Genomic DNA, 288,358 nt, shown 5'->3' with positions numbered 1-288,358 from the left:
AAAGACGTAGGGCTCGTATCATTTACACAAAGTGTCATAGCCCCCATCTGGTCGATGAGTTGTTGAGCCAGTTCCCTGAACTATTCATCAGCCTAGGGTGTCTGAAGGCCCCGCTAGTCACGTTTCACATCGACAAATCTGTTAAACCCATGGCCTTCTGCCACCGAAGTGTCCCGTTCCACCAGAGCCCACCAGTTGAACAGGAACTGAACAAACTTGAAAGCCAAGGTGTTCTCAAAAAGGCCTCCGGGCCGACAGTCTGGGTGTCCCCCATTATCATAGCCAAAAATCCAAAATAACCAGGGAAAGGATGCTTGTGCATCAACATGCGCCTCCCGAATATGGCGATAAATGAGAGACCTATCACGCCCACAATGAACAACATTATTGCCGATTTAAACAGGGCACAGTGGTTCTCAAAACTAGATCTTAACACCGGATACCACCCTCTGCTTCTCTCTACACTCACTACATAACAACCTTTTCCACTCACCTGGGGTTACGCTGATACAAAAGATTGAGCTTTAGCATTTCCTTGGCAGCAGAAGTATTCCAGGATGCCATATGAGAAACACTGTCAGGGCTCCACTGTGTCATGAACATAAGTGATGACATCCTCATCTATTCTATAGCTGCAGAGGAACACCACAAACACGTGAGCTACCTTAAAACACCTCTGGGAGCACAGTGTCACTCTACATAAGGAAAAGTGCTCGGTCTTTCAAACGTCCATAGAATTATTCGAATAAGTCAATCCTCGGAAATCGCAAGCCATCAAGCAGGGCCCAGCACCAACCACTGCATGAGAGGTGCGCAGCATTCTGGGCATGGCCACCTAGTGTGGCAGATTTATTCCCAACCTAGCAACGGTCACTGAGCCCTTGAGAACCCCAAACAAGATAGGATGCCTGCTGTGCATAGGGCCACAAGGAAAAAGAAGCAGTTCAGAAGATAAAGGCAGCCCTCCTGAGCAAGGCGGTCAATGGCACACTTCAACCCGAAGAAGAGGACTGGGCTGCTCATTGATACAAATCCAGTGGGCCTGGGAACTGTGCTTACCCAAGAGGTTGAAACAGGAAGATGGGCACCGTTAGCATTCGCTAGCAAGGCACTCACACCAACTGAAACCCGGCACACCAAAATCGAAAGGGAAGCCCTCTCCATCAAATAGGGGTATGCGCACTTCCACCTCCACCTCTGCAGGAGGCCCTTCTTAGTGGTCACTGACAACCAACCGCTTGTCCCTCTGACATCAGACTGCTCAAGTCACCAGCAACACAACCTTAGGTTGAATCCACAACCCAGCTAGTAACTTAAGAACTTTGTGAGCTAAGTGCAGAGTAAAAGCTTAATACCAAGTTGGGAAGGGATGTAGTGAGCCATCTGTGTCATCCCGAAGTGCCTCACTGCCCCGGATATGCACCCTTGTACATTCTCTGGCCAGGCATGGCCAGAGGCTATATAATAAAGAAGCATCAACTGCATGTGATCTTTCGCCTACACCACTATCCTGTGTGCATGTTCTTTGTGAGGCTGTCCAATAGTGTGGACCACACACATGAGGTAGTCGCGGGCTGTAGAATGAGCCTGCCACACCATTGACAACCACTAGCCAGCACACTGTTATAAGTGTGATGATTCAGAATATTCCAGGCCCTTAAAGCTATAAAAATGGTGTGGGTCAGTGGCGTCACTAGGGTTGGTGTCACCCGGTGCGGGTAACTCATGGTGTCACCCCCTCACGACTTACCGCATGGACCTCCTCCGCTCCGAGTCCGCCAGTGGACACAGTTGGCAAATAACAGGACCATACAAAATCCTTAGTAACGTTTGTAAATGTAGGTCCTATATTTACAAAGGCCATAGAAGAAAAATTGAATTCAACAAGGTCGGAGGTAAAATACTGTAATAAGTTAAGAACTACATAGAAAATGTTACTTTTTCAACATTAAACTTTAAATTTTACTGTTACAGGAGATAAGGTTGTAACCGTTCTGTATTGGGTTTGCACAATCAGCAACTGCCAGAATAGTATGCAACAGTACAAATTACAATGTCACATTAAATCTCGACTAATCAGAACTTTACTTTCCTGGCCTTTAAAGCTGCAAACTTGTTAATTACTTCATCAAAATCTTTCACCAAATCACTTTCAATTGATAATATTGCAAGATCAGAAAGCCTTGACTGTCCCATGGTAGATCGCAAATAGTTCTTTATAAACTTTAGCTTTGAAAAACTCCTCTCACATGAAGCTACAGACACACAGATTAAAGAACGGTGATGGATCAAACCCAGATCTGTTGACTGGGTGTGAGTGTTTGATTGGTTCTGATGCTCCGTCCATCACCACCCCCTTTTGTACCGCTCTGACCATGATGGGGCAGGGAGCCATGTTCAAAATGAAGGCTCTCCCTGGGTTATTATATGCTCTACAAAATACACCCTATGAGGTCCTCCCTTTGTTTTTCCAACGCGTGAACTCAGAGCTCCGGGCATTGTTATGGAGCGGGCTGCCCCGCGCATAGCCCTAAATAAACTTCAAAAAGGTATATATGACAGGGGCCTTGTGGTACCCGACATCTGCAGATATTACTGGGCCGCCCAGTTGGTGACTGTGAACAGGTGGATGTTCAACGATAGATCAGACCCGGCCTACAGAGTAAACAGGCTAGCCATGGGCAAGAAAGGCCCAAGAGCGATTCTATACACAAAACAGGGGAATGCGGACCTTCCGAGCCACACGAGAACAGTGGTAAAAGCATGGAAGGCAGCGACAAAGCACCTGGGATGGGAGGGCAGGCTTTCGGAGATAACCCTCTGGGCGCGACCACTTAAAAAGGTATAAATACACTTGAGGGCTTCGCCAAGTGGGAGCTGCTGGATCTGGAATTGCTGGGAGATATATGAAGAGGGCGGGCCTATATCCCGTTCACTGAGCTACAACTGGAATATGAACTAGGGGAAGGAGAATGGCTTAGATACACCCATTTGGGACATGCCCTCCAGCAGCACTTGAGAGAGGGGAGACACTGGAGGCTGCCACTCCACTGGAGGATAGGATCCTGACAGACCACCTGCATACCAAAGCCATCTCCCTACTGTATAAAAAAAATAACAAACAAAGCCCCAGACCCAATGGGCAATCTGTGAATGACATGGGAACACGATGTTGGTTCAATGGAAGATGAAGAATGGGTAGAGGCACTGCAAGGCCCGAGTGAAGTAGCTATTAGGGCAAAGTTCCGCTTGATCCAGATGAAAGTATTACATAGGGTATACTACCCCAGGTCAGTGCTACAACGGATTGGGAGATGCAAGAGGGGGTACCACAGGGGTTGTGGGATGGAAGGGACCTTCTACCATTTGATATGGGAATGCCCAGCCCTGCAGAGATACTGGTAGAGTGGCTGTGACAATATCTGCTGTGGTGGATCTAGAGGTCCCGCTTGCACCTAAATGGTTCATGCTGATAACTGCACGAAACGAAGACTGTCCGAGACATACACAGCGCTGGTTAACACTGGCAGCAGTGGTGGCAAAGCAGAATGTGGCAAAGAGTTGGGGGGCAGCTGCAGTCCCGACACTTGAAGAATGGGAAAACGACTTGGACTGATACTGGCAGGTGGAGTTCACGATTTATAAAAGTATAGGGTTCCTCAAGAAGGGAGGGAAAATTTGGGAGGCCTGGCAGACCTATCGGGGGCTTTATGTGTTTCAAATGGCGTTAGAGTGGACCTGTGACGTAACAATAATTACAGACACTGTAAAATACAAGATAGGCACACGGAAATGTACTGTAACCTTAATCTGTATGTATAAAGTATTATGCACAAAATCAATAAAAAGAGGTATTTTTAAAAATGAGAAGAGGGATAGAAAGACAGGTAAGGAAGGTAAGACAAAAAGTAGTGAGACAGAGAGGAGGTAGATAGAGGTGTGAATGAAAGAAAGAGATGTGGTGTTGTGTGTACAGAAAATAAATGTAGGTGAGGTGAGGCTGATTCAGAGCTAGAGAGAGTTGTGAGATAGGAGAGAGGTTGAGACAGATGATGTTAGATAAATAGAGGCAAAAAGAGAAATAAGTAGAGAGAGTAAGGTGAGGTAGAGAGTGTGAAATTAAATAGAGAAGAATGTGCATAGTGAGTTCAGAGCGATATAAGGATAGAGAAAAGGAGGCAGAGAAAGCTGGGTAGAAATAAAGGAGGAGTGTAGGGAGAGAAGTGAGGTAGAGGGAACAGAGGTAGAGTGAAGAGTAGTGGTGAATGAGTGGTGAGGTAAATTGAGAGGTTAGGTAGCAGTAGAGAAGTTGGGTAGAAAGATGGGGTAGGGAATGGGATGTGAGGTAGTGAATCGGAGGAGAGAGCCCGAGGCAAAGGTAGAGAGTGGTGAGGTATAGAGAGATGAGATTGAGAGGTGAAGTAGATGAAGGACAGTTGCAGATAGGTGGTATGTAAACAAAGCCACGGAGTGCACAGGGAGGTGCGGGATAGAGAGTTGAGGTAGCCAGAGAGGGTATAGGTAGCGATGAGACAAGTACAGACAGTGGTAGAGAGGTCTGTGAGGTTGAGAGAGAAGTTGGATAGAGGAACATACTGACAGAGAGGAGAGGTAGGCAAGGTGAGGGGGAGATATGGGGTAGGTACATAGGTCCGCGTTAGTAGTTAGTCGAAGCACTATTCCCACTCAGTGATTCTAAGCGCTGCAGTGTCACCGGACTTAGAATTAACAGATCTGGTAAAACCTGGCCTGCTTTTACCATGTGCGGTACACTTTCTATCTGAGCAGAGCTCTGTGGAAAAAGCCCCGGAATCAGGAAACACGAGCGGTAAAGGATTCAGTCTTTCTGGACCCCGCATGGTATTTCCATTCCGAGGCTTCCAAATCATGAGCGCTGGAATGGTCAGACTTAGAGGGAAAGAGAGACATCGCCTGGAATCGTCCATTCTGACACCAGTATCACCCATTGAAGGAGGGGGTAATGGCCACTATGCCCACGCCTTAAAACGGTTCCGACTGATGTAATAAGTTTAATCGCATTTGAAACATGAAACGGAATTTCGATTCAAGGAAAAGTGCGATGTCGAGAAAGAACTAGAAATAAGTTATCAAGCACTTCGGAAGATGCTGCAGCCGCCCCTGAAGGATCCCGTTGGCTGCACGAGTAGAGGCTTCTAACAGCCGCCTCTCTCCACAGGGACTAGTGAAATATCAGAGTTATGGCGACGGTCTATGGTTACAGAAACGCTTTCCTCTCCTGCTGGTTTCCAGGAGTTTGCCAAGCAGCAGCCCTGGCCCCAAACAAACCTGAAGTCCCCTCTCCGGCACTAACATTTATTCCTAATATCACGACTTAAAGGCGGCTAAAAGTCTGAATACCAGCATTTGTAAAGCGCAGATACCGGTGTGCACAAATATGCGCGTACAATAGATACAAGTGACCTGAGACCTCCGAGTCCTCACCTTCTAGTCGTCCCTCGTGAGTCACGCGCACTTGGGGCCCAATGCGCTGCATGCGGGGCACGGGGGGATTCACAACATCGCCGACTGCACCCGGGCCCCTCTAGTGACGACGTGACGTCAGGCGCGCAGACGCGGCGGAGGAGAAGACAGTGCGCTCTGCGCACAGGCGGCACCTCCTCCTGCTGAATAGAAGGTAACCGTTTAGGTTAGGTTGCGCGCGTTGCGTCCACGGTCCTTGCGTTTCGGTTTCGGAATCTGGATGTTGTCTGTTTACTTTCAATAAAATTTTGCATGCACGGTGCGGTGCACCACAGACACACCGACCGGACCGGCCCTTTGGTGTCACCCCCCGTGAGGGTGTCACCCGGTGCGGTCCGCACCCCCCGCACCCCCCTAGTGACGCCACTGGTGTGGGTGACAGGTATAAATCATTTTTAATGTATATAGAATCAATGAACAGATGTTTTTGTGCTCATCTCTACATTAGACAGACAGCGCCACCATGTCCGTCATGACTATCAAAGTGACCACCTGGAACCCCCTCCCTCTTCACCCAGGACACCAACTCCATGATGAAATCCATCCACTCTGGAGCTCCCACAGACCCATGCCTGCACCACATCATCGATCTCAGAAACCAAAAGGATCAGCCAGGAACTCACCATTCGGCTCAATGCCTCAATCACCACCGCAACAGTTCCAGATGCCTGGAAACATGCCGAAGTCAGATCACTACTCAACAAACCGTCCGCTGACCCCAGCATACTCAAAAACTACTGGCCAATCTTTCTTCTTTCTTTCCCAGCAAAGATATTGGAAAAGATCATCAACAAGCAACTCATGAAACATCTAGAGCAGAACAAGATATTCCATGCCTCCTAAGCTGGTTCCTGCAGCAATCACAGCACCGAGGCTGCCCTGATAGCAGCCACTGACGACATCCGAACCCTCCTTAATTGAGGAGAAACAGCAGCTCTGATCCTCCTCGACTTCTCAGCGGACTTCAACATCATATCCCACCACACGCCGATCACTAGACACCACCATATTGGCATCCAAGGAGACGCACTCAGATGGATCACCTCTTTCCTTACCAGAAGAACACAGAGGATCCACCTTCAACCTTTCACTTCTGAACCCAAGAAAATAGCCTGCGGTGTCCCCCAGGGCTCATCTCTCAGCCCCACGCTCTTCAACGCATATATGACTCCACTGGCCAAAATCATCAGATTGCACAGTCTCAACATAATCTCCTATGCAGATGACACCCAAGTTATTCTTTCACTCACTGACGACCCCACCACCAACATCAATTTCCACAGATACATAATAAGCATCGCTGACTGGATGAAGAACAACTGCCGGCAGCTGAACACAGACAAGACAGAAGTACTGATCTTCAGTAACAACAGCAACCCAAGGAATGACTCCTGGTGGCCATCAGACCTAGGACCCACACACAAACACTCCAACCACATCAGGAACCTTGGAATCATCAGTTACAACAAGTTCACGATTAAATCACAGAGCAACACCTTCACCGGCTTCCTCACTCTGCGCATGCTACATAAGATCTTGAGCTTGTTGTAACTGACATAATTCTGCCAGGAACAAAACAATCGATCGTAGTCACTCTGGATGCTGAAAAAGCATTTGACAGGGTGGACTGTTGTGACTATGTCTGACGTGCTGCAGGTGATGAGGTTGGGGGACAGCTACCTGAACTGGTTGCTAGCGGGCTACCATAATCCAAGAGCCTGGATTAAGATCAATGTGTTGCTCTCCTATTTGGTTAATATATCCAGGGGCTCTAGACACGGGTACCTTATGTTATTCCTCCTCTTTGCCCAATGGATTTAAGCAAACCCTCAATTTAAGGGTGTCAAACGTGGCACACAAGACATAAAAGTTCACTATGTCCATCAATGACATATCATTATTGGTAGCAGATCCAATCCAATTGCTCCTTAGCGTTATGGCGGAGTTAGAACCATACCAGAAAGTATCTGTATTTAAAAGCAATTTCATTTCCACCCTCAGAACCACAGTGGAACAGTTATAGCAAGTAATCCCCTTAGGGAGGGCATTATCCCATATTGAGTATTTGGGGTTAGCCCTGCCCCCACCCTGGCTAGAAACAAACCTCCAGAGACTTGGAGGTGTGAAAAACGAGACCAATAGCTGGAAACACTGCCCCTATAGTGACATACAAGAAGTCCATGTTGGCTAAAATACTATATACTTTCTGTAGGAAAGTAGGAACTGCTTTCATGGTTATCCCCACTTTTGCCTGGTGTTATGCTGGTATATGGTACTGAGGTACCCAGGGCATAGGCACACCAGGGTACCCATGGGCTGAAGCATGTATTATGCCACCCATGAGAGACTACTCAAACTGTAACTACAGGCCTGCAATTGCAGCCTGTGTAAGCTGGTGCTAGCACCACTTACAACAAAAACAGGTTTCCTTATATCTGAGGTCACTACACTTAAAACCTATAAGTCACCCCTACGGCAGGCCTTTCAGTCCTGAAGGCAGGGTGCTCAGTTCTAAGCGTGAGGGTGCCCCTGCAGGAGCCAGGCACCCCTATAGCCTACAGAGTCCATTCTCCCTGCCTATAAGTGAGTCAGCCATTTAACATTTAGAGGGGCCATGCGTCATTACGTGATGACCATCTCTAAACTGGCTGTAGCGAACCCTGCCATGTTTGCAATCAAACATTTTGGAATCATTCCATGCACTGTAAAGCTCCTTCAGGAGACCCACAGTGCTCCCATTACCAGTCTTCCAGAACCGGACAGCAAGCTAGGGCTGCTGCCGACCGGAGACATGTTTCTGCCCTCCTGCTGCTGAGCCAAGCTTGAGCAGGGGAAGGCAGAACTAAAGATATCCTGTCACATGGAGGTGCGACCACCTTCCAGACAGGGTTTAGTGTATTGGGGCAGGATGGGAGCGCTTGCCAGTACCACTAAGTCTGCTTGAGGGACCCATTTGGTGCTCTCCTTGTCCAGTTCAAACCAGCTCAGGGAGCAGTTGGCTCCCGCTCTGGCACGAAACTGGACAAAGGACATGGGAGTATCCTCCCCACAGTCCAGCCCCTCCTCTGGGAGGGAACCCTGAATCGTCCCAACCCTTTCCTTAGGGTACTTAAGGGCCTACCTGTGGGTGGGTTCCTAGATTCGTTGTGGGATTCAATTCAGATCCAACTCAATTTCTTCTTTGATCATCTGGACATCCTGGCCGAGTTGTGCTGACCCTGTGAGGCTGATCCCATCGTCCTTTGCTTTGGGACCGAGACTGCAACTGAGAAGACTGTCTGCTCCTGACCTCGTCGTCCTGCAAACCCTCTGTACCATCAGTGTCCTTGCTCCATACAGGTTATGTTCTGGGCCTGTGGACATCTAAAGACATCCAAAGGAAGCTCCCTTGGAGAGAAGGAGTCACTCCCGTGCATCCACAGGCACTGCAACATGATAGACCAGTCTGCCGAACCTGGGCTCCAAAAGACTCCAAAAGGCTCAGCAACACAGGTGGTGGTTCTGCATTCCTTCGAGTTGTCCTCTCATTGAGTTGAGCCCAGCATCCCTCGTAGAATGCCCTGTAACCGAACCCCTGTGCACCGTGTCGCTGCATCACTTCATCACACGGTAACTTCATCGGTTACCACGACCAACTCGTATCAATGGAATTGGACGCATTGAAAGGTTCTGTCAACGAGTCTGTCCCTGCTATAACTGACCCGTACCGACGCGGTTGGTTGGACAGACAGATTCAGTTGTCTTCAGCATCACCGTGGCTCAGGCAGAGCTACTGATTGAGTTTACTGGTACTTAAAGTCTCTTCATCAACTGACCTGTTTTTTAAATTAAACTCGAGTGGCCTTCGTCTTCCGTGCCTTCTGGACGTCCTAGAGTGGCATAGACTGTCCCCCCTCTGCTTTCAGGTGCTGTTCGACACACCCTCGCATCCGGGTTCCAACATTCTCTTTCATCCTTCTGCAACAGCGGTCTCTTCCTGAAGTCCTCAATTGTGCTCGACAGTGGTTGTAGGTATCCTGATGAAGAGGGTATCCACGGGTGGGGTGGCTCCTCACCCTTCTGTCTTCCACTGGGTATCTTCAGGGTCCACTGGGAAGGGCCTTTCCTCTTCAAGACTGCAAACGCAACGTACCCTGAGTAGTATTGAGTACGCTGTTGTGTATCCTCTTGGCATACGACTACTGTGGAGTACCTAGACTTTCACCTGGGGTGGTATCTTAGGTCCCCGACTCTCTACACCTTCTGTGTCCAGTCTCATCCACTGCTGTAGTTCGCATTCCACTATTTTGATACATGGTTTAGCCGTCCCCTGGGGACCACTGTGTGTTGGTTCTGATAACTGTTTACTTTGAAGTACTGTGTGCATTGTCAGTATATCTCCGGGTAGGAGATATTGTATAGCGTTATTGAGTGACAGTAATAAATATCTGTTTTTATAAGTACACTGTGTGGTTTTTTTCCATTTAGCATATACTAAGGATTGGATACTGGTGAACTGTGTTGCTCTACACCCCTCCTGGACTAAGCATGAAGGCTGCTCTCCACAGATACCACTTAGAGAGCCTTTCTAATGTTGTCTAAACTACTAAAATCATCATAAGGTTCGTCTCGATTAGTGCAGGGTGCTATATTTACATAAGTGAGCATCATATACTAAGCCAGCCTCTCATACTTTCCCAACACAGGTTCTGCTCATTTAAAAAGATTATATTCATGACCTCCAATCGAGGATACTCATATAACTGCCATGGTAAAGCAAGAAAGTAGCCAGACGGTAATGCTTGCTCAGGCCTCACCACAGAGTACTATGAATCCATGACTTATCCTGTTACTACGTGGCAGCGCATTTCCAGTTTTTGATCCATTGGACCAGGCCGGAAACTGAGAAGGGTTGATGCATGATTAACCACACTAAGGTGGAGGTACCCCTCTGTGAGGTGCCCTGGTGGCCCAAGGCACAGCAAACCACCACACTTTACAAATCGCTTGTGACAATAGCCACCCTTGAGATATAGGACCAGTTAGCAATCAAGAAAGGGCTACCTATTTTCCCATTTTGCACCAAAATATTTATTTCACTTCTGGACTGGACAAGGGTGCCTACAAACACTGAATAGAAGGGGATGCAAGTCACTCAGTGACATGTTGGAGGATGGCACTGTCAAATCATTTGAGCAATTGAAAACGGAATACACTCTCCAGGAAAGGTAACATTTCCAATACATGCAGGTGCACCATTGGCTACTTGATCTGGACATTAAACAAAGAGTGTCCAGGGTCCTAACGTCCTTTGAGAAATACCTTCCGACACACGCTGGGGCCAGACATGCAACTTCCAAAATTTACAATATGTTCAACATTAGGTGGGAGGGTGAACAAGCCCTTCCCCAGTGAGCTTGGGAGAAAGAGTTACAAATTACCCTGGATGCAGATCATTGGAAGTACATCTTACACTGAACAACCAACTTCCCCTTCCACACAGGAGTCAGGGAAATAATGCTTAACATTTTATACAGGTGGCATTACACTCCTAGCAAGGCTGGCCCAGACAAGACAATAAGACAATTCACGTGGATAGGATGGGACAATGGCACATATGCTTTGGTCTTGCTTGAAAGAAAAACCATTCTGAAACGCAGTTTCAGCGAGGATAGAACAAATTACGGGCGTGGAGCTGGCCTATTGTCCGGAGGTCATGATACTGGGCTGCACAGCAGTGGCGATCTACCCCTAAAGGGGAAGAAAGGCCGTCTCATCTCCCACCTCATGCTCGTAACTAAGCAAGCAATTGTCTCCCTCTGTAGGCAGTGGCGGGCCCCCACAGAACACAAATGGACTGAAAATCTATGGTGGCTCTTGGGGTGGAAAATTGCCCAAAAAATCCAGAAGGGAGTAAAACGACTTCACAAAACAATGGAGCCCCTCCTAGACTTCTTTAGCAAGAGCTGTAAAGACTTATTCTGCCTCTAAGAGACTTAGGCCCGGATTACGATGTTGATTACGATGTCGGCTGTTCCGACTGCATCATTTGGATGCGACTGCACACAGTGCGGTCGGAAACATACATTTTTCTATGAGCGCTCGTGTGAAGGTGGAAAACGCCTGCAGCATAAGCTCCCATAGAAAAATTGAGGTTTCCAAACATCCCTGCACCGTGTGGCAGGCACCTCATGGTGCCTGCCACATGATGCAGGGATGTGAGGGGCAGAGGGCGTGAAGGGATGGGGGCCCTGCTAGGGGCCCACAAAGACACTTTCTGACAGCAGTTCCATGTTGGAAAGGCCAACATGGAACTGCTAAGTGCTTTCATAATCCCCACGGCAGAAATGCCATCCTTAAGGGATTATGTGGCCTTTCTAACTGGCCGAATGGCTCCTTGAGCCCGTCAGAACCAAGTCGGATTCCTCTTCAGGTTTAAACTCCGACCACTGCCATTATAATACGGCAGTCGGACTTTAAACCTACAATGTCGGTCGGAAAGCCTCCGACCAGCAGTCAGAGGCTTTCTGACCAACGTTGTAATTAGGCCCTTAGAGTGTGGAAGATCCTGGATAACTGTGAACTCAGTGATTACTATGCTATAATCCAACAGCAGAAAAATGAACTGTCGACACTTTTGTAGGATGGATCCTAGTGGATGAAGGGAACGGACTGCGATGGCAGAGCGGGGGGACAGAGGGTGGTTGGCAGTCAATAGAGGGGGAAGGTTAGGGGAGGGAACTGGAGTTGGGGGGTGATTTTTGAGTTTAAAAGTTGATTGGAGTTGCTATAATAAGGAACTAAATGTCAATAAAATGCCTTTATGTACAAAAAACATGAGTAAAGGAGCGCCTCACAAACAAGAAAATACAGCATTTGTGGTGGTGAAGCCCAACACAAAGCAAATTGAGTGTTGAGAGGTGCGCTTTGTTTAAAATGCTGCAAATAACCATTTTCCTAGAGTAGGCAGATCTATCAGTCACCCCAGAGGTTTAGAGCAAAAAATAGACAAGGTAAAACAGTCTATCAAGTGCAGAATGAAACAAGCATTTGCAATGCAATATGTCTCGCATTTACGCGAGTATGAGCTATTAGGCATTGTAAATGACAATGACTTTTATTTAAATTTTGGTTTTTAAAACATACATAAAAGGCATTGTCATTTACAAAGCTAATAGCTTAAACTCGCGTAAATGCGAGACCTATTGCATTGCAAATGCTTGTTTTGTATGTGGGTTGTATTACAACCAGGATCCTTTTCAACCACACAACCAAAGAGAACCAATGAATTCAGTGAAAATCAGAGGGCTTTGGTGACCTCATCAGGGTATGAACTACTGTATAAATGATACACACAAAATTGCCTCCTACTTAACAATTCGGAAAGTGCTTTATGCTTCCTACGTGGGCTGGAAAGTGCTGCATATAAGTACCATCATATTGCAATACATATTTATAGTACAAACCTATGATTTCTACATTTAAAAATGATTCAGACTTCCCCCCAGGTAGTTTGTTTCATCGCTGGATGCTCTAGTTAAAAATGTTCTTTAAGAGAAATGTTTGCTGTTTGATTCAGGAGAATGGGCTTTTTTTTTTTTTTTTTTTTTTTAAATCTTTTTGTCCTCATTTATGCGATCTTAATAAATGAAGTGCAATCAGGTCCTCTTGAGTATAGGCGCCCTTGTAGTAGAATTTGAGGCCTTGCTTCAATACCACCGATCTCATAGATCAAGGGTTCTGGGTACTGCAGCTATGAGCCAACGGTTTTGATCGCGGTGTTAAATCATTGGACAACCCTTCCTACCCTACCATCTGAGATTATCCCATAGCTCCCAATGCACGGTGCGTTTGGATACTCCTCTAGCTTTATCCAAAGACCTAAATTTGTGTACCGACCCCACCCATTCGTGAATCATTGGAGGGATGGGTAGTATCCATTTTAAACAAATTTCACGTCTTCCTATCAATATGAGTACAAATATAAGATGTTTCAGATTTTTTGTTAAATTAATTTTATCACAGTCTAGAATACCCAAAATACCAAATATAACAGAAAAAGGTCTTACCTTAAAGGCCAGATTAAAGCATTTACCAATAAGCTTACCTACTTCGTTCCAGAACTGGCCAAGTTGAGGGCAAGAAAAAAACATATGTATATCGTTTGCTTCTTCCTCACCGCATTTTGGGCATTTTTTCTTTAGCTGGGTACTCATTTTGGAAAGCTTCCCCGGGGTCCAATACGACCTATGTAAGGTGAACAAATGATTTTTCCTCAATGGTGCAGAAATAGTAGTGTACCACAAGTGAGTATAAGATACTTGCCAAGCGTGTTGTAGGTCTTCAGCCGGAAAGATCTTCTTCCATTTGTAGTCTGGAAAATCGTAATCCGATTCTTGCTTCTCTACCAGGGACCAGTACCACTTCGCGACTTCTTTCTTTCCCGGGGATTTATGAAGATTATCACCTGTAATTGTAGAGTGTTCTGGTCCGATGACTTGCGATTTAACCCAGTTGGTCAATTGATAGAATTTGAACCTCGAGATTCCATTCATAGTTAGCATCGCCAGATCTTCCCATGATTTTAGCATACTGTTTTCTAAGAGATCACCCCATACTGTTATTCCGGATCTTTTCAGTGGAAGAGCTAAAGAGTCTTGCAAACATTCCGGAGTACCGGGAGAATTCCATATTGGGGCTTGTGAACTGTAGTATGGGGAGTTCCAGATTTTCCTTATATCGGACCAGGTTTTGCATGCTGCTCGCAGTACCTTTAGTTTTATTTTTTTGAAGAATCTGGGATGACCGAATTTGTATAAACAGTTAGTATAGTTGGTTATTGCTTTCCAGTAGAGAAGATACGAGGCATGGTCTAAAAAGAGATGTCTTATGTTTTTAAAGTGAAAGGCCCTATAATACATCAAGAGATCTGGACTAGCTATCCCACCTCGATGTTTTTTTTTACTCAGATTTTTCCAGGCTATCCTAGACGTTTTAGATGCCCAGATAAAGGAGTTAAGCTCGCTTTGGATCTTCTTTATTTGCAGTGTGTTAAACTCCAAGGGAATCGCGTTAAAAACAAAGGTAAACTTAGGCAAAATAGTCATTTTTACTACGTTGACTCTCCCTATAAAGGACAGAGATAAGCATGACCATGATTTAAAAAGTCTCCTCATTTCTCTAGTTTTTAACATCAAGTTCCCTTGGGCAATTTCGTCGATATTTTCTCGAATTTGTATCCCTAGATATGGAATTTCCTTCTTAGAGTCATATTGGGAGGAGGGTACATTCCACTGCATGATCTCTGTCTTTTGTTGGTTTATTTTGTACCCAGAGATCTCCCCAAATCTTGTCAGCATATCGTCCATAATGATAGATGTCTCTGTTAACTTATTTGAATAGACCATCAGGTCATCGGCAAATAGTGCCACTCTCTTCTCCCAGTTGTTGAAACTAAATGAGGTAAGATTGTTAGAGGCTCAAATCATGTTGGCCAGGGGCTCTATATATAAATTAAAGAGTAAGGGGGAAAGCGGATACCCCCGTCTAGTGCCCCTCTTGATTTGAACACTGTTAGTTGTGGCACCATTTACCAATATTTTCCCAGTCGAGCCGTATAGATATTTGCTATCGCCTTAGCAAAATGCTGACCTAGGTTATAGTATATGATGACTTGATGTAAATATAGCCAATTAACTCGGTCAAAGGCCTTGGCCGCATCATAGGTAAATATTGCTAAAGGTACCTTCTCCTGAGTTGCTATATCAATAGCTCCTATCAGCTGGTGCGTTAGGTCGTGTAAGTGTCTCCCTCTAACAAACCCCTTTTGATCTTCATGTATTATTTTGTTAGATAGGGATCCAAGTCTGATGGCCAATATCTGACTATACACTTTATAATCGGAGTTAAGAAGCGAGATTGGTCTGTACGACTCACAATAGGTAGGATCTTTCCCTGGTTTTAGGATCAAGCTAATTGTGGCTTCATTCCAAGATTTGGGGATTGGATACTCCTCGAGAAAAATAGTATTAAATAGATTAGTCAGTACAGGGGCTAATAGTTCTTTTAAAACGATATATATTTCGTTTGGAAGAGCATCTGGGCCTGCCGCTTTATTTCTCTTAAGGCTATTCAAGACATCTAGTACCTCTTTTTGAGTGATTGGATCGTTCAGAATACAACAGGAGACACTATCGAGTTTGGGAGTTGAGGATTTGTTCAAGTAAGCTTCAATAGATTCCAGTCGAGGTATCAAGTCCTCCCCATATAGAGTCTGGAAAAAAGACTCAAAGGCCTCTTCTATACCTGCTTTGTCCTCCAACAGCAAAGTGCTGTTTTCTTTATGGATAGCATTTATTTTGTTTCTATTGGAGTCGGACTTGAGCTTCCAAGCTAAGAACCTCTTACAGTTCTCTCCCCATTCATAATTGGCTAGAGAGCTAGCTTGCCATCTTTCTCTTATCCTTGTTTCTAAGAACACTGACAGTTCTTGTTTCTTTGCCAAACTCTCATTTGTTAGTTTTTTTTTGTCTTCTTCTGATGTCGCGCCGTCTATTTGTATCTGTAGTTCTAATAAATTCGATTCCAACCTCCTAATTTCAGAGTTCTTTATTTTATTTTTGCCCGCGGTTATGCTGATTATTGTCCCTCTAATAACCGTTTTATAGGCCTCCCACACTGTAATGTATGAAACTTCTCCCCCACTATTGTCCTTAAAATAGTTCTCGGTTGTTATTCTCAAGCTTTCAATGACCTTTGGATCTAGTAGAAGAGATCGATCGAGGGACCACCTCCTTTCACTCTTGAGTAGCCCACTATCTATGTTTAATTGTACTGAAGAGTGGTCTGATAAGTGTGCAGGATTATGTCGCACTAACTTAACTCTATTGCTTAAAGTTTTATCGATCAGAAAAAAGTCTATTCTAGAGGTATGTCCGTATTTGTAGTTCTTATAGGTATATTTATTTATTTGGTTACCCCTAGTTCTCCATATGTCAATTAAGCTCAGATCTTCCATTAGTGTGGACAAACATTGCCGCATTTTAGGTAGGTTGTAAATTTTACTGGGGGGGTGACTATCCATTTTTGGATCTAAGAGGATATTGAAGTCTCCTCCCAAAACAATAGGTGTGCAAAGCATTATCAATTGAGCATACAAGGAGGACAGGGGCTCGGGGTCGTCCGTGTTGGGACCATAGTAACCCACAATAGACATTGCACAATCTTGGAATTTAATATTGGCTATGGCCCATCTACCTCTTGTGTCTGCCTTCTGCGTGACCAAAGTGCAGTGTGGAGATTTACACAAAATGATTGAAACCCCCTTGATATTGCACGACTGAGTTGTGCAGACTGTTTCTCCAATCCAATTTTCATTCTTTATGCACTCGAGCCATTCTTCCCTAAGAAGGTGTGTTTCCTGTATAATGGTTATATCTAAGGATGCACGCTTGAGATACTCAAAAATCTTCTGCCTCCGACCCTTCGTTCTTAGACCATTCACATTCCATGTTAATATCTTCAGCTCACACATTAGGTTACTTTCCAACTAAACTCATTTTAATCCTGATTGCCATGCAATTTACATATCGGACAAGTATTTTTTTTTTCTTTTCTCCCCTATGCTTCCCACCAAAAAGTGATTTAAGTAAAAAAAAAAAGCAAAATCTGTGCCCACCCTGGAGAACCCTCCCCACTGTCATGGGCAATCTTAGTTGCCCTGTTTGAGAACCGCAACCGAGGCCTTGTGTTACAAATTGGCTCAAGAGTTATGTATTTCTATTGGATCTCATGCGTTCCAGGAATGATTCCACCTCCTGTGGATCTCGTATGTTATATGTTTTATTACGCCACATTATTCGAAGGAGTGCTGGAAATTTCATTTGCACCGTGGCACCCTCTGCCCTAATATCCTACATGAATTTCCCCAACGCCCACTGCCTATCAGACGTGGCCTTGGAGATGTCAGAGCGAATTTTATAATTATAGCCATCCTTAGACAGGACTCCTGATATTAGAGCTTTATTCAGAATACGTTCTTTAATTATATAGGATTTGAAGTTAACTAAAATCCTTCTTGGATTTTTCCTATCCTTATTCAATCTAAATGGCTCTCTATGGACCCTCTGAATGTCACTGTCTAGATCCTTTTCATCCATTTCGGGAGCGAATTGTTTCAAGAGGGCTATCACAAACGACTTTATATCTTGCCCTTCTTGAGTTTCTGGAACATTCAATATTCGTAGATTATTTCTCCTCGAATTGTTTTCCAAGATTTCAATTTTATCGCGTAGTTCTTTCTCGGAGGCTGATGCTCTTTCGTTGCTACTCTGGCAAAGTCTCACTTCCTCCTTAATTTGTTCCAGTGTCGTCTCTACAGTCACAACCCTTTCCAATAATGCATTGAATTTGCCCTCTAATATTTCACAAGTAGCCTGAATTTTCTGCTGGTTTTTTTCTGATTTAGCAAAACCTATTTTCATCTTGTTTAATAGTGTTGCCACTAAACCTCCAATATCGCCCCCCATACCCTGGGTCGCAGAATGTTCTTTATCTAGTACTGATGACGGTGTACTAGGATCTGGGATTGGCGAGGGTGTATGGCTCTCTATCTGGGGGGACTGAGTTACCTGAGTTGTTATATGGCAATCACCGTCTGTCTCAACCTCATCTAACGATAGTGCTTGGTACTTGTTAGGAGACTCCATTGAGGACAGAAGGGGAAATGGAACAACTGGGGAAGTTTCCTTAGATGGCAAAGTTTCTGGTATTGATTTTGGGTTGCCTTGTAATTTGAAGAAAGAGCACAATGAAGGTGTAGTTTTAACAAGAGGGGCCTTCTTCAATTGTTCCTTTATTGCTGTTTTCGCGGCCCTTGTAGAGACTACAGCTGCTTTGAATCCTAAGTTTTGAGCCCCTTGAGCCCTTTGGCTTTTATTAGTTTGTTTAATAGGGCGCTTTGGAATTAGAGGTATGAAGTCCCAGCCGTCTTCCGTTTTTATTTTAGTAGAAGGGGAGGGGTTCTCCTCCAAAACTGGTGAAATCCCCCCCTTTGATGCTGGGAATAGAGCAGAATCCCTATGGCTAATATCGCCCTCGGGTAGGTTCGTAGAATCAAGAGTTGCAGACTCTTTAACGTCTAAGGGGTCTACGTTTGGATTGGTGTCTAAAGTATTGTTCTTATCCTGTGATGACACTAGTACTGGTTTAGGTTGAAAAGGACCCCTCTTATTGCTACGACCCTTCTTCCTTGATGAATTCATGCAGACAGACCCTTCTAACTCGTTTTCAGAGAGATGTAAACACTGAGTATAGTCTGTATAATCTGTATAATGAGGGATTAAATCTGTATGGTTTGAAAGCCTAAAGGATTCTGAACTCTGGGTATGCCTCGGAATTCTTATATAGTGATGTCCAGGAGCTTCATGTAATTTGCAGGTGGGGCCTCTGAATATTTGCTTAAACACCAGAACTTGTGATTGATGGTAAAATCTTGCCGCTTTAAACCAGCAGTTCCTATTAATTGATTGGTTATTCATACGGGAACCCCCTCCTATTGCACCCCTTAAGGGCTCGATCAACAAAGGGCTACCCTCTCTTCGGTGCCGCTACGTGTAATACTGCATATATCTGGACCCCCTAAGAAATCCGGGGTTTTTGCAATGAATTGAGTCTCTAAAGGGAGATGGGCCCTTTAAGGAAAAAAAAAACCCTCTGCATACTCCCCAGAGCCCCCACTTGCATGCACCCAAGGAGAAACCAGCAGATACGGAACTTGAGCTCACAGTTGTCCAAAAGACGGGGAAACTAGGAAACCACGGAGACAAGCCCTCTGATCGAGGACTACTGCTCCATTCGATCCCCCGTGCGAGCTCAGCGCTCTACCCAGCTACCGCGCTCTACCTCCGACTCCGGCTCTCTCTCCCCCGTCGGCGCCGTTCAGAGACGCCGGCTCCACCACTCCGGACAAGCCGATCCCTGGCCGCTACACGCCGACTCAAAGCCCCAAACCACACAGGAAGCATGGGAATCACATGAAAGCACAAGAAAGCCAGCACACGTGAGCCATCAACGAGAAACTAAGGTAATTGCCATCGGTCTAGCGGAGCTCACGACCAGAGCTTCAGCCGGCCGCCATGTTCTCCTTCATTGAGAATGGGCTTTGAGTCAGGAGCCTCTGGTATTAAGAGAAAATAACACCAATGATTTTTGGAAATGGCGACGTTCCTCATATTGTTTCAGGTTATGTCCGAGCCAAGTGAACTTTGTTTGCATACATTGAGACTCAACAGATGGACATCACCACATGGTATCTGATCCCTACTTTTAAATAGCGTAAATGTTCACTATGTAAGGAGGGAATAATGCATATGCAATGTCGTACGAGATCCAAGAGTGCAGAAATCCACAATGAAAAAGATGTGCTTAAAACACATGCCAGATTGACATTGCCACAGAAATAAAAGTTGTGCATTCCAAACAATCATGTCCCTTGTTCAAAAAGAAATTCAAAAAGCTGCGTACATTTTTTCAACGTTTAAAAGCCTAGCAGCCTACCTTGAAAGTGCGCCTTGAGACTGACTGGTTAACCAGTTGGTCACCAGCAACTGACTTACATGTGCTTTGGACAGAGCATGCACCAAATCTGCACACCAACAGAAACAAATTATTTGCCCTATAAAGTGTATTACAATTTTGTTAAATAAGAGTGCATTTTACCACTAACTCTTTATTTGATGTAGTTTCTGACTCCCATATTTAATCCCACAGGCAGGTGAACTCTAGATGCATAAATTCTCAGATCACCCCCAGCAATTGCAGAGCCCTAACTGCGTCACCAGGGATCAGGAGACAGATTTGTGGCTGCTAGGGAGCCCCATCCACCCCAATCTGGTCTCTGGCCCACCAGAAACATCTACACCGAACAGCTTCTCTCCTGCCCATGCTGGTGAGTACTGTGGTGCAGAACTCTTTCATTCCTCTACACCTGCCCTCTGACCACAAGCAACCTCCTAGTCCATCACACTGCACCCCTCTATGCTGAACACCCCAGCCTCCAGTATGCACTATACTAAGCTCTGACCCATTGGACTAAGCCTTCAAAGGTGGCTATAGAGAAGCAGAGGGTATGACAAGCGAGTCTCAACCACATCCTCTTCCCAATCAACCTGTTTGTAACATCAGCCTATTTCAGCAGCATTCTTACTGTTCGCCCCTCCTATGCATCTGCACTCATAACCTTTCCTAGAGCTCCGAAATTGCGATCCCTTCCTACACCTCCAAACTCCTAAGTCAGCTTCACCAGCACTGTTGTTCTGCTGACCTTACCACCCCTCCCCTACATTTGCATTATAACTAATGGCTTTATTTGTCCTTGCATTCATTTGTAATCGCAGTTGAAAATCAATGTGCACTGTGGTCACAAGACTTTTGTTCGTCTCTTCTGTGTGAGATACCAGATCAAGCTGTGAGAATCAGTAAGAGGAAACTCTAACTTCTTAGTTATGCCGAAAGCTGCCTCAACAGAGGTTATAACACAAAAAAACATTGGCGAGTATCTTAGACATATGTGCACTTTATTTCTGTTGGGCGGAGGTGCATAGAACATTCCAAGGGTGCCATTTTTGGATTCACGTGGCTGGTTTATGGAGGATTTCACAGAGCAGCAAGAGCTGAAGAAGGTGAGACATAAACTCCAATTTGGCAGGCAAGTGGGTCCATCTTAAGTCTAGCGATTATCTGAGTCTCATTCTAAGAAATACCTCCAAGAACTAATTCCACTATCTAATAATAATCAATAACAACCGGTCTTACCAATCTCCTTTGGTTTCAGAGTAGCACGTTATTGCCTCACCGGGGTACTAACTGCTGTTATAAATGCCATTGCAATGTTATAGCATAATCACCACCAGGTGAAAAGACGGGTCCCTGGAGATTGGTGGTTGGTGATGGTTTGTGTTGCTTGTATTGCTGCATCTACTAGATTGGCATCTTATAAAAGTGGGCACAAGCTCTATCAGAGTGTAGTGTAAACATGTATATATGAAAGTGGCGCATCTTCATGAGGAGCGTATCACTGAAGGCTCTTCAATTTTTTCAGAATATGCATCAACTTTGAATGTGAGGCAGCGTTCATATAAATAACACTTTTCAAATGCGGTAGTGTTTAAATCAAGCAAGTTGTGTTTAAGCTATCACGATCATTTATGAATGAGAACACGAGAAGCCGAGTAGTAGGCATACCTTTTCAGACCAGTGCCTTATGAATCCTTAACATGCAGGGTGAGATTAAGTGCTGCACAAAGCGCTGAGAATGCTGTACAGTAAAAAGCCCGAGCAAGGCTCGCAAAATCTCCAGTCCGGGTGGGCAGGGCCTAATGCCGACAGGGTGGACACCAACCCCGCTTCCACAGAAGCCGGACACAAAAGCAACAGCAATAGATCTGGCCAAGGCGAAGCAGCGCATGCGCTGCATCACAGGCGAGATCTAATGACTGTATGCACGAAGGTGAGTCAACTGAGGACAATTGAAAATTCTTTCTAGGGACAGGAATGGATGCTTGGGGATAATCTCATTGCTAAACAGATAAGACCTTGGAGCCCGAAGTCTTTGACATGCATCACTCATCAACTAAGTCCTCAACAGGTTAAAATGAAGGGTGTATTCAATCATGATGAATTTATATGTGGCTTTAGCCAATCAGGTAATGCAAGCAGGAGGCAAAGATGACTTTTCAGATTGTAAATCAGTTGAAAAACTTGGTGTCTTTAGGTTTGTAGGCAAGCACATTCTGCATACAATACTGAACAAACAAAATAATGTTTTCAAAGCGATGGGTGTCTTAAAGAAAGCATGGCCAAGATGCACAATTAAGTATCAAAGTAAGAAAATCTGGATGAAGAAGAGAAGTCTTTGGTGAAATCGCTACTGCTCTTCATGCTAGAGCTTGGAGCAGATCACCGGGCCTCCAGTAACTTTCGGGACCGCTCCTGCAAAGACTTTGGATTCATGGCCCGGCAGTTGGAGCACAACTTCGGGTCGGGGTCATGCTCCAGACACCAAAGACACACCAGGTGCGGATCCGTCACAGACATCAGCTTGTGACAGGAGTTGGAAGACTTGCACCCGGTCCGGCGTTGGGACATCCCTTGTGCACCAGGAGTCGAATACTCGAAAAAGAAGTCGACAAAACGTTGAAAAAAAGGTTAGTTAAAAAATGACTAAGCGGTAGCTCTCTACGGATCTGCACTAGGCTTGTGCGGAAAAAGAAAGAACTGACGTCAGCGCGCACGGCCGGTGTCTAAGTAGTCACCGTGACGTCATCCCAGCTGTCCGATGCCGATAACTGACACGAGTCAACCGACGCCACTGTTAGATTTGGGGGTCTCTAGTTGGCACAGGTAGGTACTTGTGACAAATAAGGACCCTTGCCTCTAGTCAGGGTAAGGGGGTACACTCCTAAAATAACCCCTGCTCACCCCCTTGGTAGTTTGGCACAAGCAGACAGGCTTATCTCAGAGGCAGTGTGTAAAGCATTTGTGACCACATACAGTAATCCAGTGACAACACTACAAATGGACACCACACAGGTTTTATATAAAAAATACGTATGCTTTATATAGCTTTACCACAAGACCATAAACGACAAAAATACACAATACTATTACTTTAAGATGGTAGTTTTTAGCTTAGTTCATTTCTTAAGATGCAACACTTTGCGTCAACGTACCTTACGATGCGTTGCGCTTCCACGACAAGCAATGTCGCAGCGATGGAAATGCGGCAAAGTTTTGGTGCAAAGAAATAAAGACGTGAAGATCTTCCAGATGCGGCACGCTTCTCTGGGGATGCGAGAAGTTCTCGGTTCGATGCGTGGACTGCAGCGGCGACACCCTTGTTCAGAAGTGCGACGGCAACAGCTCCAACTGCGACACTCTTCTCCCACGATGCGTGACGCTGTCAGGCATCGGCGCTAACTGCGTAGCTCCGGAGGTTATGGGTATGACACTACGATAATAACACAAATTAATGTAGGTGGAGGCCTAAGGGAAAATTTTTTTGAGTACAAAATTGTAGACCAGCAGGTTGTGATTCCCCTAAAGAACAATAATCACAACACTGAAACAACCTGGGTCTAGGGCTGAGTAAAGAAAGTACACAAATTAGCCAAGGTGAACCCCATTACAAAAGTGACAACTCTATAAGAGCCTCTCCTTAAACAGGACCCATCAATCACTTAAGGTGGTTAATTGTTATTATCATCTGGGTCTGTATGCTCCAACCTGCTGGACCAGTTCATGAAACAGTGATCCGGTCACTAGCATGGAAAAAGCAACACAGGAGGATCGTCACCTGATCCCTCACGGGTATTGTCTGGGATGAAATCTTACCCAAAGAGCAAAACGGGAGATCCTAATTTCAGCAGTAAAAATAATGATAGAGTGAATTTAAAAATGGCTAAGGATGCTCAAAGATTCTTTATTGGTAGAGGATCCTTGTCAAGGTTAAGAAGCAAAATGGCAATATGGCATAAATAATTTTGTCATTATGCTATTGTCCATAGCATGATCGGTCAACATGTTTCTGCCCACAAAAGATCAAATAGTATCAGGGCTTTCGTCAGGACCTAAATTACTGCTGTGGTTAAATGTGAAAACGTGTCAACAAAATATTCAAAAAGGGTTGTGTGAATAAACTAATCCTACCGCACCGGTCAGGTCAGGAACAATCAAAACCGGATACCTGTGGAAAAATAAAAATAAAAAGATACAATGGCCCATTGTGTACAAACATAGTCAGGGGTCATTAATCCTAAATGACCTTAAATCACGCATATATTAATGCTGAAAGGCATTCAATATGGTAAATTGAATTGCACTTACCCATATCAAGTGGGCGCTGCCCTCACCTCAACCTGGTCTCAACTCAGGGAAAGGGGCCCCGCTCTAAACATAAAAACAGTAGGAGAGAAAACAGGTAACAGCTAGTAATACCTGAAAAAACTCTCCTCTTGAAGGCATGGTGTAAAACATGAGATGCACCCAAGCAGCGCAATGGTTGGCAAAGCTGGTCAATCAAAAAGTAAGCAGGAAAAATAGGAAGTAGAGGGACCCAGACTGAGGTGCCTAATGGAGACGGTTAGGTGTTCAATACCGTGCTAACTGTTAAGTTGTTACTAGGTAAGTGGAAGAGCCACATGAAAAAGAATCTCAAAGAGACAAGCCTCTTAACAGATTTAGCAGGTCCCTAAAAGTTAAAGGTCAGAGCAGACTTAGACAGTATAAGTAGGAAAAGTAATCTCTCTACGCTATCAAGAGTTTAAGACCAACGAGAGATTTAAGCAAATCAAATCAACTAGAGTGCCAAAAACCACCCAGTCCATACACAGCAAAGTATGCAGAGTAACACAGTCCAAACTCACCTGTCCGTCGGTACCCCGGGGCGGTCTATGAATCAAGACCGGAGGTATCGGCGGACGAGCCAAAACTGTCTATTTATCCCTCTATCTCCGTAGTCGATACAGGTGCGATGGACCGGATTAGGTGTCCACACAACTGCCTGTTCACAGAAAAACGGAAAAACGCGCATGCGCAGAGAAAGGAACGCTAGCCTGCAGTCCCTCCACCGCGATGCGCATGTGCGGTATCTGTCATCCACTCTATAGTGTGCCCTGCCTGATAGCATTTGTAGTGTGGATGGAACGAATCAGTGGATTTCATCAGAATGTATTTGAATCCACGAAACTACCTGTTCTCGGTAAAAACGCATACGCAGAGAAAGGAACGCTGGCCTGTAGTCGCTCACTCGCGGTGTGCATGTGCGGTATCTGTAACCCACTCTATAATGTGCCCTACCCGCTAACACTCGTAGTGTGAATGAAATGTCGCTATAAGTGATCAAATAGCAAACGAGTCAGTGGAACACATCAGAGTGTATTTGAAACACCCACGATAAGCATGTGCGGTATCTGTAACACACTACATACACCACTCAATCCTGTGCCCTGCCCACTCGTACTCGTAGTGTGGATGGAATGTTGCTATACGCAATCAGATAGCAAACAAGTCAGTGTATCACATCGGAGTATAAATAGAGTGGTGCTTGGGACGCCGTATCTTGCAGTATGTGAATACCCAGAGTCCTTCACTTGGGGCAGTGTCTTAGAACCAACCAAGAGTGCTCACGGTCAAATACAGATACCAATGGGCATTACAAGCAGTCTCAATAAGGTGAGTGTGACTAAATCAAAAGCTCCCAATAGTATCATCTATCTGACATGCAGGTCAGTCCAACTCCTTAAAGCTCTTTGTAAGGAAATACTATAGCAACACTATAGCAACAGCCAAGGAATCTCATCATTCAGACCCTCGGTATCTGAATGCAGTCTGTGCACCCACCTCTGCTCTCTGAGTAAAAGGAACTTCTGAATGTCAGTAATGTGAGGTGGAATGCATGGTTGTTCAAGAATGACCCACTGTAGCTCATTCTCCTTGTGGCCCACTGATAAAAAATGGTTAGTGAGCTTGGTCGCACTTTTCCTGCACCGAATCGTGCTCTTGTGCTCCGAGATTCTCACTTTGACCTTACGTGATGTCATGCCCACATAGTTCTTATTACAGGGGCATTTAATTAGGTAGATCACCCTTTCACTATTACAGTTCGTGTGTGCTTTGAGGGACCAAGGTCTACTTGTCCCAATCTCTACCTCAGTAGTATGCCGAGTTTGAGGACATACTGAACAGGTCCCACATGGGAAATGACCCACAACTGGCGGTAATCCCCACAATGTAGTTGATTCTGGGTTCTTCATTAATTTAGGGCGGGTATGTACCAATTGATCTTTCAAATTCGAACCCCTTTTAAAGGCAAAGAGGGGAGGAGGTAGAGAGCTACCCTCAAGTTTGAGTACCCTCCAGTTCTTTAAGATGCTCTTCTTGAGTGCATTAGAGTAGTTACAAAACGTGTTGACACAAGTAATCCTTTTGTTGTCTTCGGTGGGGCCCTGTGTCCTCTTCTCAAGCAGAGCCTCTCTATGGTTGTTCCTAGCTCTTTTCATAGATGTCTTGACGATCTTCTTAGGGTACTGCCTCTCCTGAAGTTGTGTGGACAGAAAGGAAGCATGTTCATTGTATTTGGACAATTCAGAGCAATTCCGCCGAATGCGAAGAAATTGCCCAAATGGAAGGTTCTCCCTAAGAGCTCTGGGATGGTGGCTCTGGAAATGAAGGAGGGAGTTCCGTGCCATAGGTTTCCTGTAGAGTTCAGTGCTGAGAGTGTCATTATTTGGGCTGATGCGTAGATCCAAAAAGGATATACTTTCTCTTGAAAAATCACAGGTGAATTTCAGGAACCTGTTCATGTTATTCAGCCAGGTGTGAAAATCTCTGATTGTCTCGATCGAGCCCCTCCAGATGACAAAAATATCATCAATGTAACGTTTCCAGGTCAGAATATGACCTAGAAACGGATTTGTGTCAGAGAGGATCTCGGTCTGCTCGATCTGGTGGACATACAGATTCGCTAAGGATGGTGCGAAAATGCTCCCCATGGAAGTCCCAGAGACTTGTAAAAAGAGATCCTCCTCGAACTTAAAGAAGTTCTCTTTCATGGCTATAGTTGCACATGTCATGATGAAGTCCACTGGAGTTGGGCTCTGCAGGGAGACACCTTCAAGGAGCAATCTTATCGTAGTTAGTGTCTCATCCTGTGGAATACATGTATACAATGACTCCACGTCAAAACTCACCAGAAAGTCTTGGGTGACATCAAATGGCATCCCATCCAGGATGCGTAGCAAGTCTTTCGTGTCTTCAACAAAAGAGGGCATGGTTCTTACAAGGGGTTTCAAGAAGAAATCTACAAAGGTAGATAGGGGTTCAAGAACAGACCCTATCCCCGAAATTATGGGTCTACCAGGTGGAGGAAAAACCCCTTTATGTATTTTGGGTAATACATAAAAGTAGGGGATAATAGGGTATGCTGTATAGAGGAACTGAGCCTCATGCGCAGTAATCCAGCCTTGTTCAAGGGCCTCATCTGTCAGATTTTTTATGGTCACGAGAAGTCTCTTGGTGGGATCCAGCTTAATGCGACGATAGAAACTCGTGTTGTTCAGTTGTCTCCTGCATTCTGATTGGTATGCATCCGCATCCATAATGACTGTTGCACCCCCTTTGTCGGCAGACTTTATGACGATGGATCTGTCATCTGCTAACGACCGGAGGGCAAAACGTTCGCTTTTGGATAAGTTGGAAAAGGAGCGGTTTTCATTTTGAAAAATGATTTCAGCATCTCTGAGGACAGCCCTCTCAAAAGTTAATACTTCCGGAGGGACCATATGAACAGGTGGAGTAAAAGTCGATTTAGGGCGTAGACCAGTATTGGACTCATCTTCTTGGTTGTCTTCTAATGGTTTATCTTTGAAGAAAGCCCGTAATCTGACTTTTCTAAAGAAACCCGCGAGTTCTTGTCTTGTCTGAAATGGGTCTCCCTTGTGAGTTGGAACATACCCAAGTCCTTTTTCAAGGACAGAGGTCTCGTCTTTGTTGAGTATCCGTTTCCTCAGATTCACAATCAGGCTGTCGTGTTGCTGGGACCGGCTACTGGAGGATCCTTCAAATTGCTCCGTGTCCGAGATGCCTGTGGACTCCAATGTACACTGGGCTGTGCTGATCTTCGCCTTCCTCTGGACCGACGTTGGCCCTGCCCTAAAAAAGGCTGTTGTTGAAAGTTATCCTGATGGAAAGGGCCTTGGAAGCCAGGATGAGGAAAAAAGGGCTGTGGATAATTAAAAGGACCTGGAGGCCACCATTGTGGTTGTTGTGGACCCCCATAGAAATTACCTCTTCTCGGACCCCGTTTGTTCCAATTACGCCCTCTAGAAGAAGGATTGCCACCATGATCCGAGTCTGAGGAATCATTTTCACTTCCTGACGTTGAATAGTTTGAACCGGGTCGTCTCCCTTGTTGGTTAAACACCGGGGGAGTGTAAGAATCACTGGTGTAGGGGTAGACCTTGGTCATGGAGAATTTAGCTAAATCCTTCTTAAATTTAACTATTTTACTTGCCAGTATAGTGTCCCTAAACTCCTTAGTAGTTTTGTCCGTCTCTTTGGACTGTTTATTGAAGCTTGACGTCAGTTTGGACTGTGTTACTCTGCATACTTTGCTGTGTATGGACTGGGTGGTTTTTGGCACTCTAGTTGATTTGATTTGCTTAAATCTCTCGTTGGTCTTAAACTCTTGATAGCGTAGAGAGATTACTTTTCTTACTTATACTGTCTAAGTCTGCTCTGACCTTTAACTTTTAGGGACCTGCTAAATCTGTTAAGAGGCTTGTCTCTTTGAGATTCTTTTTCATGTGGCTCTTCCACTTACCTAGTAACAACTTAACAGTTAGCACGGCATTGAACACCTAACCGTCTCCATTAGGCACCTCAGTCTGGGTCCCTCTACTTCCTATTTTTCCTGCTTACTTTTTGATTGACCAGCTTTGCCAACCATTGCGCTGCTTGGGTGCATCTCATGTTTTACACCATGCCTTCAAGAGGAGAGTTTTTTCAGGTATTACTAGCTGTTACCTGTTTTCTCTCCTACTGTTTTTATGTTTAGAGCGGGGCCCCTTTCCCTGAGTTGAGACCAGGTTGAGGTGAGGGCAGCGCCCACTTGATATGGGTAAGTGCAATTCAATTTACCATATTGAATGCCTTTCAGCATTAATATATGCGTGATTTAAGGTCATTTAGGATTAATGACCCCTGACTATGTTTGTACACAATGGGCCATTGTATCTTTTTATTTTTATTTTTCCACAGGTATCCGGTTTTGATTGTTCCTGACCTGACCGGTGCGGTAGGATTAGTTTATTCACACAACCCTTTTTGAATATTTTGTTGACACGTTTTCACATTTAACCACAGCAGTAATTTAGGTCCTGACGAAAGCCCTGATACTATTTGATCTTTTGTGGGCAGAAACATGTTGACCGATCATGCTATGGACAATAGCATAATGACAAAATTATTTATGCCATATTGCCATTTTGCTTCTTAACCTTGACAAGGATCCTCTACCAATAAAGAATCTTTGAGCATCCTTAGCCATTTTTAAATTCACTCTATCATTATTTTTACTGCTGAAATTAGGATCTCCCGTTTTGCTCTTTGGGTAAGATTTCATCCCAGACAATACCCGTGAGGGATCAGGTGACGATCCTCCTGTGTTGCTTTTTCCATGCTAGTGACCGGATCACTGTTTCATGAACTGGTCCAGCAGGTTGGAGCATACAGACCCAGATGATAATAACAATTAACCACCTTAAGTGATTGATGGGTCCTGTTTAAGGAGAGGCTCTTATAGAGTTGTCACTTTTGTAATGGGGTTCACCTTGGCTAATTTGTGTACTTTCTTTACTCAGCCCTAGACCCAGGTTGTTTCAGTGTTGTGATTATGACACTACGATACCCATAACCCCTAGCGAACGCGCGGAGGCACTTCCTGAGGCGGTTACAAAAGCCTCGTTCACGGAAGGCCAGGGGCTTGTCAATCAAGTCCTGCCTGGCGTTCGGCGATGTAACGGACCTCGCGCGGCCGCATCCCGGCATTTTCCAGTCCTGAGAGCAGGTTCGAGGCTCGGAGGCAATCGAGCCCGCAACGACGTGACCCGCTCTCGTAGGCGCGTCTTCGAGGACCGAAGAGACCTTGCACGCATCACCTGGACGGAGGAAGCGCCTGGAGACTCAACCAGCGCCCCCGTCCAGCCACCAGGAGCCAAGCACCGAATCACCGCGTGGGTGATTACTACAACGCGGAAACCACTCCTAGCGCTACCTCGAGCGCCCTCCTTGCAACTCCCCTGGAGGGTCTGGTGGTCCCTGCTGCCGAACACCCTTCCTCACGCTTGGAGCTGCTTGAAAGGCTCGGAGAGCACCCCCGTGAAAGAGAGACAGCAACGTCCACTCTGTCGTCCAGTCCCTGCGCTTGGAGCCGCTTGAAAGGCTCGGAGAGCGACACCCGCGACAGCGGCTTGACTACCTCTGCAGTCGAAGGGCTCAGGCACCATCTACCACTCCAGAGAAGTGCCTGCGAAGGAGGTATCGTGAGTACTTGCCTGCCGGTACTAACTAATTGTTTGAGGCTGCACTAAGAGAGACAGATACTGCATTATAGTGAGTGTTCTGGGGCTTTCACCCTATGTGCCTGTCATTTCTTCTATGTCACGTGTCTCTCTCTAAAGGGAACCTATAGCTCAGCTAGTTCTTTCTCGCCCTACAGGAGTAGGCTTCCTGAGTGAAGGTGCCACCCTTGTGGGGAGGGGGGAGGGGGGGGGGGGGGAGTCGTGCAGTCGCCTCTTCCCTTCCCTTCTCCCTGTTTTCTTTTTTCCCTTGTTTTCCCCAGTGGTGGTGTTGCTTGTGGAGTGGTACTAAAATACTCTTAAGTAATACCGTCGCGGGGGAGAGGGCAACTAGCTCCAAGGATCGCTCCGGCTGTATCCGGCTTCTCAGGTTAGTGAGCAACCTGTCTGCACCCTTACAGACGCTTCTGCACGATGCAACAACTACAGCGGCGACATCCTTGTTCAGAAATGCGACGGCAGCAGCTCCGACGGCGGCGCGCTTCTCGGGGATGCGAGGCGCTTTCTCCAATGCGGTGCAATGCGACAACTCCAGCGGCGACACCCTTGTTCAGAAGTGCAACGGCAGCAGCAGCGACGGCGACACGCTTCGGATTTGTTGAGTCACGCTTCCAGCACCTTGCGACACGCAGTCCCTCAGAAGGCCCAAAACAGCTGCAGGCACTTCCAAAGAACTCGGGGGAGCTGGGGGTTGAAGTCTGTTGTCCCCGAGACTTCAGCAGGAGGCAAGCTCTGTTCCAAGCCCTTGGAGATCCATACAAGTTGAAATAAGCACACAAAGTCTCTTCTCCTTCCTTTGGCAGTCAGGCAAACCACTGCGGGCCAATCCCCCAAGCAGCACTTCAGCTTAGGGATAGTCTCTTCTCAGTTTCTTCAGGTTCCGCTCCTCAGTAAAGGTTTCTTCTTGTTCCAAAAGTGATCTAAATTCTTGGGATCAGGGTCCCACTACTTTTACCCCAAAATCCTTTGTTCTCTGAGGGGAGAGGGGCCTTTGCCCAGTCCAAACCAGTTCCTGAGCACTCTGTTTACCAGACTTTTTCTTTCCTTTCACAGTGCAGGGCAGAGACATCAGACGCACCACAGGGGGTGGAGCCAGCACTGTGGGGGGCAGGCACAGTCCTATTCAGGTCCCAGGTGCAACTCCGCCCTCCCATCTAGATGCAGATCTCTCTATTCACCACTGGGCGGACTCACCCTGTCTCCTGTGATTCACCAGCCCTGTCACTCAAACGCCAGACAAGGAATACACAACCTAGCAGAGGCAGGCTTGAAAGGTTAGCCAAGAAAATACCTACTTACTAAAAGTTGTATTTTCAAACACAGAATGTTAAAACCAACTTCACTAAAAGATGTATTTTATCATTCTGAGTTCAGGCATACTAAACTCGAATTTCTACCATGTTCCTTGAGTCAGTTAGGATTATAAGCTGTAATAATCTAACAGCCCATTCTGGCCTATGGAGAACAGGTAGCCTTGCAATAGTGAAAAACGAAAAAGGCTGTAATTCACTATCAGGACATGCCACAAACATCAGGGCATGTCCTACCTTATACTTACAATGCAATGAAGAAAAGGGAAGGTTTAAGGACTGGCAAGTGGGTGCACTTGCCCAGTCAGCATGACAGTACCAGACTGCACGCAGGCTCTGCAATGGCAGGCCTTAGACACATATTACAAGTCTGCTTCTGTGGGTGGCACAATCAGTGCTGCAAGCCCACCAGCAGCATTTGGATTTACACGCCCTGGGCACGCTCAGTGCACTGTACTAGGGTCTGACAGGCAAACCAAACCAACCAATCATGAAATCACTATTTCGTACAATAATTTACAATAGGGAGAGCATATGCACTTTAGCACTCATCAGCAGTGCCCAGAGTCATAAAACAGCCAACAACAGGTCAGAAAAAATACAGGAGGAAGGCAAAAAGTTTAGGGATGACCTTTCAAAAAGGGCCAAGTCCAACACAACCCCCTTCCAGCTAAACCGCAGGGTAGACCAATCACTACCTTGATGGGCTTCCCTGCTTTGGGCAATAGAACAAGGACCTGGCCCGCAACTGCAGGGGCAGACTCCAGTTCTACGCCAATCTGAACCTATTGGAATCCCTCTGTCCATACTCTCAGGGCCCAACAAGCCAATCCATGGGGTACCCTTCTCCTCACCTGTAGACATCACCTGTGCAGCATCTAACCTTAACTTGCTCACAGGTATTTCCCAACAGACAGACAGCAAGCCACAGTGGCCACGGACAGTGGTCAGGGATGAGACCCAGGCCTTATGCCTCTCCGGGCTCTCAAACCTCTGTGGCACCAGGGAGCGGGGAGCAGTAGCCCCAGGTGCTTGGCACCCTTTGTCCATTCTCCCTCCTGTCAGGTCAGGTATGACATCCTGGCACTGACCCACCAGCCCCAGGCCTGTACCCGGCGGCTGGACCAAAGACTGGGGTGGCCTCTCCCACACCCCGTCCTCCTCCTTGGGGCTCTGTACCCTCCCACTTGGAGTGGTACCCCCTTCCAGAATTGCCAGGGCACCTGTGGCAGGTGTCCTGCGCAATTCGCCCACCAGTTCAGGGGTTCTATCCTGCAACTGGGCGTCTAGGCCAGGGGGGACACCCTGAACCTGGCCCTCCAACCTAGGGTCTAACCCTTCAGTTGAGCCGGGGTCAGAGGCGAGGACTCCCTCCCTCTGCACCCCCTTCCAGATGGCTGTACCCTCCCACCTGGAGTGGTACACCAAGAAGACAGACTGGTAGGGACACTGATTACAGATGTCCTTCCCTCCAGGTCAGACAACTCCTGAACCTGGCTCTCCAACCTAGGGTCTAAACCCTCAGGCTGCACCGGGGTCAGAGGCGAAAACTCCCTCTCTCTGCACCCCCTTCCAGAGTACTGCACACTCCCAACTGGCTTGGTACCCCTAGAAGCAACATGGGTCAGGATACTGATTACAGTTGTCCCACCCTCCAGGCCAGACAACACCTGGACCTGGCTTCCCAACCCTGGGACCAACTCATGCGGTTGAACGCTCACCTGGCGCACCAGGAATTCCCGGGGAGCACGCATGCCCCCCCTGAGGCTAACACATAACTCCTGTGTTGCGTGACAGTCTGCTTGGCGCAGATCTCCCGACCCCTGTCCATCTGACAGTGTGCGAAGATCCCCCAGGACAGAATTGGTGTCACCATGGTCATTCACTGGTGACGCAGCCCTTCTGGCTGGCCCCTGGCCCACTGGTTCTTCCACTGGGAACTCTCACCCCTCAATCTGGACTTCTGCACCCTCCCAACTGGAGCGAAACTCCCAGACACCAGAACTGATGGAGGCCTGCTTGCAGACACTCCCCGTTCACCAGACACTAGGGGGATCCCGCACAACAGGCGGCCCCTCAGGACAGACTAGGCTCCCCACCTGGTGTTCCCTTAAAGAACCATCCAGGCTCTGAGACTGAGGTTGGGCACTACCGGGACATAACCCATTCTCACTCCTTCCCCTTAAAGACAGGACGTGAGGCCCTACACCCCTCTCACTACTACAGGACCTAGCTGGGCAACTCTGAGCCACTTCCACCACACTGGGTTTACCTGAACTACTCATCTTGGGATCACTCCCCACTGCCTCTTCAGACCCTCTGGAATCCACCAAAAGGTCTGCCTCCAATGTGGGCTCCCTGGGGTCAGAGACCTCACTCTTCAACATGTGTTGGCATAGCTCTGGAAAACAGGGACTTACAATATGCTCTCCCACAATTGGATCACACAGCCCCCTAGCAGGGTTAACCAAACTATCCTTCACCTCTCCATCCAGTGTCTTGCACACGTACTCCACACCACTCTCCTGAGACTGGCAAGACAGTATCTGACTGTCTCTGTCACACAACCCACACTCTTCTGGGCGGTCTTCACACTCACATACCAGGACATCAAATTTGGGGGAACCCCTCTCCCTGCACCTCTCATCTAGAGTCAGTAGAGTGTCCCTCCACCATTTGGACCATGAACCCCTGCACCAGTTACCCTATTCCTTCAGGGACACTGCGCACTACTGGAGCTACCTCATGTCCTTGAACCTCCTGGTGTATGTTAACCCCCTCCTTCAAGTCAGGTGCCATGTCTCTGGGTGTGTGTACTACTCTCCCAGCACTAGATAACTGAATATTGCTGCCACCATTTGAGCTGGATTCCACCTCCAACTCAGCAAAGCTCTCTCTCTGAGCTACACACATTTCTTGTTGCTAGGCTGAGCCACTCATGGCCTCAAGCCTCTCGAGCTCCATATCAAGCTTCCTCATTATCAAGTCATGTTCCATTTGCATTTTCTTTTCTTCTAGGGCCAATTTCCTATTTTCTATCTCCAGTTGCCTATTCACCTTGAATTTGGTCATCTTCATTTCGTGCATCCTACATCTCTCTCTGTCTTCCCAATAAAATTCAACAGATGCTATGGATGCTGCTTTACTCATGGTGGTTAAACTTGGCATTTCTAAAAAATCGAAAATCCCAAAAAGAAATCTACCAAAAAGTATGTGGTTGCGTTATGGTCTGCACTCACTAAGTAGTGTTCACCAATTACTGTACATAAATCACAAATGCAAGTCCAGGATCCTCACCGCTGACCACCAATGTTAGATTTGGGGGTCTCTAGTTGGCACAGGTAGGTACTTGTGACAAATAGGGACCCTTGCTTCTAGTCAGGGTAAGGGGGTACACTCCTAAAATAACCCCTGCTCACCCCCTTGGTAGCTTAGCACGAGCAGACAGGCTTATCTCAGAGGCAGTGTGTAAAGCACTTGTGACCACATACAGTAATCCAGTGACAACACTACAAATGGACACCACACAGGTCTTATATAAAAAATGCGTATGCTTTATATAGATTTACCATAAGACCATAAACGACAAAAATACACAATACTATTACTATTACTTTAAGATGGTAGTTCTTAGCTTAGTTCAGTTTAGTTCTTAAGATGCGACACTTTGCGTCAATGTACCTTACGATGCGTTGCGCTTCCACGACAAGCAATGTCGCAGAGATGGAAATGCGGCAAAGTTCTGGTGCAAAGAAATAAAGACGTGAAGATCTTCCAGATGCGGCACGCTTCTCCTGGGATGCGAGAAGTTCTCGGTTCGATGCGTGGACTGCAGCGGCGACACCCTTGTTCAGAAATGCGACGGCAGCAGCTCCGACGGCCAAAGCCTCTGAAGAGAAGTGGGGACACTTCGAAACGCGTCAGGCATCCAGGGAAGTTTTGAACAGTGAAAGGAATTGTTGTGTTGGAGGCATGCTTACCTATCAAGGCTCTTTGTGTGCAGCTGAGGCCCGAGTGCTCCTTGTACGTTTGGGTACTTTGAGCTTTGATATTTACGCGGTGACCCTGCCGCGGGAGGAGCACCACCCTGGGAGAACCGGGGGCCATGCGGTCTTTAATAACGGGCCGATATCGTGGGGCAGCAGCGTATGGATTTTGCACGAATCACGCACAGCGAGGCCCATCTGTGGGCTCGAAAGGTTGCCAGCTGAACATTTGCGCAACGTGAGGCACTACAAGTCCCACAAGCGCATCCAGGGCGTGCATCTATGCAATTAAGGGGGTGGTGCCCTAAGCGCTTTTTCCAAACTGCCAAAGCCTCTGAAGAGAAGTGGGGACACTTCGAAACGCGTCAGGCATCCAGGGCAGTTTTGAACAGTGAAAGGAATTGTTGTGTTGGAGGCGTGCTTACCTATCAAGGCTCCTTGTGTGCAGCTGAGTCCCGAGTGCTCCTTGTACGTTTGGGTACTTTGAGCTTTGATATAGATATATATATATATATATATATATATTTTAGTCTTTTACAAATAATGCTTGTTGTGTATTTTTAAATACTATTTATGAGGGCTGAATAAATGGAAAATATTTTTTAACTAATTTCAATTATCGGTTTACATGGTATTTCATTTTATAATATACATTACAATTATTTTATATCTTTGCTTAATAATAATTTTTCTGTGTATAATACATTTACGATATTTTTAAATTTGATGATAAATGTCTTTTTAATGTTTTTAGAAAGTTATATCTTTTTTATGTTTATATGTTTTTTTTATATAGAATGTGTATTGTTCACTAAACAGAAGCACACACTCAGCAGGAACCAAATTCCATATATTGTGTTAATTCGGTGGGTAAAGTGGCAGGCCGCATAGTCATCAATCGGCTCCAACAATGGGCCGAAGACAATAATGTAATATCAGACCTTCAATTTGGTTTTAGGGAGGGTCTAGGTACAATAGAACAAGGTCTCAATTTAACCATCCTAATGGGGAAATATACAAAAGCAAGAAAGGGAAAAATGTACCTGGCCTTTGTCAAGCTCACTGCCGCATTTGATTGCTTATACCATGAAAAACTATGGAGCATCCTAGATGCAATGGGGGTTGAGGCACCTTTAACTCACTTCTTAAGAGAACTTTATACAAATGGAAGAGCTCGGGTACGGTATGGACTCAACGGAGAATGTACAGCGTCGTTCCAATTAGAGAGGGGGGTTAGGCAGGGCTGCGTCCTGGCACCTTTCCTGTTTACTCTATATACCAACGGCTTGGAGAAAGCCATGCTGGAAAGGTGTCAAGACCTACCTCAGTTGCAAAAATGCCCTATACCTGTCCTACTCTACGCGGACGATGCTGTAATTATGGCCCGAACTCCTATAGGGCTACAGCGGGCCCTCAATAGCTATAATGAGTTTATGAAAAACTTAGACCTACAAATCAATATCACTAAAACTTTTATAATAAACTATGGGAGGGGCGGAAGGGAGCAGAGGGACATTTTCGTAGAGAGCAAAAAAGTGGAAACCACAACAACGTACCCCTATTTAGGAATTTTAATTAATCACAAGGTATCGTGGTGTCAGGCTATTAAATTCACAACTAAAAGAGAGAGGGACCCCCAAACCAAAGGGGAGGGGTGCCAAAAATGACATTAGTAAAAAAGAAACCCCCTTGGAAAACTCCACACTCAACAGACCATTGATACACAAACAACCTCACAGCAGTAGGGTGAGAATGGACACTAGGGATATAATAAAAAAACAGTATATAAAAAAAGATTGACAAATTTATTCACAGATCTCAGTAATCACATATATCACAAAGCATAAAACGATTTTTTAATAAAAAACCTGACAACCTCAGGAGCTTGTGCAAGAAAAAGTTAAAAAGCATTTAAAAAACAAATGGAAAGTTAAAATCAAACACACTACAGTCCAGAATGTAAGCAAATTGGGAACAAGAAAAGGAAAAATAAATCGTATTGCAATAGAGGAAACCACCAAATCCAGAATTAATCAATTGTGATCACAATGAATATTAATCCAAATACATATATCAGACAATTGTCATCACATATTTTATGCAGTTTCCTCTTCAGTGAGCATGAAGAGGAAACTGCATAAAATCTGTGATGACATTTCCTCTTCAGTGAGCACGAAGAGGAAACTGCATAAAATCTGTGATGACAATTGTTGTTTGATATATGTATTTGGATTAATTGATTAATTCTTGATTTGGTGGTTTCCTCTTTTGCAATATGATTTATTTTTCCTTTTCTTGTTCCCAATTTGCTTACATTCTGAACTTTAGTGTGGTTTAATGTGTTTGATTTTAACTTTCCATATGTTTTTTAAATGCTTTTTAACTTTTTCTTGCACAAGCTCCTGAGATTGTCAGGTTTTTTATTAAAAAATCGTTTTATGCTTCGTGATATATGTGATTACTGAGATCTGTGAATAAATTAGTCAATAATCTTTTTTTATATACTGTTTTTTGATTATATCCCTAGTGTCCATTCTCACCCTACTGCTGTGAGGTTGTTTGTGTATCAATGGTCTGTTAAGTGTGGAGTTTTCCAAGGGGGTTTCTTTTTGACTAAGGTCAGGCCATTAAAGCCAGGAAACTTCTCTTTATGAGAACGACGACAGCCCTAGTAAATTTTTCACAAAAGCTAGGAAAGAGGCCCCCAGTAGAGCGGATTAAAATTTACCAAGCTAAGTGCATCAGTACAGCTATCTACCGGGCCGGGATATGGGGATACTGTGAAGTAAATGAAATACAGAGGGTTGAGAACGCATTTTTAAGGTATTTATTGGCTGTTCCACGCTGTACATCAACCTATATTTGCCACACTGAGTTGGGCCTACCATATATTACAGGAAATAATAAAGGTGCAACCAGTCTTACTGTGGCACCGGATCTGGACCTCGTTAAAAACCACATTCAACCGGCACGTATTAAGTGACAGTCTTAAGTTAGAACACGCCTTAGAGATCAGATGGTTGAAATACATAAAAGAATTCATGATTGATTTAGGCCAGCCTAAATACTATAACAATCCTTCCTCGATGGGCTCAATCTCTAGAAAGGTTTTTAAAAAACAATGCATGACCCACATGGAGGCAAACAGATTTGCCAGCGAGGCATCAAGGCCTACGGTTCAAAGGAACCAATTGATGCGCTCTACCCTCGCTATTCAACCATTTTTAACATACACAAGACGGTATGACAGATTTGTCCTCACACGCCTCAGACTCAATGTATTTCATCGTTTGGTAAGCTTCCCGACCATAAACGACTGGTCTAAAACCCTACCAAATTGTCCTTGCGACGGAGTCTCGCCCCAATCAACAATCCACGTAGTACTATTTTGCTAATTTTACTTAGAGCTGAGGAAGAGGTGGATTAAACCCATCTTGAAAATTTGGGGTATGAGGCAATGTCGTCCGGCCTACCTTGCACTGCAGTTTTTTTAGATAACTAATGTTTTGTAAGAAACATTGTTCTATTCTTGAAACGCACGATGAGATGTAGGAAATATCTCTGAACCTTGTCCCTCTTTTAAAACATGCTCCCAAGCCTTAATTCTTAACTATTCTTAAATTAGTAAATCTTGTTCTAACTTTTTATATTAATTCCTTTTATAATCATTGTATAATATAAGCAATATGAAATGGTAAAGCTGTCTCGACTTTTTAAATCAATTTTTTAATGACTCTTGTGTAATAATTGTGACATGGTTATGTAAAATCTGTTCTTTTTTGGGTTTTTTGTGCGCAAAATTCAAAACCGAATAAAGCTAAATTTGATTTGTGTTAATGTGAAGAAACACCCGTATTTTTATCTGGTGTTATGTCCTATATACATGTTCTATATACATTTTTAAAATGTACTAATGTTATCAAAATAATGTCACTTTTTATTTTAAACTGTAAAAATGTTAATGCCAATTAAATATATAAACTTACCATTTGAAGTATGTAAAATTAGATGTTTTGGTCAATGTTGTTATTAGAAGAACAAAATTCTTGTGGCTGATATTTTGTCATACATTCCACTGCTCAAACAGCAAGTCAAACAGCAGTACCACATCGGACAAGAAATAATGGTGCCTATCTCCACTAGCAGAAGAAGAATTCCTATGAAGTAACCCAAAACTCAAGAGGTCAACTCCAAGAACCACAACCACAGGCTGTCAATCTGCCAGGACATAACTATTCAACTAAACAACAAATAGTTCAGAGATTGCTGAAGATAGCAGAAGATCCTGCATTGTTAAGTCTAAGGCAGAGGGTATGTCACTTGTGGAGACCAGAATAGACACTACTGACCTCCCAATACCATGTTCTTTCGACCCAGAGTTTTAGGAAGTAAAAGACTGATGCAATACTTCTGCAGGAAATACATTACTCACAGTTAGATGTAGGACTGTCCTCTCAATTAATATCTTTTTGTCTCTATCTCAGTGATATTCTAACTGTTCATGTGTTTCTAACAATCTGTTTTTGCTTCCCAGACATTACTGACACTGGCATCCGTACACCACAGGCATTTTACCACTCACATCCCCTCTGTTCTTTCTTTTACAACTTTGCATCATCCTCATGGATCCTCCTCCTCACCAATTCAACCTCTTTGCCCTTCTATTCTTAATATTCGGTCTCCTTCTCCTCCTCCTCTTCCTGACTTCTTATCCTCCAACACAAAAGGTTTTACTCCCCCCCTTGTGCTCACCTACTTCATTGAGGTGCAATCCCCCATCTATCCCCATTCGTCTGATCCATGGCTCTTGTCTCCAGGATCAGGTCATTGGCAAATCCTCACTGTCACCATCAACTCATCTTTGTGCTCCCCTTCTTTGATGCCCACCTACAACCTCCATCCCATCTATTATGTTTAGAAAACTCAGCAAGTCTCAACATCTCACGCTTCTCCCACTTCCATCCCTAGCTCTCCTGTTCTCATCGCACTGTACTCCAAAAACTCTTCCCCGATATCCCATTTTGTGGTTGTTACTTTATTCTAAAACCTGCCTTCTTCATCCCACATTGCACTTTTCACATCCATTATTTTGGACCCCCTTGCATTTACTGTCAATATACAGAATTCTCCTCCACCCTGCCATGCCCCATTACCACTCAGTTCACATGTTGATTCCTTTCTAATTTCAAATTAACTTGAGATTTCTCCACATGCCGCCCATAACACTCCCAGTGCTCCATGGTACTCTGACTGGCTGTCATAAGCAGATGTAAGTCTCTTATCGAAATGGTACCTCAATTATGATGTTGACTCCAAACTCATCTATAAAATGAATGGAGAAAACTATCAAAACCTGGTAAGTAAAGCACGGGTTGAGTTCTTGGCTAATCAAATAGTCTCTTCTAATAATTCTCCTAAGGAAATCTCAATCGTCAATTCTTTCTTACACCGTTGTGCTCACAATCAATTGATGCCACCTTCAAAGAGTTGTGAAAGTATGATGACCTTTTTTCGGATAAAATAAAAGAGGTTCATGAAAACTTTACCAATCACCTATATCCCACAAGGCTTGAGTTTTTAAACTGTTAGTCCAAAGCCTAGGTAGGGCTATTCTACTGAGCTTAATTTAGATCCCATTAGAGGAGACCTTGGCAGTTAATGCTGTAAATAAAGCAGGTTGCCCTTCCGATTCCTGCCCCCTCATATCTTTCTCAAAGGTAAGAAAATATTTAGCCCATCCTTGTGTCAGTTACTCAACAGCTCATTACACTCAGCTATAGTTCTTCCCCAGTGCTAACAGGCCCATGTGATCCCATGTCTAAAAAAAAACTTTCTGTGGGCCTCTTAACTATGTCAAATACAGACCCATCTCTCTTCTTCCATTGCCCACCAGAAGTCTTGAAACAGCTGCTCATTGTCAACTCTTTCAATACCTTGAATCTAATTATTTGCTTGACAAATTCCAATTTCGTTTCAGACAGGAGCACTGAAACAGTCCTCCTATGGGCCACAGAAAACATTCAGGCTTTATTAGATAAAGGTAGTTCAGTAACAATCATTCCTACCTCTCTGCAGCCATAATGGTTTGGGCAGACAAGGTAAAACAGTATTAACGGGCCATCATCATAGATTGGGAGATATTAGATCTTCAAAAAATGGCGTCCACCAGCACAGGATGACATTGAAGCATGCAACAGCAGGCATGACTCATACTGCACCCAACCACCAGCCTCCCAACCACACCCAGCAGCCCAGAATGCCTCAGAGTATGACCACCGCCCTCAACCTAGATGACACCACGTTGCGCTTTGCATCACACATGCTGCAAGGAGAACCTAAAAAAGAGGTGGTCGCGAGGGGAAGAGCCCTCAACAGAAGGCTGCGAGGAGCAGGGAGAGCCTTGCAGATGGTCCTCGCTGTAACATGGAAAGCAGGCCAGGTGTCACGGGCTGTCGTCGAAGTACCATGAAGAGCCAATCAGGCATCGCAGATGGTTGCTGCTGGAGCTTCACATTGGCAGTCACCATGGGCTGTTGTTGCTGGACAGCTCAATAACATCTCCCACTATAGACCAATTGATGCCAACCCCACCCCCCGTTTGAGAGCCCAGATATTGCATCGTACTACAGAAGCCCTAGAAGAACGGTGGATTTGTAAAAAAGAGTTTGAATTTTTTAACATAATGAGCTTCAAAACACCAAACATATATGTCTAGCCTAAAATTCATAAAAATACAGACAACCCGCCTGGGACACCGATAATTTCAGCTTGTGGCTCCCTACTAGAACCAGTGTCCAAATACATAGACACTTTTCTTATACCTTTTGTTAAAAATACAAAATCTTTTTGTAAGGAACAGTATGGAATGGATTTTGAAAATAAAAAATCTTCCTTTCAAGACAAATAACACTTACTGGCTACATTTGACATTGAATCATTATAAACCAATATCCCGCAGGATGAAGCGCTTGAGGTTTTAAAACTTAACCTTGAGCAGAGAGAAAGACCACACCATGTGCCAACAGATTTTATAGTTGCTTTAGCTACTATATGGCTGAAAAACAATTTCTTTAACTTCAAAGACTCCTTATACCTACAAGTTAAAGGAGTAGCTATGGGGTGTTGCTTTGCCCCCGAGATATCAACCCTTGTCATGGACTGCTTTGAAAACTAATGGATCTATAGCGGTACCAATGCTTTTAAGTCTCATATCACCCATTGGTATAGTTATATTGACAATATTTTTATGGGCTGGGAAGGAGACCAAGATACACCAGAACTCTTCCACAATTGGTTAAATACGAGGATGTCGGACCTCAAATTTACAGTTACGAGCAGTGATGCAAAGATCAATTTTCTAGATGTGTGGATCCAGCATAAAAATGGTTTATTAGAAGTAAGTCTCTACACCAAACCCTCGGACTGTAACACTTTGTTACATTTTACTGGCGGCCATCCTAGGAGCTTGAAGGAGAATTTGCCCTATGGGCAATTTCTCAGAATCCAAAGAAATTGCACGAACAAAGAAGACTACTTTGAAAATGCAGAAACCTTAATAAAAAATAAGCTTGTAGATCGAGGGTACCCGCAGAAACTGGTAAAAACCGCCCTGAAAAGAGCATGGTATACCCCATGGGAGGATCTATTAGTCCCTACAGAATGGCCAAAATCAAATCCCCTGACTTGTGTCCTTACATATAATGCCAAGGCCTATAAAATCAAAAACATCATTTTGCAAAATTGGAAACTGGTTAGTAACCTAGGAATTCCGAACCCACTATTTTCCTTCCGTAAAGGAAGGAATTTACGACAGCAACTGGTCAAAGCAGTACGACCTGCTCAAACAGCCAAAAAAGATCTGAGAGGAATGCTCGGACTTCCCCCAGTGGTCGGACACTTTAAATGTAATGATTGTGCAGCTTGCCAGATGACCATCGACTCAAAATACATTATGATCAATGGCTATAAACATGTCCAGAATATTTTTTCGAACTTTAACATCAACAATGTGATTTATTGCCTGACGTGCCCCTGTGATCTGTTTTATATAGGTCCAAATAGGACAACCAGTAAAGTCTTGCATCCTGCAAAATAAATCCAGATTGAAATGTGTCACACAGGGAGCTCCGCTGGTGCAACACTATCAGTATTTACAACATAAAGAAAATGAGATGCAGTGGTCTGTATTAATAGTAGTGCAGAATACTAATAAAAACAACATGCAGACCCTCCGTAACAGGTTAGAAGCCAGAATGATTGAAAAATATCATACAGATGCCCGTGGTTTGAATGACCATGATGAAATGTGGGCTTTGATTTAATGGGGTTGTCTGTAGATGTGATCCATCTGTCTTTCATGCTGAATGCCTTGGAATGTTTCACAAGATCTGCATCTTTCTCTCAAATCTACTCTGACCACTGGGAGATTGCTGTGTATGTATTCCATCCATACCAACGTTCTGAAATCTGTGTTGGGTTATAACTACGCCAATTGGCGATGAATATTATGTATATAATAATTTTTTCCATTGTTAAAACGATTTTCTCTTTGCTAAATATTGCTGCCATGTTTACAGAGTATGTAAAATATTTGTCGTTTTCATCCTATGTCTTTAAATTGTGTGTTCTCCTATATGCACTCAGCCCACCTACCTCGGGCGGCACAACAGGTGATGGGATCACTGGAGTATATTATGGCTTTTCTCTTACTTGGTTCTAGCATTTTATTGCACTATTTATATTTTTGACTTTCTTTATTTGTTACTCTCTCGTTTTTTAGGGTGAGGGCTTTTGTCCTTTTCAAAGTTGGGCACGAGATCTGTTCCTCAGCAGTTACCAGGGCGAGAGGCTCAACCATAATGGAGTCCCCTCTTGGTGTTGTCAGGCCCGTAATTAGAAACATTGAAGCCGCCCACACCCTAGTGAGGCGCTCCACTTGTCCATCCTCTATGTTCATCACCAGAGGTAGAGGACCTGTTATTTTCTTAGTCCTCTCCCTATGTTTAGACCTGTCATTATTAGAGTGTAGGCGGGCGTCCCCCGGCTTCATGTGATCGGAATTTCGACACGGAGGACACCGCCGAGAGCACCCACGAATTTGAGCAGCCACCCACCATTCATTTTAATTAGCGGTAACGCGGTGGAGGATGAGCAGCTCTGAGGAACTTTCGTGAGCTCCCAAGTAAGTGTGTCACATCAGAATTCCTGTGTACCTTTGTTCTAAACCCTTTCAAGCATCGGTTCATTTGTGCCTCTGCTTGCTTCTGTGCGGATTCATACGGGACATTTGCCCAACAGAAGCAAACCTTTTTCATTTATTGTGCAGGGACCTCCACGCTCATATTTTCAGATTATTTTCAGGTTAGTCCCCGTCTTTATCTAATTGAAGTGTACTTAGAAAAGAAAATTCTTCTTCTGAGATTACTGTTTGGTCTGTCTCAGGACACCCTTATACTATTTTCCTGTTAATAAGTCTGACCAAGACCAAGACACTCATAGCCCAGATCTTCACCTTTCAAATTTTAATGAGGACCTGATTAAAAAGATGATTCATCAAAAGATGCACATCTGCTTGTGTGAAACTTTACCTATACAATAAGAGGCCCCTTGTTTCGTAAAATGAAATAGAGCTAGACTACGCATCAGGTGAAGCCTCAGATGGCAGTAAGAAAAGGAGGAAAAGGTCTAGAAAGATTAAACACATTGAGGGTTATTCTTCCATGTGCACTACAGGGGGTCCAAGCACCTACAAATAAATTGGAGGTCTAAGCACCTCAAACCAAAAGGGAGGTCTAAGCACCTCAAAGCGTATTAGGTGCCCTACGCCACACAAATTTGAAGAGTGCCCAAGATGGCACATTTGTCCTTGGTGCCATGGAAGAAGTTGGGTCACAGAATGAGGAAACCCTTGCCGAATATATATTTGATCTAGATCAGGGTGACCTCGATGTTGAAGGCCTCTTTATTGAAGAGGAAGCCCCTTCCATATCTAGGGGACTCATTTTAGACTCTTTGGGTCAGGCTATGTTCTCTCCTAATATTATTAGGCACCCCAGGAGTGCAGAGCGGTGGCCCTAAGACCATTATTATTATTATTATTCGGATTTATACAGCGCATAGCTGCCCCAGTGACGGGGCGTCCCAGCGCTACCTAAGCGCAAGCAAGTGAACCACTCAGGACATACATAAACAAAAAAAATAATATATATATGTCCTATGCTGGGAAAAGCCAGGTCTTTAATGCCTTTCGGAACGCCAAATGGGTCTGAAGTCCTCTAATTGAGGTTGGGATGGTGTTCCAGAGGTGCGCTGCCTTAACCCTGAAAGAACGACCACCAGCTCTAGTTCTCTGAAAACGGGGAATACAAACCAGACCAGAGCTAGCCGAGCGCAAAGGGCGATTTGGCACGTAGTAAGTCAACAGATCTGCTAGAATTGGAGGTCCTTCTCGTGACAGGATTTTATGGGCCACACACAGAGACTGAATGAATTCATTTCTCTATCGGCAGCCAGTGGAGCTTGGGCAGGAGGTTCGCAACCCAACATGATTTAGGAAGTGCTAACAAGGCACAAGCTGCTGGATTCTTTGGAGGCGAACAATACAGGATTTGTTAGCGCCCAAGTATAACAAGTTACCGTAGTCCAGCCTCGATAAGATTGTGGCCTGGAGAATAGTTTGTCGAATTTTAGGTGCAAAATAGCCAAGTAAAGGCTTCAGCCCTCTGAGGAGACCAAAACAGGATCCTGCCAAGGCCTTGGATTGAACATCGAATGGCAGTTCACTGTCAATCCAAAACCCTAAATTCTTTACTGCCTTTTTAGGCAGTGGTGCAGGTTTTAATCTGTCAGGCCACCACTGTTCAGAAGAGAGTGCCCTATCTTTCCCTAACACAAGAATTTCTGCCTTCGCAGCATTTAGCTGTAAACAATTTGCTGTCATCCAGTCAGAAATGGCTAACAGGTCCTCTTTAAATTTCAAGAGATTAACACAGCATTTTTTTGAAAAGGCAATAATTAGCTGGGTGTCATCAGCATAATACACCAAAGACAACCCTCTACTTTTTGCTAGCAGAGCTAAGGGTTGGACATAAATGTTAAAAGATCATGTAGGAAAGATCATTAAGAAATCCCCATGAGTAAGAGGCACGAAATGTCCTGCAAGCGGAATGCTGTGATTCAGGAGAAAGTCTGTCTAACTCTCAATCTAGACCCAAATTAATTACATTTTTATTCAGACTAGGCAGAGATCCTAGGAAAGGGATGGAGATATCCCTTAAGGCCTGCCAAGATAGTCTTCTGGACGTCCTTGGACCCCATGCCAAAATAGTCAACGTGGCAGATGAGTGCAGATTGGGTAGGGTTATTTTAACGAAGATAAACCCTAAATTGGGCGACCTGGATGTTAAGGAGCCTTCTAAGAACCCCAAGGGTCTTCTCTTTGGGAAAGGCATGATTAATCTTTAGGGGAATATGTTGCTATTATTGTGCCCCTAGGTAAAGCCCAAACTAACATGAAGGAAGTCTTCAACCAAGGTGTTTTTAGACAGGCTGGAAGAAGGGGCCTTTCTGCCGGCAGAGCTTCTTACAGGTCCTATTTCAGACAAAAAGGCTCCGGTAGGGGCTTTCAACCAGGAACGTCACCATCCAGTACAAGCAACTTTCACAGTAAGTACAAAGATTAATCCTTTTTCCTTTTCTCAGAGAAAAGTGTGTGTGTGTGTGTGTGTGTGTGTGTGTGTGTGTGTGGGGGGGGGGGGGGTCGCCTCAGGTTCGTTTCCCAGACTTAGAAATCAATTACTCAGGATCCTTGGGTTTTGGAAACTATCCAGGAATTTAGAATAGACTTCTTGAAGCTGCCATATCAAGTTCAATCACCCAAGAGAATTAAAACCATCCTTAGACTAACGGAAGGTGGTGGAGAAAGAGGTGTCCTCCATGATAAAAAAAGGGGCTATAATAGAGGTTCCATTGGATCTGAAGGTTTTTGTAAGTACTCTATCCCTGGTGATAAAAGAAAGACAAAGGGTGGAGACCAGTAATACATCTCAGAGATCGGAACAGGTTTCTTGTATACAGACACTTCAAGATGGAAGGTATCCATCTTTTAAGGGATTTACTATTGGAAAGAGACTAGCTGGCGAACTTGGCCCTCAAAGATGCCTACTTCACCATACCCATAGCCAAACAGTGCCAGTGTTACCTCTAGTTTTTCTGGGAACACAGTCTCTTTCAAGTCCAGGCACTTCTCTTTGTTGTGTTTCGATTTCGATACCTGTATATAGGTTTCCCTGAATCATGTCCTTATATAGGCACAACTCGCTTTGCCCTTATTTAGGCAAAGAATCCCATTCCTTATTTAGGCATTAGCCATGCTAACCAAATACAGGCATGGTCACCTACATCTGTCCATCCCACATCACAACGAGTTCTTCGAAACCAGACCCTTAAGCCGAACGGGACTTTCCCTAGCTAGGATTATTGATTTCTCCAAGAACTCATATTATGCATGAACTACTATTCCTTAGGGGTTCATCCATGACGTCTTCCTCTGCCCGACTATACGTCAATGCTAGCATTCCTAAGCACGTCCCAGGTATAAATATGCCTTCCCTTACCATGGCACGACTTGACTGCACGGTTTGCCACGGCAAGTTCGGAAGAGACCATATCCCGGCCTGACGCACTGACCAGACGCTGTCATCCCTGCTCGCAGAGAACCCAGCTTCTAGTGTTCTGACTCCCTTCGCGGGGTGTTAGAGTTTGAGACCCACCTCGCTCATTCTAAAGGTATGGAGCCGACTATAACCTAGAGGGACTCTTGGCATACTAAACTTAGTATATACCATACTATAGAAAACAGCACCTACTTCTTACCTTGTACTACACTTAGGTTAAGTACACTGGGGTAGAACTATTTAGAAGCATCAGACGAGTATTCACTTTTTAGCCTGTGTTATTTATGTATGTATATACGAATATATGTCATAGCTAAAAGACAATGCTGTTGCAGTATTATTTCTTCTTACTGCTTACGCTGTGCATATTATATCTTGCTTACTGTCTAACGATTGTAACAGCTCATATCTCTTACACGAGAAACAAGACTGTTCAATAAACCCCTTTTATTGAAACGCCCGTCTATCTATTTCTGTGTAACTCTGAAGAAACTAAGCATGCACGATTGACTGAGTGAAACTGTTATCTACTGTTTCCACGATTCTGAGACGCGTTCCGATTCTAAGGGAAACAACGTTGTCATGTTTATGCGGTTGTCAGAAACTACTCCCTTCTTGTTTATCCGAGAAGTTTCTAGTGACCTCTGAGTTAGCTGGCACACACAAGTAATTACGTTTAATGTACTCGATAGGAGCATACTGACCTTAGTCCTATGCAAAAACTATAGTGTATATTATTCTAATGCGCAGAGCCTATATGGGAAATAGGAACTACACTACACCTTCTGACTCTCTTTGGCGCCCTGGTGTTTTACCAAGGTGATGAGAGCGGTCATGTCCTTTCTCAGGTAGAGGGGAGTACATCTCATTATCAATCTGGACAAGATCCTCATAATGTCCCAGTGTCAATCACAGATTCTCAAGGACTTGGATATGTTTGTATCTCTCCTGGAGAGCTTGGGTTTCATTATAAACAGGGGAAAATCTATTCTGATTCCCTCGAGATCCCTAGAGTTTTTGGGCTTCACTATAGACACAGTAAAGGCTGTGCTGCTCTTACCGTTGAAGAAGGATTCCAAAATCCGCAAAAAAATTAGATTTGTCCTAAGACAAGACTTCCTAGCCTTGCAAGAACTTGCCAAACTTCTGGGTCTTCTCTTCTCTTCCATTCAGGCTATATTTCTGGGCCCTCTACACTGTTGTGCTCTACAGAGAATAAAAGCAAGAGCGCTGCGAGCAGGTTTGTGGTATGGGGACGGGGTTTCCATGGATAAGGAGGCAAGATTGAAGTTGGGTTGGTGGCTTGGACAACCTGGATTCCTGGAACGGACATGCAATCTTTGGGTCCTCTCCAGATTACATTCTCGATTCGGATGAGAGTCTTCTTGGCTGGGGCGCTTGTCTGGGAACCCAGGATACTGGGGAACTGTGGTCCCACATACAGAGGTCCCATCATATAAAAACTTTCTGGAGTTAAGCGCAGGGCTTTGTGCTCTGATGAGTTTCAAACATTCTTTACAGGGCAGAACTGTACTAATGAACATCGACAATGTTTCGGCAGTGGCTTACATAAATCGTTTGGTTGGCCTCAGACCTATCGGAATTGGCCAAGAGACTTTGGATTTTCTGCCTGGAACACAAGATCAACCTCAAGTCAGAATACCTACCCGGGGAGGCCAATATATTGGGCAATTGGAATTCCAGATTTTTAAGGGATTTCTTCTTCAAAAACATGTGCTACCTATGGATTCCACTGAGGTTCGATTTGTTTGCAAGCAGATTCACCTATCAGCTGAAGAGGTGTTTCAGCTGGATGTCAGACCCAAGTGCTCTGGGGGTGAACGCATTCTAGCGACCCTGGAAAGGAACTCAGGCTTATGCCTTCCCTTCTTTTGCCATCATTCAGAGGGTTCTTCAGCAAGTGAGGCAGGAGGTATATTCTCTGGTCTTGCTAACTCTTTTGGCCATCTCAGGCATGGTTTCAAACGATTTTGGAACTTGCCTGCGACATACCCTTTCTTCGGCTCGGAGAGGAAGGTCTCTTAAGAGACATGGAACTAAGAGAGAACCCTCTGGGTTTGACAAGGACTCTGAATCTTCTTGCCTAGAAGGTATAAGGATATCTAAGGAGATGTCAGGATTTTCAGGAAGAGCTGAAGAGCTTCTAGAAGAGTCCTGGGCTCCAGGTGCCAGCAATAGATACAACGAAATACAGAAAAAATGGGTATGTTGGTGCTTGGAGAGGGATTTGGATCCCGTAGAGGCACCTATAGTTGAAGTGACTAATTTTCTGGTAGGACAATTGGATAAGGGACTTAGTTTCAGAACGCTTAATTGCTATAGGTCTGCAGTCTCAGCTGGTCACACTTTGGTAAATGAAAGAAGAGTTGGAAAAGCATAATGGTGTGTAGATTCCTTAAATGTATCAGATTAAGAAGACCCCCTAGACCTAAATACTAGACTCTTTGGGATATGAATCTTATTCACTTCTCGGCCAAGTAATACATTTCCAAGTAAGAAAAGGCTTTCTATGAAGCTAGCTTCTTTTCACTGCCTGATTTCATGTCAACGTGTAACGGATGTAAAAGCTTTAGAGGAAAGCAGCAGAGTTTATGTCGTCTTTGGAGTAAACTTTGAGATCATTAGCATAACTAAAACAATGTCTGATACAATGTTTTATCTCAATTTTTAGTCATGCAAGTCATTGTGTGTGGTTGATTGTATGAAGAAGTATGATTCCAGATAAGTGACCATAACCCAGATGGTGTTAATCAACTTCTCATTTCTTTTGTAAAACCCTTTAGATCGGTTACCTGTGCGACAATAGCGAGACAGCTTAAATGGAGTATGCAATTAGTAGGTGTTGACCGTACAAGTTTCAAGCCCACTCCATGAGAGGCACTATGGCTATTCAATATTTCTGGAGGGGTGGCAGGCTAGAGGACATCCTTGGGGTCAATTATTGGTCAAACTCTAATACCTTTGCAAAACATTATTGTAAACCGATAAACCACATGTCAGATGTGGTTTTGCAGAACTACCAACTTGCATAATGGTAACTTCCCGGATTCTAATTAAATAGCGAGTAGCTTAACTATGCCAAGAGAATCTGAATTTCATTAAAGGCACGGAGGCAAACATTATCCCACCCTCTGATCCCTGAAGTTGGATGAAGTGTTTGGATAAGGACAAACAAAAAAAAAAAAGGTTACTGTAATTTTAAGTTTTCATAAGATATAATTTATATTATGTGCATTGAATCTTTTTATGTGCTATTAACCTTTGTGGCATTTTACATATTTGACTGTAGAGAATGTACTAACATTCCTCTATAATTTCAGAGAATACCTAGTAGTTCAACTCTACATGGATTTCCATCACCTGGAAAACTCTGTGAATGAAGTGCCTTCTTTCTATGGTTCTGCAACACAGCTTCTTTGTTATTTGAGATGTTCTTTTGTTTTCCTTTTGTACCCATACCTTTCTGGATTCTTTGTAATACATGCTGGATGAATTTGGACCGCATTTCTAAGAGGCAGATTGTACAGTGTGCATGCCTATAATGGTCTAGCAGTAGTCTGTTCTAGAACAGTTTCATTTGTAATGTAATATTCCAATGTAGCTGTGTGGGGTCTGCATTAAAGGAATAATGCATTATGCTAACCTCCATGTCTTAAATGAAATTCAGATTCTCTTGGCATAATAATTAGGAGAATCGCAACTCTTGGTACCCGTGTCCTGCTGCTGCTTCTTGTAGGACTTGAAGGATGATTTGTTTTTAAGCTTGAAGCGCTGATCCTGGCCCCATTTTCTCCTTCATGATTGGCAAAAAGAAGATTTTGACTTTAAAGTACTTGAACTTCCAGAGGACTTAAGTTAAATGGTAGAACAATGCTTCCTCTCCTTAAAAATTTGATAGAGCTTATCCTATTTTTTGGCGCCAAATAATCTGGAACATTCAAATGATATTTTGAGTGCTTTTGCACTATGAAATGCATCCATGTTGCAGTCTAAAGATATAGATTCTTCTTGGCTGCTATGGAAGATCTTCCTGCAAGAGCTGCTGATCTGATGTTGTCAAATAAAATATCGGCTATAAACTCTTTCAGTAAACAAAGGCAATCCGACTCATTTTCAATTGCTGTAAATAGATTCTTGAAATCTGAAATTAGACATTGGGCTGTATAACCACTATAAAGTCTAGCTCTCAAGGCCAAATGAGTTCCTGAAAAGACATTTTTCAAAGCAAAGTCCACCTTTTTATCTGACGTGTCTTTCTCAAGAGGATAGAGTTTGGCCAAGAGCCTTGGTAACATGATTCTGTCAGGATCTTCCCATTCCTGTTTTACCACATCCATAACAAACTGATGAATTGGTATCCAACATTAGAAGGTTTTTTTAATTGCCTTAGGAGCGATTCATCTAACGTTCCCAGCTTTTCGACTGGAGAAAAGTTCATATTCTCCCTGATATGAGCCAATAACTCTACCATCATGCCATTGGCAATGCAGTTGCCCTTTAATCTGTAGCAATGGTGCTTCATCAGCACTGTCTGAATCTCCTGTATCAGAGGCCGCCTCTGAGATCTTCTTACAGAAGCTTGAAGCAGCTTCATCCTTTCCTGCAAACAAAGTCTGGAGGACAATCTTCTGATACTCTACTCCTCACTCTTCCATGTCTCTTTTGCTTAAGGGAAAGAGAGAGGGCAGGGGATTAAAATGATGAAGACGGTTATGGGGAAACATGCCTTCTTTTTGCAGAATGCTTGCCCACTATAAAGTAGTCTGCTCAGTAACAAAAACGCTACTGAAAACAAATACATTTTCGTAAATCTACATGCCACATTGAAAAAATGCATACCTACACTTTAAATAGCAGAAGAAAATGGCTCGCTGGCTCCTTGCATCCAAAATAAAAGGGCGTGCATGCACAGACAGGCTTCCACCCACTGCACATGCACAAATCAGACTCCAACACACATGTGCAAGGCAAAGCAGGAACTCTCTCATCTGGATATCACGAACCACAGAAGGGATTTGCAATAGGTCAATATCTCCTGTCCTCAATACGGTAGGGGTCAAGACAGTTGTGTAGCTTATTGATATTATAAGCACTGGGACCCTCGTGGTTCTGGGGCGGACTCTGAACAAGAACTACATCGTATGTGGGGAGGTGTTATGGTGTGGTTAATGTTGAGTATGAGATAAAGCGTAGTGTGGGAGTGTATGCTGAGGAATAAAGAAATGTTTAAGTACAGCTCCTATGGGGTGTAATTTATGTACATCCTCCGGGGCCGGTGAAGACACTAAATCTGGCAACAATGATGAGAAACGTGCCCCAAAGAAAATAAGGCTGCTCTCGCTGAGGGTTTGCAACGGTACGGCAACCTGCTCATGCATAGCAAGTGTGCCTCAAATCAACGCATAGCATAGCAGTGTTTGACTAGTACATGGCGAGTCAATTCCAAAATATCCTTATTTCTGCACTTTCAGCATAGGCCATAAAAGCACATAGTACAAACATTAAATAACACATTGTAGGAGATTGGCATCGACTGCATAGTTGCCCCCAACTTTTTGCTGATGTTTTGACTGTTTTCTGACTCTAGCCAGGCTGTGGCCCTGCTATCCAGGACCCCAGCCTATCTGCTACCTCTCTAAACTGATGTGAGTAGCCTAGGTACATACCATTTGGATACGGAGGACACCTTATGAGCCCCTTGTAGATGGTACCCTAGGTACCCAGGGCATGGGTCCCTCAGAGGCCTACCAGGGGCTGAAGCACTCATTGTGCCACCCCAGGGACAGCCATACAAACTGACACCACGAGACCACTACTGTAGTCTGGGTAAGGTGGTGCCTGCACCCCTTACAGGGATATAGGTATCCTTTATCCCACTTAAATACAACACATGTATCCTCATAAGTCACCCCTAAGGCAGGCCTTGCTAATCCTACAAGGCAGGGTGCTGAGATATGTGTGAGGGGGAGCCCCTACCTGAGTAGGGCCCCTCTGCAACTTTCGTAAAAACTAATGCGAGGTTGGTTGTAGTGCAGCCATACTATATACTCTTAAGCGCATTATAATCAATCGCGATCGCATGCTAACTTGAGAATGGCTGCACAGAACCAGGTCGTGTTTGGTGTCAAACATCTTGGAATCATACCCCCAATCCAGTCATTGGAGAGAGGGCATGATTCCAACCTGCTAGTAGGGTGATATGGTAAAAGCGGTTGATTTTAGACACCAATTTAAAAGAGCACACGTAGTACAAAATGGATGCTACCCGCCACCCACACGATTCTGGCTGCCTGTTGCTGGGCAGAACTCCAGCCACGGCAGCTGGACAATAGGGATCTTGTTGCAGGGAGGTGTCCTCACATCCCCAGACAGACTATGTGGATTGGAACTGGGTGGGTGCACCTTAGGATGTCTTTCAAACTTGCACGTAGGCTTCTCCAGTGCCTACTTCTGCATACACCGGCTCAGACCGGTTCAGGGGCATCCTGTCCCCTGCCCCGGCGGGAAAAACACAAAGGGGAGAGGGTGTAGCCACCCTTTCCCGCCTGAACTCCTATTGGTGGGCTCTGATTTAGACACTCCCCTAATCCCTGGATAAAGGTGGGTGCAGGGTCCCCAGAGCCTCAGATTAATCTTGGACGAGAACTCTGCTTCAAAGACTTGAAACTTCGATGAGCTGCCGCTCAGCTGACGGAAGAAATCTCCCTTGGGGTAAAGGAGTTACCCCCCTGCTTGGCAGGCACCTGAAACACTGCAAGTGACCCGGTTGGGACTCCGCTGCTCCTACGGACATCGAAGACTCCTGCCTACCCTGAGGTTGGTTCCCAAGCATCCCAGAGGCCAGTGAGTGTGCACAGCAAAGCTGAGCACCGTGGACCCCATGGGTGCCGAGATACCCAATACCCCAGGACACCGGCCACCTCTTGCCCAGCACACGAACCCGACGAGTGGGGAAGTTGTGCTTTGGCCCATCATTGAGCCAACCTCTCAGCATCACCTGTGCCAAAGGACGACACCCCAGTCCGCTCCGGCGACCCGTGCGCACCTCTTTATGCACTCCAATTTGCTGCCTCCCGCGGACGCTAGTCTCACGACTGGTGGGCCCTAGCGGAGGTCAAACTTTACTTTAAAGGGCTCCCCTGGTTGCTCCAGGCCTGCTCTACAGTCTCCTCACTGGAGACCTCGTGGGTCTGCACCGTAGCTGTTTCTTGATCCTTGCGTGGGTTGCGGTTGCCAAGGCTTAGTGGATCCAATCCGGACACTAACACCGCAGCGGCCTTCATCCTTCGTGGGACAGTCGCGCTCCAGCAGCTGGCCTTCCTTGAAGGCTCCTGGACCACGTGGCTGCTGATCCAAGCTACCCGTCTTCAACCTGGAAGCACCCGACATTGAAGGGCTCTTTCTCCTGAGGCCCCTGGTCACTGGCTTGTGACCCAGACTCTGTCCCCTCTGCTTTCAGGTCCTTTCCTTCAAGATGTACATCTTCAATCTGCACGACATTGACGACGCTTCCTGCCAGCAGCAGTTCTTCACGTTTTTCCATAGAAAACGAGACATCGACCCGACACTGAAAACTACCTATGCACCCGGCTTCCCTGGGGCAGGTAACAGTGGTACCTCGGTACTAACGTGGGTGTGGGCCCTCCAAGAGCTTAACTTAAAACTCCTGAACTTGAACTCCTGCTAGAAGTGTCTAGATTCTTGCATTTTCCAACCGCGACATTTCCCATAGGGTTTAACAGGGATCCCGACTGTAGTTTCAACACTGCACACGCTCCCCTTCCTCACTACCTTGGGTGGTTTCGTAAGGGGCCAGCGATCCTAAGTGCCCTAGGCACTGTCTGCAGAACTGTCGTGGTTCTTATACCACTTTTTTAATATATGGTTTAGTCCCCCCCTGGGGCCCTGTGATTCCAGTGTGATTTATTGTGATTATAAATGCTTTACTGAATTGTATCTTTACCTCCAGCCTCACAAGAGACTAGTGGGATTTGTTCTTAGAATAAATACATATATTTTGAATATATACCTGTGTGGACTACTCTTTCATTTGGTCATTCAAGAGGTTATCCATGGTAAAACAATAAGCTTAACACTCCTTCAAGACTTAGACTGAAGGCTGCTCTCCACAGCTACCACTAGGATAGCTTTCTTTAAAGGTTGTCTTTTAACCATCACCTTAAGAATCGAATTGGACTGGTGCAAGGTGTCCCCTATAACTAGTGGACAGCATATGCCAGGCCAACTTCTCACACACATCATGAGACAATTGGATATAAAAGGAACACTCCCAGCATGATTAAGAATTAGCAATACAGATCCATACATATTACGGTATTCTTTTCATAGTGCAAATAGCTTTACAAATAAACGATGCAATATTAAAACTAATAGCTGGGGATTCCATAGCCTACAAAAGGGGCTTAACCCAGGATCCCTTGCCAGGAAAAAGAACTCCCAAGTAGCAAAAGAACTTAACCACAGCTATCTGGACACTACTGAGGTAATATGATCTCTGTTTTTTGGGGGGTTTCCCCACAGGGCATTACAAATGTCTTAGCCTTATTTATTTTAAGTTTGCTAGAATCCATAAAATTTGCTAATGAATCCATAAGTCTCTGCAACCCAACCACGGTCCTTGACATACATGTGGAATCAAAGCCCTGCTCCAGCCCATGCATGGTCAAAGAAGAAATGAAGGCCCTGCAGAGGAGCACATTCAAAACGCCTTCCAAAACCGCCGGTAAAGCGTTCGACTGAGACGCTGCGCTATGCCACGAACACACAACAAGTACTCAAACAAAGCAGGAAGATAACGTCAGCGACAACCAGGTACAAGAAATAGAGAATTTACTCACCTGCAAGGAAAAGTAAAGTGTTCTACAACCTCGGATCGGGCGTGGTTATCCAAGTTCAAGCACAAGGGTTGTGCTCGCAGAAGCTATAAGCAGCGGGGTACAGCAAAAGCTGTCTGAACAGCATCTGCTCTCAATGGCAGAAAAAGAGTGTGTGAAATACAATGCAGCTGTGTTCCTGAAGCCACCACTGCCTTTCTACATGTCTAAAAAGCAGAACAATGGTGCAAGGTGGGCTGCCTGGATGGAAACATTTGATGACTTAGATGCACTAGAAGAAGATTATCAAATACTTGAAAAGCCTTCCTGGCAATGGAGTGAAATGAGTGCTAAAGACAGTTTCACAGACTTATGCAAAATCATACCAAAAGGTAAAAGAAATGTTGGAAGCGAAGTTCAACCCAATGCCGAATGTCGACTATAAAAGGTATATCTTCAACCAAGCACGACAACAGGTTGGTGAAACAGTGGATGAATATGTTGAAAGACTTGATACACTCGTTAAACATTACAAATTCTGTGATTTCACTGATGAAGAAGGCATGCGCCTCAGAGTCATTGATGGCTGCCTTTCAGATTTGTTTAGAAGGCGCATGTTGAAAAAAACACACAACTTGGAGAAAATGCTGATGGCTGCCGGAGCAGAAGAAGAGCAGTACGACAAGCTGCTGACATGGAAACCGGAACAGCACACAATGAATCGGCGCTGATAGTGAAAAGCAAGTACAAGCATAAACAAGATGCACTTAAGTTGACGTTTAAAAAAAAAACTAAATTATATTTCGGGTGTGGATTTTCATTTCCCCATGAGGGTAAATGTCCAGCCATTGGGCAGGTCTGCAAAGGTTGTGGAAAAAAAAAAAAGAATCATTTGTGTGCCAAACTAAGGAACAATCAAGCGTGTCACAATGGAAAGAAAAGATGAATGCAAGAACGTTTCAGAAGCATTCTCACCATGTCCACAAAACCAAAAGGCAACATCAGCTACAAGAAAGCAGGCAAAATCAATCGTTGTCAATCTCATTGTACAATGGTTCCTCAACGTCATTACCAAGTGCCAGGGAAGAAGGTGGGTGTGTGCTGATGATGTCTGTGAAAGAACGGCATGCACATGTGGGGTTAGCTGCCTGTAAGGAAAAGTCACAATTCAAAGACAGCTTACCAAAAATAAAGTGAACAAATTCATTTGGACACTGTCCTAAAATCACATAAGATCACCCAATAACTTTCATCATTAACAGTGACGCGTCGATTAACATCATAGCAGCGGAAAAGTTAACAGCCTATCCCCTGTGCCTCACTACGTCAGGCACAAAGGTTTATACCTGCCACGTTTCTGAGGCATTGAAAAGCCAAAGGTCATTCACAGCGACAACGTAACACAAAAAGAATTTGGTGTGATTCATGTTCATTCATGTTCTACAAGGGACTTCGCCAAGTGTCTGCTTGCCACCGCTGCGGACATGGGGTTGATATCCATTAACTATAACCTCTGTGCTCAGTCTGAGATCACAAGACGATTCCCATCGTTTTTCCATGGCCTTGGAAAACTCAAGAATTTTAAAGTAGAGCTTCATATCAATGTAGACATTCGCCCCGTTTTTCAGCGACCCTGTAGAGTTGCTTTTCATCTACAAGTATCTGTAGAGAAAGAGTTAAAAGCACTGTTAAAAACAGAACATCATTGAACGCTCCACAGGCTCCACGCCATGGGCTTCGCCCATAGTAGCAGTATCAAAAACAGGCAATAACGGAGCGGTGCATTGTTGAGTTAATATGCGCCAGGCAAACAAAGCCATTAAGAGGAAGAGACACCCTGGTCCGCTCATAGCAGACACGATTATGCAGGTGAACGGAGCCAACGTGTTTTCCCATCTAGACCTGAAAAAAGGATATGATCAACTACAGCTGGAAAAGAACTGCAGGCACATTACTACCTTTTCGACTCATGTTGGTTTGTTTTGCAGTATCTTCAGCTGCAGAGATATTTCAGGACATCATTTGACGAGTAATCCAGCCGGTTACCCATGCTTTCAATGACTGTGATGTCATACTGGTCTTTGGGAGTATACTAGAGGATCATGATAAAGCCCTTAGCCAAGTGTAACAGTTATTTGTTGATGGCGGTCTCACTCAGAATGCTGTAAAGTGCAAGTTCCAGAAAACCAATCTAAAATATTTTGGGCACATATTTTCTGATGGGGGAATGACTCCAGACCCAGAAATGGTGCAAGCAATATCAAATGGCCTACTTCGAACCCAGGTTACACAATGAAATGGCGGTTGATGCGAGCCCGGTAGGGCTAGGGGCAATCTTTGCTCAACACAACAGCCATCCAAATGCTCAGAGACACATTGGCCACTCAGAGCCTGTCTCAGACAGAACGTGCGTACTCTCAGCCGAAGAAGGAAAGTCTGGCTGTGGTGTGGGCCTACGAACATTTTCCTATATTCCTCTACAGAAAATGATCCGCTGTCATCACAGATCACCAGACGTTACTCACAATGTTGGGGAACACAACAGATAAGATACCCCCTCACAACGATAGGTAGGGGTTAAGACTGCAAGAGTAGGACTATGAAATTGGTCAGGAACCGGGGCAGAATCAAAACCCAGTAGATTACTTTTCATGAGTGCCACTACATCGTCAGAGTTCGACATTCAAGACAGCTGAAGTATATCTCAACTTCATTGCGAGATCCAGCACACCACTGGCTCTATTGGTGGAAAAAATAATTGCTGCTACAAATGCTGATAAAGACATGATCATTGTTAAAGAACTTATTGCTATGCAATCATGGAAGAGAAGTACCCGGCCTCTTGCCAATAATGCTAAATTCCAAACGCTCAAAAATGTGCAGGACATGTTAGCGGTTACTCAAGAATGCTGGATACTGAGAGGCTTGAGAATCGTCATACCCAAAAGCTTAAGACAGAGAGTCACTAAGCCTACCCATGAAGGACACTGTGGTATCATAGCCACCAAAAGAGCCCCACGAGAACAAGTGTGGTTCCCTTGACTAGATGAGTGAGTTGAGAAAGAGCTGAAAAAAGCCACATTTACAATTGCTTGTCTCCTAAGGTTACAAAACACCCATTCACAAGGTCTGTCCTTCCTGCTCATGCTTGGGAGAGAGTTGCACTTGACTTTTTTGGACCTTTAGGAAATGGATACTATCTCATGGTAGTCATTGATTAATATTCACGTTTTCAAGTCAAATGGTCTTTATTCGGATAAAAATATCCATAAAAGTACAAGTCATCACCACCAATAAGATATAAATATGCAATAGCATAAAACAAAAATAAAAACAGGATCGATTTCATGACAATATTACTAATAACGTGGGCAAAGTGTGCAAAAATGGCAATAGAGTGCAAATAAATTCAATGTACATAACATGTAAACATCAAACCAACTATTACATTTTGTGCAAATAGGTAATCCAAAAGCATGGAATGTGAAGTGTCTTTTAAGTGCAAATCATCACCACTGAATTAAAACGAATGGAATTTATCCAATCAATCTCATCAATATCATAAGGCAGTTGTGCAAACTAGCAACAAAGTGCTGACAATTTCAGTATGTACACTATACAGACAACAAGCCTAACTGTATCAATGTGCAAATGAGCAATCCGTAAACATTGAATTAAGTAAAGGGGAGCGTCAGATAAAATGCAATCTATAGGGTGTCCATGGTTTTTCGTGAACGTACCGCAGATTGCAGAAATGAACTTACTCTAAGGATCATGACATCACTTCCTAACCGCAATGTTTCGTTGAATGCCAATTTATAATCAATAATAGCATGTGACTTAAAATAAGGAATCAAATACTGTTTGGTGTATCTAGTATACAAAATTGCAAAAGAACAGGAAATGTAAAATTGTTTGTTTTTGACCATTTCCACATGGGCAGAGCAAATGCTCTAAGTTTTTATTAAAACCAAGTGGGAAGCAGAGTGAGTATTTTATGCTCCCATCCCTAAGGCGAAAGAGCAGGCTCCTATTCCATCTTCCGATATTTCTCTTAAGGTATTCCTGTAACATGTCTTTTTTATTGCCAGGGCAAGACAAAATAGAGATACATCTGATTGTTGATGGTTTATGGAGCTCTAAATATTCTCTTTCCCTTCGGAATGAATCATACAATGCCTCTCTCATGGTTTTGATATTCATGCCCTCTATATTTAGAGGATGGGAGAAAATATATTCCAATTCCACACTAGCTAAACTTTTCTTAACAGCATTAGGCCAAGGTATGGAGCTGCCCCTATCACATTTGAGGCAGTCATTAATTATTTCCTGAGTTAAATTTCCTTTAGTGGGAAACCTGTCTTCAACAGCCCATGACATGGTCATAGAAAGGCTTGATGTGACATCCATGGAAGGAAATGGTCTTAACCAAGCCATGTGTCAGGCTCTCTGGGCCTATTGATAACTTCTCACTCCACAACTGGTGATGGAGCAAGGTTTTGTATAAAAAGAAACTTGCTAGTATGCAATCCTCTCGAGTAACCTGTAACATTGTAATCAACATGTTTGTGAGTACTAATTTTGCATCACATTTTACATATTGTACCTAGGGGAAGCTTTTCTATGTGCTTCACTAATGAATTACCAGAGTGTCTTTAAAATGGCCGCCAAAGACGCGGGAACTCTTCTGCACATGCGTCTACTACATCTACGTAGTATGACGTCTTCTCTAGCTTGGTGGGAAATCTTTGCAGCTGCGCAATAGCTTTTAACATGGCTGCTCGAAACACTCGCATTAATGCACGTCGTGCTGAAACTAACCTATGTAAGTTTTACTAAGCCACTAATGTAAAAGAAATATTAAGTAAATGGGGTTAGAGTAGAAGTAAGTGGTATACAGTGAATTCATTTAAATTTGTATTCTAACATGTTCTTCTCTGACTTTATTAATAGGTCATATTTGGGCCTTGGAGGGTGACCACGTCTCGGTTTCCTTGTGGCAATTATGCATGCGCGACGTCTGCCTGTTCTGAGACCAATGAGATCATTGACTGGCTGCCAAACCCAAAGCCTAGCAAGGACATGGGAACAACAACTTCTGACCCTATGAGAGGAAGAACCTGAAACATTGTATTACAGATTTATCGATCCACATATGAAATGCTTGTGAGAATAAAGCTTGTGGGTATTAAAATTAAGGGATTAAAATTATGGGGTGGGGAATTAGGCAATAGAACTAAAGAAAATTATTGCACTTAGTATGGTGTGATGTCCTCACCCCACTGCCTGGCCCAATCAAATTGAGGGGTGTACATAGAATTGAAACATTTGGGGGTGGATCATACATTTGATTTGGTATAACAGAGGTAAGTTCTAGTTAGTTAGACACACTTGACCAACTTGATGCAAATGCTATGCTGAGATGCTGTCCGATTTTGCTGCAATCTGATTGAAGAATCCAACACTAGGGAAAGATTGCGGAACAACCGAGGAGGCACATCTAGGAAGGGGTCCGGACAAACCCGAGCCGGAGAGAGTAGCACCAGAGAGGGGTGCAATGCTGGCGTTGCAACTAGAAGAGGTCATCTTCCCGGTTCTGAACCGGTCCTGAATCCTTGATACTCTGATGTCTAGGTTCTCACACCATTCTAGGTAAATATAGTTCAGTGGGGTTGTGTTTCGTATTTGCTCTCTGTTCTTTCTCTCCTCAGGTACTGTCATCAAATGAGATTAATTAACGTGAATTGATTTACAGACTAATTGAACTACTTTTCCTGATGGAGAATCTTATGTTTAGTTGTATCTTGATTTGACTCACAAAATTATTAATTCAGATAAACCTTTAAAAATCCTACTGAGTCTGTGGTTCTTTGAATAAAAGTTGAATGTATTGTTATTACTATTATCGTTTCCTCCCTATTCTAATCTACTACTAGATCTTTCGACAGGTACATTACTTAAGAGACAGGGGTGATAAAAATACTGGTGTAAAGGTTCTCTAAGGTAAACAAAATTGATGACCAGCGGATATTTGCTAGCTCATTGAATGTATGAATGTTTATGGGCCCAAATGAATGTTGTGTGTATGTATGTATAGAGCTGGTAAACTCAGCTGCATCACTGGTGAGAGTCCAGCCATCTTGCTATTTGGTAGAGCCATCAGAACAAAACTACCTCAGTGGACCTTGGCTTGATCAGTGAATACTGACCAAGTTCAAGACACTGACGCAACTTAAAAAAAGGAAAGCGAAAAAATGTGATGATCAGCGTCGTCATGCCCTGGAGACAGTCTTTGACAAAGGAGGTTGGGTATTGGTTAAATCGAAATGATGATGGAAAACAGACACTCCTTTTGCCGCTGATCCTCTGCAGGTTGTGGCGTGCAAGGGTCATATAACAGCACATCGTCCTGGACAATCTATCACTCGGGACACGTCACAGTTCAAACACCTATCACAATGCTTGTTGAGTCCTAAAGTCATGGGCAAGGCTGCCCTGTCAGCAAGTCCGGCTTTAGCACCTAAGCCTATGCCACCGTTGTCCGATCAGGGTGGACCTTGATCGTCTTGGATCACTCGGTACGGCCAACAAGTGTGATCACCTCGCCAATTGATTGAATAAATGTGATTTTCATAATGTCCACCACTTTTTTTTTCCAAAAGAGGAAGATGTATCATCGGGACCCTTGTGATTTTAGGGCGGACTCTGAACAGGAACTATATCACATGCGGAAAGGTGGAGAGTGGGGTTAATGTGGAGTATGAGATAATGCACAGTGTTGAGTGTATGCTGAGGAATAAAGAAGTGTTTAACTACAGCTTCTGTGTGGTGTAATTTATCTGCATGCTCCAGACCTGGGGAAGACACTACAAATGCCATCCCAGGGAAAAGAAGCACCAAAAGAACCTTTCAGCAAATGTTTCTCCCACAACGGCTGCAAGCTCACCGGAGACCCAGCCAGGGAGGCAAGCAATGTCCCACTAAAGTCCAGATTCCTGCAGGGACCTCCTTTGTTCTTCCTCCAGTCAACACAGGAAGATAAGATAGGAGGAACCAGGGATGCCAGCTCCCTTTATGACACCCAGGGTTGCTAGCATTCAATGGGGGAGGGATGTGGTCCGTAGGCTTAAACTGCCAACTTTGGTGCTGGAAACCAGAGTTCGAGCCTCGAGGTCGCATCCACATCCTGTGATTCTGGGCAAATCACTTAATCTCCCTGTGCCTGAATGTGTAATGTAAATACTGTGCTCATGTAAAGCGCTCCAATACCTTCGGGTCGAGTTCGCGCTATGTAAATATGCACCTGCTTTGTTCCTGCCATGAGGTTACACCACCTCATTTGTAGTGAGATGAGGACTAGGGAAGTAGAGGTAATCATGTTAGTAAGAAATACTATTGGGTAAGATTATATGGCGTATGCACCTTTATTGAATAAATAAGGCTAGATTCTCAAATGGACACTCTTTTGTCAAAGTATTGAGTGTATTGCCCAGGTTACTGTCGTTACACCCCGCTTGAAAAGATGGACCCAACGTAATTTTTTTTTTTTTTTTAGAAATGGACGACGGACTACCAAATGTCACTATTGTAGGGCCGTGTCAGCCGAAAATGAGCTTTTCGAACAGCTTCGGCTACTGAAATTTTGCAGATCTTTGGGATATTTATCCTCGTGAATAGTCCTGCGTGTTTGTGTTTCCTTCAATGATTAATGTATCACCTTGGTGATAATTACATACGTCATTAGGTTAGTTTGTTAAGTTGCCATGCAAAAGAACACATTGTTTTTATATTTATATTCCTGTCGCACAGTATCATTGAAAAAACAAAACATGATCCGAGATACTCGTATTTTTCCTTTAAAATACTGAGTTGTTATTAAAATGTACACGCGCAATGTCCATTACAAGATGGTTGACATTTTATATCGTCCTGTCATCTCAATCCTTCCGCCGTCTTCACGTTTAACTGCCGTACACGCGTAATGACCTCTTCCGTCCTCCGCGTACGTATCCACGACGGGTCTTATAACAGAGCCAATAGTAAAGAACATAACCAAAAAAAATGCACAAACAATTTTTATGTTTAGAGCTACTTTAAAATAGTTTCACGAACGAAATAGAAACTCCTAGTTAGTTTATGCCATTTGTTGACTGATTGAAAAGACATGTATAAAAAAGTATGTTTATCAGACATTTAGTGAACATTTTAACATTCCCGTTTTCATTTGCGAAAATAATCTTTTTAAGGTATGCACACTTCTCACAGTTTTTTGCTTAGATGTAATACTCCACGTATAACACAAACTAAACGAGTAATAAATGTGGACGTAGAATTAGCCTTGGTGTGGAAAATATGTCTGCCATCTTTGCAATATCACAGTTCCAGTGGATGACAGATCATATCACTTCAAGTCCACAGAAGTCTACGTTGTCGGCAGAAAATAAGAGTGTTTTAAAAGCCAGATTGCGAATTATAGTTTGTCACGATGAAAACACAATGTTCAACGACTAAACGACCTAAAATCTGTTATACTTCAAAATAATATAAAACTGGGACACACAAAAAAAACTTCAAACTACTACTTTGTTTCTTAATTACCAAGTGTCCTTATTCAATTAACATTTAATTAATGTTTCTGTCGCTGAATATGTTACAACGTTAAAAGGGTATCTATCAAATTTGCTTTGCAAGTAGCAGTGTCCCTCCCGCACAGCTGATTAAATAAGCTTAACATTGGCTGTGTCTTCTGGTGTTTTTTTACCTCTCCCTCCTCCTCCTCTTTCCTCATTCTCCCTGTGGCTCCCAAGAGTCGCTCGCGTTGCATGGTGGGTAAGGAATCCCCAGGGCTGCCCCTTTTTTGCTCGGTAGACAGTACGCATGCGCAAGAGGAAACTCCATGATTTTGTGGGCTGTGGATCCCAGGAAAAGGGAAAAAAAGAAAACAGCAGCCGGGGGTATTCTGATGATCTGCATTCTTCCTGGGATTCGTGCTGGACTCGTGTACCTCCTACAGAGGAATCAAGCCCCCGCCTCCCTCCCCAGGGGCAGCAGCAGGTTTGGCACAGCCTTTACTGCCCTTTGTTTTTAAAGGCCAGAAGAGGAGGGGGGAGGAGAAGGAAGAAGAAGACCCCTGCAAGGCCCTTAACATCTCTCCCAGGGCGGCAGAGGTGAGTGCAAGTGTGCCACGAGCACCCACTAACAGAGTTGTAAGGGATGCCACAAGTACGGGCAGCCATGGGGTACTGAGATCTAGGGTCCTGTAGCTCACCGTTCTTCACCCTGTTTATGTCAACACCCATGTATTTGATTGACTGCACCACATGTATATATATTTGTCGTCACTTTCGACTAAGTGCGCATATTTCAGTGTGTGCATCCGATGTGTTTGTAATATAGCATGTGCATTTTGTGTGTCCCTCTCTCTATCCTGTGCGTGAACCTAGCGTGTCTTTGTATTGGACTCCCATGTGTATGTACTCTGGGTGTTAATGTCTTCCATTGAATGTGTTAGTTTTCAACCTACGTTTATATGTGTGTAGTTTTCATCCTCCGTTTAAATGATGTGAACACTGTGCACGTGCGTGTGTCACTGTCACCACTATCTGTGTGGCAATGACAGCGCCTTGCCTGTGTCATAACGGCTATGTGTGCTAGTAGTTCTCCAGTAACGGATTTTCATATAGACAGTAATTTCTTTCAGCTATGTTACCTTAGTTGGTTTATTGGAGTCAAACCAGTCATCTAGCCACAATGCACCAATCTGTTTAAATCGCCATACTGAAAACCGTTGTCCAGGTGACACTGAGTCCAAATCTTGATACTTTAGCCATATCTTTTGCAGTATGTGCATGCATACTGAGGCGCTCTGCACCTATTGTTTATCCATGTATGTGTAATTGCTGTGCAGACTACGGATTTGCTATTCTTCAACCTGTGAGATGTTTTGTATTTCATTGTATACACTCTGTATGTTACTGGCTAAAAGTATTGATTTAGTGAATGTCCCCATTTGTGTGGCATTGTCTATATTCTCTGTGTGTACTATTTTTACCCCCGGTGTGTCACAATCACTACTTAGCGTGTCACTGTCTGTTTCTTTTAAGCTTCTCTGTTTCCAGTCTGAACTGAGCGTGTGCATCTTTTGTATTCTTGGTGTGTGTCAATCTTTTCATCCTTTGCATGTCATTGTGTGCAGTCTGAGTGTTGTCCCTGCCCGCTTTCTGTTTAACTATCTTATTAGTGAGTGCTTTTTTCCAGTATTTTCTTATTGTGTGTTAGTTGTGCATTTTCTGTGTGTCTGGGTTATGTTGGTATGCTGTACTTTCTATGTGTCTACAGTACTCTGTGGGTTCCTATCTCTTTATACAGTCTACGTGCCAGTTTGTTCATGCTCTGTGTTTCTGCTGTGCACCTTGAGTGTTTTTGTTTATTTGTAGTATATGTTTTTATTAATGAAGAACCTCTACTGGAAACACTGCTCCTTAACATGATGGTACATTATATCTGTCACCTGAAATTGTTGGTAAATAGGCAGTGAAAGTGCCTTGCTGTGAATGTGATAATGCAATGAAAGTATAGTACGTTTAATAGTACTCTGCACTCGTTTCATTTATTAATTTCGCAGTGTTACTGCTTTCTCGAATTTTGTAGAAGTCAGAATGCTCTCAGTTTCACTGTCTGGACATTTTGTGAGTAAGAATACACACCCTCTTTGGGTGTAATTCGTGTGTGGACACGGTCTACTTACTACCTGTCTAATAACAGTTGTTATGTTGCTTGCATTATTATAGCGTGTGTGCTGCCATTGGTATGGCCTCACAGCACTAACAGTCTGCTTCTTTACAAACCTGGTTTTGAGGGTTTCGTTACAGATCAAAGTCTAATTTGGTTTCTGATGTGTTATATAGCATATTTGTATTTTTGTTATTGTTTACATTTGGGGCATGCTGCTCATTGCTAATTATAAGGTTTGATGGATGTGGACAGAGTGCTGTCCAAAAAGCTTGCTGGTATCTAAATTATTTGGCTTGCATACTGTCCGGCATGGTGTTACATGAGTGTGCGCTAACTGGAGTCAGTGGGTCATATTAGCAAGCAGTGATATCCATGACCTACCCGGATTGTGTACGGTGCATGATTGGTTTTCTGTTTAACATACTCTTTAGTTGGTTAGTGTTTCTTGTATTTGTTGTGGTTGCATGATTTTGTGAGCCTGAAAATAACTAACAATATTGTATATTTATGTTGTGCTGGATGTGTGTGTTTTGTCTAATAATGTCTTACATTGGATGGTTATTGTTATTTGTCCATGTCTTGTGGACGTTTAGGACCATTAATATGTCATACAAACCATTTTCGTGTTGTTGATTTTAACATCATACATTAAAGTACCAGTTTTGGTGATATACGACTCAGATCAAATAGTTTACTCCTCACAGTTGCAAAACGTAACTTGCCCCTTTTACAGATGAACACAGCCACGCCTTGCTCTTGAATCTAAGCTATTCAGATAGGATTTTGATTTGACAGGACATGCATATACTTATGAATTCCAAAGGTTTATGTATATACTTCATTTTGTAATCTACTCATAATTAATTGTTCGTATGGTTTCTACCATTCATTTATCCTACCTCTCTGAGTTTTCTCTATTATGAGCTTCCTGGAGCCCAGAGTGTAAGGCGAGGATTCCATGTCAGCCTTTTTGTACATCCCAGTCTACCAGCTGATCTCACTTTTTTTTTAAAATGTGGTTTGAGGGAACTCTAACAGTTCATTCATCACTTTCGGGTTGCAAAACAATGTAATGCTGTATTTTGGTAAGAAGAGCATTGGCGTTCCATTGGTCATTCATTGAACCAAGAAAATTTGCAGATAGAGTATCATCGCTCCAACAGGTTTTCCACTTTGTGTCCCCAATTGACCCAGAAAATATTTTGCACTTTCGCCAGTATTCAAAACACAATCACATGTGCCATCTCTACTTCATATGCTGTTTATAACCACGTTTTGCTTTTATATACGATTATAAATGTATGTTTACAACCGAAAATAAAACAACAGACCTCCTAGGACCTAGTCCTTTTAGAGTTAATTGCTAAATGTGCTTTGCCCGCCTACCTATCTCAACTTCTGCCACAGTCGTATGTCTTTTATCCCTTTACAAAGTTGACTACTTTGGTTTTATCAGGCATAAGGACCAACCCTGTTTTTCTCTGTGTGCTACCACCATATGCACGTATAGAAAACTACTCGCTTCGCCTTAAGCACTGCTTCAGGTATTGCGAGGTGTCTCCTCTTCCTTAATCAATATTATCATAGTTCCATTTCATCCGTCTTAATAACCAAAAAGCTCTGATTTTCATAAATCATTCATTTTATTAGTTTTTCGTTACCACAGTATGACAAACCTCCAGGTGTGTAACCACTTCATTTCTTAAATTCCATCATTAGCATATCGTTTTACAACCCAGCACTCCCCCACACCAATCCCCAATGCATTTCAGGCCTAAAGGTTTTTTCGTCAGAGGGATTGTGTACTCATCAAGTAGACTTCAAGTTATGTCCTCAAACTATCATGTTCAAATACCAAATTTGTCTATGTGCACCATGTATGTGTATCTACTTTGTGCCATATGCGTTAGTGTCTGTAGCTTGTCATTATGGTGCTCCCTCACTTTGTGAAGACTACCTGCTCATTACACTTTTCCCAATAGTCTGAAATTTCAATCTGTATTTTTTATGATTGCACCCAGAATACATTACACTGTAGCTCTTATTATGGGTTTCTAACGTCCACCCAGATGACCTCACCACTGGATTTCCAATGCCAATTTGATCCTTTTAGAATTGAGTGGTCTACATGTTTTTCTGTAGTGTGCTAGGTAAAAACTGTATGGCTTCCCTGGGTAGGGAAGGATAAATTGAGGGACATTTGGCTTAATTGACTGAGACTCTGAAATACCCTTTTGAAGTAAGTTGAACTCTTGATTTCAGAAAGGATCAAAGCAGGGACCAGTGAATAAGGCTGTTTTAATGTTTTTTGGGAGGTCTAAGCTGAAAGGGCCGCAAGATGTAAAGTTGTTACATAGTAGGGTGGAATGGATATCATTTGGTACACAAGCTGGAAGATTGGATCAATGGAAATCAAATTATACCAAACTGTCAGATGAGCTTCCAGCCAAACTCCCCTACTATGGGCAACATGATCACTCTCTCTTATCTGAGTGCAAAGGCTATGGAAACTACCACCTCCCATTATATGCCTGCTTCTTATTAGATTATAGTGCAGTGTTCAACGGAATTAATTGCGATATCCTCTGGAAAAAAACGGGTGAAGTGGGGCATACCCAGGCAACCTTTGCGGGCTATCACATCGCTGTACTCTGACACCTGGGTTCGAGTCAAAATAATGCAGACCCATGCAACGTAAAATATCTATACCAACAGAAGGCTCAAGTAGGGCTGTGTTATCACACCCACTTTGTTTAATTTATATACCGCTGACCTCGGTGCGGGAACTGCTGAAAGGAAACTTATTCCCACCGAAACTAGGTCAGATGAAACTTCGTATTATATGGTATGCAGACGATCTTGTGATGCTGGACCAAACCCGTGTGGGGACGAAGCAAGCTTTGAACACACTCTACGTATATAATACACACAGTGCACTGCACCCAAACATTACCAACACAAAAGTTCAGATTTTTGGCTAAAGATATAAGAAGCATCAATTGTATTGGCATCTAGGCTTTTTAAAAATATACACAACTTGCAAATATAACTATCTTGGTGTCTGGCTGTCAGATAAAGGCAAAACCTCATAGCAGGCTGCAACAGCGACAGAAAAAGCATCTAAAATAACCTATGGTTTAGCCAAACTAAATCATAACTTACAAAGCCGCTCGGATGAGGCCATCTGAACAGCCACCTGCCATAATCTATGGGCACCTTGCCTTCCGCGGCAGGATCACCAAGCCATTAGAGCGTTGTCACACAGCATCATATCAGAAAATATTTAACATCCCTTAAAACACCTGGTGCACTTTGATTCATCTAGAATTCGACCTGGTGAATATGGACATTGAATTGAAAAAGGATATCATTAAGTTCCATCATCGGGTGACCAGGGCAGATTCGGATTCCTTGCAAGGTGCCCTGAACACCATATTTCTAGACAAAAGAAGTAGTTGGTCGAAGTTCCTTGGCAACGCAAGAGCCTCCTTAAACCTGGCCCCGATTGACTTAATAGATTCAAGTACAACATGTGATCACTTAGAGAACCTTAAAAGAGCAAGGCAAGCGGGTTTCAAGAGACCGCAATATAAAACAAATCGAAACCTTTCCGGGAGTAGGGGGTCTTAGTACATCTCATGAAGCTAACTCCTGCCAACCATATTTGAAGGCTGTGTTGGGCTGACAAGTGCTAAAAATATACTGCTGACCAGGCTCTTAACAACGCCTATATGGGAATATCGGTCCTACTGGAAGAATCTTGCTCCAGTGCATGGGCAGTTAGCTTGTGCCACTATCATTCTCAATCTGCAGAACACATTATATACTGTTGATTGGGTGTGCTCCTCAGAGGCTAATTTATCTGAAGCAAATTTGGTGGGATAAGAACAAGCAAAAAGGCGTTGACGTTCATCAACACTGCAGCAGTACCAAAGGACCTAGTCCGAATTGGCATATTCTTCTCGAAAGCTAGAAGGCTGCTACAGAATGCAAGATGACCAAACACGACTGTCTCATAAAAACATGGAGCCTGAACCGGGGACATCATTAACCAGAATATTTAACTAATAATAGACAACAAGCCACTTCACTAGCTGATTGCCCAGCATGTTTCATCTTTATTGTATTAGCACGTAGTACTTTATTGCACTGTTTTGACACAGTGGGCCTGGATTCAGCTAACAGGGCACTTTGCACACCAATCGGTACTAGTTTGGCACTTTATAGAACAGCCTTCGAATCTGATCTTTCGTACCTAGAACAAGCCAGAAATGCCTATTGGCTTTAACTACCTGCTTAAAATGTGAATTCCTTTATCTTTAGGTCCAGCAAGGAGTAAGTGCTGGCTACAATACCTAGAGCATATTTGTCTTTTTTACTACCTGTTTGATCGTTAGTTCTAGCAAAGTTGTAAGTGCTTGCCACTACTCCTGGAGTATTGGCTTTTTTTACTGCTTGCAAAAGATGTGAACTTCTTTACTTTTAGGTCCGGCAAGGCTGTAAGTGCGTGTCATAAAGCCTAGTGCCCCTTGGCCAAGATCAGATAATAGGGTACCTAGCTAGTTGACTGTAAAGCAGGCTTACTCATAATTGCACTAGCGCGGAACACTTTAAATACACTAGCACCTTGCACTTTATATCGCTGTTAAAGCACTGCTAGATAGGTTTTTGTCAATAGGGAAACTTGCCACGATGCATTTGATAGAATAACCTTAGAACCTTCCTTCCTGCACCCAGTATACGTTAGAAATGTCATTTGGCTCATTGCTATTAGTCTAAATTGCTACATCTTTTAATAGTATGTATGCTCATTAACATCGCACATGCTTATCTTTTAAAATCGCTTAAGGGAACGTTAGTGGTTATATAATTTTAACTTCCGATGTGTTTTATACAAAAAATGCTTGGAAAGATTTTATGTAATCGCACAATAAAGCTTTTATTTTTATTCATATACTCTTATTCATATACTCTTGGCTTTCTATCTCTTCCTAATGATAGATTCCATGGTGCAGATGAAGCTGTTGGCATACCCTGCGAGTAACATCTGTTCCTTTGTTAGTTCAAACATTTCAGGTGCTTTTAAGTTTTTCTGCTGTCAAGGTTTAAAAAAAAACAAAACTTTATTTAAGTTTTAAGGAAACGTTTCAGTAGTGCAAGTAGTATGTATAAAATACAATGTCATCTGCACACACAATAAATATAAAAGAAAGAAGTGTAAGTGTTGTTTCAACCGACACCCACTCTGTCTTGCTCTACTTGTGTAGTGTCCTCTGCAGCTTTCTTCAACCAGTACGCTTGATATGGCCACCAAAGATCTTTAGACAGACACTTATCGGGCATTAATGCATTGTAATTATCTGACTGTGTATAACAATAAGCCAGGTCTGTGTGCCAGTCTGCCAGCTTGGGTAAGGGACCACGCATCCATCTCGGCGCAATCCTTCGCTTCGCTAGTAATAGGCAGATGGCAGCCAGTCTGAGACCAGATTTCTGTATATGCTTATCATATCCTAGGAAGGCAACTAATGGTGTTTCTGGCAATGCCTGCTCCAGGATTTCTTTTAATGCAATGAACACTTCGCTCCAAAAGTCTCGGACCCTGGGGCAGTCCCACGCCAAGTGTGTGAAATTAGCGCCTGCAGCTTTGCATCTTATGCACTTATCGTCTGCCCTCAGCCCATATTTATATAGATGTGCCGGAGTATAATATACTGTGCGGAGATATTTAAAGTGGATTATTCTATGTCGCCTATTATGGGAAATGGACTTTGTGTTATTAAAGCAGTGGGTCAACTGTGCCTCAGTAATTTCTATGCCTAATCCGACTTCCTATTCCTGTTGGAATTAGCTTTTTGTCAGAGTTGTTAGCTCTTTAATGAGGGCATGAGTATTATGATTCTATGTTATGGGGATTGGGATTGTAACAGAAATGTCAACGAATTAATTTCTTGTGGTTCAGTCGTGTCAGCCCCCAAAGTCGCGCCCAGCGCTTGACACACTCTGTAGTACTGGTAAGCATCTAGCGTTGTCACCCTAGGGGCCTGGGAGGTCGCTTGTCCCTCGTTTTCACTACGCCATCCAGAAATAGGTCCCCCATCTGCACTATCTGTAGTTTATGTAGTGTTTGCAATGTTGCCCTGTCGTTACAGAGCAGGAACCAATCACACCACTGTATAGGAGAGTATACTGACTTAAATTGTTGGGTCACTGCAATTCTCTGTAGTTTAGACCCTGTGCACCCTCCCGGGTCTATTATGCAGGGCTTACCCAGCGATCCACCAATCAGTAATTTCAGGAGAGGGGTAGGGGAGACCATGTTACTTTGAATATAATGCTGTGGCAGATGTATGATGTTATCACGCGATCATTTAGATTGCGGTACATTACATCGCTGTTTTTACAACGCAAATCGTTACAACGACTTGCGCTGGACTTAGGAATAGTATGATTTACTATTCCAACTCCAGCCTACGTACAGTAGGGAAGGTGTTGGAATAGCAAATCACACTATTCCTTAGTCTATAGCGCCATCCAGCGCAAGTCATTGTAACAACCTTCTTTGTAAAAGCAGCAATGTAAATGTATTGCAGTGTTTTGACCGCGTTGTTAAGGTTGTTTTCCTGCTGTGGCAGGTTATGTGGACCATGTATCCAGTAGTGCGCGTGCAGTATTTGTGAAGCCCTGTAGTATATCTCTAAATCTGGAGCGTTCAACCCCCATTCTAAATACGGTTTTGTTAAGATGTCCCATTTAACACAATGCTGATTTCCGGCCCTGGCGAGCCGCGTTAGTAGTATGTGTAGGTTGTGGAAAAAAGACCTAGGTAAGCTAATGGGGATATTGGCAAAGAGAACAAGCATTTGCAATGCAATAGGGCTCGCATTATTAAAGTTTGAGCTATTGGCATTGCTAAATAATGCAACACCAATAGCTCAAACTTTAATAATGCGACGGTTCGGTCGGAACTGTCAATTCAGGGCAATGGAAAGAAATAGAGTTTCTAGCGAGATTTAGAACAAACTATGCCATACTCTCTCTAACACAGAAGTGAAAGATACAAATATAAGAATGGCCACAGGAATTATGTGAATGCGCAGCTGCTGCGTTTTCCGCATATACACAGTAATTTATCGCATTTGCCATATAAGCCACCATCTGCTGTATAATCTGCAAAAGTTACCAAATATGCAGCAACACGTTTTGTTGTGCAGTGGAAGTACCTTCGCAAAGGTTCATTGGTGGCTTTTCTGTTTATTATTACTGCATCTGGATGGTATACTGGTACTAATGAGGTGAAACCAGCATCCAAACAGTGTTAATCATTTTAAAAATGACAGTAATTAAATAATACTACCACAAAATGTGCTGCATAATTTGTCTTTTACTTAATTTGGACAGCACCGGCATCCATTATGGTCCTCAACGCCAAAGCCCTGGAGTTAGCCGGGCGTTGGTTAACAGCATCTCTCAAGGTATAGAACAGGAGACAAATGCCCCGCATTGGTAGCTGCATGAGGACTGCAGTCATTGGGGGTTCGCACTACTGCCCCCGTCTGTTACACGCGCGCGTCCCACTGTTAAAGTTACAGGAGCCCGATGCCTTCCACTAAGAATACTAAAGCAGTGCCCTCGCCGCAGGCATCCCCTCCCTCCCCAAGGAGTGTGCTCTGCGGCACCCGGTGCCGCAAGGGACAGCACCTGGCACAAGTTCAACATCTGTGCTGCGTGATAGAGGGCTTGCTCTGCACTGCAGCAGAGGCATGGCACGTGGAAGTACCTTTGCAAAGGTTGATGCCAAAACGTTGCCTTGGGCACTCCCCAAGCTAGTAGGATATTGACCAGGTGAGATATTGCGTTGATTGTCAAAATGGTAGGGTCCGCGCCCTCACCATGGGCTGAACCATTCTGGTCAGTCGAACCCATGTCAGTCTCCTCCATCTGTGAGAGCTGGGAGAGGTTGTTTTGAGTTAGGATTTCTTGGACTGCGGGGCTCTACATGTAGAGGTTGAGGAGGGGTTGCTGCGGGCACACTGACGGGGCGGGTGGGTGTAGAGAGGGTGGTGGGCGGGGGAACTAGGGAGGAAGCATGGATGAACCGATTTCTCCTGACATGTACATCGATGGTTGGGTCTCCTATACAATGCTATTGTATGTAGTATTGGTTTTGTGGTGCACTGCTTTGAAAACTCAATAAAAATCTTGAGAAAAAAAAAAAAAAGGAGAGCCGGGAGAGGTACAAGCAGTCTGCCAACACTTGATTCTTGCTGCCATTGTAGCACAGTATGAGACCTATTCTCTCATCCAGGTGAAAATTCCAGATGGTCGGTTACTAACGGACTCACTCCCCGCAGCTCCTCGAAGGTAGAATATTTTTAAAGAAAGCGTCCTTCTTAGAATGTTTCCAAAATGTAACTAAAGGCTATTCCAGCAGCCACACTTGGAAAAGTGCCACAACTGGTATCCCATAGTACACAAGAACAAACATGTGAAACACTCTTCACCCTACTTCATTCCACTACAGACATAACAGTTACACTACCATAGCGACACGATTAGTACATTAGACTACTCATCACGCAAACCACCAAAACAATTGCCACATCCAACATTTCTTCCGAGCACACTCCTTGCTGTAGTATGCTACCCATTCAGCGAGCTCTCCAGTGCCTCATAGCGGGTAATAAGAGCTATATTAATGCAACTCCAACACAGATCAAGATGTCAGCGGTTCTTTCATTTACTTGCTTCCCCGTGAAATGGATCCAAAAAGAAGCCCGGGAGTGGTGCGCGCGCGCCACAGTGAGACATGTGGCTTCAATTATCGCTCCTGAGTCTGGGCACGATAATTGAAACCACATGACGGCCGGTGCACGTACCAGACACCAATAGGCCATGGGCAGTGCAATGCGCCCGCCTTTGGCCTATTGCGTGCTCTGTTTGTGAAATGCAAGCACAAGCCGATCCCCTAACACAAAAGAAAAAGCACACGCACGAGCGTTTGCCATTTCTAGGTACATTTTGAAACCCCCTACAAAAGGGCAAACGCTGCGCGAGCAGTGCTACGCACTGCAACGCAGGCGCGAGCCCTAACACGGAAACGTGGAAGCACTACCATTTTCATTATTGCAATGCAGCCCACAAGAGACAATTGGAGTTTAATCCACTTATCAATTGCCTCTGTTAGTTTTTTGTATCGCATTTTTGGACATTACTACCTCGGGGTCAGAATGAATCTTTATGCCTAGATATCTTACTGGGTCGGAGCTCCACTCTAAAGGGTACTTGGTATGGATGGGGGCAGTGGCTGCTGTGAGGGGAAAAATTGTCGACTTCTGCCAGTTGATAAATAAACCTGATTGTTGTCCAAGTCTCTCCACCTCCTGGAGCATAGGTTTGAGATTGAGCTCCGGATTACGTATATAAAGTAATGTGTCATCTGTGTAAGCTGCGATAGTCAGGTTATAGTGCAGGGAACATATGGGGAAAGGGAACAACCTTGTCTTGTGCCTCTGGCAATGGCCACCGGCCGTGACAAAGCGCTGTTAACCCGCTCGTGCGCCACAGGGTGGGCGTTCAAGACCTCCTCTAGTTTTTAGAAAACGTCCCCCACACCCATCCTCCTTAGAACTGCATACAGAAACCTCCACTCCACTGAGTCGAAAGCTTTCTCGATGTCTATAAATAGAACAGCTGCTTTGACATTTGGGTTAATTCTTGCTATGGTGCCAAATAGAGTTCTCAAATTTCATGTTAGGTAACGCCCGGGCACAAACCCTATCTTTTCCGGCCCCACCATCTTCAGTAGTAGAGGCACCAGCCGATTCGTCAAGATCTTGGCAAACAGTTTGGTATCCTCGTTAAGTTGGGATAAGGGTCTGTAGGAAGAACAGTGATCTGGACCTTTACCCGGTTTAAATAGAATAATCAGAGTGGCCTCTCGCATTGATGGTGGCATTATCCTCTGTTTTGCCATCTCTTCGAAGAGATTCACTAGTTGTGGAAGCAGTTTGTCCTGGTATGCTTTGTAAAAGGCCACCATTAGGCCATCTGCCCCAGGGGCCTTCTCATTAGGCATTTCCTTCAATGCTGCCAGAATTTCAGTTGGTTGGAAAGGGGATATAAGCCTCTCTCTGTCTGTATTCTCTAACCATTTAATCGCGATATGAGCGAGATACTCTTCATCTGACTGATGCTGTAGACTCCCTAGAGGTGTACATGTTAGTGTAGTAGTCACCAAAAGCCTCCACTATCTCAGGTGTGCTGCTTACCAATTCACAACGCTCAATATATGTTTGTGAGATATTCCTGTCACTCCTGGTGGGTTTTATTAACGCTGCCAATGTGGCACTGGGTCTGTCATCCTCCGCATACACCCTGGCCGTGGCATATTTCCCTAAGTGTTTAACTTAAGCGTCTGCCCCGATTTGCGCCCTGATTTGTGATAGTAACTAGGGATCCCCACTATCTTGAAGTCTCTTCTCCAGATATTTAAGCATTGTCTCTACCTTCTGTAGTTGAGTGCGGATAGATTTTAGGACTCCCGCGTGTTTAGAGATCGCCATTCCTCTTATATAGAGTTTAAAAGTCTCCCAAATGGAACACATAGTGGGTACGCTACCCAAATTTGTGGTGAAGAATTTGTCAATCGCATTGCCCAGTTCAGCCCAGAAAACAGTGTCCAGCAAAGAGTATTGTGGGTATCGCATGTGCGCTCTCTTCGGTGCATGTTGGTATGTGAGATACTTAACATGACAGGTGAGCGGTCTGATAGTGTTGGCGCTAAATGTATAAATCCTCTATAAAGGGGAGCAACTCGCGTGATGCAAACCAGTAATCTATTCTAGTGTGTGTGTCGTGTACTGAAGAATAGTGCATATATTCTCTACCCAGGGGAGAGTGGTGGCGCCAGACGTCAGCAAGATCCTCTGCAATACTGGTTATGGCGCTAGCAACGCGAGTTGGCTGTCTGGGGACGCCTTTCGATCTGTCTAAGTCTGGGTTCTGTATACAGTTGAAGTATTGGCATATTAGAGTGCCTCGTAATCTTGTCTTGTAGTGCATGGTAAAATTGTGGGTCAATATGATTCGGCCCATAGACGCCCACCAGCAGCACGTTAAAACTGTCTTTGCGGCATCTAACCAACACGTACCTGCCCCCTGTATCTACCTCTACTACTTGTAACTGTAGGTCTGAGTTTCTGCGTACCCAGATCAGTACTCCTCTAGCATGGAATGAGAAACCGGCAGAACTGCACACGCCTTTCATTCTTCTAGGGGTCAACAGTCCGGAACTTGGGGTAAGATTAGTTTTTTGGAGTATAGCCATGTCCCTGCTGTGTCTCTGCAAATAGGCCACTACTTTGCAAATTTTTCTGTGGTCGTTAAGGCCCCTTACGTTTCAGGACATAAATTTGATATGGTCGTTAGCGTTGGTGGCCTGCATCATGTGCATAGTCTGCATGTACATACTGACACATGTTGAGCGTGTGCGACCATGTAACGTGTCGTGCGCAGATCCTGGAGATGTGACAATTGCTGCCTGCTAACTGCTGAACTAAAATAACCCACCCCCCAACCATAGCCAAACAGTATGACATGGCTCACTTAAGACATCATAACTTACCCCCACCCCAGTGAAAGAATTACCCCAGAAATACTGCCCAAGGTGTGACAAACCTTAGGTGTTTTCTGATGGCCTATGACCGCCCATGTGATGAGTTTCTGTCCAGGCCTATAAATACTTCATCTATATATGAGTGCAGTGTTTATATGTTTTATTAGTCCTCTGCAGTGTTGCAGCCGTGGAACAAGTGGGTCCCAGTTCCGATAGTTGTCCGTCGTGGCTATAATGCAATCTTGTGAGCTGTCTTTCGCTTATGATGCTGAGGTGCCTGGGTCTAATTGAATCTCCTGCTCTGTGAGCTCTAGTGCATCGTCGCTTGCTGCCGTTGGTGACTGTGCAGGTTTCTGTAGCTTATCTTTACTGTGCTCTTTGAGGTCCTGCTGCAGCTGTTTAGGGTCGCTATATATTTTGGACATGCCCACAAAGTTCACCTTGAGCCTGGCAGGGTAAAGCATTGCGTATTACAACTGCAGCTCTCTTAGTTTGCGCTTCATGGGTCTGAATTGCTTGCGTGCTTCCTGCACCTGTGGGGTGCAGTCCGGAAAAAGGGCCAACTCTGATCCCTCATATTTAAGCATTTATAACTCTCTGGCACGCCACAATGCAGCATCCCTGTCCCTGTAGTTTAGTATTCGCCCAATCAGGGGGCGACCCGGGATGCGGTCTGGGGCCCAGTGATCGATGAGCGCGCTCAATGACAAACACCGCGGAGAATGTTTCATGGCCCAGCAGGGACACTAGTAGTTGTTCAGCGAATAGTTCCATGCTCCCAGTGACGGTGGTTTCGGGTAGGCCAAAAATACGCACATTGTTGCACCGAGAGTGCGCTCCCAGGTCTTCGGCTTTGTCAGGCATCTTTGCCCTTAGTTTCGCCATTTGTTTCTGCGCTATTCCCATCTCAACCTGTGCGTCCTCTGCTTCTGATATCCTGCGCTCCGCCATATCGAGCCTTTCAGCATGTTTGTCCACGCGCTCGGACATATGGTCTAAACGATAAGACAGAGTGTAAATCTTACCATCGATTTATGCCAAGCTCTGCTGCATTGTTGCAAGGATGTGGAGAAAATCTTACCCTGAAGCAGCTGACTTGCTCCCATGCTTGGAGGGCAATAGGTCTGGGTCTTCCTCTCTATTTCTGACCGACTTGCGTTTGTCAAAGTGTATCTCAGGTTGTGTCCTGTCAACCTTCCCCATGGCCTCCACACTGTCGGGTGCTGGACCCCCATAGCAGCCTTGTGTGCTATCTGACCAACACTGGCTGTGCAAAGCGCCGACACACAGCAACTGAACGAGTACTGCCTATGCCCTGCCAAAGAGTTATGCTGCCATTCATGGGGGGACCAACTATTGCTCCAAATTAATCAGCACAGTGTCTCCACCGGTAAACACTCTGCAGCATGCACATGTACTCACGAATATTGGCCCTGCCAGTGACCCACTTCGCACTTGCCTGATCTTATGGCCCCCACGATAAGGCGTTCCGATCCACGGCCGGGCTACCCTGGGAGGTACAGGACAGCCGTAAGGCCATACCGCCCCCGTTGTCACACACCCAACAGGGCCACCAGAGACCCCTGGGGGGGTGCTCACTTACTTCGAGTCAGAGGGAGTCCAGGGCCTCTGCCACACCCAGGATGATTACGGGGCTGGTGTCTTCCGCCGCCCAGGCCGAACGCCTGTAGCGCACCGTGGCAGGACCACCAGTGTACTGCAGCGGCGTGTGCGGGGAGCACCACAAGCCGCTCTGCCAGCAGTCGTCACCTCGCCACTGCGCCCCACAGCGTCACCCACCGGGGTAAGACAGGCAGAGCCCATTTCATGCACCTCGGGCAGTAGGCGGCGCGATGTTACTTTGTCTCCACTGCTCAGTCCGCCTTCAAGGCCCACAGGTAGGCTGCTATTTTACCACTCGGTAGCACTGGATGGAGAGGCTACTCAGGACTGCCAAAGTTGCAGGATTTACACACTCCACACTACCGCTCCTGTGCCACTGCTTAACGCCTACTTATTAGCCTGGATGCAGCTGATTCTTGCAGGATACTACAGGCGGTCGCCGGAGCTCGCTCAGGCTGGGGCCATCATGGTGTCAGGCAAGCCCTCTGCTGTCAAGGTTAGCAGCATATACCATTTTTTTTTTTTTTTTTTTATATATATATTTTTTTTTTATTATTCATTTTAGGTGAAGTTTGTCATCTGTAGGAAATGGGGTCTATGATATGTATTACAATTTAAAAAAAAATATATAAAATTAAAAATTATCATTGTTTTTAGGTCTCGCCTGGCTATCGCGTATGGCTGGCTTCAGAAAATGCTCCCAAAGGCTTCCCAGGTGGATCGGGTGGCGGTTACGCGCACAACCACGCGCATTCCATTTGCCACCAGCTACTTCCTGCATGTGCGCCGCCTCACGCATTCAGAGAGATTTAGTAAGGGGCACAAGACCTTAGGAATGCGGTTTATGACCAGTGCATGTGAGGCATTCAAGCGCGAAGCTGGCATCTGGCATCGGTCTTGAAAGCAGCAGACTGCTTTCGCCAGCGCGTGCTCGGCCTCACTTCCTGCATCCCCTCTTACAACAATTAACTTTCGTTATAACTCACACCCCATATGCTCGTTCCCTCCCACCCTTCCTTTGATGTCCGCTTTTCTTGTTGTTTACAAACCACGCCTCACACTGCTGCACGCCTCACACTGCTGCACGCCGCACACTGCTGCACGCCGCACACTGCTACACGAAACACTGCTGCACGCTGCACGCCGCACACTGCTGCACGCCGCACACTGCTGCACGCCTCACACTGCTGCACGCCTCACACTGCTGCACGCCTCACACTGCTGCACGCCACACACTGCTGCACGCTGCACGCCGCACACTGCTGCACGCCGCACACTGCTGCACGCCTCACTGCTGCACGCCGCACACTGCTGCACGCCGCACACTGCTGCACGCGGCACACTGCTGCACGCGGCACACTGCTGCACGCCGCACACTGCTGCACGCCGCACACTGCTGCATGCGGCACACTGCTGCACGCCACACACTGCTGCACGCCACACACTGCTGCACGCCTCACACTGCTGCATGCCTCACACTGCTGCACGCCTCACACTGCTGCACTCCGCACACTGCTGCACTCCACACACTGCTTTTATGCAAGTTTATGCTACTGACATTATAAATGAACAAGGCACCCTTGGGTGTGGGAAACGCTGTTTGCTACTGGTTGCATGCCGCTATTGCACAGTCTCTGCTGTGGTATATTTTAAAATTACCCCTTCGTTTTTTATTTGTGTTGGGCTTCATTTGTTTTGCCCTGCTTTTATTGTGTGGCATTGGATGTCCGCGCTATTTCCCCAGTTACACATTTCTTGCATTTTAAATCGTTGCATCCACCGCTTCTAGAGCGGGTCCCTGCCCGGTAGAGTTCGAGATTGCCGCCATATTGGGGGGTAGGAAGGTCCGGTTTGGTCCGTTTTGGAGCGCCATTTTTGTCAGCGCTCTAGCGCTCCGGTGGTCAGGTCAGCAGCCTACTTAAACGACTCATGGATACGCGCAGCGGTCGAGCGCAGCGGGAGCGCCGGAGGTGCGCCAGAGGTAAGCCCGTTTGCGCACGTTCGCGCCAGGTCGGGCCCAGGGCTTGGATCCTCTGCCCCAGTATGCATGCCACCTCTTGTGTATTCGCGTCAGTCTCTATTAGTATTAAAGGGCAATGTACTTCCGACTTGTTACCATTCGTTAAACTTAGCCCGTGGACAATCCACGTGTACTCATTGTGCATTCGGGACTACAGAGAGTGACAGGCCGAGAAGCCCACGTGAACGGGACTTAAAAATGGCATTAATAAACTGTCGTTCATTGCCTAAACATGCTGTTGAGATTTCTTTCTTACTTCTCGACAAGTCCCTGGATATCTTGTTTCTCACGGAAACTTGGTTGAGCCCTACCTCAGACCCTGATATTGTGCGGTCGCTGCCCCCTGGGTATCTGATCCAGCACAAGGACAGAGCTGTAAAGATGGGGGGAGGGGTTGCTATCATTTACAAGGATAACATTACATGTCGTTTACTTGAGTTCTCAATTTCGGATAGCGAGAGTGCACATTCCCCAGCCACCTCCTTCTCAGGCTTCCTGATCTATCGCCCCCCGGGCCCTTTGGGGCTTTTTCAGGAAAAACTGGTTGAATCAGTTATGGATGTAGCCACCACTGTCTCAAATTTTTTGGTGCTGGGGGATTTTAATCTTCACTTTAATAAACACTCGGATTGGGCTGCCTCTGAAGTCACAAAGGATCTGGGTAGCTATGATTTAAGCCAAAAGGTATTATATCCTACTCATTCGAAGGGCAACCTTATGGACCCTATTTTCTGTAACATTCCTGGCCTCATTTCCGAAGCCCCTGTCCCGGTCCCCTGGTCAGACCATATGGTGGTTCCTTTTAGTTGGAAGATGGCTCAGTCTAATTCTTTCTCATATCCTCACAAAGGGCTAGCTAGGCATTGGTCCAAGCTTGACCTCTCTAAATGGGCAAACATCCTGAAGCAGACTGAACCCTCAGTCCATTTGGACGTGGAGAGAGCCAATCAGGAGTTCAACCTATGGATAGAGCGGTCCTTGGACAGTCTGGTGCCCAAAAAACCGATCACAACTAAGAAAGGCCTCACCAAGCATCCTTGGTTTAATCAAGAGCTGAGAACTCTAAAACAAGAGTGTAAAAGGGAAGAGAGGCAATGGAGGAGAGAATTTAGTGGTGAGAAAAAAAGCAGATACAGAGCGGCCTTAAAGAAATATAGGACCGCCCTGACTAACACCAAATCTGCTTTTTTTGCCTGTAAAATCGAGTCCTCTGCCAATGCTCCCAGGGAAATATTTAGAATAGTGAAATTGCTGACTAAAGTCCCCGACCCGCGGCCTGATTCGGATGAAGCAGGCAGGCGATGCGAAGAATTGGCGACCTTTTTTTGCACCAAGATTAAAAAGATAATTGATACGTTTCCCCCTTTATCTTCAACCGACTTTCAAGTGTCACCTGCCAGTCAGAACCAATCGGACCATCCCAGGCTCTCCTCCTTCTCTCCTCTTAGGGAGGATCTTTTGCCTACTTTGTTGAGCGCCATAAAGAGCGGTTCCCCATGTGATCCCGCGCCGATGAACATCTTAAATGCAGTCTTGCCGACCGTTAGTAAATCAATTGCGAACATGGTGAATGCTTCTTTGCAATCAGCTATTGTGCCGAGAGAATGGAAGATAGCAATGGTCAGGGCTTTGCTTAAGAAACCTAGCCAACCTCTACGATTAAACGACTTCAAGTCGCTCAGAATGCGGCGGCAAGACTTCTAGTGGGCGTTAACCACCGCACATCAGCCAAACCCGCTCTTAAATCTCTCCACTGGCTTCCGGTGAAAGAGCGGGTCTCTTTTAAAACTTTGTGTCTGGCACATAAACTCTTCCATGGGAAAGGCCCTCCGATTCTGGAAAATCTGGTCATTCCTTATAAATCCCCCCCCTAAATCTTCGGTCTAATGATCAGAGTTTGGTAGTGGTCCCTCGAATTAAGACATCTCGTTCTGGTGGGCGCCTCTTTTCAGTAAATACATCCAAACTATGGAACTCTCTTCCTCTGGTTCTTCGCCAGGAGCCGTGTTTGCTTGTATTCCGGCAGAAGTTGAAAACCTGGCTTTTTCCGAGGACATAGAGTCGCGCTTTTGGACTAGTTAATGGTGCTCCTTTTGTCCTTGGGTTACCCTTTGTTGAGCGCTGGGATGCTTTCGAGTAGCCATGCGCTATATAAGAGACTATTCAATTCAATTCAATGACAATGCCTTTTATTTGTTTTAAAACCAAAACATAAATAAAAGGCATTGTAATTTTACAATGCCAATAGCTCAAACTCTTATAAATGCGAGACCTATTGCATTGCAAATGCTTGTTCTTCTAAGGAATGGATAAAAAGTTGGTTGACAGTATTTTGTTGGTTGTTGTGTTGTGTATGTCCGCAGATTTAATGTCTTGACTTACTTTCAGAGGAATGGATGACATACAGATAAATTACTTCTTTTTTTAATTGTGTTGTTGTATAATCTCATAGCTGTATAAATTAGATGTGTTTTACTGTCGGTGAACACGGATAGCCACAGTGTACAGGAACGTTGATTCACCAAGCATGGTTGTAGGTAAAATCTCTAAAGTTGGATCAAAAGGAGGAAGCTGTGAGAAATATTCACGTTTTTATAGCTGTGTGTGATAAATTACCAAAATCTTTTCTACTGATAGTGTAGGCTGATAGTGTAGGCCATTATATTGAAGGCAGACCAGGCAAATACAATTATATTATTTAATTCTACAGAGGTAAAGAGACACTAATTTGGTTCGTCACATGTTCAAAAGCCTAATTCAGTAGAACTCTGCCCATCCTGATGGTGGTGCTCTGCATCACTTCTCCAGGAAGGGGGAACTTTCTCATAGATTTTAAAGAGGTAGAATTCCAAGGAAATCTTTTCATTCTGCTTACTGGTGAAAAATGTTTCCCATTTTAGGATGGTTTTGTTAATGGAAGCAGCACTTCTTGCATACAGTTTTTCAAATTTCTGCTGTTGAACCTTTGCTTTTTGCGTATATGTACAGTGATGGGTAGTACTTTTGGGACGTGCGGATTCATGGAGGAGAACTTTTTGCCCTGTCACCATAACGAAAATAAGCTGCCCCTGGGGAGTAGTATTTGCAGAAGTTGCTAGAGACAGTTGAAGGAGGTATTGAGGTTGAATAAGTGTACAACCCGGTCTCCTTTATCAAGGCATGTGTTAGCATGTACTGATGTGACAAGACAGTCATACATTTCTATTGCTATCACTGACGATAGTAGAAGAATATATACATGTAATGTGAGACATGTTTAATCCAGTAAATGCAGTAATGTTAATAGATGGATCATGGGCTTCATTGACCACTTGGCATCCATGTGTTACCATCACAATCAATGAGTTTGCATCGATCAGTGGCCTACTGAGTCTTGCACCCTTACGAGGTCAATAAAGAGAATACAGTTGTGTTGGCCAATAATAACACATGTTATTTAAGATCCCAGAGGGATTTCAGATTATGTTGTGTGCTGTGTAAGTGGTAGGTATTTGTTTTACTGGCTCAATAAAAATAATTAAAAAAATCTGAAGGAAGAAAAAAGACAAGATTATTTTGAGTACTTGTGCCTACTGTGACTCAGTAAAATTCCTCAAGAGATCAGCATGATTGTACAGTAACGTCAAAAGAGAAAGGCAGGGGTAAGAAATTATTTTATAAGCGACGATTAGGAGCATATACTGATTTTTGAAAGGTCTAAAATGAATAAAGAATTTACAAGCGAGAAAGCTGTAGTACAAACTAATTTCCAAAGAAACAAACTGGAATATACGCCATCTTTCTAATGATTGTTTATTGACTTTGCTGACTTTCCAAAGAGACAGGAAGAAGTACTTATTGGCTTTGCAAGACAGATAGAATTAGTATAAATGTATGTTACAAATGCAAGGCGGATTATGCCCTGACTTCATACAGACGGTATGCAACATTTGTAGAGTACGTTTATGTGCATAATTATAACAGCTTTACAAGGGGAAATTAGGAGTATGTATTGGTTCCATTGTATCGGTGTGTACTGACTGGATAAGAGACGGACAAGAATTCTCACTTCACAAGAGACTCAATTGAATAAGCACTCTTTTTTCACAAGATTGGAAAGGGTATGCACTAGTATTGTAAGAGACAGCGCAGTATGAACTGACATTTCAAGAGCCAAACTTGAGGCCATACTGATTTTCCAAGAAATTAGAAGCATTTTGTGTTGTCAGAAGAAAAGATCTGCTCTATGTACTGACTTTAAAGGATACATGGTGGTATATTGATTGAAGGAATAAGCAGGAATCAACTTTAGATGCGATGAATAATTATTCATAGTGACAGTATTTACTGTGTTTGAAAAAAAAAAAGTCTAAAATGTGCAGGGGCCTAGAGTTTTCCTGATGGTCTGGTTGTCGTTGTTGCTTCATGCAGGCATAGCTACAATATCACAGCTGCCTAGTTTTGACTTCAGCTTATGCCTTTCACTTCCTGTTTCCTTCTTCTCGTTCTTGCTGGTTATTCTTCTTCTTAGCTTTCTCCTTTTCGTCACTATGTTTCTGCCTCCCCCCCCCCCCCCCTTTCTCTGTTGCTGTGTGTCAAAGTCAATGATAAACAACATATCCATGTTTCCCTAACATGAGGGCTGGTGCCCATCACACACATTCAGTTGCACAAATTTAGCTTTGTGATCTAACTTTTAAAGAGACAATCTGGACGAAGTAGAAGTTACTCACCATGGTTGCTCCTGTACTTGTATTGCTTATTCCTCCTGCCCAAACATCAATTACAGTTTTGTGGAGATGGCTAGAGAAGAATACACACCTAGTAGATCGGGTGATCCAAAAACAGGCCCAGAGAAACATGAAGACTCGCTCATTCCAAAACCTGTGCCATAGTTTCATCAACTACCAAAAAGAGAGAAACCAACCTGTTGTAAGAGAAGGGAGCCCCCATCATTGCCAAGGAATTAAGTCACAGGTGTTGAAGTCTGTTAGCTGAGGAGACTGAGAACCAACCGTTGACAATAAAGGGGGAGATATATCTGCTTTCAGATCTCACAGAAATGAATCTCACACTTCCAAGGAGAAAGAAGTAGATTCAAGGGCTACCACTGTAGTGTATACTCAGACTAGGAGAAGAAATAAATATCTAATGAAGATTGAAATTCGTAGGCTAAGCTTCTTGTCCAACATAAATACCACCAAGGGCACAACAGGAGCTGGAAAATACCAAAGAAATGGCCTTAATCAGGCCGATTCGAAGATAGGAGGGATAATATGAGGCTGCTCCCACAAAAAGGCAATCACCAATGTACATTTTTTTCAAACAGCGTAGGAGGCACATTGGGAAGAACGCCCCCCTCCCCCATCTGCAGCTTCTAATTTAGCCTTTGTAAGAAAGAAAGCAATGAAGCCATTATCGGAAGAGGAACTACTAGGTCTGTCAAAGGCAGGTGTGCAACCCTGGGATGTTGAATCTCTAAAAATATTTCAAGTGATGGCCACTTTGCAGAACCTGTCTGCATGTACTTGTTATATAACTACATAACTACCTACACAGCAACAGAGTGAGGTACAGGAGACTGGGATTAGAATGCAGAGTGAGGACGAGAGTGCTGAGGAAAATATAGAAGAAACGGTTGGGGAGCAAGAGGGTGCTGATGAGCGGGAGCAAAGGGGCTCACAACATTGATGGGGGGAATAGAGGGTGAGAGATAATAGAAGGAAGAGGACTGGGCACTCTTTATCCTGCTAGACCTCTTTGTTACCTTCAACACTGTCGCCCACACCATCCTCATTTAGCGCCTCTACAAACCTGGCAATACGAGGACTCGCTCTCCGAAGGATCAGCTCCTGTCTCACTATACACGCCAAGTCAATCTGCTGGGCACTATATACCTCTGCTGCTGCTAGCCTAATCTGAGGAGTCCCCCCCCCCCCCCCCCCCCCCCCCCAAGGATCATCACTCAGCCTCACACTGGTCAATTCCTACCTGGTACAACACGCCATCATCGTCCAAACCCGTGGAATCTGCATTATCTCATACACCGACATCGAGCTCATCCTCTCCATATCCTCAGTCGGCAACCCCAGAATGCGCATGTTGTTATGCCTTGCTCCATCTTCCAAATCAGCCAGTTTGGTTTCTTGCTGTTGTAAACAATGCTCTTGGTCTGCAAGCTGACTAGTGTGAGACCCCAAACTTTCCTTTGTATCATCAGCCTTGGTGTTCAAATATTTATCCTGTCCCTCTTCTTAACCATGTCCGGGCGGAGCATCACCACTGTGACTGCCACCCCATTTATTTTGTCCACGATTGCTTTATTACCCTCCAATATTAAGTTTTTAGTGTCTAGGGTGGACGGCGGTATAATCTCACCTGCTGCATGCCCCTCACCCGTAGCCCCACTCTGCTCCATCCTGGCGATGCCTTCCTCAATAGTGTTGCGAAATTTCGAGGCTGAGCCTGGGCAGCTCTATGTGTGTGATCCCCCAGTTTGATAGCCTCAACCAGTACTGCCTCCACCGCTCAGCAGACGATACACCAAGGCATGTTCAGCAACCCACTACATTTGTCATTATTCCATGCAAGGTGTTGGTCAATGTTTCCATAGTACGGAGCGCAGGGTTGCACAGCTGCTCTATATTTTAGCAGGGGGGGGCACCATCGCAAGGAAATGTACTCTGGCCCATGAGGGCATCCACTGCTTCCTTTTCAGGGCAGACACTGCTATCGCAGTCCGCTCCACTGCCCCTCCAGATGAAAGACACCTTGATCTAATAGCCTTGTGCCACAATATGAGAGTCAATGGGGGGGATTTGGCTGGCGTGACGTCTGTTTCACCTCCACCACAACGCCCAGTTTGTCTAGAAGAGAGGCTGGCAGGGCCAGTGTACACCCCTACTCCACCTCAGGGGTCAACGCCAGGCATCCTAGAGTGGGGATGGGAGAAGGGGGGCCACCACAAAGCCCAGGTCGTCTAGAAGAGAGGCTGGCAGGGCCAGTGTACACCCGTACTCCACCTCAGGGGTCAATGCCAGGCAATAACAAATAACGGTTCGAAGCCAGAGGGTCCTAGGGAAGTTTAGAGACCGCACAGGATTTGTTCCCCAATAACAGGATCAACAACAGTACAAAACCCTGAGGTGTAATAAAATAATAGAAACGAAAAAGTATAACTAATGAAACAAAATCGGTGTCTAAAATTTTTTTGGGGGTCCCACAACTGCAATGAGGTGGAGCTCCGATCGCCCACTCAGTCGGCCTTCTTAGCTCCTCTCTACCTTTTCTTGACTATTTCCTGAAGCCTTCAATAGTACTCTGCAGCCAGTTCCTAGGCTTCCTGGCTTGGCTCTGTCTTACTTACTAAAATATATTTTTTGGTCAGGAAGGATCTGAGAATAATGTATTTTGTTTATATATCTTTGAGACTAGAGCCTGGTAAACTGTAAAATAGTTTTTCAAAACCTGCAATCCTGGGCCATTTCTAGGTTTTTTTTTTTTTTATTTATTTTTTTTTAAGTTCTACCACACACCAGATGGAAATATCCACTTTATCATAATTCTCCTCTACCTCCTTCTCTAGCCAAATGAACTCCATAAATCCCTACAAGGTTATACATTTCTCATCCTTAAATCACTAGTGGAACATCTGGTAACTAAAATTACTTTACAACTGTTTTTAAGTATCAAGTTTGATTTTTGGTGTGCCCTCAAGGTACATCTTTTCACTCAAGATTTCCAGAATCTTCAGCCACAACAGGCAATTGAGTCCTCTAAAGCCATGATTGGGGTACTATAATATCAGACCCCAAAGGGTTTTACAAATGCGATCCAGACCCATAGTATTATATGCTAGTTTTTTTTTTTATCATATCCAGGCCTTGGGTCTCTGGATCTAATGTTTACAGATTGGTGTCTGCTCTTCCCTCTACAAGGCTAGGATTGTTATTTCAGCAGCTTTTTTTTTATTTTTAAAACAGATTTTTATTGTCAGTTGCACAATAAACGCAGGGCTCTGTACCCCAGAGGCCGCTGCAGCATCAAGTTATACATTGGCATGACCGCAATTGACCTTTTTATAAGCAAAACAAACACAATCTTTGACATTGAATGTCGTTCCGGATATCTACCCCACTCACATTCAGCAGCTTTTAATAGATGTAATATTGACTTCCCCACTAATGGAGTAAAGTGGGTATAAAGTTTGGACTGGTCTGCCCTAACCTATTTTAGGGCCTTTGTCAAAGGCAAGTCCCATTGTTTCATGTATCTCTTTCATAGTATATCACCATAATTTCTGTCCAGAAGATTATTTTTGAATTTATCTCCTTTCCGCTGGTGTGCTTTGCAAAGTTAATTGCTCCAATAAAATCTGCTGCTGCTGCTGTTTCTCGTCTAATGTGAGACCCAGTTATATCTCCCATTGTAGCAGAGATTGAAGTTTAATATCTGTTAGGTGTTTGTTGAAGGTGGCTTATATAACTGAGATCAGGTTGTGCATGGATGACAATCTTTAGAGAAACATCTTAAAGGGAATCCGTCTCCTTATACCCCCTTTTTCACTTTTGGTTGGATGGCTCAGTGCCTTAATTGAAAAACATTTAATATTTCTGACTCCGGGATTCGATATGTGTCTCTGATCTCTTCAAATTCTCTAACTGTGCCCAAAAGGAAAGATACCTGAGCCTAACACCCACCCCCTTTTCATTTTGAGACAGTGCTCTGGTCTACCCCTGTAGAGATGTTCTTGTTACCAAACAGTGTATTTAAGGGAGAGGGGTGATTAGTTATTCCTATGCTCCGTGTCCGCTCGTCTCATTGAAATCGGCGAACTGTAAAGGTTAATTACCTTCTGCGCCTTCGGGACCCAGGAAGCCTTACCCAAGGGCTGACTAAACCGATTTTAGTCTGTAAAACACCATAGTTTGTCTGTCTCCCTTTATACCCTTCGCACAAGATATCTGAACTGTGAATCTGGATGCTAGCGCTGGATGGGTGGTACCGCTAATCTACTTATTTTGAGGTGTCTGGTGTATTATTGCTATTTTAAGCTTAGTTTACAGTTGACACATATAAAGGTGGTGCATAGATGTTGAAGTTGAGCAATATTGCTTTTATTAATGAGCAGAGGAATAGCTTGGAGCACATATATTTTAGGTAGTGACCTCATCTTCCAAGCTGTCATCTGGCCCATCTATGATAATGTGAAATTGTGCAACATATTAGTCCCTACTCTAATTTCACGTACCAAGACCTCCATGTTTTACTTACTTGTGATGTGCCATTGAGGGGTAAATCTCACCCCCAGATATCGTAGGCCATCTGCTGACAACCAGAAGGGGGTGCACAACTCTAGTTGTTTCAGTAGTGCAGCACTGCAACTATTAGACCCTCAGATTTGTGAAGGTTAACGTGGAAGCCTGCCACGCTCTGAAACGTTTCAAGCAGTGGCAGTAGTTATCAGAGTGACCGGCATAGGTCTTCAACTTACGGTAGGTCATCAGCAAAGTCTATGAACCTAAAGTATCCTGTCACAATTTAGTGCCTTTATCTGTGGATTGTCTCTTATTCTCTGTATGAAGGGTTCTATTAAACAGGAGACGAGACATGGATCAGTCCTTCTTGGTTCACCTTCTAATCGCCACCCTATCGGAAAGCTGTCCCTTTATCCTAACAGGTTTGGCAGGACCTAGTCCTGAAACCACAGACCATGCCACACTTTTTATTGGGGTTTTTATATGTACAATGTACATTTTAAAACAGCATGTAGGACTTTATTGGTTATGCCCCAAGCAGCAGGAGGATATTGAAGGGTGTTAAGACAACAGTACAGGACCATGAAATGAGGTGGCAGGACAGGTGAAGCAAGGTAGATGGCATACACCACTTTAGGGAAGACTGTCTCAAGGAGCGCTGAGCAATTGCCTCAGTACCTCCAAGAGGGCTATGTGAGTGAAGTGGTCTTGGACATAAAGGTGACCTGCTATGAAGAAATAAAGAGTATGGTGGTTACGGTAGGGAACGTGTCAGTGGTCCCACGGCAGGTAACTTGTTGTGCCTTCATATCTGACCTAAGAGCCAGTGTCAGCAGGATAATATCCTGCCCAGTAACTGATGTGGTTTTCACAGCCCCATGTGTCGGGCATCTAAGCATATCCCCTTCTGCCTGAGCTCTTATGATGATTTCTGTCTTCCAGGCCTGTCTGGATGGTGGGGGCGTACATGAATTGAATTCCAGTTAAGCACTATTGTGCACTTTGCAAGTGTGAAGGTGAGGTCAATGAATTTACTGTGGGCTTTATCTGAGTTTGGGTCAAGTATTAATCCTAAGAGGCAGGTTGTGGGTGTAAGAATGTGAAGCCTTCTAGTCCGCCATGTAGCTGACTCGCACACCTAATGGCAGAAAGGCTGGAGTGTGTTGACCTTCCATGTCATATTAAAGAAATTTGCCTTGTGATTCTTGCATCTGGTGCATTTATGGGAGGCAGTAGCGAATATACGGTGCAACTTGGCTGGTGCGAGGTAAATACTGCGCAGATAGTGTTTCCTGCAAGGTAGCACCTATCATTTTCCAACTATCTCGGATTTTTTTCCGCTTCAGTATTACTGAGATGGTCACTTCCTGCTCAGTGGTGGTCACCCTAACTGAAGCTGTGAAGTTGTTGTATAGGATCACCAAGAAAGGGGCTAGTTGGGTGGCATAAGTTCTATAGAATAAGGGTGGGAACTCATCGGGCCCTGTTGCTTTATCTAACTTCAAACCATAAAAAGCTTTCAAAGGGGCGTCCATGGATTCTATCTCTCTGAGCTTTGGCAGACTAGCCAAATCTAGATATGTCCTAAGTGATGAGGAAGGGCTGTCTGCTGTGGATTGCGTTAGATATAAATTTCTTTGGAAGTGTTTGTGCATTGCCGCTTGATAATTTTGTACCTTCCCATCCACATCTTTAACGTCAGAGATGAGTCTACGGGACGTTCTAGCCCGCAGTGTTCTGGCTAAAAGTCTGCTAGGTTTTATTCCACCCATCATTAATTTTGGCCCCTGTTATGGCTAAAATGTTGTTGGCATTGTCAAGTTCCTTAATACGTATTTGGCCCCTCATACTAGTAAGGAATCTCCAGACTGCTTTGAATGGGATGGATTTGTGTTTTGTCTCTGCTTGCTTTAGTTCACCCTTCAACTTCACCAAATGGGCTTCTCTCAATGACTTTAATCGGCGCATAGCAGTGAGACACTCCATCTCCCCAATGAGCCGCCCTTCCCAAGCTCTCTCTGACTCCTTGGCACAACAAGATAGCAGACACCTACAGCAACTTCGACCCACAGCCAACTGACCTCAGCCACTTCCTAACACACACCGAAAACTCCCACAGTCATCTCACTGATTGGACTCCACTCACCACACCAATCACCACAGCAATCATGACCTCCATTCACTCCGGAGCACTGACAGACCCCTGCCCCCACCAGGCCTTCAATCTGGGACAAAAGGAAATTGGCAGGGGACTCACCATCATCCTCAACTTATCCCTCACCCCGCCATCTTCCCCGATGCCTGGAAACATGCAGAGGTGAAACCCATCCTGTAGAAGCCCTCTGCCGACCCCAGCAAGCTCTAGAATTACTGCCCTGTCTCGCTGCTCACCTTTCCGTCCAAGGTCCTGGAAAAAGTCATCAACTGCCATCTCACTGATCATCTGGAAGAAAACAACCTACTCGACATCTCCCAGTCCCGCTTCCGGTCCAACCACAGCACCGAAACGCTTTGATAGCTGCAACCAATCAATGAGATCAGATCCATCTTCTACTGTGGTGAGATAATAGCCCTGATTGTTCTCGACCTCTCAGTGGCCTTCAACACCGTATCCCACCACACCCTCATCACCAGACTCCACCACATCTGCATCAGAGGAAACGCCCTCAAGTGGATCTCCTCCTTCCTTGCAGAATGCACACAGAGAATCATCTGCGGAGTAACCCAAGGACCATAACTTAGCCCCACCCTTTTCAACATCGACAGGACTCCTTTGGCCAAAATCGTCCGCACCCACGGGCACAACATAATCTCATACGCAGCAAACACCCAACCTATCCTCAAGCCCTCATCACCATCCACATAAAGTGTGGGAATGCACTATATGCTGGAACTGCCACCCATCTCCTCAAACGACTGCAGATAATACAGAACACCGCAGCCAGATTCATCCTCGACCCCCCCCCCCCCCCCAAAATGGCCCACCATCACCCCCCACCTCAGAAGCCTCCACTGGCTCCTTGTCCCGAAGAGATGCCAGTTCAAATTGCTGACCCTCGCCTAGAAGACCCTCCGCAACCCCGGACCTGCCTACATAAACCACCGCTTGACCTTCCACCACCCGACCAGACAACTCCGATCCGCCTTCCTCGCCCTCACACACATCCCCCGCATCTGCAGTGGAGGTCGGTCTTTCTCCTACCTTGCCGCCAAGTCCTGGAACTACCATCCACTCCACTCCACTTCTGAACCTCACGTACACTGGCTGACCTCAGGAAGGGACTCAAAACCTGTCTCTTCGACTGAGGCTTACTGTACCCCAGCACATGGATATCCCCATAAAAAAGTGCCATATAAATACTGATTGATAACTCCCATTACGCTCCCTATTACCCACAAACTTAACCGATTCGGAACCTTTAGACTTTTCACAAAGCATTCAATTACTCTCCTCAGTCCCTGCACAATTCTCAATCTGGATTTAATTTCAAATTGCTGAATTCCTCTTAAGCCTTCTCTTTCAATTCACTTTCTCTTTTTATTCACAATCTCTATTAATTTTTATCTTTCACTCATTACACTCTTGTATTAAACATATGTTCAACATCACTCAGTAAACATTCAAATCCATTGTTCATGCTTTCAGATCTCAGGTTGGAGTGCATAATGAATCCCAAGTGCTTAGAAATAGAACCCCAAAGTTTCAGGAAGAATTTCCAAAGAGATATTGAAGTCCACATGATATAAAATAAGAAACTCCAGATCTAAGAAAACACTAACAAAATTGAGTTCGATAACCGAAGATGAAGATATGTTACTCCCTCTGCTTCAGAGGCTGGCACAAAAGTGCAAAAAGAGCAGTCCCTAGTTTTTATGGTTTCTGCATACCCGATACTATACATTTGAATACACATTCTCTTTAAATTTCCCTAAAAACCTATTTCTATATTTCTAATTTTCATCTAGTAAGCTATTTTATCTGTAATGGTTAACTAAATTACTAATTGTTGGGGAATCCTATCCAACTGGTGTGATTAGACACAAAAATAGGCAAAGTATTTTTCATGATTTTAAGTTCAGTCAGTATATCAGTATTGCAAGTACATCTTGAAATCTTCATATGATATCAAAAGTACGATACAAAACAAACCTAACTTATGAAACCTGCTGTGCACAAAAGTCAAACTCTACCTAAAAATATTGTCACAAAAATTCAGTATTGATCTTCAAAGTTTCTTTTAGCAAAATTTTTCGGGTGTTTTTCCTTTAAAAATAAATTGACAACAACCTATTAGATTATAAACGTTTGCATCATCATCTTCACCTTCTGTTCCACTTTGGACCTGCATATTTCCTACAAGGCACTCTTTTTCTGATTGCATGAATATTGTCTCATTTCTTTAGGTAATTTCAATTATTCCAGTAAATTTGGAATATATGTTCCATTCCAAATTTGACTACCACAAGAAGTCATAAAAGCCCTTTGCTGCTCAAAATCATGGACCACGCCAAAACCGTACTAGCTGTCAGTGTAGATTACAACACTCAGTCCATCAGATGAGCAACATGCTCTTGTAAGAGCAATCATTAGACAAGTATGATGCTTCCATGATATTTGACATGGTGCAAACTCTGTATGCTGTTCCCAGTGCACCATAGTGGTCTCTTAAGAAAGAACCACCCACAAATAAAATGTGATCATCCTGTTCAAGTGGAACATCATGTATGTCTGGTCTTGGCTTGGTATACAATTCTGTTACATTAATAGTGTCATGGTAACAGTCCTCCTCCCTATCCTCAATTTTCTCATCTCTGTTTGCAATAGCCAAAGGTGTTGCAGGATTCAGAGTATTTCATCTTCTAATTGAAATATTGTCAGTTGACACAATTATTTGCTCATACTTAGCAAGACTTCAGAAAGTCCAGGAAGTCTGACAGCAATATAATCTAATATGGTAGAAAAAGAGGCCACAGGTCTCTTAACTTCACCAAGCTCTTGGACCAATACTGATAAAGCACGCCCTTCTCATTCCTAGAGTAGGTGCACTCTAGAGTTTATCTCTGAGCTCGACGAAGCTACACATGCATTTGTCATCGAATGTCACTGGATCAGAAACTTCTCTCATTGGAAAGCTTTTACCGAGGCTTACTCACAGTGATACGTTTAAAATCTACTATCTACTGTAGGCAACCATTCCCAAGAACATCCTCACTTCCCTTTGGGCACTCAGAAGACTCATTCTCATGATTACAAAAACGTGTTCTTTGGCGACTTTTATTCACGACTTTTCGATATGGTGACCAAATTGGATCACTTAAATTAAGTACTGTATTTTTGTGGGAAACAGCATATGATCCTTGTCCGCAAGATAGTTCAACTTGCATCCATCAGATCATCAATGTATTGCATCGACACTGAAATACAAGGCAGCTGCAGACTTTTCAAATCTTTCTTTAGTATCTGACTAAAGATTGACGGGTTTCCATATACCCTTGTGGGATATGATACTAAACAAGGACTTTATTGAGCAATTGGAACATTAAAAGATATTATTTATCCTCATGAAGAGGAATAGAGAAGAATGCTTGGCACACGATGACTGTGTACCATTCAGCATCTGCGGGTATCTGAGCAAAATAACAGCAGGATTTCGTACCACAGGACAACACAGAGCTTTAATTTTATTGATCTTTTTCAGGTCAGACCACCCTCCATTTTCAATCTTTTTTTCTTTTTTTTTTATGTCCGTTACAGCGGAGTTGCATGGGCTGCTTAGCACTTCTCTCAGAATTCCCTGTTCCATCATTTTCTTTCCGCTTTGATGTTTGATCGCGATCACTTTCGTATAGCCAATAGGTCTCACTTTTGGGACCTTATAAGTATTTAGTTATGCAACTGTTGCATGGCTAAACACTTATAAGGTCCCAAATGCGAGACCTATTGGCTATGCCAATGCTTGTTTTTACTGGTTCTACACTTATAATCAGCCCATTCGCTTTACTTGTAAAACTTCCTCTTTAACTGTGCGTCTTACGGTGTAGGTTTGGAAATTCAGTCAGGCGAACTGTGGAGCGGGTAGTACCTGTATCGATCAAAAATGATACAGGGTGGCCATTAATTTCAACATCCACATATGGGCCACTCTGACCTCCATTTAGGACTGCACCAAGCATGCAATCTTCATCCCCACTCGGGCACCATTGTTGTGAATTAATCACATTTTCTGTACACTGTGGAAAACGATCATCATTGATAATCAAAGGACTTTGGTGGATGCCGTTTTATTTTGCATATTCTCTACTGCATTACTGAATCTACAGGCATATTTGTGTTGAATTACTCTTGATTCTGTACATTTTGCACAGGAGCCAGTTGGGCTGGAACGACTAAACGTTGTTGTCCATTCGTGATGACTGATTTAGATTTTGCAGCATTTGGGGGAACAAAATCATTTTACATTTATTTAAATTCCATCTGGATTTGAGCTGCGTTCCTGCTTCCAGTGCTCAAAACGCCAAATCTAAAGGCAAGGGTACTTCTTTTTCAAAATGTTTATATTTATATTACTATTTGAACCATTCCCAAAACCTGTACTTCTAGCTTGAGGAACAATTTGTGCATTCTAAACTTTATTTCCATGCACACTTACATCCCACATATCAGAATTTGCACTAGGGTTTACACCACCAACAGAATCGATCCAACCATATCTACTTGCTGATTTCTAGCACTTCTTTGGAAATACTTTGTCTGAACAATCTTTAGCTTCTCCTCGAATTTCCACTGCCTCAAAACAGTCACTGCAGCACTTTGCGTATTTCAGTACTTCATTGAAACTTTTAACCTGCAAATACATCACACACTGCTGAAGATGAGAACTAGTCTCCGGACGCAAACCCAAAATGGAAGCCAACACGTAACCTCTGCTTTCTTTTGTGGGGCCACAGACTCCACTGACTTTCTGATAGATCTGCATACGCCTCTCATAATATGCATACAAGTTTTCAAATCAACCCAAAGCTCTTTAAATTTGACAATAATCTATCAACTGCCTTATACCACTTTTCTGGTTCCTTTCTAAGCTTTGTAAAGTTGGTTGTAAATGCAAGAGGATCAGGTCTCTGCAAAGAAACATAATCACCTTCATGCCAAAAGAGCAATAAAAAAAGATGTCTTTACATTTTGTATTTATCTTGTCACATTTGCTTTGCTTCAAAGACAAAGGTCAAATTTCAGGCTACGTCTTCTGACAAATTGCTGTTTATTCTTTTAACTTGGAGGTTGGTGTTTACAAAGCACACAAAAAATGCACCATCTTTAAATGACCTGCACACACATTTCGTTATAGAGCAGCAGTTAGGAAGGCAAAAATTAAGCTCTTTTTTTGTAATTCTGAAGTGTGATGAAACCAAGATTTTAATAGGATCATAACGAATCAACACCTATTTACTTGGTTATGCAGAAATGATAAATATTTACTGAAACCCGATTTTTACACATTAACGTTTGTGAACTAGGTAGTTTTATCAGTAAAACTGTATGTCTGTGAAGATGTATGGCCCATTTAATTGGAAAATGTGCTGTCTTTAAATGACAGTACACTATCGTCTTGGTTTAGTAAAATATTAATTACAGTGTGCTCTAAAATGCATCACCAGCTACATACTACAACTTTACCACTCTCCTGCTGAATACATTTGTTATACTTTGTGTGAAGCTAGGATTTCACACAGTCCTCTATGACTTCAGTGATGTAACATTGATGTCGGCACCCCCACTCTGAAAATTGTTCCCATGCCACTGGTGCAAAAGTGCTGAACTATGTCACAGAAGTCCAGAATTAAAGCAAAAAATTTCAATTATTCCCAATCAAAACTCCGGTTAATCTTCCAGTAATTTTTGGTGCTGTTTTTTTAAACGGAGAATGTGCACACTATATGTAATCCTACATAATAATCCCACTTGTGTATCGCCTTCACATATAAATTGAGAAATACGGATGCTGCCTAAGGGCTAGAGCTGCTAACTTTAGATCTGGGCAACCAAGTTTGAGTCCCAGGGATAACCTAATCTAATTTGCTTAAAACGAAATGAATCACTCCTTATTATTATTGCTAGAGGTAGGATAAGTATTGGGGCGCCTGTTTACTATCGGGCCGGGCTGCGACAACAGAGGTGGGACTAAGGGCAAAGCCAGAACCCACAGGGAGAAAGTGGGTGCATGGCGCCAGGGCTCGGTTAGGAAAGGGGGAGGCAAAGTACTGGAGGGATATATCCCATGGTTCATGGAGGTAGGGTGTCCTCTTTAGTAAGAGTAAGGAAGTGGTCAAGGACGGTGTCCCATGCTGGGGAGTGAGGCAAGAATCACACCGTAAGTAATGTAATTTTTTGCTAATGTGAAGTACGCTTTCTTGTGATACAATAAAGGGACGGTCCTTGATGCCATTGGAGATATCATCATTGATGCCATAAATGATGTTATAGACCATGTCATGAGTGATCTAATATGTGAGGTCATAAGCAATACATGGCGGGGTTCAAGTTATGCTCTGCTAACTGTAACTGGTGAATTTCTGTGTTTTGTTTTTTTTAGCTCAAAATGTCACTGACCTATTCACCTAAGTATAACGTCACTTCAACCTAATATATATATATATATATATATATATATATATATATATATATATATATATATATATATATCCAAGCTCAGTCTCCACTTTACTGCATCCGAAGCACTCACGGGTGGGTGCGGTTAGCGGTAGTGGACACCGCTTTAAATTAAAGCTCAAATTCTCCTTCTTCAACGAAGAATTACCGCACTCAGGGGGGCATTGAACGTTACTTCTTTATTCAATGGCCAAACTGCAGACAACAAACGAAACAAACGCGTTTCGGCGAAAGCCTTCTTCGGTGTTCATTACACATTGAAAGAGGGCATGTTTAAAAGCGTGATCATGGAGCTTCAAAATCAAGAAAGGACAATATACATTTGTCAAACATGGGGGCCATTTTGAAGTAGTGTATTCAATTCATGCATGCATATCATTGCAAATACTATTCACATGTTTAATAAACTTAAAATAGCGAAAATACTAAAATATCGCCGTATATCGGCATATTTGACCCCCTGATCATCATACATCTCCAAAGTCAAGAAGGGACCAATTTGCACTTATCAAAAATATCGCCGTGTATCGGCATTTGATTATTTAATTGATTCAGCCGTGTATCGGCATACGTCCCTTCTTGTCACTATTCTTATCACGCTGGAATCAACATCATTAAATCAAAAACCATTATATTAACACAAATATTATCTGAATTTATATGGATACAGCAAGAAAATTCATGAACTAAATGTATCTACAGGACTACCTTTATCTATGAGCCTAAGTGAACTACAAGCTCCTCTCCACTGTTAAGTCCTCTAGGGTACTTAGCCTGTAAGTCAATAATGTATCTTGACTCAAGTCTTCTTAAACTGCGTGTTCTATTGCCACCCCTTATATTTACAGGAACATAGTCAAGTCCAAAATACTGCAATAAATTTCTGTTGCTTTGGTGACAATCTGCAAAGTGGCTTGCCACAGGATATGCCATATCCACTTTGTCTATGGCCCTTAAGTGTTCCAAAATCCTGATTTTTAACTGATGTATTGTACTGCCTATATAGCGTAATCCACAAGGACACACTAGGCAGTAAACTGCAAAGGGGGTACTGCAGGTCAAGAATTTAGTTATCATCCTTACTCTTTTGGTATCAGGTATATTATATGATAGGACTCTTCTACTGTTTGAACAGGCTTTACACCTATTACAAGGAAAAAATCCTTTCATATCTTTTAAAGTACCTCTCCGTTCAGGGATTTTCTCAAGATGGCTTTTTACCAGCATGTCTCGTAGTGACCTCGCCTTTTTAAAGGTCACTAGAGGGAAGGGCGGAATATCCTCACTGATGACAGTGTCTGTTTTGAGGATGTGCCAATTTTTTCTTAACATCCGTTTTAAATAATTGGCTTCTGAAGAATAAGGGGTAACCATCCGGAATTTACCCTTTTCTTGTGTCTCATCCTGTACAGTTTTATCCATAAGCAATGTGTTTCTTGGAATCTTTCTCACTTTTTCTAGAGTTCTTTCTAGAGTCTGTGGTTCATAACCTCTTACAATGAATCTCGCCATACATTCCGAAGCAGCTGCCTCAAAATCTATCTCCCTGGTGCTATTTCTTTTTAATCTTAAAAATTCACCATACGGGATACTCTGGATGAGTTTGGGCGGATGGTTGCTAGTCGCGAACAGTGTGGAGTTCCCTGCCGTTGATTTGCGATATAATGCAGTCTGTATTTTGCCATCATCAATGAACACCCGTAGGTCCAGGTAGTCCGCTGCCACCGGACTCACTGTGCCAGAAAAGTGCAGATTGAGGTTATTATTATTGAGGACTTCAATATATTTGTACGCTGAATCTATTGTCCCTTGCCACACAATGAACAGGTCATCGATATATCGATGCCATTCCACAACTCTCCCACTGTTCTGACCTTCATAGGTTTTGGGCACCTGCTCCTCCCACCAGCCTACGAACAAGTTCGCATAGCTGGGCGCAAAGCAGGTGCCCATTGCCGTGCCCGACTTCTGTCTGTAATGTTGAGCTTCAAACAAAAAGATATTATTTTCCAGACTAAATCTCAAAAACTCAATCAACATCAAATTGTGTTCCGCATAGCGGAGTTGACGTTTGTTAAGATAGAACTGTACAGCTTCTATGCCATGTCCATGTTCTATACATGTGTATAGGCTGGTTATATCTAAAACCATCAACAAGTAGGATGAGTCCCATTTCATGTTGGATATTTTGTTCAGAAAATCCTTAGTGTCCTTAACATATGAGTGGAGTTGCATTACAAAAGGAAACAAAAAATAATTAATAAACATAGATAGATGTTCTGTCAGACTGTTCACAGATGACACGATGGGTCTACCAGGAGGATCCATATTGTCCTTATGTAATTTAGGAATATGGTAAAAAGTGGGTATCATAGGATTGTTACTTCGAAGAAACATATGTTCATCTGTACCCAACATAGCTTTCATGTACCACTTTTGGATTAGTCTATCATAGACCTTAGTACTTTGTATATATGCCTCCTTAGTCGTTTTCTCGTAATATTTCTCGTCTGAGAGTTGTCGTAATGCCTCTTTGCAGTACTGATCCCTGGTCTGCAGGACAACATTGCCACCTTTGTCAGAGGGTTTAATTATTATTGTTTTATCACTCATTAGATTTTGTAATGCTGATTGTTCTGCATTCGTTAAATTGCTCTTTTTCTGATGTCTGTTCTTGCTTGACCTAAATTGTAAAAGATCTTTGACCATGGCATCTGAGAAGACGTCGATAGCGTCAAAGGCCATTTGGGGATTAAATAGAGATGTGGGTTTGAACGGACTTTCTTCTCTTTCCTGTTCGATTCCCACTTCCCTAGCTCTTTCAGCCGTATTTAACTGGATCGTTGGGTCCATTATATCTTCTGATCTTAGATTTTCCAGTACTTCAATAGCTGTCAAATCCTGCCCTGTGAGTACATCTGTGGCTGTTATTCTGAGACCAATTTTGGGAGCCCGTGTGTTAGATCTCAATTTAAAGTATTTATGAAGTTTCAACTTTCGTATAAAACAAAAGAGGTCAATTCGTGTCTGGGTATATTCAAGATGGTTACTAGGACAGAAAGTCAAACCCATACTTAGGACTTTCTTTTCAATATCCGTGAGAACTTTATCGGTCAGACTGACTACTGTTAGATTTGTTGCATCTATTGCCGTTTGCCTGATTTCTTGTTTCGACCTCTCCATGTTCGTGGCTTGCCTCGTCCTACCCCCCTGTGAGCGTCGCGTTCTTCTTCGCTTCCTTCCGGTGGTTTGTTTTTTCCACCGCGCAACCAGGATTGGCGGATTATTTGGAACTCGTCGTGAAAAGGGGTAGTTGTTTTTCTCCCTTCTCCTATTCCTCGTGCTTGTTCATCACTGGACTCGTTTTCTGTGAGGTCCGATTCAGAGGTCTCCACCCTTAGAGAGATTGGCTGCTTAGATTGTAGATTATATTCTTTTCTTGGGCTGTCGAATTTACGGCTGAATCAATTAAATAATCAAATGCCGATACACGGCGATATTTTTGATAAGTGCAAATTGGTCCCTTCTTGACTTTGGAGATGTATGATGATCAAGGGGTCAAATATGCCGATATACGGCGATATTTTAGTATTTTCGCTATTTTAAGTTTATTAAACATGTGAATAGTATTTGCAATGATATGCATTCATGAATTGAATACACTACTTCAAAATGGCCCCCATGTTTGACAAATGTATATTGTCCTTTCTTGATTTTGAAGCTCCATGATCACGCTTTTAAACATGCCCTCTTTCAATGTGTAATGAACACCGAAGAAGGCTTTCGCCGAAACGCGTTTGTTTCGTTTGTTGTCTGCAGTTTGGCCATTGAATAAAGAAGTAACGTTCAATGCCCCCCTGAGTGCGGTAATTCTTCGTTGAAGAAGGAGAATTTGAGCTTTAATATTTATATATATATATATATATATATATATATATATATATATATATATACCCAACGACCATCGTCATCCACTCTCCTCGCCAACCCAAAGATAAGCGCTGCAACGGGTCCAGGCGCTGGTAAATACTTATCTGTAGATATTTTCTTAAAGTTATATCCCACATAGAACGCCTATATATATAATATCTATATCTCGAGGGGGACCGAAACGCATTGGGTGTTTCACCTTCTGATATTACTAATAAGAAGAATCATATTCAACTGAGGGTACGATTCTTTTCTGTTGCCAACTCAGTGACATTTGCCAGTGTGTATGTATATATATATATATATATATATATATATATATATATTTTTTTTTTTAAAGATATTTTTATTGCCATTTTTACGTATCTGTACATTGAGTGCAATAAGGATGCACATAGAAACAAAACAAAGTGCAACATCAATCCTTGACTATTTTCCGGAGTGTATGCTCCATCAAACTGTTTACATCCTGATAAGTATCTGGGAGGTCGTCCAACAATAGTTCAAGGTATATATAGTAATTTGAAAATGCAAACATTACATACCATTATTAGTGCTCAAAACCAATAATCAATAAAAAGAAGAGAAATAGGAAATAAGAAAGGGAAACAAAAGGGAGGAAGAAAGAGAAGAAGAAAAAGGATAGTGGAAACTAAGCAACTCGTGCAGAGGATATGTGTGGGCAGTAACATTCATTAGAATTTTAAACATAAAACCTCCCATGAGCGGGACTAATGGGGGGATCCCCTCCCACAGCCGATGACTCTCCAGTGCCTGATCAGACACAGTCAAGGGGTACTCAGGCCCGAGCATCTCTTTAAAAAAAATCAATCCCCCAGGAGACCCCGCACGCGAGCTACAAGCCATAGCATCTACACATTGTTCACTTTCCGACTCTTCCCCCCCCCCTCACTGCCGGCTCCCGCTGGTTTCTCCCACTCGGTAAGTGCCTCTCTCTACTGTTAAGCAATTGGGCACAATCTCACTCCCTTGGCTTCCTCCCATACCAATGCTCTGCCCTCCGCCCCAGCCCATGCAATAACCTCTCTGTTGCAGACCGCAATCTGTGGCTCTCTGGAGGACTTCCACTCCATTGCTATTCTGCGCTTAGCTAGGCCCAGTTCATGGTCTATCAAACAATTCCCCACTTTACGTTCAGGTGGCCTGGGGAATAGACCCAACAGACACGTCTAAATCGTGAAGGCCAGCTCCCTCCCAAGCACGTCCTTGATCTTGGCCAACACCGCCTCCCAGTAAGGATGCACCCATTGGCAATGCCAGGTCATATGGTCAAAATCAGCATCCGGGTGAGCACATCTGGGACACTGTTGCACCTCCCCTCAATATGTCACATTAAGCTGGTGGGGCGTAATTATTGTCATATGACTGTAGTTGAATTGGATGTATTTCAGCTGAGTGTTTCGGGAGACCTTCCCCGAGTAGCACAAAACCTTGTGCCACTCAGCGTCGGTAAGGACTCTGCCCCTGGTGCTTTCCCAACGCGCCCGCAATCCATCGAGGGAGCGGTAGAAGCCTCCACTAATGCGCGATATAGAGCCATTTCACCAGATGGCCTGCGGTGCCAAGGGTGAACAACGCATGGAGGTCAGGGTGCATATCAGGCTCCCCCCTCGCAGCACCCCATAGTTGTGCAAACGTACGCGTCAGCGCCTCATAGTGCAGGAACTGACCCGGGGGTGGGGGGGCGGGGAGTCCACTACCATCTGCCAAATCTGTGAAAGGAATCAGTTCCCAATCTAGACAGCCATCCCCAACATTATCTAGTCTGGCCTCTGACCACTTGGGAATATAGTTTGGGGGGTCCCCGTGCGGTAACCCCACCAGAGGTAGCATGGGGGAATATTTTGCATGGTGCTGCCATCCGCTGCAACATCGCCTCCATGCCTGGGTGGGTGCTGCAGTACAGTTCATCCTCATCTGCCACTTTTATGGGCAGATCAATATCTTCGACACAGTCCTATAAAAACATGTCAAAGGGCGTGTTCGAAGTAATTTACAAACAATTGCCGTTGGAGGGTGATGCAAAAATGAAAAACAGTATGTTATTTTTGTAATTCACAGCATTTTAAAAGCATGTTTACTATTACCTTAAACCACATTGTCATAGCAACAGTCGCACGGAGGACAACTACACAGTATATTGCCTTACAGGCAGCAGTAATTCGATATAGAATAGGCAGTGTCAATAAGGAAAAATTACATGTAACATAGTAAAACACCATCATATCGAAATTGAATTATATTCATGTCGGTTGACATCTCTGCCCAAGGGATATACCGGGTTCTGTATCAGTGACAGCTGGAGACCTTCTGGCATCCTCCAACAGGTCCAGTCTGTAATAGCTTATCCAGCGGCACCATACCTTGTAAAGTTTTTGGAAGGGCAGCCCCTGCTTTTATAGGTGACCTTTTCTGCCGCCATGTAGAGATTCATCTCTATTTCCATTCTTGAATAGTGGGAACTTCAGCCCACCACCCCCTCCTCCCAATCACGTAGCCACATCCCGTTTAGCAAATCCCGTTTAGCAACAACCAGGCCTAGGGCACTAAAGGTTAGTTGGGATCGTGGAGTGTCAATGTCGTTTGGGATGCTCATAACATATTTGGGATCTACGGGGAGCATGATCTCCAGGACCGAGCGAAGCTCCTCTATGATCTTGTCCAGTACTCCTGGATATGGAGCCTCCCTCATACGGTGTGCATGAAGTTTCCTTTGGCACCCTGGGATCTAAGGTACATCGGAGCCTCTGCCCTACCTATTGTGTGGAGCCTATCTCTGTCGTAATGTACCCCATGCAGGATTTTATACTGGATTAGGCACAGTCTGGCTTTAATGGCTGCGACTCTGGGATAAATGTGGGGCAACTCCCAATGTCTTCCAGTTCTTCCACATCCCGCTCCCTGAGCCGACCAAGGTTGTCAGGCATATTAATATTCAGTGTCTTATAGGTAAGGTATTCAGCCCCCTTAGTGAGCTCTTCTTGTAGCAGTCTCCCCTCTAAAGAGTGCCTACTCTGCGATTGTGCTTATTTCAAGAACTTGAACCTGTGCAAATTGTATTCTGTGCGTAAAGTTGCTAGGGGTTTAAGCTCTCCTCATTCAATGATATCTCCAATAGTGGAGATTCCAAGCATATGCCAGTCCCCAAACCTTGTAGTTTTCCTATCTCTCGGATCCAAGCTCCTTTCCAAATTGGTGTTCCTTTAGTGATTTTACGGGATCACCCAATAGTTCTCGTTGCCTGCTCCCATACCCCCAGAGCCACTTGGGTCGCTGCAAGTAACTTGCGGATGCCTTTGCCACCATAAAGGTAGTGTATTTGAGCGTGCAGATCCAAAATAGTCTGCTCCAACCTGTATGTGGGGTGGTTCTGCGATGCATGTACCCAATCGCTAATTGGGATTAGGTTCGTTACCCAATTAGTAGGCTTTGATGTCGGGAAGGGCAACCCACCATTGTAGGGGTTGCGTTGTAAAGTCCTAAGCGCTATCCTGGGATGTCTACCGTGCCATTAAAGAGATTGCACTTTCCCACTAATGCCGGTGAGCATGGCCCTTGGGGGCGGGTAGTATGTGTTTTGGAGGGCGTATAGTAGTTGGGGTTAGGTAATAATTTTAACAAGCATTGGCATAGCCAATAGGTCTCGCCTTTAGGACCTCATAAGTGTTTAGCCATGCAACAGTTGCATAACTAAATACTTATAAGGTCCCAAAAGCGAGACCTATTGGCTATGCAAAGCGGCCGTGCGCGAAAGTGAAAGTGATCGCGATCCCGATCAAACATCAAAGCGGCCGAAAGTAATCGCGGTAAAGCGCGACGCGCGCGCCCGCGCACATGCACTGTAGCTCTAGGCTGGCCTGGTAGCACTTTTTGGAGCCCTCTCAATAAGTCTCACCAGACCAGCGCATGCGCTGGGTCAGGCGAGACCTAAAAAGGGCTTCCTGTCCTAGTAACAAGAGGGGGAGATCTGTCCACCGTTCCACATCCCTCTTGAAATTAAACACTACCTTCCCACGGTTGCAGTGATGGCAGATTTCTATGTGGGGTGTCATAAGTATTCCAAGGTATTTAAAACCGCCAGGTCCTACTCTCACAGGCTTCCAGGTACGGAAGGCTAGTCCTGTGCGGGTACTGGAGGGCATAATGTGGACTTATCCCAATTAATTTTATATTCCGAACGTCGCCGTATTCTTCTAGGGTGTGGAAGAGGATGGAGATAGTTCTCATGGGTTCAGTGACATATAAAAGAATGTTGTCAGTGTAGAGGGAAATTTCTTCTCTATGTCGTCCTTGGAAGTAATCTTGAATCACTTGATGCCTGGGTATGTACGAAAGTTAAATGCCCGGGATTCTACGGAGAACGAAAAAAAGGCGGGGGACGGGGGAAACCTTGCCGGGTCCCCCTTCGAATTGAGAACTCTGAAGACGGTTTCTCATTGACCTTTACAGTCACTATCTGGTCATGGTAAAGTAGCGCTACCCATTTTTGAAATTTCAGCCCAAATCCGAATTTGATTTGTGTACATTCGAGAAAAGGCCAGTGTACTGCGTCAAATGCATTCTGCACGTCTAGCAACAGGAAAATGTGGGGGGGCTGTTTGATATTTGACCTCCACCATCCAGTTATGGGTTCAACGTAGATTCAGTCTGTGAACGAGCGATGTGATGACCTTCAACAGACTTGTTGCCAGTATTGTGGGCAGAATTTTAACTTCAATATTTAATAGCGAGATGGAGCTATAGGACTCTCATCTCTCTTTTGGTTTACCTTTCATGCAAAACAGTGATCATGGCTCTCTGGAGGTGCGGGGGAGGGGCGTTGGGGTGGTGGGGTGAGTACCTGCTTTACTTGCATCTTGTTAGAGATTTAACATGTGGGGTCCCAGTAAATCTAAATAACTGTTATAGAAGTCGGCAGGGATGCCGTTGGGGCCTGGGTATTTGCCTGTCATTGGCATAGAAACGGCTGCCCGCACTTCAGCCAACATCAGGTCGCTCGAATTCTTCTACAACCTCCTCCCAAAGTATTGGGTTCGGGATGGTGCCTAGTATTGAGTAATATCTGAGGAATTGTTAAGAGAGTGGGCCTCATAGAATGATCTATAATAGTCTGCGAATATCTGAATGATCTGTGCTTCTGTGTTATGAGTCACCTTCTCGTTGTCCGTGACAGTCTACACCCACCTGGCTTCCATTTACTTTTTGCTAAGCCAGACAAGGAATTTCCTAGCCTTATCATCAACCTCATCTAGTCAGTGCAACGTTGCCAAACTCTGCATTTTTTCATTGTCTTGCGCCAGGTCATGATACTCTGTGTATAGGGCCACAAGCTGTCTAAGATTTAGGGGGTTTAATATGGCAATGGACTGTCCCTCTAGATGAAGTATTTGACGTTCTAGGTGCTCTGGTTTCGCGAAACCCGCTTATTTATCCAGGAGATCAAGTTTTAAGCACTTTCCCTCAGAACGGTTTTGTAGGCTTACCACTATGTGACTCTGGAGGTAACTGTCTCCTTATTTTCCACAAAAAAGAGTTTGGTGTCTTCCCGAGACCTCTTTCCACCTCCCCATCTCGCAGGTCCCAAGCATTAAGTTTCCCCGTGTTTTGATGCCTAGGCTTTGCTCCCAGTCTAACGAGGAGAGGGGAGTGATCAGATGGTCTCCGGGCTAGATAATCTGCATGTACTACGTCGCCCGCCTCACCATTGGGGACAAATATATAGTCCAGACGGGAATACGCTTTGTGGGCCGGTATATTAAATTATTAAACAACTTTTGTGCTCATATCAAAATTAGACAAAAAGCACCACCATGTGGTGGATTGTAACAAGTGCTGTTGTTGACAATTAACTGCTGGTGCTGCGGACTGGATAACACTGGCTCAAATTCAGCAGTGATATTCACTCTCCTCCGCTCAGAAACACTTCTGGAACACTGGAAATAATCAATTTTAGCAAGAGTGGACAAAAATCTAGATTTGGGAATTATGCGGTATCTAATTTTAGTTTTCTTGATTTTTGTGTGCTGCCAAAATGTCGTATTCTCCACCAAACCAGTTGATGGTATCGTGCCAGATAAGGTGCCTATGCAGGTTAGGGGACAGTGATAAACCTCAAGCATGTATGAGGCAAAGTGTCCTTAAGCAGCACCCAAACACAAAATCAATTAAGTTACGCTTAGGGAAATAAATCCTCAGGAGTTGGAAGTAAAAAGAAAACCACAAAAGTTCATTTAAATAATTTGGGTGCAATACAAATATCAAAAAAGAATATGCATAATAATCTATATAGAGAATCAACATAAGACTTGACTCAATGTCATATACTGCTGCATTTGTTGAAGACAAAATATTCTTAGTCCAAATCATAGGACAAAGCAACAAGGGTTCTGCCTCTAAAGTCTGGCAGCTAGATGACTAATTTGGCTCACCCTCAGCTTTAATAGCCTACATAAGCAAATTTACAATAGAAGTCAATGGAAATCACAAAGTCAGCATAAGGTGATCAAATGAAGCTAAGAATTGAATTGACAATTCACAGTACAGAATTATACAACGTCATCTAATGCCACCATTCTAACACTGACCCTTTAATAGAATATTAATATACCATATTCAAACATAGCAATGAATTGACTAGTCACAATACAGAATATAAAGTCATCAAATGCCACCATTCTAGCACTAGCCCCTAACTTGAATATGAATGTGTTCTATTCTAACCTAATATCATTGGATGTGGCAATACTAATTAGTTGCAGAACAATAGATGCCACACAAGCGAATGCTACTGGCAGGAAAACCCGTGAATGTTGCAAAGGGTTCCACCGTGATTCTTCAAGACAGCATGTCCATTCAAGTCCACATATATATTTGTTTTTTACTATTTTTTTTTTTTAATTGTTTTACGACAACACAACCGTATACTTTGCAGGTTGGTCATTTATCAAGACAGTAATAGTCTAAAAGAAATACAGCGCTTGCACGGCATCCGCATCAGTTATATAGTTTGAATAAGCATAGTTCACAATGGGTCGTGCAATACCGATAATGGCAAATCCTTCCTCGCACTGGTATCTAACAAGTACCCCCTCCCATCCCCCCCCCTTTCACTGCCTCTCGAATTTCCCACAAATCAAGGTAGCAGTTATATCTCCCTCCAATGTGGGCTGTATCCCGGTCAGTGGTGAATGAAGTCAGGCCTCGCTAGGCGCCTAACCTGTACAAGTTAATATTTTGCTTATAATTGGTGAACAGAGGAATTAAAACATTCATTATTGTGGCCGTATTAGAAATAAAATGGAGCGGAGGTCTATTTCGAACCTAGCCGTGATCAGCACGGAAAAATACAGTCCATCAAGTGCAATGTTGTAGTTTCAGTGCATAAGTTTTCACTAAGTTAAAAATATTAAACACATTTTACTAATCAAAATCAGCTTTGGAAATGGTAAAACAGGTCCAAGCTGTAGTTCTTGTCGGAGGGTGAGACTAGCATGTCTTTTTTTCTTTCTTAATACTTGCAGTGATGGCAGTTGTCTGTACCTGTACAGAACAATTCTTTTTTTTTGTTATCAATTTTTTATTTACTTCCGGCCAATACAGCCGAAAATCAAAAACGTCTGTACAAACTCCAGCATACAATATCCCCATCTTACGGGGCCAGTAAATGTAGCGTCTCATCAACCACTGTATTGTCCATCAGCTACGCCAGAAGAACTCCACCAGCGTCTCCATATTTTGTTGCGTTTATGAGGGCAACCTCTGACACAGTAGATAGGCTCTTCCATCTTCGCGCACCAGTCCATGGCGTCATGCCATGCAGCAATGGTGGGTGGCTATTTAACGTTTAAGTTTTGTGCAATTTCTCTTTTAGCTAGTATCCTGGCGATTCCCACCAATGTGCGGTACCCGTTAGGGCTCCCCAGGTCCTCCAGAATACCCGACAGAGCCACTTTAGGAGATAAGTCCACAAATGTAACCCGCACCCCAGTCATCTCCATGTCGATGGATTTCCAATACTGTCTTATCACTGGGCAGGACCAACCTAGATGATAAGTAGTCTGTGTCTAGCACTGAACATATGGAGCCAAGCGACGTAGTTCAGAATAATCCTAAACAAGTTAGTAGTTTTCCCGCCCTTTCCCTTAAAACGTAAATATGTTGTCCAGTCGAAGAAATCTAAATAGATATTACTATGTGTAGTGTGTATTTACGATAATTAGTCCAGTGGCAGTCTATGCATATCGATGCACCTCAAAATGTTCACAATATTTTGCGTATTCATGACTTCAGTCAGAGAATGCAATGTAGTGGGCAGTTTTTCTAGGAAAGGATATTTGTTGGAAAATTGTTGTTGCATTGAAAAGCCTGCAGAACAATATTTTTTGTAATTATGTTTTCTTGCTATTCTACGAAATAGAGATGTAGTAAGTTTGTGGAGGACTGTTTGTAGTTCGTCTTGGATAATATGTGAGCAGAAAAGTAGTATAGTACGTCAAAAGTTTTAGTATGTAATATTGGGCTTTACTTTGGGACTGTGGTTTGAAAATCATACCTATTTTGGTTTGTATTGGTAATTATTACTACTGCTAATTCAAAGAGACGAAGCTTGTGTTTTCAGTCAGCTTTACTCACTACATAACTAGTAGAGCACTGCACAAATATAACATTTATTTGTATAAAATGTGAACTCAATAAATAACAGTGTTTAGTTGTTAGGAAATAAGAACGGCATCTGTCAGGAGAGGTGTTTCATTTAAATGCACTAGAAAATAATCTGTTATCCTAAAAGATAACTGGTAAAATGTTGACAAGCTGGGAGTTGTTTGGGTGTTTTGATCTGCACCAGGTGTCTGTCTACAAATTGGTCTTTTCTTACATCATCCATCGAAGACCCTGCATTAAGCAAATTCTTGAATGCCTGTGGAAAGGTGAGCAGACTGTTTAAAAAGATTTTTGATATACAGGCTGCACGGAGACCATTATGTATAATACAGAGAAATGGGATTACAGTTAGAATTTTGAAGGTGGATGCCCGTTGGTTATGCTTAAAAAAGGGTTAAAAAGCTGAGAGACCTGAAGTTTTAACTGAGTACTTTAGATCAGCATTGGATAGTTCTTGACAGTGAACAATTTGCTTTGTATTCGGTAATTCATAATGATAACTGAATGATCTGAAACATAATTGGAAGATATTTTGACCTCAATAACTATTCTCGAAATAAGAGTTAGTCCAAAACTACTGTGAAGTTATGAATTGGAAAATGAAGAAAATTCATCTGGCTTTAGAGATAATATAACTGTTTAGGAATAAGAGTGCTATTTGGTCAAATGTCTTTTCGATTAGTGACACATTTATTTTAAAAACGATGCCATTCATGGTATTCTGCTTTCACTATTAGGGGAAATTATTTATTTTAGAAGTTTAGAAACAGAGCTTTAATCCTCAAGGGGGTTGTTCAATTATTATTTTATTAACGTCCCCTCTCCTTAGGAATGTAGAGCAGCAAACATTAAGGTGCCGCTTCCGATCCTGTAAAACCCGGGTACGAATGGTCGTACGGAGGGTATTCTCCGTACGACTCGTACCCGGGAAATCCACCTTACAAACCAGCAAGTACGATTCGTACAGAAATACCATTTCCGTACGAATCATAAAAAACACCGTACGGATAAAAAATACCTACTATTCTGATCCTGGACAGCGCGTCTGCGACGTCCGCACGGAGTCGGGCAGCGTTTTACGGACCAGCAAGTACGATTCGTACCTACAGCACTCCGCACGCCTATTTTTTTACGGGAGCCAAAAAGTGCCGGAAAAGCAAAGTACGCTGCGATGCACGACGAAAAGGGGGCCCGGTACGCGACGTACACGCCAGAAACCACATCGTACGTGTCATCATGTACGGTGCGTACCCCAACATCGCATATGTACGGTGCGTACATACGCGCTGTTGGGGTACGCACCGTACATAGGCCAACAGTGCGTATGTACGGTGCGTATGTCTGCACCGTACCCCCCACCCGCGTATGTCTGCACCGTACCCCCCCACCCGCGTATGTCCGCACCGTACCCCCCCACCCGCGTATGTCCGCACCGTACCCCCCCACCCGCGTATGTCCGCACCGTACCCCCACACCCGCGTATGTCTGCACCGTACCCCCACACCCGCGTATGTCCGCACCGTACCCCCACACCCGCGTATGTCCGCACCGTACCCCCACACCCGCGTATGTCCGCACCGTACCCCCACACATGTCCGCACCGCACCCCAGGTGTACCCCCCACCCGCGTATGTCCGCACCGTACCCCCACACCCGCGTATATCCGCACCGTACCCCCACACCCGCGTATGTCCGCACTGTACCCCCACACCCGCGTATGTCCGCGCCGTACCCCAGGCGTACCCCCCCACCCGCGTATTTCCGCACCGTACCCCAGGCGTACCCCAATCCTCGCATATGTACGGTCCGTACATGTGCGAGAATTGGGGTACACCTGGGGTACGGTGCGGACATACGCGGGTGGGGCGAGGCTGGGGGGGGCCGTACGACTCATACCCCGGGCACAAGTGTACCCGGGGTAGGGTTCGTACAAAGTTCACTCCGTACGGGACGTTTTCCATACGCTTGTGTATTCGGAACGCCGGTACGGATCGTACTTGCGCGCTCGGACTTCAGTTTTATGATTTGTATGTAGACTTTTCCAGAAGCGATTTGATTGTATTTTTCACGTACGAATCGTATTTCGCCGTTTGTACGGGACTTGTACGATTCGTACGTAAAAAAATACAGATACGAGTTGTACAGTAATTTTTTTTAACGGATCGGAATCGGCACCTAAGTGTTAGCTTAACTGTTTTGTGTGCTGGTAAAGGGTAAAATTGTATTTCTCACTCTGAAATTCATACCAGTCATTTGAATATTTGCCTGCCTCCTTGTGATTTCAATTAATTGTACCAGGAATGTACTTTAGGTCATTACAGCTACTTTAGTATCCACTGTATACTTTCTATTGGTTGAAGTGTTAAAAATATTTAGAAAGAATATATGCAATATGTGCAGCTGGAGGTAATTTTTAATTAAATTATTATATTACACATTACATTTCGCAATTTTAATAGTTTACATTTAGAATTAACAAAAATGAAACTATTGCATTTCAAGTATTTTATTGTTACGTTGTATGATTGCAATTATTTAAAAAATATATATATTTAAAGATTCACAATTGGCTTTAATATGTCTCTTACAATGATCGTTTATTTTGCACTGCCGTGCTCCATAAAATATATACTTTGCTATACCAGTTCTACTGTACTCACTAGGTGAATTAGCCATTATAATATTACTATTAACTACAATGTAGTGCTTAATAAAGGTGTTTATAATTTTCTTTATTACAACCCATTACATATTTTGCTCTGTAATTGCCAGATCCTGACTTTTTAGTTTTCATAAATATAGTCATCCAATCTGGCTTGCTAATGACACACATTGTGGTTTTGGTGGAAATTGTCCTTTGTTTCTAGAGATAGTTTATATCAAAAGCATCTGGCTTTAGCTTAAGGTTAATTTCCTCAGAAAAAGTGACTTCTCTTTGGGAACAATATTTTGGTGGATATTGTATCTTCCTGCAAATTCCTCACCTTTATGGATATCTTCCAGTTGGAACAATGGATCTGGAAACGTTTCCTTCTGCATCAGCCCTCCTGCTCCACCAAGTGGCACCATGCAGCTTCAGTGTCATGGCCTCTCCAATCCACCTAGAATGTGATAACAATAGGCCATATACAGTACTGATTAGATTGTCTTTTGCCCATCTCGAGACAAAGGCCAGCATTTTGTCTGAAATGTTGCAGCCATGATCGGTAGTGCCAGAGCTTCTGATTCCTTTCAATAAAAGACTTTTGGTGCTGGTTTTTTGTCTTTTGCCCATCTCGAGGCAAAGGCCAGCATTTTGTCTGAAATGTTGCAGCCATGATCGGTAGTGCCAGAGCTTCTGATTCCTTTCAATAAAAGACTTTTGGTGCTGGTTTTTGGCTGCCAAGGAGAAACCCTTTTGGGCCCTGCTGCCCAACAAAATGCACAGTGGCACAGGCCACCGCCTTTGGATCCAAAGTTTTTGTCATCACACCTTTCTCTGGAAAGCTTGGTTGTTCAAGCCTCTTCCACTAAACTGAACCCAGTTGCCTTTCCTAGGGACCCTCCGGACCAAGAGTCTAAGAGGCTTTACTCTGTGGCCGAAAAGCCTTTCTCTGGCATTTTGGCTCTCTGCGCAGCTTAACAATGTGCCTTATTAGCCACTATGTTCATGTCCTATAGGAGCTAATCAAAATGACCATTATCTGCCTTCATGACCACATAAAAAGATGTTTTGGATCCGGTAAACAGCAGTCTGGATGCATCCAAACATTTTCAAAGTGTGACTTGAAGCGTGCTGATATAGTGGCTCGGTCTATATCAAGGCTGCTACCCTGCAGCTGCATACCTAGATGCACTTTAAATGAGGTTGCAGGGCTTCTCCAGGGCATAATAACCCTGTCAGCAGCAAGTGTGGCAACTTATCCAAACACCCCATCGAAATCATCACTCCATTCTGGCAGGGTAGGACCTAGGGGATGCCATCAACAGCCACTACAGCTCCAGTTCCATCCTTTCTCTGCTGGCTCTGTGGTCTAAAAAGCTCTTTGGTGCTCCCCTCCCACAATTTACATCACCAGCTTCCATTGGGGGGGGGGGGGTCCTCTGTTCCTTGATTTATTGGGAAACGATGAAGACCGACTGCTGGTCAATCCATATATTCACATGGGCTATTCTATACCTGCCCTGTGAACTGCCCCCTTACATCACAATGTGCTCTCTAGTACAATCCTCGATCATAGAGGCAGAGATTCATGCCGTTGGAGGAGAACTCGCAATTTTACTCCCTTTACTTCTTGTCCCTAAGGATGGAGGCCTGAGACCCATGCTGGACCTTCACCTCTTGAATGTTTTCATTCAGTAGGAACAATTTCCAAATGCTTTCCCCGAGCAAGGACCTGCTGGCCCTGAAAACAGGGAATTGGCTGGTGCCTAAACCTACCAGGACAACTATTTACATCTGCTAGTCTGGTCCACTTTCAGGCATTACTTGAGGAGTTTTTTCCCAGAGGGAGGAACCCTCACTTCTTTTTCAATGCAATGAAATAGTAAAGGTAAAATTGCACCCTCTTCCAGATAGTAGGACAGCCCTTTGTCTCCTTTAAGCTGTTAAACTTCCCACAGAAGTCAGTAATGTGGAGACTGGGACAGCAGTGGCCTGCGCTGAAACTGATGGGGAAGGTGCAGTATACCTTAATCTTTTTGTATCACTTGGAGGATACATCATATTGCAGCAGTGATTTGAGCTATTTGGTGACAGTTTTCAATGTGATGTGTACGCTGAGCAGTTTTAAAGAAAGGGCAAGTCCAAACTACCCACCCTATGTCTTCATCATGATCCGGGACTCTGTTTCTTAACTCCGCCTTTTAACTTATGAACTTGCATCACATGTCTGAGATACTCGGAGCCTTCCTAGGATATTTACTATACCTTTTAATCTTTTTAATGAGCAAACATTTTAACGTGTACGCATAATTTTTATACTGAAATAGCTATATCGATTGTACTGTATTTTTATGTTTTATCTGTGCTTTTATGGCCTTATCAGGCCGAAATAATAAAGTATCTCTTGACTTGACTATTTGGTGATAGGGGAAGAAAAACCTCCATGTAATGCAGATGAGTGAGCTGCATGAGAGGGAGTCGAAGAGAAAGGCAGAGCAAGGAAGAAGTCATTATGTCTTATTTGTCTTTGTTAAAGCCTCGGGGTGTTTTAGTGTTTATCTCCCAAAGGAGCTTCTCTTGCATTGGGTGGTGGAGATCGAGGAAGAGAAGGTGGTTGTTGGAGGCCTTGGCCGGAGGGAGCCCTAGCCCTGAAAGACTGGAAAACTATTGCTTGTTGGAGCAAGACTCTAGTATGGACAGTTATGTTTGGAGGATAATTGTAGCGTTTGCCATGACATTCCTTCAGTACTACTACTTTTAGATTGGTTGGGGGCTGTGTGGGTTTTAAGTGTAGTGTATGTAATAAAAAATGGCAATTGCTTTTTTACTGGACATCTGGAATCTTGTCTGGTAATCCTAGTCCTGGTAGCAATGCCAATGTAATCTTAAAATATTTGTGGTTTCTAATCGTGTTATAGAACAAGGAGGTGTACCGGTTGACTATGTGCAACCCATGGAGCCCATAGCATACCTTGATGTCAATGGTGTTTTTAAACCCCTGAACAAGAAATTGGCAACGTTTCTTGACATAGTACTTGAGACGTTAAGTCTACGTGATCAGGTTGGAAGACAAAGCTCTTCTCTTCAGTAAGGTAGCATCATCACACCAACTGAGCGGGAACAGTTCCTGTAGAGGAAGACAGGACTGCTTTTGGGTGCCCAGTATTTGTGTTCCTGAGACTTCAAAATAGCTGACTTCTTTCAGACCACCAGAGCCTTGAGGCTGCTTGAGCCTTGTTAAAAAGCACTGGTTTCCAAGGGGGACCCGAGGTCAGCACCAGTGCATATATACCTTAATTCTCGAAGACCAGCGCTGGCGTCTCGGTGGACAAAGCTGCAAGGACTTAACTGGGCACCAAACAATACTGCTTGGTTATGCGCTAACTGAAGCGCTCATCGCAGTCAGGTTCCGGTTGGCTGTGATGAATCGGACATTTCGATGGTGCATCACAAACATATTGTGGCAACACCTTAGAAAATCAATCTAGCAAGTATTGTTTTTTGTTAACAGAAAATTTGATGTCAAAGATCTTGTAACTTCATTTTGTCCGATCTAATAGTTGAAGACACGAAATGTCCCTTCCAGTTATAACCGTAGGGATAGTGAAAGCAACACCATTCGCCTTTTCAACCCTCATTTTAGACAGTTGACCTAAATATCCGCAATACGGAGATATGCATGATTGTTTTTGAGATGCATCGCTGGGAATAATTAACAGGGGAAATAACATTGACAAAATGTATTTTATAAGCCGTGTCATGATTTGTGTGGAAAAAAAGTAGAAACAGGTTAGTAGGGAGAATGCAGCAGAGATCATATGGTGCCCCTCGGAGCAGCTACGTGGGAGTGTGGTTAGTTAGGCCTTTGGAGGAAACCGTTTTCTCCCCATAAGTTGTTTAAGTTGTTACGCCCTTGCAGTCGGGGATTCTGGGTCCCATAGTATCGCCTTTTGTGCGTGTGAGTTGTCATGGGTGAAATAATACCACTTTCCCTACATTGTTCATCTGGGACCGTGCCAAGCGGGTCCAGTGTCTCCCAGGGCCTTTCTCCCCCGTGTTGGGAGCCTTCGCTTTGTCTCCCGCTCGCAGAAGGCATAGGCAGTGAAAAGGAATCTTTATGACAGCAGCATCCCTCGCCCCTCCCCCACAGCCAGCCCAGGCATTCTTCACTCCTGATGTCATCCTGCAGACTTGGGAGATGACTTTGATGCTTTCTTCATAGGGTAATACAAACAAATCCATTTTACAATTTAGAAACGGTGCGGCTGCTTTTCTACCTGCAGATTCCCAGGGACCCTTAGAATTGCTCGCGCGCAGGTGACAAGTAGCAGAATGTCACGTGTCACATAATCCAGTCCTGGTGGTTTAGACAACAGAAAGATGCGTTTTTGGACTGGAAGGCTCTTATGAGTTATGGGAAAGCAAAAATACATATTTCATCATTCATAGTGAGCATGGGTGGATGTTTGTATAATATGGACGGAAAGCCAGAGAGTTGTATTTATTTATTTTTTAATTAAGAAACTTGATGCGTTAATTGTTTTTTTTTTCGCCAACAATGCATGTGTCTTTCTCTCATTTAACCCACTGTGTGTAGGTCCTCAATCTCAGCTGGAAACCAGAGTGGTGCTATAGAAAAATATGTCTGTTCAGAAGTGTGAAAATCTGCATTCTCGCCATCCGTGTTGATGATGGAAGTGTAAAATGTAGCTATCAAGGATGCAAGTTTAAGTTCTATTAAGGACACAGAATCGAGGATTACTCATTAACCTTCCTCACTTTATTACTCCGCAGCCAATTTCTAAAATGAAGACCTAATAAACATTACATTCCCATGAACCAACAAGCATTTGCAATGCAATAGGTCTCGCATTTACGCGAGTTTAAGCTATTGGCATTGTAAATAACAATCCCTTTTATTTATTTATTTATTTTAAAACCAAAACATAAATATAAGGCATTGTCATTTACAATGCCAATAGCTCAAACTCAGATAAATGCGAGACCTATTGCATTACACACAACATACTCCTCAGGGACCGACTCCAAAATGTGTTCCATCGGATATCTCACTGCCAAAATACATCAGCAAGTTTCACGCTCCCTGCTGACATCAGCTGTGATGGTATAGTTTCCCAAAACCAAGGAAAAGTACGGACCCAGAAGAGTCGGTGAAATTACGGAAAATGAAAGGAAGCAAGCACTGTGTTTTACCGTCCCGCTATGTACCGATTACACACAATCTACTCCTCAGGGACCGACTCCAAAATGTGTTCCATCATTTTATTCAATGCCTGTAGCACTAATTAAATTAGAAACAACGTTCACTTCAAAAACCACTTCGCCAGTGTACCTGGACTCCATTGTGCTGTACTTGCGTCCGTAGAAGGTGCGCGCATGCCGGTAGCCAGTGCGCGTGAAGTGTAAATAGACCCTGAAGCATGTTCTATCCAATTTATAAAATTCCCAAACTCACTCACACAAAAAAAAGTACTATCGTTTTTGAAAAAATAAAGTGGTTTTGGTCAATACGTTTTCAATTTTGGTTAAAATAACTTCGAGTTCACCTTTATTTTGTAACTGTGCTGATAGATTATAATCTATTGACATTTGTTTAGGGAAAAAACTCAGACCGAAAGTCTGGTTTAGTGTGAAGTGTTAGCATGTGTTTGCAAGTTGGGAAAGGAAACCAGGACAAGCTAATTAAGTGCTTTGAGCCTTGCAGTAAAGATTGTAATCTCTTGGCTCGCAGCATCTGTGAGATGCAACTGAACAACCAACAGGATGATAAGCTCCTAAAAAAAATATAGGTTACTGCTAAAGTAAGGGGTAAAAAGACAACATCCCCATCGCATTCGCATATTTTTAAATGCACGCTAAATGTAATTACCTTTTTAAAGTTGAGAAAAAAGAATACTTCATGTTTTCCCAAATCCAACGAAAAGCACGGACCCAAGAGAGTCCGTGACGCTCACTGTTGACATCAGCTGTGATGGTGTAGTTTCCCAAATCCAACAAAAAGTAGGAACCCAGGAAAGTCCATGAAATAACAGAAAATAAAAGGAAGCAAGCACTGTGCTTTACCGTCACGCTGTTTTGTTCTGTGCCGCCTGCAGAATGAAGTAAGCATTTGGCCACCATATTAATGACTTAGTCTCCCTGTGCCTGAATGTGTTCTTGTGTAACGTAATCCGTGCTCATTTAGAAGCACTCCAATACCTACCGCACGAGTTTGAGCTGTATAAATCTGCATAAAAAAAAAAAAAGCACTCAAACAAAACAAAACTGCACACGCATCAAAAACCAGCCGTGTTACATGAAAGCTGCTGGCTGGTGTTTCCCCAAATTCAACAAAAATTACGGACCAGGAGAGTCCGTGAAATAATAGAAAATAAAAGGAAGCAAGCACTATGCTTTACCGTCCCGCTATGTACCGATTACAGTTAGAGATGTGGTCCCAGGAGAGTCCATGAAATGAAGGAAAATAAAAGGAAGCAAGCACTGTGCTTTACCGTCCCGCTGTTTTGTTCTTTGCCGCCTGCAAAATATACGTAAGCATTTGTGCTGCCTGCAAAAAGAAGTTAAGCATTTGGCCACCATAATAATGACTTAATCTCCCCGTGCCTGAATGTGTCTTTGTGTAACGTAATCTGTGCTCATTTAAAGAGCTCCAGTACCTACGGCACGAGTTTGCGCTGTATAAACCTGCATTAAAAACAAGCAGGAAGTGGGATAAGGGAGGGGGTGGCAAATGGTGTGCACTTTTGCGGTCGCTTTGATGTTCTCAGTGGTTGCGCGGCTCACTGAGAACATCAAAGCGGCTGCGAAATGATCACGCAGGCTGCCAAATGGTGCGTGCGCCCGGCACACATGCACTGTAGTTGGCGGCCTGAAAGCACTGGTTTGCACTTCCAAATCCCCCTTTTACAAAAGTTCTCGCGAGAGCAGCACTAAAGCGCTGGCTCAGGCGAGACCTAAAAAGGAAATAAAATGAACATTCCACCTACCACTGTCCTCCACTGTTCATAAAGTCATGTACAACTCTTTCCTCCTCTTTCTTCATGCGAAGCACCTTTGTCATTAATCCTCATAATTTACTCCTATTTCCCCTCCCCACCATTGTCATTAAAAACAAGCAGTCCCCTCATCCCACGTAATTTGCCTTTTCTCTATCATGTACTACTTTTCAACTGAAAGCATGCTGTTAGAAATGGGGGACTCTAGTTGGCAAGGGTTTGCACCTTTGTCCAAGTAGGGCCCCTTCCTTCTAGTCAGGATAAAGGAGTTACACTCCTAAAATAACCCTCGCTTACCCCCTTTGTAGCTTGGAACGAGCAGTCAGGCTTATCTTGGAAGCATTTGCACATAACCAACAGTAATACAGTGAAGACACTTCCAACAGACACCACACCAGTTTAGAAAAATATCCAATAATGTTATATATCCAAAACCAGACCAAAAACGATAAAAATCCACCATACAGATCTCATAAATCTTCAGTAATCAAAATAGACTTGAAATACAGTTCCTTGAAGTTGATAGCTCCATCTGGGGCTATCACGGTGTCATGAATAGGCCTGGGCGAAGCACTACGCTACGCTCGCGTAGTTTGCGAAGTTCGCGCTACTTCGCACTACGCGAACTGCACGTAGCACAGTGCGAACACGCGTAGCGTAGTGTTGCGGTCATTTTTTGCTTGCTCGCGGTCCTCAACGTCAAGTTGGCGACCGCGAGCAAGCAAAATGATATCCCGGCGAGACTTTTTCCTTGTTCGCGATCAGCAACTGCAAGTTGGCGATCGCGAGCATGGAAAATAAACCTCCCGGCGAGATTCCCAACGCGAGGAGGTCAGGTTTCTCATTGCGAGTGGTCGCGTATGCTCGCGACCGCTTGCGATGAGAAACTACCTAGTTCGCGTTGAGAAAGCTGAAGCTCGAGTAAAAATCTACTCGAGCAGCAGAAAACTACAGCTTGCACTGTGCAAGATGCCATTTTCAATGATTGCACAGTGCCGGTTGCTTGTCCGCACTGTGCAATCATTGAAAACAACATCTTGCACAGTGCGAACATGTTACTACGCAGTTCGCGAAGTGCTACGCGAAGCTCGCGTAGTGCGAACTTCACTTTGCGTAGCTTCGCGAAGTGCTACTTCGCGAACTACGCCCACCCTTAGTCATGAACAACAAATCCAAACAGTTCTGGATGACGGAGGTGTTGTGGGCCAGCTACGGTGTCGGAAAGACCCGCAAAACAGTACCTTTTAAAAATGTAGGGCGTCAGCGACCTCTCGATGATCCCCCGAAGAGCAGACTACGGTTCTGGAGGTCGTTGCAGGAGTTGTTGGGCCCTTGAAGTCACACATGTTGCAGAATGAACACCTCGCAGTTTATGTCGGGAGCGCCGGCATCAGCAGGCATTAGAGCTGCTGTGCGAAGTGCTTGGTGCGGCGTGTGGTGCCCTCCGGTCGCGGTGCAAGCAGTGGCTCAGTGGCGGTCGTCCAGATGCGCCGGTGAGACCAGGGCTGTGGTGCGTAATGATGCGGTGCTTGTCGCGGTGCTGGCAGGTCACATGCAAGCAGCAGCGTCGTCTTTGTTGAAACGCTGTCGTCGGCTGATGAACTGGAGTCGATGGTGCCGGCAGGCCAAGGCTGTGTTGTGGGATGAGGATGGTGCGTCGTTTAACTTACAAGCGGTGCCCTTAAACCACGGTGCAAGTAGCGGCGTCTATGTCAGCGTGTAGTGGCGTCGTTGGGGATACCAAGGCGACGGCGTGAAGTGAGGCAGTGTGGAGCCCACAGGTCGCGGTGCAAGCAGCGGCTCTGTGGCGTCATCGGTGAGACCAGGGTGGTGGTGCGGCGATCCCCTCTGCGGTGCCTTCAGAACACTGAGTCGGTGACGGCGTTGGGTTGCTTTTTCTTCTGTTGCAGCACACAATACACAGTCCCCAGTGCTGATGGCAGAAGAACTTGAAGTCTTTGCTGTTCCTGAGACTTCTTGAACAGGGGCAAGCTCTACCTCAAGCCCTTGGAGAAACACAATAAAGAAGTTGCAGAAAGTTCAGTCCAGTGCTTTCACTGCCCAAGACAGAAGCAGCCACTCCAGGCCAACACAGCCAAGCACTCAGCAAAGTGGTAGTTCTCCTCACAGCTTCTCCAGCTCTTCTTCTTGGCAGTCTTCTTCGTCCAAAAGAGTTTTTAAGTCCTGGGCCCCTATATTAATACTCCAAATTCCGTTGTCCTCTCAGGCAGAGAGGGTCTATGCTTAGTCCAAACCAGTTTGGTGCTCTCTGGCCTAGCTTCCCAGCAGGAGGCGGAGACCACATTGTCTACAGCAGACCAGACCCATTCAGGTGCAAGGAAATCTCCTCCCTCTACTCTAAATGTTGACTGGGCATATTCAGGTGCTAGTGAAAACTACTCCCACTACTCTGAAAGCAGCCACGGTCTATTCAGCCCAGCCCTGACTCATCCAGACTCTCTGGAGCCACTGCACATCCCTAGCCCCTGTCACTCCAAAGCCAGACAGTCCATATACATCCTAGCAGAGGCACACAGGATGGTTAAGCAAGAAAATACCTACTTTCTAAAAGTGTAATTTTCAAACACAGAATGTAAAAATCACCTTTACAAAAAGATGCATCTTTAGAGTCTAAGTTCAGGCATACTAAACTTTATTTTCCTATCTGGTCCCAGTGGGAAGTTATATTTATAAGATGTTATAAATAAACTCCCATGCTTTCCTGTGGGCCAGATAGCCTTTCAATAGTGAAAAACAAAATTGGCAGTATTTCACGGTCAGTACATGCCACACACATCAGGACATGGCCTACCTTTCACATACCCTGCACCCTGCCCACAGGGGTACCTTGGGCCTCCCTTAGGGGTGACTCACATGTAAGAAAAGGGAAGGTTGGGGCCTGGCAAGTGGGTGCACTTGCCAAGTCGACATGGCAGTACTAGACTGCACTTAGACACTGCAGTGGCAGGTCTAAGTTTCTTTTAAAGGGCTGCTTGTGTGGGTGGCACAACCAGTGCTGCAAGCCCACTAGCAGCATTTGGTTTACAGGCCCTGGGTGCACATAGTGCACTTTACTAGGGGCTTACCAATAAATCATATATGCCAATCATGGAAACACAATCCATAATACAAATTTCACAGAGAGCATATGCACCTTAGCACTGAATAACAGTGGTAAAGTGCCCAGAGTCCTAAAACCAACAACAGGTCAGGAGAAAATTGGAGGAAGAAGCAAAAAATCTGGGGATAACCCTGCAGAAACGGCCATTTTCAACACATTTAAACATCCAAATTGAAAACCACATGGTAATCCTTAAAGGTATCACTACATACTTGAAAACATAGCTTCTCCTTGGATGGGCCAGATCATCTAGATCAGTGTTCTTCGGGTGGAATGATCCTTACCTCCTTGTCCAATGCCAATTCCATTAAGCTTTAGTCAGTTTCCAGACAGAAAACCATAAAAGCACAACAATAAAAAGATATATTTCATCAAAAGGAAATAGAAATCAATAACTAAATGCATCGTAAACCTTCCTATGTTAAAAACAGTATGTAAAATATCGATACAACAACACTTTTCTAAGATATTGGTACAGAAAAATATATAAACATACAAAACTCACTTTGATTTCAAAAATATTTTATTGGTGGTTTTCAAATAAGCAGCACATACAATACAGTAAATGAAATACATATGGAAACAAGGAAATGAGCATATGAAACTTAAAATATCCATATGAAAATAACCAAAAAGGACAATAAAAGCAGATACATTGATTGTTCAGGTTGGGGTGGCAGAATGAAACTCTTTCTCATATAGTGAATGCTTGGCCTAGAGATACTAGAGCCACCATGGTAGTAGCAATGACTAGAAATGCATCCAGTATATTCAACGACGGGGGAATACAAAGAATTCTATAGCTCAGAAAACAGACAAACAAGGTACCGGTATGCAACTAACAATCTATAGTGTGATAACATTAGCGTATTACAGCGAACCCGTGTGGGAGCATTTCATGGGGGTGGTTGGTTTGTCAGGCCTCTGTTGTGGATCATGGGGGTTTGTGTGAGTTAAAGTAGAGATCAAGGCTGTCCCACTGTGCCTAATGGGGAGTTTCCATGGTGAGTTCTGGAGAACTACGCTGTCAGCCCCCCTTAGGTGAGTGACCCAGTTCAGCCAACATTTAAAGGAAGCTTTTCGTGTGTCTTTCCAATTGTTGAGTGTAACTTTAACCGCTGCCGTTAGGAGAAGGTCCAGAAGCGCCCCATCCTTTTCATTCAGTGATTCCGCCCTGAGATAGCCGAATGCCAACGTTGATAGTTCCCTGTTAAGGGGTATGAGAATAGTTTAGCTATGAAGTCGAAGACCTTATCCCAAAAGGGTACCACACAATCACATAACAGAAGTAAGTATTCCAGATCTCCTATTTTGTTTTTACAATTCCAGCAAACGGGGTCTTCTCGAATTTTGTGTGAGTGTAGACGGGCTTGTGTCCAGTAGGCCTTGTGTAAAAGCCAGAATTTTGTCTGTGAGAGTGCTGGGGTAATCTTATTCCTCGCAACTGAGCTCCAGGTTTTGGACCAGTCGACCTCCGAGATCGGGGAGGAGGAGTGAGATTCCTAGAAGGATGTGAGGTTCTTATTGAGGGCAGAGTGTTGTGACCGTAGCAACTTGTATATCCAGGAGACCTGGTGCCCTAATCTATTTATTTTTTATATATATTAGGGAAGGAGGTAGGGGTGATAGTTCCGCTTTTGTTAATGCAGCCTTAATTTTTAAAAAGCTGTAAAATTCGAGGGGACCTAGTTCGTACCGTGTCTGCATTTCTTTAAAAGATAATGGATGGGCGCCGTTTGAAAGTTGATGGGGAAAATAAATACCCTTATCAATCCATGTTTCATTATAAGGAGTATTCCCTTTATATAGGATTTTGCGGTTATCCCAAAGGGATTCAAGGTTAGAACGTCTAATGCTAGTGTCTAGTAGTTTATCCAACTTTAGCAGAGCAGACTTTGTGTTTTTAAATATGGGCTTTGAGCAGATGACTTTGGTTAGGTTTGCTGTTAGAAGGGATGCTGGGGCAAGGTTATTAAGAAGTGATTTTTCAATGTCTAGCCTCACTGGGGTGTATTCTTCCGGTGGTACAAGCCAGTATGAGCCTTGTTTTGCCAGGAATGCCGACTGGTAGAGTTTAAAATCAGCTAGGTTAACCCCTCCCAGCGATTTGTTTAATGTGAGTTTTTTTATACTGATTCTTGCTTTTTTTCCCTTTCCATAAGAAATTTGAAAGTTGGATGTCCAGCTTGTGATGGAATTCCTCTGAAAGCATGAGGGGGAGCATAGTTATTAAGTAATTCACTAGAGGCGTGATCATCATCTTGATGGTCTCGATCCTACCCCAACATGTAATAAAGCTTGGGGATCATGCATCAAGAAGAGTTTTAATTTTCTCCAAGGTGTTAGCTATTTTGTTGGAGTGTCTTTAATAAAGTGCTACCGAATTCAATCCCCAGGTACTTGATATACCCCGGCTGCCATGTCAGGCCGGAATCACCCAGTATTTCTCGGGAGCAATGAACGTTTAGTGGCTTGACCTCAGATTTGTCTCGATTCAGTTTATATCCGGAATGCCTAGAGTAGGTTTCTATGGTATTCATCAGGGCCATGATGGATAAGCTCAGTTCTTCTGTAACAATGAGGATATCATCCGCATATGCGTTTAATTTTACGTGAGTTACTCCTCTTATTTCATCATTGCGTTTGATATCCTGTATTAATGGTTCTAAGGCCAGGAGAAATAATGAGCCCTGTCTGGTTCCCTGCTCTAGGGTGAACGCCTCCGAGAGGGTACCATTAATTGCTATTCAGGCAGAAGGGTCTGAGTACAGCGCCATAACCATGTTGATATATGGAGCACCAAGATCGAAGGATATCATGCAGTGCTTCAAGAATGACCACGATACTCTGTCAAACGCTTTTTCTGCATCAAGGGTAATGGCGACAGAGGGGCTGAAGTTATCTTTGCTTTCTCAAGAATATGGCATAATAGCCTAGTGTTATTGTTGGACATACAAAATTTTAGGAAACCTACTTGCGAGTTGCTGATTAATTTTGGGAGGACTGCATGAAGTCTAGTGGCTAGGATGTTTGCATACATCTTGCAGTCCACATTGATCAATGAGATTGGCCTGTAGTTTTTTGGCAAGAGAGGGTCTTTCCCTTCCATTGGTACGACGATGATGTTGGCTTCCCTCATTGACTTAGAAATACATCCCTCTTTGGCTATGGAGTTGAACAGTTGTAGTAATGTTGGATGTAGCGTCTTATCAAACTCCTTATAGCAGGAGGCCGAGAAGCCGTCTGGGCCTGGGGCTTTATTGTTCTTGAGTGATCTGATCGAGCTGGACAGTTCTTTTTCAGAAATGGGCTTCCCTAGCGCTGATCTATCCGTCTGATAATTTTGGTAGGTTCAGCGAGTCCAAGTATCTGGTGCAATCTACCGAATCTACTGTTTGTTTGTTTTTGTATAAATCCTCGTAGAAGGAGTGGAATACTCTCAGTATCTCTTTCTGTTTCGTCTGGATGACATTATTGGAGTCTTTAATCGAGGAGATCGTAAACTGTCTCTGTTTATGTTCGAGGTATGAGGCAAGTAGTTTGTCCGCTTTGTTCCCTTCACAGAGCTTGAGTGCCTTGAATTTGTTGATCCACACTCCAGCTCGTTTACTCACAATTTTGTTATATTCATATTTCCGCCTAACCAGCTGATCTAGGATGTCTTTATCTAACGCCTCAGCATGTGATGATTCGAGTGATTTGATTTCTCTCTCTAGTGACTCAAGTTCTAGATTTAGTTTTTTGTTGATCTGGGCTTTAATTCCAATGATTACCCCTCTGATGGTTGCCTTAAGCGCATCCCACAGTGTGGATGTATCTGTATCTGTATCTGGGAGGTCTTTTTCTTTAATATAGTTTTTAATAGCAGTTTCTATCTTTATTTTGTGTGCTGGATCAGAGAGTACCTCATCATTAAAGCGCCATCTTTTGCGGGGTAGTGAGAAATGGGTACCTGCAAGTTTGGTGGTAATGCAGGAGTGATCTGAAACTAATTTGGGGGCTATGTCTGTTTGGTCAATGAGGTGAGAGAATGTCCCTGATATTAAGATGTGGTTGATCCTAGTGTAGGAGTTATGCGGGGCTGAATAAAAAGTATAGTCCCTTGTATCTGGGTGCTGGAGGCGCCATGAGTCTTTTAGGTGATATTTGGAGCAGATTCTGTTAAGGACCTCATGTGAGCGAGTGGGATGATATCTGCATTTTGATTGGCGGTCGATAAGGGGATCTAACGGCAGATTAAAATCACCGCCTACTATGATGAGATCATCCTGAGGGAAGCTCTCAATTGTATTAGAGATCTTTTCCCAGAAATTGGGCTCATCGTATTTAGGGCCATAGATGTTGATTACGTGGATGGGGTCGTCTCCTCTCTGCAGGTGTGTGACTAAAATCCTCCCGTCGTCATCGTGTGTGTGAGAGACAGTGGTGATATTGGAGTTTCTAGCAATAAGGGTAATTACACCTTTTTAGGTCTCGGCTGCGAAAGGCTGCGCTTGCGCAGTCTCGCTCCGAGATTTAATGAGTTGGAGTGACTTTGAGAAGAGGGGCTTGCACCCGCCCCTCTTCTCTCCTGTTCTCCATTGGCTGGCCTCTTAAATGCTGGCCAGCCATTGGAGAAGAGGTCCAGTCACTCCGTTGAAGCCCCGTCCTTTTCGGATCGGGGGGCGTGTTTTTTGTGAGAAGTCTCAGGGAGGAGACAACAGCAAAACACGCCCCCAAATCCGAAAATGAGGCTCCCTTTCTCCGAGGCATTTTTGCTGTGCCTCGGAGAAAGGCGGTGGATGACTCTCTCTGCTCAGGTGAATGCTTCGCGTATTATCGTTTACCAGCCTACAGTTGCCAGACAGGAGCAGTAGTAATCTCAGCCGGTGGCTGGTTTGGTGACGCTTTCCATGGCCGCCTGCAGGATGGAAGCGAGGGTCAAGTGTTGCCGGGGCGCGTGGGATCACCGCACGTTCTTGTGCTTGCTAGCGTTAATGATCTTCCCGTCGTGCATCGCGGCCCCGGGTGAGTTTTAATTAAACGCAGCATTTCTTCCTGGTTTTGGAACCGGAGAAGCCCTTCAAGAATTTGTTTCCGGGTGGGGAAGGCGTCCTGCTATTTACTGGTTCGCTACTCCACCACATACCAATAGAAAATGAAAGAGTCCATTAAAATATCGATTTGTGTGGTGTTGCAGGCTCGGTGCGCCTTTCTATGCTTCTTCGCCTAGTGATAGCTGTGAACTTTCCATTTTCTCTGGATCCTTCTAATTTGATGCCTGTGGTGGGAATTGAAACACGCCGCTACCTTTGGTAATGAACATGAATCCATAAAAGCCAAAATCGGTGTCCGTGAAACTGATCTGCAACTCCCTTTTTTAAGATTAGTTCGTCATTTACATCTTTTTCGTACGATATTCCATTTAGACACCTGGCAGTACAGCTGTTTTTATGTGGCACTGTAATTAGTTTCCAACACTTGTGTGTCATTTCTTCTACATGCCCTTTTATATTTACTTCCCCAAGGGTGATTATTTTTCTCGCACTTATTAGCTGCGACTCACGGAAAGGAATTTACCAATTTTATATCAACTGTTGTCATTGTGTTCTGTCAAGTTTTCAATTCCACCAGTTTTGTAATCGGGGTCGTACATTTTTAAGGTTACGCAACATTTTTAAGGTTACGCAAGTTAATTCTTTTTGATTTTGCAATTCTAGAAGATCCTCAAACTTGAACACCTGCTCCGTCCCCGAGTCTCGATTAAAAAAAATAATTGTATTCTTAAAAAGCGGGGTTGATGATTAATATTATGCAGTGACTTCACAAAAAGCGACATCACAACCCATCATGCCTCTGACATTGGGTGTTGGTCTATTTTCTATACTTAGTCCAGTGTTCTGTTTATTCATTCGCCTAGCGACTATTCCGTGTAGTCACATAGATATGAATATGTTTCAAGTTCTCATATAATAATTAGAAGTAAGGAGGGTTGGTCATCGTCAGTGCTGATTTTTCATTTCGATTCAGATGTTAAGAAATACAATATTTCCATGTACTGTTCCATGTTTGTTGTAGGGTTAAGGTTCACAGAGTTGAAACTAATTTTCTAACGCAAACCATCCTTCCATTGTCAGTCATATTTTGCACTTAATGTGCCTGTGACGTTCTGATCTGATATCATTGTTTGTTTCCATATACGTATCCTCTCTCTAAACACTAATCCTTTTTAGGTCTCGGCTGCGAAAGGCTGCGCTTGCGCAGACTCGCTCCGAGATTTAACAAGCATTTACAATGCAACGGTCTCGGCATTGTTAAAGTTAGAGCTATTGGCATTGCTCATGACAATGCCGTTTCTTTAAAAACAAAAACATAAACAAAAATAATGTCATGAGCAATGCCAATAGCTCTAACTTTACCAATGCCGAGACCATTGCATTGTAAATGCTTGTTTCTTATGGTTTGCTGGTGATCAGGAAATATCAGAGACCCCAGTTGTGTTTGATAAAGCCTACATCCTCCTCCGATAATTTCGTTTCTTGGAGCAGTATGATGTCGCCCTTAGTTTTGGCTAGATAGTCTAATATTTTCCTGCGCTTAACTGGGTGATTGAGCCCTTTTGCGTTTAGAGATACTATGTTGAGGTCCTCTGATATGATGTTGGTCTGTGGCATTGTTAGGTCTAGACGTCGCTATACAAATGATTTACCATGTGAGATATGTATGGGAGTGAGATGGCGAGCACGGAATCTGGATGGTAACTGCTCCAAATTTGCGGGGACACATTGGACTTCATTTGAAATGCACTTCTCACAATAATGCTCGAAGGGGGACTGACACTAAGTGCGAGTTCATAGTAGAGCATACTAGATATATCTGCACAAATCAAGGAGCGAAAAGAACATACATAGACTGTGAAGAAAAAGAAAACACCCACAAGTACATTTACCCTTTGTCCCTCTTCCCCTCCCTTCTCCCTCTTCCCTCCCTCCCCTCCCTGAGAGAATCGAATGCAGGAGCTGCGACAGCAGGTCCATCAATAGGCAACTCGGAGGTGAATGAATTGAACACTGTCACATCAGGAGAAACAAGTGCAAAATAGATATGAAACTTGCTTATAGAAATGCTAGTGCGGCTACTACTGTTGTCGGGTGGAATATTGTGCAGCACATGGATGACTTAAGTTGCTAGCAGTAGGCTGTCATGTTCTATGGCGGATTAACGCGATAACATAGAGTAATCTATTAACTAATTATCTCAGTGAACATCGTGAGAGCATTGAGACAATACACCTGCAATGAACAGTATATATAACTGGGGTAATAACAGATTTTATTATGAAAGGTGTAGAACCTTATTATAACATTTGTGCTTGCATGACCTGGAGGATATTACTTAGCCACATTTGGTGGAAACCTCTATGTTAAAGCAGATATAGCTCTATAGCTATATAGTCAAATGAGTGTAAGAAGGGTGAACCAGGTAGCAGAATACAAAGAATATCAGGGCTTCCGTTTGTTGGTGGTTCCAGCGGAAAGTTCCATCTCCTGGGTTGGAGCTTCCTCTAGGTGTTGCGCCAGATCCTGGGGGTTTGTGAAGATGTACAATTTGCCATTTTCAACAATTCTAAATTTAGAAAGGCCAGTAAATGAGAATTTAATGTTCTTCCCCCTCAGTTTGTCGCGTAGTTGGAGGAAACCCTTCCTCGTGTCGACAGTTTCTTTAGAGTAGTCTTGTGTAAAGTTTATTCGGTGACCCTCCCAGGTTACTTGATGGTTTTTCCTGGCAAAGTTTAGGATAGCTTCTGTATGTTGGTAGCGTAGCGGTTTGCATATCATGGGACGAGTTCCTTTTCTGCTTGAAGTATTAAACAATGGGATCCTGTGAGCTCTATCCATTTCCAAGCCATGATGGAAGTTTATTCCCGTTTTCATGGGTATCCAGGATTCTAGAAAGGCCACACATGAACCTGCATCATCCTCTGAGCCCTCAGGGATACCAAAAATGAGCACATTCACCCATCTGTTGCGGTCTTGCATTTCCGCTGCTTGTTTCTTAAGCTCACTAGTGACGTTCCGGAGGTATTTAATTTCTTTGTTGGATTGGGTGGCCACATCTTCGACATCACTTATTCTTTGTTCTGCATCGCTGATTTTCAAATTCATAATGTTCATGTCTGCTCGGATGGCCGTTCGCTCCAGTTGCATGGAATCTGTGTTTTGTTTCGTAGACTTTCCCAGGTCGTGGACCTCCGCTGGTTTTTAAAATGTCATGTCCATCGTGCTGTTCAGGTCAGGTTTAGCCTTGATTGGAGAGTCTGAGGTGGCTGGTTCCGCCTTCGCCTTCTTAAAAGAAGCCCTGCTTTCTTTGTCCGCCATCTTCGTCTTGAAGGTAGTGCGAGGTTAGTGTCAGTCTCTTTTCCCTGTCGTGAGTTAGTAGCCACTTGGCTCTTTTGGCGCTTTAACTGCTGCCTTGTTCTTCCTTTTGTGCCTCTCTCGGTCAACCGCTATAACTTGGTTTGTGTTTGTGACACATGCAATACTATATATACAAGTAATGAAGGCAAAAAGGACCGAGTTATTGAAGGTTATAAGGGTAGTGAGTAGGATCGTGGTGGTTGTGGCGCTGTAAATATCTAGCAGGCAATTATGCGCAGATGGGTACGTTTAAAGTCGTTTAGATGGTGTAATATCCAACGTGGAGTAATATCCAAGGCGGATAACTAGTGTTTGCCAGAGAGTTTAAGGAGAACTGTCAGTGACCACTCTAGTGCTGGTATAGTACTGTTCCTGCCCACAAGCGTGCTTATATGCCAGGCTCCGCCAACACTCCTGTGTTCTTCACCACCTGCTAGTGGGCCTTAGGAGGACCTAGCGGAGAAGGGGCGAGTAGCTTAGAAGTAGCTCAGAGGATTGTGGAAGCCTTAGTGTCTTAATGCGCATACTATTATGGCCACCACAAATGAATCGCATATGAGCGCTGCTCAGCTCTTCTTAATGCACCAAAGATCTTGTAATCAAGGAGCCTTGGTGATCGATGTAAAGGAACAGACCTGGGGTGCCAATGTTAAAGCAGTATTTTGTAGAAGGAACACTTTGCACGCCGATCGCCGCTACCCCCTCAGACCTTAACTTTAGATCCGCCAACTTGTCATCTTAATGCATTTTGGCCACAACTAATAAATTACAGATGAGCACTGCTCAGCACTTCGTAATGCGTCACAGATCTTGTAGGCAAGGAGCGTTAGTAGTCTTGGTGGTAGGAACACGTTGCTCGCCGACCTTCAATTTAATACCGCCATCTTGGAAGCTGGCAAATTGGGAGATAATTTCTCTACTGCAGACGCCGCGGTCAGTAAAGGGCGATATCTGGTGGCGGATGGTAAATGCTGGCACCAACTTGTTCAGAGATGCATTGTAGGGGTAACCGCTGTGAGCAATAGCGCAAACAACATTAGCGCAAGCGGTGAAGCGCGGAGCGAAAATCTGCTCTCATAAAAGGTATAAGACACACAATTGATGGACGGAATGCAGAACAAATCAAAACCTTCACCCCCAGTCAAGAGATCTGGGTTAAATCCATCATTCTTTTGCTCACCATGCCACCCCAGTTCAGACATGGCCATATGCAAATCAGTCTGACCCTGTGCCTCATGGGAACAGTCCAGCCTGAACTGCCAAGCCATGTCTTCCCTGGACCGGAAACAAGCATCCTGGGACTGGTTTCGGGGTTTCACCCCTCTTCAGCCAGGATAGCTTGATTCCAGTGGCACAGTGAGCCCAGGACCCACGATTCCAGATAGCCTGGCTGATGAGGGTTATGAACCCGAAACCGGTCCCAGGATGCTTTTTTCTAGTCCAGGGAAGACATGGCTTGGCAGTTCAGGCTGGACTGTTCCCATGAAGTACAGGGTCATACTGATTTGCATATGGCCATGTCTGTACTGGGGTGGTGGAGTGAGCTAAAGAATGATGATGGATTCAACCCAAATCAGTTGACTGGGGGTGAGTGTTTGATTTGCTCAAACGTTCCATCCATCATCCCCTTTGGTATCCCTTTGTTCGCCCTAAGTTGGCAGGGTATGCCCAGACGTGGGTCCCTTGCTCACTTTCCCACTGGATTCAAGATAGCCTGGCTGATAAGGGTTATGAAACCTAAACCGGTCCCAGGATGCTTCTTTCCGTTCCAGGGAAGACATGCCTTGGCAGTTCGGGCTGGACTGTTCCCATGAGGCACAGGGTCAGACTGATTTGCATATGGCCATGTCTGAACTGGGGTGGAGGAATGAGCTAAAGAATGGATTAAACCCAGATCAGTTGACTGGGGGTGAGTGTTTGATTTGCTCAAACGTTCCGTCCATCATCCCCTTTGGTATCGCTCATAAAAGGCATAACCGCCATTGCAGGGTCAGGCTAGTGTACCGATATCTTGCGGCGCCGAGTGATTTATGTCTCCTGTTGCACAGCAGCTGTAATTTTATCGTGAAGCACCCACCTTTAAGATTAGTAGGTCGCACAGGGTGTGTATTGCAGCCGTGAAAACTCTTGAACTCACGCTGAATGGTACAGCCGCAGCTTCATGAATGCTCCGGCCCTCGTCGCCATTTTGTGGATACCAGGCGGGCTACGCTCACCGACTCCGTAGAGTCTGGATAGACGATCTTCCGAGCAGTTATCACGCCAGAGGCTGGTCTCAAAATGGTCTTCACACCATTATGAGAGAAAGCCCGACCTCCGCTTCGTTATTCACCCGTTAGAACTCCTGAATTCTGCCTGGATCGCTCCTCCGTTTTGCCGAGCGACGGGTTTAGGCAGCCATTACCACTGCCGTCCAAGCCACGCCCCATACAAAACTCACTTTAATCGATTACCCACTAATATTCTTACGAGTGATTAAGCATACTGAGACACGCCTATGATACTACCGGGACGGAAGTATAACCGGAGACAAGGTAGAAGTTGAAAATTGAGGGTTATATACGTGCATTGTCTGTATGGCTGGCTCTAATTTTATAGAGATACTGACTTGCCCAAACATTGATCATCATATAGGTCGATTACGTATTGATCAAGAAGACAGGTATGCATAACATCATATCTGGATATAGAATGAGATGTTTGGTCTCTGGCTACTTTATGGGGTTTTGGTCACACAGAACCGCTTATAGGTTTCTATATTTTTTGGCAACATTGGATATCTAATGCGGGTAATGTTTTGCACTGCGTCCCACGGTTTTAACTGCATGAAATTTGTAATGAATAAGTCTTACCAATGAGGTCATAAGGTTCTAACATGTGCAATGGGTGATGGTATCCATAAATGTAATCAGAATCGGGCCCCACTGCATCAATCGTCATTGACTTAGAAACCCTAAGACTATTCGGTTGTATGATTGAGGATTCCCAGTGCTCGGAAACAGGGCCATCAATCCCTCACTTAAGGAAATACTCACAATTCTGAACTACCAAATTTGCAGGGAGTCAAAGGTGACTCTGAAATAGGGGGACGGCCAAAAATGAATGAATCATTACATTACTAATATCACCACTTTTCACCAGCTTTAAGGCATCAATCTCTGAGAAGGAATTAAGGATAGAGCTTCTGTTTACCAAAGGAGATTCACTGTCAAATATCCAGATGAAATACAAAATAGAAGATATAGCCTTCTGCACCCCACAGGTTCATAGCGAAGGGCCTAAGGTGAATCCATAAAGGTTCCCTATACCTTGGGTTAAAAAATGTTGCCCCGTGGTTACGCATGGAGCGAGGTTGCAAACCAGATGCTTCAGTAGTGCTGTGATCTGTATTTCTCACACTCGGTGAGTTAGACTCCTTATAGCCCTTTAAGATCCTCCTAGGAGGGGACTTTCCACTTAAGTCCACTCATCCGGGTTGCTAACTTCCCTGTGCTCTAACTCCAGCAAGTGCAAAGGGACCCCACTTCCCGCCCCCCCTTCCACTCCAGGGGGGCTCAAACAGAACATTGGATAAGGGAATTGAAGCTCCCTGGAGAGTGGGGGACGGATGAGTAGGAATAATCGGCACTACTCTAGATCTCACCTCCACCCCAGTAAGAGCCTCATTCAGGAAGTTCTGCATAGTGGGGGCCATCAAAACATTAGCTTCTGAAGGAAATTTCGACAAACTATCCCCCACCCCCGAACTCTGCATACCAGTATCCCTGGGGAAATGCAGTCTTTTTATTTTCCGTGTAGATAATCTTCTAATTCTTTTGGTTTTTCCTTTTCTTGGTCATTCCCTTTTGACTCCTTGTATAATATCCCACCTTATCCTCCTTCAAAGCCGTGCTCGACTCACCACTTGACACAGGGACAGTGTGATATGAAGCAGTCTAAGTCCTGGCAATTGCATGCTCCCCTTTTCTGTCCCCCTCCTGACTGCAGAGCTGATCCATGACCTTTCCTAACTATTTTTGTGCCTTTTTTAAATCCCCTTTTTGAACATTGGAAAAATCTCTAACTAAGCTTTACCCAAAAAGAAGTACCGGTCTGGGCCCCCAAATAATATAATTAAACATAACACTTCATTTTCAAGATTACAACCATTTTTTGGGGAAGGCATTAGACTAATCGTATACCAGCTTGAACAGAAGCATCTCTGATCCTTCTAAAAGCACAGTCATTTGGGACTTTTGTTTCACAGCATTATCCTTAAAGGGATTCACTGCTAATTTTGACTTGCAGAGGCCAAACTTGTTTACATTCTGCACTTCAAACATAATTTCAGACATCATTTCCAATACGCGGTCATAAATTAGCAATTTTTTTTCCAGTAAAGACAAAATAGAAAATATGACCTTTTCAATGCAAAATAAAATATCACATGGAGAGCCCTCCACTCCATTGACCGTATTCATTTACGTGCTCGGAAGGAAGATGTCATGATCTACCTCAGAAAGAGAACCCTCCTAGAGAGTAGAACTACAATATGGAGGCAGAGATAGGCACAGAGAGCTGGATCCCCTACCCTGCATATGCACATCAGTGTCAATGTCCCGGAGAGTGAAATCTTCCCTAATCACTGCCAGTAGCAACAAGCGTAGAGCAGGAGGCGCGGGAAGGGTGCTCGAAGCGCGCAGCACCCACTCATCTTCCACTGCTCCGCTTTGCCATGCCCAAAATCCCTGCTCGTAGCCCGGGAACACAGAGGACAGAGGCTCAAAAAGCCTTGGAGCATGAGGCTCGGAGCTCGCCACTCACTCTGCTCCACTCCCCACCAAACGGTGTCTGATGTCAGAAGGTGTGGTTTTGTCTCCTTCAAGAAACTCTCAGACCATGCCCCCCTGAAGAGTACCCTGCCCACCTTGTCCAGTCAAAAGGCAGGCAATGACAAACTTGTACCTTGGATAATGTTAGTTCTCATTGATAATTGTTCCCTCTGTAGATCTGCTATCTCTGAAGTAGTGCGTCCTCTGGCATGGGACTCCAGAATCCTTTTTATTGGTGCTGTCATGGAGTTTAGCATTGCCACTTGCGTCCCATGGTGTCTCACCTGCCTCACGTAACAATGATTGGATGTGATCATGATGCAGCGTGGAATTTTAAATCCTCCCTTCGTCACAGATCAAATATCATACTAGCTCATTCACTCAATACATTCATTGGTGGGGCCCATAACACCAACACTCACAATTCATTGATCCGTTCTCACGGGATAGATAAATTGTCCAAACGCTGACATGAAAGGAATATCTTTCAATTAAAAGAACCTAATTTACTTGAACATACATTAAGTACTTTTATTAAACTCAGAACCTCGAGACATTCCCCTCATTTAGTCGACAGATCAGTTAGTTGATTTTGGATATTTGGTGACTCAATTCTTTAATATACATTTAATCTTATTCTAATTTCTCTAAATAAATCACCCGACACATTTGTTTGTTAGAATAATAATTTCGTTTATCTAATCAATTTCAATAAGTCATAAACCAAATCACGGAACATCATATTTACCTAATCTGTTTATTAGTCGTCCTCTAAGTCAATCAAGTCGTGAAAAGTCTTTAATTCATCAAAGTCAGGCATCAATTCAGTCTTTCAAAGAATCAGGATAACAGCTGTCCAGCAGTCACCGTCCTCTCCGTCAGCATAACGTCAGGAAAATGAAAGTTCGCTCAAAAAGAAGGATTACTAATTCACTTTGCCTACCCACTTTTATAATGAAACTAACGTCAAAATGTAACAATCAGTTTTCGAAAGTCCTGATTGGCTGGTTTTGGGTCATTCGGTAAAGTTCTCACATAGTCCGTTAGGTTAAGTCATCACACTTGCTGGTTCCGGTTTTAAAGACAGTCCTTTATTTCGTGATTTTGGCGAAGCTCCCAGGGTGTCCTTGATGGGTACATCTTGCCTGGGATCAGGACGAGGCCACTGTTGCTGGTGGTGGCGCAGGCGCACTTCACCCAAAACCTCGTGAACAGTAGCAGTCACGTCGTGTGTCTCAGTCAGCCATCTTTTCTTAGGCCCAAATGGTCAACTTAAGTAAAACAAACACAAACGTAATTAAAACATTGAAATGGCTAATAAAATGTTAAACCCTCACTAATTCCCCTATGTGTAAGTAATTATCTAGCATGATAGCAACATTTAAAGCGTTTATATTCACCCAGTGATGTCATCTGGTGCAACTTACAATTACATCACAAAAGCAACATATATCATGCAATATTCTAATTTTCTACCATTAGTATGCGTCCAAATATTAGTATACAGTTAGTTTAGCCATGCAAAATGCAAATCCCACGTGTAATTCTTTTGTTAATATAATTGGTGAGTTATCACTTCAAACAGATTAATAATATTACAATTAATAGATTATTCGGATTAAGGGGTATACAAAATTTTGTACTACCCGCTCCAGCAATCACACCTTAAAATGTATTGCTCTGCCCACCCCTTCACTGCTCGATACTTTCAGCTTCCGATTGGCTCAAAAATGCAAATACGTATCATGCCAAATGAAATTAAAGGTAACATTCTCTGGTAATCGGTACACTTCCTCTGCAGATTAATGTTTGAAACATTCACCAGCAGTACTCCACTGTTTGGATGAGTACCTGGTGGGTAATCATTAATGTTTTCAAGCAATAGCTTAAGGTCTATCTAAGGGTAGAGCATTCTAGGTGGTTTGAAAGATGTACTGCTTCTGGACAAAGCTGTGTAATGAAGGCACAGTTGGAAGAGGGACTTTATAGTGTTTGGATGTTAGAGGCAAGATACCCTCGTGTGTCATGCTGTATGTTTGATCGTTTTTACGTTGTTTTTATTATATTGCTCTTGACTGATTGATTCAATTTTTTTTAAAATTGTAATGTATTTGAGTTGAATGCATCGACCCCGTCATTAAGTAGGTAGCTATACATTCATTCATTGATTCTGTATATTGCATCCTTCCTTCATTTCTGCTTTTTAGGTCTCGGCTGCGAAGGCTGCGCTTGCGCAGTCTCGCTCCGAGATTTAATGACTTTGAGAAGAGGGGCTTGCACCCGCCCCTCTTCTCTCCTGTTCTCCATTGGCTGGCCTCTTAAATGCTGGCCAGCCACTGGAGAAGAGGTCCAGTCACTCCGTTGAAGCCCCGTCCTTTTCGGATCGGGGGGCGTGTTTTTTGCGAGAAGTCTCAGGGAGGAGACAAGAGCAAAACACGCCCCCAAATCCGAAAAGGACGTGGCGTTTCTCCGAGGCATTTTCTGCTGTGCCTCGGAGAAAGGCGGTGGTGTCCCGGCGTTGCTCCCTCACCTGATCTCCTTGTTTTTTAGGTCTCTTTATCTTGCAAGCTATTCTTTGTTTTAAAACGAACCCCGTTCCAAAAAGACCACTACTGTGATGATTACTGTAGTCCTTTTTCGCTTTTACTGACGTTGTTTTGAAACCCAGTGATAGGATCGTAGTACTTCTATAGGATTGGACAAATTGTTTCTACTTCATATGAGCAACCAACAAACGGCCTATTTCGTGAAAGCTCGTTTGTTATTGGATGACTGGTCGCTCCTCTCGTATAGTTGCTGTCATTCAAAGCAGGATGCAGTGGATGTGACTAGAACAAAACAAGAGGCTTCAGAGCTTAATAACCCACTAGCCAAAATTGCAAACGAAGGCGAGCAGAATGAAAGCCAATGCCGTTTAAACTAAGCGCTCTTGGCACGTTGCCTGGCCCTAACGTGGCCGCTGGTTTTACGCATGTGCAGTGCATAGGGTGCTTCTCTTGAACCTTTGAGGGTGGGGGAACATGGCGGGTGAATGACGTCAGGCGGGGGTGGGAGGGTAGGGTAGCACTGGGAGCGGTGAAAGGGCCGCCGCTCAGTGTGTGTGCCCGGCCCATACCTCCGGCGCTCAGCGAACAAAGCGGAAAGAAGGAAGCGTAATAAGAGGGGGGTAGGCGGAACCTCCGATACAGCAGTCCCTGCGCTCGGATATGGCAGCTCCAGGAGCGCTGCTGCTGTTTCTCTGTTGGGCGGCCAGTGCGGGAGGTAAGAGGTGCTCTGCTTGTCTGAGAACGGGGTGTCTGACATGGGACCGTCACCCGGCCTTCACTTGCGTTATCCCTGTGCTTTTCGAATCGATCTTAGAGGTAGTGGCGTTAGTAACAGTGATGGTACGGCTGCTTGGGGTGGCTTGAGGGCGTTGCTCTGTTGACTGTGCTGTTGCAGGTGTTCTGGGATTATTAGGAGAGCAGTAGTGGTGGTGAATGAGCATAGTTTTGGTGCTGGTGGCAGTTGTTTTGATGGCTCGAGCTGACAGCGAGGGTGCTTAAAACTGGTTGCAGTGTCATTGCTGATGGTGGCACTCCTACTTGTGGTGATGAGGAAGTGGTGCTGCAGCAGCTAGCATATAGTAATGGCGTTTCTTGGTATTATTGTCAGCGTTGCTTTTTGTGTCAGTGCTGTTGTTGCCAGTGAAGCTTGCTCTGGTGCAGGTGCTGCGCTTTGGAGACAGCGGCAATCTTTAGTCTGCATGTAGTGATCGGGAGCAGTTGGTTTCGTTGCTGCAACTTAGTGTGGCGTGTGTGAGGTGGAACTGATTGTTGCACTACTGTTGCTTTTGATGGAGCTGGTACAAGCGAATAACTCTTTACCTTATTCCCGAGGTGCTCTTTGAGCTACCCTCGCGAAGAATATGCTTTTTTTTGGTGAAAGGGTAGCAATGAGTTCCTGAAGCAGGTGTCAAAACGTCTCTCCTTCGCCATTCCTGGAATTGGGAGAACCAGGCCTCTTGGAGAGAGGGCCGTCAGCGCCAGTTAATACTTTTTACCAATAACGACAATTGTTATTTAGTAAAGAAGATATGTATCTTGTAGGTTGTCCTAGCTGGTAAGATAGTACAAAGTGGTAAAATGCCCGGCGCTGGCTTCCTTTGCTATTTGACGACTTGCTAGTTAATGTTCCCCCATGACCCTCCAGCTGGTCCGACATAATTGCCAGGCCTACTTTGGGGTTCCAGTTCGGCCCTGTTGTTGAGTATCCTACCCAGGGCTTTAAGTGGGATAAAAAAACATGGGTGGGGGTGGGGGACGGTGTTGCGCCGGGTCGATACGAATTGTATTTTGCTGTCTCTTTTGTCATTGCAACCAGGCATATTGATACAGCAAGTAACATGCTACCTACAACAAGTTAGGACTATTGGCTTTGTCAATCGTTGTTAGTTGCATAAGATAAATTAGCAGTAACTGTGGCTTGTATATAATATTGAGAAAGCATCCACTTGAAGCCCTAGTGACACCACGACAATGTTACTGCTCCTGAGTTTCAAAAAGAGACAACAATATAATCATGCAGTGGCTGAACTCGACAGATTAAGAAATATATCCCAAATTATATATAACAGTCGGTAGACGCATGCCTCTACAGTGTTCTATTGTATTTTGAAACCAGAATTGCTCAAGTTCGTATCCTTTCAAAGTTCCCTTTTCAAACAATCATTATCAACGCCAAGTCTGGCCCTGGCACGGTAGTGCGATTTTTGTTTAGTATTAATAAAATTTGACACTTCAGAGAGCAGTTTCAGCAGAGAGGACAAAGAAGGAATGGGCATGGGATCCAAATACTCATCATGCATATTAGTCTGGGCCACGGGCATTTTGCGATGCTGCAGCGTTTTCCTCATAATTATGTGTTTGCCAAACTTCCCAAATAATGCTCGCATAATAAATCTCGCTTTTGAGAGTGATTAAGCTATTGACATTGTAAATAACAATGCCGTTTCTTTCAATGCAACGGTCTCGGCATTGTTAAAGTTAGAGCTATTGGCTGATTGCTCATGACAATGCCGTTTCTTGAAATGTTTTAAAAACAAACACATAAACAAAAATAATGTCATGAGCAATGCCAATAGCTCTAACTTTACCAAGGCCGAGACCATTGCATTGTAAATGCTTGTTTCTTCTTCCTACTACTTCATTGGTTTTACTTCTACTCCGTTTCTATTTTTCTTCTCTTGCATTACTTTCTTCTCCTGCATTTTCCCCTTTTTCTCCCTCAGCAGTATTCCTAAATTCATTTAGATTCCTCTTGTGTTGCTTATTCCTCTGCTCCTGCCTTCTTACCTTGCTTTACCTCTTTTGTCTTCCGCTACTCTTCCTTGCCACGTGTTCGGTCCTTAACTCATCCTCCAGTTCTGCTTTCATTCTTTCCCACCCTCTCTCCTCTTTGCTTTCTTTCTTGCCTTCCTTCCTAGCCATTCTGCTAATTCCGTACCTCTTGCCTCCCTCCCTTTATGTTCCCCTTGCCTCCCTTCCTTCTCTCTGCCCCTATTATTTTACTCTACTTACTTACCCACGTTCCTCTCCTGCTGTCCAGCGTCTTCTCTCGTGCCTTGGTTCGCCTGTTCGTTCTCTCTCTCTTTCACGCCCCCATCTCTCCTTTGGCACATTTTGTTCCCTCGTCTCGAGCTTTCTTTCTTGCACTCTCCTGGGTTCCTTGTTCCCTGCCTTCCTACCCTCGTTCTCTGATCTACTACTCGCAGACCTGCAGTGAGGGCCCCCATCCTGTCCAGCCTTCCTTGTGTCTCTCTCCCGCCTCCATTCCGAACCTTCTTTCACTTTCGCTATCACGCTACTTCCGTTCTCTCTTTTACCATTTTCTCCTCTATGGCCTCCCCGCTCTAATTTTAATAATTCAAATTGTTGTTTCATGTCGTTTTTTCCTGTTTAGGTGGTCGTGGCGATGGCGTTGTAACACTAGTTGAAGAGGGGGAGCCTGGAGGCCAACGGTTCAGAAGGAAGCTCCCGCCCCCAACATGTGCCTCACCAAGGATCTTTTACAGACTTAACGCAAAGGATCTTTGCAGCAATGAACAGGTAGAAACCTTTAAGGAAAGACCATGCTGCGAATGTCCATTGATTCTGTTTGTAGTTTGAGTACCGGACCTCGCTGCACGCCGAGGATGTAAACGGTTCGTTGTTAGCCCTGCAGTTTTTGGAGTGTGCCCTGCTTAAGGCGTCAGGAGCTCCCTGGCCATCAGTCCAGTTGTGGTCTGTATTTTTGATAGCACCAGGGCAAACGGCGCCATGTTTTCAGCGTTGTTGAGGTCTGTTTTTTATAGCAGCAGGCCAAACGGCGCCATGTTTTCAGCGTTGTTGAGGTCTGTTTTTTATAGCAGCAGGCCAAACGGCGCCATGTTTTCAGCTCTCTGGGCCGCTTTCTTTCTATATTTGTCCCTGAGCTCAGATGCTGTTTGCTCAGGGAGGTGTGAGCGAGTGGGTGGGTTCGGAGACAAGAGGCCTGTGAAAAACTATTTGCGCTGGCGATGCAACGGCTTCAACACCTGTCCCTGCTGAAGCGCCATCAGCTGGCAGTGAAGAGGGGGCCCTGAAGCAGCGGGGGGGAGACGACAGAGAAGGTAAACCCATGAAGCGCAAAAAATGTGCCCACTCTTTTTACAGGTACAAGAAAGAAGATAGAGCAAAATGAATGGAGCCACTGAGAGTGGAGGAGGAGATACTGAGGCAGGGTGCCAGGCGATTCAGGTGCCCGTCGGGTGGCATCGGCGGGAAGTGCAGCACACCGTGGTCTACATCAGGTATGGATGTGGCGCTAGCCACCACCAGCGTTGGCTCCACTTACTTCATTACTTAACTTAGCGGGTTTATTATTTTGTCCCACAGTGTAGTTTCATCACAGAACTTTACCAAGCCACTGCACACTTTATTTAGGAACTAAGCACAGCCCGCTTCTATTACTGAATCCTGTTCTTTCTGATATCACTGGGGATGCCATGTTTTAAATAATGCTGCTTGCTTTATGAACCAGTTAACCCAGCTCTTCACGCATTGAAAGACGTCTGGGGTCTGAAATAATGATGTCGCATAAGAGTTCCTAATGAAACTGTACAAAGCCACTATATGTACGCCCATATCGCAGAATCTCGAATCCTCATTTTACCTGGTAGTAGGGCAAATCCCAGTACGTCACTGATTGTTGATCTCACCAACGGCACCACGTAAAGACGTCTTGTCATTTCCATCTTCAACTAACCATGATGTTGACTGCTTCTTCAGACAGTTCGAAAATCTTACACTTTTAGTGACCAGGTAAGTAAGTGCAGGCTGATCAGTTGATGGTGCTTCGTCTGCGAGCTTGGTTGGTGCTGCTGGCCATTGGAGGGACTGCTTGTACTCCCACTTCACCCTTTGAACCACTACCGCGCCTCGCGGTCCCCGCTGCTCGGGTGCCGCTCGAGGGACCGGGACTCTGCTGCTATCAGTCGGGGCATTGCTGGTGTGCTGACCTTACGATCCAGGTTACTGCCATTGCTACGAAGAACCGGCGTTTTCAGGACTGCGAGGACCAGGGTGCTGCGCGCGAAGCAGAACAGCCGCACCTGGTCCTCTTCCTGACTCCTCCCCCAACACCGTTGCCCTTCATTATATGTACGTCTCCCTGCCTACACGCGCTAGTGCGACGCGCGCGGGTCTCAGCACGGGGCTAAGACCGGGCAAAGAGCGGGCCCTCTGAGGCCCTCAGAGGCACGAGGAGACCGAGGTGACCGGACCGGGGGAACCCCTTCTTCTTGTCAGCAAACGTAAGTCTAGACCCAGAGAACTGCATTATTCACCATGGCTGAGACTTTCTCCTCAAACACGCCCATATTCACTGGTGGTACAAACAAAGGTACATTGGTCGATTACTTCATTAAGGCTGCTGCGGCCACTGGAAAGGAGACTATGCTAGCTGAACGAAGGGCTGAGCGACGTCGGTCCATAGAATGTATAAAAAACAGGATGCCTATGGATAACCCGCTTCCTATTACCCCTTTTGAGCTAAGTCCCCCCACTTTTACTCAGGAGGCACTAGCCACTGATAATGTTCCTGTGTTGCTCAGAGACATAGAATTTCCACCTGATAAACCCATTTGTCTGCATGCTTCCACTGATTTGCTCCCCTCCAGCATTATTATTAAGGAAACTGATACGATTATTATCCCTTCTCAATCTAAGGTTAAAGCCACTATCAAGAAGGTGGGGAGGGTTGCGGCGCCAAAAGCCCCAAGGCCCCCTCCCACCAAAAGAAGAAAGAGGCTAGGCGATCTGCCAAGGGATAAGATTAATCACTCAGATTTTGGTAAAGGACCCATTCATACCTCAGGAAAAGTATCCTTGCCAAAGGTAACACCTCCTGTACCTATAGCAAACACCATGGCCACAAGATCTTCCACCTTACTCGAACCCTCCTCTCCTGACCCGATCTGTCCACTGTTGTGCCTACCTAACGAAGGTCCGATGCCAGCCCCTCTTGAGGGCATCGAACAATTGCTAAGGTCATTCGTTTTACCTATAATCGTAAGATTAAAAAACATAGAGCAACGCCTAGGGGATCTAGAAATAGCTATCACTAAATACGCGGGGGCACCCAAAGACCACGTACACCCAGTTCTGCCCCCCCCGTGGCACTAGTCCTATCCCCTATTCATACCAGGAAAAACGATATGGCTGGTCTTGATAGCCAGTCTATGGCCAAATCTTCCAATATAGCCCACCACTACCAAGTACAAAATGACGTGGGTGAATCGATAAAGGAAGTACCAGACCCTACCCTAGGAATGATTCCAAATGAGAGGGGTGGGAGTCATCCCCTGGGTAGGTAGGGCAAGAGACCGACCAAGGCATCAAGTTGATTTACCCCCAGAGGCAGTCCCATATGCGGTAGTGCTTACGAGAGTCCCGCTTCTGGAAAAGGGTAAAAAGGCAGGTTTCCATGAGCTTAAAAATAAAACCATGCATTGGCTCATGCTAAATAGACCCCTTCCCTTCAATGTCAACGGGGAGATACTACATGTCCGGAGACTCCCTTGGCTAGGCTGTAGAAATAAGGACATTGAGGGGGATATAATCATCATCAATTTTAGAGACCCTAGAGCAGTCACCCACATTCTTGACTATCCTTTGGGTAATACTCGTGGGTCCATTAATCCCCGTGAACTGTTATATTTTTATCCAAGACCTCCAGTCTTTCAAAATGCATACCCTAGGGCCCCAGCCCGAATGCCGTCATACCCCTTTGCATTCCCTGTACCCTCTTACAACCATTGCCATACTTATGCACCCATTTCTGGGGTTCATGAAAATGCAACAGATTGGGTTACAGTGCCCCTCGGGAGCCACCGACACGGCCCAAGGAGGGTGAACCATAGATTACCATTTACCCCCTGGAAGTCGCAAATAGATTCAATGGCCTACCATGCATTGATGACTGCGATTGACAGAGGAGTCTCTCTAACAAAGGGCCCAGTACTCTGGAGTTTCAGGTTGTGGATACTGATCTGACTCCCCCACCGCAGATTTCTTTCCCGCAAAAATCCACTTTTTCTGGGCTAGTTCTACCTTTACCTGACCTCTACGTAGCGCCCCACGAACACGATTTTGTGTTTGTAGAGGAACCAGCTACAAATCCCTCTCGTCCCGTATTCAGGGCGCAGTGGAAAAATGCGGCGGGTGGGGGTTTGTCAAGACAGATCCACTCGACACAGGTTGTCCCAGTCAGGGAACGCTCTGATAACGGGGTTCGCGCCCCCCCAGGGCCAGCACAAAGTACCCCCGATGAGATTGTTTCAAGCACAGATAGGGTTTTGAGGTCATTAGAAATCCTACCTTGGAACATTGCTGGGTTGCCCAATAAGTTAGATTGTAGTGAATGGGCAACCTTTATAAAGAAATATGATATATGCATGTTCCAGGAGACATGGGCTAGAGAAAACTATTGCTACCCTGGGTTTGCAACTTTTAATGTCCTAGCCAGATGGGGAGGGAAGGGACGCCCGTCCGGTGGGTTGTCAATATGGATTGGCTCCCATCTTGGCTGCAAGGCCGAGATTGTAGAAACTAACTCAGTTGACATCCTGTGTGTGGTCTTACGCTGGCCCACTGGGATGGGCCTGGCACTGGTAAACGTATACTCCAGACCGGTCGGAGTCGCGGGCACTTCAGGGACAATGGAAGACTTGGCGACATTCCTTGATTCTCTCTCAGGTTCAGTAACACTCCTGGTCGGAGGTGACTTCAATATTCAGTATGAACCATTCCCGAATCACTTGGATGGGCTTAGTAGTGAGGAGGATGATCTCTGGGATATTCCAAGTACTGCGGGTCCGCCAGTTAGGTCATCCTCACCACTCCTACTCCAAGTAATAACAATGACCCTTGCAAACTCACTTAGAGCTTGCAATGGCAGGTTCAAAGGGGACATACCTCCGCAACCAACTTTTAATAGACTAGGCCAGGAGTCCCGGATAGATTACATAATGATCAAACTCCAGGACTGGAAACTAGTTCTAGATTTTAAAATAGCCCCCAGGTTTGACAGTGACCACAATGGCCTGATCCTCTCCCTGGCTGTTGATGGCTTTCTTAATGCTGCTGTCTCAGAAAATAGAGCAAGCGCCCCAAGTTTAACCTTATCTAGCAACAGGCGAAGAATAAGGTGGGACAAACTCTTAGAGAAACCAAACTGCATTAGGACCATCTATGAGCTGATGGCATCAGCCCTTGAAAAGGTGGGTAGACTTCTCCCACTATTGCCCTCGCCTGACGGGTGCATTTCCCTGGGGGATATTCACCAGACCTTGTGCAACAATCTTGCCGACGTATTGAACCCTGTGGTTCGGGACAGGAATGTGAGGAGAGAAAGAACCTCATGGTTCAATGCCAGCTGTAGGAAAGCCAAGGCAGACCTTCTCCGGGCATTTAAAAATAAGGAGGCTTTATCGGTAATTAGGGAAAAGCGGGCTGCTTACAAGCTCCTTCTTGAAAATGCCAAAATAGACTGGGACTGGGAGAACTGGTCAGAAATGACAACTGCACTTAAAACCAGAGACCCAAGGAAATTCTGGCAAATAGTCAAACATGGCTCAGTCGAGCCTGCTCTGGCTATAGAGGGAAACATTGCGCCTGAAGTGTGGGAGGAACATTTTTCGTTGCTCTACAGTGCGCCAGGGCTGGACGATCTAGGAACTCAGGTTGGGGCATTTGTCGCCCTAACCACTGATAACTCTCCCGAGATGGGAGATTTTAATCTGGAGGAATTGGAAATGGCAATTACTCGCCTTTCTTCGGGAAAAGCGCCAGGTCTTGACAAACTTCCAGGCGACCTTTTAAAGCACGAGGTAAGAATCTGGGCCCCCTACCTCTTGGTTTTGTTTAACGCCATCGCACACGGTATGGCGGTCCCCCCCACTTGGCTCGGGGCGGAGATCGTGCCTATTTTTAAAAGGGGCTCACCTTTAATCCCGGCTAATTACAGACCGATCAGTCTGATAGACGTCCCTCAGAAGCTTTTTGCGAGGCTTCTGTTGGATCGTCTCTTGGACTGGATCGAAGACAGGGACATTTTGAGCCCCCTCCAGGCTGGGTTTCGGCAAAAGACTTCCACCATAGACCAGGTCTTTAGACTGTCCCTTTTATACTGGAAAACAATACAGTTGGAGGGTGGCAGCCTCTATACTGTATTTGTGGATCTAAGGGCAGCCTTCGACCTGGTTCCACGTGGTAAGCTGTGGGAAGTGCTGGCTAGAGCCGGGGTGCCAGGTGATCTTTTGTCAATGATCATCCGCCTCCATACCAACACTTATGCTCAAGTGAGGTGTGGTAGGCATGGCGCCCTATCAAATAAGTTCCCCGTTGACAGAGGGGTAAGACAGGGGTGTGTACTTGCACCGACCCTGTTCTGCCTCTTCGTCAACGGGGTCATTGATCACCTCAATAGGGTCCCCAATTCCGACGTCCCGAAGCTGGCGGGAAGGAGGGTTCCGGCAATTATGTTTGCGGATGATACCCTCCTTCTCTCCAAGTCGCCGATGGGAATCCAGCGTGTGCTGGACGGTTTTGGGGACTGATGCAGAGAGCACGGATTGGAGATTAACACTCTAAAGACCAAATTTATGGCCTTCAATCCGCCACCTAGGTTCCACCGTATCCCACGCATAGGGAACAACACGCTAGAACGAGTCAACACCTTTGAATATCTTGGTGTAACCCTTAACGAGGAATTGGGGTGGGGTCCGCACAAGGAGAAAGCAAGGCTGAAACTAGCGCAACACGTGGGTGGGATACTAAGGATGGTGGGGAAGAATAGGTCGACCCTCAAACCCATAGGCCCTCCGCTCCACATCTACAGGGTGCAAGCCAGAGGAGCCGTTATCTATGGCAGCGAATTATGGGGTCACAAAGTCTTGGCTAGTCTGACAAAAGAGGAGAATAGGTTTCTTAGGTGCCTAGTAGCCCTTCCTCCAAGCACTCCTTTAGTGCCACTAAGACTTGACCTAGGCATCAGACCCCTGGAAGAAGAATTGGCGCTTCGCCCTCTGATTTATTGGCGTAGATTGTGGGCTGTACCCGAATTGATTCATTATAGACAGGGCTTGCAGGAAGTCCTTAGTCTTCCAAATTCGGGGAACATTGCCTGGCTTAAATTTATAAGGAACAATCTGGTGGGCCTAGGTCTTGATGCTCTTTGGAACGACCCCCTCGATGCTTGCCCCAGACTTCCCAAAAAGGTTGTAACCAAATTGCATTATAATTCTAAGGCTCCCACATCCCGACCTTTTTTAACCCTAGGGACTCTAACGCACCAATTCCTCTGTATTAAAAATGCCTATAGCTTTGAATTAATCCTGGACAATATTTACCCTGTACTAATTAGGAAGCTTTATCTACAATGGAGGCACGGGTCCCTGCCAATACGTGCACTCACTAGTCATTGGTCTGTGGCTGCACCCAGTACTTGCCCGGCATGCAGAGTATGCGATGAAACTGAGCTGCATATTATATTTTTTTGTCCGGGCTACAGTGAGGTGCGCAGAAAATGGATCACTCCCGTTTGTAGGAATTTGGGTTTCACCAGGTGCCATGAAGCGTTCAGAATTCTTAAGAGTGAAGTGGCTGCTCACATTGTGTTTGCTGTGGCCAAATTTCTGGGGGCTTTCTGGCACAAGAGAAAACGGTACCTGAAAATGATAACCTGATTAATCTTGCACTGGGTTAAATTGTACATGATTTTATGTAACTAGCAGATACATCGCTGTCCGGGTGTCCTAATGTTCCAACCTTTTTAATTACTTTTTAACTACCCAATGTATGGTTTTAAATGTATTTATATTCTTATTTTATGTACCTTTTATGGAGAGATTCTCCGAAATAAAGTTCTTTTGACTTGACTTGACTTGATGGTGAAGAAAATACTGGCTACCTCTATACAGTCTTCTAACTGAGTAACAAGATTTCTGTGCCCCATGCTTTCGTGGCCAATTTGGGACCATTACTCTCGTGGTTGCCTGAAACTTTTTGTGACCCTATTGAGAATCCTGTGTCTAAACCCTTTGGGACAGATGGCTGTTGTGCAGATTGGTGGTGTTTGTAACACACATGCTTCTCATGCTCCTGAACGATGTAGATAACTCGGGCCTCTTAGCTTGCCTAGATATACAAGTGACTGATCTCGAACTGTCTCACATTCTCCAGCCAAATGCTAATCGCATTCAGATGTTCCATTTGAGGCATTCGAAGAGCAAAATTCTGCCCTCTCCACAGATTTTTGCACTGTTCCCAACATAATGGATCGAGCACACCTTCGTTTTCACCAAAATTGTCTGCCAAATGCAGTGACTACAGAGTACTTAAGAGCCACTGGAGAGGCCCCATCAGGCCTAGCCCCATGCCTTGTATGGCTTGAAAAAACGTATTATCTGCTTCATATCCTGAGCCCTCTTTGGATCTGAAAAGCCTCATGTGGGCACTAGATCTGATTTTCAGAAGTAGAACGAAAGCTCTGACGAGGGGTTGTCATTGTTTTGTGAAGTAGTGTAAACCTTTCTGGGACATATCTTTCAGGGGCCAATTGTCTAGGTACAGAAAAGCCTACACTTGCTGTAGTCTTAAACGTACTGCTGCTAGCATGGCCACCTGGTGTGTGATAGCTTAAGGGGCAGGCATGAGACCATGTGGAAGGTCTCTGAATTTGCGAGTACCTCCCTTCCACCATGAAATGCAAGTTCTTTTATGTTTTGGCTGGGATAGGTAGTTTGGGAAGTACCATCAATTCATTCCAGCAACACCATTGAGATTTGTGCCAGAGACATCAACCATAGTTTCATTTTTCAAATTATGTGTTGAAGGCTTCTAGGTTTTATATGGGTCTGAGTTTTCCAGTTTACTTTTTGCATACAAGAAATTATCAGAAACTGAGCCACGTATACGATTCTTCCAACAGTCTTTCTTTGATGGCATGATCTATTTCATTTGACTTACCACTCGTGTAATTCTTTATCTTAATTTCTCTGTTTTTAGCATATCTAAGGGAGGGAACTTTGAAAAAAATTTCACGAAGCTCAACAAACACCCTCCTAGCTCACCCCCACCCATTTTTGATCTATTGAAACCCTCCCCCCCCCCCCCCCCCCCCGCTCCAAGGTTCTGCTTTTAGTTACTGTGCTCCAAAATGGTTATGTAAGTGTCTTTGTGTGTGTCGTATACATCCTGGAAGCTGAGGCATGTGGTGTTTTCTTTTGTTTCACTTGTCTGCTGCGTCCAGGAGATCTTTTATACGGAGGTTCCTCTGAAGAGACCCCTGCAAAGTGGGATCTTTAATGAGGAGTTTAAGGCATCGATTGATATCGATGTACTCTGTAAAATGGTTTTGAAAATACAATCCGCTTTCTAAGTGCTTCAATATCGATGATTTTGAACGTCTTTCATATGTTGGTTACAGATTTTTGAAAGGGGCAAACATATGTTGCCATATTTGAGTCCTATGTGAAGGATGCTTTCTACTTGGTCTTGCACAAACCTCCTCTTCCACGGAAGGTTTCAAATCCTAAGAAAATGAAGCTTTTCACACAAGCTTAATGTATGAAGTGTTTTCAGTAGTAGTAACTTCCCTGCTAAAGAATTTTTAAAGAGAAGTGTCCCTGCCATCTAGCAAGCATCCTACATCAGGTCCTCCTGGTTTGAGTCCGTGTGCATTCCCCAATACTCATGTCAAAATGTTCATCAGAATGGTAAGAGCCTTCATCTGTACTTTTGCTCTTGGGTTGTAAGATCTCTTTATCTAACAGACTTTTAGATGCCTTATTTTTGGAAACGTGCCTTAATCCTTATGCGTCTGACTCAGTGGAACATCCATGAGTGCCCTAAGCTCCATTACAAGCACAATAGGGGGAAAAGTTGAGGAATCCTATTGCAGTCAAATTCAAAATCAACTCACCAAATATGTTGCTCACTGGATTCCAGAACTGGTTCTAGTTTGTCTTCTTGATCGGGGAAGGAGTCTTATTCTCCTCAAAAGATTCTTTGTGTCAGGAAGGTTCAGAGTTCACGTCAAGACCTGGCCATTTTAATTTCATAATATTTCTGCCCTTTTCCTTCTAGTGGGAGTCTCTTTCCTAAAAATGGAGGTAACCAACAGCTCCCTGTTTGCAGACGGCCTACATCTTTCAGAGGCAAACTGGCCATGGCCATTAATATTCTTTCCGTAGTGCTGCAATCCTTTCAAGTTCATGTTTAGGAAAGCATTGTTAATATGGCTGTGATGTCGAACCCATAACTACAACATAGAACTTTCATAAAGCCTGTTTGTGGCCGCCTTTTTGCATTAGTTTAGATCCTATAATAAATGGCTTCTTCCCCACATTGGGAGGAACAAATAAAAATTGAAACAGTGTTAATTTTTGTGAGTGTTGGAACCATTGGGCGTGGCTCAAATGTATGTTTGGGAGGCTCCAAGCACCCATGGCAGAGAAGAGTGTAGAGTAATTGGGATACAGTGGCAGCATTTATGCCGAATAATGTTGCTCCATCCAGTCAATGTGGCTCAATGCCAGTATGACTCTAGCGAGGTAAGCAGTGCCTTCAGTGCTGCCAGAGCGTCAAAAGGATGTATGGGTCTCAGCCTGTGACTAGGCAGTTTGACCCAAAGAATATGTAGTGATTAGCATCTAATAGAATTGGGCTTTTTCTCTTATGTTTTGTGACACCTGGTTGTTTTAATTCGCTGGTCCCTGGTATCAATACATTTTTGTAGACATGTTTACGTGAATATCAAACTTTGTAAAACTCAAGGTAACTCCTTTCTTTTTCTCATCTCTAGTCCTAGTGGTACAACTCTTACCTCATTGGAGCAGATCAGGAACTACTTGCTGACGGACGGAACCTGCAAGTGTGGCCTGGAATGCCCCCTGAACATCCACAAGGTGAGCTTGTGCTGTACCTTGGTTTCACTTTGGGTTCTGTTTCCATAAATAGCTATGATCATTTGATCTTGTTCTTTCTTTGGGCCTGGAGTTTATTGTGGTGTAGAGGTTGGAGGGGAACATTAAGGTGCACACTGGTGGAAATGCTTGAGGTGTGGGCAGTGTTGAGAATATTCCAGGTAAGCTGTCACAGGAAAAGGTAATTTATAAAAAGTTCTCCACGAGCTTTGAAATCACTGGACATTCCTTCAAAGCCATAAAACTAGTTTCCATGTTAATCTGGTGATACATTTTATTGGGGATCACTCTCGTTTCTTTTGAGTAGAGTTTACTTCTTAAATTTACAGTATTTTTTTGCGTAGCACGAGAGCAAAACGTATGCACTTGTTAAAGTTCAGAGAAAACTGGTGTTTAATCACTTTATCCTGAAGTACCTGCTTTGGCTTTTGATGTATTCCTACATTATTTTTTATACATTGATGTTACCAGATAACGCATTGATGGTTTCTGAAATTAAAAGCTATAGCAGCATGTTACAATATTTAATAAATCTGTAATGCAGGGATGAGCTGATTAAAAGTGTAGCCACGTTTTCTGGCTGGAACTAGAAAGCTAATATCTAAAACCAGTACTAGCATGAATTGTTTGTTCCTTCTCTGCCCCATTTTGTTGCATCTTCAACCTTTATTCATCTTTCTAATTTCACAGACATATCACATATTCTGTAATTTTCACATAATCAATCCTTTCTTAAACCTTTATTCTACTAAATTCTCAGAGAATCCGTTTTTCCTGTCTTGGTTTGATTGTTTTTCTTATTTTGGGCCCACCTTTATTTCTATCACTTCAGTTTAAATGAGTTTATCATAGCAGTGGGTATATTATTGGAAGTTATGGAACATGATACAAGTTACCACAGAAAGATAATGCCATTAATAGCAAATATTAACGTTTGGTTGCAGAGAAGGCATTTGGAGCAAATACATGTTTGACAAATATTTGGCCATATGTTAGGTATTGGTCAAAATAAGTATTATGACTGATTTTAAATGTTTACATTTAACTGGTGAAAGTTATAATTATCTTTAACTTCCTAACTTTCCTATTACCGACCTGGAACCACAGCTACAGGATAAACTAACACAATGAAAGAAAGAAAAATAGGCAAAAAGTAGTTCAATACCTTACTCTAGTAGTATAATACTCTGTCTCCAAACCTCTAACTAAAAGTCAGTTTTTTGTGCCCTCTACCTTTTATGGAAGTTGTAGGTGCTCTGAGAGGGACCAGGGCACCTACTTAATAAAAATATATATTTAAAAGAAACAGATAGCATGGAAGTGTTCTTCCAGCTTTTCTATTTATTAAAAAAATAAACAAGCCAGGTTAAGGTGCCCCAGTTAGGACCGAAGCAGATGAGCATTAAAAAAAAAAAGCTTAGCTGTTGAAGCTGCGAGGCTGCTCATTAAGATTAACTGCTCTTGAAGAAAAATGTTAACACTTTGACAAAAAATCCTTTTATTTTTTGTGACAAAAATTATTGTGCATTGCTGTGTGAGAAAGTCATCCTTTTTGCCCTTATCACCACCACACTTTTGACTGATGCTGGAATACTACTGACTCTGAAAATGCCCCGGACTCTGCTAACCAGGGCCAGTGCTATGTCCTCTAAAGGTTTATTGAAGTTTGTATAATTCTGATTGGCAAAGACAACCTACCTGAAAGTCCCAAGTATATGGTAGGGCTTGCAGGTTTTAGAGACCCCAGTGGACGCAATGCACTTAGGTGTGCACTTCTATGGTGTTTCGTGTCATTTTAAAGCCAGGCCTGCCTTACAGGCTGGCTTTAAAACAAATATATGTCCAAATTCGATTTTGAAATAAAAAGTACTTAAAAAGCCCAAAACTACCTTTTATAACACGTCACCCCTAAGGTCTGCCCTAGGTGCTCCAAGATTAGGGTGCATTGTCATAACAAGGAAGGACAAAATAAAAGATGTTTTATATGCCCCGGTGAGGAAAAATAGCAAAGTCGTTTTTCCCAATTTTTGAGCTTCAAGCCCCAGAGGCTAACATAGAAAATCGTTATCAAAATTAATAAAGTATACCTTTTGATTGGAGCTAGCTATACATATCCAAAGTATCCAAATAATGGTTACAATAAATCCAACAACTTGCCTAGGTCTGATTTATTATAACTGTTACTGGAGAGTTGTTTTATAACTTACTATCCTGAAGTTACCTAAAGCAGCCATGTAGTAGCCGAATTAGATTGGTCAGCCTTCGATACCCTGAGCCAAGCTGCTCCCTGAGTAGGTGTGGAGAGGCATTGGGCGCCAACAATACAACCGTTTGGTGGGAGGAGATTTGCTTCCTGAGGAAGCCAGGGAGAGGAAAGGGGCTGGGTAGATAAGATGGATTTCAAAGGAAGGAGACTCTGCAGAAAACAGATGTCACAGGGCCCACACCACCCCCACTTCCTTGATTTCTAGGTAGATGGGAGCCCCCCTAATTAGATTAGGAGAGGGGCTGAAAGGGGAGTGTAGTCCGTTGTTAGCCACACCTTTGGGTTAGTTTACACAGGCACCTACCAAGAAGAGACTTTGTCCTGGTCCAGCGCAACCAGATAGCTGCCAGTGGCTCTTTAAGCTTTATGGCACTAGAATGCACAATTTCTGATGTAATCTTTAAAAATTCATATCTCCGGCTCCCTAAATTGGATTTTTGTTGCTTTAAAGATTAAATAATATTCTCTATTTTTATAATTTGTTTTGGATTGTTATTGTGTTATGTCTTTTACTTAGTTACTGTTTTGGTGGTATTATAATCTTTACACATACCTGTCTCCTAAATTAAGCCTGACTGCTTGTTTGATAAGCTACCAAGGGTTGAGCAAATATTAATTTACTGAAACTTGACTGGACATATTAGTGATTTTGGTTCATTACTAGCAGAGGGTAAATACCCCCACCTACTAATAACCCACTTTCCTACACTCTGCATGTATTTATAAAGATTACTTTGGAACATGGGCAATGATAAATTATTTTGGCATTTGGTTTATACAGATTGCTGGGATAACACCTTGCCAAAGTCAATAGACCAGCCATTAATATTTTGGTATTCTGACCCTTTGATAATGACATCTATTAATACTGTTACTTTACATTAAAACACCTTTAGAAATTCACTGGAAATACAAAGGTTATAGTGACTTTATAGTTAGTTGAAAATGCTAGTTAAAATGTAAAGTTTTAAACTCAAAACATCACTGAAATTCAACAGTTATAGTTAACTGAAGCACTATAACTCAAGGAGAAGCTTAAGTAGCTCAGACAGCTTTAATTCATTTGTTTGGCACGAATCACACTTCACTTTTGTCACTAACACTTTACTTCCTTCTCCCCATTTGAGTAATACTGGTACTATCTATGGACTAAGTGTGACTCTAGAATAAGTTCATGCCACAAAAATACACTATTTACATACATTTGACAATAGCAATGCAGCCTGACTCTGTTCTAGATTTATGTGTGGCCCTTCCATCTCCAGGTTGAAGTAGAGGAGACTTGCTGCGTAGTGTTGAAATAATAAGTATAATAACATAACTCGTTCAGCCCAAGTATTAAACCCCCAAAAATCTAAACGATGACTACTGCCTGCTGGGGAATTGTGGATTTACACTTGAACTCCTAGTGGTTCATACTTGTTCCATCTATTATCAATGCCCAAAACTAAAAACCTTATTTGTTTCTAAGGACATTTGAATTTTAAGAGTTTAAATCTGTAAAAGTATTGTTAAATAAATAACTAAAGCCCTACTTATCTCTAAAAACTCAGTAATGAGTTCAGATGTTTTTGCATCTCTCCACCCTCTGAACAGGTTTTTAACTTTGATCCCACTGTTGCTGTGAAACAGAGGAGTGCAGAGGACCTTCGTGCAGAAGAAGACATGACTAAGCTCTGCAACCACCGCAGGAAAATCGTGGCTATGGCAACTCTGTACAAAAGCATGGAAGACTCACCCCTTACACTACAGAACCAAACTACAGGTAACCCTGGGGACATTCTTGCCTGATTCCTACAATATGTGCCTTTATGAACACAGCAGCCATTGTTCAAACTTATACTTTGCAATGAAGTTCCAAGGCATCAGTGCACTTTCTAGCCTTTGTTGAGCACTAAAAGGGTATTCTGTAAAAGCAATGAAAAATGTAAGTACAGAGGAATCTCAAAAGTTGAATACAAACAAACTAGAATGTATGCTGCAGATTGTACTGTTGTGATGCCAAATATAACCTAGAAGACATTGGGTAAAAAAAGGTTATTGTTGCACAATTTAAATATGTACGATATACTTTCTACACTATGGTGCATCTTGAGCTTTTATTCAGCTGTTGCACTGTTACAAATTCCATTTGTTCTAGTACTATAGTTGGCTGCCAGCTTTCATTCAAATTACATATGTAGCAAACCTACTTCCTTCTTGTCGTAAAACATCTGTTTTCCATTATGCAGGGGTGTTTTTACCTCCTCAAAGTATTGTGTTCTACAGTCTAGTAATTACTGGTTACCTGCAGTGTCTTTTATTCTAAAGAATTGCACACTTCTGTGACATTCACAGTTAACTGTGCTTTCTTTTCCAGCCTTTTTATTATCAACTTAAAACTTGTAATTCTTTTTTGTTGTTGCTTAAAGTGCACTTAAGAAGCAGGCTGTGTGTCACATTTTGGCACTGAAGTCTTATTTTAGAAGTATGCAAAATTGTTGTGTAAAGATGATGCACTATATGGACATCAGTACACTGTTGTTCACTGGATATTACATTCAGGGTTTTGTTGGTCCAGCTGTTAGGTTGCATCTGTATTGGCTATCGGTCCTTTAACCATGTGGATAAAGTCTAATGCGGAACAATCACACAAGGGAATGTCAGTGTTTCGTTATACAATTAATGTAAAAAGTAATAAGGAACCCCTGTTGCAAGACTTTGCCCCTGATCACTAATGCATTGTGTTAATTCTTTGTTCCAGGGTGTGGATCCAGCCAGTTGTATCATGCTCCCAGTGTAATGAACCGACTGCAGCATTCCACAGCATATAGTAAGCCTTCTCCTTTGGATAATGACATCTTTGCCAGATTGATGATGGAGAAAGCCAACACTTTATCAAGGCCACAGTGTGTTGAACGTGCCCCTGAACAGAAACAAGATCCTTACCCTTCTTGTTCTGGAGAAAGGTACGAAAACTTCAGGCATGGACAGCAGCCCGCCTACCCCAGACATCATGGAGGCTCCTTCAGAGAAGCCTACCCATCTAGGAACCCTTCTTCTATCCCACCAAACAGAAATTATGACTTATTTCAAAGATCCGAGCCTAATTTCCACCCGGAGTATTACTCCAATACGTTTCCACACCACCGGAGCTTCAACCAGTCTTCCGATATGCAACTTTCATATTCCTTTCCCAATCAGGATGTCTGGGACCCATCCCCTAAACCTGTTTCTGTCAACTCTTGTAATTATGGACAGGGACTTGTTTTCTCCACCAATTTCTCTAAGCCTTTAGAAGAACAGTCGCACGATGCTCAGAATACAATGATGTGCCCAGAGAAAGACCCACTGGGCATTTTGAACTCCATAAGCAATAAAACACCTATGCAGCGCTACCCTTGTATGAATGCCCCATCCCCCCTTCATGCACAGGTTCCAGTTTCTAACCTAAACACACCTCCTGAATCCACATCTGTATCCAGCTGTCGTTCCTCACCCTTGGTCCGTGCGGGGCATGACTCCCAAAAGGGCTCTTCATTGTCAAGGACTAACACCCTGGGTTCACCTTCTACAACCCTGTCCTCCATCTCTTCTCCGGGAGGCAGTATTGAACCATCCCCTCAACGCTCTAGACATTCCTCAGCATCCTCTGAGCATGGCAGCTTCCTACTAGGAGCACATTACTCTTCCTGCTCCTCTTCCAACGCTGGGAGGACCGTACCAAGATCCCCCATGCCGCCAGGTTCACCGAAGCTTTCCGTACCACAGAGTCCTAAAGCAATACTTGAAGGGTTACTTCACCAAGGCAAGATGGATCCTGGTTCCTCAATCTCCGTTAGCAATGCCTTAATCCACCAAAGCAATAATTTGCCACCAGTGTCTTCTGGAGCTATGCATGAAAAGAAGAACCAACCTGGCTTTCTGGGATTGCCTCTCGGTCATCTCCTAAACCAGCAGAATACTGCCTCATTCCCAGCAAGCAGCCTTCTGTCAGCTGCAGCAAAAGCCCAACTAGCAAGCCAAAAGAATGTGGATGGAGGTGGTGCTCAATCAGATGGCCAAAGCACTTTACAAAACCGCCTCGCCAATTCCAACATGTTGCTTTCAATGATGAACACTCAGGGGGGAGTGGCATTGGGCGACCGGCTTTCAGCACCTCCTAAAGACCACACCAAGCGGCGGAGACAGAGGCGATCACCCACAGCACTGCGCTTAATTAAGGAATCTCATTTGAACCACGCTGGCCTTGAAGAGGCATCCCCAAAAAGAACACAAACCAAGACTGGCCAACGGAGCCAAGTGCAGTTGCCTGCAGCAAAAAATAATCCACGTGTCCCCAATATTGCGGCTGTCACAGGGGTGCCCAGGCCACCAGATGTCAGTCCTATCAAACCTGAAGAAGAACTAGCAAAACTGAAAGGAAACCATCCCTTGGCCACCAACCAACCTTTATCTTCTCTTTTGACTTTATTAAGTTCTCAGAGTGGTGGAAACACTAACAGCCATACGGCCAATTTGTCATTCACACAACCCCATTCAAATGTGAATGTTGGCACTTCTCCCACGCACTTGAACAGCTCCACAGTGCCCAACCTTCCTTTCCTACCCATGCCTCTAGGTTCAACGGCTGAGGGGACAGCCAGCCAAAGCACAAACTCCAATACTTGGCCTGTCTTTCAGGACTTTAACACCCAGCTCCTCAACCTCTTTGGGCAGCTTTCCTCAGCGTCTTCCGAACAGACCTCAGGGAGTCCATCGCAACTGAAATTCCAACTGCCGGCTTCGTTGTCAACTTCCAGCAGCGTTGGCAGCAACGCACAATGCAGTGCAGCAGGTACTACTAAACATTTCAAGGAACAATGTCCATTAAACATGTTTTCTCTAGTTAGTACACTGCACCTGTACGGTTTGATTTGTGTGGCCCCATGTTCCTAGTAGCAATGACCCATTGGTTGTTTGTCCCTGAAAGTTGTACAAGTGTATCATCTGCCTAGTACTGGCTGTTGACTCCGGCCCTTCTGATCGTATCAAGATGGGCTAAATGTAATAATTATGTTCTCAGCAAGAGTTATCACTCTTTGGCATAACATGTTAGGCAGTGGATGCTGGATGGCGTTGGAAAGAGAAGGTTGTGTTAAAAAATTTTTATGTAATACAAATAAAAATAAATCCCTTGAAGATTGATAGAAGGAATTATGGAGATGTGAATATAAGATAGCCAGAAGGACTAAACAGTCTACATTGTCAAAAGTGGCTGATAAGTTAGGCAGAATTACTGCAGGAAACTGTTTCATGTACAGTGTCTAACAAACATGTATGGACTAAGAGACTAGGGTAATAATATTTACTCGGATAACTGATGTCAGACCCACCCCTTCATTGGCTGCGCTGCTGAATCTTGTATTAAAATTGTTGCTCCTCGCAATTGATCGAGGGTCCACACAGAAATATTATTATTCTCTTTTAGAATATGATTCTTAAGCTACCCAATACCCTTCACCATAAACTGAAGAAAGCATTGGGAAGGATGTGTGCTATTCTATAAACTACTTTAAAAACAAAAAAATCAATATTTATTGCACAGTCTATCAAACAATTGGTACAATAAACAGAAAAAAACATTTCAGCATATAGCTATACACTAACATTTACATGAAAGCTGAATCCAGGGAACATAAATAATGACCCAGCCCAAGAGCAACATCTAAAAAACAATTGTTTTATTAATTTTCAATTGTATATGTAGGAATAAGAGTACCAGATTTAATTGTTTAAAACAAGGGGCAATCATATAAATGCCGCTTTCTTAAAAATAGAGAACAATCAATAATAAGTGGAGAAAGCATTTTTCAACTAATTGTGCAAAGAGTTACCATTATTTGTATTCATCAAATAATAAAGTTTAGAATTGTTACTGCAAGGACACACACCTGTACTCAACAGAAATATCACTTGTCTTCATTTTCATGACTGAGGTTGCAAAAACCTTTGCACTTACCGAGGATGCCAGCATTGATGATATGGACGTATTCATTATTGTGAAAAGTCTATCGCTAATGAGCTAATATTTGCTGACTTTCTCTAGAAATTCTTAACCGATATAATCCTTCCAACCTGCCAATGATAGTTCACTACAGTAAAGCTCCTGCAAGCAGAGTGCAAACATTGTACCTAAAACATGCTAATTAAATCTATTAAATGTGAAGACTGTATGCCCACAGTTTATTACTAAGCGGTAAAGTTCAGATCTCTCGCTGAATGGTTTGTATCATGGAACAAAATGGTGCATTGATCAAATGCTTGAAGCAACTACTGTGCAATGAATCTCAGGGTAATTTTGTATCCAAGTTGGCTAGTTCAGCCCCATTAAACACAAGAGACTTGGTTTCCCCATGAAAGCAGAAAGGGTTATTTCTGTATATTCACAATTAAATTTAAGTAACCCGGTAATAAAAGTAATGGCCTAAGTTAAAAGGGAGGACAAATGAATGGTTTTACCTACTCAAATTGTACGAAAATATAGCACCTAGATATTTAATATTGCCAACTGGCTCTAAAGTCCAACCATTCTGTTTTGGTAGAATTTAGATTTGTTTCCTTTTTGAAAATTAATATGTTGATCTTATCTACACTAATACTTCCCGGACAGATCAAAAAGTACTTGGTCACCTGCATACAATATGCACCGATGTGGCTTCTAGTCATCTTAGGAGAGAGAAAGTGAGCATCACTCAAAGCTTTTGGAAGATCTCCTAAATAGAGTTAAAACAACACGGGAGAACAAGGCAGCCCAGTTGAATCCATTAGGTGCCTCTGTTTGCTTTGTGAGATGATTTTGGGAGTCAGCTTCCACCCAAGCCCAATTACCCGTATGCCAAATCCATAGAATAAAGGTCTTACAAGGTGGAATATCCCAGCTCTTTATCTACCAAACCAAAAGCCTAATGAAAATTGACAAAGCACCAGAACAAAGCTCCATTAGACTCCTTCGAACTCTGTACAAAAGAGCTCGTAAAGACATCGGGCCCGATTCACAGAATTAACTTAAGACAAAATCCTAAACTTACTACTTTTGGTATTCACAGAATGCACTTACTACTTTTGGTATTCACAGAATGCACTTACTACTTTTGGTATTCACTGAATGGATTTACGACTACTAACTTTATGTCCGCACTCGGGCCGGAAATTCCGGCCCGGAGGCGGAGCTCCTGGCCCAGAGGTGGGGCTTCCGGGCCGGAGGCGGAGCTTCCGGCCCGGAGGTGGGGATTCCGGCCAGCGGCGGAGATTTAGCCATGGCCAAAATCTCCACCTCCGGGCCAGAAGCTCCGCCTCCGGGCCGGAAGCTCCGCCTCCGGGTCGGAATTTCCGGCCCGAGTGCGGACGTAAAGTTAGTAGTCGTAAATCCATTCTGTGAATACCAAAAGTAGTAAGTGCATTTTGTGAATACCAAAAGTAGTAAGTGCATTCTGTGAATACCAAAAGTAGTAAGTTTAGGATTTTGTCTTAAGTTAATTCTGTGAATCGGGCCCAACCTGTGGTCCATAGTGGAGTGACTTTACCTAAATCATCTTTCTCTATGGGGATCAGATTATTAGCAAGGACCCACTTTGAGAAAGCACAGAAAAAAGTGTGACAAACTTTAGCAACTAGTCCATTAGGCTGCACAGTTGATAGAGCGATATGCTTAATCGCCCTTCTTCAAAAATACATTTTACCATTAATTCTTTCCAACATTCTAGTATTACGCCATATTCAAACTATACTAAACAGGAAACGGGTCAGTCAACAAATCAATATCATGGCTGCTGGTATATTTTCTGGACTGGCTGTATAATTAATTTTCGTTGTCAATATCACTTTCTTTACTTTATAAGCTGAGGGTGACTTAAACAAAGTTTGATCCAACACATAACCCCTAACCCCAGATAAACTTTTAACATGTCCCTTGAAGGTTGCATAGTATTGAACCCATTTAACCTTAATTACTTTATACATTTGTTCCTAATTATTCTTGTAGTGTTCATAACTCCTCCCATTCAATATGACTATGTTGTTCCTTTTCAGGTCTAACAAACTGAACCAAGCATCTGAATTGGCACTTTGAGCCTGTAAAATCTTTTGGTATTGCATGTGAAATAAAGAGCTGAGAGAGGTACTGAGATAGCCGTGTCGAGGGGGTGGGTTGCAAACAGACCCCCCCCCCCCACATACTCCATGCTTCCTGCTCTACAGTTGTTTTTATTTGTTTTAACAGTTTTTCTGTTCTCTCAGACTAGTCTTCTCTGAAGCATTTTTCTGTTCTTGATCTTAAGCCCTGTCTGCCTAACAGTGGGGAAGTGCACGATGGGAACCATTCAACCAAAGGTGCCTAAAACCATTTCAGCTACTTTGACTATTAATGGCTTTCTTGCATGGGCTGTGCGGGTAATATCTAGAGAGATCAAACTCTCAGATAGGCGTCTGTCACATCAGAGCAGTTGCCTACTTCCACAATCGTAAATCGGAAGGACCAATTCTTATTGGTTCTGCAGCACTACCAAGACTGTTCACTCCCACACCTGGTTGTGGCCCTGAATACTGAATACTGAAATATTTATAAAGCGCTCGAATGCCGAGGCGTCTTGGCGCTGGGATAACGTAGAGAATGGTGAGAGTGGATCAATGAGGAGGATTGAAAAGCCAGGTTTTTAATGCTTTCCTAAAACATTGTTTAGATTTTTGTGAGCGCAGGTGGGAAGGTAGAGAGTTCCACAATCTGGAGGCCAAGTAATGATAACATTAATAAATATCCATACATGGGAGGGAGCGTGAACGGCTTACCACGCAGCGAGAGCGGACATGCCCGGGTAGAGCTCCTGCCTGAGCTCGCCTACACCGGGCCTTTTATCCGCTAAATCCTCCTTTTTCTGGCCCAAAACTGCCGGCGGACCTGATCCGGCATCTGCTGCATTCCCTGGCCAACTTTGGGGCGAATCGGAGGCACCGCGCACCACCGGCGAGACTGGAGCCGCCCTGGGGAGCCCGCGCCTGGGGAGGACGCCTGCGCGAGTCCGCGGCTTGAGGTGACACACCAGGCCTCGAGGGACTCGGCGGCCTCCCGCGATCCAACACTATAGCTGGCCCTGATCTGCTCCCTGCTGCATGCCCTGGCCAAACTTGGGGCTCCTTGGAGACGTCGCAAGACGCTGCCACCAACGACGGGCCCGGCGCTGCACTGACGAACCCACACCTGTGGACGGCGCCTACGCGAGTCCGCGGCTCGCGCTGCCCTCGCAGGCCTCACGCTGCGGCATAGGATACGCCCTGCGACTGCTGTCGTGACCCCCTGTGAGACGGACACAGCGATCGGGGGCTCCTGGGGGACCCCCCTCCCCCGTGGGAGGACTCCGGGCGACGACAGCGACGACGGCGGACTGGGAGCGGCTTCGGCCGCCTGCGTGGATGCCCTCTGCGGTGCCCAGTGGACAGGCAAGTCGGCGGACGGGGGCCTGGGGGCCGGCGGGGTAGACCCGGAGAGGGGACAGCCACGGGAACCTGAGGAGGAGACGGCGACCCTGGGACCCGCGGCGTAACGCGGGGAACTCACCTCCCCCTCCCCCCCCCCGCTCTGGCCTGAGGGCTGCTACGCCGTAATCTGGCCTCCTTCGCACAGGCTCCCCATAGACCAGCATGCCACGCCGCCTGCGGCTGCACTAGCGCCGACGAACCTCCGAGAGATTGGACCTGATCGGAGCTGCACAGGTGCCCTGCTCCCCTGGGACGAGACCTTTGCCCTGCGCTGCTTGGAACCGCTGGCTCTGCGGCAGGCGAGACGTGGCTTCCAACGGCGATCCCGGAGACGCCGGGGTGACCTGTCGCGACCGACGGGCCCCTGACACACAACACCGGGGGTCATTAACTTGCGCTCGCCACCAGCTCCATGCCGGGAGGAGCGCGGACACGCACTGGATCGGGATCTGCGGTGGCAAAGGGGAGACAAACGAAAACGGCGCACAAGATGGATGCCGACCACGTGGCGGCGAAGCTGGACAGCGTCTTGGCGGCCATGGAGCGGATGGAAGAGTCGCTGCAACAGACGCGCGCCTCCCTGGAGGCCAGAATCGATGGCGTGGCGATTGACCTGACCCACCTCCGCTCCGACCACAAGAAACTGCAGGCCCGCACTAAGACGCTGGAAGATGGAGTGGCAGCGGTTGAACCATTGGTGGCGCAAACAGATACAAAGGTACGTGACCTCCTCACCAGAATGGACCTCTTGGAGGGCAGGGCTGAAGATGCAGAAGGACGGGCACGAAGAAACAACATTCGCCTCGTGGGCATCCCAGAGAAATGGGAGGGAGCGGATCCCGCACGTAGGGTCGAGGACTGGTTACGAGACCTTCTTCCAGCTGGCACGCTTTCCCCCCACTTTGTGGTGGAGAGAGCCCACCGAGTGCCCATGCGGCCGCTCCCACCGGGCTCTAACCCCAGGTCATTCCTCCTTCGAGTACTCAACTACCGAGATCGAGACGCGATCCTACGCGAAGCCAGGAACCTCGGGGAGGTCACCGTCGAGAACGCTACGGTGATGTTTTTCCCGGACTACTCTGCGAAAGTTCAGGGACAGAGACGCTCCTTCCTGGCTGTCAAGCGGAGGCTGCGTGAGGCGAACCTAAAGTACTCGCTACTTTTCCCGGCCAAACTACGAGTCGTGCTACGTGACAAGACGCACTTCTTTATGAGCCCTGAGGAGGTTGCGGCCTGGCTGGATGGAGGTATGCCTGACGCGCCGCGAAGGGCGCCGGGAGCCAACACGATAGAACAGTCCAGGGGCCCGGGACGACGACGTCGCCGACGATCATTCACGCCACCACTACTCGGGGAGGCAGCACGCCACTCCCCGCCGGCGGCTCTTGTCCAACAGGAGCAACAAGATGCTTTACGCAGAGTGGCGGAAATCAGCAACTCCCCGGCGCCATCGCTCCACCCGGGCGCCAGCCCAGCAGCGTCTTCTACAGACTACGAGGCTATATATGGTTTGCCGGACACGCAGAGCTCTGGGGGACCCCCGGAGGTCACACCCCAGACTGTGGATCTCTTTGGCTGACGGCGGCTGGGCCTGGCTGCTGCCACCTACATAATGAGAACCCGCCGGGGCTTCTGCCCCGCTTGGCCCTGGGGCTGTCCTGGACCTGCCAACGCTCACACTGTCGCTGCCCTGGGGAGCCGAAATGCGGCACTGGCCACTGTAAGTACTTTACCTACTTGTTCATCTGCGGCTCACGCACCTCCGCTGCGGACACGGGGGAGTGCTCTGCCGCGACTCGTTGCCGGCCCGCGGCGACTTGACCTGCCTGGGAGGAGGGGGCTTGCACCCCCCCCTGACACTCTTTCACACCCCAGACTGATGCCTGAACGTACAGCTGCCGCAGCATGGCATAGGAGACACTGGGCGTCCGCTGGCCAGTGAGGGCTTGCATGCTGCACCCGGGAGGGACACTGGGCACACCCGTAACTGCATTGTTTTGTTTACTGTTTGAACGCAACCACAAGTACCCCCTTAGACTGTATAGTTCGCGAGCTCACTTGAGTGTTTGGACGGCGACCTGTTGTGTGGCCGACCTTTTGGTATTTGGACTTTGTTGCCATGTTAAGGCTTTTTGCATTCCCCCTGTTCCCTACCCCACTACCCTGTTGGAGATCATGGTACTGCGGATATGACACCTATGACAGTTTCGCGGCTGGGACGGGCTATTGGAGCTGGGGGGCCTCTGACCGGGGGACCGCACCTTGGGAGGAGAGATGGCGCGCAGGCGCGAGTAGCTCACATGACTAATATACAAATATGCACCTGGAACGTCAGGGGAATGCACACACCAACCAGACGCTATCAAATTTACTCTTACCTAAAGCGCCATCGCATCAACATAGCACTACTCCAAGAGACCCACTTGAACGGTGCTGAGGTGCAAGCACTGCGCCGTCGATGGCGGGGGCAGCTTTACGCCACGGAGTACTCCTCCTATGCGCGCGGCACACTGATATGGATCCGCCCTGGGACCCCCTGGGTAACTACGGAGGTGGCGGTAGATGGGGAGGGCAGATATGCGGCTGCGCAGGGCAGATTAGATGGCCAGCCTCTCACACTAGTGTCCCTCTATTCCCCCAATGTAGATCAGGGCGGCTTCCTGGCGCGGATCTCACGGGTCATGGCGCCATGGCACGCAACCTCGTGGATAATAGGGGGCGATTACAATTGCACACTAGATACGGCGCTGGACCGCTCCTCCCCACCCCCCGCTAATGCCTCTACACGGGGAGCCACAAAAGCGTTACTGGAATGGGCTGCGCAATGGGACCTACATGATGTCTGGCGGCAGCGCAACCCGGGGGTGCGGACGTACTCTTACTACTCCGGCGCTCACGACTTACATGTCCGCCTGGACAGGTTCATGGCTTCCACTGCCCTCCTACCCCACGTGACGGACACACAATACATGGGCCGCACGCACTCGGACCACAACCCACACTTCATGTCGCTGGCCTGGGCGCACCCGCACCCTCCTGTCCCCACTTGGCGCTTGCAGCCTGCGCTGCTGCTAGACGCGGCTTTCCGAGATAACTTGCTCACATGCATTGCGCAATACTTCGAGGACAACGCTGGCACGGCGTCAACTCCACAGACGGAATGGGACGCCTTCAAGGTGGTACTCAGGGGACATTGTCTACGCGCGCAGGGGCACATAAGGCTCCAATTGGAGAGGGACCTGACCAGCTTGGAGTCGGGCTTACTGTCACGGGAAGAGGGGGCTGTGGCTGGCGACGGGGGTCCGCTACATGAGGCCCGCGCAGAACACGCACGACTTCTAGAGCGACTCCGGAACATAAACTATGCCGCGCACTCGGCGAGGACGCATCACCTGGGCGACAGACCTGGCAAACTTTTAGCGTGGCTCATCTCTCAGGAGACTCGCTCGACACCAGTGGCGGCTGTACAGACGGGAGGGGGGGACTTAGTGTACACACAGATCGGCATCCACGAAGCCTTCACGTCTCATTATGCAGGGCTGTATCGCTCCCGCTTGGCGGCTCCTCCTATGGCTATCGCTGACTACCTCTCCCCCCTGCCAATGCCGCACCTAACTATTGCACAGCAGGACGAACTAGGTGCCCCACTGGAGCCTGATGAGCTCCGAGAAGCCATCTTTAATCTGTCTAATGGTAAAACGCCGGGTCCGGATGGACTGCCGGCCGAGATGTACAAGGCCGGCTCGGATATTCTCATTCCGGAGCTGCTGAAGATGTACACTGCGGCAGCGGAGACTGCCGCTCTGCCCCCCACATTAAATGAAGCCACGCTGGTCTCTATTCTTAAACCGGGCAAGGATGGTGCACAGATGGGCTCTTATCGCCCATTGGCACTCCTGAACACAGATTATAAAATCTTGGCTTCTACCTTGGCTAGAAGACTGGCCCCCCATGTGCCCACCTTAGTACACCGTGACCAGAACGGGTTCGTCCCCACGCGCCACACTTCCTTTAACATACGCCGCCTCTTCCGGGTGCAGGAGTACGCTACACGGCAGTGGCCGCGAGCGGGATGCCTCATATTGGATCTGGAGAAGGCTTTCGATTCTGTGGAGTGGCCGTACCTGCGGGCGGTTACAGAGAAATATCGACTGGGGGGGGGATACCAGACTATGATTGGCCTGCTCTACGGCAGACCGACAGTCCGGGTTCGCACGGGCCGCCTCATCTCGGACACCATCCGGGTCTGCAGGGGCACCCGCCAGGGCTGCCCGTTGTCGCCACTGCTGTTCTCACTGGCCATGGAGCCATTGGCCACGACCCTCAGAGCACACGGGCTGGAATGGGGAATCCCGCTGGCGGATGGAATGCACGCCGTGTCACTGTATGCAGACGATTTGCTACTGTACGTCAGGGACATAACCGCCATCCCTGCCTCCCTCGCTGGCGTTTTCCGCACTTTTGAAGGAATATCGGGCCTCAGGGTTAACTGGGCCAAGTCGGGGGCGTACCCCTTTAACCCTGACGTACAGGAATGTGACATCCGGCTGGGAGGAGACAGGCTACAATGGCATCCCACCACTTTCCGATACCTCGGGATCCAAATCTATCGCACGCCGGCGGATGTCTTGGAAGGGAACATTTGCCGAGCGATCGCTTCTATCCGAGCGCAAATTGGCTTTTGGAATACCCTACCCCTGAATGTGCCCAGCCGTGTGGCGCTAACCAAAATGATTGTGCTACCTCGCCTCCTCTACTACTTCGCGAACATGCCTCTGTATGTGCCTGTCAGGCTCTTTCGCGACCTAGAGGCATTGCTCCGTTCACTCATCTGGAACAAGGGAAGGCCACGAGTGGCGCTGACTAAATTATATATGCCCACAGACTCGGGGGGTCTGGCGGTTCCTAACCTGGAGCTGTACTACCTCGCGGCGCAGATGCAATGGGTGGCGGGATGGCTGAGCGGCAAACACCTCGAAGACACGGCCACACACATGGCTACATGGACGCAAACGCACATTAATGCGCTGTTCCATCCGATAACCCGCGCACCCTGCCCCTCCCAGATCTACCTGGCAGTGGCGCGCAGATGCTTTCTGAGGAGCCTTCGTCTCACGCGCGCTACGAAACCTTATGCCCCTAGCGTACCACTTTTGGGTATGCCCAGCCCGACGGGGCCGCTCACGGAGACTCACTTAGCTGGCTGGGACCAAGCGGGAGTGGCCACGCTGAGCGATCTATATGCTGATGGCGCACTGCTCACGTTCGCCAACCTGTCTGAAGACTCGACCCTCCCGGCGGGGCAGTTCCTCCTACATGCTTCCATTCTGCGCACACTCACGGCTTCCTGGGGTGACATGACAGATGAGCCTCCGATGCATACCTTCATGCAATACCTACACGTTATGGGCCATGGCGCGCACGTCATACACTGGCTGGCGCAGGCACTACAGGCGCACTCACAGCCATCCACAATAGCATTGAGGGAGCGCTGGGCGACGGACAGGGGAAGAGACTGGACGGACAAGGAGTGGGCGATGATACTGGCTGGCCCAACTAACATCCCACGCAACCCCCGCTTTAAACTTATACAATACTACATCCTACAGCGCGCATACCTCACCCCTGATAAAATTAACAGATATTTCGCGAGGACAGACGCAACCTGCCCGCGATGCTCCTTGCCGGGAGCGGATCTGTTACACATGCTATGGCACTGCCCGGAGATACAGGCATACTGGGGCACGGTGCTGCCACTGCTCGCGTACGGCGCAGACGGGCGGCTCCCACACACATGGGAAACATGCATTCTAGGACTCTACAAGCGCACAAAAGACAATAAGGTGCAGGCACGCTTTTGGGACATGGGTCTTATCACGGCCAAACGCATGATTACCAAGCACTGGAAGGCAGCAGTTTCCCCACACGTACGCCACTGGAGAGCCTCCTTTGTTAATTGGGCGCAAGCAGAGAGCGCGGTGCTCCTTCGCGAGGAAACGGCAGGGCTCCGGAAGTTCCCCATTGCACACCTTTGGGACACTCTCCTTGGGACATTCCAGAGGGCTTGCCGGGATAGGGGGATAACCTGAATTCCTGGGATATGTTACACCTCCGCTGGTGGGACAGCGCCGGCCCTGGGGCTGCTGGGAGGACGACTCTTATCTCCCCCCCCCCCCCCCCCCCCCCCCTTGCCCCTGCTTGCCCCTGACGCCCTGGGGATACTGGTGGGCGGGTGCGGACGCGGACACTAGGGAGACTCGACCTCCCTGAAAGCCCTCTGTCTCTATTGCTCCCATCTCCTGACTTGCGACTCCACGCACACGTCGCGCGGCCCTGCCGAGCCCAGCCTGACAGCCAATGACCCTCCTGCTCTGCCGCAGACCGATCTCCCCCCCCCCCCCCCCTTCACCCCCCCTCTCCCCCTCAGCCCTGTTTGAGTTTATGACCTTAACCCTAGCACATATTATCGCTATGCATACACGGGATAGATAAGGACTATGATGCTGCATACCAGGCTCGCCAGCTCTATGCGCTGCCGTATGTGTAGCTGTGAGCTATACTGGGTTATCCTTGCCGCGCTTCGGCCCGCACCCTGAGCGCGCTGCTGGCGTTCGGCCACCCGGAGGCCTCTACATCCTGGGGACATGGCAACGCCCGCTGGGTCACTGGCTTGGGGCTTGGGTGGCAGCCGGCATAGCCGTGGAGTGGGCTAGATCACAGCGCCATCCTTTACCGTTGATAGCATGCACCTGAGATACCTCTAAAACTAAAAAGCACATACGTAACATTCCGCGCCTACTCCCTTCACAACGCGCACACCCCCTCTTCTGCGCGCATGTCATCCTGCATAATGCCGCCGGACCTCCGGGTTGTCGGCTAAATGGCTGTGTTCTCATATCTGGAGATGTACACTTTATTTAACTGCTGTACCACCTGGACGGTGACTGTGCGTTGTAAGACGACATAAATGTGCACAATAAAGGTTTTAAAAAAAAAAAAAAAATGGGAGGGAGCGTGAACAAATCTCAACTACGCTGCTAGATGCAAATGGACCTATAATGACTGCTCATTACTTTTTTTTATAGAATTGTTACACTCAAAATTTTCTTCCATATCAGTCAACACTTTTTGCCTCATTCGTGTTCGCCTGGGCTCAATTGAAAGACATCTAGGCAAATTACCTGTGGTGCCCGATATTGCAGGGGGCACATTACATCCGTCCTCGACCCAGAGTTCCAAGATCGTTCCCCTCCCTTTGTCCTCTCCGATAATGTGAGGATGGTGGAGGGGAAAGGATTCACTAAGCAACATGGGATTAAATTGTAAATCATGTCCTCCTTCACTGCCACCGTCCTGGCCAGCCCAGCTCACCCTGGGTGGGGGCACAAGGAGAGGCGATCTAGTGGGAATAGGACATAGATGAATAGACCATTATCCAGCTTACCTGGTCCTACAATTCATCTACATCAAGAGGCTTGCCCTAAGGTAATGGTTTTAGTAAATGTTCCTCCCCTTAATCCATATGCTTTAGGATTACCAGAACAGTTAAGAAACAAGGTTACCCATTGGTTCCATAAGAACGTAAAGTACAATACTCACTTGTTTGATGATATTCTTCTGGTAGGTAGGGTTATGGAGGTGGGGGCTTTGGCAAAATGTTTTTCTGTCAATTGTGTAGTTGCGAATCTTAAGAACCCTGATGTCGCTAAATCCCTTCTGTACCATTTCCACCAGGACTCCAACTATTCAGGTTCAGTGAAGCTCCTCGTATTGGGCATTTTCTACTGGCTTTTGTACCTGGCAGTACATGGCTTTCTCCTATGTCCACCTATAATTGCTCACCACATACTCATTCCCACTAACGCTTCTCCGTATTGTTGGAGTTGCAGAGGAACGACTGACTCCCACCAACTGACTTTAACTCTCACAGCACAATTCATTATAAGTGCAATTATATAGCTACTATACTGAAAGGGACTCCAGGAAGTTGAGATGTGAGTGCCAACCCCAATAGCTAGTAACCCATCAGTAGGGATCAGGCCGAAGGGTCTGATATAGGCAGCTGACCAGATCGACTCTCCATTTGGTTGACATAACACTTACTTATGGCATATTTGCATGCAATGGACATTCTCCATCCAACATCATTGCTTCTCCAACATCTCATAGGGGGCTTTACTAAAGCAATATAGACTATATTCTTTTGGATATAAGTGTTTGGAGATCTATGGTCAACATGATGGTTATTCCTAGGGAAGAGAGCAACCATTATCTCTTACTATACATAGTTTACTCCTTGATGATTAGGCTTTTTTTTTTCCTTTTTGCACTCGACCTGAAGGTATTGGAGCGCTTTACAGGAGCACCTTATTTACAGTACACATTCAGGCACAGGGAGATTAAGTGATTTGCCCAGAATTACAGGATGGGGACGCGACCCCAAGGCTCGAACCCTGGTTTCCAGCACCAAAGTCGGCAGTCTAGCCGACGGACCACATCCTCTCCCATGTTATCCCTGTAGCAGTTGTGATGCCTTGACAATTGGCAACAATCTCAGGACTGTCAGATGTAATACCATCTGCAATTCCGATGATGTCAACTCACAGTTCTGTGATACCTAAGGTACTGCATTAAGTCTGATGATGGATTACATTGACAAGCCTAGTTCTAGAGATTCATAGCAACCTCTTTGGTAAACAAAGATTTCTTTTAGAAATAATTCAAACCTGTTACCAGAGTTCTTAGGCTTCGAGAATGGTTAACACTGACGTGTAGAGCCACCAAAACTGCACTCTTGGTGACTATTAAGCAAGGAGGCAGGGCTAAGATATTGGAAGCCAGAGCAATTTATAAAGCTATGGAGCGCTCAGCAATAAAAAAATAAATAAAAAAAATAGTGGAGTGAAATTGGGACTTTGGTAAGAATTATTAGAAGGAGCCAAGACTAATGGCGTGAGGAGCCTCTGGCACATATTGAGCCATGGCATTCGTAATTTCTCCATGAGACCAGAAGCCCACATCCAGCCCGATTATTGGGTGAACCATTTTTAACCACTTTATGCTAGTGTAAGCTTCTCCTCTTTCCCAGATTCCTTTTATGAGAATAACCCCTCCTGAGCAAATGGTATTAGTCACACTATCACCTTCTCTCTGTAAGACACTGAGAAGGCACTTACATCCTATAGGAAACAAAAGGCCTCTGGTTTGGATATGGTTTCTTACCACAGTCCCAATTTCACTCCACTATTTTTTTTTAATTTTTTTTTATTGCTGAGCGCTCCATAGCTTTATAAATTGCTCCTGCTTCCAATATCTTATGGTTTCTGAGGACTTGTTCCGTTTGAATCCCAAAATCTGGGTGCCTTTCATAAGTCTTATCTCTAATGCCATAGCTGCGGGTGCCCATCCTCTCGTCTTGAAAGGGTTCTGAAACTGTACCCATCTTTAAAAAGGACTGTTGAAACTTGCCAGAAAATTACCACCTTGTTAGTTCTTAGATAACATCCAAACGATCTTCTCTAAAGAAGTCCTTGGCTGAATCGAATAAAAATGACGCTCTAAGCCATTATCAAGCAGGCTTCTGGGAGAAAACGGAAACTGTAGATCAGGCCTTTATATTTCCAGTAACTAAGTGGAAGATGGTAGGCATTGGCAGCTGGAACTTCTATGTTGGTTTCTTCGATCGTGGAGGGGCATTTGACCTTGTCTCTAAAACTAGGCTGTGAGAACGTCTAGCTGAAAATGGAGTTCCACCTGACCTTTTAAAAATGATAATGCACCTTCAAAAACAATTTCACTCGGTCATGTGGGGCTCAAAGCGTGAATTGACAGGCAAGATCGGTGTTGATAAAGGTGTCTGCCACTACTGGGGCTGTTTCCTTGCCCTTACCCTATTCCTTCTTTTTATCAATGTTTGTATTAGCTTTTTGAGTAATTGTGAAATGATGCACAAACTCTAGCTGGAGAGAGGGTCCTTGCTGTACTCTATGCTGACTATTCCCTGCTCATTTCTAAAACCCAGAGAGATTACAAACCCTCCTTCACAGGTTTTCTACTTTTTGTAATATGCACGGATAGATTGGAAGTCAAAGCCCAGAAGACCAAATGTATGTATTTTGAATGACAGAATTTAGAAGGGAAATTAGGCTATGGGTAAATTGAGTCAATACATTTTATTCCTTTGGAATTACTTAACTGATTCTAATTCATGGGTGTCAAGAATTACAAAAAGTTCCCTTCTCATTAAACCTAAGGCCTCGGCCGTACTTGGGTTTGCTAAGCGCACTGCTTAACACCCAATCCCCCCTCGCAATTGAATATTACAACTCCAATCAATTAATGCTGCTGTTTCAAGAGCAAAGCTTTGGGGGATATTCAGACATTACAAACCAAGGGATCAAAGAGAATACATTTGTAAGGTCCCTAACAAATCTTGGCTAGAATCCTCCTTTGTTACCCCTAAGATTAGATCTTGCACTGAAACCCATTGTAGAGCTCACCAAACTGAAGCCTAAATTGTATTGGCTCTGTATTTGGTGTGTCAACGAGTGAAGACCATACAGGGACGAACTCCATGATATTATTATGGGACCATTAGCCTTGAAGATTCATTGGCTAGGCTATATTAAGATATCTTTATTAGAACAGGGCCTGAGAGACACCTGGTGCAACCCATCCTCTATTCGTCCAGCTGTAGTCACTAGAGCAATAGCCAGGTACTGGGAATTCTTAATGCAGCAAAGGGCATCCTGTGTATTCTTAGGCACTTTATCCCAATCGTTTTTCACGATAAAATTATATTTGTGTGAGGATCATATTAACCCACTGTTAAGATCTCTGTATTTGAAGTTTAGTTATTCTCCTGGTCCTGCTCTCCCATTAAGTCCAATTTGTGTCCTCCTTGTGGTCTGGCAGAGAAATCGGAGGAACATCTGTTGTTGTCTTGCTCCTCTTCTTCTAGATTTAGAGCTAAATGTGTCGTCCCATTTTGTTATAATGGGCATATCGGACTGAATAAATGTGTTGAGAATATGTCAAACTTGACACAAGAATGTACATAGTATTTGCTGTTTCAAAACGTCTGTATGGGGCGTGGATAATAAGGTCTAAAACATTGGACAAGGCCAATATTTGTAATGTATATCAAGTACGCATTTTTAGGCCTCGGGACCATCCGGTCTGCCGAAGGCAGAACCGGAAGTCGAGAGATTTAATGTTTTGGAGAAGAGGGGCTTGAACCCGCCCCTCTTCTCCCCTGTTCTCCATTGGCTGGCCTCTTGAATGCTGGCCAGCCACTGGAGAAGAGGTCCCGTCACTCCGATCATGCCCCGTCCTTTTCGGATCGGGGGGCGTGTTTTTTTTGCAAGAAGTCTCATTCTCTCCTCCAGCCAATGGCTGGAGGAGAGAAAAGACAAACACGCCCCCGAATCCGAAAAGGACGCTGCGTTTCACCGAGGCATTTCTGCTCTGCCTCGGAGAAAGGCGGTGGTGTTCCTGGCGTCCTCTCCCCCTGCTCTTACTCTGTATGCTAAATATTGATTCAGCCGTGAGCTTTTACATCAACATTCTCTGATTCCCCCACAAACTGGCATAATACACTTAAAGCATTCTTCTGAGAACACAAGACTAAACTCACTAAACAAAAAAAACATTAAGATGCTCTCGCTCATAGCAGTCGGTTCCGATTACAGAAAAACTGAATTACGTGTCCGTAGAACTTAATTAGGTACGTCCTCTTCCAGCTGTCCCTGAGTACATGTATGGGCATAGACAGAGGACTTTAAACACGGAGACACTGTTTCTAGAAGACACGTAAAAACGAGCGGACATTTTCGAACAGGAAACTTGAGGCCTTGTAGGGACAGCCTAGATGGAAAGGGGTGAGAGGTTGAATTCCCTTTAACAAACTTCAGCAACGGCCATCTTAGTATGGACTAGTTTCGTAATAATAAGGGCGCGAGCAACCAAACAAACGCCAGAAATACTGTTTTTTGTAATATTATAGCCGGAGCAACACAATTTCAAAAATAAATTAATCGGACTTTTTATAATGATAGTATTGTAAATAAGATATAATAATTACATAACTTTCTATGGCGTACTGGATTTTAAAAACTCTCATAAAATGTTTGGAACCGACGTGTACTTGGCGTAATTTGGAAATTCTTACAATCCTTTTTTAAAAAAAACAAATAAGACAATCTAATAGCTTCATTCCCAGTGAGCCACCCAGTTCCTCTGCAAGAACCAGTCCATCGTAGCCCTTCTTTTATGTCTACAGACAGAGCGACCCGGACAGTTCGCAGTCTTATTTCCTTCATGCACTTAGGGTCACTGCTGAGGAATACTTAAAACTGTCGCTAAATAGATGCGATCCCAATCGAAGAGCAGAAGCATCCTTTCAAGGCCGGGGTGCTTCGCGTGACGCAATAACGCCGGGTGAGTGACGTATAGATGTACACGTCGTCGAGCCGGATGTTCAAGATGGCCGGTGAGTGGGGATTCCTGTCCCACTGCTAAGAGTCAAGCTTTCCCTGAACCTGACAGGGGCTCACACCGGCCGAGGCGACTGAGGTAAGTTGGGGGCATGGGTGAGATGGGGATAGTGCGGCCTTTAACCTCCGTTAATTGCATGCCATTTGGACAGACAGTCCAGATCTGCATTGGTTGTCCAGGGAAGAGGCTTACATTGCTCCAGCAGCACTGAGTGCACGAGAATGTAGCAGACAGGACAGTGGCAAGCAACAGCCTGAGAAGAAACAGTTCTTGGGTAGGAGGCAACCGTAATATCCCAAGAAAAGGGCATGCAAGACTGTAACCGGTCGTAACAGTGTGAGTCACGGCAGGTATGATTGTAAACCGGTTCAATAGCTCGAGAAAGAGACAGGCGTATCTGCAGCAGCTTTAATAGTCAGTTAAGAGGAACAGATGGGTATTTAGTGGCACAAGAAGAGAACAGAATGGCGCATCAACGCCCCGGGAGGTAGAAGAATGCGTTATTGGACTGGGGAAAACTCCTTTATGCTGAGATTAAAAAAAATTCCAGGTGGGTGAAAAAGTAATCTCTAAATGCGAAGATAACATTCGCCTGGTCTGGTTAAGGGGTACATACATCATTGATCATACTTAAAAGCAAAGGAAGCAATTGTTTAAAGTGTTTTGGTTTGACTGGTTGTGTGAATGGGTAAGACCTTTTTTATTTTTTCTAAATCCCAAATAAGTCTGCTTCCGAAGTTAGTGATACAGGGTTGCATGGTTTGGGGTCTGCAACTGAAAGGATTGTCACTTTCGTTGTTGTTTTCACGTGTTATTGTGTGTTTCTTGTCCTGTGATCGCACGTATGTATGCGTGGTTTGAATTTCTTGTATGCAAAAAGGTGCACGATTGTCTGTATGATCGCAGCCTTCCTAAATGTTGCGCATGTTGTCCACTATCGTCGCTATCCCTGTACTGTTTGTTATCGTTCCTGTGTCATAACATCACATCATGGTCATGATAAAGTGTTGTCGCTCATATAGAGATTCAAGTGATTCTTCTCTTAAGCAGACCTTGTTCTTCCGGACTCAGTGGCTCGCCATATGTTGCAACCTACATTATGTGGTTCGATGCTCCCATTTTTCACAATTCTTAAGTTAAATAAAACATTGACCTGAATGAATACTCAATGATGTATTAATACCGACATAGTGCCTCAGAGAAACCCAAAACTGTTGAAAGCAGATAGTAAAAAGCTTATTAACACCAGCCTTATATTTGGGGAATTAAATAATGCAGCACAGTGAAATTTACTTTTGGGGGGACTGACACGTGCTATTACTCTCGTTAGCAATTTCCCCATTTATTATCCTTTTACATCTGGTTACCCGTGGTCGTGTGGCAGGTGCACATCTACAGATGGCCAGACTTAGCAGGTCAAACGAAAACGAACTGCACAGCAGTTGTGTTTAGGGATGATGGGAGATGCTAAGTGTGTGCATATTAATATGTTACATATGATAGCGTGCAGGCTAATTGAAATCAAATTATTTGTTTAAACAGTTGGCAACACACTGCATGGTTTGTGCGGTTATTGGATGGCACTGGGAGACACGGGAATCACAGGAACTGTGGCGATGCCGAACTCTGAATTGGTTTTGCATTTCCACCACAGGACTACACACAACAGTCTCTATGAGCATGAAGGAGGAGAATGTCATAGGGAGAAACCGCAACAGGCTAATGAGAAGGGTGGACCGCCAAGGAAAGGCAAACTAATAGGAAATAAAACAAGCATTTACAATGCAATGGTCTCGGCATTGGTAAAGTTAGAGCTATTGGCATTGCTCATGACATTATTTTTGTTTATGTTTTTGTTTTTAAAACATTTAAAGAAACGGCATTGTCATGAGCAATGCCAATAGCTCTAACTTTACCAATGCCGAGACCGTTGCATTGTAAATGCTTGTTACTAGGTGTTTTAAAATAAAAATTAAATATTTGTTTTCTTGATTAACTACATTTGTTGGAGTTTACTCAGGTTTTACAGATCTTTTGGCCCTCAATCAGTTTAATACAACTTCATTATTGGATACAACTGCTAATGCAGCCACCGTTTACACATTTCTAGATAATGGTCAGGGGGGCTTTCAGATTTTATATACTTAAAATCATTTTGAAGAACATATAGAAATAAAAAACAGTAGAACTGGAAAATCTTGGGATCATTCAAATAAGAATAAAGATTTACAAGCACCAGGTAGTCAGTGCCACCACTATGGATACTGATAATCTTCGTAGAGATAAGCATTAAAAGTCCACCAGAACTCTGTCCATTGGGGTTAGGAGAAGCTGGCTTATCAATCTTAAATGTAAACGCCTGTCATTCTAAGAAATCATTAGAAGACGCTCCCAACAGACACCTGATGGGGAATGAATCCTGTGTGATTCCTTAGTATGGTTTATTTGGGAAGGAAGTTAAGATATCCGTTTTAGATATCAAAAGCAACCCTTCTGCTGTGAGGTGGGCCTCTGCTTGAATTATCAGTGCAGAGAGCAAAATTCTACTTTCGCTGCTGGGTTCACTTTTAGTAAAACTGCCTAAGTTAATATCTGAAGACGTTATCTAAGATAAAACAGGTAGTTTGTAAAACTTAAGCAGTATTTTAGAATGAATAATGGGTAGAAATTTGCATACTTTTTCCCCAACCTTTTTCCCTTTAATGATCATGCTCATTAAGGTAGACTTTACCTCATTGAAAAGTTATCTTATGTCTGTCCTTTCCAACACCACCTAAAGTTTGATCAACACCCGCACAGGGTTTGCCTAATTCAGCACCTTATATCTTTTATTTCCCATTATCAGCTTTTTATACCGTGGCTTTATGGGATTAAAGGGGATTCAGGCAGCGTCAAATTAAAATGACTTGTGAGTGTAGTAGTTAACCTTTTGTTTCAGTTCTTATTAATTGAATGCACCCTTTTAGACAAAGAGCCCCAATTCTGTTTACCTGTGAGGCATTAACGGAAACAATTTTAAAAAACAAAATATCCGCATTGTTTACAGAGTAACATAGGTGACACAACCTAAATACAGAGGAAACTGCATACGAAGAGATCATCTTTGTTAACAGAAGGCACTTCACCATCATTAATTCCATGAGAGCATTTATTTGACTTGGTGTGGCTTAGAAGTATCTTAATTTCCTACAAAATGTTAGTTTGCTTTTGCTGATTTTTAGGTCTAGCCTGCTACACAGAGGATTCACTATCTGTTGCAAGACTTATTGTGGGCTTACCAAGAACAAAGAGGGACTTTGAGTCAACCCGTTACTTACAAATGATTGGTTTTTGTGTCAGTCTTGTCTGCCTGCTTATTATTTGTATCCCTTTTAGTCAATCTTGTGTTTGTCCATCCTATGAAGCATTCTGACTATAGCATCCCTTTTGATTTGCTTGCTTGGATACTTCCAGTGGTTGGTTTTCAAGTACTACTTTGTTTGTTTTGGGTTAAGCACTCCGTGGAAGTGGTTGTGTTTTCCAGCTGCCGTCTTCATGTACTTCCCTACTAACTGCACTCTGTTGCTGTTTGTCGCTCGTGTGCTACTTCACACCCCATCCATCTTGTGCTCGCCCTTGTGCATTCCCTATTGTTGCTTTCTCACCCGTGTGATTCTCCCCTACCAAATCCATGTTGCTCTTGTTTGCACGTTTCCTCCCCCTAGTGCCCCACTTTGCTTTTTCTTTGTTTCTCTGCTTTTCCCCTTACCTACGCTCTCCATGTGGCCCTCAACTGCTCCCTCGTTTTGCTTCTGTACCTGAACTGATCCCCCATGTTGCTTCTGCCCCCCCACGTTGTATCCTTGCCTTAAAAAAAAAAATAAGCTCCTGTGCATTTTTTTTTCTTCTTAGTCACTGATCCAAATCTGATTAGTATCTACAAAAGGGGAAAAAAGCAGCGGCGTCATTGCGAGAAACTGGGTGTCTGTTGCAGTAACAATCCACCACAACGTTTTGCCTGTTATTTGATGCAGCTTTGACTGGAGAGTACAGGGTACCTGCTAACCATGTTCCCAGTACCAGTGTTCTTTCCCAAAAGGTGTACCACAATTGGCACCACTTCAGCCACCCTTGTAAATCCTTAGTAAATGGTACACCTGGTAGCTAGGGCATGGGTTCTGAAGAGGGTTCTCTGGGTCTGCAGCACTGGTTGTGCCACCCCAGGGATCCCTCATCAAGGGTGTGCACTCAGTAATCGCAGGCTGAATGTCTTAATGCAGAGAAATCCGAAGAGTCAAATGGCACACAGCCCTGTGTGCCATGACACCCATACACGTCAAAAGATGTTAGTAAGTTACCCTTACTGCAGACCTTTAGCCCTAAGGCAGGGTGCATTGTATCCTATGTTAGGGCATATCAGCATGACCATATATGCTCCTAAAATGTCCAGTCTTTTCTGAGATGATGTAAGTGCACAGGGAAGCCTTAAGGAGCACATGGGTGGATACTTGTAAAAAACGAGTTTCCTAGCTCCATGATGGCATCACTCATTTCTAAAGTGTTTGATACTAAACATCCTGTATTAATAATTCCTCACTGATGCCAGTGGTGGATTTATTAATAAATTCACACAGGAGACCCATTTAGAGGGTCCCCTGAAAACCTACTGTTGTGGTCTCTGACTTATTTTGCCAGTCTGCCACCACCTGGCATGTTTCTGACCTCATGAGGTGAGAACCAGTGACTCAGAGGACAGAGACAAAGCTTGATCTGGGTGTAGGTGCTTCACACCTTCTCCAGGACAGGATGGTTTTCCTGGGTGGGATGCTTCAAAGGCGATGCCACCTTTGAAATCCAGCCCAGGAACTTCCACATAGTGGGGGAAGCAAAGCCCCCTTTCCTGCTCTACTTTTGGTAGGAGAAAAGGCAGGAAAAAGAGTTAGATTAGGAGGGTCCCCACTTAGCCGACACCACCCTTAGGGCAGGCAGTATAAAACCCCTCTCCTTAAATTCCACCTTTTTGGGATGGTGGAAAAGCAACCTATCAGGGCTCGGTTAGTGCCCCTTCCCAAGGGAAGTGGTCACTAGAGGGTGTAGACAACCTAAAGGTAGGTAGCCCATTGGCTACTTTTATCTCCCCTTGTAACGCCCCCTAAATTCAGTATTTAGTAGGCATCCCAAGACCTGAACCTCAGATTTGACGGACAAGAGAAGACCAGGACTAAGAAGACCCGCTGCACGAGAACTGAAGCCCTGCTGCAGAAGAAAAATGCACCAAAACCTGCCTGCTGCCCCTAGGACTAGACAGTCGCTGCCTTTTGTGTCATCCTCAACCTTTGAGGACACCAAGAACTGCGAAGCACCTCCAGCCTTCAAGAATCTGCAAGAAGCTCCCTTGGAGTGAAGGTATCGCTCTCCTGCTGCAGGCACCGATCCCGTGAAGTCCGGTTTGTCATCTTGCTGCTCCCCGACGACCTTGACGCATCACTGAAGCAGGAAAAGGTACAACAGCTCTGCAGGGTCAAAGCTGTCTCCTCACCAAGTTTGGAGACACCAGGACCTACCGGAGCCGCGGCGTACTAATACCTGGGGTAACAGACGCCCACAGGCAAACACAGAGAAGAGCAGTCCACTTCAGACTCCTATAGCACCAGAAGCAAGCACTCATTGAGGGACGTCATGACACTCGAGACCCACTTTGAGTGGCCCAGCTGTCCCGAGATCGCCTCTGAAAGTTGCCTGCTCCTGACTGCGAGTACCTCAAGATGCACAAAGCACGACTGACCTGTTCACTCTGCCCCGGCACTGACATCCCGGCACGACAAACCAACTATGCTCCCATGATCACCAAGCCCTCGTGAGCTACTCCCTTGAAGGATCCCCTTTGGGCTTACCTGTAAGTCCTCCTGTGCCGTGTATTTTCAAGATGGCCCCTCTGTCTTTGCGCACCAGCTTCCAAGACCCTCAGTACTCTGCTCTTGACAGATCTGTGACGCTCCAGAACTTCTCCTGCTGGAACTTTGGACCTGGTCCCGACATCGACCTAAACGTGAAGGTGAACTTCGTGAAAGCATTATCTGATTTTATATGCATTTTCCTGCTTTTTCCTTGTCATTTCCACATTGTGTCCTAAATGCTCGCCCACACTACCACAATATGAGCATTAGAATTATCTGCTTTTACCTCCATATACCATTTGAGGATTCTCTGGAGACTCTGCACAGTGTATTTCTTCTTAGTACACTATATAGAGAGCCAGCCAGCTTCTTACAGTCATTTTATAGGTATGAGCATGAGTGATGCACATATCTACAAAATGATGAGGCCAGCTACGTCAAAGGCATTTATTTTATTCTTTAGTAATGTTGTCCATCACTGAGGATGCTGTGCTACATGGCTTAAAACTATTGGCAAAGCCAGTAGGTCCCAAAGGCGAGACCTGTTGGCTTTGCTAGTGCTTGGTATGTACTGTGAAGGGTTCTTAAAGAGAACTCGAACATGCCCTGCACAAAAATAACATATACAACATGGAAAAAGCAGATTGAATTTATAATTGACGGGTGATCACCCTGTTAAGCATCCTCCCCTTCCCATTTCACCCTCTCTAATATACCAGTGGTACCTCAACTTCCCAATTAAGAGAAGGATTTACCAAATTCAAAAGATGCTCAGTTACCACAGAATGTTCAGTAACAAAAGCTGCTCTCCTTATGCGAAGAGGGTCAAAGACCGAGAAGATTTAATTTCATTCAAGCTGATAGACAAGTGAATGACCTCATGTTGCAAATTTCCTTATGGCAATGAAAAGGTAGAATCGTTCAATTTGTGCTTTTGAAGATTTCTGTTTGTGGAACTGTTATCTACCGAGTCAGTTAAATAACTACCATACTGATTTAGGAAACAACCCCAAATCTTCAAACCTACCCCCAGACAGGGAGAGTGTGAGAGACGGAGGTGGTTGACTGGAAGATGGAAAGAGGTGCTGCGACCTAGTGGTGGAATGCACACTTGAGTATCCAACTCATTCGATATGGCCTCTAACAATGAGAGGAAATCAAATGCCTAATGCTGCACCTCTGAGAACTATATCAAAAGAGGGCAAAGACAGTCCTACAGGAAGGCAAGATAATCGCAAACACTTGACTCAAATCGTCACTTAACACTGTGAACACCGCAGACAGGCAGATGTTCACAGGTAAAACACTAAGGAAGCATGCCCGACTCTCAGTGGCTGGTTTCAGGTCAGTGGTGCAGGCATCAGTGATCAACGTGCCATTCGCAGGGGAGCGTCTTTTTGGCCCGGCGGTCATCGAGGTCCTCCGACAAATCAAAAAAGACGACAAAACGGTAAGAGCAGTGGGGATATGTCGGCAAGAAGCCCGGTTATCACAGGTGCGCTCCAGACAAACAGGCCCCATTCAACATTCAGCCAACAGGGGAGCCTTCAGATACTCACACAAAATAGCGTTTGCGCAGCAGAAGACGAGGAAGAGAGCAAACACCAAGGGGTTTGGGGACTACAACCTAGTGACTTAGTTACTAAGGCCCCCTACATGAAAAAGCAGTGGGGAAGGATAGGGGATTCCTCGACGAATGAGATGCAGTCACCTCGGATAGATGCATCCTAAACATAGTGTGATACGAATGCTGACAAAAAGACCACCAAGGGTGCCCCTGAAAGAGAAAAGGCTAACTCCAAAAGAACTGCCTCGATTAAAACAGGACGTACAACAGAGGTTTAAAAAAATACGCCGTAAAAAAAAGCACCCAAAGTCCAGATGAACAAGACCGTATCCTGTGGATACATTCCGGTGGCAAAACCAGATCAGTCACTAAGACCAATACCTGACCTACTGATATTAAGCAGGTATACAAAGATGCAGTGCTTCAAAATTACTAAATTTCAGCACATTATACCGCTGCTCAAAAAGGAAGATTGTACGGCCGTGGTGGATGTGAAGGACGCCTACCTGCACATACCAATGTGTCAGCAACACAAGTTGTTCCTCAGGTTCTATGGACAAGGTACATTACCAATTCAAAGTCTTACCTTTTGTGATAAAACCCTCATCCATTGTATTCACAAAATTCCTGGCAGTGTTAGCTGCTATCTCTATCTAGGCGACTGGCTAGTAAAAGTGAGTTTGCGTATGCAATGCCAGAGAGACATACAAATAGTTATGTTTATCATTTACAGGTTGGGGTTCTCCAAGAACATGGGAAAATCATTCCCAATACCAAAACAGGAGAAAGTGGCATAGGGGCAACATTGAACTCAAGGTAGGCAAAAGCAGCATTGGTATACAAACTAGGCCTTACATTAGAAGACCAAACTCTCTTCTAACAGAGGGGGCGGACTCTTGACAGTGAGGACTATGATGAATACTCATAGGACTGATAACGTCTTTCTTTTCCACACGCCATGTTGCCATGTTAGACATGTGACCCATACTGAATTGGCTCTCAACAAAAGGTCACCTGCTACAGGATGTTGGGAGGTTCTAGTGGTTGTCACACAGGAAGTACAGAAAGAGATTAAATGGTAGAACCTAGAGAAAATAATAGTAAGGAGAATATTCAGGACACCAACTCCCACAGTAACAGCACAACGGATGGATCCCACATGGGGTGGGTAGCACACATAGGGCACCTCAGCATAAGGGGGGACGTGGAACCACACAAATGCATTGAAACACATAGATGTGCTAGAGCCAATGATGGTGTTCTTAGTGCTGAAATCATTCGATGCAAACATAGATGGGAGAACTGTCCTAGTGCAGATGGACAACATGACCACTATGTTCTGCCTCAAAAAGCAGGGGGGGGGGGATTATTGCCTACCTAACATACTTGGAGAATAAGCTGACCTATGCATTCTTTAAAGTACACCTGGTGGCCACTGTCGCATACACTAGGGGACAAATGGGTAAAAGCCTCTTTACTACACCCATAATCAAGAGATACCTAAAGAAAATAAAAAGTATAGCCCTACCACGGGCTGTATCCGTACCAATGTGGAACCTAAACTTGGTGCTCAGTGAACTGATGAAGGTACCTTTCAAACGCCTGCAAAGGGCTGAGCTCAATTATTTAACCCTAAAGTCCATATTTTAAGTGGCCATCACTTAGCTACTCAGAGTCAGTGAGCTACAGCCCCAGACTACAGAGGAATCCTACATGCAGATACACAAAGACAGGGTGGTCATGAGAACCAGCCTGCACTTCCTCCCAAAGGACATTTCACTTTCATGCCAACCTGTCCCTTAAGTTACCAGGTTCTTCAAGCATCTGAAGACACAAGCTGAAAGGGACTTAAACACTGGACATAAGAAGCACAGTGATGTACTATTTAAAAGAATCCAATCCAATTGGTAAGGCAGCTACGTTTTTTTAGTCTCCGGCACCAACTAATAGGGAATTGCTATGTCTAATGGCACGATGGATAGTGCTAGCAATACAGACATGTTACAAAGGAGCAGGAGTAGCATAGGAGGAGAGGACGTGGGCCCACTCAACAAGGAAAAAAGAGGCAATGCTTGCCTTCCTGTCAAACGTCTCAATGCTGGACATATGCAAGGCAGCAATATGGTTCTCCATACATACTTTCACAAAGCACTATTGTGTAGACATCCAAGCCACAGGCTATGCACAAGTGGGACTGAAGTTTTAAAAAACCTGTTTGCCAACACACTCCTTTCCCCCCACCCCACGGGGAGTAGAATACTGCTAAACAATCATTGCACAGCTTGTGAATTCAGAAAAAAATCACGCTGTAAAACAAGGCGGTTACTTACCTTGAGGAATAGTTTTGCAGCTTGAAGACTTTCCTTTCCTGGATTCAGATGCGACCTGTCCACCTCCCCAGAAATGAGGTGGTTAAAACAGGTACTGCCAACAACACAGCAGAAGGAAACGGAAGTTCACGTGCTAAGACGCTGCAAGTGGCAAAATGGATCTGAAGATTGCGATCACGCACAAGAACTTCCACCAAATGGTGGTGGGAGATGTCAACAGCAAAAAAAAAAGAGAGACAATCCAGATGCAAGCACTAGGTGGCAGAATAACGCACATCATGTGAATTTAGACAACTCTTCAAGCTTCAAAACTATTCCTACTGGTAAGTAACCATTTTGCTGCTTCACACCGTCTTAGATTTAAGCTGAACAGTTGAGTACCTCACATGTATTTGTAGCACAAGTGTTGGCATAAACAATACATTTTACTGTTTATAGACGAGCATGCAGCTCTAACAGGGAGTTTCTCAAGAAGGTCTTTTACTGTATTTGTCTGCGAAATACAGGGCTTTGTGTTATTGTGGCTTGGGCACCTATATATGTCTTAACATAACTGAATGTTACAAAAAGGGAACCAATACATCAACCAGTGTATTATCAGTGAGTGACAAGAGGCGTAAGGAACTGCAGTTTGCTGGAAACTTGTGCATGAGGAGAAGATTTTTCTTTGAAAAGACTGAATCAAGGGAGTCACAAGAATGTGCGAGTAAAAAGGGTTCCAGACTCATGGCTCTTTTGTCCATAATAGCTTTTAGAATATCTGACCAGAAATCAAGGTCTTGAGTTTTTATGTCTTATGGGGAATGGAGCACCTTGAAGATCATCCAGCATATTTAACATTTCATACCAGCTTCCAGTGGTTGATGTTGCAGTATTTGCAGCCTATTTTATACTGCAGCAAAGGTATGATGGCTTAATTCAGGTCTCCAAATCAATTGAGCTACTCCATTTTTTGAGGGGAGGATGTGCGGAGCGGAGTATTCACAAGAGAATGGTGTTGTATCTATTTTGTGGTAGAGCCGGCACATATGCAGCAGTATAGAAATTATTTAGGTTTATATACTTGGTGATTTTCTATGTCACCAAACTTCAGGCACCCTATTATACTTTGTGTATATGTACACAGCTACATTTCTGATGGTATAGACTTTCTTGCGTAAGAGTTAGAGGTAAGATATGGTTTCTGTAAAGCCCACATTGACTTCAGTGATACAGGCCCTTTTGCCAACAGAAGTTATATTGATTTTTCAGGGAGGAATATGGAAATGTGACTAAATGTGTTGTAACAGTTCTGAGAATTAGACTTGTGTATTGTGGGTCAGAAGCAGTCTGGCCACCCTGCTTTACCTGTATGTCCATGTAAAATTTTAATTTCCAATCATTCCATGTTAGAAAAGTATATTTTAGGTATATCTATTGTGTTTCAATGATATGATCAAGAGAATTTAAGACTTTGGTGCCCTGTATTCCTAGGATTCTCCCCAGTGTCTCGGGTATTTAAATTTCTTATAACAAATTGTCTGTCCTTGGGTCAACATAAAGTTATCTTGATGGCACCTAGAATGCTTTAGCATCTAGAAGTAGCCTCTATTACCAAAACCCAGAGATGCTAAAGGTGGGGATGATGTGATCCTGATTCTTGAAATTCAGGACCTAGCCATGGGATTCTTTTTTAATTGATGAGATTTCTTTTTCAGGGAGCCCAGTGTAAACCATATTTAGAAGTGTGTTAGTCAGTCTTTGATGTGTTCTTTTGTTGTGTGAAGTGCGAGGCCAGAATAGATCCAAGGGATTTAGCATGAGGTGCAAGAGTAGTGGAAAGAGTGAAACTTAGAGGAGCTCTTTCAGTGGGCAAGGTTTGCATGAGTAGCGGTGTTTCTACAGGGTAGAGCATGAAGAAATAAATTTGTTCGAAGCGGGTTTGGTGCAGTAGATGCACATACTGTGCATACTCCTGCCATCTAGTGTTGGGCTTGGATGTGTGAGATTTGTTTTTCTTTGAAATCTTTTTCAAGTCACAAGGTACTGTGACTATTCCTCTTGCTGGTATTGTGCATGATGGACTCCATTATTAGATTGCTTTCTTTCTGCCATCGGGTTTGGACATGTTCTTCTGTGCTCCAGTTCAACACCGTTGTGGTGCTCTTTTCGGTCCACACAAGTTCCTTTTCTCCCTTTCCCTCCCTCAGTATTGTAATCAATTGCGTCTCCCTTTCTTGCTCTGTCTCGGGTGGACGTTTGTGACTTTGCATGGGTTCAGGTCGACTGTGGTCTGTCCAGGACCTCACCCTTCAGGGTCTACTCCTGTCTCGGTCGCATGTCTCTAAAAAGCCTCAACATTGATGGACCAGACGCCATTTCGCTATTGCCCTCACTGCCATGCAAAGTATCCAGGCACCTATGTCCATGAGGTGTGCAATTTGTATCTTTCGCCTGAGATCAAAGAGGCTGCTTGTGACGTGTGCCATTCCTTCCGCTCCAAAAGACCCTTTGAGACTGTTGGGCTCGGCATCTCAAAATATTGCATTGGAGACAACACTCTGGATCTGTTTGGCCCAGAGGACATCGAGGTGGAGCACCACCCACAGCCCTCTGCCGTGGACGACAAAGTGTTTCACCCCCCCCCCCCTCCCCTCCCAAGGGAAGCTCCGACTCTGATTTTGAGATCGAGGACCTTCCGCCAGATTAACAGGCAGTGTGTATCGTATCCCTTCCCCCTCGCCACTGCTCTCAATCAGAGCAGCCCTTGGCCAAGGGGCATCAATAATGCTGGAACACCAGAGACAAGCCACAGGGCTACCACTGCCTTCAGGCCATGTTTGGCACTGACAATCCTCTTCAGATGTATCGTCCAACTCCGGCTTGGTGCCGAAGAAATCAGTGAGACCGGCCACCTCAGCAGTGACCACACCTGCATCGGCTTGACCTTCGGCACCAACTACTTCCACCTCAGCGGCTACCTGACAATCAGCGCTGAAACCTAAGCCAACTTCGGAGCTGAAACCCTTTGTTTGGAACAGGAAGTCAAACCTTGGCTCCGGCTCTGTGGAACTGATTCTTCACAAATGTTTTAAAGTGTCCTTTTTGGGTGGTCACCCCCCACATTTTGCTGCTAGATGCGGTAGTAATTGATCTGAAAGTGTGCTGGGCCCTATTAACCAGGCCCCAGCACTAGTGCTCTTTCCCTCAAACTGTAGATGTGAATTGGTACCAATTGGCAAGTACTTGTACACCCCTGTAAGGTCCTATTATATGGTACCAGTGGTACCCAGGGCAGGAATGGAAAAGGGACACCAGGGTTGCAGCACTTATTGTACCATCCTAGTGACCAGAGTGAAACCAAAGTCTGCCGGACTGCCGCATCAGCCCTGCACAAGCAGCTTGCCTACACGATTTCAACACTGCACACACCATGTGCGACAAGCTCACCTCACTGCATCTAATATATCAGTCACCCCTAAGGTAGGCCTCCTATAGCCCAGGAAGCAGGGTGCATTATATTAAATTTTTCTATCCCTCTTTAGATTATAGGACCGCAACTAGATTCCCTTGGTAAGTACTATCTTTTCTTCACATAGTTACATCACATGAAACCCTTCCTTTAACCTTGAAACATAATTATCAATTTGGTTGCTTCTATCTGGGGCGCTCCCTCCTTTGTTTGTTGGCGTGACATCACTCATTCCAGTATTAGACTGGGCTTAAATAGTGATTAATATTAAGGATTTAGGGTTGTCTTCCTCTCCATGAACTTGTGGCTTATAGGATCGGTAAGATACCTACATAAGTCTTCAATAGCTAATCTAATATTCATATTGTAGAATAATTGCCATTTCTTATTAAACCGGTTATGATATTTGTGTTTGAGATTACATTTTGTTAATATTTTGCGTTATTTTCTCCATTTTCTTTTCCTTCTTTTCTCTCTTCCTTTTGCAACTTTTGTTTTGTCAACTTCTGTTCTCACCCACCTAATTTTCTTTTTCTTCATGTCCTATGGTCTGTAATCGCTGTTCCCATTCACTTTGTATATAATCTACAATGATTTGCCTATTACCCACTTGCACCTTGGACCTGCCTCTGTCTCATTAAAATACTGTGGTGGTAATGTCAGCCTTGAAAAATCCCTCGGCCGGCTGGCCAGTCGGGTGAAACATGTGTCGGTTGTTCTTTGCTTGATTTGTATTGTTGGAATTAACAATTAAAATGACATATGCTGCTTAAAGCACACTTAAACTTTGAATCTTGGAAATAATTATCCTATTGACTCAATTGATTAACAGGCACAGACCTCTTCTGATTGCATTATATTATATGTGTGTACATGTATGTGCAAGCAGATATTACTCTGTGGTAGCATTTTAAACATAATTCTACCGTAAGTGACCGACCCTCCATAGGATAACATGGGCTGGACACTGCATCCCCAGCTGTCCATCTCCATTATGGAATGGTCGATTTCCTTCGCATTTGGTATCAAACACCGTGCTTTTTAACCCTTGACACAATGGTCATGTCGAAGTTTAACCAGCAAGTACCTAGGTGCCACTTTAGACAGTGCCCATCAAGTTAAGTCAATGTTCTCGTTCCTTGGCAGGTATTTTCGACGGTTTGCTGCCAAGACACAGATCTGACCTCATGCTGGGAAGTGTGCGCCTCTCCCAGAGGTCAGAAACAAAGGCCTGTGTGTGCAGGAGACTAACACCTCCGGCCTCACTGGACGGCTTGTGAATGGAACCATTACAGTGGTGTGCCTCAAAGGCTTCGCCTGCACTGCTGGACAAAGGAACTTGTCCCCCACTCGGGGACAAAGCCCTCCCATGCCCCAGGCACTGTTCTTCACAGGCAGATGGTAAAATAAAAAAAATCAGGAGGCGTACACTTTCTTAAGGCTGTCCACACCTCTGGGTGCTGCAGCTGAAGTGTACAATAAAGGATGGTGTTGGTCATTTATGATTTAATATAGTGATGTACACACACTGGATGTGGTCACTGAATTTGCAGATTAGCCGCTGGACTAGATGCCCATTGGCCACTAGTCCTCACACCCAATAACACCCGCTAAATCAAGGATTTAAGGGGCACACTGGCCACCAGAACGTTAGATTCAATGTGATACCAAGAAGAGACCCATTTCACAACAAGGCAGGACTACACAAAGAGGCGCAAAACTCTGCACCTGTGGTAGCCACTCTGAACCTGCTTGATTTCGACTCAACCAAGGCAAGAGGCTAGTTCCAACAGGAGTGTGAAAACTCTGCAGACTCCAGACTTCACAAAAACTCCCTTGGGCTAGAGGAACTAGTCCCCTGCAGTCGGCAGGCACAAAGCATTAAATCCACAAACTCGAAGTACCGTCCACTGAGCCACCCAGTGTGGCTACTTGAAAGTGACTTAGGCAGGTGGCTTCTGTGAACTGTAGTCCCGACCTTCATCGAGGCTCAAGCTTCTACAAGTTCCCCTGGTCCTCTGAAAGACTATTTCATCAACTGCAGTGCTTGCAGGTACAAAGGCTTGTTGGTGGTCAGTCCGACTACTACCTGCTTTATTCAACGCTCCAGGAGAAGGGATCCACCTGCACTAACGACCATCCACCCCAGTGGCTCCATCGTAAAGATCGTGCATTTGTTTTCACTCTCTCTAGGCACGCCTGTCCGCACTAGTTGTCATGGATCCTGTTCAGCACCATGGATAGCCCTGAGCAGCACTGCACCCGAATCCCCCGAACCAGGTAGATCCGAGAGGCTTGGAGTCATCTGGTCCAAGGCTAGCTCCTTGCTTAAGTTCCAAAGTGTTTTGCTCAACTCTCCCCGCAAGTACGATTTTGCTAAGGTAGTCATTTAAATACTGCGAGCCTGATTGACAGCTCCGTTTGACAGCTAAAATGTACCTCTGCACCCTGCTCCCCTGAGCCATGTCAAATTGTGCTAGCTTTCGTGAACTGGTCTGGGGACTCCCGAGACCTGAACTCTGAATGGGTTCTATTGAACTCCCTCTCTAAGTGTCCAATTGCATATATGTGTTTTTACCATTGACCGCAATGTCAATGTTTTACACTGCAAAGTACTGATTTATTTAATGCTTGAAAATTGATAACTCTGGTTATACTTTATGTATCGACTTTGTTTTGGTGTCTAAAAATATATAAAAATCAGTGCTATTCTTAGGTCTCGGCCTGACGTAGGCAGCGCATGCGCTGCCTCGTCATACGCGACTTCTTGGAATCGATAAGATTCCAGAAGCCTCGTCCCAGCTCTGCCTTAACTTTTGATTTGTGCGCGTTGTTTTGCGTCACGAATTATGCCAAAGGCAGTGCAATGATTGCACTGAAGGCATGTCACTCCCTTATTGTTGCCACCCTGTCTTTTATCTACGCCCTGCGGGATTGGATCTTTTACCCGCGGCGTTACCCTGGTGCCTTTATTTACTGGGGAAGCACTATTTGTTTCCCCTTCTGGCTGTCTCTCTGAGACGCAGCTGCTTGTTGAACACAGCTCTCAGCGCAACTTCAATTGTATTTGATGAATGTGTAACTTTATTTGCGAGAGTAGTCGAGCACTGGCTACTTACAAAGCTTAGATTGGTTAGATGGTGAGACTTAGTTACTACTCACGGCGACTAAGCTTTAGACAGTTGAAGTAGCCACTCGACTTTAGCTGTGAAACTTCTACTATTGGCTACTGAGACCGCTTCACCACTGTTCAGGAAAATATAAAACGTCCTGGCTGAGCGTTCTTTTAATTTTTGAGTGAGGATGGTTCGGTGTTGCCTCTTTTAATACACCTTTATACTCCCATGCTGTCTCCCTGCCCCCACAACGCTCCTTCTCGCAGCTGCTGGTGCCTGCAAAAGCAGCAGCTTCCCCCAGGAGCGTCCCTTTCATCTCGCCGCTGCTGGCGCCTGCAAACAGCCCCACTCCCTCTGCAGGCATTCACCAGAATCCCCCTCCCGCCTGCCGCCGCCCGCCTGCCCTCCCTCCCTCCCTCCAGAGATGCATACCTCAAGCCACAGCAAAACTGTGGTCAGAAACGCAAACTCTCAGGGGCTAGGTTCTCACCCTCTGACGGGAGTGATTGTAGCGGGGGCGTTATTTTTACTTTTAGCGTGAGGCGCGTGCGCTAATTGCAACGTGGACAACATTGCCTGTCTTCTCCTTTTACAAATATTGAAGCTCCTTAAACAGGCCTGACATTAGTCTTGCGACGGAATGTTGCCATTGGTAAAGCTATTTAGCATTTTTGAGGATATTTTGTATGCAGGTTGTCTAAGTTTTCCATATTTCGCTTTTTTGATTCTTATGAACTGGGGGATAGCGTTTTTCCCAGGCTGTAAAGCATGGGGTGATTTTTGGCTTGTGTCTTCCAGCACACAATAAATTGGTGTTGAGATCGCCTCAGCATTGGATGAGGTGCTATGTCGATTCCCAAAATGTTACTGAAGGCTGCCTCTACTTCAACGGCTCATGATTCACAAGAAAAAAATCAACAAACTAAAAAGACGGAAGCACCATAAAATTAGGCTGCCACAAATCCCAGCATGCCCCTTTACCTTCCACTTATCCCTAACCCAATCAACAGAATTCCAAGTCAATCACTCAGACAGGAACCAAATACTCGCTCTACTACTCACTCTCTACTACTCTATTACTCACTCTTCTACTCTCTACTACTCACTCTCTACCCTTCTCTCTACTACTCTACACCTCTCTCTACGTGCACACATATGCGTATATATATATATATGCATATGCATTTAGATATACGTATGTGTGTGTGTGTATATATATATATATATATATATATATATATACACACATCTGCATATCTATATAAATCCAAATATAAATTCATGCATACATATACATATGCATGTTATGTACATGAAAGTTTGAAAAACACTAATAAAAACAAAACTAAAAAGCCACCTGATTAGAAACAGAATTGCTTTAACTTAAACGAGGACGAGACCTATTGCATTTTCAATGCTTGTTTATATATTGGTGTCGGTTTTCTCTTGAGTCATGTCAATTACTCATCATCCATGCTGATGATGTGAAATGCTTTTTAGGTGGAGCCTGGGCAGCGCATGCGCTGCTGCAAGGCATGCAATAGGAGAGTATGGTTTTGATGCCCCGCCCACTCTTCACCAATATTTTTAATTGGCTTGTGTCATTTTATTTCGTAAATGCTGGCTTCCAAGTCGTTAATCGGCTTGTTAGTCCCTCCTTGGTACCGCCTTGTCTGCATTTGTTACCTCCCATAATGACTGGACCTTTTACTGGTGTTGTTACATGGTCTGCTTTATAAGTCGGTGAGCACTATTTTATTTAATGCTCTTCCCCTATTTCACGCACTACCTCGCTGCCCGCTTTAATTTACATTTTTACTAATGGGTCCGCTTTACCTATAGCGGCTGCAGTTATTTATTTATTTATTTTAGCAGTGCGGTCCGCATTTAGTGGCCGCGCTTACTTATTTATTCGTTTTGTTTACTAGCACCCATGTGGCGCTTTCACATTCATAGAGGCCACACACCTTTCTTTACATAAACCGCATCTAAAGAAAGGTATGCGGCCGACATTAAAGTGAAAGCACGGCATGGGGACTTTTACCGCCCCCCCCCCCCCCAAAAAAAATCTGTTTGTCAACTTGACAAACAGGTGTTATTTTTTTTCCTCAGCATGTATGTCGCGGTTTCACTTTAATGTCGAACACGCCCCTTAGACGCGGCTTGTCTAAAGAAAGGGGCGCTGCCTTCATGAATATGAAAGCGCCGCATGGGTGCAAGTAAAAAAACATATTTGCAATTCAATAGGACTCACATTTGCGAGTGTAAGCTATTGTGTTGACAATAGCTTAAACTCTCATTAATGCAAGACCTATTGCTTTGCAAATGCTTGTTACATGTTGCTCTAAGTAGCCTATCAGCTCTTTGCCACTCTACCCGGATTGAGAGAAGGTGTACAAGTGAGTACCCGGGGTCCATCTTTGTGTATTGTGCTTGTAAAGTATGGTACGGCATCCCTGCCATATCACATAATACGTTTACCTTGCAACAACAAACTTCAAAAAGAGATTGATGCTTGGCAAAGAAACTTGGTCATCCATCCCCACATGGGTCAGATCCTCACCTGCACTATGGTGTTTGCAACCGCTCAACCCTCCAAACACCAGCTGTCTTTCGAGGAGGCCTTGGACATTCCAACCCCACCAAAGCAGCTCAGGAAGGCGGACAAGGCTACTAGCCCCTTACCCTTCACACATACATAACCCACCCTCTTCCTCAACCTTCACCTTCCCCACCTTCTTCTCCAGGGGATCCCCTTGACATTACACCTCAGGGTTCACCTCATTCGGGCACGGGTAGTCATAGGGATGGGGGAGGGGACATTTGACACTCCTCCGCAGGGCAACCCATGAGACTTCTGTGACAGATCCAACCGGGGGATACAGACCCTAACTTATACCCTTGCCCACCCCTCCCAGCCAGACAATTCCAACGTCTTACCAGGAACTTATTAGGGCCGACTCCTCCATAAGATAGATCTTCGCACAGAGCTTTTGAAAGAGGACTTCCTCTTCGAAACCCTCTCCTCCACCCACTGCTCCACCCAGTACCTTCCCATGCTCAGGGGCACACTCCGCCAAATGACTGACATATTTCAAGACGCCGTCTGTGCTAGGGTCATATCTCCCAGGGTGAACAAAGAAGTACAATGGCTCCCCTACTGACCCAGTTTTCATTTGTTGGCAGCTTCCACCTGATTCCTAGGTCGTTACCATAGCCCGTAAGAGGGCCACCTCCCAGGCCACTGGTGATGTCCCTCCACCAGACTAGGAGTGTAAATGCTGTGGGAAAGAGGGTAGCTGCGGAGTCAGCCAATCATTGGCCCATTGCTAATTCCATTTGGCTACTGTCCGGGCTGGGGATGCCTGGTTTCACCTTGGAGATACCCTGGAGGGACCATCTCACAGGGATAGCCAGGACGGGTTCCCCAGCGGTCTACTGCTGCCTCAGGGCAGCAGTGCGCTTTACAAGACACATACATTTACATTTACATTTATGACTGCACCCACTGGGACAAAATGCATGGGCTCCTCCTGCATCTCCCGGAGTTCAACGGATAAAGAGATTGTCTCGGAGGGGCAACAGTTCTCTAACACCACTATCTGTTGTGCATTGAGTACCTGTGACACAGCTGCCAGAGGAGTGAACTCCAGTCTTCTCCTGTGCAGACATCCCTGCCTCGTATTTCCAGCATCAAGCCGGGGGTTCAGCAGAGCCTTCTTCACATGCTGTTTGATGGTCGGCATCTATTCGCTCTGTAGGTAGACTAAACATTAGAAAAAGTGAAAAAGATATGGAGATGGCAAAGGCTATGGACGTACTTCAAACATGTGTACCTTTGGTCACACACCCTAACATGGAGGTTTAAAGATTACCTCCGCTGACTCCTCCAGATCGTACTAATGTCCACAGGCCCAGCAGCCCTGTCCCAGAGGCTTCTTTGGGGGATCCTACAAAGGCAACAATTCTTATGATTGAAGGAAAGGTGGCTCCCTCAAAGGAACTCATTTCCACACCTCCCAACTTTTCACCTCGCTAGCACAAACTGTCTCTGGAATACCAAAGGTTATTTAGGAAGCGCAACCTCTTAAAGGGACTATAGAACCCGTACCCCATCATCACCTGGGCATAGAAGTATACTCTGTACTTCCTAATTCCCCCCCCCCCCAAAACATTTCCCTCAAGCCCATTCTGGACCTCAGGCTCCTCAGCAAATACATGCTCTCAGACCACTTTCAATTGGATACTCTTTGAGGTGTTATTCTGCTTCTGCGACAAGGTCGACTTCATGACTGCTCTTGACCTGAAAGATGCCTATTTCCACATAGCAATATACCAGGCACATCACTGTTATCTCTAATATGTGGTCAGCGGAAAGCATTACCAGTTCAGAGAGCTCCCTTTCGGGGTCACCACTGCACCCTGTGTGTTCGCCAAGTATCTTCCGGTGGTGGCTGCTTATCTGCGCAGACAGGGCGTTCATGTCTTCCCCTACCTGGACAACTGGCTTATCAAAAGTGCCACCCACCAGCAATGCCGTCAGCATACTCCGATTACGATAAACCTCCTACACAACCTAGAGTTTACCATCAACCCCACTATATCCCACCGACAACCCCTCCAGATCCAACCCTACCCAGGGGCAATTAGGTTAGCATAGCCTATCCAAACCCAACCAAAAGCCAATCCTATCAAGCACTAATCCCTCTTTTACAACCATAGAATCTGGTTCGGTCAGGACAGTCATTCACCTCCTTGACATGATAGCCTTCTGCATTGCTATAGTACCCCAAGCCAGAGTCCTCATGCGTCCATTACAGGATTGCCTAGCGCAAAAATGGTCTCAAGCGGAGGGTCATTGGTGCGATTTAGTGTTGATCAGCTGCCACACTTTTCACTATCTGCAGTGGTGGAACACCAATGACCTGTTGTAGGGACGGCCTTTTCTCAACCCAGTTCCGCAGAGGACTATTACAGCAGACGCCTCCCTTACGGGTGGGGCACACACTTGCAGGCTCTGACTGTCTGGGGCCAGTGGGAACCCAAACACCAGGGCCTCCACATCAGCTACCTGGAACGTCTAGCTGCTTAACTAGTTTTAAAGGCTTTCCTACTTTAACTAACGGGCAAGGTTGTTCTCGCCAGGACGGACAACATGCCAGCTACGTATTCCCTTCAGAAACAGGGAGTCATCCTGTCTCTCCCACTCTCGCAGTTAGCACAGATCATTTGGAGGTGAGCTCTCTGCCACAAAGTCCATCCGCTACCGGATTACCTATCGGGAACAGACAACGACTTTGACGTTCTCCTCAGCAGGATGTCGCAACAAGTCCTCGATTGGGAAACTCCACCCACAAGTCCTCTTATCAGTTCGTCCGGTTTTGGCGCTTCTCAGAAATAGACCTTTTCGCCACAGCTGAGAATGCCAAATGCCCAAACTTCACCTTCACCTTCACGTTCTCACACCAACACCCAAAGACCATGCACTATGAATGAGTAGGTCAGGGATATTTGCCTACCCTCCTCCGCCTCCCCCACTACTTCCATTTGTAGTTCGGAGGCTCCTTCGGATATCTCCCACTCTTGTCCTAATGGCTCCTACATGGGCCCACCAGCCTTGGTTCACGACTCTGCTAGAACTCTTTTGTTCCGCACAAGAGACTCCCCAGCAGGCTGGATCTTCTCATGCTGAACCATGGGGAAATCAGACACCCACGCACCAGGTCTCTTAACCTTGCCATCTGGCTCCTGAGGTCATAGACTTTGGATGCCTCTATCTTTCACCTGAATGCATGAGCATTTTCAGGGAAGCATACAGACCTACCACCAGTGTATGCCATGCATTCAAGTAGAAGAGGTCTAACTACTATTGTCTCTCAAAACCTATTGATTGATCCCTTAACCCCTTCGCTGCTAGGCCTTTTTCCCCCCCTGTGCTAAGCCCTTTTTTTTGGCTATTTGGGGTAGTGCGCGCTTAGGCCCCTGTAATTTTTTGGCCACATAAGGTATCCACGCCAAATTTGTGTCCTTTTCTTCCAACATCATGGGGATTCTAAAGTTACCCGGGGTTTGTGGACTCCCCTGGAGGGGTCCCAGTAATTAGCCAAAATACAGCTACATTTTGGATTTTTGGGGAAGAATTTGGAAAAAGGGCTGCAAATGAAAGCGTCTGGGTTTTTCCCTGCAAATGGTATCAAAAAAGGGTTTGTGGGGCTGAAATCACCATTTTCCCAGATTTTAGGGAATGACAGACTTTTGTCAGAAAACGAAAAAAATTTACACAGTTTTGGTATTTTTCTGGGACATAGCCTATTTTTGCTATTTTTTGTGCTTTCAACCTCCTTCCAGTTAATGGTAGAAATGGGTATGAAAGCAATAATGGATCCTGGAAAGCTATACATTTTAAAAAAAGTAGACAAAATTCTGAATTCAGCAAGGGGTCATGTGTAGATCCATCAAGGTTTCTTTATAGAAACTAACAGTTAAATGTAAGAAAAATTGAAAATTAGTTGAAAAAACCAGCCTTTTGTGTCAACGTTTTCACTTGTAACTTTTTCTAATTATGACAGCTCTTTGAAAGCAATATAGAGTTACATCAGCAGGACCTTTCTGGTTGTGGGGATATATAGGACTTGTAGGTTCACCAAGAACCCCACGAACCCAGAGTCAAAAACTGAGCAGCAATTTGCAATGGCTTTTTATTGTGTACCGGGTATATAGCAATTATTGTGGGAAAATGTATACATGGAAAATCGGTATGAAAGACACCTATGTATTTCTGAAATGGGAACAAATTTGAGAGTTTAGAAACAGTAGATATTTGCACATTTTCGAAATTGGAAATACTCATACTAGCATGAGAATTATCGGTCATTTTTCAAAAGGACTTCTTTTTCACACAATGTCTTTCATTTGGAAGGCAGAAATGCATCGAAAGGCAATAGGTAATAACAGTTGCTTTACAAATCTGAATTACCCTAATTCTCCCGATAAAAATGGCACCTCACTTGTGTGGGTGGGCATAATGCCCACGACAGGAAATGGCTCAAAACCCAACGTGAACACACCACATTTTCACAATGAAAAATTACCCTTTTTTTGCAAAATGCCTAGCTGTAGTTTTTGAACCATAGCTCTGCCGGCACCTAGAGAAACCTAGCAAACCTATACGTTTTTGAAAACTAGACACCCAGGGGAATCCAGGATGGGGTGACTTGACTGCCTCCCACCAGGTTCTGTTACCCAGAATCCCTTGCAAACCTAAAGAATTGGCAAAAAAAACACATTTCCCCCACAATTCTGTGGTGGGAAGTTCTGGAATCTGTTAGTAACCACAAATTTCCACCCACCCGCGTTCCTAAAAGTCTTCCAAGAAAAATGGTACCTCACTTGTGTGGGTCGGCCTACTGCCCACGACAGGAAATGTCTCAAAACCCAACGTGAACACACCACATTTTCACAATGAAAAATGACCCTTTTTTTGCATAGTGCCTAGCTATAGTTTTTGAACCCTAGCTCTGCCGGCACCTAGGGAAACCTAGCAAACCCACACATTTCTGAAAACTAGACACCCAGGGGATTCCAGGAGGTTTGGCTCGCGTGGATTCCCCAATGTTTCCTTACCCAGATTCCCCTGCAAACCTAAATTTTAGCTGAAAAAAATCTTCTTCACACATTTTTGTGTGGGAAAGTTGTGGCATCACCGGGCTCACACATTTACTACCACCCTGCGTTTTCCCCGGGCCTCATTAAACACGGTGCCTCACTCATGTGGGAGGCCCCAGTACCCGCGATAGGCAAGGGCCCAAAACGTAGTGAGGCGACATCAAAATGATGTCACCTCAATACGTTTTGGGCCCTTGCCTGTCGCGGGTACTTGGGCCTCCCACATGAGTGAGGCACCGTTTTCATTGGGAGACCCGGGGGTACGCTGGGTGGTAGGAAATTTGTGTGAGCCCGGTGATGCCACAACTTTCCCACACAAAAATGTGTGGAAAAAAAGTGATTTTTTGCAGCAAAAATTGAAGTTTGCAGGGGATTCTGGGTAAGGAAACGTTGGGGGATCCAAGCAAGCCATACCTTCCTGGAAGCCCCCAGTTGTCTACTTTTCAGATATGTGAGGGTTTGGTAAGTTTCCTTAAATGGCTGCCATGCACGGGGCCAAAAACCCAGGTGACCCCCCTTGCACAACCAGGTCGTTTTGAGTTAATTAGTTGTTGATTTCTGCAGCGTGAAAATCATGGCACAATATTGCAAGGAAAATGTGACAGACATCTTGAGGTTTGCAGGACATTGTGGATAAAATAACTTGTTGGGAATTACAAGAGAGACATCACCATGTACTCCTATAGGTTTACGACAATATCTACAGTTGGTAGGTTATTCTTAGATGGAATGTGCACCTTGGCAGAGAGACTAAAAAGACAAAGATTCCTGCACAGCCATCTATTCCTCAAACACACACACATACTGGTTGGATTTGGCATGAGGGCGAGTGATGGTTCAGTATATCAAATTTTATTAACAAGAGATTTCACAAAAATGAAATGCACTGTCAATAATTAAATGGACAAAAAAATGAACCAGTGACTCGCACCTCGTGAGCTGTAAAGCCACGGCAAGTTACCAACCGCTTTACAGGCCATTCGCACACCTTTCATACGTGATACAAACAAGACCATTCACACCACCAGGCACGAAACCAACACATTACAACATTCACAACAAGCATTGGCATAGCCAATAGGTCTCGCCTTTGGGACCTTGAAAGTGTTTAGCCATGCAACAGTTGCATAACTAACTACTTATAAGGTCCCAAAAGCGAGACCTATTGGCTATGCCAAGCGGGCGTGCGGCCATGAAAGTGATCGCGATCAAACATCAAAGCAGCCGTGCAGCCGCGAAAGTGAGGCGCGCACATGCACTGTAGGTCTAGGCTGGCCTGGTAGCACTTTTTGGTGCCCTCTCAATAAGTCTCGCCAGACCAGCGCATTCGCTGGGTCAGGCGAGACCTAAAAAGGGACAAGGTACACCCTGCTTCAGGAAGACAAATATTACTGCACAGCCATCTAATCCTCAAGCACACACACATACTGGTTGGATTTGGCACAAGGGTGAGTGATGGTTCAGTATGTACAATTGTATTAGCAAGTGATTTCACAAAAATGAAATGCACTGTTAATAATTGAAAGGACGAGAAACTGAACCATTAACTCACAGCTCGTGAGCTGTAAAGCCACGACAAGGTACCAACCTCTTTACAGGCCATTCATACACCTTTCATACTTGTGACACATACAAAACCATTCACACTGCCAGCCGCGGGCCCATCACCTTACAACACTCACACCAGCAGACAGCGCCATTCAAGGGCCCATCACTTTCACGTGCCCACATTCCTGACACAGCAACGACACAAGCTGATGGATTGCGTGGAGTGGCGCTCAGCTAGCAGTTTGTTTAGTGACCAGCAGAAAGTCACTAGTCACACACCGCCAGCCGAGCGCCAGTCCACGCACACCGCCAGCCAAGCGCCAATCCACGCACACCGCCAGCCAAGCGCCAGTCCACGCACACCGCCAGCCAAGCGCCAGTCCACGCACACCGCCAGCCAAGCGCCAGTCCACGCACCCCGCCAGCCAAGTGCCAGCCTACACACACCGCCATCACATTTAGGATTTTTTTATACAAAAAACAAAACACAAATTGCAAATAGATACAAATCTACTAACACAAAATCTGAAACTAAATACAATGCACTAATGCCAACCTTGAAACGGAATACATTTTTTTAAACAATACAGGCCAGTCAGTTCACTTTACCACTCATGGATGCTCCCAAAAATTCTTATGCGTGTGGTACGATTTAAAAAAAGCAGAAACACACAGTCCAGAGTTAGAAGGACAGTCAGGGCAGTTCATACGAGTCTCCTTCCGCACACCTCTTCGCCAACAGACTCTACATCTCCTAGTGGGAAAGTCTTTTGAGGTTGTGGGAGGAATGTATTCAGGAAAGTGGTGATCTTTAAATCTACCCACATCCTCCACCACTCCAACTCTAGGAACACTTGCCTGTTCCACTAGAACAAGGCTGCCTATTACAGACTCCTGAAACTTAGCAAAAGTCATCTTTGACTCAGGACAAGAATCCTTGAACACAACAAAAGCATTAAAGGTTGCCAAGTGGAAAAGATGGATAGCCAACTTCTTATACCAAATGTAAGCCTTACGAAGAGCAGCGTAAGGTTCCAACCTCTGATCTACTCTGTTAACACCACCTATGTGCCTATTATAGTCTAAAATGCACACAGGTTTATGCACTTCAGCAGCCTGACCCCAAACAGTCACAGGTGCTGCAGTGCTTTCATCATGGATGGTAGTCAGCATGTAGACATCTCTTCTGTCAGAAAACTTCACAGCTAGAAGCTCCTCGCAACGCAATGCACTGCACTGTCCCCGCACAAACTTTTGACAAACAAGTTATTTTGGGAAACCTTTACGGTTGGAGCGGATTGTGCCACAAGCAACAGTGCCCACTTTGGCCAATTCCCTGAACAACCGCACACCAATGTAGAAGTTATCTACATATAAATGGTGGCCTTTGTTAAATAATCCTCTACCAAGTTCCCCCACAATTTTCACAGTCACTCCAAAAGTGGACGGACAACCAGGGGGGTTAATGCTGGATTCCTTACCGGTGTACACCCTGAAATTAGAGACATATCCAGTCCTACTGTCGCACAGCATATACAGCTTAATTCCATAGCGTGCCCTCTTACTAGGAATGTATTGCCTAAAAACAAAGCGGCCCTTGAACAACACCAAAGACTCATCCACTGCTATTTCTTTTCCTGGAGCATAGATCTCAGAAAATCGATCAACAAAGTGATCAAGAACAGACCAAATCTTAAAAATATGATCACAATCAGAGTGATCTTGTGGCAACGCTAAACCATTATCGACAAAATGCAGCATCCGAAGCAGAAGCAAATACCTATCACGACTCATGACTGCCGGAAATATAGCCGTTGCCATCAAGGGACTAGTAGACCAATATGAAGACCTTGATGGCTTCCTTAGCAAGCCCATCATAAAAGTGAATCCCAAGAACTTCTTCATCCCTTCAAGATTTGTGGGAGTCCACCGGGTAGCTCTAGAATGGGGCGTAAGGCTGGCACTGTTCCTCACAAACTGTTCGGCATACAAATTAGTCTGCTCAACAATCTCTGCCAAAAACACATCGTCCATAAACAACTGAAAAAAATGTATCGGCAAAAAGTTTTCAGTGTTCACTCTAAACCCTGGAACACCAGTAATGTCTGGCAATGCCGGCTGCACCATGCCTGGGGCAACCCAGAGGTCAGCACTTTCAACGGGAAGCCTTGCAGCCCCAGCTTGCAGCCCAGATGCCTCTTGCCGCACTACAGCAACGTGAAGCCTTGCAGCTGCAGGCTGCAGCCCAGATGCCTCTTGCCGCACTATCGGCACATCAATGTCCTCCTCTAACACATGCACTACATCCGCACTAAGATTAGCTTCATCCGCAATGAGAGAAGCTTCATCATCCGATGAATTCCATGTGGAGAGAAAACTCACTGCCTGAATCATCCCCTCCCACCTCTGCCTCAGAATTAGAGTCCGTCTCTAAACCATGGTCAGAGGAAGACTCAAAAAGCATACCAACAACCGGCTGAGCAGTAATCCTGCGGCTAACCATTATCCTTACTAAGAAAGGAGACTGCACTAACAAGGCAACAACAACCAACACTGTGCAAAGAAAGTAGTAAACAAAGTGTGGCTTTAGCACAAAGATCTATATACTCAAAAACAATATAACTCTTACCAAAGATAGCTACACTCACCAGCACCTACTCTGCAGAGACGCAGCAAAAAGCAACGATATCCCACTAGAAAGAAAAAACAAAACCAATTACTCATAAGACAACAAAGTACACATCAAGCACTAATGCAAAAAGATTTTGACACTCAAAACACAGAGGCCAAACGTACTGCTATTACTACACCATTTGCAAAAAACACATTCATGTAGGGAAATTTAACTAAATTAGTGTAAATAGTACAAAATACATTTCTTACCAAGCACATGCAACTACACAAGCTGCAAAACCAGCAGTAACAAAACTGCAACCTGGAACAGTCTAAAGAGCAAAAGCCTTGAACTAGAATAAAATAGAGAAATAAAAAAATTACTATTACATTTCACAAACAATATGACAATTATAATTATAACACACTGTGTCGCTACCCAAATGGTCAATCGGCCAGATGGGCCTTCAAATAGGGCTGCGAAAAATGGGGATTAGGTGAGGTTTTCTACCAAGCCACTCTATCTCCCAGGTGGGGCAGAAAACAGACAGATATTTGTCGCCCCTTGGAAAAAAAATAGATCCCTGGTGCCTAGTAGGGTTTTCTGCCTTACCCTCCCACCTAGGGCAGAAAGACCTAAACAATGGGGCAGATCTGTCGGGGGCAGAAAATACACAAACATATTTTAACCCCCTTGGAAGGGACCCTTGGCCAAGGGGTTGCTTCCATTACCTATAAAAGAAAATTCCTGGTGTCTACTGGGTTTTTTTTTTCTGCGAAATCGGACACCCGTGGGGGGGAGCGCCAGTGCTTCCCCCGTGGGTGGGTGCCATGACGAGCTGGACTCGTCATGAGCACACGTCCACTGTGTGCCATGACGAGTCCAGCTCGTAATCAGCATCGAAAGGGTTAAACGCCACAGTGCAGGACATTGTCAGCAATCTGCTTCATTTGCAGACTTCCAGCCTAGCCTTCACCTCAATACGACTACACTTAGCTGCTGTGGCCCCTACATTCTGAATAGAAAACACGTCTCTCTCTTCTGAATTCCAGTCATTAAAGCTATTATGGAGGGGTTCAAAAGGTTCATTTCCCCTCAGGTCCCACCAGCCCTGTCATGAAATCTCAACATTGTACTGACAAGACTCATGGGTCCTCCGTTCGAGCAACTCCACTCCTGCTCCCTTCAGTTCCTTGCTTGGAATTGGCATTCTTAGTTGCTATCACTTCACTTAGGCGTGTTAGTGAGCTACAGGCATTAACCGTAGAAGAACCTTTCTTCCAACGTTCATAGGGATAGGGTTGTCCTTGGCACCAACCCCAAATTCCTCGCTAAGGTGGTCTCCTAGTTCCACCTTAACCAGTCAAATTAACTTCCTGCTTTTTTCCCCGCAGCCTGACTCGGTTGCAGAACAGGCTTTCCATACTTTGGATGTAAAATGAGCCCTGATATACTACATTGACAGAACTAAACCATTTAGAAAAACACAACTCTTTGTTGTAGTCTCCAAGCCCCATAAAGCGAAGGCTCTTTCTAAATCATGCATTGCAAGATGGATCATGAGATGCATCCAGCCATGCTATGCTAAAGCTAAGAGAACTCTGCCTATTCCTCCAGAGCCTAATACACTGGGCCTTCCTATGGACCATTCCAATAGCTGATCTATGAAACTGGTCCACACCTCACACTTTTGCAAAATATATCTGTGGATGTGCTAGCACTCCAACAAGCCAATGTTGGCCAGGCACTACTCCATACACTTTTTCAATATACTGCAACAAACGCAGGCTAGCCATCGCTTTGGGAGGACTGCTTTACAGTCAATGCACAGCATGTGTATATTCTGCCACACATGCTTCGAATGGAATAGGTTACGTTACCTATAAGCATCTGTTCCTCGCATGTAGTGCTGTAGATTCTCATGTGCCTAGCCTTCTTCCAGGGCACGTATGGCAGTTGCAGTGTCTCCTACTTTCACTTTTCGCTCCCTTGCAGGGATATATCTCTAGTCTACGCTTTGCTTCACACTCCATCCCCACCCGGCATGCGGGAAATCAATCAAACAATGGAGTTGATGACCTTGCTCGTTATCAGCAAGCAGTAGTCACAGTGCCTTGTGACTCAAAAAACATTTTTCAAAGAACAAAAACTTGCATATATCCGAGCCCAACACTAGATGGCAGGAGTATGCACAGCATGTGAATCTACAGCACTACATGCCACAACAGATGCTTACAGGAAAAGCAACATATTCCTTTCTGGAGTAGAGTTTCATGACGGGTGAAAACATCTCATTTTCAGGCTTTATGAGACAGCTTTGGACTTTTGAGACTTGCTGAGTCTCCCAGGTAATGCTGAGCACAGATCATGTAGTGGTAACCTGCAGCACCTCACTCTAAGGCAATCGTTCATCCATGTAGTGCTCACAAGCATTAACAAGATTAACCCAGTTGGAACATACTGTAGAAAACTGAGTACAAGAAAGAAATGTTAAATACTCCTAACCCTAGTTATATTTTTGAAATAGTAATAGTTAAATGATCTCAACCTCCGTGCCGGATAGCCTGGAATTGTTGTGAAAACCAAGGAATATTTAGATGGAGAAAGAAAAGGTACTTGTATTCAAGTATGTACACGAGTATGTAGAGTTCCTCTACACAAAAAGGATTTTTTTTTCACAACTTTGCTCACCTTACAAAAGTTGTGCATCTTAAAAAAAACAAAAGAAATCAAGAAACTCATCCTGCAGAATAAATATTTACCTACCATTACTCCTAGATTTCCTCTAGGGCAACACCTTTTCCTTCTTTTTTCTAATTTTTCCTTTGAAAAGGTTTGAGAAAGAGGTTTCTGGTCTTTAAACCGCAACTTTCATGTTTAAATTGACTTTTTTTATAAGAAATTTTTATTTAATGAGTAACATTTGGCATATATATCCAGCATTAAATTGTTAAAAATGTCGGTTTTACAAAAAAGATATATTTGAAAAATGTTTTAGAATTGAAAGAGTTTTATTGTATATTTTCCGAAAAGTTCCCTGGATCCCCCATGTGGGATTGGCAGTTCATTGCTAATGACTATAATGAAAAATCTCTGGGGTACAGGAGGATTCTCTTTTTCGGAGAAATATTCAGTTGTAAACTTGACAAATATCATTAGGCACCTGGACACCTAGCTTGCCATTTGCCTGTGGCCTCCAGTTCCTGTTTGTTCCAGACCGATCCTGTGACACCAGAGCTGCCCGAGTATTCCCACTGGGTTTTTAAACTCACCAGTCTTCCCGCCAAGAAGCCCCTCCCACCCTGGGACCTACTTAATGCAGGCCACAGAGCGACTGCACCTCTGGCGTGCCAAATTCAAGCCCGCCTACATGCGTCCGCTCCTGGACTGTACCCAGCGCCGTGACCCCTGGCCCTCCCGCCCCATAAAGATACACCATTGCCGAGCTCTACATCCTCAACCCCAGACGCTGCAACAAACCTTGCCACTGCGCCGACCCATGCTCCATGGTAGGACAATTCTCCTGCACCCACTGACACTTCACCTGTCACTGCACACACATCAGCCCACTGACCAGACCCACCACAAACACACTACATATACCACCTGAACAAAAAACAACTCTCATGCCCCCCCTCTAAACACATGCTTACTATGCAAGCATTCCACTGAAATATGGAGCCTCATCACCAACCGCCCCAGACATTGCCAAAGCGATCCCCGACAGATACAAAATCACTCACCAGGACAGCAACAAAAAGCCGGGAAGAGGACCAGCCATCATCCATTTAGAGACCATACAGTGTACCACTACCATCACCACATAAAATCTAAACTTCAAGCTCCACACAGACAACAAAACAGCTATCACAGCCACTTTCTCATTCTGACCCGCAGTCCGGTGCTCCAGCAACACCATTGCAGACTTAATTGCACCCCTAGCCTTAAACTGCAAGGACTGCATATTTCTCAGTGACCTCAGTTTCCACATCGACGACCCCAATGACAAAAACTCCTCCTTGACAGCATAAGCAGCCTCGGATTGACCCAGATCATCCATGACCCCACACACACCGCAGCACACACGCTGGACCCAATTTTCACCTCCAGAAACCGCATCAACCACAGCCATGTCACAGAATGTTCATGGACTGATCATTTCATTGTCCACTTCAGCATCTCCAGCCCCTGCAGTGCAAACCCACATATGAGAGTGTAAACCTTCCAACGCCTGGAGCACCAATCCCCATCAAGAGCAGCATCCAAAGAAAATCCTCCAAAAAGGCCAGCTGGCACACCCAATAACTCAGAACAGTGAAACGGGACAGCAAACAGTTGGAGAGGAGATGGCGCACTAGCAAGGACACCTCCGACAGGGCAACCTTCAAGATCTCCCACAACCTCTGCTACCACCTGCTGAGGGTAACCAAGAAGGCAGCCCTTGCCGCATGCATCTAAGCCAACAACACCAAGGAACCTTTCAACATCGTTAAGGAATTTTCCAACCCAACTGCCAGCAAAAACGACATCATATTCTCACAGGAGCTGTGGGACAACTTTGCCCACTTCTTCTACAACAAGATCGCAACTGTATACAGAAACTTTGAAACCCAATCCACACCTACGGACAACAGATACGCCACCACCGTACCCGACACAAACCACACACTGACCACCTGGAACATCCTCTCCACCCGGGACACCACCTCCATCATGAAATCCATCCACTCAGGAGCTCCCACAGACCCATGCCCGGACCACATCTTCAACCTCGGAAAACAAAGGATCGTCCAGGAACTCACTACCCTACTCAAAAACTCTATCACCACAGCAACATTTCCAGGTGCCCGAAATACACCAAAGTCAGACTGCTACTCAAAAAACCCTCCGCTGACCCCAGCAAACTCAAAAACTACCGGCCTATCTCCCTGCTCCCGTTCCCAGCATAGGTACTGGAAAAGATAATCAACAATCCACTCATGACACACCTGGAGCAGAATCAGCTACGCGATTTCTCCTAAACCGGCTACCGCAGCAATTGCAGCACCGAAACCGCCCTGATCATAGCCAGTGACGACATCCGAACGCTGCTCGACCGAGTAGAAACAGCAACTTTGATTTTGCTTGACCTCTCAGCAGCCTTTGACACCTTATCTCACCACAAGCCAATCAAAAGACTTCACTGCATTGGCACTCAGATGGATTGCCTCCTTCCTCACTGGAAGAACTTAAAAGATCCATCTCTCACCCTTCACCTCTGAACCCAAGGAGATCACCTGCGATGTCCCCCAGGGCTCATCTCTCGGCCCTTCGCACTCAACGCATATATGAACGTGCTGGCCAACATCGTCCAATCCCACGTCCCAACATAATTTCCCAACTCTTCCTCTCACTCACCAACGACCTCACCACCCTAGATGCATGACAAACATCTACGACTGGATGAAGAACAACTGCCTGCAGCTGAACTTAGACAAGACGGAAGTACTGATCTTTGGCAGCCGCAGCAACACATGGAATGACCCCCAGTGGCCATCAGACCTAGGACCTGCACCCACTCCCTCCGACCACTCCATAAGCCTTGGCATCATCATTGATGACAAGCTCACCACAAAATCACAGATTAATACCGTATCTCCCTGCTTCCTCACTCTTTGCATGCTACGCAAGATCTTCAAGTGGCTACCCCTGCACACGAGATGCATTGTGACACAGGCTCCCATCACCAGCTGACTGGACTATGGCAAAACTTTCCACACCTGCACACCTACAGAGACTTCAAACCACACAGAACGCCACAGCCGGACTCATCCTCTACCTTCCCAACGAACCCACATCACACCCACCCCACCTCGGGCAACTTCACTGGCTCCCTGTACAGAAGAGATGCTAATTCAAGCTGCTGACCCACGCAAACAAGGCTCTACACCACCATGGACCCTAATACATTAGACACCACCTGAATTCCCACCAACTGTTGAGAAGACTATGCTCCGCCTCCCTTTTACTTGCCCATACTCCCTGCATCTTACAAAGCAGAAGTCGCGGACGCTCCTCACAGCAAAGATCTGTAACAGCCTCCCCATGCACATCCGGACCATCACCTCACTTCCAGAATACTGAATGGCCCTGCAGACCTAGCTGTTCAAAGTAGCCTACGGGACCTGGATGCGCTATCAGGTGATTAGCCCCGCTTTATAAATCTTGATTGATGGAAATATCTGTTTTTATCAACTTTGCAAAAGTGCACAGGCAAAATTATGATTTAGCCCTATGGCTTTTGCTAAATTAGATCCAGTCCATGGTTTGTAATACATGGGAACCAGTCATGCCCGTTAAAGTCTTTATTAGTTGATGTTGTGTAGGTTTCTGACTTAAGCAAAACAGACCCTTCCTATGAATCATTTGCCTTCAGTAATTCTCAGGAGAAAGGACCCTCTTTCTTACAGTACCTTGACTCAAAACTTGGATCCTCAGTGCTTTTTTGCCAGACATAATTGTTAGGAATATAGCTTTGTTCTATGGCTCACTAAATCCTATGGTGCTGCATGCACCTTGTGGCTAAATGCTCCCCTTTCAGACACAAAATCTCAGCTAAGGTGAATCACAGATTGCCCTCAAACTAAAACTTAATAATGTGTTGCCAAGTGAAGTTGTTTCCCTGTCCTGCTTTGTAAACATATAAAATACAAAGGAGGTGCATTAGAAAGTTCTGCTTAAGTAGAAAGAAAACCTGGCAGGATAAAGACAGTTTGAAAAGGGGGGCAGAAGCCTCTACTGTGCACTAGGAGCAGGTCAGCAAGCTTGTAAAGTATTTTACAGGTGGAGACAAAGAGAAAAATATTTGTTGCCTTTTTTATGAATGTCTTCAAAATAAATGTGTCAAAGTGTGAATCTTCACTTAGTTTCAAACAAAGAGAGAGGGACCCCTGCACCAAGGGAGAGGGGTGCCAAGCAAGACCGTTAGTCAAAAAAAGAGAAAGATCTCCCTTGGATCTATATATGCCAACAATCATTCAAACACACAAAACTTTAAACAAATAGCAGGGTAAGAATCGGCATCAACGAAGCAAACAAGCTACAAAATAGTGAGTTTATTAAAATTAGTCACAATGGTATCCCACAAAGCGAGCAGTTGTACACATCGGTTAAAAAACAATTGAAAAACAATTTTTCAAACATATAAGCAAATTAAATCATTGGGAATTTACATATGAATAAATGACACAATGTAACAAAGCATCAACAGTAATAATCAATGTCAGTACATAGTTGAACAATTCATAAAAACAAAGAAATTGGGAAAAAGGGGAACGAAGAGGGAAATTATTCCTACTCAAGAAAGAAAATCTCTTAATCAAAGACTAATCGGTTGTGATCCTAATGGAATTACGATTACATTACATATATGACACAACCCATATTGTCATAGATTTTGTCCGATTTCCTTTTTGTTAGAGCATCGACGCGTTTCGGTAGGCCACAGGTTAAAGCCAACACCTTCCTCAGGATATTTTGTTGATCCCAATTTAATTATGTTAAAATCTGAAAAACATGTACAACAAACTAGCATGAGTGACTCCCCATATTACATATCTGGGACATTATTAAATATGCTTCAGTGACCCCGACTCAGCCCATGCTATAGAGATTTTGGGATAAACACACATATAATCATTCACACAACACTCTACAAATATAATATGTTTTTTTCACAGAAAATAGGGTTTAAGAGAATTCTTTTACCCCCAAAAAATATATTCATTCAGCTACTCGTTCAAGGTAATGTGGGCTAGGTAGCTTGTAGGAGGATATACTTTCTCTCTAAATAAGTCTCTCATGTTAGACAAAAAATGGCTTTCCAATATTTAAATTTGCCATTCCGTAATTACTATGGCACAATTCTTTTCATCAATTTATACAGTACTGCTCAGCACAAAAGTGCTTTATTTCACTATGTATAGATATTAAAATCGAGTGTTCACTATATATCATTTCTTGGAATTTATCAATATTCCTGGGTGTTACCTTATAAGTTCCTTTCTTTATAAGTTCTTTTGGCTTGCATAAGTCGTAGCACCATAGGGCTAGTGTTCCATCGGTAGACTCATGGACAATATTCTCATGAAAGTCTGTTACCTATTAAAAATACCAATAACAGACAAATGTATGTTTTAAATTTACACCCACCCACAGGCTAGGCTCCATATCTAATTAGTCCGATCACGATTGTTGCAATCATTAGGTCCTATATTTACCGATTATATCCTTAGAACAGCCAGGTTGTATATATACACTTCCTCGACTAAGGTATTCTAAGATTGAAGAAATCGTGGGTCGTTACCTATGAAGTATCTGAAACAGAGAAAGGCACAGAGATCTGTTACAAACCATGGTATCACAAGTCTTTCAGGTTTTTGTTACTCAGCCTCTGTCATGATAGGCTAAAAATTATTTTTTTATTTTTTTATTATATAAAATCTATTTGATACACAAAGCTATACTTTCATGAATATCACTACCATAGGCGGCCTGATCTTACCACCATAAGGCTACATAAAGGCCCTGCTGAACGTAACTGTTCGTAAAAAACGGATCCTACCTTGCTAATCAACTTTTAGAGACTACAATGCAGCATTGCGGGCATACAGATTACTACTCTAACTCTCAGAGAGCCCTGTTGTACAGACTGCCTTCCTCTCCACATTAGTAAATATCCTCCGTATCTATAGGTACCTTTGACAATTCGAACACCCTTCCGGCGTGGTGGGAATAGAACCTCAGATATAGTACGTCCCTACAAAAAAAAGACCAGGAGCATATAGATTACTACTCTAACTCCCAGAATTCCTCTCTACACTAGTAAACACCCTCCATATTTATAGGTACCTTTAATTATTCAAAAACCCTTCCGGTGTGGTGGAGATAAAAACTCAGATCCAGTACGTCCCTACAGAGGAAAGACACAGAGCAAGAATAACGTTACAAACCCCGTATTCAGCGAGAATACGAAATATTTTCTAACGCTCTCTATTCACATACCTTAGTAGGGCTCAATGCTGTCCGCAAGATGGATTCCTTCAAGTATATTGAACACGGAACCCGTTACCTCTCCGGCTTAAATGTCACCTGGGAAATGCCAACAACGGAACTGAAAAAATCTACTTCCGGGGCACAAAAATAGAAAATGCCAGCTCATATGTCAAACGAACGTAGCCGCCATCTTAGCACTGTCTCGATACTAGTGCAATCCTGTATTAGAGCCCGTTTTTTCTTACATACTGGAGATAATGCGGTCTTAATTAGTTCTATAACATAGACAGACATTAATCTTCTACACTGTACTCGAAGGAATGGATCAAATATCACAGCGACTAACGCGTGAATGCATATGCGTTACGACCCGAAAACAAAGAAGGGATGGCTTGGCCGAGAGACCACCATAAATGCTATAACGGGAGACAAATAAGCAAATACACTAATTTAATTAATAAGTATCTCATTGTCCCAATTGAATATTGAGTTTTTCGTATATCCTTGTAAGTCTAGACACAATCAAAAAGGGATATAAAGGCCAGACAGTCATCACAGCAATAATTATCCCCGCCTATTTAATTTTTATGTGCCAATAATACGACTAAACTAATTCAAAGGGTTGGCTGTCAGTGAAGAGCACTATTCTTAAATTATTGGCATCACTCAAGTAATCAATGCAATTTGTTCACTGACAGCCAACCCTTTGAATTAGTTTAGTCGTATTATTGGCACATTGGCACGGGTCGTAACGCATATGCATTCACGCGTTAGTCGCTGTGATATTTGATCCATTCCTTCGAGTACAGTGTAGAAGATTAATGTCTGTCTATGTTATAGAACTAATTAAGACCGCATTATCTCCAGTATGTAAGAAAAAACGGGCTCTAATACAGGATTGCACTAGTATCGAGACAGTGCTAAGATGGCGGCTACAGTCGTTTGACATATGAGCTGGCATTTTCTATTTTTGTGCCCCGGAAGTAGATTTTTTCAGTTCCGTTGTTGGCATTTCCCAGGTGACATTTAAGCCGGAGAGGTAACGGGTTCCGTGTTCAATATACTTGAAGGAATCCATCTTGCGGACAGCATTGAGCCCTACTAAGGTATGTGAATAGAGAGCGTTAGAAAATATTTCGTATTCTCGCTGAATACGGGGTTTGTAACGTTATTCTTGCTCTGTGTCTTTCCTCTGTAGGGACGTACTGGATCTGAGTTTTTATCTCCACCACGCCGGAAGGGTTTTTGAATAATTAAAGGTACCTATAAATATGGGGGGTATTTACTAGTGTAGAGAGGAATTCTGGGAGTTAGAGTAGTAATCTATATGCTCCTTGTCTTTCCTTTGTAGGGACGTACTATATCTGAGGTTCTATTCCCACCACGCCGGAAGGGTGTTCAAATTGTCAAAGGTACCTATAGATACGGAGGATATTTACTAATGTAGATAGGAAGGCAGTCTGTACAACAGGGCTCTCTGAGAGTTAGAGTAGTAATCTGTATGCCCGCAATGCTGCATTGTAGTCTCTAAAAGTTGATTAGAAAGGTAGGATCCGTTTTTTACGAACAGTTACGTACAGCAGGGCCTTTATGTAGCCTTATGGTGGTAAGATCAGGCCGCCTATGGTAGCGATATTCATGAAAGTATAGCTTTGTGTATCAAATAGATTTTATATAATAAAAAAATAAAAAAATAATTTTTAGCCTATCATGACAGAGGCTGAGTAACAAAAACCTGAAAGACTTGTGATACCATGGTTAGTAACAGATCTCTGTGCCTTTCTCTGTTTCAGATACTTCATAGGATAACGCCCCACGATTCCTTCAAACTTAGAATACCTTAGTCGAGGAAGTGTATATATACAACCTGGCTGTTCTAAGGATATAATCGGTAAATATAGGACCTAATGATTGCAACAATCGGGATCGGACTAATTAGATATGGAGCCTAGCCTGTGGGTGGGTGTAAATTTAAAACATACATTTGTCTGTTATTGGTATTTTTAATAGGTAACAGACTTTCATGAGAATATTGTCCATGAGTCTACCGATGGAACACTAGCCCTATGGTGCTACGACTTATGCAAGCCAAAAGAACTTATAAAGAAAGGAACCTATAAGGTAACACCCAGGAATATTGATAAATTCCAAGAAATTATATATAGTGAACACGATTTTAATATCTATACATAGTGAAATAAAGCACTTTTGTGCTGAGCAGTACTGTATAAATTGATGAAAAGAATTGTGCCATAGTGATTACGGAATGGCAAATTTAAATATTGGAAAGCCATTTTTTGTCTAACATGAGAGACTTATTTAGAGAGAGAGTATATCCTACAAGCTACCTAGCCCACATTACCTTGAACGAGTAGCTGAACGAATATATTTTTTGGGGGTAAAAGAATTCTCTTAAACCCTATTTTCTGTGAAAAAAACATATTATATTTGTAGAGTGTTGTGTGAATGATTATATGTGTGTTTATCCCAAAATCTCTATAGCATGGGCTGAGTCGGGGTCACTGAAGCATATTTAATAATGTCCCAGATATGTAATATGGGGAGTCACTCATGCTAGTTTGTTGTACATGTTTTTCAGATTTTAACATAATTAAATTGGGATCAACAAAATATCCTGAGGAAGGTGTTGGCTTTAACCTGTGGCCTACCGAAACGCGTCGATGCTCTAACAAAAAGGAAATCGGACAAAATCTATGACAATATGGGTTGTGTCATATATGTAATGTAATCGTAATTCCATTAGGATTACAACCGATTAGTCTTTGATTAAGCGATTTTCTTTCTTGAGTAGGAATAATTTCCCTCTTCGTTCCCCTTTTTCCCAATTTCTTTGTTTTTATGAATTGTTCAACTATGTACTGACATTGATTATTACTGTTGATGCTTTGTTACATTATGTGTCATTTATTCATATGTAAATTCCCAATGATTTTAATTTGCTTATATGTTTGAGAAATTGTTTTTCAATTGTTTTTTAACCGATGTGTACAACTGCTCGCTTTGTGGGATACCATTGTGACTAATTATAATAAATTCACTATTTTGTAGCTTGTTTGCTTCGTTGATGCCGATTCTTACCCTGCTATTTGTTTAAAGTTTTGTGTGTTTGAATGATTGTTGGCATATATAGATCCAAGGGAGATCTTTCTCTTTTTTTGAATCTTCACTTAGTACATTGTGATACCATCCAACATTATTAAACGGTTCCCTTAATTGGTTTGATGCATAAAATGTGTGAAAGGATTTGGTCATGTAACCATATAAGACCAATCTTATGTGATGATTTACTGTCATATGCCGCTTTTGAATTTCAGGTGCCTCGACTCATTTGGCAGCTGGCCCGAAAACAGCTTCTATTTGCAGCCCTGCAGTGAGTGCTGGCTCAGAGAATACTGGTGGACTCCCATGCCAGTTGCCTCCAGGGGATGTCTTTCCATTCCTAAACCAGGACGAGGTCCTGTCCTCTGCCAATACCTCCAGCTTCCCCAACCTCCTCACACAAAGTTTCCTGGCCTCGCTTCCTCTTTCACTGGCCCTCTCCCAGAGGCAGCATCTTTTAAACCAGACCCTGCTGAACCTGCTCTCTACATCCCTCGTTGGACAGAACGATGTGGCATTGGGCCTCCAGAGCAATACCACAACCCCAGCACCTCAGGCCAGCCTCGGTGAACTGGAGGCTCAGGCACTGCAGAGCTTGCTGATGGCATCACTGCTTCACAATCCTTCTCAGCCTTCCTTGGTGCCACCCTTGGATTTTCTTCAGCAACAGAACCAACTCCTTTCTGCCTTGATGTCGATGCCCCCCTTGCAAGATCCACTGACAAGTTCCCCACCTGATGGCGTGGACCGAGGGGAGACACCGATGACTGGTGCTATGGACGATGCTTTTTCTGCATTTCCAGCGGCTGATGTTTTGCAGTCTCTTCTTTTTCCAGCACTCTCTCTCCCTCCGGCACTTCTGGCTTTGAACTCAGCTCTTCTGGCAGCCAGCCTCGGAGCATCTGATTCTGGCATCTGTCAAACTCAAGTGAGATGCACATCTTCTGCTTATTTTTTTTGTTTATTTAGTTATAGATTTCTTTATAGATTTTTATGACTATTGTTTTGTAAGATTCACTTGCCATTGATGACATACAGCCTTCTTAGAATGTTTGCCTTTTCCCACTAAGACATTGTAAGTGAAGTATGATTAGTTTCTGTAACACTTAACTCTGTCCTCCTTGTTTCCATTTAAGGTCTCCTCCTTAGGATCTACCTCCACCACCAATACTCCAACCTCTGCCACTTCCACCGAAGGAAAGTCTGCAGGCTGCCCTACGGAAACTTCTGCCTCCTTCCCTCAAATTGCAGCAGCCCCTGGGAGGTTCAACCCATTGATACCGCCTCTGATAAATCCTATGTTAAGCGCCAGCTTGCTAGGTGAGTCTTTTGTTAATACCAAGGAATCTGCACATGGGGTTTACTTTGCCTTGTAAGGAATTATACACAGATTCTGGTTTTCTATGTGCCTTACACCTTCATTGGGATTCCAGTTTGCAGGATGAATTGTTTCTGGATTCACATGCTGTGTATTAATTTGCCATCCAGTAGTGGGATGGACTAATCTCCCTTCAGATTTTGTCCCAAGTTCTGTCACAGATTTGTGCGAAACGATTCCCAGAATCTGCAACTTGTGCCTGCTGAGTACTAAATTGGTGAAGATTGTGATGCCTGTGCCAAGTTCTTGCCAAAAACTGTAAAAGCCATGGAGAAACAGTGGTGGACACATTATGCCATAATGCACCTGCCACAGAAGCAGACATCGCTCAAGGACATATGCTTGTCTGGTGACAAGGAGGACAACACCAAGGAAATTGAGTTGATGCAGAGAGAGGGCTCTGATTTTCAAGAAAGGGACAGAGACCTTGAGAGACTGGAAGTCGCGAGGAAGAGGTTGAAAGAAGTCAACCCCAAGGGAAGTCAGAAGGTAATAGCACACACACATGCCGTGTTGCAGATCCAACAACACTGGACCCAAATATACCGAAGACCACTCGACAAGGAAGCAGTCAACAATAGAAGCAAAAGAGCCCTATGATGTCCATGCCCCCCCTTGCAAGATCTGAAACTGCAGGAGGCATGCCATTCGAATGTACTTTGATAACAAATGTCAATCGGAACAGCTTGAGGGAAAAGTCGGCAAAGAAAAAAAGAACAGTTGGCGCTGATGTGGAAGTCAACCCCGAACTATGGGTGCTGGAGGTCAAATGAAAGAAAGTTGACTAGAAGCCGAAATGCCAGCTCTTATGCCAAATAAACAAAGTTGAGGAGCTGTTGAAAGGGTTTCAAATTGCAGCAGGATCAGCAGTTGTAACCTGTTAAAGAAGAGCACACGGAGCTTGAACCCACAACTACACCTGAACTGCAAAGTGAGGGACAGAAAGAATTATTCTATGTAGATGAGGCCAAGATCAAAGAGCTCACCTTTAAAGAATAGGGTATACAAGAACAGGATTGGCAAGACCTCCATAGCGTCTCTCCAACCCTGTACAATAGGTGCTGAGGTAAAGTGAAAGAAATGTTGACTATGAGCTGAAATGCTACCTCTTTTGCAAAAGGAAAAAAAATTCGTTGAAGGGATTTAAAATTCCAACAAGACCAGCAGAGTCAAAACCTGTAGAAGAAGAGTACACGGAGCTTGAATCACCAACCACACCTGAACCACATGATGAGGAACAAGAAGAATTCTTCGGTGAAAGATGAGGACAACATCGAACACCTCGCCTTTGTAGAACAGGGCACACAAGAACAGGATTGGCAAGACCTCCATGCGACGCTCCAGAGGAGTTAGTGGACTCGTATCCTTTGAGACCTTTGTTGTCAGCTGACCTAGTGGTCCACATCTCCCTCATAAAACGGGCCGCAGACATCTACGGTGTGCAACTTGAGGAGGGCGAAAGCATAATCCCGCTCCCTTCTCTAAACCTCATGCCTTCCTAGAAGAAGAATTTGTACCTACCCATGCTCCCAAGCATTCGCGACCAGTGGAAGGATGCTTTTCAAAAGCCTGTGTCCTTGAGGTCAATGACTTCTTGCCACTAAAAGAAATCTAAACACTCCTCTATAGACCCCGTGCTCATCAGGATCGACATGGCTACAGTCAGGAAGAGAGACAAAAACCCTATATCATCTGGGCCCCGCCGGGCAAGAAGAGCAACTGGGGGCAAATGGTGGGCAGAAAAAAGGAGAGGGCAGTAGCCACTCATTTGAGAACTGCGAACTCCATCACAATCCCAACTGCTACAGCCACCAGCACATGCCTCAAATTGGCCTTGGACTCTGCAGACACAGTGAACAGACAGATGTGCCCGGGGACAATGTTAAGGAGCCATGCCTTGCTCTGAATAGCGGGCTTCTAGCCAGAAGAGCAGATCTCAATCATACATTTTCCCTTTACAGGAGAATACCTGTTCTGCCCTGCATTGAATTAAACATCACTGTAACGGATTAAAAAAAGGTAAATGAAACAGCAAAGGCAGTGGGGACTTTGCTGTTTTGGTGGGCTTTTAAGAGAAGCATTGCACCAACCCGAAGACATTCAGGTAGAATTGTTTTTTCAGCCAAGCACCTCCTAGGCAACCTTCACTCAACCAGGCAGCTCACAGGGAACAGTGCCACAGTAGCAGTATTCTCTACACCATGGTAGCCATTTCTGGGCAAAGCAAGGGGAAGAGAACAAACCACTGAATCACTTGCCTTTTACCGCCAACAATGCAACACCAGTGGGAGCAAGAATAGGAGGATTCAGCCACTAATGGGAGACAATTACCTTAAACAAGTGCATACTGGTCACTATTAAACATATTGCAGCAAGTTGCTCAAAAACTCCCAACTGTGCCAACGAAAAGACAAAATCAAAGCAAGAAGTAAAAGAACTTTTTAAGCAATCCCTAGCAAAGGTCCCCAAAAAAGAGCTAAACCAGGGAGTATACTCTGGGTACTTCCTAGTACCAAAGCCAGAGCAGCCCTTATAACCAATACCAGGCCTCAATTGATACATAAGATGCAGCGGTTAAAATGTATCATGCGGCAAGAGGTCATACTACTTCAGAAGAATGAGGTCTACATGGCCACCATACACCTCAAGGACATCTACTTGCACATTCCAATGAACCATAGGCACACGTAGTTCCTCAGACAAGGTACATTATCAGGTCACAGTATTACATTTTGTGATACGGTTCGCACTCAGGGTCTTCATGAAGTGTTTGGCTGTAGTAGCTGTTTGCTTGCAAAGAATGGGAAAACATGTATACCCCTATTTGAATGACTGGCTGGTTGAGGTGAGCTTACAAGCAAAATGCCAGAGAAAAATTCAGACAGTGACGGTAACACTTAACCAGCTTGGATTCACCATAATTTTAGAAACCTCCTCCCCAGACTCCGAGTAAGACAGGAAATGATGTGGGCACAACACTAAATTCGAAAGAATCAAAATCATTCCCAGTTCCAAATTGACCCCTGTCATTCAGAGAGCAAACTTACCTCTACCAGAAGGAGCAGTCTCTGACAATTAGAGCTGTAATGAGACCGAAGGGCATGGTAGCGTCCTTCAACACACCAGGTTAGGCATGATCCCCATCCAAGAATGGGTAAAGAGCGAACTGTCACAGGTCACTGCGAGTTGGGAGGCTGTAAAGGTTGTTACAAAGTGAATGCAGAAGGAGATGTAGTGATGGAACATGGAAACATCACGCTAAGCAGACTCTTCAGGTTCACAATTCTCCCCGGTGACCATTACCATGAATCTGTCACATACTGGGGTTTGAGTGCAAATGAGAAACCTGAGCTTCAGGGGGTCTATGGAGTCTGTAAAGCACATAAATGCGTTGGAACTCAAGACTGTCTTCCGGCCCCCCCTAAAAGCTTTAACACCCAAGTACAAGTGAAAACAGGGGATTTTAGAGATGGGCCTTACAGAGACACATGACACTAGTGACGTCATTACCCTAACCAGCAGTACAAACGCTAGAGGCAGGCAGGCAGAGTAGGCAAATAAGTGCCCTGCGCGAATGGGAGCACAAAAAAAACTGTAGGGGGTGTTTCGCAAATTGGGTACACAAGATATGGACATATTCTCAGCAATAGAAAACGCAAAATACCATGACTTTGTGTCCAGGTACCCACACCATCTATGACTTCAATGTCCTATCAATAGTCTAGTCAGGGAAATTTGCATACCCTTTTGCCCTGTACCTCTAATCCCATTGCTGATAAACAAGTGCAAGCAATCGCCCATGGTGCACCAGAGTGGGCAAGACAGAAGTGTTTCTCAGACCTTGTGGGGATCCTAAAGGGAGCAATAATAAAGCTATAAGCTTCACAAAACCAGTCTGCCACAGGGAGTCTGTTAGGCTCAACCTAGTGGCTTCTCCTCCAGACTTAGAATTCGTACATCTGGGTCTACTACTGAGAAGCACGGATATTGAAGGTCTAAGAGAAGCCAGCAGACCAAGCACACACAAATGCAGCACAGTGGAACTGATATGTTCTCTGGTGCAACAAACAAGAAATTATGGACATTAGAACACAGGACAGTACAGTAATTTTGAACCTTGCCTATCTTCTAGATGAGAACATCAAATACACATCACTGAAGTAAATGGGCATTCACAAATTTTCCAGGAGTCCTCTAGGAAAAGCAGGGACTGCCACAACCTTACTAGAATACTTTAAAAAAACATTACAATTTGTTTTAGACGTATACAATTGTTTTTAAAATTTATATCACATTGAGTGGCTTAGTCATATAGGGCCAGCCTACTAATAGTTTCTTTAACCCTGGATCCTCCTTCAGACTAACATGCCTATCCCATTTTTTCCATTCTCAATCTGGGAAGTTGATGCAGAGATACAAATAGTCAGTTTAGTAGCTGTTAGAACACCAACAGACCGCACTTAGCAGCCTCATGCCCTTCAGATCATCACAGAAATACGCCTTCCACCAAGTAGAAACTCTGAAAATAAGTCCAACAAAAGTGGTAATAGGATTCAGCCACCAACTTGAAAGTTTCTGAGAGATAAAACCTATATTTGGGATCTTGTGTCTTTTGCTGAGCTCTCTAAAGCTGTCAGGGACAGTCTGGGACACAGTCAGGGACTTCGACAAAGACGGATTACTGCGTAGAAAATGAAGCAGAAAAAAGTAGTACAGCACTGCCCAGGAATCACACAGGTAGTCAGAGAAGAAAAAGGGATCCAAAGGGGAAGCCTGTACAAGTGAACACAATGGCTAAGACTTAAAGGATGGGCACTCAAGAGGCAATTTAGCATTCAGAATACCTACACCCAGTATATACATACACACATAAACATAAACAATAAAGGGAATGTGGGGTAAAGCACTTGGAAGCTCCACACGGTAAGACTGAAGCTCAGTAAGTTCCTCACCCACAATTGCTGTTACAGATACTGACTGCAAATACCTACATATAGGATATGCATGCAAAGGCAGGGTCTGTGGAGCTGATACCTATGGTGATGTTATAAATGTAACTCAAAGACAATACTCACATTGAACAAGAAACACCACCTAGGTTATCAGCTGGGCCCACGGGGGTAGAACTAAACACATGCACAATAGACAAGGAGCTAGCAAGGTGGAGTGCCTAACAGGAAAAGAAGGGATTCACAGGGCACACTTGGCAGAAAACAAGAAACAAACATACAAGGTAATAGAAGCAAGACAGCAGGAATAGCAAGACCGTAAACTAGGAAGTGGAACGAAGGAAATGGGAAGAAAAGCAGGGACTTGAACAGGATATACACAAGGGGAGGCTACACGGGTATACTATAATAGTATTGAATCAGAAGACAAGAAAACACAGTAGCACTGAAGGCTGTGCAGTAGCAGAAACAATAATTGAGCAAAAGCTCAGAAGTCAAGGTAGCACTGCAGGCAGTGCTAGTTCAAGGAAACAGGAAATAGCTACAGCTCAGGAAACAAGGAGTCAAGAGGGCACTGCAAGCAGTGCAAATCAGGAACAAGAAATAGCTGAAGCCCAGGAACAAATAATAACTATAGCTCAGGAAAGAAGGTAGCATTGCAGGCAGTGCTAATTCAGGCACAAGGAATAGCTATAGCTCGGGAATCAAGGAACAAGGATTAACTATAGCTCAGGAATCAAGGAATATCAAAAGCTCAGGAAACAAGGATCGGTCTCACCGGAACACAACTACAATGACCAAACTTGGCCTGAAGGGAGCTGGGGCTTAAAAGAGCTCACAGTAATCACATGCATCAGGTGTGAGCAGGCTAGCAGCAACCAGCCACAGGTGAGCTGAATTCCTCCACCCATCCTTTGCCTGCAGGGGTGGAGACGGAGCAGTGAGCAGGGGATTATAGGTAAGGGAGTTTCCAGCATGAGCAGACTGGATTCCACAAAACCCTGCATGGATTGGGACTGGATGTAAATGCCTAAATGGTGTCCAAATGCCTGTACGTCAGGATAATCATGCAGGGGAGTGTCTGGAAGCATATTAGAATGCCGGAAAACCCCACAATTCGGCCCCCTGGTGGTGGGCACAAGAGCACAGGGAGTGAATCGTGACAAAAGCAGCCTAAATGTTGATAGACATAGGCTAGAAGTAGCAACTCCATCACATTTGACAATGTCATTTTGTATAATTTATGGTAAATGAGTAATTGTGCCTCTGAGCTGTGCACATTTTTGTTTTGATTCAGTTCTGTCTGACTTTTAGGGGATCTTTCAGCACTGAACACTAACACCAGCAATTCAACATTGGGGAGCCTGCAAGCCTTGCTGGGGACCAACCCGCTGCTACAGAACCAGCAACCGCTGCTTCCAGCCCTCCAGAGCCCTTTGGGTTTGCAGCTCTTTCATGGGCAATCACTGCTGTTGGGGCACTTACACAGCTCCAACCCACTGACCTACCTTCTCCAGAATCTTCAGGTATGCTATTCTTTTGCCAAGGGTTCAAATGAAATGAGCATTTAAAAACCACAAGACAATGCTTACATGATCTGTTTATTTAACATAAGTGAGCATCTTACCTATGAGCTTTGCCCTGGTCCCTTATCCCCCACCCTGTGCTTTGCAAAATAAGCAGTTTGATTGGCGGTCTGAGCCGTAACGACACTCGAGTATTTTTGGGTAAGAGGAGGAAGCAGTTAATAAGTAAACCTAGCCCCTGTGAACACATTTATTATTTGTTTGTTTTACATGTTATCGTAATGATGTGTAGGTTAGTACAGCAAGAGGCATAATAATAAGGTTTAAAGCTAGTTGAAGTCATTTGAATAGCTAGGTTTACATTGTGAGGCTTTATTGGTGCAGATTAACTGCGTCTTTGATTCACAGCCTCCGTTAACTTAGTAAATCACTTATCACATCAAAAAGGGAAAGGTGTAACGTTGCCACATCCTAAGTAAAAATGTTGTGGTGGATACAACCCAGCCAGTTCCTAGACACTCTGAAACAAGTGGCTTCTTCGCAGTGCTCCTCACAACCTCTTCATATAATCTCAACCCCACTGATAAGCAGTCACTGATTATTGTTTAATTTACATATGTAATTAGGTAACCAGGTTTGCGTTTCGGAATCCTTGTTTCCTTTGAGGTAGCAAACCTGCAGGGTACGGCAACGGCATATAATGAGGGTTAAGTGTCCGGCACGGTCTGCAGTCAACTTCTTATGAAGCATAGTTAAGTGCTGCATTTCTGTACTAGGAAGAAGATATATAAGGAATGCTAAGACCCTTCTGCCAAACAGTCTGTTACAGTCTTTTTACCTGACGTTCAGAATGGGGGAAAATACGCCTTAGAGGTGGGACTGAGAAGGCCACACTTCTATGTGGAGAGTCCAGTCATGTTATAATTTTGTCCAATTATTTTCACCCATATTTGAAATTCATTTTAGGTCTACTGTTCAATCAGGTCAAGCTCCTTTTTCTTTTTTTTTTTTTTTTAAGAGTTCCACTTACAAATCTTAGTTTAATTGGAAATTAGGTTAGGGAATAGTAACTACTGCAGAATTCCTGACCACTCATTCAGAAATGTTGTATTATTGTGGTCTGCCAGTTTTAGATTAAGGGACAATAACTTGTGTTCTTAACTTGCTCCAATATCAATAATACTTTTGCCATTTTCTTTTTCTTTTCTGACATCTGCACCCTTCCTCCTTCTCTCTTGTGCTACTAGTTCTGCTGCCCATTTCTAATGTTTTGAAATGAACTTCGTGTTTGGCAAGAGAGTCTAGTGCCATTTTGTGCTCGCTTTCCCAGGACTCCTTTTTTTTCCTTCCCCTGAAATATTTCAGTTCTGTATGGTAAATAATAATTGCACCTTTATACATTCTGATAAGGACATCCTTGTGCCCTTCCTTGGGTGTTTTCACTGTTGGTCCATCTGTTACCTGCACTTTTCTTTGTTGTGGTCACTGGCCTGTCTGACTCTGTCATATTGAGCAGCCTTCTGCCTGTGAGACCCTTAGGCATGCTCGGTAATGATGTAGATTGTATTCATCAACCCTTTTCCTACTTTTAAACAAATTGTTTTTAAAAGTTGTGGTTTGTTTTCTCTTCCTTTTATTCTCCACCAACCTACAGCTTAATTCCAGCCCAGGCTTGGAAAAGCAAGGCCACCCCGCTCAACAGACTGAAGGAACTAGTGCCTCATCGTCTCCCAGCCCATCAGTGAGCCAGCATTCTTCAGAGCAGAACTTGTCAGAAAAAAACAACCCACCGACTCCCGCCTTTTCTCCCTTTTGCACGGATGCTTCCAGAAAAGTTCAAGATCTGATGTCTTGCCTCTCACATCTCAACCCTTCCCCGACGGGGAATGCCTCAAGTGCCTTAGACTACAGCCCTGCCTCCAAGCCATTGGATTACTCTCTTCCATCCCATGAGAGCCTCAACTATGCTATTGATCGGACAGTGGGGCCAGTTCAGTTGTGTAACCGAGGCTGCCCAAACACAGTGGAACTGCTAGAATCAGAGAATCAAAGTTCTGAGGCAGTCAGACCTCCATCTAAGAAAAGCAGAAGATCAACTGAGGTGGGAGACATGACTGAAGAGATTAATGGAGAAATGCCTGACCATACTCCTCCTATTGAGGACAGGCAGCCAACTTCCATCATCAGGCCTTCCGAGAATGAATTACACCCCCAGAATGCCTTAAAGCATCCTAACCAGGGTGGACATACGAGGACAGAGCATGCAAGGGACTGGGATACTAGTAAACACTTCAATGGCCAAACGGTCGGTCAGTATGATAGGGTGACAATGTGTTCCCGCGTGGAGAATCCGTCAGAACCTCTGCCCAGTGCCTTTTGGAGGTGCAACCGAGACGTCTCATTCCAAAGCAGTGGTGGTGGGTCTCCAGACTCCAAAGGTGGCACAACAGAAGGGATACTAGACCCCTTTCACCCAATAGAATCGAAAATGGATCTAAATGATGGCGTCCCAAGTCTCTCTTTTCTCATGGACAAAACTGAGAGAAACCCCAGTCAAAGGGAGGCAGAAGCAACTGAGGTATGTTATTTGATATACAGTTTTTTGCGCCTATTATGAGGACAAACAAGCTCTAGTATGTCATATTAATACAGTACTCGGAGAATGAATGCCTTTTGTTTATTGTACAGTAAAAACATATCCTCTCCACATTGGTTCGCCAGTAGCAACTCCGTTTTGGCCAGTATTAACCAGCAGCCCTTACTCTTCAGGGTGACCGACCTCATGGGGAATGATTATACCTTGTAGTTTACAGCTTCCACTTGTAAAAGCAATATTTTTTAAACAAAAATCATGTGAGAAAGACCCGTTGTATTTCTGATTCCTACAGTACTGTCTCTGTTAGATGTGAAGTGAGGTGAAAACCTGTTTTCAACAGCGGTTGTCCAAAGTAAATTACACAATTAAAATGTGGATGATTTATTTAGTTATTTTTTCATACTAGAAAGAACCTATGTAACTAACCTACAAGCCTCTTCAGGTTCCCACTTATGGGAAACTTAAGTAGGACGATGACAGGACCATGAATTATGTATACAGGTTTAATGCTAGTCCAGCCCACAGTGGTATTTCTTCCATGCTGGCCTTGAATCACTGTAGAGGGAGTAAGGATTTTGATTTAATGAAGGGAAACATTCACTAGCTGTTACTGGAGATGCCTGCTTCCTTCCATTGGCCATGGAATAATGTTATCAAGCTTAAAGGACTAAGAATTGATTGCTCCACAGGCTAATTCCAGGTTTAACTGCAGAATCATGTACTCTACACATGGCTTCTAGAAAATAGTTATTAAAAAATGCATTTGTAACGACAAAAGTTGTACAAAGCTATTCGGCTTGAAAGTCACAGATGCTACCTGATATCTGTTTCATTGAGCATAGACATTTCAATAAATGTTATCCCTGAATGTTGTAACAGTAAAAAAATGATTTGCAAACACAATTAAATTCTGTGCATGCTGGTAGCAGTCTTGTTTTCAATGTTTAACCTGGGAGAGGAACTGTAGATATACATGCTGTGCATAGTCCTGCCATTTAGTGTTTGGCCCGAATGTGTGCAAGTTGCTTTTCTTCGAAGAAGTTTTTCAAGTCACTAGGTATTCTGACTCCTCATCGTAGTGATACTGCGCATGATATTTGACGCCATTATTAGATTGTTTTCTTTTTATTGTCTGGATCGGACATGTTCTTCTGTCCTCTTGGTCAATACCTTTGCGGTGCTTTTTTCAGTTCACACAGTTCCTTCCCACTGTTGGTATTATACTTCGATTGCATCTGTCTTACTTTCCGTCTTGAGCTGACATTTGATTACTTCGCTCTAGTGGTGTCCGACTCGACTGCGGCCCCTCCTTGGCCTCACCCTACAGGTGTACTCCAGTCTTTCCCGTCACGTCTCTCCACCATGCTTCGGCGGTGATGAAACAGATGCCATTCCGGTATTGTCCTCACTGGCATGGGAAATATCCTTGGACGATCTCCATCAGGTCTGTAATCTGTGCCTTTCCCCGGAACACAACGAGGCCGCCTACCACGCTTGCTGCTGTTTCTGCTCTAAGAAGATTCTTCACAACCATCCCGCATGTCGACTCAAATTGTTTTGTAGGGAAAGAGACAACACTGCAGACCTCTTCGGTCCCAAGGAAATTGAGGTGGAACAGATGAAGAGGCATTTTCCCCTGAATACATTTCTGGCTCCGATCTGGAGGTTGAAGACCTTCTGCCAGCTCAGCAGTCCATGAGTATGGCTCCCCCTCAACACCTCCCTCAACCCAAGCAGCCTTCAGTTAAAGGGCACTCAGTCACACTGAAGCACCATAAACAGGCTTTAGGACCACAACTCCCTTCAGGCTATGGTCGGCACTGACAAACCACTTCAGATGTCCCGCCCAGCTCTGGCTCGGCATTAAAGAATCCTTGGAGACCAACCGCTCCGACACCGGCTACTCTGACACCACTTCTGCCTCTGCACCAAAGCTGAAGGAACCCTCGGAGCCAAAGACCTCACCATCGACCAGCAAGACTGATGCTGGCGCAGTTGAGCCGATTCTTCATAAGCTACAAGAGGAGCTCGACTCAAGGCAGAAATATCTGGTCATCCACCCCACAAGGGCCACATCCTTGCCCGCCCTTCGGGCCCTACTGCTCCACCCTCGAAACCTCAGCTGTCCTTCGACGAGGCCTTGGACATTCCAATTCCGGCAAAACAATGCAAGAAAGCAGATAAGGCTACCATCCCCATCCCCAAGCACAACCATCTCCTCATCCTGTTCTCAGCCTTTGCCCTCCTCGCCTCCTTCTCCAGGGGACCCTCTTAACATCACATCTCAGGGGTCCCCACCCTGACACAAGTGGGTGTGTGGGGGTGAGGACACATTTGACACTCCTCCGTGTCGTGACCCATGGGTCTCCCATGGTGTAGACCCACCAGGGTACACAAACCCGACCTTTATTCTGCACGCCACTCTATTCCAGATGATTCCACATCCTATTAGGAAGTTATTGGTCGGGCTGCCTCTTTCTATAAGGTAGAACTCTACACTGAGCCCTTAAAGGAGGACTTTCTCTTTGGAACACTCTCCTCCACTTACCGCTCAATCAGTACCTCCCCATGCTCAATGGCATGCTTTGTCACGCCCCTGACATTTTTGAAGACCCTGGCAAAGCAAGGGTAGATACAAAAATGTAAAGACTCCTCTTCTGGTCCCATATATGTTTGCGGTCAGCTCCCACCTGACTCTCTAGTGGTCACTAATGCTCGTAAGCGAGCTATTTTCCAGGCCAGCGGAGCTAACCGCCACTAGCAAATGAGAGTAAACACATATATGCAGCAGGGAAAATGGTGGCCACGCAATTGGCCAACTGATGGTGTATAGCCAATTCTGACGGCCTTCTATTCTAGCGAGATATGATTGTGCCCGCTGGGTTGAAATGGAGGCTCCTCTGATACCTCCCAGGGGAGCATAATTAAAGAGGATAAGAGATAGTTTCTAAGGGCAAGCTGATATCTAGCACTTCGCCATCAGAGGGTAAAGTCCAGTGTTTTGCTACACAGACACACCTGGCTCTGTAGCTCTGGCTTCCAACTAGAAGCTCAACAGAACCTGCTGAACATGCTCTTTGATGGAGAGCATCTCTTTGGTCCAAAAGTGGACGAAACCTTAGGAAAAATAGAAAATGCTACTGAAACAGAGAGAGTGATGGGGGCACTTCAAACACCCGCTCCCCACAACTCATTTCACCACACCCCTTACTGTGGAGGCTCAAAGGCCACCTCCCCTGAAATCTCGATGTCCTATCAATACACCCAGGGCCAGCAATCCTCCCCCAGGGTTTTTTTTAGAGGGTCCTATAGGGGCAACAATTTTAGAGGAAGCGGCAAGGGTAGTTCTCCAAAAGGAGCTACAACCACCACTAAACCCTGACTTGCCCCTTCTCTCCCGCCCCCAACCACACTACACCACTAAGGGGGAGCCTACAATACTTCTTTCCCACACGGCAGTGCATCACCTCAGACTAGTGGGTGCGGATATTATCCAACATGATTATTGTCTGGAGCTCACTTATATGCTTCCCATAATTCCACTTTGCAAACAGTCTCTCACCAGAACACCAAAGGCCACTTAAGGAGTAGGTCACAGCGCTCCTCCTCAAAGGGGCTATAGAACCCATCAGGCACAGGAGTGTACTCAATGTTCTTCCTAATACCCAATAAAGTCAGCTCACTCTGGGCCATTCTGGAGCTCAGGCCCCTAAACAAATACATCCTGTCAGAACATTTACATATAGTCGTTCTTCAGGATGTAATTACGCTCTATGGCTGCACTTGAATTCAAGGATGCCTACTTCTACATACCAATGCATCCAGCTCATCTCCAGTATCTCAGGTTTGTAGTCAGCGGAAAGAATTACCAATTCAAAGTGATCCCCTTTGGGGTCACTACTGTGCCATGGGTGTTTATCAAGTGCCTTGCAGTGGTGGCCGCACTGGGCATCCACATTTTCCCATATCTGGGTGACTGGCTGATCAAAAGTTTCACCCGCCAGCAGTGTTGAGTGCACACACAGTTCACAATAGACCTTCTTCATCGCTTGGGGTTTATCATCAGCACCACAAAATCCTATCTCCAAGCCCTCCAGATCCAACCCTACCTAGGGGCAATTCTCAACTCTGAGGTAGGCATAGTCTATCCACTCCCTGCCAGGATCCAATCCTTTCAGTAACTGCTCCCTTTGTTCCAACCAAATAAACAACTCACAGTCCAAACAGGCATGCGCCTCCTAGGCATGATTGCCTCCTGCATTGCCATAGTTCCTCATGCCAAGCTTCACATGTGTCCAGTGGCGGCTCCTCCATAGGGGCGTTTGGGCGCCGCCCCCCTGCTTTCCCGCACTGCGAGAAGGCAGAAACATAAATGGTAATAACTACCATTTATGTTTCTGCCTTCTCGCACTGCGAGAAAGCATAAGTGCCTGGTTGGGGGTGGGCGGTTCTGGTTGAGGGCAGGGGGGAGTGGCTTGCCCACTGTTGTGCATAGGGACTGTTTGGCCGGCCCTGGGGCTGATCAAACAGTCCGTATGCACAACACTGGGCAAGCCACTCCCCCCCTACCCTTGAGCAGGACCGCCCACTCTCCCTTCTCTCTATGTAGGCTGCTGCATGGAGAAAATGGCCCAGGTGGGGCGCGCTGAGATTCGCCTGGAGAGTTCTGATTGGAGGAGGGGAGGGAGGGAGGCTGCGTGTCCGATGACGCGAGGAGAGCTGCAGCCAGCCGGAATTGAAGAACGCAGGGCGGGAGTCCTGTGACGCTGCTGCTCCTGTTCACAAACTGAAGAGCGCCAACGCTGGACTCCGGCCCAGGAGCAGAGGCCGGTCAGGTAAGTTTTTATTTTATTTTAATTTAAAACTCCCCCTGTCCCCACCCGAGTCCACCCCCACATCGAGTATTGTAAGCCGCGACTGAAGGAGGCGGCTTTCACCACTTGCACCAATGGCACTTTAAGCGTTCACACTGATGGCGATCTGTAAAGGCTCTGTAGTGTGTGATGTTCACAAACAAACCTTGGGAGACGACGCACACGAAAGATAGTCAAATGCACGTGGGTGTGGGGTTTCAGCTCAGCTCTTCTTTTTACATTTAGAACTTTTTTTGCAACTGGCACAGCAACTGCTACCTGTTTGTCTTGGACGCAGCTGTGGTGGGTGGGAGGACGGAGCACAGAGATGAAGAGACAGCAGGTGATTAAATCCATTAATCGGATTTATGGTGGTTATTTGTGCGGCACTGGAATGTGTTTATGGCAGCACCGGTATGCATGGGATGACGAAGACGGCGGGATCGTGACATTTCACAAGACTGGCCTCAGTGTGTCAGGAGTGTGTTTGAAGGGACAGGTGTGTTTATGATTTCACACGCGCTGCTTGTGATGGGGCAATCAGGCTCAATCTGGGGCTTTATCTCACGGGGTGGGTTGTGATAGGGGACCTATGCACTGGTACGTTTATGTGTGTGTGTATTCATTCCGTTGTATAAACTGGTGTCGTAGCACAAGCGATGTAGTGTGATTGCACAAGTGCATTTACATATGTCTGAATTCACTGTATATTTATAGTGCCAGAAGTGTTTACAGGATAGCGCCTACCATCACTACAGTGCTTAGAAAGGGACATATGTTTGTGCATGACATCACTTATAGATTACCCCCACCCCCCTGTTTTGCCAGCCACGACTGCATAAGCCCTCCGATGCCCCTTGACCAAGTTTGCGCTGTATAAAAACTACAAAAAAGGCCGTTGACCTGCCTTTCAGGTTAGCACATTATGTTGTCTTGCTCAAAAAGATCATTATATGCAAAGGGCTGCAAAGCGTTTGAAAATGATACCAATTTGTCACCCTTGAGTTTAATTTCACTTTTCATAGATCTTCACTCGTTTATTTATTTTGCATGTTTGTTGTCAGTTTTTGTCTCAGTCAAGGTTTGCTAACTAACATACATCGACACAAAAGTTGCCTGGATTTCCGCCCTACCACTTTCAAATGTCACCAGCCGCCACTGCATGTGTCCGTTGCAAGGATGTGTAGTCCAGCAGTGGTCTCAGGGGAAGGATCATGGGACGATCTATGTTGATTGGCCGTCGCACTTATCGCTCTCCGCAGTGGTGGAACACATAAAACCTTTTGCTAGGTCGGCCTTTCCTCTATCCAGTTCCTCAGTGGATTGTTAAAACAGACGCCTCCCTTACGGGTTGAGATGCACACTTACAAGATCCGACTGTCCAGGGTCAGTGAAAATTCAAACACCAGGGCCTCCACATCAACTACCTGGAACTTCTAGTCCTTCACCTAGCTTCGAAGGCTTTACTAACTCACCTAATAGGCAAGGTTATTCTTGTCCATACAGACAAAATGACAGCCATCTATTACCCTCAGAAACAAGGGTGGAGGGGGGGGGGATGGGGGGACACGCTCTCCACAACTGTCTCAGCTATCCCAGAGCATTTGGCATTGGACTCTACACCACAAAATTAATTTGCTAGCGGAGTATCTTCCGGGGATGGACAACAATTTTGACAACCTTCTCAGCAAGATGCAGCAACAAATCTACTAGTGGGACCTCCACCCAAAGTTCTCCTCCACTACTTTCCCAGATGGGACTTCCCGCAGATATACCTGTTCACAGTAGCAGAAAACGCCAAATGCCCAAACTTCGCCTCCAGGTTCACACTCCCACAGTCCAGCGGCAATGCACTATGGATGGACTGGTCTGAGATGTTTACGTACGCTTTTCCTCCTCTCCCTCTTCTTTCCTTTGGGGTTCGGAGGCTTCAGAAGACACCCTCACCCTGGTGGCACATACATGGGCCTGCCAAACCTGCTAGACAACTTTTTTTCGAACTCGCTCTGGTTCCCCACAAGAGGCTCTCTAACAAGCCGAACCTTCTCACACAGAACCATGGAGAAATTGGCACCCAGATCCCTCAACCTTGCTATCTGGTTCCCGAGGTCATAGAATTTGGATGCTTTAATCTTCCACCTGAACGCATGGGCATTCTCAAGGAAGTGTGCAGACCTACCACCAGTGCCTCCTATGCAGCCAAGTGGAGAAGATTTGTGTACTACTGCCATTAAAAAGATTGGTCCCTTGAAAGCCACAGTAGAAGACATTGTGTGTTACTTACTTCACTTGCAGCTTTCTGGGCTAGCCTTTACCTCCATATGATGACACCTGGCCGCCATTGCTGTCCATCTTTGCAATAGAAAACACACCTCTTTCTTCAGGATACCAGCCATTAAAGCTTTCATGGAGGGTCTCAAAAGGGTAATTCCTTCCCAGGTCCCATCGGCACCTTCATGGAATCTTAACATAGTACCCATAACTCATGGGCTCTCCTTTGAGCACATCCATTCCTGTCCCCTTTAGTTCCTCTCTTGAAAGGTTGCATTTCTGGTTGCTTTCACCTCACTTAAGTATGTCAGTTGCATTAACCTCAGAAGAACCTTTCTTCTAAGTACATTGGGATAGGGTTGTTCTTCACACCAACCCCAAATTGGTCCCTAAGGTAGTGTCTCACTTCCAGCTTATTAAGTCTAATGACTATCCTGGTTTTTTCCCCACAACCTGATTCAGTTGCGGAAGGGCTCTCCATACTTTGGATGTAAAAGGAGCCCTTGTGTATTACATTGATAGAACCAGACCATTTAGAAAGACACAACTTTTTGTTGCTTTCGCTGAGCCCCACAAAAGAAGGTACGATCTAAGTCAGGAATTGCCAGATGGATAGTTAAATGCATCCAGACATGTTATGCTAAAGCTAAGAGGACTCTGCCCACTCCTCCTACAGCACACTCTACTCAGAAGAAAGGCACCTCTATGGCCTTCCCCAGGAATATCCCCATAGTTTATATATGCAAAGCTGCTACCTGGCCCATGCCACACACTTTTACAAAACATTACTGTGTGGATGTCCTAGCCCGCAAGCAAGCTAATATTGGTCAGGCAGTTCTCCGTACACTTTTTGAATCTTCTGCAACACCCACAGTCTAGCCACCGCTTTTTGGGAGAACTGCTTTGCAGTCCATGCACAGCATATATATCTACAGATAAACATGCCTCGAACTGAAAATTTTACCTTGTAAACATCTGTTCGTGTCATGTAGTGCTGTAGATTGACATGTGCCCACCCTCCTGCCTTGACACGTGTGGCTGTTGCAGTGTCTGTCACTATATCTTTTCCTCTTATGCATGGACATCTCTCTTTCTCTCTCACTCTATTTGTGTGTGTGTATGTGTATATATATATATATATATATATATATATATATATATACATACATATATATATGTTGTGTGTATGTATGTGTGTGTGTGTATGTATATATATATATATATATATATATATATTTGTGTGTATTCACCGCAATCTTGCTCCAGTCCAGTCCAAGGACCTGTGAAAGGTGGTAGTATGCCAGCAGAGCACCCGGCTCCACAACATCCACAAATTCTCTGAAGAACGGAATCCCATACTCTCAGGACACAACAGGGTTTGAAGGGTCAGGATTTTATTATGCTTTTTCGCTACGTGTTTCAGCTGAAGAACAGCCTTGCTCACACGTAGGAAGCCATGTGCCCAACGTGCATAAATATAAAGTCCAAACAGTAAGATAGGACTATACAACACTGCATTGATTTGGTGATGATGACGGCCATCTTACAATGTCCACATTGCGCGTAACCTGTAAACGGGTATCACTTGACATTTTCAGTAAATACACTTGGAAACCACCATGCGCAAAAAATTGTGGTCAAATAGAGTAAAACATCATAAAGTAAATAACTTTTGTATACAAAGTACATTGTCACTGTACATAAATGCTTAAGTGTGGACAGTACTGACCGTAAACTTGTCACAAATTAGGACTGATTCAATATGCCTATTGTTTGTTCTCAAAAGTCTGTATAGGTCATCTGGGATTGGCCGATATCTAATCCCACCAAACGGAGTTGTGTGTCTATGTAGAAAATTCAATAAAGGTAATAGATATTGAAGGACATACCTCTACCCTGTGTCCTATATCTGTCTGTTAGGTACCCAGGAAAAAGATTCCAAAATCCGATTGTCACATATTAGCATAGTTGCAGTTAAATCTACCACAGTCGGCTGCCATAATTATCAGTGCATAATAAGCCACATTAATATATCGTCCCATATAAACATAAGATGGAAATTCGTTAGACAGTTTCCAAACATAATATACAACATGCACTGTATAGTACTAGATATTGCTGCCTCATAGGGACATAAAAACGAAAACGTAGTTGTAATCAAATTGATTAATTACCAAAACTGGGTATGATAAACAAACCTCTTACTGCGTATAGTATTTAATACCGGGCCAGTGCCCAACTATACGGTCTATCATTGGTCGATAAACATAGAAGATGAGGTATGCCAAGTTGGACAAAAACATTCAAAAAAGGGTGTATAATCCGAGCCTAAGTGCCGTGCCATCGCCATGTGCCTCTGAAGAAAAGGGTAGGGTACCCGTGAAGGTGAACTACCGAGGTAGGATGGGTCCCTTCCTTTCCTCCTGCAGAGAAAAACAAGGGAAAGAAAATAAAAAAAACATTAAAACCAATTTGAATATCATGAATACAAAAGTATCATGCAATTAAAAACACAAAGTACCAAAAAGGTTACAGATGGTCATAATATTATTCTCATGTTTCATGCAAATGAATTCCTAGCTCTTCGTCAAGGTGTAGGCCCCTTGGACTTTTGGTTTGGAATTCAATGATATACTTAGATTCTCATTGTCTAAATTTCAGGGTCCTGTCACCTTCCTTGTGTGAGCTCGGGATATGCTCAAAAGGGTAATAACTCAATGTGCCGTTAGAGTAGTGGTGTTCCTAGAAATGACGTGCTACTGGATAATGTTGATCAGAGTTGGTTATAGCTCTCATGTGTTCTAACGCCCGTTTCTTCCCTGGTTAAATAGTACTGCTAATAATTTTCTGTCTTTGTTAAATTCACTACATGATCTGTCACAATGAGCCCTCAGTCCACCATCTCATCTTGCAGACTTAAAGGAAGGAAGGCAAGACATTTCAGCTTTAGAAATGTGAAATTGCAGATAGCCATGTACTCAAAAGAAGGACTGGTTAAGTAAAAGGATATTTCACTGAGGAAGGTCTGTGGTTCTTTTTACATCCAACCTTCTTTTCATGGCAGAGGACACAGTATAAAATGCCATTTAAATGTGTCTGTAAATCCCAAAAAAGGTCAAGTAACTTATGCAAATAATGAACTTGAATGTGTGTTACAGCAAAGAGTCCAGTAAAGGGCATACCATCATGATAGACTCTTCAGCAGATTATTTTCCCCCCTTAAAAGGATAAATACATCTTACCAGTTCATATCTGTAAGGTGATATAATTGAATCCTGCCCAGCTTTTTGTCAGGTTACTGATCAGTATAGATGTTGAAAATCTAATTTTTTAGGAATCAAAATTTTAAGTTTAGCAGTGAAAGAGAAGGGTGGGTTTGCATATTGACATGTGAAATCCGAGGAGGGTTCCAGATCCGTGTTCTAACTAGGCACAGAAAATCCCAGAGTACTAGAATCAGCAACCATGGACACGGAATAAAATAACTGAGGCATATTTCCTTTTCATTCTGTGCTGGACTATTAATACTGGAGAAAATGCATATAGGAATACAGTGCCAGCTGAATATAATGGTGGGGTAACTGCAGGTACAGTATAGCATATATGACCATTATATAGTAGAAAATCACACACTGCAAAATGAACTTTAAATCCGCCTCATATTGGGGAGTTTGTGTTACATGGGAAATAGAGGCCTGCATATGCCTTGAAGTGACTGACTAAAACAATGTTACAAATTGTCAGCAGAAGTAGAAATAATTACAATAAGATTTTTATATAATACATATACTGTTCCTATAGTATAATTTTGGTATTGTTGGACTAAAGTCTAGAGTAGTTTAAAGAGTGGGTGATTTGAATCTCCCGCTCAAATATATCGTAGATCTGTAAAGATGGGGTGATGGCCCAGGTAGTTCAAGTTGCATGTGGCATGCCTCAAGTTTCCCCACTTTCACCTGTGCTATTCTGCTGTGTCTGAATGAAGTTGCTGCTGAGTCTTTAGCTAGCATGTGGTATTGCCTTTCATTCATATGCCCACAACACTCTGGTGCTGCTCCCTTTTGGGAGTCATATAAGGACAAATATGGAAACCTGTAACATCCTTCTAAGAATAATCCACAAATGACTGTTGGAGAAGTGGATTGCACTGAAAACTAATGAGTCTTAGCTAATGCTTGTGGGGTGGCACATAAACTCCCTTAACGTTGGTGGTAGCCTGTACCTGAATGCAAATGTATATTTGTCATAGGAAATTAAAAGTGGGAGTTGTCTTTGACAACCTGTTGTCTTTGAGTTGACAGGGTAACTTAATGACCAAAACCTCCAGCTAGTATATTTGTTTCCTATGTAAATATTTACCCAATTTTCCCAAAAAATTGAAGGGCTATTATAGTGAGGGTTATAGTGTGGTCTAAGAAAATTCTGGGACAGCTGCAAAATTGGAATTATACTGTCCTGTTGAGGAACAACCTGAATCGATGGCCACGTTATTCCCACACCAAAATTCCATACCCTGATCATGATATGTAAGGGAGTTTGTCAGGATGAGGTGCCTGTGAATTCAGAAACAAGAATAAAAGTTTATATCCCCAGCAGACCTCTCTGGTCCTTAGCCAACGACTTGTTGGTGGTACCTAAGGTGAATAGAGCACCTTAAGCAGTTAACTCTTGAAAGGGACTTAGGCCCAGGTGTTGGCTTCATATTAACAGAGATACCACATATCTGGGTGCTTTGGATCATTTAAAGATAAGGATGATGGTTTTCATATTTTGGATGTCTGTGGTTCTGTTCTTCATGACTACTCTTTGATAACTTTGTGTTTTTGCATTTTCGAAACTTTTAAAATATGGACTTGTCAAAATATGCTACTTCCAGAGGTGGCATGGAGAGAGCTGGTTGTATCTATGGCTTGACAGACTTTAATTAGTGGGGCGACTTAATCCACGGCTTGAAAGTGAACATATTAGCATCTGGAGGAATTCATTCAAGTGTTTAAGCTACTAAGGAAATATTTCAGTACATTATTAAGGCCTGCGTAACCTCTGCATTGGCTCTAAAATAATATTCTAGCCTGTGCTGTCAGTGAGTTCTGTAAACCTTTTTTTATTCTGGATGAGTGTTAAGAGGATTTGATGGCAGCAAGATTGGCATGTACAGAACCAGGTGTTTCTATTCCTCATTGTCTTTGAGTTCAGTTATTATAATGAGTTAATTATGATTTATTATACTGATAAAAGTGTCTGCTGATTTTGTCTGTGTTTATAATGTTCATATTATGTAATCTGGACTGCAAAGAGGCATATGCGGTTTGAAGTCCATGCCTGCATTTTGATTATCAGCTGACAGAGTAGAGTATGTGATACACTTTGTAAGACCCTACATAAAATCAAGAGGGAAATATTTATGGTTGTAAACATAGCACTCCCATTTAGATGGCTGATATCAAATGTTGATCTCTGAGTGAGACACCCACCTGAGCATGGAAGACTCCAGAATGATCCATGCAGGCCTTGAAATGAATCTCCATGAGAAAGTTTAGATGAATGATAAGAGGCTATGCCCTTTAAGTGAGACACCTGTGGAAGCATGGAAGACTGCTGCGTGATCATGCATGCCTTAAAAGGAATCTCCACGAGAGGTTTTTGAAGAAGAGCCCGACAAGATTGATTTTACAGGAGACTTCCTTCACTTTGCATCTTTTTGGACTGAAAGTCCCTTTTATAGTCACTTTGAGAAAGATGGTAGCTTTAAAAAATCTGTATTGTTGCATCTTTGAAGGAGACGGCTGTTAAATAGTAGCAAGTACACCTGAGGATTTTGTCAGTTCATATACAGGTCCTGGGATCTTATCTGGGGTTGGTAATGATTTCCTCTATCCTTTCGTCTTGCCTTGATCACTGTAACTTGTACTGGATTTTCCTTAATAGCGTTTGGCTCATTTGCAGTGCTTACAAAGTATGGGAGCCAGAATGGTAGTGGGACTGCCACATAGAAAGTGCTTTTTCACAGTTCCTATGGGTGTGTAGTAAACTGGGCTTTTGTTGCAGTTACCCCACCCTCTTTTGCCCATTTTTATCTACTAGATGATGATTTTTGACTGACAGTGCACCAAGGCCTGCCAACCAGACCTCGTCTAATTGTGCTACAATTGGCTAAGGGCCTTAGCACCCTGTAAGTCCCTGGTAAATGGTGCCCAGATACCTAGTGCTTTAGGGCTGAAGAGAGCTCCAAAGGGCTGCAACATATCTTATACCGCCCTAAGGGGACCACACACAAATTCCACACAGACTGCCATTGTAGGCTGTGTGACATGGTGCAAACCATGAGTGAAAACATGACATGGCACACTTCTGTGTGTCATGCCAAAGTCACTGCATCTAATATATATAATTCACCCATACAGCAGACCTTTCAACACTATGGCAGGGTGCATTATATTCTATGTATGGACATATCTGCATGAGCAGATATGACCCTGTGATGTCTTGTTCTATTGCTGGATTTTGCTAGTGAGAAGGGAAGCCATCTTAAGGTATGTACTGGGCACCGGTCAAAACTAGTTCCCAAGCTACTTAATGGCTTCACTGAAACATATGGTGTTTTGCATCAAGCATCCTGTATTAATAAGCCCACACTGATTCCAGTGATGGATTTATTAATACATGTACCCAGAGAGTACCTTGGAGGCACCCCCTGAAACCTACCAGCCCTCTAGTGTGCTGGCAGACTGGTTCAGCCTGCCACCAGAGACGATTTTCTGACCCCCCCCCCCCCCCCCCCCCCAGGTGTGAGAGTCTGTGATCTCAGGTCAGGAGATGTTTTACACCTCCTTCAGGAAGGCTTGTAAATTAACATTCCGTGGCAGGGAGCTTCAAAGAGCCCACTGCCTTTGGTATGTGAATCTGGCTTTACTCAGAGGTGAGGGGATGCCAACTCCCCTGACCAGGGCCCATTTGGCACCAGGATAGGTGTGTCCACCCTCAGGCTAGTTCCACCCCTATGGTGGGCTACCTGATGAGGATTCAACATTTTAAAGTTTGCCATCTTGGTGATGGCAGAATTAGAAACTCTGGGACAGGGTTATGCCCACTTCGCGCAGGAAGTGGCCATATAGGCGGTGTAGTGACCCAAGGGGTAAGTAGCCGATTGCTACTACCCTACACTCCCCTAACACACCTAAATCTAGTATTTACTCAATAAGATTGGTATACAGCAGGACACCCTCAAGTGGCTCGCCTCCTTCCTCACAGGACTCACACAGAGTATCCTGCTGCCTCCATTCATCACCACACCCAGAGACATCATATGCAGCGTACCTCAGGGATTATCACCGAGCCCCACCTTATTCAACACTTACATGACCCTCCTTGCAGGCATTGTCGGATCCCATGGGCTTAACATAATCTCCTACGCTGATGATTCTCAACTTGTCCTATCACTCACTTGAGGACCCCACCAACGCCAAAACGAACTCTTCCAGTGCCATGACCAACGTAGCCAATTGGAGGAGAAACAACTGCCTCAAACTGAACTCGAACAAAACAGAAATTCTGATCTTCGGGATAAACACCTCCGCCTGGGACCACAGCTGGTGGCCTGCTGAACGTGGACCAACCCCTACACCAACAGACCATGCACGTAACCTGAAGATCATCCTCGAAAACCAAACGGACCATGAAACAACAAACCAACATAGTCACCTCCTCATGCTTTCACACTCTCTGCATGCTTTGCGGAATCTTCAGATGAATCCCAATCAACACCAGAAGGACCATCATTGAGGCCCTTGCCACCAGCTGCCTCGACTACAGCAACGCTCTCTACACCGACCTCTCCGCCCAGTTCCTCAGATGACTACAGATCATACAGAACACGACAGCCAGACTTGTCCTGGACCTTCCTAGACATTCGCCCATCTCCCCAAACTCAGAAACCTCCACTAGCTCCCCATCCAGAAGAGATGCCAGTCAAGATCCTCAAGCACACCTACAAAGCCCTCCCTGATCAAGGTCCATCCCACATCAAACATCGACAGAAATTCCATCAACCCTCCAGACATCTGTGTTCCTCCCCCGCATCTGTTGCGGGGGACGCTCCTTCACCTACATCGGTGCCAAGTCCTGGAACGACCTGCCCATCCACTTCCGAGCAGCACCCTCTCTGGCAAATTTTGGAAAGAGACTCAAGACCTGGCTTTTCAACGGAGACACTGCATTCTCAGCACCCTGATACCTTTAGGGGTGACAGTGCTGTGCTTTACAAATGCTGATTGATTGATACACATACACACCTTTTCTCTGCACACGCATGCACTTCTTTCTACACTCACACACTTTTTTTCTCTGTGCATGCTCTCTTGTTTTTTAATGATCACAGTGCATATTGTTGTTGGATTATATTTCAGTTTATCCGCCATCTTCTAGAGTACAGAGCATCATAAGTACAATTACAAGTATTTACAATGCAATGGGTCTCCCATTATTACTGAACGTTTGAGCTATTGGCTTTGCAAATAATAATGCATTTGCTAGACTTTCAACTATTGTATTTTTAAATATAAAAGCGGTGCCCGTGTTATAAATATGAGGGCAGGCGCCGTGCTGAAACCTAAAGCACGCCACCCGTGCACATAAAGTTATGCACATGGCAGCCTGTGAAGCGGGCGTCATTCTAATAAAAAAAAAAGTATGATAATAAAAGTGGGCGCCTTGCTAAGACAAAGCGCGGCGCTTGTGCATATTTAGGTTAGTGTACAGGGGCAGGACGGGGATGGGGTGTAAAAATACATAACAAAGTGCGTCTCAAATAGAACATAAGTTGAAGCACGGGGTTCTGTGCTGCTTTAAAAAAATATATATTGGAGCGTGTGCAGCGTTAATGGCGCGGCAACTATTGTTGAAGCAAAAAGATAAGATAAAACACAGTGTGCCGCGCTGCTTGAAGAAACGCAAGCGGTTGCAGGAGAGCATGTTGTGTGTGCAATAGGCGAAAGTCATTTAAGAAAATAGTGCTGACTAAAAAAAGACTGTAAATAAAACATACGGAATAACAATACATGTTACTGGGGCAGTCCTCATGGGAGGTTAGAAAATGAGGCACTAAGGAGGGACTACTAAGCCTATTTACGAATCAAAAGCCACCATTTACAAAGGATTGTAAGAGGAGCCAATTGAAAAGATGGGCGAAAAATGGGCAGAGCTTAAAATCCATTCTGAATACAGCATGTCTCGTAGAGAACACAAACGCTGCCTAGGCGAGACCTAACTAGAAGACATTTTTATGTTAATTCTTTTTTTAATTCGGTTGTTCAGTTGTACATAATGTCTTCTTGGTTATAAATAAGATAACAACACTGCTTCGAACACTTTTTTTTAATAACTTTTCAACATGCTACACAGTAGCCTCAATGCTCTACAACATAGCTTAAAGACAATAGCAAAGCCAATAGCTCTGGCTAAACACTTATTAGGTCCCAAAGGCAAGACCTATTGGCCATGCCAATGCTTGTTACTGATTATTTCCCACATCATCAAAAGCACAAAAAAAAATACCTGTCAAAACTTAATGATAAACATGCCTGTGTCAGCATGTATGTGCCATGCTGCTGCAGACATTTTTATTTGTTTAATGTATTATTCCACAATAGCGAGCGCCAATCTTGGAGAAGTACATTAAAATAAGTGTGAACATGCATCTACAAAGGCGTGGCAGGGAATTCTAAGTGATATTTAATCGGACATAGCACATGGGTGAATTGTTCTGAATAACAGCATAAGGACAAACAAAAACATCTGTAGACTGAAGAAAATAAAGAAATAAAGGGGAGGCTGAGCGGGTTAAGATGCCCCTCCCTAACTGGCAATATGCATGGGTTGTGATTGAATGGCCTCTCCTGTAAGCTTTCGGCACTGTGCTTTCAAGAGTTTTTTTTTTTAGCTGTGCAGGTTCGAGGCTGGAAGGAAAAATATGTGTAGTGTTAATAGATGGCGTGGTACGTAGTGGAATTATGTGGAGTGTAATTATGTTGCATGGCATGAATTACGTGGAGTGAAATGTAGTGGAGTTTAATTATGTGGCATGATGTTGAATTATACTTTGTGGATTTCAATTATGTGGTGTGAAATCATGTAGATTGGAGTGGAATTGTTTGTTGTGGAATTGTGTGGCATTGAGTGGAATTGTGTGTAGCGGAATTATGTGGCATGGTGTGCAGGGAAGTGTAGTAGAATATGTTGTAGTGGTGTGTGGTGGAGTGCCATGTATTGAGTGGAGTTATGTGGCGTGATGTTTAATTTATGCGGCATGATGTCGAATTTTGTGGTGTGGTTTGGATGTATGTGGTGTGTAGTGGAAGTGTGTGTTGTGGACTGGAATTATGTGGAGTTGAATTTGTTGGATTGTCATTATGTGATCAGCAGCATGCAGAAATCACAGAAAAAAGGGATGGCTTTGTGACTACTACCTATTCGTATGTAGTGTGCAGTAGTTTTCTAAATGGTATGGTATTTTAGCATTTCTGCCTAAAGGTTGGGTAACGTTATTCAAAGGTAAGACTTATTGGCTTTACCAATTTTTGTTGTTAATTTGGTCTGAAGAACCGTATTACACCTAAGTTACCAGTGGCATAAAGAAATCCCAAACTAAAAGTAAAGCTTTAAGAGGGGGGAATCAATCTACTGTTTGGATTTCTGCATATATATTTTTTTATAAAGCGCTCTTATTCGTCAAATGCTGCTTTATACAAAACAAAGACCTGTAGAGTCTTTCAACACATGCACCAATAAAAGCAAAGTCCTACTCCAGCCCTAGCAACATCTCCCGAGTAAGAAAACTGGAAATGGCACACACTTTGGTAAATTAGCTGTTGGTGAGAGAGCGATTACAACTAGGAATATACCTAACAAGCATTGGCAATGCATCGGTTTTGCCTAAGTAATGAATAAAGAGCTGTTTTCACCAATCATCGTCCGGGAGAATAGTTCCACCAAAGCGGATGTGAACAGTATTTCAGATGTGAGAAACTGATGAGAAGCAGATGAGAAACAAACATTGGTACATGGAGAAAAATATGCCACAGCCAATAGAAATGGAGGAAAGGTAAGTGGCATGCACAGGAACTAATGAAGCCAAGAAAGATAGGAGGCGGTATGTAAGTCCCTTTTAAGTTTATATTAAAAACAATCGATTTCTCAAGCACAGCGCAAGCGCTGTGCAGGCAAAACCGAAAAATGCTAGTCTGAATTACAACAATCATTGCCCTCTTTCGAGGTCTTGTCAGAGGCTTCCTTGGTTATGTAATACCTTGGTTCAATCGAGAATCGGCAAAACACAAAATCACCTGCTTGAACGAACAGAAAGCATTCCCACATGCCTCCCTACTGCGACTTAATTAAAGGGTCTGTTAATAAAGATAAGGATTTGGGCTCAACAGCTCCTTTGAATTCTGCGTATATTAGCCCTCATTGATGTTGAGGCAAAAATCTACGCCGCAAACTTACTGAAAGATCTAGAGGATTAGGTGGACAGCATTAAACTAATCCCCAATACACAAACAGGCTTCCGAGCTGGAATGGGCACTTTAACTAATATATCTGCCGTTACGCTTTTGGCCAACCAAGCCATTGCCAACTCCAAAGTTCTGTATGCATGTTTTGTGGACCTCAAGGCAGCCTTCGACAAGGTCTCCAGATAAGCCCTGTGGGTAAAAATGGAATCCTGGGTTGTCCCCACAAACCTATTGAATGCAATAATTAGTCTCTATTCAAAAACATGGGTTCAAATAAAAATGGGAGACGGTCGAACTTTAACAAACAAAATCACAACTAACAACGGCTTATAACAGGGGTGCGTTATAGCCCGCTGTCTATTTAATATATATACAGCTGACTTAGATAGTAACTTACGCTCGACATTAGGGGACCCCCCAAAACTGGGGAACGTGAGAATAGTAAGTCTGCAATACGCTGACGACATTGTGCTGCTATCTCAAACACCCCGCGGCCTCCAACGACTGATAAACCAACTAGCAGAATTCACAGTTTCAAATCATAAACTTTTCGAGTCCACACAAAAAGATACCAAAATTCACTTGGACGATAAACAGCAACTGCCTGAACCAGGCAGGAACATATAAATATCTGAGAGTAACTTTGGATCATCACCTTAATTACAAGCAATACCTAGAACAGCGGAAAACAAAAGCAAAACCGCTATTATTTGCATTCAAAATCTTACAAAAAAAACTTAGTGACTGTTTGACGACCCATTTATTAAAGGTTGTGGCAGCAAAATATTTTCCTTCAATCACGTACGGTTCAGAACTCTTAAACACAAAGGACGCAATAAGTCTGAACTTCGCCCAAACCAGTCTCTTCAAAAATCTATTTAAAATTCCGCGCCACATCTCTCAAGACCGGATTAGATTAGGATTTGGGTTAAAAAACCAGATCCCGTCAAGACAAGGAGCGCTGGTAAATTACTACTGGAGAATGCGGGCAGCAGAGCAAAAGTCTCTGGCACACTACTGCTGGCTGGAGGTTGATCGACAATCCAGATTGAGTAACTCTGTTTATCCATCTTTAAAATAATCGATTGAAGCTTTAAAGTTAGAGGAAGCTTGGCACACAATACCATCCTACGCGGAGTTTAAACAAATAGTCAACATAACGATCAATCAAACATCTCAAGAAAAGGACAAAGTATCATTGACCACGAAAAACAAGGCAAAGATTGTGTTGCCAACATACAAAATGTGAAAGCCTCAATCATATCTGTCGGAATATTTTGCAACCCGCATGAAGCAGCAACTGACATTGAGACTGGGAGTTTATTCAACTAAAGGCCTAACCCCAAAATGGAAACTGACCTGGCCCTCAATGGACTGCCGCCTCTGTGGACAAGGAGACTAATTATTGCTCCACCTACTTTTTATTTGTCCTGCATTATTAACCATACGGAAATAACTTTTGCGGCCAACAATGATAAGAGAGCATACATAAGGACCTGTATATCTGCCGTAATAAAATGTTTGGGAGGCTCGACAGTACAACTGACATGTAAATCAATAAAGTTTCTGAGTCTAGCTGCAAACGAACTAGAAAAGAGACAGAGAACTTGAACCGGTAAAGCATGCAAAGTGATAAAGTGTAGTCATTCTGCCTGCAGTTTACACAAGAACTACGTATCTTATAGCTTGACTCACTATTACAAGACTGAAGGAACCAATTGCACTATGTTTTAAAAGTTTTAATCACAAATTCTTTTTATCACAAATTTTAACACAAATTCATCAATTAATCTGTATCTTGCTTATGACTTTTATGTGTTTTAGCGGTTAAGCCGCTCTTTTTACGAATTAAACCAAATCAAATGAAGTAATTCTTCATTCATTCTGCCTATATGACAGAACGCAATGCTATTCTCAAGTGTCACGGCTGCAGGGAAGCAAAGCTCCTCCCGGCAAATAGAAAGGCAGAAGTGAAAGCCATTATTTTCTAAAGTTATAATCGTGTGTAAATAGTTTCTTGCAATCCAACTCCAAGTCGCCTCAGGAACCAAAGCCCTACTAAAAATCTTTATCTTGTGTGCACTATTTAATATTTTGTTGAGTAATTGTGAGAAAATGTTTCTCTTTTGAGGAGGTACAAGTAAATAATTTCACTCAAGGAGGGGCACCGCATTAAAAAGTTTGACGACACTTCCATTATCCAGTATTGGGGTATCTTTCATAGATTCACATGCCTGAATCATTCCCCGTCGCCGAGGCGGGAGTCCCACGGTAAAATACAAAAGCAGTGCCCTAAGTAAATAACAGTAGTAGGCTAAAAGGAAGCCAAAAGGCCTAAACCTAAGTAGCCTATCTACCTCATTATATGAAATGAACTAAAAAATGAGTTCCAACCAATCGGCTGCCAGCACCCTCTAGAACCTTTCCAGCAGAGCCAGTTCTCCTCAGATTTTCACCGCATGTCGTGTGGAAGGGAGTCTCCCTAAGTGCCTACTCAGTTTTTCACTTCTTTTCTTCAGGATGTCTGATAAAAAGGCCCTTTTTAGACCCTGCAGGACTTGTGAGAAGAAGAGAGTCCATGTGGATGACCAACACAAGGACTGCATCTACTTCCTTCATCCAGAGCATGTTGCTAAGGATTGTAGAATTTTCCGTACTTTCCCTCCTAAAACTCTAAGGGATAGGGAGACAAGGCTTCTCTTAGGGCTCAAATCTTCCTCGGCGGAGGAAGATGATAAGGCCTCAACTCCAAGCAAAAGGGCTATATCTCGAGACAGCTCTTCCAGTGAGGGGAGAAAACATCATAAGTCCTCCCATGCTGTTTCTGACCATTCACAGAGGTCTATCAAAGCTGCAAATTCTCTGGCTATTCTCGGCCGTTATGACCGCTAGATGTGGTCAGATTTGACGCAATTTTTTGACCTTATCCCTGAGGACCGTAAGCAGGATGCAAGAAAGATACTTTTAGAAGGAGAACAAGCCGCATCTGAGATCATAGATTGCGCTCTGGACATTGCAAACACCAACTTTAGACAACTTGCTGGAGCTGCAGTACTCAAGACGCCATGGATGGCTTAAAGCCACGTCTTTTAGGCCAGAAGTACAGACTAAGATCTTAAACATGGCCTATGATGGGGATTCCTTATTCGGAAAGCACATTGATGAGGCCCTCCTTGCTATAAAAACGACAATGATGCTGCTAAATCGCTCGGCGCTCTACAATACAGGCGCGGATCATTCAGAGGTGCAAGGGGACACGGTTTTGCATCTAGAGGAGGGTATCAAAATCAGTAAAATAGACAGTATCAGACACAGTATAGACAGCCTTACGGCCAATCATCTTACTGACAATCCTCTTCGGCTGGTTTCTTCCGTCAGGGTGGTCGAAAGCGATCAAACAATCAAGGTCGCAATACCAACAGGAAGCAATGATCTACGCAGGACGCCAGTCATTGTTCCCTCCCTCCCAGTGGGCGCAAACATTTCACCTTTTGCTCGCAAGTGGCATCAGATCACTTCGGACCGATGGGTTCTCGACTTAGTGAGCAAAGGTCAATCCTTGGAATTCATCAAACAGCCACCTACTACTCTGCCCAGGGATCCCCCTCCCCCTTGTCTTCACCTAGTGTTCAAAGAAGCTTTAAAGATGCTTCGGAAGAATGCAATAGAAAAAGTCCCAGTGTCCCAAATAAGAACCTGATTCTACTCTTGTTTCTTCCTCACCAAGAAGAAGTCAGGGGAGTGGCATCCGATCCTAGATCTCCGCAAGCTCAACAAATTCCTCAAAAAGCAACGCTTCCTGATGGTCACACTTTCCGAGGTGTTAAGCTGTCTAAACAAAGGGGATTTTAAGGCTTCTCTAGATCTGGAGGATGCATACTTTCACATCCCTATATACCCCAAGCATCGCAAATATCTACGATTCACAGTGGCTGGCATCCACTATCAGTTCAAGGTGCTCCCATTTGGACTGAAATCAGCACCAAGAATCTTCACAAAATGTCTGGCTCCAGTGGCAGCGACATTGAGATCTCAAGGAATACAGGTTTTCCCGTATCTAGACGATTGGTTGCTCAAAGGTCCTTCGGAACAGTCAGCCAATCACGCTGTCACAACATGCCTACATCTCTTTTCGACTCTGGGTCTCACTCTCAACATGAACACGTCACAGCTGCGTCCTCTTCAAGTGATTACTTTTCTGGGGGCGATGCTGGACACGATACAGTGCAAAGCATTCTTGTCATAAGACCGCCAGTTACACCTTCAAAAATTGGCAACTTCAATTTCAAAAAGAAAGACAGTTTCGGTCCGGACGTTCGCTTCTCTTCTGGAGATGTGTTCATCTGCCATAAACCTGATACCTTTGGCACGGCTCAAAATGAGACCTCTTCAGGAGGAATTACACCTGCAATGGCAGCAAGCCAGAGGATCGTTTGACGACTCCATCTGGGTGACACCGCGCAAGATTGATTCTCTGCATTGGTGGACTCAGATAGTGAATTTGGCTCAAGGCCTCACTTTCCTACCAGCTACTCCAGATTTCGTTCTAACAACCAACGCTTCCATGGAGGGATGGGGAGGCCTTCTGCAAGATTTACAGATTCTAGGAAAATGGTCCCAAGAATACCGACAACAGCATATCAACAGATTGGAGCTTTGTGCCATCTTTCTCTCGCTGCAGGCTTTCCTCCCGAGGATTGCAGGTTCCTCAGTGCTGGTCCGTACCAACAATAGGACCAGCATGTATTACATCAACAAACCAGGAGGAACAAAATCGCTGTCTCTATCGCAGGAGGCTCAGGAATTGGGGGAGTGGATCACATTGCACAAGATAACCTTGAGAGCAGAACACATCAAGGGGCTCCACAATACTCTGGCAGACGCACTGAGCAGGTCTCTAGCGGGCTGTCACGAATGGGAACTGGAGCAGACGCAGGTGGACAAAATCTTTCAAGTTTGGGGGAAACCAACACTGGATTTATTTGCAACAAGGGAAAACAGGAAATGCCAATATTACGCCAGCAGATTTCCTCAACAGGGATCAAGGGGGAATGCCCTGTCCATGCGATGGTCAGGGATTTGTGCATACACTTTCCCCCAATCCCTTTGATTCCGAAAGTGCTCCGCAAAATGAAGATGGAGGGTTGCCGTCTCATCCTGATTGCACCCTGTTGGCCAAGGCAGTTCTGGTTTCAGGAACTGCTTCTACTATCCCAGGACAAACCTATTTGCCTGATTCCGACACTCACACTGTTGTCAAGAGAAGGGGGTCAAATACTCCATCCCGATCCACATTTGCTGCGCTTGCACGCATGGCTCCTCATTTCTTAGAATTCAAAGATCTTGGCATCTCTCAAGACTGTCGTGAGATTTTGGCTAAGTCTCGTGCTCGGAGTACAGTCAAGACTTATCGTTTAAAGTGGAAGCAATTCTGTTATTGGTGCGAGGTGAATAACGTCCACCCTGTTCAAGCGCCTGCTGAACAAATTCTTCCTTACTTATTGTCCCTGGCTAAATCTGGGCTTGTTTTTTCATCGATTAAGGTTCATCTCGCTGCTCTCTCCAGATACAGAAAAAGTTAAAAACATCCTTCTCTCTGTTCACCTTCACTGATCAAGCAATTTATGAAAGGACTTTTCCGAGCTTTCCCTCCAATACGCGCACCTCCTCCAGAGTGGAAGTTAAATACTCTGTTGGCGCAATTGATGAGACGACCATTTGAGCCTATCCACAAGGCTGATCTCAAGTTTCTCACTTGGAAAGTTGCCATTCTGCTAGCCCTAACTTCTGCACGAAGGGTTAGTGAGATCCAAGCTTTCACTATCACAGAATCCTTTTTGCATTTCACCAAGGATTACGTAACTCTTCGAACAAATCCTAGGTTCATTCCTAAAGTTCCGTTTCACTTGAATGAACCAGTAAAGTTAAAGGTTTTCTTTCCAAATCCATCCACGCCAGCTGAGAGAGCTTTACATTCTCTTGATGTGAAGCGTTGTTTGAAATTCTACTTCCAAAAGACCAAGGATATCAGGCGATCCAACCAGTTGTTTGTGGCCGATGGCCAAGCCACACTTGGGACTGCAGTAACAAAGGCAACAATAGCCAGATGGCTGGCTTCTACAATTCATTTCTGCCATGACAAAGGCCAACAAGCCTTTACAGAGAAAGGTCAAAGCGCATTCTACCAGGACTGTAGCAGCTTCTACAGCATTGTTTGCCGGAGTGACTTTGGAGAATATCTGTCGTGCTGCGACATGGAAAAGTGTCCATACTTTCACAAAGCACTAATGTCTGCACTCTACACAATAGGAGGATGCAGCCGTAGGGCAAGCGGTTCTTCGACATCTTTTTCATTAAGATCAGATTCAGGTAATTGATTTATATGTTTCTTCGCTCTATATATGCATAATTCTTTGTGTTAATATATTTTTGTATTATTTGATAATGTTTCTTAATATGCATTCTATTTCTTAAAGGTTTATTTAGGCTAATATGTTCTGGCCTTTATGGATGTATTTAGGGATTTTATGAACCTTGTCTCCCACCATCCGCAAACGACATTTGTTGGTTTACTGCTTGCTATTCTGATTCAGGCATGTGAATCTATGAAAGATACCCCAATACTGGATAAGAAAACAAGTTACTTGCCTGTAACTACAGTTATCCAGTATTGGTATCTTTCATAGATTCACATGCACCCACCCTCCTCCCCGGCGAGACAGTTCTTTATGATTTGGGTTTACTACTTCCCACTTGTGCTAAGAAAATCAGAGGAGAACTGCCTCTGCTGGGAAGGTTCCAGAGGGTGCTGGCAGCTGATTGGTTGGAACTAATTTTTTAGTTCATTTCATATAATGAGGTAGATAGGCCTTTTGGCTTCCTTTTAGCCTACTACTGTTATTTACTTAGGGCACTGCTTTTGTATTTTACCGTGGGACTCCCGCCTCGGCAACGGGGAATGATTCAGGCATGTAAATCTATGAAAGATACCAATACTGGATAACTGTAGTTCCAGGTAAGTAACTTGTTTTCTTATATCAAATTAACTAGTAAAAGTGAATTGCTTCAGAAAGTATATGAGAAGTTGTGTGGTATATGCATCATTGTGATTGTTGCTTTGGTGTAATGTTCCAGGGCAGTGGAAAAAACTTGCCATTAGATTGTGCGCTTCAGTCTCTAGGTCTTAACCAGTAGCTCAGAGAGAAACATTCTTCAGTCCCAAGCCCTGCATTCTTTCCATTAGGAACAGCCCTCTCCCTGATCTCCCCCCTGAAAGAAGGAAAATGCACAGACACATCCGAAAGAATTTGAGAATATAAGAACCAGATAGACCATCTCCCTCAACTCACAAACACATAAAGAAGCTGCGAGGGGTTGCAGGACAGAAAGTGATGCTATTCTGAAGTATCCAGGCTGCAGGGAAGCAAGGCTTCTCTTGCCAAATAAAAAGGCAGAAGCGAAAGCCATCATTTGCAGAAGTGAAAGTAGTGTGTAATTAGTTTTTTTGTAATTAGACTCCTGGTCGCCTCTGGAACAAAAGCATGGCGAAGGTGGGCGCTATCCTGTGAAACAAGGGAAACCCAAGCAGACACATCCGAAAAAATGTGACCAGATAAGAACCAGATAGACCATCTCCCTCAACTCACAAACAAATACATAAACAAGCTGCGAGGGGTTGCGGGAGAGCGTGTCCTACCTGCAACAGCAGGCATCAGAAAGTCATTTAAGAAAATACTGCTCATAGACTGTAATTAAAACATTCTGAGTAACCACACATGTAAGAGGGCCAGTCCTCATGGGAAGTTACAACAAGAGAAAAGGCGGTACTAAGGAGAGAATACTAAGCCTAGTCACCAATTTAAAGCCACCATTTTCAAAGGACTGTAGCAGGAGCCAATTGAAAAAGTGGCCGGTTTTTTTGAAGTCCATAGCTAGATATTACATGTCTCTTCGAGACAGCGCATGCCTCGCCTAGCAAAACCTAACAAGCATTGGCATAGCCAATAGGTCTCGCCTTTGGGACCTTATAAGTGTTTAGCCATGCAACAGTTGCAGAACTAAATACTTATAAGGTCTCAAAATCGGGACCTACTGGCTATGCAAAGCGAAAAACATCAAACAAAGCAAAGCGATCAAACATCAAAGCGGCCGCAAAAGTGAAAGTAATCGCGGTAGAGCACGCACATGCACTGTAGCTCTAGGCTGGCCTGGTAGCACTTTTTGGAGCCCTCTCAATAAGTCTCGCCAGACCAGCGCATGCACTGGGTCAGGCGAGACCTAAAAATGACCAAGCTCAAACTTCAAAGAATAAAATGCAAATCTAACATTTCTTCTGTCAACAATCAGTGCCTGTTGCTAGAATAGTGCAAGAGTGCAAGAGACCCCTATAAAATCTCCTTTTATAGCTCATTATGAAGAAAATGCTGCATCAGTGAAAAAAAGAGAACGAAAAATGAAGCCATATTATTACATCAGCTAAACCACCTTGAAAATCAAACAAAATGTGTCTGTTGAGCAGGGACTGCAACCTTCGCTGCAGATGAAATAAAAATGGAAGATAGAAAAGCCACTGGCCAGTCCAGATTGGAACCGAGGCACTAATGCCAGTGCTTAGTCAAAAAAAGTGGTAGACTATGAAGCAGCTTACAATATATGGACAAAGGTCCCACTTGCACATTCGACTTGCATTGAAATTGTACATGCATGTTCTACTCCTTTTGACATCTATCTCAAGGTTACCAGAGTTGGGATTGTAAAAACGAGGAATCAGAGCAGTTGTTAATAGATTATGTACCATTTCCAATAGTTGATTTAAAACCTTTTCTTTTCACTACTAATGACATTGTCAGTTTACCAAAAGATATTTATTGATGCTGCATTATGAGCAGCGCTGACACTGTAGATAACCATGTCTCTAGGTTTTTCAACGTGAATCTTTTCTGGATTCACATGCTGTGCATTATTCTGCCATGTAGCAGTTGTGTCTGTAATTGTGTCCTTTTTTTTCTAACTCCTTCTATTCTTCCTCTGGGCGTAGACAGCCATTTGGTGGTATGTCTATCCCCCTATGAGAATCAGACATGCGCCCAGAAGTTCCTGTCCATGGTTTCCATCTTAAGATTTTTTCCCCTTGCGTCCTGTTTTCTGACGCCAGCCTGTTGAAGCTCCTTTCATGTCCATGGAGGCGAGCGGGTTGCATGTGAATCTTAAAAATTCTTTAAGCTGCAAAACTACTATTACAGGTAAGTAACCATGTTGTTTTGCAGTCTGACCTTTTCTGGATTCACATGCTGTGCATTGACTACGTGCTGTTATGTTTCTCCTTAGGGAGTGGGGGCAAAAATAAGTCCAAACTTGCTAACAGACGTTTTATCACTCTCTCCCACCTGGAGTTCTCTATTTTCTTGTATATCTACACAGTAGTGCTTTTGTGGAGATGTGTATGGAAGACTAGTTAGCTGGCATACAGATATCATAGATGGAAACGTTAGCTTGGAGGCCAGAATTGCTCTCTTTTTCCTTGTAAAGTGTGCTCCTAGTTTGTCTTTTAGTTATTTTCCCGCCTTTTAGTAGCAAGTTTGAAACTTCCATCATGCAGTGGTCCCGTTTGATACCGGTGCCCCTTGTTTGGTCTTGCCAAGAAGATAAAGCATTGTTTCTCTTCCCTTACATGCTTTGTTTCCTGACGGTAGCACATGACAGCTCCGTGTACATCTGGAGTGTGCAGGACCCTTTCATATGAGATGCTGCCACAAACTACTCTGCTGCCAGATCAGAACAGATGAGGGATGTTTGCAATGAGGCGTAGTGGGCCTTTAGAGAGATGGCTAACATTATTAATAAAGTGATAACAGTTATCATGTTTTAACACACAGGTGCATACTGAGAAGCTAAAACCTTCAAGAAGAGGAAGGAGAAAAAACACCAAGTAAGTGTGAGGTTTATAGGCATTGCTTGATGTTTTGGCCAAACATGCCCTTGTTTGATATAATTTTATTGTTAGTTAGCAATATCATGTCTTCTGATCCCCTTTCTGTATAAAATCTTACACCTTAAAGCTGCCTGTCGCTAGGTGCCCTGCAGTTGAATGCCTCCAGTGGGTACCAAATACTTACTCATGTTTTGAGTACTAAACTATAGAAGGTTGGAGAGGGGAGAAGGGCAGTGGTGGTAAAGTGATCACAGTCTGCTTTTCACATGAGATGATGGTCCCACTGTTTTACTGAGTCTGCATTAAGAGTTCAAAGATAAAAGGTTTGAATCACAAAACTTAGAAGAACCTTTTCATATTGGTGTGGCAGACCTAGGGTAATTAAGGTTGAACGTCATAATGCCATGCACCTGTCTGATGGATTTTTAAAAAATCATTTAGGCAACTTGTGGTCAGTTCACAGACCCTAGAATAAATCTTGTTTAAAATCACAAATTATGTGTGTTAGATCTGAATCACATCCCCTTCCCATGTGATGAAACTATAAGTTGAAAATTGTGTGGCAAGGTTGCCTGTGAGGTTCTTGATCACAAAATGGTTGCCTACAGGGTATATAAAATAGTAATGTTTCACATCCAGGCATTTAATTTTCAATGTTTGTAATTGTTTTTAAACTGTATGTGCCTGTAAGTATTTCAGCCAATGTGACAGTTTTCACCTCTGGGGTGCATTCTATAAATCAGATATAGATTCTACAGCTGCTTCTTTAACCATTTGTCTCTGGAGCATGAACGTTTGATTCTGCTGGAGGCATGGTCCCAGAAGGCTAGCACATAGAGGACAAGGGACCTTAAGTATGTTAGCAGTATTCATAGATAGTTACATAGAAGTTTGAATCCTTGTTGCTTAAGTGCATGTTCATTCTAGGTCTTCAATACTCGATTTGTCTTTATCCCTATGAGCCGTCCCTGGTGTGCTTACTAATCATTACTCAAATTCACTTATTATTGCCACTGAAATACTTTGGGCTTCGTTTGAAAACAAATCTGCGAGCATCCATCCCTCTAACCTCTCTTCCTCACTGACATGGAAGTGGTTGCTAATTGACTTCTCACTGATGCGCCCTTAATTTCCTCCTTGTTTGGTCTCTCTTTCATCGCCCCCTTGGTAGACTAAGTTCTTGTTCATTGCCCTGTCTTCTGGCCTGTTACTCTTAAGTTATTTGCATGCACAATAAGCATCTTGAGTAATCTAAAAAGTGTTTTTTAGTAGAAGTTGTCGTTGTTAGTGCTTCAATCTCACATGGTCTAATATCTTTTTTTTAAATGTCTTCTCCACAGCATCCCAAGGATGAGTACAAGACTTGATGGGCCTCCGTCCAAATGGGGAAATGCTGATCCAGGCAATGTTTCAAATGTAAGATTCTGCTCCCCTTTGAAACCCTTCCTGAAAACCTTTCAGCTTTAATTTATTTAATCTGTCTGTGTTCCTCACTTCAAGATTTGTATCCTGCTCACTCTTGGGTGTTTTTTCTTATGCTCCAAATATCTACCAAATAACAAACAAGTTACTTAACCTTAATTACAAGTTTGTATTCTGTGTGGCTGTTGATACACATGCTCTGCTGACGCCTGCCATTTAGTGTGAGACTAGGACTGTTGCAACTTGTTTTCCTTCATAGAAGTCTTTTGAGTGACGAGGTCTTGGTGACTCCTCCTCTGGTCATGGATGCGCATGGACAGTAACTCCCTTGTTAGATTGTTTTTCTATACCATTGGTTTTGGGCATTTATCAGCCTTGCTCCCGATGTTGACTTAATAAACAATCACCATTGTGGCCCTGGAGCCCATTGTCTTTCCTTCTCATTGCCGAAAAGACGTATCAACGCCTTTTCAGTTCCATTGACATACGCTTAATTCACCAAGTAAATCGTCGTTGAACAACCATTGTTCAATGACTGTGTACTCCTTTGGGATTCGCAGCTTTCTTCCTGACATCGGAGAAAGGGGACGAGTAGAAGGCAAGGTAATGGATCAGACACTCTTCAAAGGATGCCCTTAGTGCAATACCCTGTACTCTTGGGCCAATCGCCACGTGGTCTCTAACCTATGCATCTCGCCACAGCATGACAAGTGCTTCAGTAACTCTTGCTCGGCCTTCAGAAGGAAGAAGACTCCTCGTCAGTGAAGAGATAGGCAGTGAGCCCACAAAAAGATGTATTGCTCATCCTCGGAGATGCCGGCCACTCAGCACTGAAGAAGAATCGGGTGAGTCACCTGATCTTCCGGCCCACCAACTCAGTCCTGAGATCATTGGCTCCAACTCCTTGGAGCCCGAGATGGAAAAACTTCTTCTCAAGGAGGAAGAGGCGCCCGAGGACATTCCATCTATCTCTATTGTCCTGTACCTCCTCTAAAGACTGTGCCGAGACGCACAAGTCCAGTCGACACCCTAGCCTCTTCTAAAACCCATAAGCGGGCACATTTCGTAGCCAAGCACTGCCTCCCCGGGGGAAGGGTATTGATCCCTGTTCATAAGTCACTGCTCTTAAGTGTGCCACCATCCACAGCCCTTGGTAGGCACCGAAGTAAGGCATTGAAGCAAATAAGAGATCTGGCCAAGAGCCTCGACCCTCAAAAGCCCTCAAGTCCGAGGCCACATGTCCGCACTGAAATTTCGAAACAGACGCCTCTGCTGAGGCTGAAACTGTCGTTGGCACTAAAAAACTTTATCAGCTCTGAGGCCATCGATATCCGACTGTGCAGAGAGGCCTGTCCTTTAGAAACTGCATCAGGAGCTGGATAAAAGCTATCCATCCACGCACAGGCAAGATCTCTGGATAGGAAAAGATTTTGCCTAAGAAGTGCATGCTTGCCTTCTAAAATGCTCCATCTTCGGACACTCCTCTGCCTCCAACACCCTCCAAAAGGCATAGGGACAAGGCTGTTGTCCCTACTTTTCCTCCCTCCATCTCTCCCTCCTCGGCGACCTTCACCTCCACCCCCTCCAGCCTCTCATCATCTTCTCCCTCACTTCCTGCGATTTCTCCTCAGGGGTCACTGGATTAGTATTCTGACACAGGCAGCCCTGGCCTCTACACACCGGCAGAAGACTTTTGACGCCCTAGCCTACCCGCTCCCCAAAGATGATCCTTGGGAATTGTTATGTGGTGCCTCACGGGGACCCAAACTTCAAACACGTCCCTGTTAAAGCTTCCCTTCCAGATGTCACCACGGCGTACCATAGCGTTATCCATTGAGCAGCAGCTTATCATAAGGTGGAAATTTATGTCACCCCCGTTGATGAGGACTTCTTGGTCGAAACGCTTTCTAAAACTGAGCTTTTTCTCCATCACCTACATATTGTAAGAGGAAGGTAAAATCTGGCACAGAGATCTTTAAAGAGCCGGTTCAATCCTGGGTGGCAACACCCATGGTTGAAAAAAAGTTCAAGCTGGCACACTCCGATCCACTTTGCATAAGGGGTCTCGTCCCACCAGACTCCCTGGTCGTTACCACTGCCGGTTGAAGAGCACCAGCCCAGGCCACAGGCCACACCCTTTCTCCTGTTAAAGAAAGCAAGAGTAATGATACTGCAGGTAATAGGGTAGAGTTCGGTAACAAACAAAAAAAGAAATAGGGTAGGTGTCAGTGACACCACATTACTGGCGTATTACCAATCCTGTGGGCCTCCTGTCCTGGTATGATAGAGCTCAGTGGCAAGAAATGGATGGCCTCCTCTGACGTCTCCCTGACCAATGCCGCAATAGAGATGGTAAAACAGAGGACAGACATTGCGAGCACTACCATCAGGTGTGCCATGAATTCAGCTGATAGAACAGACAGAAGGGTAAATATCTCAGTTATTATTTGCCCCCACTCTTTGGTTTGTGTGTCCAGCTTCAACCCTGAGTTGAAGCAACATTTTACTAACCTGCCCTTCGGCAGGAACACCTATTTGGTGGGCTGGTTGTTAATATGTTGGAGAAAAGAATGAAGCCCACTGACACCGCCAAGGTTATGGATGCCCTTCAAGTTTCTTCCGCCATGGGCTCATTTTGGAGGCAACAAGCAAGGGGTGAGTCCACAGTCACTTCCCCCGAGCCAACCCAGTCGTACTAGCGGCAGCAGCAGGGTTTCCACCAACAGGGTAGCAAGGGTTACACACAGGGGTCCTTCAAAGGGAACAGCTCAAAATGCTGGGGCAGAGGCTGCCCACTAAGAGAGCCTCTACCTCCACTAACTGACTTTCCTCGCATCCCCCTGATCACACTAAACCGGTCGGGGAAACTTAAGAATTTCTTCCACGTTGGAAGGAGATCACCTCAGACTGGTAGGTTGTATCCTTCGTTCAGGCGCTCATACTCAAAGGAACAATAGAGCCAGTGCCCCTCAAACACCAGGCCAGAGACATTTACTCCCCCTACTTCCTCATTACCAGAAAGAATGACTCCCTCAGGTTAATCCTCGATCTCAGGCCTCTTAACAGGTACGACCTGTCAGAACATTTTCACATGGTCGCATTGCAGTATCTTTTTCTCCTGCTGCAGCAAGGCAACCTCATGGCCCTGTTAGACCGTTGGGATGTCTACTTTCACATCCTAATCCAGTCAGCTTATCCGCGCTATCTGCACTTCATGGTAAGTGGCCAGCACTACCAATTCAAAGTCCTACCCTTCGGAGTCAGCACAAGCCCAGGGGTTTTCACAAATGTCCAGCAGTGGTACCTGCTCACCTCTGGAGGGAGGAACTCGTGTCTTTCCGTACCTAAATGACTGGATTAGTCACAGCCCAAGCAGATAAGACTGCCAAGCCCACACTCAAGCTGTAATTTCCCTGCTACACAGCCTGGGGTTCACAGTAAATGCCACAAAGGCTCACTTGGAGCTAGTCCAAGTCCAACCATTCCCAGTGTCAATCCTAATCACAGTTGTGTGGAAAGATTACCCCAGTGCTCAAAGCGTAGAGACATTCCATTAGTTTCTGCCTCTTGTTCAGCCACTTCATTCTCTCATCATTCATAACCAGGCTCTTACAAATGGCTTCATACGCGCCCACTCCTAGAGTGCCTTTCAGGTCAGTAGTGACAAGAGAAAGGTCAGTTGAACGATCGAGTGCTGAAAGGGGCCAGCACCCATCGCTATCTGCAGTGGTGGAACAGCAATAATTTGTCGAAGGGTAGGCCCTTCACAGACCCAGTTCCCCAGGTGACTATCAACACAGACATCTCTTGCCAGCTGGGGAGCCCATCTCAACATTACAGTCCAGAGTGTGTGGCCACCTCAGCAATGGGGTCTCCACATCAACCTTCTGGAACTCTCAGGCATTCATCTAGACCTCGAAGCCTTTCATCGGGAAATTTAGAGCAAGGTTGTTCTGGTGCTCACAGACAACCTGGCTGCCATGTTTTATCTACAGAAGCTTAGTGACACGCACTCCCTTCAGCTGTCAACACTAGCTCAACAAATCTGGCACTGGGTGATTTATCACCAAGTACATCTCCTGGCACAGTATCCTCTTGGGGTAGACAACGACTTTGCAGACCTGCTCAGCAGAACCCAGCAACAAGTCTACGAGTGGGAACAATTGGAAACCCCCAATTCCTACTCCCTTATTTTCACAGGTGGGGCACACCAAACATAGGGCCCGATTTAAATGCCAGTGAAGAGGGTTCTCTGTTAAATGGCAATGGAGTTTCCTCCCCGTCAACATTACGATCCGTCCGCCTGATTTTGATTTGGGCAGACAGTAGTTTGACACCGGTGGAGAATTGGCTATATGTCTGCCCACCTAATTTAGATTGGTGGATATTTAACAGTTTTTCAGTGCCTGTCGGGCAAGGAAAAATCGGACGGTAATGGGCACAGAAAAGTGCTCAATGTCCCCCTCATCATGGGAGGCAACTTCCATGGAGGGGGGTAATCATTTTTTTTTTTTAATACATTTTTTTTAAACTTTTACTGGATGACTCTATCATGCATATGTTTGACGTAGCCATCTGTCAAAGGTACAATACATTTGCCGGAGCCGCCTTGCCAGAAGTTCTTGTCAATGCTTGACATTTCAAAATTGCAGCACCTCCATCGAGGCTAAGAGGTAATTTACTCTTTCGCCCAGGCAGAGGATGGCTGTCAGCCAAGATCCAAATCGGGCCAATAGACCTTTTTGCTGCGTGAAAAAATACAAAATGCCCAAACTTCGCTGGAAAGCTCTACACCCCAAGTCCATGGGCAATGCTCTGTATATAAACTGTTCAGGGATATCTACACATGGTTGGAAGGTTTAGGCAAACATCTGTCAGCCTTATCCTGGTGGCTCCCAAATGGGCCAGACCACCAATGTTCTCACACCTCCTAAGATTTCCATCTCCCCGTATAAGAAGCTCCCCAACAGGCATACGTTCTCACACAAAAGCATGGCAAAGTTGTACCTCCAGACCCCGGGCAGCTCAACCTCGCGATCTTGCTCCTGAGTTTCTAGAGTTTGGTTACCTTAACTTACCTCAAGAGTGCATGGACATAATCTGTGCCCTGCCACATCCTCCACACTTGGTCGGAATCCACGGTCTCCAACATGGCTGTGCAGGGTGAATGGGAGGGGGAGACGGTAATTCTTCTGACTGTCTATGTGCCACCAGGTCTCCAAACACAGTTACTGGTGGACTTTTTCGTCAAGTTTTACAATCATAGGGTGAGACTTCTGTCTAGATGTGTATCGTGCACTAGATTGAATGAGCACTAAGTTGGAGGGGAAGGTCACAATCGGGAAATTAAAAGGTTTTGTGCAGGCCTTCGGACTAACTGATATCTAGAGGGCCCTCCATGGAACAGAACGGGCCTTCTCCTTTTACCCACATTCTTATAAAATGTCCTCTAAACTGACTTTATCCTAACACCTAGAGACACCATGGGTAGGTTCTCCGGCGCCAATTATTTGGCGAGGTACATCTCGGATCACCGGCCTCTACAGGTCGTTAGCCACTGGGAGGAGCGGAGATCCCCGGTGTTAGAGGATGGCCACCTGGAGGCAAGTCAGTAAGCAAGTAGTGAAGGCACTTGATAGGGCTACTGATTTATATTTTCGTGAAAATGAAGGCTCAGTGGTTAGTGCCAGTGTAGTTTGGGAGGCATACAAAGCCACATATAGAGTGGTGCTGATTGCAGGTGAAGTAAGGGACAAGAGGGTACGAATGTAGTGCCTACAACAACTGGAACAAAAGATTGGGGACCTTGACAATCAATGTATCTCCAACTCGACCGTATCCCTGGTTCAGAAGCTAGAAAATAATTTGCAGGCCATTAAGTAAAAACATCCCTATTGGTCAAGCAAAAACATATTGATGAGGACGGAGACAAAGCGGGTAAACTATTGCCTGGATAGGCAGCAGGGAACGTGTGCACGTTAGGGAGCTGGAGCTGGAACCTGGAAGGGTGATTAGGCGCAGGAGATAGATTGCAGAAGCCTTTGCGACGTATATGGCTGTTTTGTACACACCTAGGGCTGGGCGTTCGATGGAGGAGATAAAGGGATTTGTAAGAGACTGCCCAGTCAGAACTCCGACTCAGTAACAGAGCGAGAGGCTAGAGGTGAACATCTCGGAGATGGAAATAACAAAGATGCAGGCAGGGAAGACCCTAGGTGCCAGTGGACTACTTGTAGAATTCTTCCGTAAAATGGCAGGCAGGATGGTTAAGCTGATGCTCCTGATGTTTCTGGATGCTCTCCGGCAAAGGTCCGTGCCGGAAGATTTGCGAACGGCCAAAATCGTGCTCATACCCAAGTCGGGGAAGCCAGCACAGCTATGTAATTCATATAGGCCAATTTCGCTGCTTAATACCGATACCAAAATTCTGGCATAAGTGGTGACTGATCTGGTCCTTTTCGATCAGACCGGTTTTATGCCTGCCGCTCTACTAGTCTTAACCTACAGCACCTCCAATAATGTTGTAGAGCAAACGGACACTGGGGGTAAACCATGGGCTGTGTTGTCCTGAATGCCAAAATAGCACTTGATTCGGTCGAATGGCCTTATCTGTTTCTGCTCCTTGAAAGAATGAGATTTGGGCCCTGTTATGTTAATTGGATTAGACTGCTATACCGGAACTCTTGTGCCAGAATAAATATTAACGGCTGCATGTCTGGGAGTTTCCCGATTAGGAGAGGAACGAGACAGGGAAGCCCTCTCTCCCAATGCTCTTAGCCCTCACAGTAGAGCCATTGGCAAACCTCATGAGGATAGATGCTCAGATCTGCGGCAGGTTGAAAACCTCTGGATGGGAAGAACGTATATCACTATATGCGGACAACATCCTACTTTACCTGACCCACGTAGTTCAAACGCTCGCCAGAGATAGTGAAATATTCCAAGTATTTGGAGAGATCTCAACCTTTGCCATTAATTGGGAAAATTCAATCCTGTTGGAGATGAATGGGCCCGATGCCTGTACCAGGATGGGTGGAACCTCATAGTTTTAAGTACCTGGGAATATGGATAACTAGAGACTCAGATTCTCATGCTTGAGCTAATCTTGAACCTCTGCTTTGAAGACTAGAAAGGGCCGCCTGACATTGGAGTACTCAGCCCTTGTTGCGGATGGGCAAAGCAGCCAGGTTCAAAATGGTCACCCTTCCCAGGTTGCTGTACATTTTTATAGAATTACCCATATAAATGATCAAAGACACTTTTCCAGCACATAAATAACTTACTGAGGACATTGCGTTGGGTGTTGTGGGGAGAGGGGTATGGGGGGTGGACACAACCCTGTATTGCACTACAGACCCTGCAATGAGCTAAATATGATGGAGGTATTGGATTACCAAACCTGCGGACATACTATGAGGCAGCACAAGTTGCAGTAGTAAATCACTTTGTGTATTCAGAAAGAGAAGATCTGGCAGTGCGGGCAGACACATGGGGAATGGGAGATCATAGTTATATGTATGTGCTGTATGGTGGCCACCTACATGAGCGAGCATGTCCGGCTACAATTACGGTGCTGGACACATAGAACAACCTCCTTAGAGAGATGAAGTGGGACAAAAGACTTGCACTAGATATCCTCTGGAAGGGCGCTAAACTAAAATGGGTGGCTAGGTCTACATGGATTCTCGAGGCGGGACAGAATAGGCCTCAGTACAATCGCCAAGGTCAGTGACGCTAACAGGGTTGTTCCCTTTGAACATCTCCAGAGGAAGTACTGAATGCCGTCCACACAGTGGCTAAAGTATTGACAGGCTGTAAAATTGTGAAAAAGATGTCTTTAGGGGTAGTGCTGCGAGACGAAATGTGAGGAGATCTGGGGATCCTGGGACTCGGGGGCAATTGAGGATTAGACTGGTTAACACCGGTTCATTGGAAGTAACACTCTGGGAGGGGTAGATCGGGGGAAGGATATTCCGGAAGAGTGCCCTAAGATAAGACCTCTAAAGTTAGACTCCTCTAGATAAGACTAATTACAAGAGGGGAGGGAAGAAGTTAGGATGGATAGGATGTACTTGCATTGTAATGTTTGGATAGTGATCTTCTGATATATTGTTGTGGTGTATATACACTTCTTGTAGAGTACATGGACATACTCCGAGAGGCCTGTAGATATACCACTCGCACCTGCTATGCTGCCAAGTGGAAGCGGCTTGCCCACTGCTGTTCCCCAAACCACGTAAACCCTCTTATGCCTACATTACAATACATTATTTGATACCTTCTACATCTACAAAAGTTAGGATTAGCCTATACTTTGAATAGGTTACACCTAGCCACTATCCTCATACATGCAGAACAGGGAACACTACTCACTCTTCAAAATCCCAGTTATTGAAGTTGTTAGGGAGGGCCTCAAATGTGTCATCCCAATAGGGTGCCTCCTGCCCTAGTCTGGAATCTGAATGATGTTCTCACCAGACTAATAGGGCCTCCTTTCGAGTCACTGCATTCTTGCTCACAGCAGTTCTTCTGCTGGAAAGTTGCCTTCCTTGTAGCCATTTTACCCGGGAGGAGTGAGGCTCCATTGGAGAGCCTCAACCGAGAATCTTGAGACTGGCTATACCACTGACTATAGTGCGTTGCACTCCGTACTATCAGTACCGATTAGGAGTGAAATAGCCTAAAAGCAGATCTAGTTTGTGCTTTGAAAGCCCACAAGCTCTATATTTCAGAATGGTCTAAAAACCTTTCACTCGGTGGCGGTTATAGTTGTATTGGTGGTCTCCCTCATACCCTCTCTTATTTTTGTTTGTGGAGTGAAGGTGTTGGCCCTCTGGAACTTCCGGATGAAGAAAGAACCTAAAGGAAGAAAAGAGATAATAATAATTAGCAGTATTGACCTAAAGAAAGAGAAATATATATGGAATAAAGTAATACAGATAAATAAACTTCATTTGAGCCAGACTGTTACCTGACTGTTATTACAAAGACCAAGAGCACCAAAGGAGCAAATTCTTTGAGTCTGGTTTGATGCCAAATAGTGATGGGGAAAGGAGACTAAGGTGTAAGAATCAACGGGCCAGAAGAGGAAATAGATGCCAGCACTGGACGCCGAACACTAATCTCTTGAAGTAGAGTGAAAGAAACATTGACTCGACGCCTAAATGGCGACTCAGTTGCAGAAGAAAAGGACTTTGACAAGTCATTGAAGGGTTTTTGAATGCCAACAAGTCCACCATAGTCAAAATTGTTGAGGAATAGCCCATGAGCTCGATCCTCTGTCTACCCCCGAACCTTATGATGAGAACTGGAAGAACTCTTCTGTGAAGATGAGAGAAAAGTCAAGGATATTGCTTTCAAAGAACAGATTGCACAAGAAGAGGGCTGGCAAGACCTCTGTGCTGGGGAGGGAGGGGCTGATATCCTGTGACACCTTCGCTGTCAGGCGATATACAACTCTTTGATAAAACACCAATGGTTTTGAATTAGAGAAGGAACAATTATAGTCCTACTTCCTTCTTGAAACACTCATGCCATCCCAGAAGAAGAATTTGTAGCTTCCAATGCTCCTTAGCATCCTTGACTAAAGGTAGGATGCATTTCAAGAGCCTGCATCATCGAAGTCAGTGACTCTTCGTGTCAAAAATGGTTCAATCACAATGTTGCTGGTTCAATCACAATGACTACAGCCAGGAAGACCGGTGATAACACTGTATCAACAGGACCACTCCGAGCAAGAGGAAGGAAATGGTGGGTAGAAAAATGGAGAAGGCATCAGCCATTCAGTGGTAAATTACAGTCTCCAGCGCACTCTCCTATCGCTATGGCCACCGACTTGAGAAATGGCTCTGTAGGTAAGAACCAGACGTGACCTCCTTTTATATACATCAGTGTAAATGGTTTCAACCAAATGGAAGGTTCCAATGAAAGGTGTCAGTATCCTCTTGACAGAACCTAAGGGCAGCTTCTATGCAAGACCCAATAATTTATTGATATCATTATTTTTTTGTTTGTGAGGGCTGCAGATTGCACGGGTTGCCAATACTTAAATTGTTTACTTATTATTACCTGATTATGGATTATGTAGTTAATAAACATTAAAGGCAAAGTTGGTCTTCATAGGACTCTACATTGCCATACATTGTCTGCAGGTACCATTTAATTTACTTGGCTACCTGGCTGGCATGTAATTGGGGCTCGGAGACTGTATAAGCCGATGCCAGATTGTGATGTATATTTTTGTTAAACTATCAACTTACAATAACAAGCATTGGCAAAACCAATAGGTCTCACTTTGGAACCTGTTGGCTCTGCCAATGCCTTTTGAGGATGCTGTACAGCATTAGCAAGGTGCTGTGTGGCATGACCAACCATGTAAATTTTTTTTAAAAAATCTGTGATGCAGAAACAGTTGCTGTGTCACTTTGTAGATGCACACATGCGTTATTACACCTGCACCCTTACAAAATGACAGAGGTACCACTTTTTTATGGATCAGTAAATAAAAAAGGAGGTGTGCGAAAGCATTTTATTCAAGGTCTAATGTCCAGCAATCTGGGAGAGACGAGTTGAGCAAGCTGGAGCAAGGAAATAATTGAATGAACAACAAGCAAAGAGTGACAATAAAGCCCACCAATAGTAAGCAAGAAGTGGGCCTGAAAACTCCTCTAAGTTCTTGTTAAGCCCACAATAGGTCTTTTAGGTCAGTCTCTCGATGAGTACTGAGTTAGAGCATCGCACATTACATCCATGAGAAGACTGTGACGTCGGCTCACTCGTGCTATCCAGAGTGTCAAGTGCAGAAAGAGTTGTATTTGGTTTCCACAGCCATAGTAGGATAGGCCTAAAGTCTCTAGTAGCAAACAACCTCATCCTCAACCTGGGTTGAAGCCCTTTAGCAAATCTGCTTTGTGACCCCCCCCATGAACGGGGTATGACACAAGGCAATTTTAAAAACTTGTAAATGCAGTTAAATCAATTCACCAAAGTGTTAGTATTTAAAAACTAAGATATGCAATACAAGTAACGAATGTGTGAAAGCTATTTTGATAACCACCACAGTGCCCAGCAAAAACTCAGATTTGAAGTTCAAAATTAAACTTTTAGAGCTTTTGCAATTTAAGGCCAAAACCTGCATGAACCACTTCTGAGAAGATGAGGATTTACAGATTTCGCTATTCTACTTTTATACCTCGGAGCGCACATATGTCAATTTAATGTTGTCTTTTTGGCCATCATAAACAAAACAGACGATTACAAGATCTGATAATTGATTTTACCAAATACAGGGGATTTTTTGTCGTGTTATTTTTAAGATTTCAGTGCAGGCCTAAGCAACAGCCAGGTGACCATTTGTCTTTGTGAGTAGACGTGGTTTACTCAGCATGCTAGAGAGTCAGAGATTTCATGACCTGCCATCCTTAATACTTCTGTTGAGTGGAATTGCAGAAGCTGATATTCGGTACTGTTTGGCGAGATACATTGCAAACTGTTTGACTTCATGCAGTAAATCTGCCTTTATAGCGCCTACAATTTACATTTTGTAGTTTGTCTATGTAGCTGCATTTTTTCAATGACCGCAATTCATTGATTCTTATCTGCAGGTAATATCTTTGACAGTATGGGTTCTGACTGATTTAGATTTTATCAGTTCAGCAGCTGCTCTTTCCAGTCACTCATTAGCATTTGACCAGCAGATTAATAACTAGAAGTCAGTTTCTCACCCAACCACTGCCCAAATCTTCATTTATTTGGTGGCATGTGCATTTTACCATCACAAGAGGTCTGACCCACCAAATGTTTTTCTGTTTTAGCGATGCATCAGTTCCTTGATGTTGGCATGAGCGCAAGATCATTAAAGACAATGGCAATAGGCCATCTTGTTTCCAGAATTTCGAGGCTTCCCAAAATATTTTTATCTTTTGGTTTCTGGCATTAAACATAGAGGGGACAATTGACAGCATCTGTGTGCTAGACATACATAGCTCATTTGCATGGTCTTCATTCTCACATTTTTGGGGATTCTCTAACAAATCTATGCACACATCCATAGGTGCCGCATGCTCTAATAGCTGTATTGGGAGGGGGGGGGGAGGGGTTGTATTGTACCAATTTTGCTACCCATGTGGTTTCTTCATGGCGCGTTCAGCTTACAGTAAATATTTTGCAGCAATTTTTGCACCCTTCAATTGCTTGCAAAGATTGGATATTTTGGAGCACTTTTCAGCAATTTCAACACCATTTATGCTTCAACAGTTAAGATGTAGATGGAGTGTTTCTTTCAAAGGGGCAAGATGTGTTTTTTGGGCTGCCCATGATAGTTGCGTTACCGCAGTCCATCTTGGAGAGGACTAATGATTGCACCGCATTCTTTAGGTCTTTGAGGGGGATGAAGGGTTTGATTTTTTTGAGATGTTTTAAACCTGTTGAAGACTATTTTAGCTGGGATGTTAATATGCTCTTTCATGTTCAGGTTTCTGTTGAGTGTAATACCTAGAGATTTTACAGAGTTAGAGATGGATAGTTTGCAGTTTAATGCAGTGAGTGTCGAGCCAGATATCTATGGGAAAGGACTTTTCTTTCAGTTGGCTGAAGAGGTGTTCAGTTTTGTTGGGGTTGAGCTTAAGGTGGTTGTTGGATAGCCAGGATTGAGCCTTGGAGAGAGTGCTGTTTAAGTGCTCGATGTCTTTAGCTGACAACATTTGAATGTAGAGTTGGGTGTCGTCTGCATAGAGACGATAGGCAATTTTGCCTTGTTTAGGATCATTGCATGGGGTTCCATGTTGAGGTTGACTAGGGCAAGAGACAGGATTCACCCTTGAGGAACTCCTTGTGAGAGTGGTGTTGCTTTTGGGGTTGAGTTATTTATTTCGATTAGCTGGGATTGTTGGTTGAAGTAAGAAGAAAACCACTGAAGTGCACTGCCATTGATGTTTGCATGCTGTGAGAGGGTGTTTAGGAGTATGTCATGGTTGACAGTATCAAAGACACCGAGAGGTCCAGGAGGCCTAGGAAAACAGGCCTGGCCGTTATCCAGAGATATGTGTAGGTCATCAGTGATGTTCAGTATTGCAGTCTCTGCACTGCAGCCTTTCCTGAACCCAGATTGGAAGGTGTCATGCAACTTGTATTTATCAATATGGTTGTTAAATTGTACAAACACACATTTTTCGATAGCTTTGATGAGGAGAGGGAGGTTAGTTATAGGTATGTAATTGTTACGGAAATTCGTTTTTGAGTTGTGAGCCTCTGTAGGCCTTGCACCTACTCGCCTCCTACCCCTCCCCCCAACCCCTAAGAAGCCTTAGAGTGCTTGACTTGCGTTACCACTGAGAATCAAGTGCTGAAGGTGGACTAGGCCCAGTTGCTCAGAGCCCATAGTTGGTCGGGACCCGGAACATCAGGAGTAAAAAGCCTCAATCACCACAGTTTATTTTATTTTTTATTTTATTTATAACGTTTTTTATAGCATGAACAAGATCCCGAAGGATATCTGAGCGCTTTACAATATGACGAAAGAACATAAATGCAATATCAACACCAGGGAGAGAGGAAAAAAAAGTTGGGTCCAGTAGCTCCTACTTGCCTGTGAAAGGGGTTCCAGTGCTCACCCAATTACCATAGGATGTTCATATCTCTTTGCTAACCGCTCTTGTGATATCCAACTTGAAATGGCCTCTTTACTAAGTAAGTTAAAACACATGTATGCTGAATATACACAAGAATTTGTGCTGCACATAAAGCTTGACTACACCTCAACACATGCAACAATGTTTTTAGAACTATGCGTTGGCTGCAGCTTTTTTCAAGACACATGTGAAATCTGTGATCAGAGTTAATTTATTTAGTTTTTTTGATTCTTTCTGTACTGCACTTGTGTGTCAGAATTTTATGTTCTAATTTCAAGATGTCTCTCTCTTCTAGACTGATCGGCGCTCCAATACCCGGCAGCAGGGGCCAGGAAGGCCAGCAAAAAGTTGTCGGCGAAGAATCATTTAGAAGGGCATCGTTCACCCCCCTTGCAGACTGTTTACCCTCTTGTGTTTCAAGGACATCCACATGAAGGCACTTTCACATGATCGCATAGGATGCAGTCTGATTGTTGCAGCCGTCTCCTGGTCCCTTTCCAAAGGGGTATCTCTAATATTAAGATGGCTTAGTTTGATACCAGGCGAGACACACTGAGCATCTCCTCCATAGTATGGTAGTAGAGACAATGTAACCCTCCTGTGACATGGAACTTTTCGCTTAGAAGACAAGAGCCAAGGAGCATAAGCAGAGAGTATACACTAACATGAAAGAAGCTGAAATAAAACGGAGAACAAAATACCTCTCTCAACATCCATGCAAAGTGTTTTTTATTATTTTCCTGGACAGCAGAAGAAGCTCTTTATTGGCTCCCTAAGTTCCTCCATTCTGCTACTCTTCTACTCAAGCACAAGAAGGTCTGCGCCAACAGACATCAAGTTGTCGCATTTATTAGTGTCCTTTCCGATCTTTCTCAGTCCACATTGTCTGTTTCCAATTTCTTTTTCACCTTTAACAAAACTGTTCACCGCCTTTTGAATGGTAATCATGGTAAAAACAGTTAATTGTTGCTTTTCTGCCTGCTGCACCCAATGCAAGTTATTTTGTTTACTTCACCTCCTTTCAGGGGTGCAATTGGCTAAGATAGAAAGGGATCTAATTACATATCAATAATTGCAAAAATACTATAAATTGTTATCTACAAGAGAAAGATATTGACAGTTTGCTCTCAAAATCCTCACCTCAGCTATTTATTCTTACTTCAGTTTACAAGGCAGGTAATAGTGCAGGCAAACATTTCATATACATGGTCAAATTTTGCCAGTATGAAACTTGAACATTTGGTTATACTTTGTTGATTAGTCGAAATGCAGTTTTTCACTTTATAGTTTTGAAAGCATCAGTTGCAGGGCAGCAAAACAATAGCCATATGCTGAGCAGAAATTGTAGCATCTAGTGCTGGTGACCTGACATTTTCACAAATTAGTTGCAGCTGTTGGGGAGGGGCAAGGGGCAGAAAAACCAATGCTAATGTTCTATGTCAACCATTTGATTGATGGAACAGCAACACGACATAATTCTTATGTGGAATGAAAAGTTTATAACCTATGTGTTCAGGACATGTTGCTTTGTCCCAAAACCTCTAGGGTGATTCTGGACTGTCATTTGTTCGGATTTCACTACCATGACTTTAAACTCTTTTTAGTGTTTGGGTTTGTTGTGGTCTTCACGCATTGAGGGTTTAGCACTTTCCCCTGATAAGGAAATTAGGTAAAACCAAACTAGGAGAAACAGACAGTGTAAATGAAACCCATAGCAGATTTGCTGGAATCACTAATAATTTGATCATTTTCTATCTAAGTTTGGGTCCTTTAGAGTCCTTTGTGTTTTTTAAACTACTTGCCAGCCACATATCTGTGATAAAAGAACACCCCCACACATATGGTTGTGTCGCTATGGGACATTTTGATCTTGAGGCAAACAACAGTTATATGGTTGCTTTGGACTACCGTAATATGTGGGCTGAATGCTCCGTGTTTTGTTTATTGACCGTATAAACAACCACAACAATGTTTGCATTTTGTATATCAGAACTCTTATTTATCAGTATTTGTGAGCAAATCATGTACACCTGAAGCCTTTGCTCTGCAATGAGATGATAAAATATGAGGAGAGTTCTTGGTTGTGGTCAAGCAGAGCTCTACTGTTTTCCCGCAAACATTCTCCACTCTGATTTCCCCATCTGTGACATCAGAAAGCCATAACAATGCATCTTGCGGCATTGAAGGTACAGCAATAGAGAGATAGGTAATGTTTCTCCATGTCCAGCTATGAAGCTGTTATGCTAGCGTCTCTTATGTCAGTGTTTCAGGATATTAGTACATATTACCGACTGTTCTAACTTCTTTTCTCCTAGCTTCACAGCCAATTCTCCTAGTCTACACAGTTAGAATGCCCTGGACACTTCAGGAGGTAAAATAGGTTGCTCACATAGGTGAATGCATATTTTCTGCAAACATGATTTCAACACTGGAATTGGGATGCTACACGATCAGGCAAACATTTGAGGGGGCAAGAGACCACAGGAACGGAGCACTCTGGGTAACTAAGGACCAGAATGACCAGTCACTGTTGGAAAAATTAAATATTCAAAATTGTATGTTTAACACCAGTACTGAATGTTTTCTAATAATTTGTTTTCTACATATTCCTAGTATGACTTACGACAGAACCACTTGACTATGTAGATCCGTTAGAAACACTATGACCAACTTACTGATATGGTAAATTCAGAGTAATATTGCACATAACCTCCAAACTGTTCCTTTACACTATACCTCCCTGTTAGATTTTGTCCCCTATAAGTGACCACTTTGTTTATGCTAACCACTTACTGTCACAAGTCTGAATTGGTTGCGACTTGTACGGTGCTCCACTGCCTTTACGGCAAGTTCTGCACTTCAAAAATACTAGGTATAAAATATAATAAAGAAAAAGGTATTCATTAGCTGCAGGGCAAAATAACTTGAATGAATAAAGAGCTTCATTATTTGCTGACTGTGCAATACTATAGGTGAGTAATATTATCTGGTCCCCATCTGTGTGAGATAGCCTTCTTCTTTCCCAATATATAGGCACTTAAAAATACATTTGTATATTTTCTATTTCTTGATGTAAAACTTTATATTTTTATATATATATGGACAGTACAAAGTAAGACATCCATAGTAGGTTCCACCTTAATTGTTTTCTTAAAATATTTTAATAGTTGTGTGATAAAAACATTGTGAGGTCATGTTGTAATTTCTCTAAAGAAAGATCACCATTAACAAATCGGAGATTCTCAATATTATTTAAGAATATACTATAAGTAGTGCACCTCTAAACCCATATCTTTCTCAAAACACAACCCTTTACTCAGCACTGAGATAAAATACACCAACTAAAATAAGCACTCTAGTTGACAGATTTGTGTATTAGTATTTGATTTAGTAAATTACCTCCTTATATACTCAGCAAAAAAGAATATTATATTTGTCAGAAGGTTAGTAGAACAGCACTAGCAAATGTACACTGGTGTGGTGTAAAGCAAAACTCTAATTGACTAATACTTGAACATTGCTTCTTTTACTGCACACGGAGAACGGTAATACATGGATACTTGCCCATTTTGCTATTTGGGTTCATATGAACATATCAACTACAAAAACATCATTTACAAAATATCTAATCAAAAATTAAAATGGCTACAATTTTGTACTTACAAAAATACTACAAAAACTTCAACCTGCACTTAATTCCTAAATTCAGCCACATTCAAGTGCCACATGGTTTAGGACTGGGTTAATGTACTGTTCTAGCTCCAGTGATCATGTATATGGGGACAAGTACTTGATATGTGGATATAGGTTTAGGTCGTAATTGTTTTTTGATGAGATTTATATAAGGTTGATATTTTGGTAGTCTGTTTTTACAAAATAGGTTTTTCCATTTGATGACAACCTATATTATGACGTTCTACAATTCATTAGCTTCTTTCCTTTTGCCTTAAGTGGCCCACGATTTCCAGAGTACCCACGGTTTTAATTTGGAGTAGCTTGTCCCGCATCTTGGCCATCACTCAGTTAGCAATTGTGTTTGAAATCATGACTTCAAGGATGTGCCTGTCATAGACAAGTTGATAGATAATGTGCTTTAACTTAGGCAGCTCGTTCAAACATCACTTCAAAGCAAATCATTGTCATCTTACTTTAAGATATCTAAGGGCATGGGAGCGACTTGCGGGGGGCTTGAAGTAGAAGACTTGTCAGGTGGCATTGAAATTAGACTACATTTGCCTGGCAAGAACCCCACACAAAAACAGATCAATTAGAGAACTATCTGCCAATTTTTGTCTTTGTTTTTCACAGCTGTCCAAAGACATAAAAGAACTTAGTCTTATATTACTAGTACAATGTGTATACCTCATTTTGAGTCAAGTGAGCCATAGGTTCTTGATCATAGAATCATCTACTTCAGGCATGTGAACGAATAGAGAAACCTCAAATTAAAAGTGGAGCACCAAATTGTTACTAGGCATTCCGCCGAATTGAAATTGGCCTCAGTCATGCTGCCAGTTCTGCTCTGCATGCCCAGAATGTGTCATTAGGAAAATTGTTCATCATAAATTTGGTGCCTCAGATCTAGTAACATAAGCCTGATTTCTTTCACTTCAATAAGAGGATCTTTGCTGACATGACAGTGTAGATTTGAGGGGTTAATCTTTTGTTTAAAACATAAAAAAAGTCTCTGTGACCAACTTTATTAGTATTTGCTGAAAATAAGTTAACAAATGGATTCATCCTATTCACTGGCCACTCATTCTTGTGAGGATTGTACGAATATGAGAATTGATTGTATAAGAGAACTTCCAATACCATGTAAAAGGTGTCTTAATAATATTCTAGTTTAAAAAAAAAAAAAAGACTTATTTTCTTTAATGTCTTCATTTTCCACAAGAGTTCTTTTAAACAGACAAGGTGTATCTCCTCTCTGTAGTCCCTCACATTTCTGTGCAAGCTTCAAGGCCTTTGTCTGTAGGTTATTATATTTTCCACCTACCAGCATATGTGATAGGAGTTTTCAAGGTGTACAGTAAAAAAACAGCTTTAGTCATATTACTGTAATCAAGCAACAGTTCCTAACCAAAATTCTCATTCGCCGTATAGTTATGTACATAAATAATTATGCAAAAAAAATGTAAACAGTTTGTATATAGTGTACATTTTATTGGGCATCTATAGAGTCAAAAAATGTTTTTGTTTTTAACAACTTTTGCCTTTTTATGTAAAGATATGTTTTTTCTCTTGAGTTTTTAAATATTTTTTTGTAAAAACAAATGTAAAACATTTACAATTGTGAATTGTATCTTTTATATGGGCGTTGGTGTTAATTTAACAGATGAAAATATTTTTAAACTAGATTTTTGAAGTTGCTATTTCTTTACCGATTGTTTTTGTTTTTTTTTTGGGGGGGGGGGGGGGAGGCTGTATTTTTTTTTTTTGTATCAAGTTTTCAAAAATGTGTGTTTAAAAAAAACTCCTTTTAAACTGAATGGTGTAGTGTGTTTATTGTGTTCTGTAATGTGTACTCGTGTTACATTTGTCATCTGAAGTGACAAGTTACATACCTTACAAAGAAGTTGGTCGTTTTATCATGGCTCAATTCAGATTACTTCAAAACTTGTTCTCCATATTATTTATTCGCCATTACCATTGTGCACTGGTGAGCTATTGCAACTTGCATCGATGCTACCCTTTTTTTGTGGTAAACAAAGCTAGCATTGTTTTTGAGCTGGGTTGTTGTTCTGAAGCTGGAAGATTATGTAGAAAGGAACCAGTACCTTAGGTGAAAAGGATAGTGGTGAACTAAATGGAGATTAGATGAGTTTTGAGCTGTTTACCAAATATAGTAAGAGATTAAATGGAACAGAAGGAAAGGAGTTCCAGGCTCTGGAATTAAAATAGCTGAAAGAGCAGCCACCTAATCTTGAACTCTTTAACGCGATGAATGCGTAAGAAGTAGGCTGATGCTGAGTGCAGATGTCTCATTGGAGGCTAATGTGCCAACAGCTTTTGAATGTATACATGACACATTTTAGAATGTGCTTGGTGACAAGAGACAACATTTTTTACTGGCCTCCGGTGCTGACTTTGCAAGTGAGGGAAATATGACAATTTCTTTGAAACTTGAAATCAGGCGGGCGGCTGAGTTCTGAATAATCTGAAGACAGTGTAAGAGACATTTAAGTAAGCCAAGTAGAACCGAGTTATAGTAGTCTAGACGAGCTAAGATTTTGGTTTTAATCGCCTTCTTACAAAAGTGAAAAAGTAGAATATTTTTAAGAACTTTCAGGAGAAGGAATATGAGCCTGAAATGATAGGCTGGTGTGAAAAACTATTTCCCCCATGTTTGAAATTGCACAGGTGGGGGTAAATTAAGCAGTTGTAAAATGTGACGTCCTATGAAATGGGGAGTCTACCTTAACTAAAAAGGCTAACTGCACCTTTCAGATATGTGCATATCTGTACAAATATATGTGGGTGGGTGGATGGATGAAAAGAGAGGTACATAGAAATAAAAGATAGAAATGTGTTCCTTGTGCAAAACTAGGATGACAGGTATGCCCTCATGTTTTAAGGACTGTAGTGATGAAGAAATTAGTTACATTCTATTAAACATGGGTAGTTTCTAAACAGAAGTGTTGCTCTGTCAAGCAGTTGAAACAGGGAGGTGCTTATCCTATTTCAGATCACAAGTTAGAGTCCCAGATGGTGGGGACAAGGATCTTGTTCGTGGACAAAAAAGTTCAATTGTAGAGAATTAAGACTCATCCGGCATGCATAGCCTAAAGTGCAAGCCTTAAACTAGAACTGGAGGGACAGAATGTCTCTATCTGATTTCGGTTTAAGTTGCATGTCTTAATATAAAAATATGGTCAGTCTGAAAGAACGGATTAGGCATGTAAGAGGAACCATATAAAGATTAAAGGGTTTGGGACTCTGGGCAAAGCCATGGGAGAAATAAAAACGTATAGATTTGAACTCTGATTGAAATGGCGAGAGAATGACCAACTGAGTGCAGTCAGATAAGGAGATATAACAGTACAGAAAACGACCCCCACTACATTTTCTGCAAAACAGGAGATGGGGTGGGCTAGAATACTGTGTCAAATGCAGTTAAAAGGTCAAGTTAAGACTGCTTTGTTACCTAAATACACTTGAAGATGAATTTTATTTAGATTAGTGACCAGGACGGTCTTGGTTCCAAAGGAATGACATACACTGGATTGGTGATGGTCCAAACATTGCTGAATATTCAGGTGTGTAGATAACTGAGAGCTAACATAAGACTGAATGAGTCTTACAGACAGATTGAATCACTGTGTATGTTCTTTAAACATTTAATTGACATTTCAGATTACAAATAAATGCAAGTAGCATTTGTATTTTCTGGAAGGAAAGAATAGAGTTGTACAATTACATAACAAGAGAGAAGAAAAAGTTGGCCTTTGGAATCTTCCTGCAGATTCCTCACTTTCTAAGTACTCCTTCCAGGCTTAAGGCTAGTCCGGAAAACATTTTACCAAACAATAACTCACCAGTTGGCATCTGTCAAGAATTCCTGTCATGCGAGGGGAGGAAAACGGTAACCAGCGAAAACGGACTACAACTCCCGGGATGCTTAGCGGTTGAGAGGTTATGTAAACAGGAGAGCTGTTACATAACTCAAGGAAAACACGCCCTTATGTAAACAGGAGAGCTGTTACATAACTCGAGGAAAACACGCCCTTATGTAAACAGGAGAGCTGTTACATAACTCAAGGAAACACGCCCTTATGTAAACAGGAGAGCTGTTACATAACTCAAGGAAAACACGCCCTTATGTAAACAGGAGAGCTGTTACATAACTCAAGGAAAACACGCCCTATAAAGGGAGGAACCGGGAGGTACAACGCTGTCGGATATTGTGTTTACACCGACGTACCTGCTTAGTGAAGAGCAGTGTTCCGGAGTGGTGCTCCAGTAAGGCAAGAACGGAGGTAGGTCGAGTCGTTACTCCCTGGGCCGTGTCTTGCCCCATCGTCACCTGTGAAGGACCCGGAAGCTCTACCGGATAACCATTGAGCTTCGCTTTTTGACTCGGCTGAGTCAAAGCGCAGTGGCGCTTTTGCTGGTTGGAGTCGTAACTCCCAGCCCGACCAGAGATACAGGGACTGCCAGCTGTAACGCACACCAGGAGGTGTTTGCCGCGTTACAGACTCGGAAGTCCACGGGATCGATCGAGCGGCTGCTCTCGGTTCAGTCTTCTTTGCTTGTGATTGGGGTATCGGTGACGCATCACCAGGAGGTGACTCCGCGCCCCGGTGCAGTCTGAGGAAGAGGTTGAGCGGCTGCTCCCTTCAGGTAGAGACCCCAGCTGGGTGTTTCCCTGACTCCTCGATTCTCCCCAACACTCTTCGTGCCCCTCACAGCCTACCGATTGGCATTGTCGGCCATTTCTTTTCTGCCCTCTGTTGGCATACGCCGGGATCGGTGTATATGCAGAGGACGGTTAGGACCATCCGTGCTGTGGGCTGGTAACGTACTTAGCCTGGAGGATTCCAGTGACTATAACCTTTGTTTATTCCTTGTATTATTTTTGCCTTCATTAACATAACTAAACCTTCATAAGTGGTTGCGTTCTCATTATCGTGTCTGTTAAACGATCCTGAGACGTTCAGGGCGTTACAGCATCACATGGTCCTATACCCAAACCCGGTCCTTTCTTGATGTCACCTGAGTATATAAGGCTACTACGAGTGGGCTGATAACATCACCTGATTGAGGAGTGCAGAGAAGAACCAAGAGAACCACGAAAGTGACAAATATAGCACACAATACATTTCCATACAGGGGATCTTATTAATTTCAACACTAAATTATCCGGGAGGAGTGAGGGTGGTGAGGAATTTGCAGGAAGATTATTAGCCAGAAATATTGTTATAGAAGGAGTAGGTATTGTTTTCTTCTGATTGATACAGCTATCTGCAGATTTCTTACCTTACGGATGAGATCCAAAGCAATACTGCCCTTGGAGGTGGATTTCAGTAGTATTGGTTAACCAAGGAAATAATGGAATTCAGTTTGGGCAAAATACCAATCACTATGTATCTGAAATGTAATGCTGTTGTATTTTGCAAAAGTATGCAGTGATAACCACAAAGCTGCTTGGCAGATGTGAGGCCAGGACTCCTCTCAAAACAGTTGTGGAAGCAGTCTTTGCTGTGGTGGAATTAGACTGTTTTTCTTGGTCCGCAAAAGTTGGTCTTAGACTGTCCTATTGTGCACGGTCGATGTAGTATGACATGACACGCCTGAGATCCACCCTATACAGAGATTCCTCCTCCTTGCTTTTATGTAGAAGAGGTAAGAAAGCTTGTGTCATGAAACTCCTACTTTAGGGCACACCTAACTGGATCAATTTAGCCACAAAAAATAGCATACATATCATCCCCTTTTAACAATTTCTGAAGCACACGCAAATAGAATACATGTAAAAAGTAAACACAAATAAATTTCTTTCTTGGACTTCTCCAATTCTTTAATCGTTCAGTCCTTCCACTCCCTTACACCAACGCGTTTCGTCGCATGTGGGTAGTAAACCCTATGACTTCCTCAGGGCTGGAAGTAATACAAATAATTATTTTCAGAAGACTATATTACAATCCATCGAACCATGCCACCAAAATCTCCTCCATGTCTCAAAGGACTATATAAAAAAGATCAAAGTATTGTGCTTCCTTGGCATGCGAGCATTAAATGTCATTCAAGTATTATTAATGCTTCTAACAGAACAGTACTGAAATGAATAATCATTATTAAATATGTGAAAGTGAAGTGAAAATAAATCTGTGAAATGTCCCCGTGATGGTCAAGGTGCAATTTAATATTTAAAGCACCCTCTGTGAGCATCTCGTGTACGTTTAACATTTAAGAATATTTGAGAATCACAATATCTTTCAAAGTAGTATCCCACAATTCATCTATTGGAGATTAAAGAAACAAAGAAAAAGGGAAACGGATACCCTTAGAATTAAGAAAACAGTGGCATGAGGCAACAGCTTCTCAGCAAACTGTCATTGACAACACCATAATCTTGATTAATATGTTGACGCTTACCTCCTATTTTATCCTTAAATTCCAGAAAAGTTTAACATCCGAATTCATTCTAAACGGTCACTCCAAAATATAAATATTTAACAGCCGACATATCAGCCTGTAATATAACACAATGATAATCAGGCTACCAGTCAGCACTAATATTACTAATTAGTAATAACAGCCAAAAGTACAAAGAGCCACAATTCCGCTCACCCAAATAGTCCTCTGATTTTATCTTGTCCGATGTCTTAATTCGTTTAAATCAATCGCCGACTTTCAACAAAGATATAAAGATATATGGCTTCTAATTCAACAGGATCCCTGTAGTACGGGGTATCTATATATGAAAACAAGAAAAGTAAAACATAACCGACTACTCCCAACGGCAATAAATCCTTCGGTCTTATCACATTTCTCCCGCAACTGCACGCTTACCTTAGTGAGTGTATCCCCTCACTCATTTCTACCGGATACGGCGAAACCCATTTCCGTGTTTGAATGGGTTTAAATGACCAAAATTAGAAAGCACGAAGGTGACTAAAGGCACCTGAAAACCGATCCCGCCATTTTGGAACGGTATTTACAGCGCAATACTATAGTATAACTATAATATAAATCAACCATACCCCAACTAATATCTCCTCATTTGACTGTCCGTCAGTGTGGAAAAAGAGAAAGAAACAGTTATAGCCAAAAGTAACTCAATTATGCTGAATATATAACGCTATATTTGCATGGCAGATTCTACACGGTTCCGTGGCAGTAGGCTGTGATAACAGAAACCAGACTATAATATCCTAACGTATGCCACTGTAGATAAGTTGTGAATATCATCTGAATGCCAGTTAAAGTGAATATGCATGTTGACAGATGCCCAAATAAATTGTTCTTATTATTATTAATATCTAATGTTTGCAATATATTATGCTGCGATCGCATATTAACATATTTAAATATATTAGGTGTGAGATAGGAGCAACAAGATACATACCATGAATAATACAGCCAAACATCATTACAATCATCAAAAGAGTAGCGCTAGGTTAAGGGATATCAGTGGAAATAAGAGTAAAGACAAAGGACCGGAAACCTTCAATCACCAAGGAAATATTGTAATTCCTGGTCATAATTAAGTCCCTCCTCCACCGCACGCAAGCGCATAATCCACCGTGCCCCATGCCGCCGCAGTCCCAATTCCCTATTTCCCCCACGTGGGTCTAGCCCAATATGTTCTATGCCAAAAAATCTGAAAGTTTTGACAGAGTTCTGTGCACTACATCTTTGAACATGTTCTGCAATGGGATATCTATGATCATTGTTTTTTATCACTCGCATGTGCTCTGCTATTCGTTCCTTTAAAGCCCTAATAGTACTTCCCACATATATTTTTGTACATTTGCATTCAATAATGTATATAACATATTTCGTACTACAATTGATATTTGACATAATGTTATACATCCTACCTGTACAGTCTTTAAATTGTTTGATTTTATGTTCAGCAAACCTACACATCCCACAGTGACCACATTTAAAAAAGCCTATAGATACTTGTGTTAGCCATGTTTTTTGTTCTGCTGTACTCTGATAACTAGGGCTCAGCAGGGTACCTAGTGTTCTCCCCTTTCTAAACGTGATCTGTGGTTTCTCTGTCACGAATTCTTGTAAGGTTTTATCTGCCTTGAAGATATGCCAATGCCTATTTTACGTAATGTAGCATTCGCATAAGTAAAATCCGTAATTAGTCTAATATGTGTCGAAGGTTTGTGATCAATAATTCTTGGTTTCAGAGCAGTAGTTCTTTTGACCTTAATAGCCCTTTCTTTTGCTCTCTTAACATCAAGAGGCGAATATCCTCTCTGGATAAAGCGTTTTTCCATATCTATTAAACAAGTTAAGAAGTGTGTGTCATCACTACAGTTTCGTCTAGCTCTCAACATTTCCCCATAGGGGATTACCTTAATCTGACTTTGAGGGTGTACACTTTTGGCATGTAGTAATGAATTGCAGGCAGTAGGTTTGCGGTACATTCTACTCTGGATTGACCCATCTCTAATAAATAATTCCACATCAAGAAATGTTACACTGTTTATGCTAGAATGGGTAGTGAACCTGATATTCATATCGTTAGCATTGAGATACTCAATAAAGTCACTCAATAGTTGCTCTGTCCCAGTCCAGATCATGAGGCAGTCATCGATGAACCTTCCCCAATAGAGGATATGTTCATTCCAACGACTTGCAGATGTGCCCCAAATCATAACTTCTTCTAACCAGCCCATAAAGATATTTGCATAGGCCGGTGAAAATTTAGAACCCATAGCAACGCCTTGGGTTTGTCTATACCATTGGTCTTTGAAAAGGAAAAGGTTTTTGGTAAGCATCAGTTCTGCCATAGTTAAAATCATTTTTGAATGCTCCCAATGACAAGCCGTTTTTTTAGATAAGAAGTGGTATAACGCCTTGAGTCCCAAGTCGTTACGAATGCTAGTATATAGCGACACCACGTCAAGAGTCACTAGAATCATGCCTGGGTCCCAGGTAATGTCCGCCAATAGATTTAAAATATGGGTAGTATCTTTTATATACGAGGGTAGATTCACTACCATTGGTTGTAAAAATATATCAACAAATTGTGATATACGTTCAGTAGGTCCCCCAATGCCTGACACAATGGGCCTGCCAGGTGGAAATGGGAGGTTCTTGTGGATTTTTGGCAAGGTGTATAGGCAAGGATATCTTGGGCGAATCACTTTAAGATATTGAAATTCATCATCATCAAGCAAACCACTTTCATGCCATTTAGAGAGATAACCATTAATACTAGCTATAAGGGGGAATATAGGGTTATGAACTACCTTTTCATAACACTCAGTATTATTTAATTGTGAGTAAATTGCATTCTCATAATCTGTAGTATTCATGACTACTATATTCCCCCTTTGTCTGCTTTTCTGATGGTAAGTTTAGAATCATCCATTAATATCTTCAAAGCGTGTCTTTCCTGTGAAGAAAGATTTTCTCTATAAAGACCTCTAGATAGTCCCCTCCTATGACAATCATCCAAATCATCAATAACTAATTTGTGGAAAATTTCGATATTGTTACCACTAGTCATATTGGGAGACCACCTATATTTTAACTTAAGGCCACTTGATATAGATAAGTCCGGTCTAATGTCTAAATCTTGTAAAACTTTACCAATGGTAACTGGATCTTCC

At 44.2% G+C, this 288,358-nt stretch overlaps 1 protein-coding gene across 1 annotated transcript; it reads left to right on the top strand.

Moving 5' to 3' along the window:
* Window positions 1–66,303: 66,303 nt before the first annotated feature.
* Window positions 66,304–278,473, top strand: MBD6 (methyl-CpG binding domain protein 6). Its single transcript, XM_085654602.1, has 13 exons — window positions 66,304–66,606; window positions 145,881–146,026; window positions 146,612–146,748; window positions 156,303–156,405; window positions 160,286–160,454; window positions 161,433–163,505; window positions 221,212–221,924; window positions 222,133–222,316; window positions 228,638–228,849; window positions 230,504–231,427; window positions 259,952–260,004; window positions 261,348–261,423; window positions 275,353–278,473. Exons 3-13 carry the CDS (start codon window positions 146,636–146,638, stop codon window positions 275,425–275,427), a joined length of 4,695 nt encoding a protein of 1,564 aa, XP_085510728.1. The 5' UTR covers window positions 66,304–66,606; window positions 145,881–146,026; window positions 146,612–146,635; the 3' UTR covers window positions 275,428–278,473.
* Window positions 278,474–288,358: the final 9,885 nt, after the last annotated feature.

This window comes from Triturus cristatus, chromosome 4_1 (assembly GCF_964204655.1).
Source record: "Triturus cristatus chromosome 4_1, aTriCri1.1, whole genome shotgun sequence".
NCBI lineage: Eukaryota > Metazoa > Chordata > Amphibia > Caudata > Salamandridae > Triturus > Triturus cristatus.
This window is presented reverse-complemented; position numbering and strand designations above follow the sequence as displayed.

Bases quoted from the DNA above. Each gene is read 5' to 3' on its own strand.
- MBD6 (XM_085654602.1), top strand. From the start codon at position 146,636: ATGAATGGAGCCACTGAGAGTGGAGGAGGAGATACTGAGGCAGGGTGC. The intron at 156,406-160,285 runs GTGAGCTTGTGC...CCCTCTGAACAG, and splicing joins GCCCCCTGAACATCCACAAG to GTTTTTAACTTTGATCCCAC. The intron at 222,317-228,637 runs GTGAGTCTTTTG...TCTGACTTTTAG, and splicing joins GTTAAGCGCCAGCTTGCTAG to GGGATCTTTCAGCACTGAAC.